The 288,358-nt window shown below is 42.2% G+C and overlaps 2 protein-coding genes across 4 annotated transcripts; one reads left to right on the forward strand and one right to left on the reverse strand.

The window, feature by feature from the left end:
• Positions 1-430: 430 nt before the first annotated feature.
• On the forward strand, positions 431-60,605 carry WASHC4 (WASH complex subunit 4). Of its 2 annotated transcripts, XM_074940981.1 has the most exons (33): positions 431-535; positions 6,713-6,852; positions 9,057-9,110; positions 9,285-9,350; positions 9,533-9,578; positions 12,618-12,685; positions 16,957-17,039; positions 18,850-18,892; positions 19,443-19,546; positions 22,808-22,928; positions 25,571-25,694; positions 25,808-25,935; positions 26,798-26,958; positions 28,188-28,314; positions 30,073-30,198; positions 30,726-30,833; positions 34,749-34,895; positions 35,070-35,149; positions 36,215-36,320; positions 36,904-37,020; positions 38,495-38,663; positions 39,169-39,323; positions 39,998-40,072; positions 40,167-40,271; positions 42,100-42,234; positions 43,080-43,188; positions 43,969-44,035; positions 45,365-45,451; positions 52,013-52,160; positions 53,821-53,917; positions 54,457-54,653; positions 55,500-55,599; positions 57,272-60,605. In XM_074940981.1, the coding sequence occupies exons 1-33, from the start codon at positions 475-477 to the stop codon at positions 57,337-57,339; spliced, it is 3,522 nt and encodes a 1,173-aa protein (XP_074797082.1). In that variant the 5' UTR covers positions 431-474; the 3' UTR covers positions 57,340-60,605. The 2 variants fall into 2 exon arrangements, with proteins under 2 accessions (XP_074797082.1, XP_074797090.1); XM_074940989.1 differs by lacking the exons at positions 52,013-52,160; positions 53,821-53,917; positions 54,457-54,653; positions 55,500-55,599; positions 57,272-60,605 and adding an exon at positions 45,753-46,023.
• Positions 60,606-61,575: 970 nt separating this feature from the next.
• APPL2 (adaptor protein, phosphotyrosine interacting with PH domain and leucine zipper 2) lies at positions 61,576-116,511 on the reverse strand. 2 transcript variants are annotated; one of them, XM_074941011.1, is made up of 21 exons: positions 116,211-116,511; positions 108,007-108,105; positions 95,288-95,347; positions 94,832-94,903; positions 89,305-89,392; positions 86,343-86,381; positions 86,175-86,233; positions 84,588-84,734; positions 81,818-81,900; positions 74,637-74,795; positions 72,826-73,014; positions 71,720-71,762; positions 71,582-71,638; positions 71,412-71,500; positions 69,300-69,458; positions 69,093-69,142; positions 67,453-67,627; positions 66,323-66,359; positions 66,038-66,178; positions 63,646-63,693; positions 61,576-62,651 (listed from the first exon to the last, which is right to left on the reverse strand). In XM_074941011.1, the coding sequence occupies exons 1-21, from the start codon at positions 116,262-116,264 to the stop codon at positions 62,520-62,522; spliced, it is 1,980 nt and encodes a 659-aa protein (XP_074797112.1). In that variant the 5' UTR covers positions 116,265-116,511; the 3' UTR covers positions 61,576-62,519. The 2 variants fall into 2 exon arrangements, with proteins under 2 accessions (XP_074797112.1, XP_074797102.1); XM_074941001.1 differs by having other exon boundaries at positions 61,579-62,651; positions 86,343-86,384.
• Positions 116,512-288,358: the final 171,847 nt, after the last annotated feature.

Consider the following 288,358-nt stretch of genomic DNA (forward strand, 5'->3'; position numbering starts at 1 on the left):
TGCTTCCTAGAGGCCGTAGTCGGGGCCCCAGTGTATATTGTACAAACGCAGCACAAACTCCCTGCGCTTGAAGAACTTACAATGTAAGTCGACAAGAGCGACACCGGGTGGGGAAACTGAGGCACGGGGGACGACGGTCACGTGCCCGCGGTCACTCAGGAGCGCAGTGTCAGAGCCGGGACTAGCATCCAGGGCTCCTGAGCCCCAAGCTAGCGCCAGGCGTAGCGGCCCCTGCTGCCCATATGGCGCGGCACCTGGCGAGGCTCTTGCGGGACCTGCCCTGGCACCTGCTGCAGTTCCCGCGGCAGCCCCAGGAGGGGGCGCTGCCGCGTCGGCCGATCCGGGCCGGGCCCGGGCTCCTCGGGCGGCTCCATCCCCGCCGCCGCCCCGCCGCACTCCGTTTCCCAGCGTGCAGCGCGCCCGCGCGCGCTGCCGGAAGTCCCGTGTCGGAGGCCGGGCGCCGCTGCCGCTGCCATGGCGCTGGAGACCCTCTCCCCGGACTGGGACTTCGACCGCTTCGACGACGGCTCCCAGAGTAAGCGCGGGGGCGAGAGTCGAGCCCCGGGCCCCTCCCGTCAGCAGCGGGGCGTGGGCAGGAGCCGAAGGGCCGGGAACGGGGACGGTCGCACCCGGTCCTCCAGCGGCTCCACCCCGGCACGCGCGCACCCCGCTCGGCCGGCGGGGCCGGGGAGCGAGCGAGCGAGCGAGCGGCTCCGCCCTGGGCCTCTCCCCTGGGGGTGGGGGGGCAGCGCGCCTTGCCCGGAGCCGGCCAGTGTCCCTGTCGCTGCTGTGTCTGGCTGCCTGGGCTGAGGGTGGGGTGGCGATCGTAGCAATGTCCGGCCTGGAGAGGTCCCCATCTCCAGCCCCCTGCGCTGCGGCAGGGCCAGGTAACCTGCCCTAGCCCATCCCTGGCGGGCGTCTGCCCCCCCGCCCTTGTTCTTACAGACCGCCAGTGATGGGGCTTCCACCGCCTCCCCGGGAAGCCTGTTCCAGAGCGTCACTGGCGGAAAGTTTTTCCTGGTATCTAACCTGGATCTCCCTTGCTGCAGCGTAAGGCGGTTTACTCCTTCTCCTGGCTTCAGTGGCTATGGAGAGCAATTGGTCAGCTTCCTCTGTACAACAGCCCTTAACATATTTTAAGATTATCATCAGGTCCCCCACTCAGTGGTCTTTTTTTCAAGACTAAACATGACCTTTCCTCATAGGTCAGGTTTTTTAAACCTTTCATCATTTTTGTTGCTCTGGCCTGGACTCTCCAGTTTGTCTACGTCTTTCCGAAACTGTGGCACCCAGAGTTAGACACAGTCCTCCAGCTGAGGCCTCACCAGTCCTGAGTAAAGCAAAACAAGTAGCTCCTTTGTGTTACATACAACACTCCTGATAATATCCCCTCAGAATATTAGCCTTTTTCGCAATTGCATGGCATTGTTGACTCATTCAATTTGTGGTTCAGAGGTTCATCTTCCTTTTGTTTCTCCTCCCTCCACATCCTCTAGATCTATTTGAGAGGCTTTAGCAAATGTCCCAAACACTGAGGTGGGAATCAAACATGGGGAGACACTGATTTTCGTCTGGTGTATTTGCATGAATTGTGGATGTTTCCTGCAGAAACAGTGAAGTCTCTTTCGTTGCAGTTTGCTGTCTTGATTAGCCGGATAAGTCATGCTGGAATAAATTAGTTCCGTGATGTGTTTTTGCTGTGGCTGGAAGGGAACTAGGGCATTTGCTTGCAATTTCACTTCAGCTTTTTTTAAAATGATGCTTAACTCTTTGTTAGCCTGCTTGTGTGCCTGTCAAAAATCCATTTTTTCTCTGTCCTTGTAGACAACTTACTTTCTAAACAGACAGTGCATGTGTTGTAAAATGAACGGTCACGCTGCATTAATTACAACAGTTATTACTGAGCAAATATGTCTGTCATGAGCAGATGTTTCACATATACAGTATAAGTTTCCCAAGTGGTTGTCTGTTCATGCTGTACTTATGTTATTTACTTTCAATGAAAACTGACTTGAGGTTTTATTTATAATTTCTGACAATTGTATGCACCGAAAAAGGAAAGGTTAAAGTACAGCTTTTCATAGAACGGTGCCTAATCATTGTTTCCCAGACATTAGCAGGTGTGTGGAGCTGAGAACCTCTGATATGAGGTATTTCTTTCACACCAGCTTGATAGGAGACAAGCAGCTTACTTGTCAATGAGCAAAGTGATAGGAAAACAAAATGGGTATGCCTGTTTTTAAAAGGAAGTCTCTTGTATTCCAAGCAAATTAGATAAAAATCCACGATATGAAAGATTTTTTTTTTAAACTTAGTCTCATTTAACTTGAAAACTAAATCTTATAACTTACTATTAAGTATTATAATCCCTTTAACAGAGGAAAGGGGGGAATCAAATCAGTCTGGTGTAGAATCATAGACTCATAGAAGTGTAGGACTGGAAGGGACCTCGAGAGGTCTTCTAGTCCAGTCCTCTGCACTCAAGGCAGGACTAAATATTATCTAGACCAGGGGTGGGCAAACTATGGCCCACAGGCCGGATCCAGCCCGTCAGGGCTTTGGATCTGGCCCACGGGATTGCCACCCCCGTCGTGCCACGGGCCCTGCACCGCTCCAGGAAGTGGCTGGCACCATGTCCCTGCGGCCCCTGGGGGAGGAGGGGCAGAGGGCTCTGTGCGCTGCCCTTGCCTCCAGACACTGCCCCCCGCAGCTCCCATTGGCCAGGAACGGGGAACTATGGCCAATGGGAGCTTCGGGGGAGGTACCTGCAGGGGAGGGCAGCGTGTGGAGCCCTCTGCCCCCGGCTGCAGGGACGTGGTGCTGGCCGCTTCCCGGAGTGGTGTGGTGCCAGGGTAGGCAGGCAGCCTGCCTGAGCCCCGCTGCGCGCCACTGCCACCTCGGAGCCACTCCAGATAAGCGGTGCTGGGCTGGAGCCCGCAGCCCACACTGCAACCGCCTGCTCTGAGACCCCTCCTGCACCCTAACGCCCTGCCCTGAGCCCCTTCCTGCACACCGCACCCCCTCCCACACCCCGCACTCCCTCCTGCCCCCCAACTCCCTGCCCCAGTCTTACATTCATGGCCCTGCATGCAATTTCCCCACCCAGATATGGCCCTCAGGCCAAAAAATTTACCCACTCCTGATCTAGACCATCGCTGACAGGTGCTTGTCTAACCTGCTCTTAATGTTGCATTAATGTCACGTATATAACTGGGCTTGGCAGAATCCAGCTTTTCTTTTCTTTTGACAGATAATATTGATGTTTATTTTTAAGCACGTTTTCTGTTTTTATATGTCTAAATTTTCACTGTTGCAGGAAATTGTGGGAGGGTTAGAGAATAATTGTAGTAGTAGATGTTGAGATTCAAAAGGTTAAGGCTGGATAACCATTAAAACAGAAATTGTCAACATCACATGTCAAAATAAACAAAGTAAATATCCTTATCTCAAATGCTAAGAAGTTCTCAAGAAGCATTCTTTTTACTTGGCCTATCTGTGAATTTTGATTATCGATGGAAATATTTTTTGTTGGTTTGTGTGTGTACGGTGAAATTCATGTTTACCAACAAAAATCTAATCTTTCCACGCCTATATATAACAATGCAGTTCTCATTCATGAATCCTCATGGGATGATGTATACCCAGTATAGAACTACTGCCTGTTTTATTAATGAATATAAATACAATTAGAGAAATTTTATAATCTTCACTATTGAGTAAGGTTTTGCATTCTCCAAATCTTAGTGGTTTCGTTTTTAATGGCTGACAGGAAACTGAATCAATCAAATCTGAGTACAGTTTATAAAGTATTGTCTCTGCACTGATTTCCTATCCTTCTGTATACTATCTGTATCTTCTGAAGTAGGATTTTTATTCATTGCATGGAAATGACAAAATAAGATTTACTGCGTTCTCTGCTGTCCTTCCAATTAGTTTCTCAAATGAGTGAACTTGTCCAAGTGAAGAAAATATTATCTTTGCACCTACATGAGAAGCTACAAACAAAAGCTGCCTTATTATTCAAACTCTTTCTATAACTGCCTGGCAAACAGCTTCTACCAGTTCAGTGGTTGAACATTTCTCTAAATTTGGCAGCTGACGACAGGTACTTCTAAATTGTTCTAGCCTGGATGTTGGCGTGATTGAGAGATGATTAGTAGATGCCATTGTAACAGATCAGCTGCTTCGGGGGGTAAGCATCTAGCCTGGCATTTGTAACTTTTGCCCTTTGGGTGGTTACCTTCACAATCATAAGAGCTAGAAATGTTTATATTCAGTTAAAGCTTAATCCTATAGAAACCAATGGGTATCTGTCCCACTTCTAGGAAGTGGCAAGCTTTCTACTTGCCTCTTGTGAATGTACTTTTTCAAATACTGAGGTAGCCACCGAATTCCTTCAGTATCCAATTGAACCTACTCTGGTCCTGATTCTGAAAATATCTATGTATGTGGTTAATTTTATTCTCATGAGTAGCCCAACTGAAATCAATGGGACTACTTATATGCTTAATGTTTTTGTGTGTATGTTTGCGGCATCAAAGCTTATATTTTGCCCACTTAATTGTTTTTTATGGGGACAAGATAGAACAGCTGTTTTTCTATTCTACAGGATGCTGCACATCAGTGGTGGAATAGTGTGATTCTTGTTAATATCGTTTATAAAGTATTTTCTCTGCACTGGCTCCCAGGGAAAAAAAACTTATTGCACGCATTTTACCCACAGCAATGAATATATAGCAAAACTATTTCCTTCAGATGTATCAGGTCCTCATATGGCACTGTGCATTTGACTCTAGATGGCACTATGTATTTTGATGGATTTCTGTTAAGCTTGCATAGCATTATACAAAGTTGTTGCCACCTCTACATTAATCCATTTGCTGTGATGCGGTGTGCACATTTAATTGTAAGCATCGACCACAATCGCAGTTTTGCTTTTGCTCTTATTACAGTGGATCACTGGTTCTGTTTGAATCGATGCCTTACTGTTTTTAATAGTGAGAGTTGCATGTTGATTTTTTTTATTGGTATATATATTTGTGTGCAAGGAGTCAGGGGGCGTAAACTATTACAGACACAAAAAAGATGGGTACAGTCAAATAAGTTTGAAAACCACTGATCTAGGCTGTAAAGTCTTTGGGGCAAGTATTCCATTTCTTCGGGGCATTTTAACTACAGTAGAACCTTAGAGTTATGAACTGACCAGTCAACCATGCATTTTATTTGGAGCCAGAAGTACGCAATCAGGCAGCAGCAGAGACCAAAAAAAAAAAAAAAAAAGAGAGAGAGAGCAAATACAGTACAGTACTGGGTTAAATGTAACCTACTAAAAAAGTAGTGTTTTTCTTCTGCATAGTAAATTTTCAAAGATGTATTAAGTCAATGTTCAGTTGTAAATTGTTGAAAGAACAACCATAATGTTTTGTTCAGAGTTATGAACATTTCAGAGTTATGAACAACCTCCATTCCCGAGGTGTTCGTAACTCTGAGGTTCTACTGTATCGCAAAGTGCCTTGAGCTCATATAACACTAAATAAAAATTAAAGAACCCTTCAGCTTAGTGGGTATTGTGTTAATGTAAAGTTTTATTGCTTGATTTGCCCAGTTTGACTTTGTATAACTGTCATTTTTAGGTAGCTTTATTTTCAACAAACTCTAAAATATTCTAAAGTGGTGGTATAATTGCTGTTGCTTTATTCTACCATTGGGGAGGATACAGTAGTCTTAACACACAGGGGAGGCTGAATCCTTGCTTTATATGCAATACTCAACTCAGTCTTAACTATGGAGCAGTAATCTGTGACACTATAGTAACAAGTATACCTTTTTGTATATTTTGATGAATCCAGGTAAATCGGAAATATGGCATTCATTCAGATTTTTGATTTTTAAATACTGTATCATGGTGAAAATAAGTGGAATTTATAAAGATAAGTGACCTGCATACTTAATTTACCAACTTACACAAATATTCTTTATATTTGTGCAGTGGAATGTTGCTCGCATATATCACCACTTTTGGCAGTGAGTGGGCTGCCACACTTCATATGGCCATCTAATTTCTGAGTGGTGGTAGAACAGAATACTCTGACAGAGGGAGAGTTAGCTTGAAGGTTAGAATTCTGGGTGGTGACTTAAGACAACATAATCCTGCAATCAAAGTAGGAGGTAGTGGTGGAAACAGCTATTTTTAATGCAGTTACCAGTGAGTTCTAAGAAGTGATGAGACGCTCATTGCCTCAAGGGTATAATATTACCATAGATGTTTGGCTAGAGGGATCTCTCTTTCAATTAATGTGCAATATTAAGTGACAGATGTCATAATTTATGTTGTCCATATATGCTGTCTCCTTAGTATCTTCATGTTGTACAGTTGATATCCCTGGTAATTTAGCTTGTTTAAGGTCAGTCTTGAAAGTGTCATTTTTTTAGTTTATGCGTAACGGTTTTGCTGCTCCTGGCAAATAACATAGCTTCCCTTTAAATTGATACATTTGAGTTTAAAATCTCATTATAAGCAAGGGAAAAACTTGCATCTTCTTGGTGTCAACCTTGTTAACTGAAAGTGATTTAAGGAGACAATGTTATAAACTAAATAACAGATTAAACTAGATCTTACTTTAAATAATCTGTAGGATATTCCAGTTCAGTGAGTATCCTGTAGAATACTTTAACTTTATGATACTACATAAATATTACTATTTACTCTTAGAAATTCATGCTGAAGTACAGTTGAAGAATTATGGGAAATTTCTTGAGGAGTATACTTCTCAGCTGAGGAGAATAGAAGATGCATTGGATGACTCAGTTGGAGATGTTTGGGACTTCAAACTTGATCCTATAGCATTAAAGGTCTGTATATATTTAATGCATATTGGAATTATCTGTCTTCTACAAATTAAAATAATGCATTTCGGAGGCATTCAGTTGTGATTTCACTAATGATTCTCTGGAATGATCAGATTTATTGGGCAAACATTTTCGTATTCAATCAATACAAAACTGTCAACTTAAATGGAGAAATTTGATTGTCCAGTAGCTTATAGTTCTGTTACCAAGCATCTATGAAAAGCCTTCAGAGATGGAGCCCTCATTTCAGAATGCAATACTTATTCTCTCCTGGGCTGCATGAGAATCATAAGGCTGAAGCTGTTGGTGTCATGGTGTGCCAATCTGGAAGCCAAAAAAAATCTCTTGCTTGCAAATGAGTTATATAGTTGGAAGAGAGTTTGAAGGTATTGCAAGGTCTCTGCCGTTGAACTCTACTAGTCAGATTTCTGAGCTGCATTTATGAGAGAGTAGAATCATCCTGAGGGTATGGTCTTGGCCTAATGGCCTCTTTATCTCCCTATCTGATCAGTGGAATGCCGTTGTCAGCCAAGTTTTGCCTGCATATTTCAGGCTTTAGAGTTTTCTTCCCCAAATGACCTAGGGCAGGTTGTTCTCTGATCGTGTTAGGATGCTGGGATGCTAAATGAGTCCTGTCCCTCCATCATTGATAATTAGGATCTTTGGAGCCTAGATAGTGATTGTGTTGGTCAGACACAAACTCTCTGGAAAAGGATGCTTGCAGGGTGTCTAATTTGGCAATCTACAGCTGCTGGAAAAGGTGTACACCATCTCTTTCTTGTATCCTGTTCAAACCTTTTAGAAGTGTTAGTAACCACTGGCTGTAGAGTCTAGGATGTTCATGGCACTTCTATGGGCCAGTAGCCATTGTGCCTTTTGTCTGGAGTGGACCTGAAGCCTTTTTTAGTTGTGATTTATTTAAAGTGATGCTTCTGTTGGTAGAACTAAATAGAACTATAAACTTTTTTGAATCTTACAAGTTACAGAGAACTGTTTCAAATATCTTTCTAGTAAAGTTACCTTCAGGTAAAATATTTAAAAGTATATTAGTATTAAGATATTTTTAAAAAGCTAAAACAAAAATATTTTTGAGGCTAAGGTTGCACTGTAATCAGTCACTTATATATATTTTCCCTTTACCCTGGAAAGGAAAAGGTCCATGCAATTGTGCCCTTATATTTGTTCAGTTTTTTAATTGTGCCCCAAAATTTTCCCCAACCCATTTTAACCATAAAATAGCAAATTATTGATGGTTGTAGGAGAACATAATTTCACATTATTTTTTTTCTCTGTCCTTTGGAGCTTAGTGAAACTTAAAAGAATCCTACATTCTGAGCAGTTCAAGGAACCAAATTCTTGCATACAATTCTTGTTCTGTACAGAAGAACAGACTATATGAGCACAGTGGTGTAAACTGAGCCATGCATAGATATACTTGCAACTAAAATACAAGTTAGGTTACATTTTGTCTCAATAGCCTCAATGACTGCATTTTAAAGGAGGGCAACACCCCCCCCCCCCCCCACACACAATAGTATCCTCCCTTAAAAGCCAGTTATTTCCCTGGTCTCAAACTTCCTGTCCTTCATGAAGTACAAGATATTAGTTCTTTTTTTATGTTGAATTTACAGGCATTATTTAAAAACAGAATTTAACTTTTATCCCGTTCTGGAACATGCCTGCTTAGAGGGCTAAACTTTGAACTTGTGCATCCAGTCTCAGTGTTAGTGTGCACAAATGGGGTGGAAAAGCTCTTGGCTGACTCTCAAATCCAAAATAGGTGTTTATATATGCAAATACATGTCCTGCCTGCACAAATAAGTATGCACACATTTTTGTGATTGCAAGATTAGAAGCCATTTAAACATTGGGCCCAGTAGATTTGTCTTATAGCAGTCAGGACTTTTTGCTTTAATATTTCTATAATTGTTATAAATTTCACATAGTTCATTTGTCTTTTACCCTTACATACCTTCACGAAACAGGACTTGATGAGTCTATGTAATATGAGAACTGGATATTTCCTCCATGGTAGTGTGCCAGTAGCATACACTTAGTGTCTTTTTGGTACTGAGTGCGTTTGGAACTAGGTTGAAAAAATTAAGTTGCTTAACATAATCACATAAATGGTGATTCCTTTTAGTAATTAAACATATGCTTTTTTAAAGAAAGTCTTCTAATATTTCTATTTTTTAATTAATGTTTAGCTTTTGCCCTATGAACAGTCTTCCCTGCTGGAGCTCATAAATACAGAAAACAAGGTAAAATGCTTTAAACTTAGAATTTTTTAATTATAAGAACTCTGTAGTAAAATCTGTAAATGTTTTTTTCTGTAGAGCGCTTTGAGCATGAAAAGTGCTACAAGTGTCAGATGTGTGTTTATTACACTTTTATACTACCCGTGTAATTCTGTGTTTTTTCCTTGATGAGTCTAGGTTCTGAACAAAGTAATAACTGTGTATGCTGCCCTTTGCTGTGAAATCAAGAAGTTAAAATATGAGGTAATTCCTACAGCCTGTCTTTATTACTGTTAAAAAATGTTTGCAGTTTGGCAAACTGAAATGTAGATTTTGCATCTTGGCTTTTTTTAGCTTCTAATCCTGCAAACATAAGCCATGTATTTTTGTAAATTGAGTATTTATATCTTTTTAATTTGGAAAAAAATCTCTCCTTTTGTTGCTAGGCGGAAACTAAATTTTATAATGGCCTCTTGTTTTATGGAGAAGGAGGTAAGTAGTTCCCTTTATAATGACAGTTAGTGTTATGCTGTTGCTTCTTCTTATATTAAAATAATTGCAGTCTTATGTTCTAGACACTAGAAATTTACTTTTACTACATTTTGGCTATTGATAAAAACCTGAAACTCCTGGTCTCTGTTACAAGACATGACCTGCATATCAGTGTCTTGTAACTACACTGAATTAACATCAAACATCATTAAGATTTTAGTTAGAAAGAGCTATTATCTGCAGTTAAGCACTGGTGTAGTAGTGGGAACTTCCTTGATATTTTGTCTCTGCTTTACGTATGTGTGGACGGCTTATGTGAGAGGCAGGAAGTGGGGACTGATGACAAGAGAGTGTCTGAACACTTTTGGCTTTTAAGGAAGGATTTGGAGAGAGGGCAGGGCACTGGTCGTACAAAGACAGGGAGACCGTTTCTTTCAGAAAGTGCAGCATGAGGCTTTTTTTTTAAAAAAAAGATTTCATCTTCCCTTTTAACACTGAAACCTTTAATGTAGGTTCACACTGCCTTGTATTTTAAAAAAGTACTTTGTGAGCACACATACTATTGCAGTTATTTTTCAAGGTTTCTATATTGAATATAAGTCCTAAAACTCGTATCCAACTCCTCCTCCCTAGTGCATAGATTTTTGCAAGGTGTCTTCGGACAACATGTGGCAACATATATCATGAATTAAATCCTGCTTGTCTTACTCATGAAGAGCCATAATGGCTTCAGTACTTCATGAGTACAGTGAGCAGGGTTTGACACCGCTTGTGCCGTCAAAACATAGGCATATTAGTGCTGGTTAATCACTTGAGTCATTACATTGGCATGAAAGCCACTGGTGGCAATGGATTTAAGGCTGTGATAATACTGAAGGATGGAGGCCACACTTCATTCTGAATTTCTGTAGTTTAAGATCGTGTAAGCCAAATTGTAATACTTTAACATCGACACTTGTTTTTAGAGTCCTGAGGGGTGGGTTACAGTGTCCCATGCCAGTGTGTGTGTGTGTATATGTATGTATATATATACGTATATATATATTTTGACATAACACAGGACTCTGCTTATATAAACGTGGTCATAGGCTTTTTTCCAGTTGGTAGATCGTAAGATCTCACTCTGGGTGAAAGTTACTTTTTTTTTTTTTTACAGCGTAAAACTGACAGGAGATCTGAATTCTCCTCCAAACTGTGCTATTGACCTCCTGTGTGACCTCAGGGCTAGTCACTAAACTTCTGTTTTTCCCATCAGAAAGATAGAGAAGATAATGCCTCTTTTACAGTAGCCTCGTGAAGCTCAGTTCATTAGAGTTTTGTAAAGCCTTTTGAAATCCTTGGATAGACGGTGCTATAGAAGAGTGTAAACTCTTTCAGGTAGAGACTGTGACTAGCACATTCTAGGTGCTATGTAAAATATGACTGTCTTGGTTCTTTTGATGAATCATTTCTCTAACTGCAGATAACTTTTTAAAGCAGACTTCTATCAGACAGGTGTTTAAAGCCTTTTGAATCATAGTGACATACTGCCAAACTGGAACAAAGGTCTCCCTCAAAAATGTTCTGCCTTATTGGCAAGGAGAAAAGAGGGCTGCAGTAGCTATAAGCTTCTTATTCTGTGACAGCAGTTTGGTCCTGCTGTTTCTCCTCTTCCTCCTGGAGAAGCCAGCAACAGGGAGTGGGTGGGAATGCAGTCCTCCAGCCAACAACACCTCTAGATGCACGAGATCCAGCTGTTCCTCTTGTAGCAGCTGCCATAGCAATTGTAGGCTTACCTGGGTGAGCAGAAGCTAGCTAGGTCCCCTTCTTGGAGGGGTCTGAAAACATGAGGCGGAGCATTTTTGAGTTGGCCTCTGGGGGGGAAAAAATATCCGTCCTCCCCACCCCTCCTCTCCCAATGTGACACATTCCTGTCCTCCACCATCACATCACTATGCACAGGGCTGGCCTAGGGGTGGTGTCCGCAAGATGTTTATTTGGGGTACACATCAAATTTAACAGAGTGATTTGTATATAAAAAAGTGTGTGTTGGGGAAAGATACAGTCTTTAGGAATCTCAGAGCCTCCTACTGCAGAAGAGTAGAGCCTAGCTGCTTGTGCCTTTCATCCCCTTTGATTGGTTTATATTGACATACATTTTCAAGGCTATCTTCTTAAAACAAAGTGGGTAGAAACTTTAAAAGGCTGAGATTTTCTTTCACTGGACCTGAAGTCAGCTCTTTTAACAAAGTCTTGCACAAGCCCCCTCCAGACTGCCATTAGAAAAGCAATTATTGTGCATACTATAGTAAGGTTTCAAATTAAATCCACAATACCACAGGTGCTTAATCCCTATTGTGGATTAACTTCTTACCCAATTTAATTTTTAAAATTAAAGCTATTGTTATTCGTTGTGGTGTTGTATAAAAGTTTTAACGCATTAAGTTTTTAATAAAAAGAAAAGGAGGACTTGTGGCACCTTAGAGACTAACAAATTTATTTGAGCATAAGTTTTTGAGAGCTACAGCTCAATAAATTGGTTAGTCTCTAAGGTGCCACAGGTACTCCTTTTCTTTTTGTGAATACAGACTAACATGGCTGCTACTCTGAAACCTGTCATTAAGTTTTTAACAACTCCCAGGTGGATGCATTTTAAAACCCTGTATGCCAGATTTTGTCAGATGAGATTTTATGGCCAATTATAATCACCAGAATAATGTGTTTACAAACATAAATGCTGACACGATGTTAAATTGGTACTCCAGGAAACTTGGTGCTTTGTAACATCCTATTATTTATGTTGAGGGTAGTGCTCTGAAGCCCTAGTTATGGACCAGGACCCCATGGTACTAGGTCCTGTAGAAATACAGAACAAGAAGATGTTCTCTGTTTAGCAAAGCACAGTCAAGTCTTTGTTAAGGATTCATTGGAAATACATTGCCTTATAGCAGTGTGCATTAATTAAAGGTCAAACAAAATTGGTTTGTCATCCAGACTTGAGTGTAATGAATAGGTTTGTCTGATATTCCTAGTCAGTGAAGCTTTTGTTTATCTTTCAAGCCACAGATTCCAGCATGGTGGAAGGTGATTCCCAAATACAGATGGGAAGATTTATTTCATTTTTACAGGTAAAGAGTGCATCTTGGCTTTGGAGCAGTTGTACTCTGTTTTTTTCTACTTCTCAAATGGATTCATCAGTTACAGTATCCTATTTACATCCCATTCAAAGGTATTGGGAATCGCTTTTGTGTGCAGCTTACAATTTCTTGCCTGCACAGCTGTCTCAACCAACCTCCTTCACTCATCCTTTCAAATAGAGAGCTGTTAGGTGCAGTTTGTTCACTATTGTGTTTCTGCACTTAAAGCTGTTTCAAGCACTGTAAGCCCAGTGTGAGAAGGTTAAAAGATTTTCAGATTCGGTTCCCAAATAAACTAGTTTATCTAAACAGACTTCAACAGGAAAAAATGTAGTGAGACTCTGCCACTTTCTGTTAAAGGTCTAGCATTCTGATGCATGTTTCTGATGGTAAATTTTAGTTTCCCACTGAATAAAAAGTGGTAGTGCTGGCATGGATTAAACCATTTGTTTGTTCATCTTCCTTTAGCTCATAGGAAGAGGTAAGATTAAAACAAGCAATTTAAAAAAAAATTGTTGATGCCGCACAAAAAAAATTCTGGGGAATAACATGCCTTTTAGAAACAATTGTGCTTATTACCAAGGACACTTGAATGAAAACAGGATATGTGTTTCCAAGGATTTCCTTTGTTCTTGATGTTCATGCTACACTAGAAGTTATCATTTTTCTGGCATGATTTCCATAGCAAGTGATTGTCCAATCACAAACAGGATCCTGTTGTCATGAAAAATTTACTTGTAGTAAAAAATGAAAAATATATACTGCTTAAGCAAAACTGTGTCTAGAAAATGTAACTTCAGTCTTCATTAAACAGGACTTTATTTACTGTCTTGTAAATATCATGTATCAGAGTTCTTAGTGGTCCCCTTTGGTAGACCAAATATCAGAGGAAAATACTTGCTAAGCTCTCCTGCATGCAGTTACTAATATCTCTGCCTTTTCTTGTGCACTTTCTGTCTCCTGATCTTTGTTCTTTCCCGCTTAGCCATCAACTTTCTTTTTCACTTTTTACCTCCCAATTTCTTCTACTCATCTGTTCAGGGGAGAAGATTTGTTGATGGCTCTGTGGGCCCATGCTACATGTGCTCCTGTGGCTCAGCTGAGAGTTCTGGGAGCTAGGAGGAGAGAGTGGCTGAGTGGGTGTTTGCTTACACTCCTGTATGTAAGATATTACCCCAGGACCATAGAGGAAAGGTTGGGGAGCTTTCAAATAGCTGTATTCGATTCCTGCTTTATAAGAATCTGTAGGAAGAATCTCTCCTTACTGAGTCTGTCCTGTTCCCATTGCTGTGCTCCACTTTCTAGTCCCCAGTAGGAATAGGCTGGTGGCAGTGTCTACCATCTGGGAAACACTAATATGGTAGTGATGTGCAGAGCTGGCAGAGGGATCAGAATATGCTGTTTTCGTATAGCTGCTACATAAACATATTGGCTATTTGTTATGGATTTGACAGTTCTTGGTATCCAGAGATTGTTCTCAGTAGATGTAACAGCTAAATATTTACTGAGGTGATATTAAAGAGACAAACTATCATACTAATTTAGGAATACCTGGCAATGTTTCACTACCGTCTGCAGGATTAAACCACGTAATGTTTAATATACTTAGAAGATTTTCAAAATCTGTCAGTTGTTTGCAGCATAGTCTGTTGCTGACAGTTGGATATGTGCCATGAAATTGGACTTTCTGCCTTAAGGGTTTAAAGAGGCAATGTTAACTGGTTCTAGGCCTGAAATTTAGGTTCTGTTTTTAGAAACCTCAAAGCCAAATACAGAAAGAATGTTTAAATGAAAATGAAGTTAAAACCCAAACAACATTTTTAAGCAAGTGAAAAGCAAAAAGTGAAACTGACCAAGCTGTTCTCATGTCCAAGACGAGTGAAATGTAAACCAACTGCATATATGATAAAAAGCCAATTTAGAATTTTTCAAACTCTTCCGTTTGATATAGTTTAAAGCCAGAAAGTACCAATAGGTCATCTAGTTTGACCTGAATACCTCAGGCCATTACGTTTCACCCAGTTATCCATGTGTTGAGCCCAGTAACTTTTCTGTTTTAGCCAAACACATCTTCCAAAATGGCATCTAGTCTTGAGTTGAAAACTATCCACCACTTCCCTTGGTAATTTGTTATAATTGTTAAGTACTTGCATTTTGAATTTTTTTGGCGTAATTTCTAACTTGAATTTGTCTGGCTTCAGCTTCCATCCATTGGTTCTTGTTATACCTGTCTCCACTAAATTAAAGAGCCCTTTAGTACCTGGTATTTTCTCCACGTGAAGGTACTTATGCACTGTAATCAGGTCACCTCTCAATCTTTTTTTGATAAGCAAAACGGATTGAGCTGTTTAAGTCTCACTGTAAAGCATTTTCTCCAGCCTTAGAGCCACTTTTGTGGCTCTTTTCTGCCCCCTCTTCAGTTTTTCAACATCTTTTTTAAAATGTGGATATTTGAACTGGACACAGTATTCCAATATCGGTCTCACCCATGCTGTATTAAAAAGGTAACAATCACCTCCTACTCCCCCTGTTTATGCATCCAAGGTTCACATTAGCCCTTTTTGCCACAGTATGACACTGTTTATTTGCTTGTCCACTATGACCCCGGATCCTTTTCAAAGTCACTGTTTTCCAGGATACAGTCCCCATTTTATAGGTATGGCCTGTATTCCTGGTACCTAGATATATTTACTTTTGGCTGTATTGAAATGAATTCTGTTTGGATGGGGCCAGCTTACCAAGTGATCCAGATCGCTCTGTATGACTGCCCTGTCCTCGTTATTTACCACTCCACCATTGATTTCAGTGTGTATCATCACTAGTGGAGATTTGCCAGATGACTTCATAATCCTATCCAGTTTACGGCTGCATTTCAAATTTTCACTCCTGTTCTTGTGTTCCTTGCTGAATTCTCTGTCCTCTCCACTTTCAGTTTTAAATCCAGCATGTCAGTAACTCATGAAAATAATCTTTTTTTCTGTCTGTAAGTGTAGCTATTTATCTGTAATCTGTCTGATTTGTGGCTTTAGCTTGGCATGGCTTCAAAGAGAACAATGGTTGTTTAGGGCTAGAGCAGACTTTTTAAACTTTTTAGGCTATGTACCCCTTTCCAAATAATGTAGTCTACCATGTATCCCCATCTGAGATAGACAGAGGTGACACATGGAGGGACACGCAGAGTCACGTGCCCCGCAGATTTCTGCTTTCCATTTAGCAACAGCTTCTAGAGATTTTCAAATTGTGGGTGCGCCTCCCTAGGTGGGTGTGGAGGAATGTTCGGGGGGAGAGGGGGGGAATGGCGATGCTAGGTGGCTCGGGCCGACCCCGCATAGCGGGACTCGTGGAGGGAGCACCACCTCCACCCTCTCACTCACCTCAGTGGGCCACCCAGCCTGTTATAGTCAAAAATTGTAACTCAAAGGGCTGCCTCAGAGTTGAGTTACAATTTTTGCTCTCCCCCCCACCCCCCCTGTCTCCCCCCTAAATCCAGACAGGCTGGGTTGCCCTGCTGACCTGAGGTGAGTCAGGGGATGGAGGTGGCACTCCCTCCCCGAGCCCTGCCCAACGTCACCGGCCCAAGGGCCCCGGGGGGTGGGGTGCACCTCTGTACTAAATAAAATGTATTGTCCACCATTATAGGATTTTTCTCGCATACTCCTTGACAAGAGCTCACATACTTTCAGGGATACATGTAACCCAGTTTGAAAACCACTGGGCTAGAGCATGCTTTTGTTATGGAGTTCATAGAAAGCAGTGGTGCTTACACACACTGCTTGAGGGAGAGTTGTAGGAGGCCTTGTGCCTCAGAAGCATAATGTCTTCTAGGGCTCTTTGTTTGGGGTGGGGTGTAACTTATTACATCTATTTTAAAGGTGTACTATACTCCCCCAAGCAAGCACCAGCTCTTGTCCATTGCATGGGTGAAGTGGGGCAAAGCCTTGCCCACTGTCTACACATTTATCCTGGGAGGAAGCATCTGAGTGAAGCTCCCCTGAGCATCAGGACTGTGGTTCTAGCTAGCCCTATTGATGGCGACTCAATAAGGAAAAGGATCCTTACTCCCTCTTCTGCCTCTGTGTAGCTTCATTAGCCCTAAATCCTAAAGAAACATGCTTCAGGAAATGAGTCTGACTTCCTGTCCAGGCTGCAGTTGTGAGAAGCCTCAGACTGGAATTAGGGAGTTGAACTTGGGGTTCTGGTTGCATGATTGTTGTTCACTGTCTTGGAAATAATACCAATGTATGCAAAATTTGTCATTTCAGGAGCTGTCTTGTTTTGTTACACGGTGCTACGAAGTGGTGATGAATGTAATTCATCAGCTGGCTGTTCTCTATACCAGCAACAAGTAATTATTGGCAGAAATGCTATGTCCCCTTTTTATTATTAAACAAAGTGCAAGATGTTATGATCTCCCTAAAGCATGGTAAACATTATAATACTCTGGTCAGAAAATATGGAGAGTGGTTTTTAATGCAGCCTTATGTGCCCACATAAGCTACTTCTAAAAGGATTTTATTTATTAAAAGAATCATAATCAGCTTTCAGTGTTTTTTTGTGATGAGATGCAAGAATGTCTTTTAAACTAAAAGGCATATTTCAGGAGAGCTGTCTCTTTTCAGAAGGAACAAATCTTGATGCTAATGTGGCTGACCTTTATATCCTTATGCCTCTAATTATTGGATTTAGTCCCTGTCCTACTGGCAGGAGGAATGGATGCCTTATGTTAGCTGAGAGATGCTGTGGAGATGCCAGTCTAACATTTTGAAGAAATGGTAAAATCAAATTGTTTCAGAAGCTTAAAAAAATTAGGTCAACTTATTTAATTTTAATATTATAAATGTGTGATCATAATATCTATTTGAGCAAACCTGATCAGTTTTTTATTTAAACATTAGTATCATAGATATTGTCTTGAGTATGGCTTTATGTCTTCATATGCCAATTTGACAGTAATGATGTCTTGGTATATGGGAGACAGTGTCTTACATCAGAGGGTCTTGGGCATTTACTTACTTTGTCTTTGGTTTCATCTGTAGGATTTAGAGCGTGTGTGTTCAGGTGGAGATGCTATGATTGCTAATTAGTCTTAGTTAATCATTTTTGTATTGTGAATTTTAGTGTATATCACTTGCAGAGACTAAGGGCATGATTTTCAGACATGAAACTCCAGTTGAAGTGAGTGGGAGCTGTGGATGCTTGACACCTCTGAAACTCAAGCCAATTTGTATATCTGGTCTCAATGTACTAGCAACACTCCTTGGCTAAAGTCACATGGGAAGCATATTTAGATTGAATGTTTGCAGTTTATAAAATTTAAAAAAATCATGCAGTTTATAAAATGGCTGAAAAAAGTATGTATACAACACCTGCTATTGAAGGGGATATGCACCCTCCATGATATGTGCATAACTTCTATTGTATTCCCATAAATGAGTCAGTACTAAATCAGTGCAATGTTACTGTTGTAGGGGCCACTGTACTACTGGAGCTGTTATCTGACAAATCGGATGTAAAATAAAAGAATGGGACCACTTATGGTTGCTGAAAGATCTCATGATGTCTTAGAGTTAGGGATGTGAATGCTAGAGCTTTGGCCGTATTCTAAATAGGTTAATTCTTTCTGCCTAAGTTTCCTCTGCTGTTTTAACCAGTTATGGTATTCTTCTGCCCAAGGCTGCTATTTAACAGTACTTTGCATCTCTACACAGATGCACTGTTTCAGTGGTGAATGAAGTGAAGCTGGGTGTCTAGCTTGCGTATCAGTTGGTTAAGTTTGTAAAGTGTTTTGGGACCTTTGGGATGAAAGACACTATAAAAATGCTAATTATTAACATCACTGGGACTTGTTAATATGCGCAACAGCCTAGACCTACAATTTAGCAAACCAATGGTTCATTATGATTTGGAAAATGTTATCAACCTGATATTGCTAAATTGGTTGTCAAAACCAATTTTTAATATGCATTTTTATTATGTGTTGGAATATATTTTTCATTACTGATAATAATTACCACAATGACTTTCTTGAAGTATAATATACAAGAAAAACCTTTAAGAGACTGATACTTCTAACAACAGTTAAAATGTGCAAAATAAATAAGTGCTAGCTAATAATGGAAAAATAAGATATTGTTTTGTTTGCTTATCTGTTGCAGGAATGCACCTAAAATTATAGTGACATCAGGAGTTCATTTTCAGGTGAGATGATTTAAAGCAATGTTTCTCAACCTTTTTGATGCCAGGGACAGGTTTCCTGCCTTCCTAACTGTGTTAGGGAGATCTCAGGGACTGGCTCTGGTCCATGGACCAGTTGTTGAGAAACGGTTTAGAGGATTTTAATTTTTTTTAGTTTTATAAACAAACCTGAAAATCATTTCCAAGTTTTCTTGTGAGAGAGAGGAGAAAAATGAATTAAAGCATAATTTTCAATGTGTGTTGGAATCCTGCTCTCAGGACAGAGTTGTCCAATCACTGTTTCTGATTATTATATGGAAATGGTCATTACATCCAGATATGGCAAATGCTAACTTTTTTAGATTAAAAGTGGATGGGACTTGTGCTTCTGTGTCACAAACACTGTTTGAGAATCCTACCTTCATTGTCAAGACAGGTCAGCTAGCTTATGAGTGGCACCTCCATGCTAACTGTAACAGTCCTTCTCTGTAGTGAAAGAACACTAAAATGGGGTAAAAAAATCTTTGTTTACATGGCATGAAACCATTGGTAACTACTGGAACTTCTTTAACAGACTATGTATGAGCATCTAGGGGAGCTGCTGACAGTCTTACTCACGCTAGATGAAATAGTTGACAATCATGCCACTCTGAAAGACCACTGGACCATGTACAAAAGGTATGCAGTTGGAGCCTTAGACATATTCCCAGTGTAAATATTAAAAACAGGTGGGTAAATTTTGGTCTAAAGAAAATGAGTTGAAAGCCCTGGTATTTGCTAAACTTCTAGGGCTTAAGCCTGTGTCAATGAGAGTTGCCACTGACTTCAGTGGGAGCAGAGTTGGCTCTTCATTGTGTCATCTTACTGGTGCAAGTAAAAACTTACAGTGCCAGATCAAAACCCCTACAAACTTAGCCTGTTACTTGGGCTGCTGATACAACCTTGAGTAGAAGGGTAATGGCTGCTGATGTTTGAGAGAGAATGTATTTGTTAAGAAATCTTATCTTAAAGGGAAGTGTGAACTGTGGCTAAAACTGTACAGTATCCTGTCAGCCCTACTTGAGTCGCCCTATGGACTTGAATAGAAATTTTTGCTTGAGCAGGATCAAGTTCTGTGCAAAATTACTGTAGTGCAAAATCAGTTGAGATTTCATAGAAATCTTCCAATAGGGGTGGATTGTTCTTCTGCAATTTGCCTATGCTGACACAGTGACCTTTAAATTTATTACCTTGTGAAGGGCAGAGACAAATTCTGTTCGGGATGTGTTTAGTGCTGGGGGCCTACATGACCCTGTTTTGAGACTTATCATTTCCTATGACTCCAGACAGCAGCAAGGCAACATAGTGACCAAGGAATCCAAGGAATTTAGACATTAAATATGTTTTCTAATGCTCTCTGCTAGATAACACTGTGTGACATAGCAGGCATTAAGGCCTTTCTTCATTCTTTACCAAAACACTGGTGAAGCCATAATCAAAGAAAGCCTCATTATATGTGCAAGCAAGTTTCTCAGACTCTTGTTTTCCATTCATAACTGCATTACTAGACTCGCTGCTGGAGGCTGTAGCAGATACTCTGTGTAAAAATGAGTTCGCTGTGACTCTGATCACAAATCAGAAAGAGGAATTCACTGTTAAGCAAATGAGGCCACGACTTAGGAAGGCCCTGTGTGCTGATACTAGGGCAGCACAGAGACAGTGACTTACTATGATTCTTTATCCTTGAGTGCCAACAGGGTACTCAGGGTGGCATAAAAGAAGATATGGGCCCTGCCTTAAGGAGCTTACAAGCCACTGCAGATTCACATCTCAGAAAAGGCTAGCAGCAGCTCCTATCAGCTCGAGCAGAGAGGATGCTCTGTTGGCGAGGCTGTTGATAAGGATCTTCTGCATTCAAGTCCCTCAGCTGGGTGCTTACACAGCCGGATGGTGCAAATGGCCAAATTGGCATCTGCACAGCCACTTCCACTCGGCCAACGTGTCCGGATCTGCTCCACAAATGCTGCACCAGGAGGCAGCTGTTTTGATCTACGGAATGGCACCCTCTGTACATGCTGTACATGTGAGGTCACCAGTGTACACACTGCACCCTCTGCACACACTGTACACCCTCTGCACTGCTGTACCCGCTCCACCCTTTGCACACGCTGTACATGTGAGATCACCAAAGGCTCTTATGCAAAGTAAGCTGCCACGGGATAAGAGGGAAGGTGCTCTCATGGATTGGTAACTGGTTAAAAGATAGGAAACAAAGGGTAGATATAAATGGTCAGTTTTCAGAATGGAGAGAGGTAAATATTGATGTCCCCCAGGGGTCTGTTCTGGTACGAGTCCTATTCAACATATTCATAAATGATCTGGAAAAAGGGGTAAACAGTGAGGTGGCAAAATTTGCAGATGATACAAAATTACTAAAGATAGTTAAGACCCAGGCAGACTGCAAAGAGCTACAAAAGGATCTCTCAAAACTGGGTGACTGGGCAACAAAATGGCAGATGAAATTTAATGTTGATAAATGCAAAGTAATGCACATTGGAAAGCATAACCCCAACTATATATGTAAAATGATGGGGTCTAAATTAGGTGTTACCACTCAAGAAAGAGATCTTGGAGTCATTGTGGATAGTTCTCTGGAAACATCCACTCAATGTGCAGTGGCAGTCAAAAAAGAGAACAGAATGCTGGGAATAATTAAGAAAGGGATAGATAATAGGACAGAAAATATCATGTTGCCTCTATAAAAATCCATGGTATGGCAACATCTTGAATACTGTGTGCAGATGTGATTGCCCCATCTCAAAGAAGATATACACCTCTACCCCGATATAACATGAATTCAGATATAACACGGTAAAGCAGCGCTCCGGGGGATCAAAGCAAGTTCGATATAACGCGGTTTCACCTATAATGCAGTAAATTTTTTTGGGTCCCTAGGACAGTGTTATATCTAGGTAGAGGTGTATTGGAATTGGAAAACGTTCAGAAAAGGGCAACAAAAATGATTAGGGGTATGGAATGGCTTCTGTATGAGGAGAGATTAATAAGACTGGGACTTCTCTGCTTGGAAAAGAGACGGCCAAGACCATAACAGGGTTCAAAAAAGGACTAGATATATTCATGGAGGATAGGTCCATCAATGGCTATTAGCCAGGATGGGCAGGAATGGTGTCCCTAGCTTCTGTTTGCCAGAAACTGGGAATGGGTGATGGGATGGATCACTTGATGATTACCTGTTCTGTTCATTCCCTCTGGGGCATCTGGCACTGGCCACTGTCGGAAGACAGGATACTGGGCTAGATGGACCTTTGGTCTGACCCAGTAGGGCCGTTCTTATGTGCAGACAGTGCCATTTTGTAGATCATAAGAATGGCCACACAAAAGGGCAGCTTCCTGGTGCAGCATTTGTGGAGCCGGTCTGGACACGTTTAGGGGTAGACAGCATCGTCTCGCAGGCTGAATCTGGCCTGTTGGACCCAGAACCCCATCTGCTGATGGCACGACCCCATTTGGGGTCACAGCCCACAGTTTGCAACTTATGTGCTAGTGACTCTAGACTCTTAGGGTACAACGACACTGCAGCTGGATTTGTGCTTCCCAATGCGGGTAGGCAGACATGCTAGCTTTAATGGAGCTAACAATAGCAGTGCAGCCAGGGGTAGCATGGGTGGCAGCCTGGGCTAGTTGCCCAAGTATATACTCAGGGAGTTCAGGCAGGTTCAAACTCAGGTGGCTAGCCCAAGCTACCTTGGGCTACACTGCAATTTGTAGCACACTAGCTTGAGAAGAGCTAGCTCATGTCTGTCTACCTATGCTGGGAAGCACTCTCCCAGCTGCAGTGTAGACATACCCTTAGAATGGAGGACTCCTTGAAACAAATATAAGATGCGATACAAACTGTGTTATTTTATTTTAATTGGATTATGTATGTTCTTTCTCAAGGCTACTAAAATCTGTCCATCATAACCCTTCAAAGTTTGGGATTCAGGAAGATAAACTGAAGCCATTTGAGAAGTTGTTGTTAAAACTGGAAGGCCAGTTACTCGATGGAATGATATTCCAGGTAAATAAATTTAGATCATCTAACACACATTCCATTGTACTGTGGGAAGCTGTATCCTAGGGACTTAATTTCTAAAATGTTGTATGATAGGATATTGATCTTCTGTAAGTGCTTTGATTTTCTTTGGATATGATTTAATTTTAGATATTTTCCTTCCAGCTACAATATTTCTGATTTTGAAAGTATTTGCTAAAACCTGAATTTTAACTGCAGCTTCTCATCATACCCCTTAATCATCATCATGCTTGTGCATATGACAAAATAACTTGTGGCTAAAAGGTAATTGTACCTTTCTTGTTCAGCCCAGAAATGTGCAAGTTCATAGCTAGTATTTCTTGCCAGGGAAAAAAAAACCTGAAACATGTTTGAAAATACAGTTTAAATGCATATTGTTTATAAGCCTGCTGGTAGCAGTCTTGTTGAAAAGTGACTGCATTTGTGATACTGACGTTTTAGGCAGATTATGGTATTGACAGAGCCTAGGGAAAATTGTGTGTTGATCAAGCTAATTGGTGCACTGAACAGTAAATTATAAAGTCACAAATCAATAATGAGCCCAGACCTGCACTTTTGTTGTAGTCACTGGGAGTTTTTTCTGAGTAAGAAATGCCGTACTGTAATCAGGTTTGTAACAAGAATTTCATTGATGTGGACACAGTGGAAAAATGAAAACAGACACAGGCATGGAATTAAATGGCAGGCCACAACTTTTATTAGGCTTTAACACAAGTGACGGGTGCTCCCTGCCCATCATCCACACTCTCCTATATGCATTTAATTGGTTCCAGTGCGGGGGTTACAGGGCTTCTTACCATATAACCCATAATGCTGGGTAGCACTCTTCAGTCTACCCCCCAGGATTCTGCTCTCTGAGTCCAACCCTCCCCCTTTCAGGTGCAGCAGGATGGGGACCATGAAGACCACAAGGTCTCCACTTATCACATGAGCATAAGGCCCATCACCAAAATCCCAGGTCTGTTACCTCTGGGAACCATTCATTGCATTCTCTCAACTGTCCTGGAAACCAGCTGCAAGTTTCAACAAGTAAACAGCACCACCCAGTACCTCAGTTAGGTACCCTGCATGTTCATACTTAACCCACTGTGGCTTGCAGGTGCTGTGAGCCAGGCACAAAACTCCCTGGTCCTCCACCAATTGGCCCATGGGAAAAAAGTTCCTTCCTTACCCCCTAAACAGGCAAATGGCTAGATCTGAAGCATCTATCAGGCTGAGTTCCCGTTCCTCATATGGGTGGGTAGGGTGGGCTGCTGGAATGGAGCTGAAACAGGTTCCATGTGGCCCCTACACTGGGCTAAATCCTGGGAGCTGGGGAATGCTGACCAATCAGAATACCTCTTGCCCAGCTGGTCAATGGGTGCCTGAGGCTACCAGGGGACGAGCTACCTATTGTCCCTTGGCGAGTGTCTCCTTTCCTTGCTGCTGGGACTGTCCCCACTGATGCAGGTGGATGGCATGTAGCGATGGCAAATTATGTAAGAAATAAATTGGATTCTACAGGCACGAACAGTCTTTCAAGCCAAAAATTCTGTGTTGTTCTTTTACAAACTTAACAGTCTTGGATATCTTGACCTAAAACTGTGTGGAGATCTTTGTTTTAAGTAAAATCTTTCTTAAACTTTAAATATGGAAATTAAAGGGGTTCAGATGGTGGGAATCAGTGTAGCTGCATTGTCTCAGTGGAACTATGCTGAAATACACCAGCTGAGGATCTGGCCCTTAATACTTAAATTTGAAATTGTAAACTTTTTTTTGATATGTTAAACAAGCATTAAAACAAGATAGACATTTCACGTTATGGTACACTTAGGTCTTTTCTAATTGTTATATCCTAATTAATGTCAGTCCCCTACTCCTACAAATAACCTCCTAAATGCCAATTGTAAGTACACTTTATTGTCAAACAGTTCAGTTTATTCAGCAAGAAATGCTTCTTACTTTATGGAATCGGATCGCCAGCTACATAAGAAGAATTTTCCATTTTAATTCTCTCCGATGTCACATTTATACAAAGACTTTATTGTATGTTTAATTTGGATGGTTCAATGGGAATTTGTCCAGTATGCAAGCAAGACAGTTTTTTTCCTCCTTGACCGGAACAAAGAACGTGAAGAAAATATTAAAACAAAATTATAAATTATTAAATATTTTCCAATATATCCACCAACATACTTTTCCTCTTTCCTTACTAAGGTTACCGTATCATGTGTGTCCTGTTGTTGAATATCTCAGCTTCATGATTCACATCCTAAAAACAAATGAGGCAATACCCTTGATCAGCCAAGAGCTTTTTAGTAATGTATTTTATTCTGGAAATGCATATAATCTCCCACAACTGAGTTGTCTGAGTGCCTTACATAAGCAAAACCAATCAATTACAAAACATAAAGCCCACATTCTTGCTTTAAAAAAAAAAAAAAACCTCTTCCCCCCCCATTACTAAAATTCATTCAGTGTAATAAACCAGACAAAACACATCTGAACATTGACTTCAGCTGTGTTTTAAATTGAAATTATGACTTTCCAGATTCATGCTATGAGACAACCTATTTGTAATAACAATATTCATTGAATGCCCAGACTTCATGGAACTAGCATTGTAAATGAGTCTTGTTTTCTTTCAGGCCTGTATAGAACAACAGTTTGACACTCTCAATGGAGGAGTGGCTGTCTCGAAGAATAGCACTTTTGCTGAAGAGTTTGCACATAGTATTCGCACAATTTTTGCAAATGTTGAAGCTAAACTTGGTAATTCAAGATGCGCTTTTTTTCATGCGGACTTCATTGTTTGTAAAAGTTTTTATATTGTTTGTCTAGAAACAGATTTCAAAAATATTTTCTTCTGTATGTATTTATACAAGGTGAACCCTCAGAAATTGACCAGAGAGATAAGTACGTAGGAATTTGTGGTCTCTTTGTACTGCATTTTCAGATTTTTCGGACAGTAGACAAGAAATTTTACAAATCGTTACTGGACATTGGCAAAAAGGTGAAGATTTTGCTGTTTCCTTTAATAATTTTAAAAATATATTAAAAGCAAAATGAAATTAATTATATTTTAGTTTTTATTAAAATGCAGTATGGTTAGGTTTTTCAAAAGTAAAATATAATTATTCTGAGTACAAAAGAAGGTTGTGTCTACCTCATCTCCATTTCTTTGCTATCAGTATTTGATGTGTCAGCTTTAATATTATTCTAACTTTTTAAAAGCTTATTTTTGGATAAGTTGACTTATTTACTCTCTTGATGGTTTTAGATTGGGTTACAAGCTTGGCTAAGTTACAGAAGTGAAATGTTTTGATTTTATTAAAGATAGTTAATGTTCTTGAGGAGAAAATTTTTTTTTTATTGTGGTTTCTATTTGTGTATTTTTTCTAGTATATTAGGGGATTGAGGAAAGACTTTGTACCTTAATGCTTTGGCCGTAAGATTTCCTGGCATTCGTGCAAAGTGGAAAATCTTGACTACAGTAGAATATATTGTAGCTCATTCAAAATACATGAACATATGAGCAGTGTGTGGCTTACCACACTAGAGAAACATTTACAATAATAATTCTGCATATTGATGTAAATATATGCTTTTCAGGGCAGGAACTTTTTTTTTTTAAATGCATAGCATTTGTGCTGCATACAAAGAATAGTTGATTAATACTGTTAAAGTTTTGCACTCTTTCTGACGTATAACATAGTTCAAGTAAAAAAGTTCTGAGCTTGTGAGGAGTGGTATAATGATTTCTTTTTGTTTTTTTAGATTTTTGTGACTGGAATTAATTACATGTCAATCCTAATTATTAGGAATTGCTACCCATTTGTTTGATTTTAATTTTTTCTCCTCTTTTGGTGCTCTAGGTGCCCGCCATCACATTAACTGCTAATATTATTTGGTTTGCTGATAACTTTCTGATCCAGAAAATGCCAGCTGCTGCCAAACTTCTGGATAGGAGAAGCCATCATGCGATTAAAACTCAAAGGGAGAGTTTTCTACAACAGAAGGCTCAGTTACTTACCAAGTAGGTTTTATAAAGGACTGCACCTTTTGAGATACTACTTATTATCATTAACAAACTTAGAAGAACAAGATGAACATGATATATTGGGGAAAAGTCAACATGGCTTTTGCAAAAGGAAATCATGCCTCAGTCTGTTAGAATTCTTTGAGGGTTTCAACTTTCAGAAAGCCTTTTACAAAGCCCCACACCAAACACTCTTAAGCAAAGTAAGCAGTCATGGGATAGATGGGAAGGTCCTCTCATGGATCCGTAACTGGTTAAAAGGTAGGAAACAAAGTATAGGAATAAACATCAATTTTCCCAATGGAGAGAGATGAAATAGCAGGGTCCCCCAAGGATCTGTACTGGGACCAATGCTATACAACAGAAAAGAGCTGGAAAAGGGGGTAAACAAAGGGGTGTCAAAGTTTTCAGACAATACAAAATGACTCGATAGTTAAGTCCAAAGCTGTCTGTGAAGAGATACAAAGGGATCTCACAAAACTGGGTGACTGGGCAACAAAATGGCAGATGAAATTCAGTGTTGATAAATGCAAAATGTAACGCACTTTGGAAAAATTAATCCCAACGATACATACAAAATGATGGGCTCCAAATTCGTTGTTACCTTGCAAGAAAGATCTTGGAGTCACTATGGATACTTCTCTGAAAATATCTGTTCAGTGGTAAGCACCAGTCAAAGAAAAGTTAACAGAATTTTAGGAACTATTAGGAAAGGAATTAGATAATAAGACAGAAAATATCATAATGCCACTGTATAAATCCATGGTACATTCACACCTTTAATACTGTGTGCAGTTCTGGTCACTCCATCTCAAAAAAGATATATTAATATTGGGAATGGTACAGAGAAAGGCAACAAAAATGATTAGGGCTGAAACAGCTTCCAGATGAGGAGGAGTGATTAAAAAGATTGGGACTGTTCAGTTTAGAAAAGAGATAATTAAATGGGAATATGATAGAGGTCTATAAAATTATGAATGGCATGGAGAAAGTGAATAGGGAAAGTAATATATATTTTTTTTTATTGGACCCACTGCTGTTGGTGAGAGAGTCAAGCTTTTGAGCTTACACAGAGCTCTTCATCAGGACTGGGAAACGTACTCAGAGTGTCCACTCAGTTGTGATCCACTGCGTACGTTTCCCAGACCTGAAGAAGAGCTCTGTCTAAGCTCAGAAGCTTGTCTCTCTCACTTACAGAAGTGAGTAACCTGTTTTTCTTTCTCCAGAGAGATGCAGTCATATTATGTCTTTGTGAGCTCATGGATGACAAAAATGGAATCTATCTTGTCTAAGGAACAGCGGATGGATAAGTTTGCTGAAGACCTTTCTAACAGATGTAATGTCTTTATACAGGTGGGTTATTTTTCACTGTGCTGCTAGTTGAATTATATGTAGTGTATTTGTGCTGCTTTTTGCATGAGGAACTGGGTGATTAGAAGGAAGCTAGTGAGTATTGAAAATGAATCATAGAAGTTATGTGGTCGTCTTAGCGTTCCCTTGCAAATGCAGGGTTTTTCCCTGCAATATGTTCTCAAATGTGTTGTCCAGTTTAGTTCTTAATAGAACTAGAATGGTATAGAATAGAATGATAGAAATGGGGCTTTCTGGGAAGTGAAAAAAGTAGTATGTCTGAGTGAATCTTCATGGGCTGAAGCTGGAATCTTTCCAATGAAGCTTCAGTGGTTTCCCAAGGTAGTTCCCATTTCCCATGTAGTCTTTCTCGAGTATACTGTCAATGCTGAGATGCTTACATTGGGGCAGGGATGAGGGTCAAATTTAGTTGTATTTATCATATTCTTATTTCTAGCAACAAGTTCCAGGCTATTGCCTAATTGTGTTGCACTCAACGACAGTGCTTTGGGATGCTCTCTTTAGCATCTGATGCAATTAATTTTCTTTTCTGGCAAGAGTGCATAGTTTTGCTGTATGTATACATGATTTCTGCATTTATTTCTTTCACATTTTGTATGCCGCTTCCTGACACAACATTGATCAAAAATAAATTCAAGTTTAATAGAGAATGTACAATAGACACAACACTCGTGTCTTCCCCATTAATTTGTCGCAGCTCTGTCCTCACTTCTGCCTTTGTTGATGGATACTGATAGTTCCAGGTTTCAGTATCAGTTTTTTCCTTCTGAGCTCACAGTATACATGAAAAGTTTTTTTTTTATACTTAAACTCTCCTTAAAATGAGAATAAATAAAGAATTAAGAATCTGAAGATATCCCAATGGGAGAATCTATTCTTCTCATTTGGAGTAGTTACTTTTAATATGCTGTGCTATTTCTCTCTATACGAAATTGAAAGTTTCACCTTTAACTTGCTATATTTCTCCAAGTTTTTGCTGTATTCTATTTGAAAGTTGTGTTTTGAATACTTGGATGCTCTTCTGGACTTTCTGGATGTAGCCTAAATTGATTGAAAGAGTTTGCACATTTTAACGCCTATGTTAGTGATATTCTTTGGGTTTTTTTCAGTTTTCCATTCCTTTGTTTTTTATTTTGAAATATGGATTTTTAAAGAATTTGTAGAGGTTTACAATGATTTCATATATCTTACTGATTTCACTTATCTCTTGGGGACTATGCAACTGTTTTTGCTCATCCTAGTCCAATTTCTCCACCTTGATGCCTCTCTTGGTTGGGTTTAGGGTTAGCAGATAGCAAGTGTGAAAAATTGGTACGCTTTTTTTTGGGGTGGGGGTGGCAGGGCGGTATAGTTGCATATATAAGACAAAGCCTCTAATATCGGGACATTTGGTGACCCTAGTTCGGTTACAGTGAACTCGAACTGTGATTAGTCTGTCTGAATGCTTGGTTCACTGGCTTGTGATTTAATTGTACTGATTGTTCCTAAAGCTATAGTTAGCTGACTTAATGACTTGCTGATTCCTTTGCAACTTCATAGTTGCAAATTAACTGACAGATCTTCACTTCCAGTTTCATGTGACTATACGAGCTTGGACTGTCCATAAGAGAGCTGCTTATGCTCTGGAGGGGCTAGTGAAAAGGCAGGAATTTATGTTCTGCATGGTAATAAAAAAATAGAGAATATTTACTTGTCTGACATTACTGTGGAGATTCTTTTTTTCCCCCAATTTGTTTCTAGGGTTTTCTTTATGCTTACAGCCTTAGCACCATCATTAAAACCACAATGAATCTCTACATGTCAATGCAAAAACCTATGACCAAAACCTCAGTGAAAGCATTATGCAGACTTGTGGAACTTCTCAAGGTAGGTTATAGGATTGCATTATGATTTCATCTAAGCATTATCATAGAGCTGCTGTGAGACACCATATGCAAAGAACTGAGTGACAGAATACTTCAGAGTGACTTCTACTTAAAGGTTGGATGGGATGGGGGAGAGAAAGGGAAAATATATTTATGTAATTTCTAAACACCTTCCACAATTTGCTTTTTATCTCAATCCTATTTTTTTGCAGGGAAAGATATTCACTGTTTTGAAGAGTATCTTTCTGAAGTTGAGCTGAAATAGAGAAAACACATAGGGCTAAGATTTTAAAAGAGAAATGGTTACCTCAAGTTAGGGTCTGAAAACCATATATGGATGTCTTAATAAGTGGCCTGATTTTTTGCAAAAGTGTTGGGTGTTCGTCATCTCCAGTTAATCTAAAATACAGGGGTGGTGAAGGGAAATCCTCTATTGCCAGGCGGACAGTGTGGTTAGCATAGAAAGGAATTCCTTAAATTGCCACTTGATGATTAATATGAACCCCTGTGTTTTGGAACTGACTGCAGGCAATAGAACATACATTTTATAGAAGAAGTACGGTTGTGGCAGATTCTGTGACACACATAACTCAGCATCTCCAGCATCAGGCTCTTAACTCTATTTCTATAGCTAAGGTATGTAATCCACGTTTCAATAGTTTCATTTAACCTCTCATTCAAAATCAAAATTTTTTGTCTGATTTTGAAACTGTCTGTGGTCTGGCTCCACCCTGTCCCTTACAATTTCTATTGCTGCTGTTTTTATTACAGCACTTAAGAACCCTAACCAAGAATCAGGGCCCCATTGTTCTAGTCACTGTACTGACATGCAACAAAGATGATATTCCTGTTATGTCGCTCCTCTGTCTTCCCCCAGTGGCACACACTCTCGCTCCATTCTTGTATCCACTTGCTCCTCGTGTCTTGGCCTTGTTCTGATCTTTTCCTGTGACTAGGGCTGTCAAGCAATTAAAAAAATTAAATGCGATTAAGCGCACAATAAAGTGCACTGTTAAACAATAATAGAATACCATTTATTTAAAGATTTTTGGATGTTTTTGACGTTTTCAAATATATTGATTTCAATTACAACACACAATACAAAGTGTACAGTGCTCACTTTTTTTATTTATTTTTGATTACAAGTATTTGCACTGTAAAAAAACCCCCAAAAGAAATAGTACTTTTCAGTTCACCTAATACAAGTACTGTAGTGCAATCTCTTTATCATGAAAGTTGAACTTACAAATGTAGAATTATGTACAAAAAACGGCATTCAAAAACAAAACAATGTAAAATTTTAGAGCCTGCAAGTCCATTCAGTCCTACTTTTTGTTCTGCCAATCAAGTTTGTTTACATTTGCAGGAGGTAATGCTGCCCGCTCCTTGTTTATAATGTCACCTGAAAGTGAGAACAGGTATTCTCATGGCACTGTTCTAGCTGGCGTTGCAAGATATTCACGTGCCTGATGCGCTAAAGATTCATATGTCCCTTCATGCTTCAACCACCATTCCATGGGACATGCTTCCATACTGATGACGGATTCTGCTCGATAACAATCCAAAGTTGTGCGGACCGACTCATGTTCATTTTCATTATCTGAGTCAGATGCCGCCACTAGTAGAAGGTTGATTTTCTTTTTTGGTGGTTCAGGTTCTGTAGTTTCCACTTTGGAGTGTTGCTCTTTTAAGATTTCTGAAAGCATGCTCCATACCTCGTCCCTCTCAGATTTTGGAAGGCACTTCAGATTCTTAAACCTTGGGTCCAGTGCTGTAGCTATTTTTAAAAATCTCACATTGGTATCTTCTTTGTGTTTTGTCAAATCTGCAGTGAAAGTGTTCTTAAAATGAACAGCATGTGCTGGGTAATTATCCGAGACTGCTATAACATGAAATATGTGGCAGAATGTGGGTAAAACAGAGCAGGAGAGATACAATTCTCCCCCCCAAAGAATTCAGTCACAAATTTAATTAACTCATTATTTTTTTAATGAGCGTCATCAGCATGGAAGCATGTTGTCTGGAATGGTGGCTAAAGCATGAAGGAATATACAAATGTTTAGCATATCTGGCACATAAATACCTTGCAATACCAGCTGCATAAGTGCCATGCAAATAGCTATTCTCGCTTTCTGGTGATATTGTAAATAAGAAGAGAGCAGCATTATCTCCTATAAATGTAAACAAACTTGTTTGTCTTAGCGATTGGCTGAACAAGAAGTAGGACTGAGTGGACTTGTAGGCTCTGAAGCTTTACATTGTTTTGTTTTTGAGTGCAGTTATGTAACAAAAAAAAATCTACATTTGTAAGTTGCACTTGCATGACAAAGAGATTGTACTGCACAACTGGTATGAGGTGAATTGAAAAATACTATTTCTTTTGTTTGCCGTTTGTATAGTGCAAATATTTGTAATAAAATAATGTACACTTTGATTTCAGTTATAACACAGAATACAGTATATATGAAAATGTAGAAAAACATCCAAAATATTTAATACATTTCAATTGGTACAGTATTCTATTGTTTAACAGTATGATTAAAACTGATTAATCGCAATTAATTTTTTTAATCGTGATTAATTTTTTTGAGTTAATCGCATGAGTTAACTGCAATTAATCGACAGCCCTACCTGTGACTCCACAGATGGGTGCTGTTCTTTCATTTAGCCTGCCTGTTCTTTGTTACTTTATTACTTTACTGTTATTTTATTAAAGTGATTTGCGATGGTGTGTATAAGCATGCAGGCTGTTACAGTTTTAGGGCCTCACATATACAGTACTTTCAATGATTACTATATAATGTTAAAATTATTTAAAAGGAAAGGGTAGGGTAAATTTAATGCTTATGGAAGTGCCAGTTGTCTGATATAAAATGTACACAGGTGGTATGCAAGCTTCTCCAGAAGTGGGACCAATGCACCTCACTTGGAACACTTGCTGTCCTTGGATTTCTGAAATACGTTATGTGGGCAAAGGGGAAAATGGAGTTTCAGCTTAGCTCTCCTGATGTGAAATGCTAGTATATATGTTCTCTTGCAGCTGAACTCCAAAGGAAGATACATGCATGATGAAAATGGTGCTATTGGATTTTCCATTTCTTCCATTTCTCTTGTGCGCATAATTCTGCTCAGTGTTTAATACATTACATATTTAAACAGTAGATATGCATATTTTTCAGATTCTTACTTAATATATGTAACATAAATTTAGCTATAATCTAGCACATCTCCTCCATCACATTTTTAGTATAAACAAAATGTTTGTTGTAGTTTAATAGACAGATCTAACACATTTCAAGGGTATCACTGTTGAACAGAGAACCAGGAAACCTGTCTGAAACAATAAAGCTGCTATGAAAACTACACGGGCTTTAAAAAATGGGCAATACCCAAATGGTTCAGATAATTGTTCTATAGTTTTTTTACAGCTTTAAATAAATTCCAAGCTTAAAAAATAGCAATATGATCCAAGCGCACTAAAAGATTTGTATGTCAATCGGATACCAGGAATAAGAGATTTACACCCCCCAACCCATTGTATGAATAGACTGATGTTTGTTTAATCCCCTTCTTAAAAAGTAAACAAAAGGCTAATATCAGTAAACAACAGCATAAAGTCACTTACTGGAGGCCCTCTGTGGTACCTGCTAATCTGTTCATGTGTTTTTCCAAATTAATGCAGCATTAGGGTGTACATAGTGTATTCTGCAGCACAGCAGTTGTTTTGCTGCATGTACCTGGAACATGTGACAGCACTGAAGGGGAAGAGTTTCAAGCTGAGCGTATATTCTTATAATCAGAGAAGGAATTCTCTCCTATTGCACCAAATCTTGCAGAGAGTCATACCTCTTTTGAATCAAGTCCATACTCCTAAATAGGAGTCTAGCCAGTCACTGATCACATTCCCACTGAAGTCCGTTGCAAAAAATTCCACATGCTGCAGTGGGAGAAGAATTGGGAGCTCACTTTGGCAGTTGGTCCTTGCTATGTTTTTCCGCTTGCACAATGTGATAGACAAGTGCTGGTTGTCTTGGGGACCTTCTTCATATGTGCACTTATAGATTTGTGGTTATTCAGCCCATAAAGTTGGACACTGCTGGATTTCTTCCTGCTGAAAGAAAGCACTCCTACAGGAACAGTAGAGATGGTGTATACAACAGAAGTGATGTGTACATGCAAAGCTATGTGCATGCTTCCACAATGCCTGTTTACTGTGTACCTGTCTTATGCCAGTGCTGAGTTATGTATCTTTACCAGCATTTACTATAGAGAATCCAATTAAATTTGGTAGGCGAAGTATTCTGGATTCACTTAGCTTGGCGAAGTATTCTGGATTCACTTAATTGGATAGAGAATCCAATTAAATTTGGTAGGCGAAGTATTCTGGATTCACTTAGCTTGGTTCAAAAGGCCTAATTTATAGAATATTACTGGAAATGGTGTGACAAGTGCCCAAATTTTCAAATAAAAGAATAGGCTGCTGCTTTTGGTCTCTGATAACTTTTCCATGAATATAAAATTTGAGCTGCTATTTTTGTTTCTCCCATCAAGAAAAGAGTAATTTCTGACAAAAAATACAGTGAGCAGCGCCTGGATGTGCTCTCTGCTCTGGTATTGGCTGAGAATACCCTCAACGGGCCAAGTACAAAACAGAGGCGCCTTATTGTTTCCCTTGCACTTAGTGTGGGCACACAGCTGGTAAGTGCAACTATTACTCAAACCCCCACTACTGTGTGTTGCCTTGTTAGCTGTAATGAACAGCTTTATCACTCAACTGTTGTGATGACTTTTAAAGTACAGTAATTGCTATTTTCCAGTTAAGTAATAAATGACTCTACCCATTTTCCTCTGCTGTTTTTTTTTTCTTAACAGAAAACATTTAAAGATGAAGAGCTGCTTCCCCTCCAAGTAGTTATGAAGAAACTGGACTTAATCAGTGAACTTAAGGAGCGGTAATCAGCACAAAAGGATGGGATGGGGGGAGGGGAGAAAGCAGTGTCAGCTCGTGTGTTGAGATTTCATGATGCAGTTTATGAAATCTTGCAGGATGTTCTGTGTTCTATACTTAGCTACATGTAGTTGACTGTTTTCATGTACATTGAAGACTAGGATTGGCCAGAATGTGGGCCACAGAATTCTATAATGAAGTCTGTGGCTTCCCTAATCTTTAATAAGGAGGAGTAGCTTGCAGAAATGCAGGTCTTGTTGAGTGGTGCACCATGCTTTTTGTTTGATTTGACATGGACCATCACTTTTGGGGCCTATAGCCTCCTTGGTTTTTATACGTCCATATTAAAGATTAGGCTTCCTGCAGTATGTTGCATTTTACATAAAAACCTCCCTCCTAAGCTGGTGTAAATTGTAACTGGCTGTGAAATGTTTAGTAATGATTTTGTGCAAACACTATTATACACACATTTTATTCCTAGAACCTTGATGGTCTGTGGACCTACACGTATGCTTTGGGCATGTCATGTAAACTCTAGTAACGTAAATGAATTTGTACCATGACAGCGTACCTTCTTAATGCTTTATAAACTGTCAACATTTTCAAGTTCAGTATCTACTGCTAGCATCAGTGAGGAAGAGTCTGCATGTGGCTCAGTATTTTGTCACTGGTGTACAAAATACTGAGCCAGAGACCAGAATAATTCCTTTTCTATAACGTTGCTGTAGGAAGCATAAAGATATCATTACAGAGGTTAGGTATGGTATACCTTGAAAACAGCATTTCAGTAGCTTGATATGGTGCTTACAGATATGATAAGTGAAAATGGGTATCCATTTATCAAAGAGCTTACGTTTTCTTTTGAAGGCCAGTGGAAAAATAATAAATACCATGTACAGGTGTATCTTGAGCATTAGTGCTGTGAAATAACCTGTGGCATAGATGATTGTAAAAAACAAAGGGGGCAGTGCTGCAAAAATATGGTCTTGCTGACATGCAGTTCACTGTCCTTTACATGTTCTTTTGCGCTGCTTCGGGTTTTGTTTAATAACTAAATCTTGCATTTTAGAGTCCGAACACAGTGTGATTGTTGCTTCTTGTATTGGCATCGAGCAGTCTTCCCAATTTATTTAGATGATGTGTATGACAATGCAGTTGATGCATCTAGATTGCAGGTAAATACAAAACCACTGGTCCAGGATGTTAAACTTGATGAATCACTTGTCTGATCCACTGTGACAAATTTATGTTTAATCACTGTTTTAAGAAATGGGCTTGCAAAAGGCTAGAACTGAATACTTGTTAGTTAATCTAATGGGGGGGGGGCACGCAGGGACAGTAGCAACAGATAGCCAATTCAAATGGGCTTACTTAACATTCTTTCCTTCATTGTTTTAGGATAAATGAAACCAAAATGGAATATCAGTCTTCCAATCGCATAGATGATTTTTAAAAAGTTTAAAGCTACAGTATATTAGGTTTTACAAAAACAGTGAGGAGTCCAGTGGCACCTTAAAGACTGGACTCCTCGTTGTTTTTGTGGATACAGACTGACACGGCTACCCCTCTGATACTTAGGTTTTACAATATTGTAGTGACTGTTCATATGAAATAAAATCAACTAGAAAGTGATCCTTGTTCTTTGGATTTGAGATTTTAAATTGTGCGAATTTTAGCCTTTACATGTTAAATATTTTGAGATGTTTGTTGACATATCTGTCTTATGGTTTGCATATTAGTTTCTTTCTGGTTTTTTAGTACATGTTTAGTGCATTACGGGACTGTGTACCTGCTATGATGCATTCAAGACACTTGGAGTCCTATGAGATACTTCTGGAGTGCTATGACAAAGAAATCATGGAAGTTTTAAATGAGGTAATTGTACAAGTTCGGGGTTTACTGTGAGTGGGTCTAATGGTGACAGTTTATTTGAATTGTGTATTAAAGTCAGCTTTTATTGATTGAAATTTAGGATTTTATATAAAACCTATCTAGAAGTCTTTGAGACTGCTGTGAAGTATGGTGATAAGAGTAAAAAATGAACATTTTCTCAATCTCATTTTCTTACCTGGCCTTGTTACCATAGTATCTGAGTACGTTACCATCTTTAATCCTTAGATATCCCTGTGAGTTAGAAAAGGGCTGTTACCCCCATTTTACAGATGCTGACACACAGAGACTAGGTAACATGCTCAAGGTCACACAGGTAGAGCAGGGAATTGAACCCAGATCTCCCAAGTCGTTAGTTAGTGATTTAACCAGTGGACCGTTCTTCCTCTCTCTCCAGTCCCACAACAAATGTAATCTATTCTGGGATTCTAGAGAAAATCTCAGACAAAATAATATATTGAAGGTTTTGCTAAACTGTACAAAGTCTTACTGGAAATGAACCACACCTTTCATAGTAAATCACATCTGTTGTAGACTCATTATACAAACCAGGGGTGCTCAACCTAGGATTGCTCAAACAGGCATTGGAGCTTGCCACCGCCCTGTCCATCCCATATTGTTGGTCCCATCTGAGCTGTTGTAACAAACATGGTTTGAATTTGGTTGACACCAAATGGGTTTTTAAATTAGTTTGAATGGTTGCAGTAATGAGTGTATGTATTTGCAGGGAATGGATGGGCCTCTGCTTAAATCTAGGTAGGAACCACACGGTGCAAAAAATTGTGGAAGCCTCACTTTCTAAATACTTCTGATTAGTCAATGTAAGTGGGTGTCCTAGAACTGATACTATTCATTTATTATCTCATCTCATATTATCCCTAATAACAAGTAGTTATCCATGTAGTTTCTGAATTAGGCCACATCTACACTATCTGCAGGATCGGCGGGTAGTGATTGATCTATCGGGAATCGATTTATCACGTCTAGTGTAGACGCGATAAATTGATCCCCGATCGCTCTGCCGTCGACTCCGGAACTCCTCCACGGCGAGAGGCGGAAGCGGAGTTGACGGGGGAGCGGCGGCCATTGATCCCGCGCCGTGAGGACGCGCAGTAAGTGATTCTAAGTCGATCTAAGATACGTCGACTTCAGCTATGCTATTCTCGTAGCTGAAGTTGCGTATCTTAGATCGATTCCCCCCCCCCAGTGTAGACCAGGCCTTAGTCCTCAGTTTGGCTACAAGGGCATCAACATGGCTTCTTTTGCTAGTGCTAGTTCCAGTCCCTGGTACTCTCTGAAATTTTCAAACAAGGCTTTCTGCTGCAGGTTCACCTATTTCTAAGGTATAGTCACAGTCACGAGGGTCATCAGCCTTCTTGCTCTGTAGGCAAATTTCTTCTCTATTAAAATAGGATTTTGAATGGACTCTTAGCATCATTTTTGTCACTCCCTTGAATAGCACTTGCTGGACAAATTGTGTAAAGAAATAGAAAAGGATCTACGCCTTTCTGTGCACACACACTTAAAGCTCGATGACAGAAATCCTTACAGAGTTGGGATGAAGGATCTGGCCCACTTTTTCTCTCTGAATCCAATTCGATTTTTCAATCGGTTCATTGATATCAAAGGTAGGTTGCATTTAATATACTTTTTTTTTTCTCAGCACTTCTCCACATCTCTATAGTTTCTCTGATAATCCTTCTGGTATTCCTTTATTTTCTTTTTTGCTTAACTATTTCCTTTACGGATTTCTGTGATTGCAGTTGCACCCTAATAATAGCTTGGATACACAAAAGTGGCATTGCAAGCATAATCCATAGTTACTCTTTACCCACCTCTAGTGGCTAGCTTACTTATAGAGGTTTAGGAGTTTGTTGCTTCTGAGCTAGTAGGCTTGGTCCTTCAGCTGAAGTAGTAGAGGCTCATGGCTTTTAGATCCAGAGGTTCTGGGTTCAGTCCCCACAGATGACCCTACTAAGGCTATTGTTACACTGTCTTTTCTTCGAGAGAGCCCAGTTTTAAGTGCCAGTGCAAGAATTTATAGATTTTCCTTTTTTGTTCCTTTGCTATTCCCCAGTAAATTAAGAGCTGCAGTTAATAGTTTAGTGCATACTTTATTATTCTTTTTTCCAGTTTATGTAACACACTACCTAGACAAGACCTTCTACAACCTAACAACTGTAGCTCTTCATGACTGGGCCACATACAGTGAAATGAGGAATTTAGCAACCCAGCGCTATGGCTTAATTATGACAGAAGCACATCTTCCCAGTCAGACTTTAGAACAGGTAAGGAATATGTGTGAGTATGTGCCACTTTATTCTGGAAGTCCTAGATAATTATTCAAGGCTTTAACAAGGTACAGAAACTGAGGAACCCAAAATTAGAGGCCATTTTCTAAAATTTTGGCCGACACGATTTACCCAAGACTAACAAGTCTGTGGCATAACCAAGGTAAAACTCCTGATTCCCAGACCCATACTTCTTCATTTTGAGCAGTGAAATGGTGTAATTAACAGTAAATGATTTTTTTTAAAGTAGCTATTAATTTGTGAACCTTGAATATGGAGGCTTTTACATTTTTATTTGGAAGCTGAGAAAATGGTCCAATTTTTCCGTTTTTGCTTTGCACTTATTAGATATGACTAAAGAACATTGACATTCAAAAATGTTAGAAGATACAAGCAAAAAACCTGAATTTTAATGTGACACTGACTATAAAACTTAAAACAAAACAAACCATAAAATAAATCTAGATCCTGAAGTAGCCCAGAACAAATTGAAAAGATATTTTCACAAAATTGAAAAGTGGTGATTTTCATACATAACTAATTACTTTAATTTGCTTCCAAAAAGACTTTCAGGTTATTAATTTGCACAATTAGCAGTTACTTTGAATACATTTGAATGACTCCCAAGAGGCTGTTGTAATCCATTTAGGATTTTTGCCATATTGTTTCAGGGTCTGGATGTTTTGGAAATCATGAGAAATATTCATGTTTTTGTATCTCGCTACCTCTACAATCTCAATAATCAGGTGAGGTGTATTCTGTCCTCCTACGGGTAGTTTATATCTGATTTTTGTAAGCTTTGGTTTTGGTATGGGGTAAATGATGACCTTTTCTTTGCAGATCTTCATTGAGAGAACTAGCAATAATAAGCATTTGAACACTATCAATATCCGGCACATTGCTAATTCAATTCGAACTCATGGCACAGGAATCATGAACACAACAGTAAGTATCTTCTGGACTGTTTCTTTTTAATCTGTACAGAACAGCATTGGAACTCCAGCATTTCCTGTCCCTTGAGTTTTTAACTGTGCAGTTTTTAATATTGCATGAACATAGCTTTTTAAATTAAATATAACAAAGTAGTCCTCAAACACCAAGCAGTCAACATAAAAAGTCTCTTATGAGTTAAATTACTGGTAGTTACTGTATAAAGTCAGATCTTTGCACAAAGGCCACAGAAATGTCCTGGAAGACCTCTGAATTTCCCTAAAGATGAAAATAAATGTTATCAAATAGAGGTACTATGTTTACAACACTTTAATTTCTAAATAATGGCCCTTATAATTAGAGTGCCATATATCACTACATGTTAAAGTTTGGTAGGATGTTTTTTTTATAACATTTCATTTAAGCAGATCAGGAGAAATGTGATGCTGATGTCTACTAAGTCAACTTAGACTGCCATTTTAGAATTTAGGAAATGCAAGGTCATTTTTTAAGTGGCTTTCTGTGATGTATATATTTCACTTTACTTTGGCTAAAATTTGTCATTGACTTTTACTACTTCCTTCTTTTTTTAAATCTAGATGCTGCTCTATGGTATGGGTTATTAGATAGCTTAGGATTTCTAAATAGAATGAATGTAATGATCTTTGGCAGAAGGACGGCAGTCTGTCTGGTAAAGATGAACACAATCTATAAACTGTAAATAACAGTACTGTTTGTTGAGTCTAGTAAAGCTTTGCAGATGTTTGTTACAACTGAAATTTAATCTGTTTGCATGTTGCATATTTGTAGTAATTGAAGTAATTAAAAAACCTGGTGTGGTGCCAAAGCTTGACTGGAAAATTCAACTGACCCAAAAATGATCAAATTTTGGACTGCCGCTCAATCTCTCACTCTCTCTTTACCCCTCTCTGTCTTTCTGTCCCATTCTTTCTACCAAGCCAGCACAACATCAGAACTTGATGAGCACTATGCACTGAAGGACAAGCACTTTCTCTAAAGCACCATGTACAAAATGAAAATGTTTAGAAATGAGGGTTCTTACTCTTTTTGTGGCAATGCAGGAAAGTGCTTTCTTTTACAAGCATGATGCTAATAATATGTTTTTCTTGTATTGGAGTTGCTTGTCTCAGCGATATCAGGGGCTGAAAGAGTTGTCTTGCAAGTCACAGTGCTTCCTGGTCAGGTGGACGCCTCCTGCCTTATTCACTTTTGACTGCGGTCTAGATTGTCCATGCAGACCAGGGAATGGACTGTGACTTGGGGGGGGGGGGGGGGAGGTGGGGGGCTGTTAATTCCAAGGGACAGTATTTTAGAAAATGTTGAGAAAGTGAAAAGAAGGTGGGAAGGTTATAATGAAACTTTGCATGTAATCTTAGCTATAGAATTTACTACAATGAAAGCAGACATTCAATGAGCTTCACTGTTGTCCTGCTGTGATGAATCCTGGTCACAAGCCACCTGAGGCATGTTGCCCATATGCTAAGAAGGACAAAAACTGGATACTCCAGAACTAGTTCCTATACTAGTCGTGGACTTTAAAAGATCAGCCTATATTCCAGGTTCCCTTTGCCCCCTTACCAGCCTTTCTAAAGGAAATTAAACCTTCCAACAAAAGATTTACCTTCTTTTAGGAGGAAAGTTGCTCAGGTTGAGTCTCTTTGAGATCCACAAAATGGAGCAGGCTGTGTTGAACTTTCCACTTACAAAAAATATGTCATAATATGGAATAAAAGCTTCAAGAAGCTACTGAATGATAGTCACCAGAGAAGCATGTTAATTTGAAAGGGGTTTTTCTAATACTGAATTTTTAATTTTACTCCAGGTTAATTTCACTTACCAGTTTCTGAGGAAAAAGTTCTATATCTTCAGCCAGTTCATGTATGATGAACATATCAAATCCCGATTGATCAAAGATATCCGATTCTTCAGGGAAGTCAAGGATCAAAATGATCATAAGGTACACTACGTCTGGAGTTCTTGGATAAACAATAACTTGATTAAACCCTGTGCTGCCTTTGCCTTGAAAAGCTGATATGCACTGAACTACAAATGTCACTTTTTAAATAAAAGGAAAATTATATGTTTATAGACAAGTGGCACCTTCTGGTCTACCAAAATACAGTGTTGCAGTGTATACAGATTCCTGCATTGAGACTGGCTTATCTCATTCTAATTGCTTACTGAACACTAGATGGTACTCATCAGCAGACACAACATGGCGCTCCTTTGTATTATAGGGTGGGGGTACGTTTATTCTCTTGTTAACCTGATAATGATGCTTGGTGCAGATGTAGTATAGTGTTGTCCTAAACCTTCAGTCCAAATCAAGTTTACCACAGTTACAATAAATATTTGTCTATTTTGTAATAGAGGTCACCGTTGACATGAATGCTGAAATATGGTGGTATGAGTACCGTAGCTATCCCTCTCTCAAAGCCTTGTGCCTAATTCTCATCTCCCACCATTGCATGTCTAATTCTGAAAAATTTGAGGCTTAATGTTTGGAATAAAAATGTACTGGAATGTTCTTTGTATGTAGTTTGCTATTATAAGAAGAGTGCTGTCTTGTTTATATATAGCAGTAACAGATCTCATCTTCGCAATTTGCACACCTGACCTGGTCAAATAACACTTTCACAAACTACTATACATAGACAGGGTTACACTTTCAAAGACGGAACAAAGAATGTGTGTGAATATTCGTGGGGTGGTGGTGGAAGGTAAAATGGTGTTTGACTTGAAAGGTCAAGTAGATTCTTCAAAGATCAATATTCTTACAAATTGCAAAAATTGTTTCTCTAGTATCCCTTTGAGAGAGCAGAGAAGTTCAACCGGGGCATCAGAAAGCTTGGAATAACGCCTGATGGACAAAGTTACCTTGACCAATTCAGGCAGCTCATAAGTCAGATAGGTATGCATCACTGTATCTAAAAATATGGTACAAACATTTTAATGACAGAGATCTTTGTAATCCTGTAACTACACTGCTTGTTTTACTTATATTTTCAGGTTGAGGCCCAAATTCAAGCCTGATATAAGCAGGTGCACTTCCATTGAAGTAATTGGAGTTTTTCCTAATTACACAAAAATGGGTTCTGAATGTTTTAATATAAGACGTATCTAGAGCTTGTATGAATGGTTTTTTATTTGCTTTGGGTTCAATTTTTATTTGTTTGACTGGGGCAACATTCATCCAGGTGGAGTATCTTTCCCACTAAGTACAGTTCTGTTAGACTCGGATACTTCAAAAGGTGTTTTGAATCAAATACAAATGTATGCATATATTATAATAGTTAAATTTGATTTACTAGTTGTAGTAATACTTTTGGCGCACTGATGCCACGAGTAGTGTGGGCATCTAGAACCTGTTCTTACAAACATTTCCTACCAACTGTATCTTACTGCAGCATTTGGACCTTAGTTAAGGAGTTTAAAAATGTAGTACGTGTGAGCACAATCTCCTTAGATGAAGCCAGTCATGGCTCATGTTTTGTTCCTCTAGTTGGACTTTGTGCCATTAAACTCTAAAGCATCTGCATTTTTCTCCATGTAATTAGCTTCAGAATATTTCTCTTGTAAAATCATTCTGGCTACCCCAAGGCACCAGGATTTCAGAGTTAATAGAGATTTTGAAATGTGTACATGTAAATATCTAACTTAGGTATGTTCCTGTTTTTCTTATTTTTTAAAGGCAATGCAATGGGCTATGTGCGAATGATAAGATCTGGTGGACTTCACTGCTGTAGTAGTGCAATTAGGTACCTACATGAATATATTTCATGCTGCTACTAATATTTTATATCCCTGTGCTACCCAGTCATACTGATATTGTCTTAGGAAGGTCTAGTTTTTTTTACATATGCAGCATTTGACTCAGAAGTGCAAAGAGTATTATGAATAAGTATGGCATTTTCCAGGATACCAACTCTGTATTTTATATAAATCTTCTTAGGAAAAGTCCAGCTAGCACATTATTTAGCACTGAACTTGCAAAGCACTAAGTGCCTTTGGGTCCCATTCATGTCAATAGGAGCTAAGGAGCCCAGCACCAAGAAGCATTGTGCACTTAATAAAATAGTTCAAGCAATATTCTCGGCACTGTACAAATGAGACAGTTGCTGCCCCTAACAGCAAAAGACACACCCACAGGACTTGAAGGAGAGCCAAGAGAAGGGAGCTAACTTAGTTTATAAATTCTGACTCCTATGTATTGAACACTTTTGAGCCTCCATAAGAGTGTTGTACATTCTAAGGACACAAGTAAAGACATTCTCCTTGCCCTTCAGAGTTTACAAACACAGTTAACCCATTCCTTTCTATTCAGATAACAATCGAGTTTTGAAAAGTCTGATATCATGTGTTAAGGACACTGTATAAGGATACAAAGGAATTGTATCTCTTGTCCTGCAAACTAGTTCAGAATCCCTTACATTGCAAAATTGACTAATTGGAGTTCCTTTAACTACAAAACCATAACCATTTGTATAGTATAGCACATTACATAGATGAGCTCTTAAAGACCAAGGTGATTATTTATCATTGCATATAGTGCCATAGTGTACATAACATTTTACAGAGAGAACAGGACACAGTTTGTACCCTGTAAAGTTTACAACTAGGTTGTTATACCATATGGTATGTGGCACAAAAAGAGATTGTGTCAGGTGAGGGGAATGGGTGGTTTATGTGCAGTGTTATGAGGCTGGATGTTTTCTCAAGGTGTTCATCATGTTTCCTCTTGTTTGTTAGCTATGATTTTATTTGGATGGTGTGGAAATATGGGTCATGGTTGAAAGATGCTTTTGGAGGAGTGGGAGCTTGGGATTGGGGAGGACACTGCAGAGATAGCAGGGCAGCATGGGGGAGAGCGCAGAGATTCTTGTGGAAGAAAGATAGGAAGGGAACACGGCTGGTAGTGGAATTAACAGACCCTGGGTGAGAAAGAGATGGAAGATGTAAGCAGAGCAGTGTCAGAGCCTTGAAGGCAAGGGTGGTTCATTGTGTAATTTATTTATAATTTAACTTAATTGATGCATCAGTGAGTAAACCACAGTTAAATGTAAACCTAACACACTATAATTGTGTAGGTTTGTTCCTGACCTTGAAGATATTGTTAATTTTGAGGAACTAGTGAAAGAAGAAGGACTTTCAGAAGAAACGCAAAAAGCAGCCAGGTAACTCGACATTGTGTTTTGATTTGTGGGGAGGCAAGCGTCTTTGTTTTTAAACTTGTGTTTTGTGCCTTTCTTATAAAAAATTAAAATGCTTTACAAAAGATAAAATGAAGTTAAAATGTCTTTGTTTAATCAGAGACAATAGAAACTATTGCTTTTAAAGATGCTAAACCGAAAATGACATTTGTACCAATCAGATCCATTTGGGGAACTCAGCTGCTCTGTAAAATTGTCATTTGGTGAGGAAAGTTCTTTAGCCTGTAAATCTCTCAAGTTTTAGAAATCTCCTTTCTGGTTACAGAGAGACTTTAAAAACAAATCTGCTTCACTAATCCTATTCCAAGGCCTGTTCAGATATCGAGGACTCTGGGGAAAGCACCACAGGGCCACCTTGGCTTGTGCAGTGGAAGGAATGGAGGAAAATGAGCACTTCCCATTTGGAACACACTGGTGAAATGTGTAGGAGGAAACCATTGTTTTCAACTGTATTGAGCTCGTCTCAAAAGCATTCTCTCATACAGAGAATAGCAATCGCTGGTGGTGGCCTATCTGAACCACACTTGCTAAAATGTGTTCTGAACACTGACGTCTTTTAAGTGATTCAAGCTTAGATTTCTGTTGGTTTTCTTTCCTTGTTTAGAGGCATCAGAGTGTGACCAGCAGTGGTTACAGGGAATATCTCAATTGGCAAAACTTTCTGATAGTCATCTTTCAAAGCCTGTCTTAAAACTGAATCTTAAATTGCCCTTTTGGGGCTATGGATGGGAAACAGGCAAATCTTCTGCTTTATAGCCTGTACTCTTTACCTGCTGCTAAAATAAGCCCCTTCTTGTGCTAAGTCTATGGATATAACTGTATTCTGCTCACCTATTAGCTGGCTATAGATCCAGTTAACAAAACATGAGCTTTCTTTATCATTTCTGCTGTGAGCAAATACTAGATTTGTTGTCACTTCATGCAGGTGGAAATTCTGAGTTAAACAGAGCGGTGTTTTGAGGCGGTTGAGGGAAGTTTTACTACGTTGCCAGAGTTCCACAACCTTTAGTGCAGTCACACTTGCTATACAGGTCTGGCTTAATTCCTTGCTATATGCTATCTGATTGAGATGTAAACTAATAAAACTTTGCACTCACTTTCACACTACGTTTTTGTCATTGAAAGGAGCTGTCCTGGCTTGGAGTGAATCTCCAGAAAATGTATTCCCATAATTCTGAACTTTTTAAGAGTGTATATGTATAATTTTCTGTTGCACAGCTTCTTTCTGTGTTCACCAGTAATGGTTAATACCCCACACTTGTGGAATTTGGAGGCAGTCCAGTGTTGCTGCTGGAGGCTCCAGGACAAAGCCTAGCCCTTCAGCTCAGGCCTCTAGATTTTCTGTCTCCAGCAATGGAACAAGTTGGTGGTTCGGTTTCCCCTTACCGTCTTTTTCTTCATGCAGCAGCAATTTATCTTCCTTCTCTTCCTCTTCTTCCCCTGGATTGACTATTTGACAGTGAGATGGTTTCAACCACCAAGCTCCACCACTGAAGCACCCTCCTCTCCAGGACACCTCTGCCCCCATTCAGGCATGGCAGAGCTCTCCTGAAAACAGTGGACTAAATCTAAGCAGTGTTTTCCATGTGAGGCACCATTTACAGGCTCTTCAGAGGGCAAATTATGCCCTGCCTGTTCTCTGTCGGGGCACAGGGCTCAGACCGGACTGGCATGTCAGGTCCCCCATCCCAAGAGCTGCAATTCTAATGCAGAGTCTAAGGATGAGGAGGATGCTATCCAGCCAGCTTGGGGTAAGTCCTCCAACAGGACACCCCCTCTCCCCCCCCAAAAAAGATCCCAAAGTCCCTATCATCCAGATACTGAAGTGGGTCCTCTGCTCCCTGGGGAAAGAAGTGGGGCTCCTATACCATTCCCCTTCCTTCCACTAGGACTTGGGGCATTCTCCTGATACTCAGGGGTAGGTCTAGCAAACCTTGAGATTCTGGAATCCCAAAAATCAAAAGTTAGCATCACCTTTTTCAAGGTAGCAATTAGTATTACTAATGAGCAAGTGGGGTGAAAATGCAGGGTCAAACCCCCTCTCCTTTGACTTTACCACCCTGTTCCCTCTAGGGAGTGTGTGCTGGTGCTTTTCTTCTACACAGATTCTCTGAGTTCTGTATCAAGCTCACTGCCCCCTCCCACCTGACAGCATGTCTGGCCCTGCAGAGAAGCCTGTCATTTCCAGGAAGCCCTCCGTCAGATTGCTGCATAGAGGAAATTTCAGTCCAAGGACCCTCACTCACAGCCAGGGAAAGGGGTGCAGGTTTCAGGCAGCAGCAGAATGGGAATTGTGCTTGCTTATCATAGTAATAAAACCTTGCTCTGCCAGGGAAAGGGGTTTTCTCTCTCCTGCTCCCTGTCCCCCTCCACTGGCTGGCTGCTCATTAAAGTGTAAGGAGTACTTCAGGCAGCCTGTGACCAGAACAGAGGCTTCTGAGGATTCTGCTCCCAATGAAGTTGCACCATCATGGGGTTACTGAGGGTTAAGTGAGAAATGCCTTCCCATGTTCAAAATGATCCTGTGACTGAGTAAAGCCCTGAGTGGTATGGGGTTGCTCCTATAGTACTTACTTTGTAGCTAGCCAGCCTTTAGGGAACAGGCAGGCAACCTTTCATGCGGACATCTAAAAAGTGACTTCTACAGTCGAGGTATTTGTACTAGCACCCCTCATTGGTTGAGTGGTCCTCAGACCAGGATAAATAGCATGCTATCTTTCACCTGTAAACTGCCAGGGGAAGTACCACACACACACTACCAAAAAACAAAACCAAAATTAAAAAAAAACCAACCTGCAGGACTTTTCCAGGCCAGGATGCCAGTGGCTTGCAAGGTACTCTAAAATATCTTCCCTTTCAAGCATTATTAAATAGATGTTTTTCTCTAGATGTCTCCTTTGAGGCCATCGTAAGATCCAAATGAGGACAGACTACTGATTTAAAACCAAATGTTAAGCTAAAATATTATGAAATTTTTTTGTTTTGGGACCCTAAGGCTGGTGTAGCAGTAGCTCCACATTTCAGAAGAGGACTTCCTTCCAAAGACTCATAGTACAGCAATTTCAAAGCCTCTGCTACAGCAATTGAGACCAGGTTTCATGTTCTCTGTGTATATAAATCTCCCCACTGTATTTTCCACTGAATGCATCCGATGAAGTGAGCTGTAGCTCACGAAAGCTGATGCTCAAATAAATGTGTTCGTCTCTAAGGTGCCACAAGTCCTCCTTTTCTTTTTGCGAATACAGACTAACACGGCTGCTACTCGGAAACCAGTTGAGACCAGCGGTTTTTCAGATACTCGGTAAGGAAAGCGTACTTGGTGGCAAGTAGCTCATTGTCTGCAGCTATGATCCTGCTTGGAGTGAAACATCACTGGTTCTGACCTAATCAAACCTTTTGTGGTAGTTGTGATAAAATTAGTGACTTACTTCTAACTCGGTGACTACATGGAAGTCCTATTAAACCCATAAATAACAATCAGTCATCTTGAATATTTATATTGTGCCTCCCAATTTACAGGTGAGGAGCTTTTGGGGAAACATCAAAGAAATTAGTAGCTGAGATAGCGGAAAAGCCTTCACCCTCACCTATCAAAGCAAGCATAGCAATCCATTGGTTACTTCAGCACCAAGGGTTTCTGAGAGAACTATTACCTTGGCAGAGGGAAAAATCTGGAGAAATTTCCAAGGAAAGTTAGATAAATTTCCTGCAAACCAACAAAATCCTCAGCATGACAAAGACAAAAAGAGCATTTGTGTATGAGAGCTCACAATTCCCATACAAGACATTTCCTTTGGATTCACAGTCTGCACCAGTAGTCTTATTTGGGCTGGCAGTAGTCTGAGCAAGGCATAGGTTAAAAATTATGCATGCTAATTAGACAGTTGCTGGAAAGGATTCAGACTCGCCAGTTGTTCAAAATCAAGAAGAGCGTTGAATCTGATGCAGAGAATTGTTCTCCCCTGTGTCAAAACAAGCCTGGAATTGGCCATAATTATACAATTATAGTAAATATTTACAAACATCCAAAACTTGTCATTTCCTGGCTATGGTCATCTGTAGCCAATTCTTTCCAGTGGCTAGAATTGCTGGTGTCACACATCTGCTTCATCCCCTGAGCGGGTTTCTCAAAATATGCCTGCAGAAATTCCTTCTGAGGACATGGCACCTGATACAATGCAAAATTAGGCGTCCTTCTCAGATTGCATCCAAATGCCCCTTTGTGGGCAAGTGAGCACAAACAACATGCTGAAAGCCAATCCAATTTTCACTTTCGCTCCTTGTATACTCGCTATGGAAGGAAGCCCTTTGAAAGATAAATTTCCAGAATCTCAGAGCACACATCCTTTTAGTTCACTTTGATGGTTATATTAGTGGTGTGTCTGAACCAAAAAACCTCAATCTCTGCTTCCCACCAAAATAAACATGGCAATATGGTATTGGACCAGTGGTCCATCAAGTCCAGTATCCTGCCTATGACGGTGGCTAGGTACCAGCTCCTTCAGTAGAAAGTGCAAGAAACCACGTACCAGGCAATTATGTGCTCACAGGGGAAGTCTCCTACCTCTTGTAAGAGTTAGAGGTTGGCTTATGATTGAGGCATGAGTGTTTATATCCCTTCCAAATCCAGGGAGAAACCAGAGATCATAGCTTCTCCATGGCAATGGAAATAATGTCTTGGGCAGAGAAAAATCTGCTGCCTTTCAAGACAACTCACATGTAAGATATAGAAGACAGAAAAAAGGGAGAGTTGAAGTTCTCCACTGTCCCAGAAGACACTTCGGATTTGCTAGTTAGTCAAGGAACCCACATAGAACCTGAAGACCAGTCCTCTTGAAGGAGAGCCTTTTTCATCCACAACCATTAACAACGTACAGTTGTTACTGGAAGAGACGTATAGTTCAGCATGGATTCTCCATTAGCTTTGGATGTATTTTGATATCCAGGCAGAACTCAACCAGGTAATTTCATTCATTGATTTAGTCAAATTTGCATTTATGATGTGAAGGGAAACCGAAAGCTCTTTGGAGCAGGGCCTGCCTCTGAGTACTGTGGCTGACACCATGGGGACCTGACCTCTAGGTGCTACCTAGATACAAATATTATAATAAAAAGTTCTGGTGATCTCAGCTACATTAGTTTCTCCAGAATGGTTGGTTTGACTCCTACAGCCAAGCACCAGAGTGTGCAATAGAATGAGAAACATGGGAACCAGCACTAGTGTGGTGTTCCTTATGCAGGCACATCAGAGTCTCCATTTGAGTATCATCAAATGCCCAGATTAATCAATGACAGATTACGCAATCATGTGGCTGGCTTTTCTTGTCGTCATTACCTTCAAAGGGCAGGTTTTGGAATTAGCTCTCCCACCATTTTGTTCTGTTAGCCATCCCTTTGGAAGTTTGTGGCATACATGGGCATTCCTAGTACTCTAAAGATATATCTCAAGCATATGGAGTACAAAAGCCAAGTGTACCCTGTTCCGCTCACTCTATCCAAAATGCCAAGGCTCTAGGACCCCAAAGTTGCTGCAGGCAAGATGTTAGAATCCTACACCAGTTGGCCTGCTAGGAATCTGGGAAACTATTCACAGAAGTCTCTTGAAGCATTGGGGAAAATGTGTATGAGCCTCATCCGAAGAGTTGCAAAGTAAGGGTATGTCTACACTACCCGCCAGATTGGCGGGTAGTGATCGATCTTTCGGGGATCGATTTATTGCGTCTAGTGTAGACGTGATAAGTCGATTGCTCTGCCATCAACTCCTGTACTCCACTGCAGCGAGAGGCGGGAGCGGCGGCAGTCGACCCCGCGCTGTGAGGATGCAAGGTAAGTCAACCTTGTGCTGTGCTGTTCTCGTAGCTGAAGTTGTGTATCTTAGGTTGATTCCCCCCCCCCGCCCCCCCAGTGTAGACCAGGCCTAAGTTTCCATTCGTCTGCAGAAGAAAGCCTTTGGTAGGTGGGTGCTTCTAGGTTGGTTTCTACCTAATTCCTTGCCTTACATGGAGGTAAACCTTTCCCTTCCTGCCTTTTATTCTAATGTAATAATAAACTCTGCATATTCTTTCCCCCCCCCACTTCTAGGATTCACCGCTGGCTACTTCTCGTTAGTGATGAATTAGGAGAGAAGTTGTGCAACAAAATGAGAAATTCCTTACCTAATAATTTTCTTTCTGTTAGCAGTTTCTCTCCTCATTCAGCCACCCTGACAATCTGATAAATTACCAAAATACAAAATGGAATTTTTCTCTAAAGGGAGATTCAGACATATAATTGTTTTAGGTTATTTAATACATTATACCCAGTTGTCTTAATACTAATAATTAGTTGCTGAAGTGTTTCTACAACTGTAGAACAGCTCTTCTGGTGGCCTGGACTGAAGGGCTGGGTTTACTCCTGGAGCCTCTAGCAACAAACATTGGACTGCCTCCAAATCCCATAGGTGGGGTACTAACTATTAGTGATGAATGATGAGAAGAGCTGTCCAACAGAAAATGATCTGATACGAAATTTTCTCATTCTTTGCAGGCAGTTGGATTCTGTCCTCACTGATCTCACACGTAATTCCGCAGAAGGCACAGAGTACTTCAAAATGCTTGTCGACGTGTTTGCTCCTGAATTCCGCAGTCCAAAGAATATGCACTTGCGCAACTTTTACATTATTGTTCCCCCACTGGTTAGTATTTTTGCCACTTAAATTGATGTGATTTTTTTTTTTTGATGTGTGGTTTAATGTTATGCATCATAAGTACATGTGTAGTAAGCTATTCAAGCCGACTTGAGCACCAACTCCCAACAGTGCACAGATGGGACCTCTTTACTGGAAGAGTAACTTTAAAAATCCTTCCATCCATTAAATTAAATCAGTGGAGGAATCTTAATGGCGGAGAGAGAAAAGAGACATCTGGGATAGTATGTGATGAAAAAAGACAGGAATGAAAGGGGAAAAAGCAATGATATTAAATTGCCTCTTCCCCAAAAGTGTCCTTTCAGCAGCAGCTTGGGGACCTCCAACCACTTTTAACTCCAGGTTCTAGTGTATAAACTCTAAGGCCCTCATCCTGCAGTTGGATCTGGTCTGGAAGATCCTTGCCTTCCATGCAGAGCCCCACTGACTTCAGCAGGGTTCTGCCCACTTGGATCTGATGGCATGATCAAGGCCAACATTGGGAACTGTTCACTATTCCAAAACTAGCTTTTGTAATAGAAAATTAGCTGAAAGTGGCTGAACCTCCAGCTGCGATTGTGAAAGATGAGGTGGGATCATGGGCGATATAAATGAGGAAAATAGGGCCACATAATCCAAGGAAAGGCTAGAAAACTAATGAATGAATATATTCAAACAAGAAGGGGGAAAGTTTCTCTCCTTTTCCCTACATCTTTCAGCTGTTTTTCAGAGATGGCTGCATTTCGGAAAGCTTCATTAAATATCTTTTTGAACATTTATACTGAGCTACGCTCTGATGAATGCACCACTCTGGTGTGCGTATTAATAAACTACTGGTTTGCTCACTGCATGAATTGAAGAGAATTGGCATTTCGCCTAAAACACATCCATTGTGTGCTAGTGCTACAATTATATGAAAGAGTAGCTCCATCTAACAGAGTAATAAAACTGCATGAGACTCTCCTGTGTGACTTTCTAAACAAAATTAATTCAATACTAATTTAAAACACTGTCTTTAGTGAGCTTTCGAAAAACATCTTCGATCTTTGGGTTAGGTTTAAGAAAAGGTATTTATTTTGGTTATATTTAGCTGTATTAAAACCTCCATTGGACACCTGCTCCATGCTCCTATTCTATGTCCCTTATATTAAACAATGATATAAAGCACTCGACATCACCAGCAAATATAATGAAAATTATACCGTATATTATTAATTATATTGTACAAACTCAGAACCCTCCAATCCTCAGCTGACCGTCTCCCCAAAAGCCTAGGAAACAGATGGGCTGTCCATCCAAAACCCTTATAAATCAGGGACTCGGAATGTAGCTCGGGTTTTTGGATGTAATTATATTTTACAACTGACAACATTGCAAATGACCACCTTTTATTTTACCAAATCTTACTCTTGGGTTATGTCTACACTATGGATCTGGAGCTGCGCTGCGCTGCCGTAAGGTCTCCCTGTAGCCATTCTATGCCGGCGGGAGAGAGCTCTCTTGTCGACTTACCGCTGTCCACACTGGAGCTTTTGTCGGTGAAACTTATGTTGGCAAGGGGTGTGTGTTTTCACACCCCTGACCGACAAGCGTTTTGCCAACAAAAGTGCTAGTGTAAACAAAGTCTGAAATGACATTCTTTGGGACAACTGCCTTTCCTTCATTTCAGACTCTCAACTTTGTAGAACATTCAATTAGCTGTAAAGAGAAGCTGAATAAAAAGAACAAAGGTGGAGCAGCTTTCACTGATGATGGTTTTGCCATGGGTAAGTTTGACCATACTGTCTTGTCTTCCAGTCAGTTGGCATGATTCAGAGTTTACAAAATAATAATTTGCCACAACTTTTATGTTTAGCATTGCCCACTATTTATGATTTTAAAATTTGAGTTGTCCTTACTTCAGCATGACTGACTTGTGTAGATTATTGCTTTCCAGTTTCAATGGTGTACTTAGTTCCCTTACTTCTCTATGCGAACTACTAGGATAGACAACACTTCACCACAGGAAAATGGAATTTTACACAAGTCTGTTTCATCATTCGTTGGGTGTGTTAGTGATTTTATTTATTTTCAAGATTTTTATTTTCAGGGGCATAAAAGCACATCTAGCTGTGATGTTTTACAAAGTAAAACTTGCTCTTTATTATAGCTTCACAGTTAAGACTTAATTGTAACGTAGCATGTAAAGTGAATAGTCCCAATACTGATATTAGAGGATATTCAAGGGTGTATATATAGAATATGTGCCTTCACTTGTTCAATTTGTTCAATTTGACTTTGGTAAATGGTTTGTTAATGACTGCAGGTGTGGCTTACATTCTAAAGCTTTTGAATCAGTACCAGGAGTTTGATTCACTTCACTGGTTCCAGTCAGTCAGGGAGAAGTATGTGAAGGAGATAAGAGCAGTAGCTAAGCAACAGAACGTGCAATCAACTAGTCAAGATGAAAAGCTACTACAGACTATGAACCTTACCCACAAGCGACTGGAAGTTTGTTTACAGGTACATTATGGTTCCAGTTATATGCCTTGTATTGAACTCCACATTTGCTTGTCTTGGTTCAGTTGGTTATTAGTGCTATAGAAAGCACCATCAAGAATTTGTAGAGACCATTAAACTATTTACTGCTGCCTAGCACAAAAAAATGCCCCTCTCTAAAGAAGGGATGAGCTGGGAGGTATTAATTATATATTTAATGCTGAAAGTGTGCTTGGTGCTTTAAGATGTGTTAGATGAGAAATACCTTGCTCCTAAGAGCTTGAAATCTACAATAGATGGCTAACTTGAGAGAGAATGACTGACGATGGAATTAGGAGGTAGGTAGCAATAAACAATATGATGATGTATATGTTTGTGTATAGAGAGTCAAAGGAGCTTGGTTCATAGCATTGGCTATTATGACTTCTGTGAATTGTGAAGATGAGTAATGTCCCAGCTATCAAACCAAGGAAAGGCAAGCCTTATTCAGTATCTTTTGAAATATAGTAGTTTTAACTTCTAGGCATAAAAATTACAATTCTTTCTGCCTTATGTAGGTAATACCACCTCTTATAGCTGTAAGGTAACATGGAAAATCAGTAATTCAAATGTATAGAAGTAACACCCGTGACACAAGACTTAATCTATTTAATGCACTAATATAAAGTTCTTTTGGCCAGTTTAAGTGCTTTGTAAAATGCATGTGAACAAGGTATAAAGTGGGATTTCCAAAAGCACCTAAGTGACTTAGAAGTATTGACTTTCACTTAGGTGCTTCTGCAGATCCCATTCACATATGCTGTAGATAATAATTCTGTGTATACTACCGCTTACTGAAAGTCTCTTTCTTGTCTCAATATTTTTCATTAGGAGTTTGAACTGCTTTATTTCTCGCTAAGCAGTGCAAGAATATTTTTTAGAGCAGACAAAACTGCAGCAGAAGAAAACCAGGAAAAGAAAGAGAGAGAAGGTTAGTGAATGTTATAGAACTTTTTCAGATCTTGACATTCTTGTGTCTTCAGAGATACCCTGATTAGGATTTTGTGGTTTCCTGTGTAATATGGCTCAGACTTCAACATGGGGCGCTATCTCCTTGTCCTGTGTAACTACATTCTTCTTACTGTCAGTTGATTCAGCAGAACTCCTACACACTCCAGATATTGTTGTCAGAGCCTAATGGTGATTCAGGACTCAAGGACAGCTGATTGTGGTGGTATCTGGAGTGGAGTGAATTTTAAATTGGATTATTGAGCCCAAAAGCCACTGATGGGGGAGGAAGGCAGATAACAGTAATATCACTTAATGGGCTAAATGCATTATCATTCTCACCATCACCAGTTTGGTAATGGTAGACTCCTCCCCTCCACTGTCTTTATGATAAACTCTTTGAAGGAATTCCATTTGAATTATTCATCATTGCTACTAGGTACAGTTCAGTGGCAGTGATTAGGGCTCCATGTCTGTCACTGAGGTCGTGGAAGTCAGAGTCTCTCTGTGACTTCTGCAGCAGCCGTTGTGGCTGACCCCAAGGCCACCCAAGCAGCTGGCCCTGGGGAGAACTACCTTGGCCGCTGCAGGAGCAGCTCCGCAGCCAGCCGCTCGGGTGGCCCCACAGTCAGCCACACAGCTAAGATTTAGTCATGGGTATTTATAGTACAATCAGGGACAGGTCACAGGCCATGAAATTTTGTTTGTTGCCCATTACCTGTCCATGACTTAAACTAAAAATACCCACGACTAAATTGTAGCCTTAGCTGTGATTAAGGAACTATTTTTAACTCTCATACAAAGATCATTGGCAACATGTAGGGAGATAAAGGTTTGAACATACTATACTTCTAACATGCAGATGCTCACAATGTATTTTGTCTTGGCTAATGAACTGCTAATATAGCATTTAGGAAGTATATTGTTGATTCATGGTTTAGGTGACGCGCCCAATTGACATTAGTAGGCGTTATATATATTCAGTGTCAGGAGAATAATCCTACCACACAAATTTCTATAGTCTCTCTTTGGCAGGGAGAGTTAGCATGTGTGGTTGAAAGCCTATCTCTTTAAAAAAATGGAAAGTGCTCACAAGGATTGTGAGGTAGATATATGGTTGTCCCAAGGAATTTAGGAAAATTGCTGTAGTTAATCCCACACAGGTGAATGTAGTGAAGTTGAAAACAGAATTAGTAGCATTTGGCCAGCAATGCCTTTTTAAAGGTAGTACAACCTAAACTTCCTGTCTGTAGTTCTGGTAGGTTCCTACCACAGACGTTATGAGTTTTCGGCTAAAAACACACACAATTTTTCATTTAAAAGAAGTAAATAAAATGTAAGTGTGCCAGAAACATAAAGGAAGTAAACAGAACAAGGGGACCGTCCTGAAAGGATCCATTATTTTTTCTACCAAGGGAAGCTGGCTAGTTCACTAAGGAAACTTTTTTTAGGATGAAATAGCATTAGTTTGCAGGGTCAGGGCCTTATTGCTACACAGTCAGTTAGGATATCTCAGCCCAGAGAATAGAACTGGAACGTTCATGGCATACAGCAAGCTTACTTTTCACAATGTCTGGTTAAAACAAATTATTGCTTTAAATATAACATATCTATTAGTTTCAACTTCTCTTTTTAATTCTTTTTTTCTTCTGTAGAAGAATCTGTTAAAACAAGCAATGGAGACCTCTCCACTGCTGCACCTGCAGATCCTGTTGTGAAATGACATTGCTGGTATGCGTTATTTGTATGAGCTATCAGAATTATTCATTATCCTGTTCTTGCCAATAACTTTTTGTAGGGATAAAATCTCTAGATTTGATTTACCTGTTGTGTTAAAATCAATAGAAAATGGTACAATAGTGTAGCAGTACCCACTGGGCTGCTATAGCTGTGTGTGTGTCCGTATTTCCTTTGGAAAACCCTATTTTTCAGGAGTTTATTACATTATTTACAGAATTTTGCTCTGAGCTGAAACGCAGCATGTAAAACCTTGACTTAGGAACAATTGTTTTCTTAAGTTACAGAAGTGCAGATCAAAATTATTAGTTTACTAATTTCAGATGTTTTCTTGCATCCCTAACTTTAAAACATCACTTAAAAAATCTTGTAGGCCTTTGTTCCATGGTTAGCACAAGGGCATTTTGATCTTTTCAACCAGGAAAAACACTTAAAGACAGACATAATTTGCATTTCTAGTATCTATTGTCTGAAAAATAATTTGGGTGCTGGGAATGCATCATATCCAGAGCATATGTGGCACCTAATACCATAGTCACATACCACACTGTAATGATGCTCTGCATATCTTGTGAATGTAAATTGAGACTGATACACAGTTCAGGAACCCTTATTAATGTTAGCATATCTCAAAGCCTGTATTCTTCATTGATATTGATCCACTGGCATATCATCTGACCTAAAGGGATTAGGGCCCCTTCAGTAGCTCACTTTCCCTGCCTTTTCTTCTTTCATACCAAAGAAGGGGAGACAAAGGAAAACTAAGCTAATGAAACTGCTCTAGGTTTACACTGAAGGTCTGCCTTTCATCTACAAAAGTAAGGAAATTCAGAGAAGAGAAAACCAGAGTTAGCGCTTCCTCTTATGACCAGGCACTGTATGAACGGGTGTCTGTGAATATTTAAGTGATCTTACATTTCATGAATGCTGTAGTACCTAAGCACAAGTTTCAGCCTCAAGTCTGTATCTCCTTACCTTTTTAGGTCTGTTATACCCTTTGTGTTGTCCAAACATAGTCTTACATGCTTTATAATCAACAATAATTGCACTGCAGGCTGTAAAAGCTGCTGTACACTGTGAGAATTCTGTATAACTTAAACATGTGCTTACTACAGTTTTGTAGATTGTGCAAGAGTTAGACAATAGTTATCCAGATTCCTGACTCAAGCAAATGGCTAGACTTATCTTAACATTAAGTGCCAGTTACCACTAACTATGAAAAGGTACTGTTATGTTTTAATCACCCAGAATATAAAACAATGCCTTGCTAGCTAAATAACACGTCAGTTAGTTTAACTGTGACTTGCAGTTTTTTGGCACATCTGGTATGTTTTATTGGACCATAGTTGCCAGTCTCATCTCCTAATTACAGTGCAAGATGCTGTTTTATAAATGTTTCATAATTACTCCAAAGCTGGTCATTGATTATGTATATATGACGAATGTGTGACACACCTGCCCCCCAATTATTTGCCCCCCAATCAGTCACTGATTCATGTAGAAATCTAGGACAAATGATGTTTCGTTGAAACTGAAGGGACCAGATTGGCGCAGAATTTTTTTCCCTAATGCTAAAACCATGATGCAGAAGCATCACAAACCGTTTACTTGGCTGCACTCATTAAATCCTTTATTTGCAATTTGTCATAATTGCTGAGATGGCCCTAAAGAGTGCTGCATACCCTAATTTGTATTTGTTTGAAGTGCTGTTTTATTTCGATGAGACTTTCATACTTAATTTGTAATTATTTGTGTCTAGTTTGACCTCTTTGGGCCAATAGCAAACATTTTCAGCAGTGCTCCTGTATGTGCGTATACATATGTCGCTGTTCCAGACCAGGCTTCAGTCGTATAGTTCATAGGTTCTTGGGGGGTCTGAAGAATCTATGGCTAGAGTCTCTCACTTCTCCTGTAGATTGACTCTGTGTAAACATGTACATTCATGGCACACCTATGCTGTAATAAAGTCTGCACTTTTCCCTTTTGCCCTGTAATTTGGAAGAATGCTTTTACAAACCCTTAATACTTTGCAGTTAATCTTGGGTAGTGTATATGCCTGATCTGTACAGTGACCGAAATTCCACAGAAAGGACTAAAGGCTATTTTTAGTACCCTGTTTAGAGGTAGCATATGTGGATGTGTAATGTATGTGTGAATATATACATATGTACAATGATATAACTTCTTGCTAATATAGGATTGTAGTTAATATATTTGGAACATCTCACTATGCAGTAGAATCTCACTAATGGGGGGAACCATTGTACGGATTCATTCAGTTTCAAGCTGGAGTACTGGGGCACGCTCCCACGTGTGCCAGTGCGGGAGAGCTCCCCATTAAACCCATCCATCTCACTAGGAATTACAACGGCCTGCGGTGCTACTACAGTGAGAACCTGGCCCTGCAGCTCTTGCACGATTGTGGAAGCGAGGCTCTGGGCTGCTGGTCTGCAGAAGGCAGAATCTTGGAAAGCTGCTGTTGCCACTTCACTCCAAAAAGCCCTGGCTAGTGAGGGAACAAGGATGGCCACAGCTGGCTTCATTTTGCTGAGGACTGATAGACCAGCTCCTTAGCTCCTCTTTTCCTTTCAGTCAGTAATGGGGGGGGGGGGACATTGCTGAAAGCTGCTTGTCTTGCCAAGAAAGCAGCAGCAATTGCCCTCTTTCACTTATTCCTGTAGCTGGGCTGAGTGTCACAGGAAGCAGAAGTGTAGCAACAGCCCTTTTAAAAGCCCATGCCCCTCTCCTGACTGAAGAATATGGCAGCCAATCAAGCAGCACCAAAGCCCAGCCTTACAAATCCCTCTGCCGCCCCCCCCTTATTTTCCTTCCCCCCCAACAGCAGTACTGGGGGAGGAGTCTGAGTCTAGTATGTGCTCTAGTCTGATTTCAGGGTCTTACTGAATGCAAGGACTACTCTCATGTGCCCTTTCCATTGGCCCAGTTTGGGGTGGGGGAAGAGATTCCACTGTGATGGCTCCACTAACAGCTGACCTGTCTACACTTCAGTGAGCAGCTAATATGCTTCCAGTGTATATCTGTAGGCTGGTGACTTGCTGAAGTGCAGATTCCTGAGATCCTACTGCATTCTGCAAGTTAGACGGAAATTTGAACTTTACATTGGATGGCCATTGATGACAACCATTTTCAATTTCTCAGGTATGAAGGACCAAATGTAACATGTACTATCTAACTCATTTTACAAAAAGGGTATTTTGTTACCTCTGTCTTTTTTTGGTTCTGAGTAGAGTACACTATGTACAGAAAGTCAATAAATGTAATTTTGAGAACATCATTCTATAATTTTTTGTCTTCAGTAACAAGTGTCCTCTGAACTATAAGCAGGTTTCAGTTCTCCTTTCATAAAAATAGGTAATAGTGTGGCTGTCCTTACAAAGCAGTGCTTGTGTGGCAGGAGTAAAGTGAACAAATCCATACACAGAGGGTTGGAGAAGTAATATTTTGCTCTAATTATAATTATCTTTGCATGGTGCTCACATTCAAACATTCAGTGATAAATCTGATAGGTGTCTGGCCTTCTGTCATACTGATTCCATGCAAAATGGGCATCTGCAAAGATATTTTAGAAGATCCTCCTCTTGTTCTAGTTAACCTTAAGCTCTCTAGTTTCAGAGGGCGGGAGGGATAACTCAGTGGTTTGAGCATTGGCCTGCCAAACCCAGGGTTGTGAGTTGAATCCTTGAGGGGGCCATTTAGGGATCTGGGGCAAAAAATGGGGATTGGTCCTGCTTTGAGCAGGGGGTTGGACTAGATGACCTCCTGAGGTCCCTTCCTACCCTGATATTCTATGAACAGAAAGCTAATTTCTTAGTAAGTGCCCAAAAAGAAATTTAGATTTAATCCAACTGGTTCTAAGCAATCAGCTGTTTTAGCGAAGTTTTTTTTTAAATGAAACTAGATATAGAGAACAGCATGAACCAATGCTGTATGGGTTTTCCTCACTCAGACAGTTTTAGAAGGTTTTCCTGTGGTGTCTGTCTCTAAAGTATTTGCCACTGCATACAGTCTTCAGTGATCCGACAGACCAGCTGCTTCTTGACTATGCAACACAAAATCGCCAAACCTCCATAAGCAAATCCTGTATAACTTATTGCAAATGAAACTGGAGAAAACTCCCTAGACAGTGCACAAAGTGCCTCATTTCAGGCAAGCTCTGTGAAAACACCAGTCACTAACCACAGATTCATAATCTAGCATTTTATTGGTAAACTTTTTTTTATTGAAGACTGTTGCAGACCATCAAACTTTATATTTCACCATAAAATTAATGTTAAACTTACAACCATACTTAATGCTATAGACATACTGACTTATGACCGTTATCCCTGGCTGCTGCTTTCAAGAACCTTAACCATATAAAAATTCCTTGACTATTTGTGGATTCTGTTTGCATTTAGTTGTATTTAAAACTAACAAATCCAGGAGTTGTTTTATATCCAGGATTTATACATTCTGTAATTGAGTAAGTGTGGTCCCCATGAAAATGAATAGGCACTTAAATTTATTTTGTAAGCTTATTCTAGAAGCAATACAAAAATAGATTATTAATAGGAAAAAATTAGTGTTTATCAAATAGTTTTGTAAATAGACTAGCACAAAAGATGAACTCTTGTTACACTTAAAGTATACTAGAAACTAGAAAACTTCATTTGACAATAAAGTAAATAGTGCATTTTTCTTAACCTTCATTCAGATACACTATATCATGCAAACTATGGAAATTACTGATGACTATGGGTACGGAATTTCTACAGTGGCCTAATTTTCAGGGAGGCTGAGCATCCACAACTCCAACTCAAATCAATGAGGTGATCAGTACCTCCAAACTAACCGAAAGCGTATAAATCTGAAGAATGAGATATTAACTCTTTGCTTCGAACAGTCAGCATTTTTCAGCTGACTGCCAGCATCAAGGGGCTAACATTGAAACATTCCACAAAAGATTGTCAGCTATTCCAAACCCAGAAGGCAAAATTCTTCTCTCACTCCATTGTAAATCAAGAGAAACTACACTCAGTTACTCCTTAGTGTAAGAGAGAAGAGAATCTGGCCTAGGGTGTGCACAAACGTATGAAAACCAGAGATCTTTGCAAAAAAGACTCCCTGCTTTCCCCCTTCCCAAACAACATAGGAGAAATGAAAAGTTTATGCTTCTGACTCCTCCCCCCTTTCTTCAGGTATGGCTCCATCCTCTTCTGATTGGTCATTCAATAATTTGAATTTTCCATCATTTGTTAGTGGCATGGACGACATTAACTGAGCTAGTGCTTCTGGATCCTGAAATGAAGATGTTAATGAACACTAAGTTCAACAAGCAGTGGTGTCTTTTTTTTTTTTTTTTTTTTTAGCATATAGAGCTTCTGTTCAAGGTTGTGTTCTCTGCATGACACACATTTTAAAATATAGCACTATATGTAAATGAGATTTTGGCCCCAATCCTGGAAACACGAACAAATAATCCCTTGCAATTCAGTGGGACTACTTGTGCATAAAATTAGACACATGCATGACTGTTTTCAGGATTAGAGCTTTTATTTGCTGCTCTTGCCTAGAATTACTACTCCAGCCCTTGAAAAAATTGGTGAAAGTGGTGGGTAACTTGTCAGCTATTGAAGAAATAATGAGTTTACCCAGTTTTCTAGGAGAAGGGTACTTTTGCTTATTGTGTAAACTATTTTTTCCAGAGAAAACTGTTGATACATCTAACTTGCTTTGGAACTTGTGACACCAGAAATGTGTAGGAAAATTTTGGAAAATCATGAGATTTTGATATGAATCTTCACAACTGTAACTTTCATTTCTTTTGGGTGGAAAAACCACATCCTAACTTTTCAGCCCAGAGGAGAGAAGAATTGGGGATAGTTACAGTGAAGGATGAATGCGGGAAGCTCAATTTTAGGTGCCTTTTTCATTAACTCAGAGCGCATATTTTTAAACTTGACAAGGATTTCCCTGCAGTGGACAACTGCATATATATATATATATATATATATATATATATATATATATATATATATATATATATATATATATATTTAAATTCGATTTAGGTTGGTACAGAATCAGATTAAATGTAAACTTGTGCTGTTTAGCTGACTGAGTTAAATGCATGTCTGTGTTCACTGTGCAGTAGTCTTCAGATCTCGCACTGGACTGTGTTTTATAGACGCTGTAAGATAGCCAAACAGTGCAGTCAAATTTACAGGACATAAATGAGCATTACCGTGAGAGATTAGTGTGGGGAAATCAAAATAGAACACGTATACTTCACCTTTTGAGCCTCAATAATTTCCTTTCCCAAGCTTATTGCATAACAAATCTGCAAAAAAAAAAAATGTAAGTGGACTTTAAAAATCTATGCTAAGTTTTACTAAAAACTAACTTGTATGAAGCATCATCAATGAAAATTCATCATCTCTGAGATCGTTCATATAGCAAGAGCATCTCCCTTTTTAAAAAAAATCCTGTTTCCATAGAAATGGATATCTAAATATGTCTGGTTTCAGAGTAGCAGCCGTGTTAGTCTGTATCTGCAAAAAGAACAGGAGGACTTGTGGCACCTTAGAGACTAACAAATTTATTTGAGCATAAGCTTTCGTGGGCTACACTCACGTCTGTTTTACAAAACTAGGGTCTGCTCCAATGCTTACTGAAGTCAATGGAAAGAATAGTGGCTTCAATGGACCCTTAGTGACCCAAAGCATTATGACACTCAGCTTTTAGATGCTTGGGAAATCACAGAAACAACACTAAGCTCCACAAAGCCTGAGTCAGGCACCTAGACTCCCTGTACAAAGAATGGGGAGAGACCGGTGTCTAAGAATGTGATCCACAAAAAGCCAGCATGCTAGGCAGGGAGCCACCTAAGAGGGGTGCATCCTAAGAACTACTCTCTCATGAAGCTAGACACCTAATTCCGGGCTGCAGGGAGGTGCCTCGCTCCGCTTGCGGTTCACAAGCAGGAACCTGCTGCCTGGAATCAGGCACTTAACTTGCTTCCTGGGAGAAGGAATTACGCACCGCCTCACTCTGCACAAAACAGCTGGAGGATGTGGTGGTGGTGATATACACCTCACAACTTCTAGCCCAATGGTTAGAGCACTCACATAGGATGAGGGAGACCCAAGTTCAATCGGCCGTGCCCCCCTGCCCCAAGGCAGATGGGGAGAGAATTTGATTGAAGAGGATCTCTCACCAGAGCTCTAACTACTGAGCTGTGGGCTATTCTGAGGTGGGCTCCCTCAATTTCTCCTGTCGAAGCTGTTCCATTTTGGATAAATATTTAGTCACTGGGCAAGAGAGAATGATGCTGTAGTTCAGTGGTTAGGATACCTACCTGGGAGGTGGGAGACTAAGCTCCAGTCTCTCTGCTTCCGTGACTCTAATTATTCATACACAGTTGAACAACTTCAACAGGAGAGTGAGAGAAACACCCACATCAGCATGAAATCGGGAGGCAGGTGCCTAACTTAGGTGGATCAGGGCCTTAGTTACTAATGAAAAAGCTCTTCCACATCAGTAGTGGTCTTAAAAATGCAGAACAAAATGGTGGGCTTGTCCCTCCCATCTTTATCTACTTGTTTTTGCACAGCCTTCTGTTATCTCATGTGCAGCTGTATCCATTAGTATCAAACCAGAGACGTATTCTGCATTGTCTTCTCTAAGTTGTTGTAAAGTCTGGGAAATTAGGAAATGTGTTAACACGCTCACTATCCCACAATTCATCTTTCCTTAAAGGTAGTTAGAGAGAAAATATGGGTGAGGTAAGATCTTCTATTGGACCAGTGCCGGTTCATGAGAGAGACAAACTTTTGAGCCACACAGTGCTCTTCACGTCTTGATTGGTCCCTTAGAATGTGTGTTAATTACTTATGCTAAACAATCTGTTCCACCTTGCATTTAGCTGTCACACTGGGAGTACCTTTCCCAGACCTGAAGAAGAGTTCTGTGTAGCTTGAAAGCTTGTCTCTCTCACCAATACATACTGATCCAATAAAAGAGATTACCTCATGCAACTTCTCTCTCCAATAGCCTGGAACTGACACAGCTCCAACTATACTGCATACAACAACTTATATGTAGCGATCACAACACAGGTGACAACCTTGCTTTTGCCAGCATTGGTGCTGGACACTGACTCCTAAGGCCCTAGATCGGGTGGGCAAACTTTTTGGCCCAAGGGCCACATTGGGGTTGCAAAACTGCACAGAGGGCCGGGTAGGGAAGGCTGTGCCTCCCCAAACAGCCTGGCCCCTGTCCCCTGACTACCCCACCCCCTATCCAACTGCGCCCCGCCCCCTTACCATGCCACTCAGAGCAGCAGAGGGCCAGAGTGTGGGTGGCGCAGCGAGCTGAGGCTGCGAGGGAGGGGCAAGCCTCCCCAGCTGGGAGCTCAAGGGCCAGGCAGGACAGGCCCGCAGGCCATAGTTTGCCCACCTCTGCCCCAGATAGTAGCATCAGCATTCACACAAGTTCCTTTCTTTTTATGGGCCTGGACTTACGCTATCACATTTCCCTCAATCATTAGATTAAGAATAAAGGAATCCAGCTGACTCTGTTTCTGTAACATTCCCCCTATAGGAGGCTCCTTAAAGGCAGACAAACACTAGGATTAATTTTTTTAAAAAACTGTATAAAAATACAATATAAAACAATCACAAGACCTTTTCGCCTTCTGTGTTGCTCTCAAAAATATTCGCGCTCATGGATTCTTCCCCCAGAGACTCAGTGACACGGACCACAAAACCAATCAGTCTCTTGTTATCCTGATGGGCAGCAAACTGCGTCACACTGGCAAGTTCAAACTGGAAAAGCATATTAGAAAACTTTAAGGTCAACTAGGTTGGCAGACTGATCCTCTCTGGGATTAAGTGTTATCAGTGCAGAGGGAAACAATCAAAGATGTTGCAGTTATTTAAACTTTACTATCAACACGAAGAATTACTTACAGTTGTTCGTGTAACTTGTGTTTGAGGATCTATTAACCTGCAATTATAAGAAGTTTTAAGTAAGAATACTGAGCAGTTCTGTAATGACTTCGGCCACATAGCTTAAACTTTTTACAAAAGAAAGAGGATCATTATACCTATTTAACATGGGGAAACTGAGGCACGCACTTGAATTGATTTGCCTAAAGTCTTGCAGTAGGTCAGTGTCAAAGCCAGGAATGGAATTCAGCTCCCCTGACTCCCAACCCAGTGCCCTTTGTCCTGGACCATGCTGCCTTTCTGATGGCATAGGAAACTTGGACAGCCTATGTACCATGAACTAGTACTAGACAGGTTTGTACTTGTACATTATCAGATTAATAAAAACATCCAAAATAAAGGTTTTTTTCTCCGAGAGAGAGAGAAAGAGAGAGACAGACCTGACTTGTGCACTGCCTCTCCTAGCTGAAAGTTTTGATGGGGAGGCAGCTTTGACACTTATTTTAAAGCAACAGAAACCGGACAAGTGATCTATTTTGCAGTATTATGTTTCAAATTCAAAGTGAAATAGGAGTGTCTGCACAGAGGCGATCTTTCTAGACCTCTCTGATACTGTTCTTGAAGTAACATGCAGCCTTGCTGCATCCTGAAAGCTTGGATGGGATGATTTCTAACTTGTGAGAGACAAGAAAGGACCCACTTTAATGTGAGTTGGAGTCCTCCACAAAAGCAAGTCTCCGGAGCTGGGGCCCACTGAGGTAAGGAAAAAACCCCAATTTCAAACTTTTAGATAATACTGGAGCAATTTTTGGATTTGTTTATTGCTAGAACTTACACTCTCGCTGTAAAGAGATCTGAGTGGTGGGCCCAGTCATTGGTCCGTTACAAAAGGCAATGGTTACAGTGTGGATGCTATAACCCCCTCCACTGTAGTGACACAATTAGCTTTATCATTAAAAAATTATGCCTGTAAGAGTGGGGCTTTTCCCTGTTCAAACTTTTGCTGTTCTGTCGGTAGAGATCCATATGTGCAAATCTCCTACGCTTTGGGGAAACAGAGGTGGTGTATTTAGAAACAGCTGTCGCTTGTAGATACCTCAAATGGAAAACAGAACAGTAGGGCTAAGAGTGTGTTAAGAATTTTACTCTACCTGAGACTCTTGGTGGTGACCATTAGATGGGATTCAGTTGTACGGAAGATGTTATGGATGGCACGAGCAGCCAACACTTGCCTCATAGCTTCATAAATCACCTCATTTGTATCATCTGATTGAACAGCCATAGATCCTAAAAACCGAACTACAAACATCTGCTGCAAGAGTGAATCTGGAAAACAAAGGAATGTTCTCCTGTTCTACATTGATTCATGCCTGTGTTCAGAGTTATCTAATATTTAATTTTACTATCAGACCTGTTCTGAAAAACTATGGTCAATTACCAGGTCCTAACTTGGGATAACTGTGCCTTTCACATCATTTCCTCTTCAATCATATTCCCTGTTAGCCAGGTTTTAGTCTGACCCAGCTTTACCAAATGCTTGGATTGTGTACAAGTGTAACAAATAAGAATTGCAGCAAATATATATTGAAAATTTTGTAACCGATTAATTTTTCATTAAAGTTTTTTCTTTTTGACTTGCCCTAATAATACACTTGGTCTTTCTCTCACTGCTGCTCTAACTCTGGGATGGTTGATTATTATTAGGTAGTTGGACTGACTGTACAATTTTTTAAAAAATGATAAGTGAAGAATAATTTTGCATAAAGCCTCATCTTAAATCAAGCTAATCCCTGGGTCTAATCCTCATGTGATAACATTTCTGTTTTCGAATTTGTTCTATTCTTGATGGTTTGTTCTGTGGGGTGGCAGGAAAGACAGCATGGTGATTTCTCCTTTCTCTGTGGTCCTCAGACTTTAATGGCTGCTTTCCTGTTCTAATGAGGCCCTAGTAAGCCTTCCTTGATTACTGCATACTAAGCTAAGTGCCCATCTCCAGAACAAGCGCTTATTTACTATTTGTATTATACAGCAGCACCCAGAACTGTAGGGCCCTACCAAATGCATGGTCCATTTTGGTCAGTTGCACAGTCGTAGGATTTTAAAATTACTCAATTTCATGGTTTCAGATGTTTACACCTGAAATGTCACGGTGTTGTAACTGTGAGGGTCCTGACCCAAAAGGGGGGTCATTGGGAGGGGTCGCAAAGCTGTTGTAAGGGCATTACGGGATTGCTACCCTTGCTTCTGCGCTTCCTTCAGACTTGGGCTCTGAAGGCAGCAGCCATGGAGCTTGCTGCAGGCAGCGGAGGTACCTGGAGGTCTGACACCCCCCACCCCCAAACAGTGGCTGTACAGGAGAAGAGGAAGCTCTGTCTCTCCCCACCCCTGCTGGGACTAGCAGCTGAAGTCTGGTGCATGATAGGAGCCCCCAGCTGGGGTATCCCCAGCCCTACCACTTTTCCCCCCTCCAACAGCTAGATTTCACAGAGGAGATCTGATTTCACGGTCCTTGATGTGTTTTTCATGGCCATGATTTGGGTAGAGCCCTACCCATAAGCCTCAGTCGGGATCAGGGCCCCCTTATATTAGGTCAGCATTTCTCAAACTGGGGGTGCCAACCCAAAAGGGGGTCACAAGACTATTGTGGGGGGAGGGGGGGGGAGTTGTGAGAACAGCGACGGCTGGTCGGGCGCCCAGCACTGGTCTGAAAAACCAGCTGTAAAACCGTTAATACCACTAGACATATGCTTGTGACTACTGCCCCACTATAATGAGCCAAAAAAGTGTTTACCTTCCTCATCATTCTTGTTGTCTTCAGACTCTCCAAATGGGTTTGTGCGCCTGAAAAATATTTTTAAGAAAATCTAATCACACACATGTGCTCAGAGCAGCAGATCAGCCGTATTGGTTTGAATGACCATACACAAATGTTGTAAAGGGAATAGCCCTTTCCTCGCAAACCGTTTGGTCAAATATGTCGAACGTTAGCTGGCTGTACCTGCCACCTCTGTTTTGATCCAGGAATTCAGTTGCAGGAAGTACCATGTCAAACTGAATCGGTGTTCCAGGGGCAATTAACTCTGTGCAGTTGGGTTTGGTGGACAGTTCTTTGGGGATGATCTTGTCACTCTCCATCTCCATATTCTTCACATTCTGGCTACAATGAAAATGGAGAAAGGTTTTTGAATGAAAATGTCATGTCAATGTTGGAAGGAAGGCAGGTTTACACCAAATCTCAGTGTTCATTGCCCCACAATAAGCAAACTGCAATATTAAAACGTCACTGAGGCTACGAACTGAATTTCTCTTCCTCTTCATAAATAAAATCACTTACTAATGAGAAGAAATATAGCTACATCCGAAAGGAAGGGCAACAAATTCCAAATGAGCTGCAGTGCCTGCTCTTGGTTACACATTACCACAGTGAATGATGTGCGCACCACTGCCCTCTACTGGTTATAATCAGCACTGTGCAAGTGTATCAGCTCAAATAGTAGAGACCTGTGTTTATTGAGCAGAGGATCTGAGCTGCCTATCTGTGAAGTCCTGAATGGCAAGGGAATGGACATAACGACAACCACCAAAGTTCCTAGATGGTCACAGGTTTGGTACAATACTCAGGAGCAAACTGTGTTTTACGTAACATTCGTCCCTGTTCTTCCTCCCAAAGTTCCTCAGAGTGTGAAACTGCTTTTGAATTTCCTGCAACTGTAGAAATCTCCTACCAATATTTCTGCCTATTTATTTGGATAGCAGAATCTTGATTAGTTTCAATCCTGCAAGATTTTCTGTTTGTACACAATAACGCAGAGCTGACTCTCTGCAACCCAACTAATATTTTTCCTCCATGTAACAATATTCAGTGTAGGTATTTTCCCTGGTTATTCATTATTAAATCATCCAGGGTATCATAAAACCCTGACCAAAGTAAAATTCCCACCTCCTGAGTGAAATGGGAAAGCAAGCACGCAGTGTAGTTGTAGCCGTGTCGGTCCCAGGATATGAGAGAGACAAGGTGGGTGAGGTAATAGCTTTTATTGGACCAACTTCTGTTAGTGAGAGACAAGCTTTCGAGCCACAGATATTCTTTACCCACCTTCTCTTTCTCATTTGACTGGCACGCCCTATGGCTTGTGGGAGCCTATGAGGTCCCTAAGGAATCACAGTAAAATGGGAAGGACTAGTTTTTAGCTGGAGGTCAGTATAGAGTGAGAAAAGATGAAACCTTTGAAGGGTTAGAGATTAGATATGCACAAGCCAGTAAGAAATACATATGCTGTAAAAAAAAATCCTGGCAGGACTGTCTACAAAACTCATACAGAAGTTTTTACCTGCTAAAGTTTGGTAGAGACACTCTACTCTAATTTGCTCTACTTTATTTAGTGCTCTGCTTTTAGGGTCATGCATTCAGAGCATGAATATAGTCAGTCTCTGGAGCTGGCTTTGGACCCCAGTCACAGAGACTGAGGAGTTCCTGCTGGTCAGGCTGGATTTCTCAAGAAAAGAGGGGAGAAAAGTTAAATGGAAAACATTTGTTTTTTAAATCCAGGAGCACACAGCTTCATTATTAACCTCTATTTGGGGATAGAGGGTTTAACAACTGACTTGAATGAGTCCAGGAGATCAGACCCAGCGAAGACTGCTCCTTGTGCTAGTTTCAGAGTACAGACAGGAATAGGGCAAGGCAGTCTACATCAAAAAACTTATTTTTAATTTGCATGGTGACCGCACTCGGGGCCCCCAATTAGCAATCAGGACCCCATTGTGCTGGGCACTATACAAGCCTATAACAAAATGGTCCCAGGCCTGAAGAGTTTACAATCTAAGTACTGTGTGTGCTTCATAAAAAATGAATAGGAGAAACCCCCCCTGTATGTGAAAACTGGAAGTGGCTGGGGCCTTGATCCTGCAAGCTGGACTGCATGCAGCAGAGCCCTGAACTCAGATGGGATCCCATTGCCTTCACTGGGATTCCACACAGGCACAGGGGTCTGCTGGGATGGACAGAGTTGCAGGGTCAGGGCTTCCCACATCTCTCTTGCCCTGTAAGCAGAGTCTGACTGACCGCACAACAGCGAAAATCACTCCTACAGAAAAGCGAAAGCATTACCTGGGACGCAAACTTTCATGTTTTTTTCCGAAGCTTGTGATGGGGGTCACTGCCTGAAGCGCCGTTTGATTTAACTTGATTGCAACAGCCTACAAAACAAAAAGACATTTCACCCTTCCAGAAATGCTATGGGTCCTGGAAAGAACAGATGAAAACAAACAAGCTCTCACCTCTGGATTGTCGGTGAGATAGATCTGCCTAGAGATGTTGTTGATTGCACATATCCACTGTAAGGAGAAAAGAAACTGAACACTCTAAACTGTTTAGTGGATAAGAAAGTAAAAACGTTAACCAGGGAAATATTTTACCTCCTCATATTCTTTTTTACTTTCTGCTTGAAGGGTTATCCCCCTAAAACACAAATACATTAGATTCATGTTTTTCTTGGTATCATTGTTATATTACATGCACTCACTCTCCCTGCACACAGAGACAGTTTCAAGGGGGGGAAGACTCAATAATCTCATAAGTTCATCTTTAACTACTGTGATTCCCTATACTAGATAAGGCTGTAAGAAAATCACAAGCCTTGATTTCGCTGGGGAAACCGCAACTTTTAAACACACGCAACTTTCTATAGCTGCCGTGAATCTGAGTGGGGTTGCGACCCCTAGTGCCAGGCTGCAATACCACTCACTCAGCTTTGCGAGCTGCTGCACAGGGTGGCAATGCCACTCAAACCTGGCCCAGCTGCACTTCCGTCATGCTGGCTTTGAGAGCAAGGCGGGACACATGGTGTCCCTTCTGTGCTGCTGCCCTGTTCGAGAAGGCAGGCCGCATAGCTTGGCAGAAGGTGCTGCAGCTTATATGGGGGTAATTTGTTTTGTAGTACTTGAACTGATCGCACTGAAACCACAGCTCTAACAAGCCACGACTGCAGCTTTCGCACCAAAAAAATCATGACTCTGTTACAGCCTTAATCACAGGGTTGTACTGGACTCCCGGCTCTGCACTCGTGATAATGATACTCACAAGTACTCCAGCTAATGAAGCCTTAACAGCCCTCTGAGATAGGTAAGTCGGTATTATTCACCTTTTGCACATAGAGAACTAAGCTATCATAAATCTACAGAGGCAGCCAGTGTCAGAGCTGGCGTTATTCTGGAATACCTGACTCCACAGTCCTACACTCAGGCTACTAAATTGTGCCTCTGAGTGTGCAGCCAGCAACCCCAGTTGTGTGAATACCCTATTCCTAAATGACACAACATTCATCCTTTATGCAACGTGGGCACTTGATTTTAAATGTGCAAAAATACTCTTTCCTGTAGGTCAGCGTTATGACGGCAATCCAGCTCAGTTAAAATGGCTGTCACTAGGGAACTGTTAACACAATGATTAGGCATTCTGAAACCCCATCTGGTACACCAGACATAAATCGGTTGTTCTCTAACAGAAAACTTGTGACCCATACGATTTTCCTGTAGGTGTGGTGATCTGAAAGCAATATCGTCGGTCTTCACAGTCCACTGCCATTACAGAGCAGTTATCCAGGTCCTGAATCAGTCCTCCAGCTACTGCTCCCCTAGGCTGGCACATCAGGTTTCCACCTTGAGTGAAGAAATAGAGTCTGTCCCAGGTTGTAGTCACCAGGCCTGTTTTACTATAGGGAACACACAGTATTAAGACCAGTTAGCACAGTATTTCTAATTAGAAATAACGCCCAATTCAGTTCCTGGATCAGAAGCCCTCCCTCTGCCCAAACTCTGAGCAAGCCCTGCTGCAGATGCAGGGCTGATCCTTATTTTCAAACGAGGATCTTTGTAACTTGTAAACTAAATTTCAACAAACGTGTCAAAGACACCCATCCACAATGGAGAGACATCCCCAGGGCAAGCTGAAGGTTTAAGGAGCAGTTGGTTTTGAGTGATCCAAGTTTAAAATGAACAATCATGTGCAATACTTCCTGCTGCGAACAGCAGAAGGTTTAGGGAGAACAACTGAGATGAGGCTGCATGGAATTTTATTGTACTCTATAAAAAAAAAAGATACAGTAGAACCTCAGAGTTATGAATACTTTGGGAATGGAGGTTGTTCATAACTCTGAACAAAATGTTATGGTGGTTCTTTCAAAAGTTGACAACTGAATATTGACTTAATAGCTTTGAAACTTTACTCTGCAGAAGTAAAATGCTGCTTTTAACCATCTTAATTTAAATGAAACAAGCACAAAAACATTTTCCTTACCGTGTCAATTTTTTTTTTTTTTCCACTTAACACAGTATTGTATTTGCCCGGGTTTTTGTTTTTTAGTGTCTGCTGCTGCCTGATTGCAAACGTCCAGTTCCAAATGAGGTGTGTGGTTGACCAGTCAGTTCATAACTCTGGTTTTCATAACGCTGAGGTTCTACTGTACTTTTGAGTGATCAGGAGCAGCAGAAATTTCAGCACACATGGCTATATATTTTGAAAAGTTACACTTCTACTAGTAGAATCTTATATTGAAAGTACATCCTTCTATGGAGCCATTTACACAATGCTGTAATCCATCTCTTACACTGCTGTTAAACTGGAACATTTGTAAACCAGTTAACTATCAAAAACTGTTCAAATTAAATGCAAACTGACATTTAAGTTATTTCAAAGACACAATAATCAGGCCCCATCCACCTCTGCTGCTCTTCTATATACATAACTCCTGCTGAAGTCAATGGGAGGTTTAGTAAAAGGAACTCTCCAGGATTGAGCTCTAGTATGGTATATGCTCAACGCTATGGACCTGGTTTCTCTGTACAACTCCTGTCGGTGTAAAGGGAAATTTGTGGAAATACAAAATCTAGCTCCTCCTTGTAAGCAGTATTGCATTTTCATTAGCCCATAAAAGAGGGAACATCCTGATCCCAGTCTCAGAGACTCCAATGAGCTGCAGAGCTCAAACCAACATGACGTTTTATTTTTAGACACTCAAATGCATGAATTCAGGCCTTGTAGGTGAATTCAGCTAGAGGGAAAACCAATTAGTCACAAAAGGGAAGACTTTCACAAGCCCCTAAAATGTCTTAGGCTCCTAAATCCCATTTTCTAAGGTGATTTAGGAACTGAAAGGTAACATTTTCAAAAGTGCCTAAATGATGTAGGAGTCTTAATTCCACTGACTTTCAATGAGACTTCGCCCTGAAATCACTTAGGCGCTTCTGAAAATTTTACTCAAAGAATCTTCATGGTAGAGATAATGCAGAAATCAGTCGCCAGTCACAGACAAACAAGGTGGACTATCCTTCTTACTTTCTAAGATTAAGGTAGCCAGCCTTCTGAATAAGGTTTCTGTTGATTGCTGGTGAGGTGACATCAGAATCTGGGGTGTAAACAGACTCATTAACTGAAAGCAAGTCCTGCTGGGATACTCTCATGGCGTCAGCTTCAGCATCCAACTCTCCCTGTATGCTGGAAAAAATCAAAGCCGTTTTACTGTCAGTCAGTTAACCCAGGGACACATCCAACATGTATCTAATCCTGCAAGAACAAAAATATTTATGTTAAATACATTGTATACTACTGTGGCACAGCTGGATTAAATGCACAAAAGGTGTTTACATGCTGTTCGCTGCTGGTTTGGAGTAGTGGAAAGAGAAAGTGGATTTTTACATGGATTTAATAGGAAAAATAGTTATAAGAATACACATGAAAGGATCTCTATGAGCACTTGGTCAATGAATACAGAAAGGAAGGAAGGAATGGAGAGAGTAATGGCGATTAAGGAATTGCTCCAGTAAATTAATCTGGGATTACAGAAACAAGATCCACCTGCTAGGGACACACTGATCGCTTGTGTAACACTTGTGTATCTGAAGAAGTGGTGTTTTACCCACAAAAGCTTATGCCCTAATAAATCTGATGCAGTCTTTAAGGTGCCACCAGACTCCTTGTTGTTTTGGTACAGGTAAGGCTGTGTTTTTAATTTGGTAGCGACAGTATCGCCAAGTTCTTCACTTGGTGTTTGTCCTGAAATTCTGGTGTCTAAGGACAAGTGTGCTTGGCAGCTAGTTTACTGTAGGCATGCTGTACAAACACATTTACTGTATTTCTACAAAAACAGCATTTACTGTGAATGTATTTCAAACAGTACTACGTTTTTTCTTGGAATGACTACTGTTTGCACCAAGGATGGCTGTTTTCTTCCCCGAACGTTATAAAGGAGAGTGACATGGAGAGAGGAGATATGAAACTGACCAAAAAGCATGAAACGATGGCAGATTATTTTTTGTTTGTCACAGCGGTGCCAAAGGAACAGCCAAAAAAGGGGCCCCATTGTGGTAGGCACTGCACAAACACAGCATAGGACATGTCTCCCCCAACTGGTTACAATCTAGACATGACAGGCACAGGGGGGTGGCGAAGGGGGTGGAATACACAAGCAGAGTGAGCAATGTGATAGCGGGAAACAGCATGTCAGTCCCATTATTTTGGGGGCAGGGGGTGAGTGAGCCGTTTAGTTAGAAGGGGATAAACTACGTGGACAAAAAGGGAAGGGGCTGAGGGGGACAAAGCAGGACTGTGGAGTGAAGCCGAAGTGAAGAAACTGTGAGGGATGTGAAATGCCAACCATTAACAGTGAAAATCAGGCTAGGTTGGTTTGTTTGCTTGTTTGAGACACAAACAAAGCTTCAAGCAGCCAAACAGCGCTTTGTACACATCGTTCTGATTGAAGCTGAGCAAACGGATGCAGTCATTAATACTAAATCGGTATGTTCCTCATAATGTTCCTGCTGGGCTTTATAATAATGTGTCTTGGCTTTCGCGGAACTGGTTTGTTTTTTTCTGAGAACTGCGTGATTAACTGGAGTTCCTATCACTGAACCACTGATTAGTTGATCAGAGCCTTTCGACAGCATGCCACCCACTTTCAGAAATGTTCTGGTGGCAGCTGTAAGGATACAGAAAAGCAGCAGAGTCCTCCATCAGTCACATAGGCCTGGACTCAGTGGGCCAGATTTTTCACAAGGACCACTACTGAGTTGACTTACATGGAATAGCACTCAGGTGCGTAAATCATGGGAGTATGGTTTGCAGAATCTAACCCAATCGGAAGTTGCCACAACTGTCTTATTTACAGAGGTCTTAGAAGAGCAATGCAAGGAATTGTTACTTAAGGAAACACAAGTGATTTGGGGCTAAAACTTAGGTTCTCTTTTTTAGCAGGGGCTCACAAAACCTCTTGTGAGTAGACTTTTTTTAAAATCACTGTAAACAGGAGGGGCAGAATGGGTTCAAACATTCCCCTGCTTACCGGAAACCCTAATCCCGCCGTACTAGTTAGTGCAAGAAAACCAGAAAGTGACACAGACTAAACAGAAGTCTGATCATTCTAGATTCATATTAAAGAAATGGAAAAAGGGAATTTAGCAGCATAAATCTTGAGAAGTATATCAGATTTTAAAAATTCTTTCCATTGCAACACTATTATTGGAAACGTGAATAAGATTTTTTTTTTTAATTTCTATTTTCCTCTTGACAGTGTCCCTTCCAGTGCAGTGAAATCAAGTCTTCTGTAACAAGTTTAAAATAATAAAATCTTCCACATCGATATGATTTAGAAAGCAGACATGGTTAGAATTAAACAAGCAGAACCCAAATCCATCTTCATGTCCCTGTGTAACTCCCATTGTGGTGAATGGTAACTGCAAAAGGATCTCAAAGTACAGAATTCAACCTGGAGAAATAAAAATACACGGATGCAACAACAGACACACTTACAGTGCTGAACAAACATGGATCCACAGTCTCACTATTATGCATTTTCAGCTTTGGAGTAAATTCACATTAACTGATGCTGCCTGTACTAATGTGAAAAGAGAGCTAAGAGGTCTGTGTCAATAAATGCTAGTAGACTACCTCTATACCTTCTTTTTAGTCCTAATGCTTGAGCCAATCAGAAGGCAACATTTTGACGGGTTTCCATGACCTGAGGTACCAATCAGACGTGCTATTAGACTAAAAGTCCTGCCTCTGCAATGCCTCCATTAGAAGCTCATATTTGGCCAGACATCCCTCCTGCCCAAAGAGCCATTCTGGGCTCAGTCAGGAAGTGATTGTGGGTCTGCATGCCCTTGTGTGGTGCTGGCTATTTTAAAAAAGCCTTAGACTGACAGAGTAAGTTTGATGATATGCTTCCCCGGTTATACAAATGGTGGTTAGCTAAAAGTGAGACACCATGGGCTCGATCCCCAGGTGAACTTCAACAGCATTCGGCTCACCTGGGGAGAAGGGGAACAAGGTGACTTTACACCACCTTCCTGCACCCTCTGGTTCCTGATCCTGCAGTCTGCCAGCCCTATTCCACTGAGAATTCTCCTAGTACAGGCTATTCCTCAGAGGCAGCAGCTGGGGCTGACGTTCTAACCACAGTGTCGTTCTAAAATAATGGACAAGGAAGCTCACTGTTTTTAGAATAGGAAAGAAGGAAGCAGTTTGTATTAAGAAAAAGGTATATTATGGAGCACTATTAATAACATTCAGGGCCAAAACGGTCCCTATTTAAGCCAGTCTTCTATGAAAAATGAAAGAAGGGGATCCATTATAATAGGGTTGGTTGCTAAAATGGGACTTTCAATCCTTTGTGGCCTTCTGATGTTTTGGTAGCTGTTGCTGGGAAAGTGGGAATCTGTAAACACCCAGTGGCCTTCTGATCTGCTGAGGCCCTCAAATGGAAAAAGGAGGTATAGCTATACCTGACCTATGCCGTTGTTACTCTGATTGTCCTAACAAGAAAAGAGGTGAGAGCAGCTTCTACAGCTAATAGAATTATGAACCCGGGATTACAGAGCAGTGTCCCAATACTTGTGTCATTTCACTCTCCCAAGAGCGAGACTCCGGCTAGATGGAATGAAGGAAAAGTTCTTCCCTTTTTCAGCTACGGAAAACGGTTTTCAAAACATAGGCTGAAGATATTAGACCGGATAGTCAGCCTTCTGGATCTGGGTAGGTGCCTTGCAAGGACAATATGCTAGAAGACATTCCCCTCCTTTCAGAAAATCTATAACAGCACGAAACATCAGATTTTTCCTACTCACTTTTCCAAGCCCTCCAGGAGTCACTGACTGCACCCAACAGATGGCAAGGAGAGGCAAGAGAAGGAGGTATCGAATAGTTCTGTCACTTAGCTTACAAAAAGAAAATCATCTGGACCTGCACATATAATTTATGCTTATTGGAATGTTTGGACTTCTGCTGGCTGGGATTCCCCTCACAGCTTGCGTGTGAAACTCTGAATGTGTCAGGCAGCAGCAGCTCCTTTAATGCTTCAAAGGCATAACAAATACTCAAAGTAACCCTACAGCGCACATGAAATATGGCACCCATAGAGCTGGCGACTGCCTACCTGAGCCAGACAGCAAGCTGCTTCAACTGCAATTGGGGCCAGTTCTTCCATTACTGAGACCACAACCCTACAGACTTGATCTGCTGCTTGGGAGACTAAACTTTATAGCTCCTGTAGTTGTTGCTGTTCTTTTGGGGTCATAGCAGTGATAGAAACCTGGATGGAGAACATTGCATTTTAGTCCAGGTTAGGCAGGATCTGAGTGACTAAAGGCATATTCATTCTTACGTAGTGTTATAGCTCTGCTTTGCAATGGCTCATTTCCAGGACTTCCCAACTTTGAAAAGCCGTGCCGCCTCAACCCCCAGAAAAATAAAACCAGCTGTGTTCCCTTCAGTCCTACAATGTGAGGTTAAAGGCTGAGTGATAGATTTGAATTTTAATTAAGTTAGATTGTATTTTAAAATGTGTCAGCTTTTTAGTGTAAGGAACGACAGTCAATATTGGATACAAGATGCTTGAAAACGTTATTTAAATTACATTTAAACAGGAAACAGAACATTACTTTCTATGTTTAGAACAGTGTTGCTTAGTGATTTTTTTTTAACAGTAGTGATTGAGGCAACATTGATATTTTTCTTCTAACAAAACATCTCTCCTATATGGAGTTTCTGTGGGTCCTCAGGCTGAGCTTCCTTTCAGTGGGGCTCCTGGGGCTTGTCTCCGCCCTACCTGCAGGGTGGGTTGGGAGAGAAAGGCTGGCATCTCCTCAGTCCACCCACTTGTGGCATCAAAAATATGGATCACTCAGAGGATGCAGGATGATTCCTTCCTTTTTTTTTTTTTAATAGGCTTTGATCACTCAAATAGTTAACAGTGTTGCTATTTAAAAGTATCACCGTTTGCATCTTGGCAACACATTGAGATGAACAGTGCCATTCATGCCTCTTCAAGGTATTGTTTCATACTCTCTGCACACTCAGGCAGACACCACTGCACTGGTTACACTTGGGTCATGTTCTCAAGCTTCTATTCACAATCACACCCAGCTAGAGCCTTTTTTTTTTTTTTTTTTTAAATGAAAGCTGAGACTCTGGAGCACAAGTGAGAGTCCCATCTGCCTATCTGCTTCCAGCTAGTCCTTTGTGCTTTCTCACTGGAGTGTCCACTGGCCTTTGGGAAACCCGGGCCTACTCTGTAACATGTTTCTATGGTCTTAACTAGAGTGTGAAAAGTGCCCTGAATAAACAAATCTACTGTATATAGACAAAACATTCTGGCATCTCATAAACAGAAGGCACATGCTATTGCTGGGGAGCTTAAAAAATGAACTTTAGTCTATGAACGATTTGAAGCATATGGGGGGCATCTTTGTAAGGACTGTTTAATGTGGAAAGGATAAAAGTAAGTCAAAGTAGGAAAAAGGTATATAAAATAAGGAACAGTTTAGTGAAAGCCAGTCATGTGCTTTTATATGCCTTTCGAACAGTCCAGAAACAAGAAGGGTGCTCACTGGAAGTTAGAAGGCAGAAAAATTGAAGCTGAAAAAGAAAATACTTTTGTGCAAACTGTAAAGAGAACTCACTGTTGCAGGATTTTATTCAAGAGAATGGCCTAGTGAAACTGAAAAATAATTAGACACTTCTATGAACAAGAATGGCAGCTGCAGTTGCACGACTGTGGATAAAACTATGACTATCAACTTATGCCCTGAAGCATGAGGATTGATTGCCAGCTGGGATCAGGAACAAATTTTCCAATCTTGGGATAGTATAAAACAGTTGGGCAAGTGCATTGTAGGGGGTTTATTCCTTCCTCTGAACCAGCTGGCATTAGACATTATCACATTCAAGATACCAGAGTACATGAAACATTGGTCAATTCTGGTACGGTAACTCCTTTCTAGTACATATTCCAGGTTATTTATGACCTTTGCTCTCACATGAATTTATATTTAGAAGGCCACCACGCCCAGAAGAGGCAGGGATTTGGATATGCTTTTGTTAAAAAAAAAATGGACCCGTTATTTGCTCTTTACAATCTAATGTCCCACCTAACAGCCTGTTTAGTGCTTTCTCTAATCTGTCCCAGTTAGATTGTAAGCTTTAAAATGTTTTCAGGACTGTCTGTAAGTTTGGATTTCATTGTCAACTTCTGGTCTCATGAGCATTAATTATAAGGAAACCAATTCCATCTCCATTAGAAATGCAAGGAAAAACAAATGTTTGCCAAAGGACAAAATTGGGAAAATATTCAGTAAGGGCCTGATCCAAAGCACACTGAACTCAATAGAAAGACACCCACCAATTTCAATGTAGACTCTAAGATAGCTAGGGCAAGGATTGTCTTTCTTCTATGGTTGTTCAGTACCCAGCATAATGGAGCCCCGATCCTGAGTTTGGGCACTATCATAATATTAATATTCATTAATACTAAATGGGCTTTACATTAGGTCCTAAACTATTAGAAAACAGAAATCAAACAATACAGATTATATAAAACAATGCTATTAAAATGGTTTGGGTTTTTTTTGGCTTAGACTACACTTTTCCCCATTTAAAAGTTTTTCAGTGACATCACATACAGGACACCCTTTTCAAACACAGGTGCTCAACTCCCGAATTTCTGTGCTCATGAAGGTAATTAGGTGTTTATTTACCCTCTTTATGCTCCTAAATGCTGATCTGTGCGTCCAAAGATGGGGTTCTGGATGTCCTTATTAAAGGTACCCAGATTTAAAAAATTGGGCTTACGATCTTATTTAATGTACAGCACAGTATTTGGGCTTTATTCCGAAGATCCTCAATTGCCATTGAAAAAAAATCTCTGGCTCTGCTATGCACGTATTCCCTGCAATGCACAGATAGTATATTCCTTTTATACACACACACACACCCCCCTCCCTACCCATCTGTTCTTTCACACAGTGAAGTGCAAATGAAATTAAAAAAAAAAACCCAATAAACTCTGTTAGTCTGAGCCCAACCCTGCAGCCGTCTGGTGGAACTCCTCTCCTGAGTAAGGACTGCAAGACTGGGCCCTGTGTGGGGCAAGCCCCCAGCCAGGCACGGCAGGACGTTAGTAATCTTGCTTGAATTTAACACAAATAAATACAGAAAACCAAACTGAAACCTAGGTGTTGTGTTACCTTTGAACCATGTTTGAAACTGGTGATAAAAAGCTGTCCATTCTTTTGGAAAACATCTCTGCTCCCTTCTTAAAAAAGTTAATCTGAAAAATATAATAAGGGTATTCTGGAAATTATCTAAGAAAGGTTTGTCAATCAAATAATGGATGGTGGAGCAGATGCCTAACATGATCCTGTGGTGACTGATGTCACAGACTGCCATTCAAATCTAAGGCATTATTGAAACACCAACCTCTCCCTTCCTACCTCTTCCCCCCCAAACATGAAGGTTAGTGGCCACTGACAGTCAACTTACTAATATTAACGCTATTAACTGGCCTAAAGAACCATGTCGCCCCTCTTCCATCCACCAGATTTGTCAGCATTGTGAAGAACCTAATTATGTGCCAGTCAGGGATGCAAAGATGCGTGATCCATGACCAACATAGCTGTGGCGGCAAATGCCCCCTACTGTACATGCAGTTATACCAATAAACCTGTGCTTTTACTGGTACAGCCTGTTTCACTTGGGGGGTAGGGGGGGGCTGGAACAAGCTCTATCAGTAAAAGCGCAGTTTTGCTAGTATAAGCTGTGTCCATACTCGGAGTGCTTTGCTGGTACAGGATACCCATATAGCAAGACCCCCGAAGTACTCCTAGTGTTGACCTGGCCTGAGATGATCCTCCCTAGCAGCTGTGCTCTTAATCAGCGTAACCAGACGAATGCTATGGAAGAAATGGATGGGGCAAGGAAAACAAACCCTACCCATTCTGACCGACTACCCTTCCCAAGAAGAGTTCAGTGAGGTTATTTTAGTTAGTGGCTCTTGAGTTAGATGGAAACCTATAAAACACCATTCATGCATTAACTATTGGTTCATATTAGATCCCGTATCTTATCTTACTCCCACCTCCATGCATAGGAAGAAACAGCTATTGCATATCGTCACTAACAGTTGCTCCTCCCACCAAATTATTTCCAATATGCTAAGCCTCATCCTCACCTTCTCTTTGGAAACATGAAACACAAGGCACACACATTTTAGCAGATTGATTAATATAGACATCTTTCAGTACAAAGACTGATAGGCACTTTACAGCTTCTTATGTATGTATATGAGTTGGCTTCGGGCTGGCCTGGCACTTTGCATTCCCACAGTAACAAGGCATTACCATGTAGGGCATCCAAAGTCCAGGATTCCAGCTTGGCACTTTGTTTCCATACAAGCAGATAAGTGGGAATGCCTTATGTTACTCTGCAGAGATGCCCCAGTGGTTAAAGTAGATTGAAAAAGAAAGGGAAGCACTTGCTGCACCAGCCTGGGAGGGGGAACTGTGAGAAAACACTACTCTCTCTAGACAGGAAGAGGGAGCATCATTTGATTTTAGCTGGTGAAAATCAGTGCAGTCTTCTCCTGCTGTGATTGACACCTGTCCCAAGAGGGAGTAAACTCCCTCTACTGGTGTAAGTGGACAGAGAATTCTTATGTTACATCCCTTTTGCACAGGTGGAGATGATTATGCAAAGAACAGGAGAGTGAAGAAACAGACCCACTCGATTTTTGTCCCAAGTGGAAGTATGAAGCATCAGAAATATCATGCAAAGACCTGTTCTCATGAGATTTCCAGCAGTTTTGCAGACTAAAGCAGTGTGGATAAATTGCAGAGAAGGCCCTGAACTACTTGACTTTTATTTGTGTTTTTTGTGGTTTCCCCCTCACTAGATAATACTGCATAGACCCCAAACTTTTTACCTCGCAACCCCCCACTTACCTCCAGAGCTGGGGCTGGCAGCAGGGCTGCGGCTCTGGGAGGGATGCGGACATGGGTAAGAGGGGCAAGGCCCCAGGCGCGGGGATGGAGGCCGGGGCAGGAGCGGAGCTGGGTGGCACTTCCTGCCCTCCCCGCCACAACGTTCCTCCATGCCTCCCTAGGGGGGCATACCCCACAGTTTGGGAACCTCTGGCATACACTTATTATTTACACTCAGTAGTTTCAAGTCCTGGTTCTCATTTACATTAAGGACCCTTTACATCATTCTGGAAGTGTAAACGGACCTTAACATAGAGCCCTCAAAGTGCTGTACAAATATTAATCAATTAATCCTCCCAACACTCCTGGGCAGTAGGTTTTTAGTAGTACTGCCACATTTTATGGACTTGGAGACTGAGACAGAGACTTGGCCAAAGCCACACAGCAAATGTGGCTGAGCAAGGAATAGTGTATAGGATTTCCTAGCCTTGTGCTCCACCCACTTGACTACACTCACTCTGCTACTGTCCAACACATGCTCCAGTTCCTGTTCACACGAGACTCCTCATCAGCATGCTGAATATCTCATGCTGGGAAGTAAACTGTCACACAGGTGAGCTCATAAAAGTACAAAGTGAACAATGACATGGGAGTAAATTTTGTTGTGATGACAGTTTAGTGTCCATACCATTCAGCCTAGAAAGTGCTGATTTTGCTTTTGTCTGTGTGTGTGTTTTAAAGTAGTAAATTTATGAGTAGCTAAATGTCCAACTATTTTACCATAAATAAAGTACAACTTTGCCTTGCAAAATTTGACTCAATATGCACGTCGTTTGAATACAGAGAGGAAAGCTACAGGTTCACACAGAAAGAATAAAAATGGCAGCACAACATTTTAACAGGAGACTTTCTGAATAAGGTTTTCCCTATTTTCATATGTCAGCTGCCACAACTCCTTCTATGCCAAAATGTCTTGCATATCCCAGAGACATGTTCCTTTAAGTGACATTTTCCACTATCCTGGCTTTACTGTACATACCTGTCCTTGTGTATATCCTAGCATAGGTTCCATCATTGCAATTCTCTTCCTGTACTGCAGAGCATTCAGGGCACAGTAATACTGTAATGATGAAAGATGCTGCTTCCTCCTTGCATTTGCCACCTCCTTTACTACTTCTGTCTTTAGCTGAATAAAAATGTGTGCAGAACTTTAAAACTGGCAGTCATGCAATGCAGAATCATGTTATGGATATATCCAGATCATTTACTGATTAATTTAATGTCATCATTAAATACTTATTTTTTATTATGGAAAACAATATCTCCATGACAAGATAAAAACAAGCATTAGAAGTAAAACAATTAATTAAATCATTTAATATAGGCTCTTCCTGGCAACATATTTAACTGCCTCTCTAACTTTAATTGATGTATGCAGGGTAGTTATTGCTGTGTCGGTCCCAGGGTATTAAGGAGACAAGGGGGTTGTGGTAATATATTTTATTGGACTGACTTCTGTTGGTCAGAGACAGAAACTTTCGAGGACCTGAAGAAGAGCTCTGTGTGGCTCGAAAGCTTGTCTCTCTCACCAAAAGAAGTTTCACCTTGTCTCTCTTCAAGCATATAAGCAGCTCTCTGAGCTATAAATAGTACAACTACTACATATTTTAAATTGTAAGCATCAGGTTATGACTTCAGTTACATCAGCGTAAGTCTGGAGTAATTTCATTGTAGCCGAGATCAGAACCTGGTCCTATGTGTGTGTAATTCATAGAACTAATAATTCTGGGCACAACTCACAGTCTGCTGTATGTCCAAGCACATACATCCGATACAGGAGCTAAACATTGCATTCTGATCTATGATGCAGATCCCTTAAATGATCTTCTGATCTCTCTAAAAGTGTCAAGTCCCCTATTGGTGCAATCTTACATTCTTTGCACACTTTGTACTGAGTGGGAGGCTTGGGTGTGCAAAGAATGCAGGATCGGTCCCATTGATATCACTTCCATGTGCTGGAGGTCGAATGAGAATCAATATCCAAAGACCTGGCAGGCACACTGAAGAGGAGAATGTAGTCCTTTAAGCACAGCAGATATATGGCATTATTACATCACTTCAGGTACAAACACACTGCATCAATAATCCTCTAGTACAGCATCCTCCCCATAGAAGATTGGTAGACACATGGGTTTTACAGCAGGAGGCCTATAAAAATCTTTGTGGTCATTTTGGATTTCTTCTGTCGTGAAAAAGTCATCCTTACAGTTCCCCTTGCTGCTTTATGGCCTCAAATTCAACAAAACGCTTAAGCACACGTGTGACACAGAGGCTGACTCACAGCCCTAGGTGCCCCAAGAAGCAGCACAACGTGACTTACTTGAAACATGTAAATAGTTCCTTCAAGTTAGGCACATGCTTCAGTACCTTTCTCAACTGAGGCCTAAAAGCTTCGTTGCTGACTCAAAAGTCAATCACTGGGAGTCTTGAGCTACTGTGGATTCGATCCACAAAACCCAGAAGTTTGTACATTTGCTAACGCTGTAGTTAAAAATGAATATGTAGGCAGAGCCGCTGATTAAAAACTTTCCGTACATTAAAAACCAAACTATAAGACTTTTTTTACCTTTTCATTTTCTCTTCTTTTCGGTAATCGGCTATACTTTGCCATGGAGAGATCATGTTCTGGAAACAAGAAACATTTTCAGCATCATGGCATGGGTATACAGACAACATGTCTCCGGTGACATAATTAGTGCATGCCATTAGAAACAAACAAAAATATGAAACATACCATTGCTAGCAAGGCCAAAAAGATCCTTTAAAGTGCTTACTTCTGAAATAAAAAAAGTCAACACTTCAGAATGAAGAGAGCGCTATATACATTGCTTATTCAAACAGAATCACAACAAAACTAACTCTCTTTATAGGTACTTGAAGGTCAGTTGCCTCCGTCATTTTATTCCTACAAACAGAAATGTGTAATTTATGTTCGTGTCTTGAAAATAATAAACGAAGAGCAGCACTTACAAAATATTTGCAATGAGCCTCTGGCATCACCCATGCCCCATTTGTTTCATCCATTTGGGTCTTGTCTTAAATTAAATTATACACACCTCAAGGCAAGCACAAATGAGTTCCCAATCCTAACTGGGCCTTTGGGGGGGGTCAACTGCAATATAAGTAATTTCCACCCTCTCTGGGCTCTGCTGTGCTTTACATTACTATTCACTTTATTGATCCACTTCCCTCCTTACTGCAAGGACTACTTCTCTTCCTCCGACGTACCACTTGGTCACATGATGCTCCTCCACTGCTGGTCCCTTGCTGGGACCTCAGGAAAGGAAGCATGGAAGGAAGCACCTGTACATTCAAGTAGGTATGATTTAGATAAACTTCCTTTACTGTACAAGCTCTGAATATGGAAAAAGATCCCGTATGTACAGGTGTAATTTATACAAGGAACCTGCAGGCCACTTTGTCCATTACCAAAGAGGAGCTGTACTTTGCCTAAAAAAGTCTGCTGTTTGAACAACATATTGCCAGTGCTTAAATGACACACACAAAGCTGTGTACCCACCAGTGACTGCCACAGCATATGAACTAGGGCCCTGATCCTGTAACTGGATCAGACCTAATCAGGCAGACCTTTGTGCCTTTGCAGAGCCACAGTGACATCAATGTAGATGCGATTGCTGGGTTGGGGCCAATATTAAAGATACTGGGCAAAATGTTCTGATTGGGGCGAGGAAAGTAAATAAGCTGATTTTCAAAGGTGCTGCTCTCACTGCCCCCTCCCTGGGCACCGTAACTTGCATTAATCTCTTCAGTAAGAATACCCAGTAGGAAACTGTGAAAAGCTTAGAGAGAAATTGCAGGATTTGTGTTCATCACCAAGGTACCATGTGCTCTTGGATGAGCTAGACCAAAACTGTGCTGTAGCTCAAGGCCTCCCCCAGTGTCTGCATCCCTCTAGTGTAAGAGAGTGGAAATTCTGACGCAGCGTCAAATAAACTAGTACATGGAGGTTTTTATTGCATCAAATATGAAAAATAAGGCTGTAAGTAGAGAATTGCTTGTATTATTATTATTATTAGTTAATTTTATCCTACACCAAATTTTCAGTGGGCCACAGATTTCTGTACTGAAAATGCACAGCTGCTCTTGGGAAGCTCTTGGTGGGGAAGCAAGAGATTTTGGCAGCTGGACAGGTGATAGATGGGACTTTGGCATCCACAGAATTGGGAGAGAGTTTGGGTTCTTGACACCTCTGGGGCTTTAGATAGTGGGGATGAGAGATATCTCCTGGCCCTCTCCCCGCCTATGAACAAGGGCAGAGGTGATTTGAAATTTTGGGTGCAAATTACACACACACGGCCAGCGGTATGAAGAGAGACAGGAGCTTTCTGAGGGGCTGGCCCAAGACTATGGAATGAACTCCTCCAGGAACTAAAGACCATCACAAACCTCACCATCTTCTGCTCCAAGTGCAAGGTGCCTTTTCTTTTACCTTCCCTTCTCTGACACAAATATATAGCATTGTGTGTGAATGTGTTAATTAAAAACAAGACACTCTGCTGTGCATACACGCTTCTCCCCCTGGGAAAAGGATGAGAACAAACATGTGACAGATATTAGTCATGTTGCCTAATGCACTACTGAAAGGCACTCAGATACTATGATGAACACATATAAGAGTAGAATAGAAAAATGTAACCCCTTAGGCTCCAGCCCTGCAAACACTTACATGCGTGTTTAACTGTAAGCATGTGAACAGTCTCACTGAAATCAAGTGAGCAAGTTAAGCAGATATGAAAGCATTTGCAGGACAAAGATCTTGGTATTTGGACATTATGTGCCTCTTGTCTGGACACTTACCACAGGCCCATTCATGTCATCATAGTCTTAACCGCTCTATAGTGATGTATGGAAATGAAACGAGCTGAAAATCATCATTTCTCCAAAGCATGTTTTCTTTCACAATTATACTGCAGTTGTTTTCTCTTCCAGTAAAACCAGTTCAAACAAATGTAGGCCCCTAAATGCCTTCTGAGGGGAGCTGAGCCTGGGAACTATTTATTATTATTATTATTATTATTATTGAAAGTTGAGATAGAGTCAATAAAATCTTATGCTTCTCTTGCATGTGCTGATTAGACTCTCTCTGAACTTGCACAGCCCCTTGCTTTCAAAATTATTCCAAATATTTGCACTGTTATTTTGCTTTGTGAGCAAGGAATTTCCAATTTTGTGCCATCCTGCCATCTGGATATTTCCATGGGTGGCACAGAGTTAAAAGGGTTGAGTTGCCTAAACAGGAGGAAAACAGGTATGCTTTGTAGTCAGAAAAATCCTGCCCCTGTTTTTCAAACCCAGTTTTCTCACAGTAGGGTTAATACTACTTCTCCTTTCAGATGTTCACAAGCCTAGTGCACCACTGCACTCCGCCAGCTTTATGCAAGTATGACACCGCTGAATTCAATTAAGTCACATTAGTATAAAAATAGACTACACGGTGGAGAATGTGGCCTTATATTTTAAAATAGGTAGCATGTGTGCTGGACTTCTACAAATTTATGTCTGATCAAAAATGCTCAGTCTAGCAGCAAGTAAGAAAATATCAGATTTTTCTGGCAATTAATACAAAAACAAGTTTCTTAATGACAAATTGATAAATAGTCAACAGCTCACAACGAAATATGTCAGGCATCAAAAGTTATGAGTTGATAGCAATTTGGAATCTAACCAAAACTTACCCGTAAGGTCTTTTTCTCGAAATTGTATGATTGGGAGAACCATTGTGTCCGCAAGCTGTTTTGCCAGCTCAGAATGGAGAATGTTAAGCTGAAAGGGAGAGAAATGATCTAAAATACTGCATTGTGCACAGAGTACTACAGAGGCAAAAGTACTAGAGAGTTATCAGCCCGTGAGCCATATATGCCTGTCTGCAGTGTACTTGTAGCTGTGTCAGCCCAAGGATCTGAGAGAGACAAGCTGGGTAAACAATATTTATTTAAAACATTTAAAAACAATTTACTTAAATATTTAAAACAATATTTATTATTGTTATTACAACTACATTGCATACAATGGAAGATATTGAATTTAGCCATCTGAAATGGAAACTCCATAACATGAAGAAAAAGCATCCCCAGAGGTCTCACCTTCTATAACCGTGTGACCACTACACACAACTACAGATATGCGGAACAGCTCTGTAAACAGACTTCAGAGAAACTGAGGAACCATTTACTGTACTTCACATGCCCCAGAAGGGACCACCTCAAATGAGAAATCATCACAGGCTCCCACACACTGGAGTTTAAAAAAACCAGTAAAGTTACTTGGAAATCATGCAAGAAATCCAAAACAACTATAAAAAAAACACAACAACTGATGACAGCCACCCACAGAACAACAAAAAATGGAACCAACTACAACTACTCCACAACAACAGAACACACCACTGGGAGAAACCAGGGCACCAGTACCCACCACTTGGACACTACACGACACCCAAACATTAACCATTTATCAAGACTAACCCACACTGGAGCTGCATTATCTGTGCTCTAAGGGACTGAACTTCTGCCCTACCTCAGAACCTGACACCATACTAACAACTGGAGAAGTAGAAGAATTCTTTCACCAGAATGACGACACCACTCACAACTACCATGTCTCCACAACAGAAGTTGGTCCAATAAAAGGTATTACCTCATCCATCTTGTCTCTCCAGGTGTATTTAAAAGATTTGTGTTTACATTTCTCTTGGGATTTAAAAATCTCTCAGGGAACTAGTTATTTGGCCAAATAATGCCAGGCGTGGTGGTCGTATGATATTTCTGATCCCAGATGGAGGGAATACCTCAGAAAGACTAGGTGTCATTAATTAATAAATAATAATAATAATAAAATAATAATAATTTTGGCTAGAAACCTGGTTACCTGGGGTATTAAAAACCCATCAAAAACAAACAAATAAGTACTGAGCTAATTTGGGTTGACTCAAATACTGTTTGGTTTTAAGCATTTTTCTCTGGAAACTGAAGGCATAGCACTACTGAATATAATGCAAAATCAGTTGCCACTGAAGTCAGTGGAAAGTCTGCCACTGACTGTGCTAGGAACTGGATCAGATCTGTAGTCATCAACAGTTTTAACAGCTTCAACAAAAACTGACAGTGGTAAATCTCCAACAGTTCCCCAGGACCGCACAAATTAGTCCTGCTCAAGGAGAGGCTTTGAAGCAAAAAGTTTACTACCATGCTATTTACTGGGTAAATGCTGGTTTCTCACTTGGGCTGCACCTGGCACAGTATGCCCACCTTGCACAAACAAAAAGAAAAACCTCCTTGAACATTAACTCAGTTCATTTAGTCTCAGTTTTCAAATTATAAAAAAAAAGTGTTGTTCTTTATACTTTTAAAATTCACATTTTATCAATATTTCCTTATTTATTTGGATTGATTTTTCCCCCTTTTTGGGGCAGGGGAGGGAAATGGATTAAGGCCAATATTTAAAAAAAAAAAAAAAAAAAAAAAAAAAAAAAAGAGCAGCAGCGAGTTAGACTTCTAAAAGCCACATTTAGGCACCTCCTGATTTTAATAAGTGCTGAGCTCCTATTGGGGTCAATGGATTCTACACTCTTGATTTATGCAGCCCTCTCTATTGAAGGCAATGGGAGTTTTGCCTGAATACGGACTGCAAGATCAGGCAGAGAGTGATTTAATCACTGATAAAATGAATACTGATTCTATAAAATATGTCTTTCCCCCACTGTCATTTGGAGTGAAGGGGGAAGGGAAACTGACTCCCAATGAAACTCAACAATGGTTGGGCAGCAGGTGTGCAACAACCACCCTTGGTCATATGGTTCATAATCATACTCTGATCATACCTTGTGTTTCCCGTCAGTCTGTTGTACTTACCTGTTGTCTCCATCTTATTCTTAAGGGCTTGTCTACACGGCAAGATTTTTCAGTTTAACTTTAGTTTTCTCGGCACAAACTGCTTTGCACCCACACACAAAATTTCTTTTTTTGATTCACTCAGTAGCTGTCTATGTTTAACCCTTATTGTAAAAACTTTCCCATGTAGACAAACTCTTAGACTATCAGCTCTTAGAGGCAGGGACTGTCTTTTTGTTCTGTGTTTGTACAATGCCTAGCACAGTGGGGCTATGATGTGTGACAAACCGCTAGGCTGCTACTACAATAAAAATTAAAAACTCATAGTCATCTTCTTTAATGCATGGAACGGGGTGTAGGGATGGTCTATGGAGGAGATACGTAGAACTATTCAATAATCAGTGCAAGTCCCGGAGCAGTGATCTAGGGAAAAGCCACATAGGTAGGAAGGAGTGTCACAGTGTGTTACAGCTGCTACCACAGCCCACACACCATAGCAGTGGCCACGGCTTCTGCACCTGAGTTCAGTGGGTTGGGTGAGAGGGTACTATGCTCTCCAATCCCCAAAGCTTGTTTACTCAAGATGTGCATGGTTAATAAGGATGTCAGCCTAAATGCTTAATTTAATCCTTGCCTGATCCTTTTAAAGGATTCAAAGAGCACCTCAGTTCCTTCACACTAGAGCCTTTGATTAGATTTCGTTAGTAATTAGCCTCTATTAACCACATTCTTTGTTAATGCTCCACACAACAGAGTCAGGACCATTTCCCACTGCTAGAGCTTCTCTTTCCTTTCATTTGTGAATACATTTCAATTTACACAATAGGAACCATTACAAATAAAGGACCCTATTCATAAATGTTTTACTCTCATGGCAAGTCTCTCTTCCCTCTCTGTCCCTCCCTCCCCCCAGCATTTCTGTAGGTGTCTCTTTAAAATCCAGGCCAGAATGTAATCCAGCACATAAAGACAAGTTTTGTGGCATGTTGTTATATATGGATGGGGAGGTCCCTTTTTCCATGTCAATAGCAGCAGGGAGAGAGCATCAGACTGGGCTCAGCTAGGATGCCCATAATCATGCTGGGGCTTGGCAAAAGGTTCCATAGATGAGACCAAAGATGTGATGTTCTATATACTGTCAGGGAGCACTGAGACCCAGGACGTTACTTGTCTGGATCCCTGGCATGGTTGCCAGGTAAGGCCAAATTCTTCAAACCTGTTCTTCCTGTCAAGTCTGCAGAGGCAGAGAACCAGACTGGAGGGGTTAAGTAGCTGTAGAGCTGCCATAACTGGGATTCAGTAAACTCCAGGGGCACAGCTGACATGCCTAGCAGGAGGCTGAGGAAAGGAAGGAGTGGGCAACTTAAAAGGAAAAGCCTTGATTCAACAAAATGGATTCCGTACTCACAGCCAGCAAAGTGGAGGGCTTTGTACCTTGGAAGGGAGAAAACACTGATTTTTGACCTGTTTATACTCCAGTAAGAGGGAACAATGCTTTGAGTGTGTTCTGAGACAGCCTGTTGTGTGACATTAACCATCAATTTAACCATCAATTAACCATCAATTTTTTAAAGATCACCAGAAAGAAATGGCATGGCAGGAAGCAAGTAAGGGCTAAATTAATCTTTAGGGTAACTTTGATTAAGTCAATGGAGTTACCCCAAGCTAATATTTTAGCTTATTTAATCAAGTTTTGTTATTCTGTCTAAATTAGGCCCCAATACAACCCTTTGCTTTTTTACTTTAATGGCAAGCAGAAGTTAAAAGTAAACAAACAGGTACCAGTGTATTTCTGATTACACAAGCAGAGACCCCGTGGAACCTAGAAGGGATGAGATAAGACCAAACAAACCACTCCGACAGTAATGTCATACAAGTACCTAGATACTCAGACCACCCGGGAAACACTATTTCATGCCCAGTGAGGCCATATTTAGAAAAACTCCCATTCCTTAGCAGTGACATGTACTGCCTGGAGAGAATAAAAGCACTGTGTATTCAACTCTGTAGCCTGATTTGAACCAACCCTCTTGCCATCAACCTCCTGCTGAATCCTACAGCATAAACGTCTATGTCATCTTCTGGTGACTATTTGAAACTTCATTAACTATTGCTTGTGCTGCTCCTTTCCCTGGAACATCTGGGCACCGATTGCAGAGTTTAATGCCTAATAGTGTAAAGGCCTTTTTTATCAGAAGGAGACTATAAACTAGCCCAATCCGGTTGATACTTGACCCATTTCAGAATCTCCCGTAATTCCCCTGCCTATTTGGCATAGCCTTGCATTGAGGATGATGCATGAGGGGAGGGGGGAGCCTCAAAGAGATTGAATGGCCCAGATTCACAAAGACCAGGACTTTCAATGGAAGTTATGAGTCTAAATATCTTTGTGGATCTGAGCCAATATTCCCAGCACTCCCCTAGCAATACAAATTGGCACACCTTTAAGAGATGCAATCTACTCGCCCTCACACATATGGGAGTGGGGTTTTGAGCTGTGGCATTGTTCTCCCACTTGGAGCGTTATGCTTCCACTTGGGAGCATCCCAGTAGCAGCCCTACACTCACTCCCCTGAGCAGTGGGGTTGCAACTCTGCCCAACCCTTACCTGGTGTAGGATAAGTATCAAATTAAAGAAGGAAAGTTAGCTTATTGGTTAAGGAAATCTATAGGTGTTGTAAAAATGGACCTCAATAGCATGTAGAAGGAAGGCCTTAAAAATAATGGGTTATAAGGCCAAATGGAATGAAGTAGGCAGGATGTCTGGTTCAAAGAATAACTAATGAAATAAGGGGAAGTTTCTAAAAGGAAGGCCTCTGACTGATAGGGGTGACTACAGGCAATAAGAGGAAAAGGATTTCTCTTAAAAGGAGCCAACATGGACCTTCCCACCCACAAACACCACTTGTTTGTTAAAGGGTATAAAAAGTGAACTCTTCATTGCTAACTCCTGACCATGTTGGAGCCAACCAATATGGGGCCGAGCACCGCTGGGATTAGCCTGTTTGTAAGTATCTTGACCAAATGCTTATAAATGTTTTGTTACTGTTTGGCTGAAGTAAATTGCTTATTATTTAGGCTTTTAAGGCATGGTTAGAGCAATTGTATCGGTACCTTTAGGCCTTTGGATTTAATAAAGGAATTTATGGTTAAATAAGTGTGTTTGGTGGTTTCCCTTATTAATATTTTCAAATATTAATAATAATTCCAACACAAGGCTTATATAAAGTGAATGGGATTTATTACTCCTTCCCCTCCATTACCTGGTTGCACAAAGGCCAGGCAGAATTTAGCCTTTTGTAGTAGTCAGAGGCAAACGGATAAAGAGACAGACAGAGAACATGATGATATTGCTATAGACCATTTAAATTACCTCATCCACTACTTTTGAAAAGTAATGAAGGGTGGATATCACTTCTTCATCTCCTTTACCCAAGGCAAAATTCTGAAAATAAAAATATATATTGATACTGTAAGTCAACAACGTCAGTATACAGACAATATGTCGTACTACATATATGTACAAATAATATACTATTTTTATACATGCACTTTATATTTTAATTTCCTTGTCTAAAGGAATAACGTTTATCTAATTTACTTAAAAGGATTGGTCATACCAAGAATAGGCTGCTTTGCATCTTCATTAATTTACTAACGTAAACATTTTGGACGTCAACAGGCAATTTTCCCCAACGGCTTCAATGGGACCTGAGTCAGGCCAACAATGAGCTGTTTTGAAAATCCTACCCTTTGAACAGACTTTTCATATGCACCATCTAATCAGCTGAATGTTGAGACTCGCAAACATAGAATTTTCAAAACGTACCTGCTTTTCATATGCAAGAAGCTGCTTGGAAAGCTGTTGTGTGGCTAGACACATTTCATTCTACAAAACAAAAAGGAGAGTTTAGTAGAGGTAACCAAAGATATTTAGGATTACTGTGGTTACTACTTTATTATTTGGACAGTGGTTGTGCTTATAGGCCACAAAGAGGACTAGGACCCTGGGGGATATACACACACTGCAAGTGACCTTCCCTGCCTCAAAGATCTCACAGTCGACACTGCGTTAAAAAACCCACGGCACCAAGTCTTAGAGCCCAGGTCAGCTGTCTCAGGCCCGCGGGCCTGGGACTGTGGGGCTACAAATAGCAGCGTAGATGTCTGGGCTCGGGTGAAGCCCGGGCTCTGAGATCTTATCACCTGTGGTGTCTCAGAGCCCAGGCTCCAGCCTGAGTCCAAACTACACTGCAATTTTATAACCCTGCAGCCTGAGCCCCGCAAGCCCAAATCAGCTGACCTGGGCCAGCCATTGCCATGCTGTGGGTCTTTTATTGCAGGGTAGATGTGCCGTATGGCTCTGATTCTGCAATTACTCAAGCACATGCTTAACTCTGTGTACATGAGAAGTCCCAAAGCACTACACCAACTCATATAACCCATGGCCAGTCGGTGTGAATGAGGCTCGGTCTACATTCAATTTTAGTATCTTACTGAAATAATTACATTGGTACAACCTCTAGCATGGATGCAGTTATACCAGGTTAAAGGTGCTTTATACTAGTATAGCTTATTTGCCTAAATTCACCGGAATAACTTGTGCCAATATACAGGTTATACCAGTTATACAGGTATCACTGCATCCACACTAGGGGGTTGTACTGGTATAACTATACAGGTTTCAAACTGTGGTAGCCGTACAAACCTGTGTGTAGAGGAATGCTTAGAGCAATCCCAAACGGGCCAGTGGAACTATTAACATGCATCAATTTAAATACACGCAAAAGGATGGGTTGCAGGACTGAGCCAAATTCAAGAATAAAAAGAATAGGTTGTTTGCGGACACATGGCTAGTCTGGGAGTAACTTTGCGACCATGTACATTGAAAAGGACACAAACTACATCTGATGCCCCCCTTCCCACAGAATGCATTAAACAGCAGCTTCTAAAAAAGTCACAAGTTACACCTTCCCACTCAAAATCTGCAATCCAGAGAAGGAGCCAACTAGTGAAAAGAACTGAGGAGGAATAATGAAAAGGGGTGGGAAAGTAGCCCTGCAACAGGTGAAATCAATCAATCTAAGCCAAAGAGGGGAACTGGTTCGGCCACCGAACCCTAAGGCCAATTTAAAACACCACCATTATTTTGGCGCTACTCGCAATTTCTGGTCTGCAGTGCTCATGTTGCAGAATGAAGCCAGGCACTTAAACTGCACCACAGTCTCAAGGATTTCTCTCCATTACTCCTTCTCGCTCACAGAGATTTCGTATGTCTTTAGGTGCAGGCCTGCCAATGGGGGGAGGGGGGGCGCAAAGGGGGCAATTCCCAGGGGCCCGGATGATTTAAAAGGGCCCGGGCGCCCCTGGCCACAGCACAGCAGGGCTAAGACAGGCATCCTGACCGCCCTCACTCCACGCCACTCCCGGAAGCAGCTGGCATGTCCCTGGGGAGGGGGTCTCCCATTGGCTGGGAACTGCGGCCAATGGGAGCTGTGGGGGCAGTGCCTGCGGACAGCGGCACACAGAGACCCCCTGGGTCCCCCGCCTAGGAGTCGCTGCCAGAGGGGTGGGTCGCTTGCTTTCGGGAGCCGCCCAAGGTAAGTGCTGACCCTCTGACCCCCTCCTGCAGCCCGACCCCCTGCCCCAGCCTAGAGCCCGCACCCCACACCCAAACTCCCTCCCAGAGCCCGCACCCCAACCCCCTGCCCCAGTCCTGAGCCCCTCTGCACCCAAACTCCCTCCCAGAGCCTGCAGCCCAAACTCCCTCCTGCACCCCAGTCCCCTGCCCCCTGCCCCAGCCCTGAGCCTCCTCCCGCACCCAAACTCCCTCCCAGAGCCTGCACCCCCTCCCGCACCCCAATCCTGCCGCAGCCCAGTGAAAGTGAGTGAGGGTGGGGGAGAGCAAGTGACAGAGAGAGGGGGAATGGAGTGAGCAGGGGTGGGGCCTCAGAGAAAGGACGGGACAGCGGTGTGGCAACAAAGGGGCAGGGTGGGGCAAGGGTCTTTGGGTTTGCGCGATTAGACAGTTGGCAACCCTACCGGGCGGGCATATAGAAGCCCTTGCCATGCTGGAAGAGCGCGCCCAGCGGCGCAGCTGGCAGCTCGCTGGGCACCAGCCAGCACAGATGCAGCACCACCCAAATGTCAGGCAGACTGTTCGCACGAGCACGGCTTGTGCATGCATGGGGGGGCCTATTGACTGTTCTGCCCTGGGGCCGGGAATTGCTATCAGCAGGCCGGTTAGGTTGCAAACCCTGTCTCTCATGTGTTTGTTCAGCAGAGAACAATCACAGAGAAGATTTCAACAACAAATAGTATTTAAATAGTACTGAGAAAACAATGTAAAGCTCCCGCAAATCCCATGTTGCTATTAGTTGGTGCTGTCACAATACAGGTGAATGTGAAGATGCTGGGCTTGAAACACCCTCACACCTCTGCTATTTGCCCTCAGGGTCTTCCTTTGGATATCAGAAACCTAGCAAGTGGGGGAAGGCAGGAGTAGGAAAGGAAGCAAGTTCTCTCAGCTAAAGCAGTAGAGTTAACCTACATTTATATCCGTGTAAATGAGAGCAGACTTTGGCTTGGGATATGTAAGAGGGAGACTAAAGATTCCAACAGCATAAGCTTTATCACTAGCCATATAGGTCTGGTTTGTTTCACTGCCATAAAACTGGTGTAACAAACTGGGGAATCAGGTCCTATATATTTGCCCTGGCTAGGTCCCTCCTTTCTCCAGTTATTAGTCCTCTGAATTATTTCTCTTTTAGAGTTCAGATTTTTTTTTTTAAATGAAACACAAACAAGTCAGAGCAGCTCCTAAGCTGCTCTTATTTACACCAATGAGCCAGAGCTAGAGCAGACGCACCATTAGAATCAGGGAGGCAGAACCTGCTCCCTGATGGCTTCCTCTGCCCTTCTGTGCAAGCACATCTTGGTATAGGACAGAATTTGAGTGAAAGACTCTAGAAACAGTCTTTGCATGGGCCTCTACAGCGTCTTAACACCCTGATATACATCTTATCTCCGCTGCAGCGTCACGGTTTTCGGGGGAGGAAGAGTGGTAAAGTCATGTTCAGCCATGAAAAAACAAAGGCCAAATTCTGTCTGGCAGGGTATCTACATGAATGGCTGCAATGCAAGCATAAGGCAAAAGTTGGCTCTCCTAGTTCTGGCCCCCTTAGAACATCATGAAGATGGTTTTTCACAGGCTCTAAGTGATTGGAACGGTGAGTGCAGAGAGCTGTTCTAGGGCATAATCAAGGGCTCAGGGCCTGGTACATGTGTTAAACGGTGTCTATTACATGACCAGGCAATGGCTGCCATATACAGACCCCATAGAGAGTATTCATACTCTCGGCAGGAATAGAGAGAACAGGTGGAGAGGGCTGAAATTTAACCTGGCAGACAGCAAGCACAAGGCCTCCATACACTGAAATAGCACTGAAGCCAACAGACGGTGCTTTCAGTGCTGCACAGGCTGACTATGTGCACTGAGGTGAGTGAGTGTCATTCTGTCAGAATACAGTGAACAGTACTACTGCTTTTGCACCCGTACATGTGAATTCATTTGGGGTTGCTAATGCTTAGTTTCACACACACACACCCACCCACCTGCCAGATTGTGACCCTATTCTAGGTATAAAAATTTTATTAAGTCATTTCCAAACAAACAGAAAACACCAGCATACAAATCAAGTTAATCAGACAGGTGTAAATAGTGCCATATTACCAAGGGACAAGACACAGACAGGACGCTCTGCTCAGCCTGTGGTAACATTGCTTCCTTAAAAACACTTTATTTGGGCAACTCCAGCTTAACCCTCCTCCAATTTGTTCTCAGTCAGGCTTCTTTCTGGCATTGTCTTGGGACCCCTTCCTCTCTCACCACAATCAATCAGCTGAAGGGTTTAAAACTTGTTGTTTGCATTGCCTGTATTTACAGATCCATGAAGCCCTTGGAATCCATTCTAGCAGTTATTAATTCAATTCCACATATTTTCCCCTGGAATAGAGCAAGATACTACTATCCTGAACTGGCTGAAAATAATGTGTTGATCAAGTTGAAGAACAAACATTATTTGTATGTAAATGTACTTTTACCATTAAATAATTAAACACAACATTAGAAAAATCTCTTGGAAAACAGCAGAGCAAAGCAAAATAAAGACTATTATAAAAATTTTTCCAACTGTTCAAATTAATCTCTGCCACAATACTCCACAGCTCCTTCTGAAATTTCAGAGTTAATCAAACGCTTTTGTAGTGTGAAAGACAGTAAGGACAGATTACCAACTAGGAAACATATTGAAAGCCTGAGCAGCCTGATAAATCTAAGTGAGGGCAAAATTCATTTTCTTTAGTGCTATACACACAAAACACATGCATTTTCATTAGCTGATTTTATAGAGGGGGAAAAAATCCCCAGGGAAATCACGTACAAATGTTTATTGGGAGGAAGAGAGGACTGGACAGAAATCAGTTCTAATTAAGCAGTGACGACTCTGGATGAATTATTTCATTTAGTTTTGAGCTTAGCTACCAAGTGCTCAGAGCTGTAACAAACCTTTACAACCTTTTCCAAGATCTACCAGCATCAGAGTACATGCTTGTGATAAAGACGACAATGCAATTCATCTAAATCCTTTCTATACCATACAAAAAGGGGCTGTACTTGAAATGCACTGTTTCAACACTTTAGTCAACTCTGGGCCTGATCCTGCTTTCATTCAAGTCAATGGCAAAACTCCCATTTATTAATTTTTGGATCTGAACTTCCCCAAAGTGTCAGTGTTCATATCTGGTCTTCTGGTGTGAATCTACCTTTTATTATAATCTGTCATGCATACAGCTAGTTACCTGATGCAAGAATAGGTTCTTCCTCCCTCCAGTTCATAATGAAAACTCAACTGCACTTATATACAATTTATTTGTGAGACAGTCCATCATTTCTCAACACCTTTTCTTTCCAAATAAGTTCTGTGGTTAAAAACATCAGTCAGATTTAATTAAAATGGGAATTAACCCTAATTATTCAATAGTGGATAGTTACATATAATTGTCTACAAGATTCCAAATAAGAATACCTGTAAAAGGATTCAACTGAGCTATACAATTAGCTTTAAAGGCATTGAGCCATCTCATCATGTCCAACCCCAGAATGATGAATCTTTCTGCAAAGCTACTTTTCTGTGCTAAGGACAGCATTTTCAAAACTTTGCATGTAAACGAGCATGTAAATGATACAAAACTACTTTGCATATCAATGGCAGATAAGGGGGAAAAATATATATACACAATGGTGTGCAATAAAGTTTTAATTGGTATGCTTTGGGGATACCTAATTGCTCACAGATAGGAAGAGGAGGATGTCCACAAGGGATTTATGGATTTTCTTTCTTCTGCGATCATGGAAAGTATCCAACCTTAAACCCAGTCTCAGTTCAAATGGATCTGAGGCTTGAGATGAATGTTTTGCCCAACTCTGTCTAGATGCACATATCTCCTCCTTCTGAAGCACTCAGCTGTCTGGCAATCAGGAAAATGCTACCATTGTAATGATTTAACTTTGCAGAGAGAATGCTTTAGAAATTAAGATCCAAATGCTGGGAGATGCTGAGATCCCCTAGTGTTGAGAGTGATCAGTAGCTCACAGGATCAGGCTATTTTATAGCTTTCCCTGTTTAAGCTGATTCACAATGGCATGTTCAGTCCTCACAAGTAATGAATGGCTTGATGAAGGATTATCTAATAGGAAGAGAAAAGATACAAGTCAAGGCTCTGCTGTAAAACAGTGCCAGCAGCTACAGCAGGATTCTAGTTCTGGAGAGAAAGAATCTTTATAGTTTCCCTGCAAACCAGCTATAATCAGCAGAGCTGTTTATGATGTGTTCTCCTCTCGGTAGCACTTAGATCTCCAAATTCTGCTCTGCAGACCATGGGCATAAACTTGCTTCTAGGCCTGGTGACAATTCCAAAGCTGACCAGCAACACTGAAATGGAGTTCCACGGCATTGTAAATACAATATTCATCATCCACTTAAATCCTGTTTACCTTTAACTGTCTTCTCATTTACATGTGGAGAATATGTCACAGGAAGTGCCCCTCATATAAATAATGCACACTTGTGATCAATATTGCATCATAAATGTACACGGTCCTTTACAAAATCAGTGTTGCCAACTCCACTGATTTTATTGCAAGTCTCGTGTTATATGATATCTGATTTAAAGCCACACGTGGTTATGTGAGAATCTCAACTTTCACTGAAAAAAAAAAAAAAAAGTAAGTTTCTAGCCCTTATGGTTGTAGAGGAAAGCTTGAAAAGAGGACGAGAGTGCACCCACAAAGCTTAAAAACCAGAAGGCAACTAAAAGAAACATTTACAATTATAATATTATTATTAATAATAAATACCCATGATTTTAAACTATTCTCATGATTTTGTAGAGCCTGACTCACGATATTTGGATGTTTCAGACTGCAATACTGCAAAAGAACAAACAACAAAGTCTATGTTCCCAAAGAGCAGGAAACTCATTCATGGATCCAAAACCTTATGAAGTCAATGAAAAGACTCCCATGGACTCCAAAGGGCTTTAAATCAGGCTTTCTGAGCCCCAGGAGTGGTCTTAGATCCAAAAAGAGGCATCACTGAGAGAGTGCAAAAATAAGGATTCATGAATTAAATATGGGGGGGTGGGATGAAACTAGTTTGAAGAACAAACTAAAATAACCTAGGCAGCTCCAAATGACAGCACTGAGCACCAGTTATGTAACTTTGCTTGGTAGCACCTACCTAATCCTCAGGACATTTTCTCCAATGTCTCTTTGCATAAAAATATTTTCTTTCTGCACTGCTAAAGGCAGCATTAGTTTGCTTCTAGTTCTCTCCCCCTTGCTCCCCAGCAGCTACAAACACTGTTAGTATACAAATATATTTATTGGGACTGCTGAAGAAAATGCCATAACACAGACAATGTTCAGCACCTTATTGCACTGTAACTTGTTTCCAGGATTCCCCTTCAGGTGCCTGGTAGATACACTTTAGTCTACAGTGGAATGAAATGGAATTATCTATTTTAAAAAAATATGTTTATTTTGTGGTGCCTTCTTTTCTTTATTCTTGGCATACGAAGGTCCCCATTGGGCCATTACTGTAGCATGATGAGTGGAATTGGAGAATGATGTTCAGATTTCAGGAGGGACTTAATTCAGTGTGGCATGGCACCTGGTGATTGGAAATGCAAGCTGGGGCACAGGCTGCTTGGTTTTAACTCTACAGCCTTATCATGTAAACACTAGCTTCACTTAAGAAAGATCTCTTTCCTACAATTCAGCCTGTCTGACACATCACTATTCTGAATGGCACAGGCACTTCTGGGAGTTCAACCCATCAATAGAAATGAAGCAGCAGTGTTGCCAACTCTCATGATTTTGTCATGAGTCTCATGATAAATATGGTTTTCTTTAAAACCCCAGCTCCTGGAGTCCAGTGGATATGTGATGATTTCAGCCTTCATTCTTCAAGAAAAGGTATGTTTGCAGCCCTCAGGGCTATGGAGAAAGCTTCAAAACGTGACCGCAGTGCACCCTATAGGCTCAAAAAGCAGAAGGCAAATAAAAAGAACCTCAAATCTATTAATTTTACATAATCTCATGATTTTAAAGCCAATCTCATGATTTTTGGTGAGCCTGACTCACGATTTTTGAACATCTGGCAATATTGGCAACCCTTAAATGGGCAGCTGGGATAGACTCTATTGGGAAGCTTTCTTCCATCAGAACATCACAAAGCTAAATTGCTTCTGGCTACAATGCACAGGCAGGAGCATAAAATAAAGCAGGAAGTATAATCTGAACTCATAGAGATGTGATTTATTTATCTTATCTGACCAAAATCAGGTGTTTCTCTGTATTTGGATCCATGTGCTAGTGCATGTTTACTGAACACCTAACCAGATATTAGAACAGTTTCTAGTGCTTGCAATTACAAATGGCATTAACATATATAATTAAGTTGGTGGATACAAGAGGCACCAAAAATACACATGTACAATTCAAATAATTAGACCCCACTACCACCTAATAGGATCCTGTAGCATAAAAAAACAAAAACAAAAAAAAACAAATTGTACTCCCTTCTAGTTATTATAAAACGGTTACCTACAAATAAATAAATAAATAAATAAATAAGCCATCCATACTGGGGAAATACTTCCAGTTTCTCCTTACATGACTTTCAAGCGATCTGATAAATCTTTAAATAAAACCGTGGATGGCAGTTTATAAGCTGGCAGCCAATTAAGTGGATGTTTTGCACACACTGCAGTGTTTCTGGATGGATAACAGCTTGCATTTAGTGCTGATTGCTACCCATAGGAAGCAATACAGTACAGGTGGAGTGAGATCAACACCCCAACACGGTCAGCGTTGGCTGGCTTCACCAAAGAACTGGGTTTTAAGTATGACAAGTGGAGAGCGGACAGGAGCATGGATACAGGAAAACTGAGAGGCCGTCCCAAACAGAGGAGGTAGCACAAGAGGGGTGACTCAGAGGACACAAAGGAGCAGTAAGGAGTAAGATGGTTTCGAGGCAGCAGTGTGGGCCTATGTAAACTCAAGCTCTCAGGCCTCCTACCACTTCCTGGTGCCTCAGTTGGCTTTTCTAGAGACAATGATTCTTGCTTGTGGCCAGGGCGGCTTTAGCAGAGATTTATGGGCTCAGTTGCACACACAGAAACCCCACAGTGGTGGCTTTTGTCCTCTGGGGCTAGGCCTGGCTCTGCGCTCTAGGCACTGTGGCTTGGGGTTACTGACCACCTGCAGCAGCATCCTCTGCCCCCACACCTCTTCTCAGGGAGCCAGGTCCAGCCCCCCAGGGCAGGAGCCGTTGCTGTGGCATGGGTTTGCTCTCTAGGCACCCGCCCCTTCCCAAGCCCCCGCTCCACACCGGGGCAGGATTACAGTTGCAGTACCGGGATACTCCATGTGGTTGATGTCCCTTTGGTTGGGTGAGGAGGCAGCAACGGCTGAGTACACCCATTGAATTGGGAGGCTCCATCCATCACTGACTGACTCATGAAACTCGTCTTTTCTTTTCCTTCTGTTTTCCGTCTTCTCTATTTCTTGCTTCCCCATAACCTTTCCTCTTCTCACTGTCCCACCACACTTTCCCATGCTTTGCTATATTACTGAGTCTCCTACTCCTTGCCAGACCTATTTCCCCCTTCCTCCTTGGCCACTCTTCTCCCAAGCACTGCTTGCATTATCTGTTTTGGGCTCTAAATTTTTGCCAGTGACTACTGATTTTGAGTGCCTGACTTGAGAAATCTCATTTTCAGGGGGCAGGTGCTTAATTTAACCCTTTTTGAAAATCAGGCTCCCTTATGGCAGTGGTTCTCTACCTTTCCAGACTACTGTACCCCTTTCAGGAGTCAGATTTGTCTTGCGTACCCCCAAGTTTCACCTCATTTAAAAACTACTTGCTTACAAAATCAGACATAAAAATACAAAAAAGTGTCACAGCCACTATTACTGAAAAATTGCTCACTTTCTCATTTTGTCTGTATGAAATTTTAGTTTGTACTGACTTCGCTGGGGCTTTTTATGTAGCCTGTTGTAAAACTAGGCAAATATCTAGGTGAGTTGATGTACCCAGTGGAAGACCTCTCTGTACCCCCAGGGCTACACATACCCCTGCTTGAGAACCACTGCTTTAAGTCATCCGAAGTTGGAAACCCAAAGTCAGTCGCTTGTGAAAAGTCAGGCCCTAGTGGCTAATGTTGGATGCATTATCAATGATAATGTCTTACTGCTAGCTGCTTTTAGGATTGCTTCTCGCATCTAACATAAGCCGCATTGCTAATGATCCCTTAGTGGACAGTGTGCTGTCCTGGGGAATAAACATCCTACGACATCAGATTGGGTTTGAGTGCCCAGGGTCCAGAAATGCAGTTTGAAATGAACCTTGGATCAGTAGCAAGAAAATACTAATGTTCAGAGTATCATATTGTCTGTGTGACAGACAATCCCAATAAAATAGTTTGTTTTGCACAGCTTTGCTGTAAATCTTTATACTAAGGTCCTTATATTCTTTGCATGTAATCGTAAAGAATATGTGATGGTTTTTTAGAGCCCGATTCTTTTTTTTTTTTTTAATGAAAGGTAATGGGACCATGGCTGGGAATTTCAGAGGTGCACAGAACGTTTGGAAGCCAGTTCGGATTCATTGTCATGGCAACTGAGCATTGAAAATATCATACTAGACTTTTAAGGCAGCTCTTTTGAGCCACACACCTCTTGTTGCAAAATGAATGATTTTGCTTGCCTCGATGGGGAAGGGGAATAGTGACTGGTTAGACAATTTATTCTGGTTCCAAAGAGAATGTCCTGAAAATAATCTCTGTGTGGATTGCTAATAAGTAGTGGACTCTGCAAGTGATATCTGTTGTATGTTCATGTTTTATTATGAATTCCTCAATTGTGAATAATCTAAATAATCAGGGTCATAATATTAATCGCTAATTGCTATCTGTGTATGGGGCCAAACACACTTTAGCAGTTGTTTCATTAGAATACATCATGGCTTGGCCTCACTGATAGCCCACCAGGAAGTGCTAGCAGTCCTGTTCCTTTTTAAGAGGGAATATGATATAGAAGAATAAGCACAAAAGTAGGGAGCCTTGAGTTCTGAACCTGGCTTTTCTACTCACTCACCTTAGGCAAGTCAATGCCCCTTTGCTTTAGTTTTCTTATTTGTAAAATAAGGGTTATACTTATCTGCTTCCCAAGAATATTGTAAATCAATGTTTACACAGCCATTAAGGTCCCTTAACTCTGAGCTGTGGCAGTCAAAGACAACATCACTGGGTTTTGCCAACCACAACTATTGAAAAATCAGGGGTTAGGCCCACCAAAAATCACAAGACTGGCTTTAAAAATCACTAGTTTCTTTAAAAAAATAAGATCTCTTGTTTTCTTTGGCCCCAATCCATAAAGGTATTTTGGCTTCTAATTTCTATTGAAATCAATGGAACTTAAGAGCCTGAATATCTTTGTGGATCTGGGCATTTTATTTGCATTGTGGGATTTGAGCTTTCAAGGTGCACTTGGGTCACATTTTGTGTCTTTTCTCCACAACTATGAGGGCTAGACATTTACTTTTTAATGAAACCTGAGATTTTCTTGTTGTCACTTGTCTGTTGGAGCTGGGGCTTTAAGTAAAACATCAAATATGACTTGCAATCTAATTGGGACAGTTGGCAACACTGGACCTCCCCCCCACCCCCTTTTTTCCCCCCTCTCTCCTATAAAGATTCAGAGCATTCATTTGAATACAAAGTCACTGAGGTTTAAGGAAAAAATACAGTAAGATGTCCGATTCTGCAAACCGTTACTCATTCAAGCACACCTTACTCACCTGCATAGTCCCACTATGGTCAAAGGGACCTCTTGTGAGAGTGGAGTGGTGCAGGTTTGGGCCCCAAGATGTGGATTCTGTTTCCTGTTCAGAACATTGGGGCAGGGATTTTTAAATTTGATTGCTTAAAATTAGGCATCTAAATCTATATTTAGGCCCCTAATAAAGGTACCTAAATAAGGATCAAGGGGGTAAATTTTGAGATGTCTAAGTGATTTGAGAGTTCAGGTGTCATTTTCAAAAGGAACTTGTGGCCATCTTTTCAAAGGTATTTAGGTGCCTCAAGATGTGGAAAGATGCGTAGTGGGATTTTCAAAAACATCTAAATTAGTTAGGCACCTAGGCACTTTTGAAAATCCCACTAAGTGTTTATCTGCACCTTTTGGTGCCTAAATACTTTTAAAAATATGTCCACTAGGCACTTGGGAGCCTAAAGGCTTGTCTGCACACAAAAATTAATCTGGAATAAGGTAGGATATTAATTTAAATTAGATTAATGATTCCTGATTAATTCCATGTGTGGACACTCCTATTCTGGAATAAGAGTGCCTTATTCCAAATTAGTTTATTTCAGTGGATCAAACTAATCCAAGGAATCCAGTGGAATTAGCTAATTCAAAACAAAACATTCTTATACTGGATTAAGACTGTCCACACGTTGAGTTAATCAGGAACAGACATTCCAGAATAGCTCCCCGTGTAGACAAGCCTTAAACTTCACTACAAATCAGTGGGATTTAGGGTAAATTTTTAAAAAAATCATATGAATGATGTACATACCTAAACCCAATGTTCAAAGGGGATATAGGCATCTAATTGAAAATTTAACCCTAACTTTAGGCAGGCAAGTTTGAAAATGTTGACCTTGCAGTAAACACAAGAGTAAGTGTATGCCATGATTCTTATTTCATTTTTCTGAATAAGCGGATGAACACCAAGACAGAAAGGAGTGACAATATCATAGAGACTAATTTTCAAAAGAGCAGAGCAACCACACAACTTCTGCACAAATCAAAGGGAACTGCAGATGTTCTGCATCTTTGCAAATCAGTGTATCTGTTAGGAGCAGAATAATAAGGTTGCCTCTACTGCTTGGCAAACAAAGTCAACACAAATGAAAGATTACCTGAGCCCCATAGACCCGCTGCATTGCTTGAAGCAACTGGTTTGTATACTCTGTAAGGGTTCCTGCATCTTCTTCAAATACACTAAGCAAGGAGCGAGTCTTTAATAAAAGAAAAAAGCAAAAGGTTTTACTCCCAAATGGAAATATTTAAAAAAAAGAAAAGAAACTATAGCAAAACAAATCAGTCAGCGTAATAAGACTTTGAATATACAGTGTACAGCTTCTTTATATTATCCAACAATATAAAAAAACATAACAATTGATCACTATAATGAGACGGGTAAATTGATGCACAAATAAGTGACGTGATTGGAAGTTTACACTGCAAAGCAATGGCAGAGTCCTCCTGACTAACACCTTCTTGCTCTAATTAGTAGATACTCCTTTCAGCATAGTCAGGAATGTTACAAATCCTGAAATTCCTTTTGCTGATTACAGTAATCAAAGCAATGCCAAGGACTTGTGGTCAAAATACCATCGCTAATTTTATTTCTCTACTGTTAGAATGAATTAAAAGCTCCCCTTGTAATAAAACAAATTATCTTCCATTATGACATCTCAAGAGGCTTCTGAGTTGAACAACTTTTAAAAGAACACTGCCAGAACTGGTAGACTTAAAATTAGATCCAACAGCAGTATGTTGGTTTGTGACAATAGTCATACATATACACTTAGTGCTGCGCATCTGTAAGCATGGTTTCTTCACTCTGCCATTCTGTTTTGTTCTTGTGAGCGGAGGAGCAGCAGAGAGGAAAACATAACTTGTGTTATCTTGGAGAAATGCATCCACTTGGCTTGTTTCAGTGGAATTGCCAAGGACAGCAAATTACATTGTTGCAGTGCTATGTGCCAAGGAGGAAACCAAGGCCAGGGATTAGTGCTGGGCAAGCAAAGGGTAGGTAAAAAGTTGGGATGGCAGTGTAACTTTGACAGTGTCTCTTTAAGAAAGTCATTCTGCACCTTGGTAATTCAAAGTGTCCTAGGAGAGTGGGGTGGGGGGAGAGAAAACCTTTTGTAGTGGTAAACACCCATTTTTTCATGGTTTGTGTGTATAAAAAGATCTTCTGTACTTTCCACAGTATGCATCCGATGAAGTGAGCTGTAGCTCACGAAAGCTTATGCTCAAATAAATTGGTTAGTCTCTAAGGTGCCACAAGTACTCCTTTTCTTTTTGCTAACTGCAGTAGGATCTTGAAAAATGTGTGTAGCAATGCACTGACTAGTCATGTGTATTCGTTCGTATTACATTAATTTTTGTGCTTCCACCATTGGAGAAAGAAAAAGCTAGTGTCCTAACTGGTCAATCCAATCTGTTTGATACTAAATGAAAAGGTCTTCCCTAAATTACTTTGCATTAGTTCCATCTGTCTACCATAAACTCTAGAACTTTAATAATCATATTAGACCTGACACCTCGTCAGTGTTTCATCCTATCTTAGGCATTTCTAATGTGCCCGAAGTATCTAGGTGCTAATCATGGGAATTTATTTTACAGTCTTAGGAAAGCTGTAAGAAGCATCAGTATTTGGGAGGATATACCCTTTGCTTCTCTAAGACATTTACTTTTCTTTACAAATCTCCTTGCAGAGATTTTACATTGCTTCTGAGAGATTCAAACCACTTCTGCTGAGATTTTTGGACTAAGACAATGTCTGATTTCATCTGTCCTGAGCAGTACCAGATTTACCATGGCGCCAATGGCTCCATAGTGCCTAGCCCAAGCTCAGAAGGGGCCCATAACACTCACTTACTCCCGTCTCACAGCGCTACAGAAGTGGAGGCTCTGAGAGCAAGCCTTGGAGCAGCAGGGATCCAGCATGGAAGCTGAGAAACCACGGGGCCCTGAGAACTGTAGTTCCTTGGCAGCTCCCTGCCTATAGAGCCAGCCCTGGAGCAGGGAAAGAACTACATTTCCCAGCATTCCCTTGGAAGCTATCAAGATGAAAGGAAGTGGGGGGAGTGGAGAAGCTGAAACCCCATGCACTGCAGCTTGCTGTGAATGGAGAGCTGGCTGCTAGATGGGAATGGCACTGTGAATGGGAAACAAGTATGCCCAAGGAGTAGAAGGCTTTGGCCCAGATATCACCCTCAGAAGACTTTCCCAGAGTCTTAGGGATTGCTGGTGTGATTAGGGATGCTGGTGTGACCTCGCCTGGCAGCCCCCAAAGAAGGAATTGGGTGGACTAAATGGACAGTGCACCTCTCTATCTGAAGCCTAGCAAGGGACGTATGTGGATCCCACCAGAAGTTAAAATGATAAGTAAGGGAGGGAAGGCTCTACTAGAGGACCTGAGCAGCTTTAGATACAGTAAAGGAGCATTTCCACTTCTGAGCCATGGAAGCAGAAATTGGCTTTTCCTTTCCAGATTTATCCAATATTCAGAAAGGGAATCTAGCACCTGCCTTCCAGATTTGAACACCCTCAAAATTCAGGAGTGCTCAAGCTCAATTTAGGCTGCTGTTACTTCATTTCTTCCAAATCAAATATACTGATCCACTGTAATTTGCTGTAGAAAAAGTAGGATAAAATTGAGCAACAAATGCTGGCATCTTCCCAGGGTTAACTAGGGTTGGAATCGGTATTTTCAACAGCCATTACCATTTTTTAAAATTTTGTTTGTTTAAAAAGAAGACTACATTGGCAAATTTCCCACACAAATGAAGAGTGGAACAAAAGAACAACAAAGACACCTCAACTTTTCCTCATTTCTATAGGACAGTCTTATAATATGGATCCAGATATCCTCCAATCACACAAGCTGAAAATTGTTCCACTTTACTGCAGTTTTGTAACCATGCGGGAACCAGTCCTGTCTGTGTTCTGTGCACATCCAAAATTCCTACTGAATTCAGAAATGCCTTGCTTTTGTGATCATACTACCTGATATTTTCAGCCCTTGTAAGAGAAGCAGGTTTACATTTATTAATTGGGTGGGAAGCCTCTCAGAAAAAATTAGGTGCTATAGATGTTGCTTATTCACTCGGTAATGTGAGACCTTCCTGTCACAATAGTAACCCAGTGCAGCATAGAATGCATTTTGCTCCTAGAGTCTAGAATGGGGTCCTTTGCTTCTATACACAGCCCAATAAAGACAATAAAAAGACTCCCACTCACTTCAACAGGCTTTGGACAGAACTGATTATACATGGGGTAACTCCACTGTCTTCACAGGGTCCTGGTCCCACAGTGGAGGGGGGCCATGTGAGCTTGTGCAGAGCAGCTGCTCAGGGATGGGAACCCCCTGGAACTCTAGCCTCCAAAATCATTCAGGCTGCACTTTCTGCTCGACTATGTGCTAACTGAGGGGTGTGAGAGAATTGGTGGCCTCTGCTGAAGGTGATGTCCATCTCAGGTACTTAAAGCCATGGCCTAGAGGAGGGAAGTGCCTAACTACAGAGTCTGCAGCTGCCTAGGGCCAGCGCTGAGGATTTAGAGTCCATAGTGCCGCCGTTGCAAGGTTCAAGCATGCTCAGCCTTGGAATTGCCACCCCTCCTTAGATTAGTAGCTACAGCTATCTAAGGCTGGTCTCTGGCAATTGGCCCCATGGCTGTAGCCAGAGAAGCTACAGGTGGCTCTGTGACTACTGGGGGCCAATAAGCTAGGAGCAGATAAAGAAACTGGAGTTAACCTAAGGAACAGAGGTCACCCATAGGAAAGGAATGTCAAGGGAAGCTGGGAAAGAGGAAGCAGGTCAGGCTTGCAGGGGAGAATAGCGTCCAAGATAGAAGGGAAACAGCCATGCGGAGTGGTGGTGGTGATCAGGTACTAGACTAGCATGTAGATGGGAGCAGAGGGAGAAAGGCTGGTGACTTCAGGTTCCCAGGGGCTAAGTCCTCACTTTGGGGAAAATGGTGTTTGCAAGTGGCTTGCTCAAATGGCAGGATGGGAGCTGAGGGAGGCATTTGTCAGAACTGATCAGGTATCTACTGGCTGTGGAATTTTATTGGGCTCAGACCACATACAGTGACTGGTGACATAGGGTGGTACTGGAGACATGGTTACAGAAGGTCTGAATGAGGAAGGAGATAAATCTGCGGGGAGTTTCCCCTGATCGCTATGAAAGTTCTGCTCACTGTGGACACTGGTAAACCCACATGGGTGTACAGCTCAATGAGAAAAACTGGGGGCTGAGGAAACTGTGTATGGCAATATATATAGTCATGCAGAGGTGTGATATCAACATGAAAAATGTCTCTGAGATTCAATACTGGGCATACTATGGCACCGCCACACCAGGCCCATACTCGGAGCCCACAATGACTACATGAGGGCCCACAAATATGTTTGGCACCTGGGCCCATAAAAGGTTAATCCGGCCCTGGTGCTGGGAAGTGTCTATTTACAGTGTAAAGTCGTGTTGTCTAGTAATTAAAGCAGGTGACTGGAAGTCCTATTTTAGACTCTGCATGGCTGTACTGGCTTACCCTGGGTAAATCACTTAATCTCACAAAACCTAAGTTTACTAATGTTAAATGGGTATATTACTACCTGTCTTAGAAACATTGTGGGGGATAATTGATGCTTGGAAAGAATTTTAAGATGGTAGGATAAAAAGGAGCATTAGAAGCGCAAAATACTGTTTTCATTAAAACAGCAGCACATACAAATCAAAGACGGAAAGAATTCAAAATACACCAACAGAAAGCTACGTAGGGCCAGATCCTGCAAGCCCTTGGCATGCAGAACTTCCTTCCAAAAGGAAGGGGGCTCCGATTCCTCCCAGCACTGATTTCCTTCCTCCTTTCAATGGAAACCCCATGTTCTGAGAGTTTCCAGGACAGAGCCTCAGTCTGGATTTTAATAATTGAAACACATACTAATTTGCAAAAAATACCTGGATTTGAGTTGTTGCAATCACTGACTACAGTTTTGCTAATTTAAAACTTCTGTTCTCTGTAACCCCATCTTTTCTTTTACCTAACATTGAACATCGTTATACTGTGCTGTGACAAAAGACTGATTCACCAGACACAATAAACAAAGGATCATGGTTACAGGATAAAGCAACAGAATTATGGGAATGTTAAGCAAGAAAATTCTCAGGCCAAGATTTTCAAAAAATAGATGCCTAAAGTTAGCCTCCTAAGTATATATTTACATAATATGGAGCACAGATGGCCCTTAGATGCCTATATCCTATTGAAATTAGCATAGGCTCCTTAAAGCTGGGATTTTTCACTTATTCAGATGCCTAAATATGGAGTCAGCTACTTAATTTTAGGCACCCATTTATTTATTCATTAAATCTTGGCCTCAGTTATTAGCACTTTTGTTCAAAAATAATAAACTCTATAAATGATTCAAATAGTTTGGACATTAAGGTTCAAAATCTTTATGATGTTTCTTTTTAAAATCACTATTTTAAACCAGTGCAACTAACAAACAGATGTATAGTTTCCTTTTTGCTGTTTTGTCAAATTCTTACGTATTAGATAAAGCTACACCAGTGAACCATGGTAATCCAAACATAACCTTTTAACATTTCTGTGGAGGCTTCATTAATCATGCCACCACTCTTGCTGCTGGAAACATGGGGCCAAATCTGGTCTTCACATGAGTGAGTGTTGAATTCAGGATGGCTACTTGGGCGAGTCTGTCTCCTAATCTGCAGTCAAACGCTTTAAATGGAATACATTCATTAGGTGGGGACTTTTTTGTATAATGCTTGGGGACAATGAAGATATAATTACACTACTCTTGGAGAGAAAGTGAGCTTTGCAAACCTTATTAATAAATAACTTATGCCTAATTCTCCACTGCCTGGCACCTTGTCCGAAAGGAATGGTTTTATATCCGTTTTGTTCTGAAAATGACTATAGAAAGTACAGACCAAAAGAGGATCAGGCCCACTTTGTACAAGAATAAATTACTACAGAGGTGCTAGACAGTAAGCTCTTTGGGGGCAGAGGCAGTCTTTTTTGTTCTGTGTTTGTACAGCAACTAGCAAAATGGGGTCCTGGTCCATGACAGACTCCTAGGTGTTACCACAACACAAACGAATAATAGACAGTGGAGAATCAGGCCTCTTTCATGCAAAAAGTTACTATATTGAAAATGTAATTAATTTTGTGAATTAAAAATTTATATAAATGAAATTAATGTATTATTACAAAAATAAGGACCATGTGGCAATTATGGAAAAGTGAAATTATTTTTCCAGAAACCTAGATAAAACAACAAATGATGAAGGAATCAAGCGAGAAATATCCTGCAAAGGTTTAGGTTTATATAGTCTTTACTCTTCCAGTATTTCTACCGATTGCAAAGGAAGGGTTAAACTCCTTTGTTTCAGGCCATTAAAGACTGGGGAGACTTTCAAACCTTAGTCCGTGCTTTCTTTGGTTGCTTTCAGTTTTTGTTAAATTTTTAATCATGTGAGATGGTGTTGATGGAACAGGAAAATGAGTTTACTTAGTGGCTGTATAAAGTTATTCAGAATTAATACTTGCATTGAGCCTTGGAGATGTAAACACCATAACTATCAAGTAATATTAATAATAAATCTACTCTAGTTCACTAAATTGTGGGGTGCCCCCTGTATCAAAAGGAAGGGGGCTCTGATTCCTCCCAGCACTGATTTCCTTCCTCCTGCTGGTCTAGGACCAGCCAATTTGGGGTGGATAGTATAATGGGGTCACAGAGCCTCAGTAGGTCCATCCTGGTGAGACTACTGCTCCTCCTTGCCATGGACCTAGGACTTTACTTCTCTCCTAATTACCAGTCACACCTGTCCTCCTTTCTTTCCTCCCCATATGGCCACTTCCTTTTGTTTCTTTCTTCATCATGCCTTACACACACACCTTCCTACATGTGTCCCTCTTCCCAGCCCTTGGTGAAGTCCCCTCTCTTCCCCATCCATAAACTCCTCCCGCTGACTTCTGTTTCCCTGTGCCCCCATAGTATCTCCCTACCTTCCCCAATTTTCCCCTCCCCACCCTTTTCACCCCCCAATTCTCAGCGTTCCTCCTTCTCACCCATCTCTCCCTCTCACCATCAATACAGGGCACCTGCTAGCCTCTCCTCTGTGTGGAGCATTCCCCAAGTCCATGGTTCGCTTTTCCAATAGGGATGCAGCATTGGCTGCAGCTAGCCTAGCCTGGAGATCACTGTGGTGTCTAGAGCATGCTAGACAGAAGGGAAGAGATCTAGTCTAATACAAGGAAATTCTTCTCCAGCCCCTGAAGGGTGGGTGGAAATGGAAAGGGCAGTAAGAGTGTGGATTTAGTGCTATGAATCCACACAGCGACTGTGTCCCTAAAACCCAGGAACATCCCTGTTTTCAGTGACTGCCCTGGTGTCTCTCTCAGTTTTATAACAAATAATATTGTGTCCCAGTTTTATAAGCCCTGCAGTCTCTCACCACTCTGGTCAGAGGAGCTAGGGAAACCAACAGCAGGCTGGCTAAGTACACATGCACCTCAAGCACCACTGCCTAGGACATGTCGCAGGCTGACACCTTGCCCTCCCCCCATGGGTCCCTCCTCTGGGAAAGCCTTGGAGCCAGCACAGTCACATCCAACTAGTGAGAGGGAGGGGGTAGTTTGACAGAGAAGAGAGGGCAGGGCACCCTTTTCTCATCCCAGGTGCCAACCCCTCCCAGACGGTCTATGAAACCCTCCCCCGCAGTCCTGCCCCCTGTGACAGGTGACCTAATTTCCTCCACTTTGAATCGCCTCAGCCTACTCCTGGGTGGCTACTTCCCTGCCCCCACAGCAAAAAGACGCTGTTCACCTAGGCCGCTGTAAACCCCCTAACCCCTGCCGTGCCTCAGTTTCCCAATCTGTAAAATGGTGGCATGCGCCCCCCCCACCTTTCTTCACGCACACTGGGAGCCGCAGACGCGCAAGGCGGTCTGACCCTAACTCCTGTTATTACCATTTGTTGTTCTTGCTCAGCGTCTCACCCCGGCCCCAAACCCCCAGCCTGGATTGTGGGGCCCCCCTTTGCTCGGGCCTGCTGAATCCCGTGTGGCCTTCACGCCGCTGTCACTGCAGGTGCGTCACGGGCCTCTGCGCTGCACGGCGCCGAGTAGGGCTAGCCCCAGAGCAGCCCCATGGCGCGGCGGGATTCGTGAAAACAACCCTCCTCCCTGTACCGGCCTGCGAACCGCCGCGGCGCCCAGGCGCCTCCCGCCAGCCCGAGACTGGCTCCGGGGGTGCTCCCCGGAGGGAAAGGGCAAGAGCAGCGATTAGACGGGGGTACCTGCGGGCTGTCCTGCAAAGCCTCTTCCAGGAGGAGCTTGTCCACGGCGGGCATGCTGGCTCTCCGAGGAGCGTGAGGAACTGAGCCGGATTCACCCCGCTGCTGCAGGGCGTCCCAGCCCTGACACGTCTTGCTTGGCTGCAGCGCAGAGCGAGACTCCCAACCTGGGCTTCTGGCCCCGCCCCGGCGGGAAGGGAGGCTGCTTTCTGCAGGAGCCAGGTAAACACAGCCGGGCGCGCTCCTGCTCCTGCTCCTCCTCCTGCTCCCAACGCCTCCTTGCAAAAGGCAGCGAGTCACGAGGAAGAGTGACAGCTGGGGAGATCCCCGCGCAGGAAGTGTGGCTGCCGAGCGCTTCCTGCCGCGGTTAACTCTTTGCAAAGCCGCGGGCACGAAACTCTCGCCCAGGCCCAGCGGGGCGGGTGGGTGACTCGGTGCGGCACCAAGAGCCAAAATGAGGGAGGCGGGGAAATTATTCACGCACCGGACACTTACCATGCGGGGGGGGGGGGGGGGAGGGAGGAAGATGGATTTCCAATACTTTCACTTTCGTGTGCCCCTGTGTCCGGTGGGAAGCCCAGGAAAAGTGCGGGGATGCTAAATTTGAGTGGAACTTGGGGACTGAACTGAGGGATGTGCCTGGAGATGAGGGATGGTTGCTAGATATGCGCTGACGCTTTGGGTTGCTGGCCTAACTTCCCAACTGAATTAACTGCCACAGTAAAATTAGTTTAACAGCAAATCCAGTGTTCAGCCTTTAGCGCAGTGGTTCCCAAACCACGAGCTGCATTTTGTCATGGTGGAGAGGTGGTCAGGAGTGGGTTACAATGCCCCGAGCGCAAAGCCCCCAGCCCCAAGCCTCCCTCCAGGATAGGAGCTGCCTCTGTGGGATGAGTGCAGGGGGGTTGCTCTGCAACACTCCCACCTCCCCCTGCAGCAGGCCAGTGACCTGTCTACAACTTTCCCATGGTACCCTGCGTCAGGGGATTTATTAGAACTTATATCCCGACAAAAAGAAAAGGAGGACTTGTGGCACCTGAGAGACTAACAAATTTATTTGAGCATAAGCTTTCGTGAGCTACAGCTCACTTCATCGGATGCATTCAGTGGAAACTGATGAAGTGAGCTGTAGCTCACGAAAGCTTATGGTCAAATAAATTTGTTAGTCTCTAAGGTGCCACTAGTACTCCTTTTCTTTTTGCGAATACAGACTAACACGGCTGCTACTCTATATCCCGACAGTCACTCTCCCGAGGTCTGAGTGATCTGTTCTCCCCACTCTCGCATCTGCAGCCCTGTCCACTGGCACAAGCAGTAAAGGGTATGAGGAGACATGTTTCCTTTCCCCCTCCAACTTTTTATTCTCCTAGAATTGCCCCCCTGGGTGGTGATGTGGATCTCATACATCCTGTCTGTCCCTACATACTTTGTGTTTAAACGTATTGTTGTCTGTCTTGTGTGGGCCAGATTCTGTGCTCTGCTTTTCAAGAAGTGCAGCACAGAAGTCACAGCCCAAAAGTGGAAGTAAAGGGGGCTCCCAGATTCTGGGCTACTCTGTAGGCCCAGTGCAGTCCCTGGTGTAAATTAGAGCAGACTTACTCGTCTGTCTGCTTGGCAGCCCAAAATTACAGGAGCAAAGTGCTCCTGGCTTGTTCCTACACTAAGAGGGAATGTGCTGAGTGCTTCATCCCCTACTAACGAGGGCAAATTTTTAACCTGGGGTATCTTAATTGTGTGAGGTGTCTAAATTCAACATTTGGACATGCCAAAAAGCATTTGGTGACCAAGGCTAATGACTTTTCTGATTTTTCAAAGGTGCTGAAGAGCTGTATCTTTCATTGGTCCAAGGTGTCTGAAGACCAGTAACTGAGGCAACCAAAACCAGCAGCCCCTTTAAAAAGAATGACCTTAAGAGTCCACAGGAACTACACATTGATCAAACAGGAAACATTAAGGGAGGTAAAATGTTGGGTCTAAAATGATCTGACACTGGCCCCACGGAGAAGTTTCCACTCTCTTCATATAGTTATGATGTTGCTCTCACCTTTTTCTTTCTTTCTTTTTTTTTTTAAGTACATACAGGGTGGAATTTCAAAACTGCTCAGCATTGGCCTAACTCTGCTAACATTAATCTCAGTGCCCATCTGTTGCATCTAAATCCCTGTTAATTTTTCTGCTTTTGTGTTTCTTAAAACATTATAAACACCTTAAAATGTAAACAAGGTGACTGCTAAAATAGACTGTCCTGATTGCAGAAAGCACAAAAGAAGTGGGGCATAAAGAAAATTTTGCAAATCAACTGCAAGACGGTTAACGTTAATTAAGTTTGACAAAGAGTCATCAGGCACTGTACTTCTGGCTAAGTTATATTGTTTCGGAATTTATGTTGGTCTGATGTTGAATGGTATTCCTTCTGATATGACCCTTTAACCCAATGTGCCAAGTCTGCCTTGGCATGGCTTTGCTCTGCTGGCACTGAAGTTGGACTCTCTGTTCCAGTCCCTTAATTAAAATCAGCAAACTGGATTGTCACGTTGACTTCACTTTGCCTGCCTCAGGAAAGTGACCGCATAGCAACAAAGATAATCAGCTAGTATTTCACACATATCAAGTATAAGACGCGTAGTCAATACATTCATGTCTGGAGAAAACAGAAATAACAAAGTTTTAAATATTAATTGTGTTACAGAGGTCTTTCAGATGGTGTGGTAACCTCTGAAGAAAACTTCTTTACAGAAGACACTTTTGAACCTGTCATGGTAGCACGTGATAGTGTCTGTCTCCATTTGTCTTGGAGTCCTGGCTTTTTTTGTTTTTCTTAAAAACTTTTTAAAAGCCCATTTGAGGCTCAGACTCCATGCTATGACCAGAGGATCCATGCCTCTTAAATTAGCTTCAGGACACTTGTGGATGATTTCTTAACTGTGTCTAGCATGCCACTTCCTTCCTTCAGTAACTGTCCACTTCTTTTTCCTAATGGTTTTGCATACAGGGGAGTAGTTCAACAACAAAGTACTCTGAAATACTTCCCAAACCAAGGTAACACCTGTGGCTTTGCTTCATATCTTCGACACACTCGAGAGCACAACCTTTGAGTGCTCACCTGTTTTTCTTGGTGGCTTTGTTTAGTTAATGATTCAAGTTTGGAAGCCTATAATTATCTTTCCAGCACTGTACCATACTTATTTGGTGTGACTGGTTCTGCTAGTTCTATGCAAACAGGACTCAATGGTATTTAGTGTGCGCATGATCACTGGAGAGACAATTAATTTTTTCATAATTGTGTGTAACAGGGATTATTCAGCTTCATGAATGGAGTAACTTCGCCTTCAGTTCTAGTGAAGGGTAGTGTAACTATTTTAATGTAAAAAATAAAAACTGCAAAATCATAGAGAAAGTAGAGCCTTTTTGTCAGAAAGACCTAAATTGTCATAAGTGACTAGCGATTTTTGGTGTCTTAATTTTTGGGTGCCTAACTTGAGTCACTTTAAATGCTCCAGTCTCTCTGAGGATGCTCAGCACTTCTGAAAATCAGGCCCCTCTATTTTATTTAGATTTTAAAACTCAATATTTAAGCTCCAGAGCTCTGAGCATGCTTGACATAAACTTAAAAGCACAATAAAGAAAAGTTACACAATCAGTCAAAGCAGCAGTACCAGTGGGCAGACTTGCTATAAATTACATTTAAGGTGTCTCAAGTTGAACCCCCCGTCCCCAAACTGATGCATCCAAATTCACCAGTCTCTTTTGAAATTGGTAGCCAAAACCCTTTTAAAAATAGGGGCATAGGAATTGTTACTTTGTATTATCGAACCACATAGGAGCCCCAGTCATGGGCCAGGACCCCATTGTGCTAGTCATTATACAAATACAGAACAAAAAAACAGACTCTGCCCCAAAGAGCTTAAGTTGCCCTATTGGATCATACCAATGGTTCATCTGGTCCGGTATCCTGTCTCTGACAGAGGCTATTACCATTTGTAGGAAGGTGTAAGAATCTAAATAATGGCTAGTTATGGAATAGTGTATCCATAGGAGAAGTAAGACAGTTAGCAGTTCGCTTGGTCCCTAAGGCATGAGAGTTTGTACCTCTTAATATTCTCTTTTATCATAAACAGGTGGAGTTTATTTTATCCATATAAATGTCTAATCCTTTTTTGAATCCTGCTAAACTCTGGCAGTCAATGGCATACAGTTTCAATGAGTTCCATAGCTTAACAATATGTTGTATAAAAATGGAATTCCTTGTATTATTTTTATTTTGCTACCTTTCAATTTAATTGAAAGTTCCCTTGTGCCTACTTACCTTCTCGTTGTTTTGTGTACTTCTGTCATGGGACTTCTTACTTGTCTCCTCTCTGAATATAACAGCCCTTGGGTAAATTTTTCAAAAGCATCTAAGTGACATAGGTGCCTAAGTCCCATTTTAAAAAATGACTTGGGCACTTAGGGACAGATTTTCAAAAGTATTTAGGTGCCTAAAGATAGACAACTACTGGGATTTTCAAAATCACCTAAGTAGATTAGATGCCTAACATCCATTGAAATCAATGAGATTTTGAATATCTGGCCCATAGAAATGCAAGTCTCACTGTGTCAATAAGAGTTAGGCTCCCAAGTTCCTAAATCACTTTTGAAAATGGGAATTATCTTTCTAAGTGTCACAGGCCTTTTTCAAAAGTTTACCCTTAACTTTTCACTCTCCTCAGATCGAATTTTTCCATGCCTCTCTGTACATTTCATTGGACATCTCTAGACCCCTTCCATTTTTGCTGTGTCTTTTTTTGAGATAGCTTGACCAGAACTGAACATTTCATTCAATAAGTGAGTGAACGATTGACTTATATAAGGGCATTGTAACATTTTCTATCGCATTCTTTATATATCTTAATATTTTTGATTGCCCTTTGCACATTGATCAGAGATTTTCATTGAACTGCCGACAATGATGTCAGGGTCCTTTTCCTGAATGGTTATAATTTAGAAATGAGCAATGCATAATAGTAGCCTAAATTGCTTCTTCCACAATGTTTGTTCCCTTGCATTTATGAACACTTCCACTTACCTAGTTTTCTTAGATCCCCCAGGAGTCCTCTCTTGTCCTGAGTTTTCTAAATTGTTTTATTATATGCAAAGTCTAATCATTATAATTAGCTATAATGATACTGAACACTGCAATATTTATTTTTAAAGTACCATAGCTATTTATGGAAAGCTTGTATTAGCATTTTGTGAAATATTTATTCTGGATGTGTTAGTAAGTAGCATTATGGTCTTCATTACATATATGCCGTGCTCTTTGTATGAAACAGGTTTTTCAGTAATTTTGCAAATCTGATGATTTTTTCCAGCTACACTAGTTATAGAGGAACGCATATCACTGTGTTTTCTCCTTCACATATCCCATTATAACTTTAAAGAGCAGATGGCATCATACTTCCTTTTCGGCTGCATATCTTATACTTAGCACTATGAGAAATGGCTGAGTAGTAATATACAGATCACGTGTGCTAAGTTAGCTGAGTCTATTTCTGTATTTAAACATAGAGTGCCTCATATTCTTAAGCTTGGTGCTTAATAACAAGGAGATTCGTAGATTCCAAGGCCAGAAGGGACCAATATGATCATCTAGGCTGACCTCCTGTATACCCAGTCCATAGAACTTCCCCAAAAAACAATGGGACACTGTGAGATCTTTGGACTAGGGGTGGGCTTTTTGTGTAATAATCTCTCCTAAACACTGTACCTATCCTAAATAAATAAAAAGGTTAAACAACTTAATATTACAGCTTTGATGTTTTTAGTCAACAGGATTGCTGCAAAATGGTGGGTTTGAAAAATGACAACCTGATGCCAAATGATGACAATAATATGTATTTTAAAATCTGGAGCAATCCAAAGCAATAGTCAATAGCACATGTATGATGGTATAGCTTAATGACGAAGCATGCACTGTGCAGGGAATTTTAGCTGTTGAGAGAAAGGAATAATATCTTGTGATTTTTAGTTATGAATCACAAAACAGTACCAAGACAAAATAAATACCACTGAGACTTTTGATTTTCATGTAAACAAGGTCATATTTTCATTTTAATGTAAAACACATGGCTTTATTTATTTCCATTAAACCTGTTAGTAATCTCCTAAAATGGATGTTTACAGATGCACTTGATTTCAGTAAACATCTTTATCCTGTATATGATTTGCATTGATTGTGCAGATAAGGTGCATTTTGCAAAGTATATGACTTCAACAGTGCTTGTAAGCATCTATCTCTTTTACTTCCCTCCCCCGCAGAATACCTCCGTCAAGGGAAGGCTAACCTCCATATATAGACTCCTAAGAGGAAGCCTCATTTTTTTGTGATTTATTTTAAGTTAAAAAAAAATCTTAGAATAATTTAAAAAATGAATTGGCTTATCTGCCATCTTGAGTGAGGGAAAGGAATGTGGCTCTTCTAGTGAAGCTAGATAGATAATGCCACCAAAATATATGTGTGTGAGCATGCACTGGCATGCTAATAGAGCCACATTTCTAGCTGCCTGGGTGTTTGAGCCTCACTAGTGAAGAACATTGGGGTTAGTTACATGGTCCTTCTTGCATTTGACTGCGAGCACTGCACACTGAATTCCGCAGAAACCTTCCCCTGCCTGAGGAGCTGCTCAGTCCTGTTCTCCTGATTGGTGATGTAGGTGAGTGTTTTCTTCCCTGCAGTATATTGGAATTATACTGGGGTAACACTTTACATTAAATGCATGTTTAGAAATTTACCAGATTCTTAAGGGCATTTGGGCACCTAACTCATTTATTTCAATGGGAGTGAGGTGCCTAAATAGTGACTTTAAAAATCTGACCTGTAGACCCCGATTCCACAAATACTTACACATGTACTTAACTCTACTCCTGTGTGTAGGTCCATGGAGTACATGGGGATTAGTCACGTATATGACGTTGTTTATGTGCTGTGACAGGGTCTGGTCAGATGGCTACGGGAGAGTGATCGAAGGGAGAGATATTAGCCCCAGGTTAAGCAGGTCCCTTTTCCCTGGGTAAGGTAACAGGGGCAGTTCCAGAACAATCAGAAACTTGCTGGAACCAATTAAGGCAGGCCGGCTAATTAGGACACCTGGAGCCAACTAAGAAGCTTCTAAACTCAATTAAGACAGGCAGGCTAATCAGGGCACCTGGTTTAAAAAGGACCTCATTTCAGTCAGTGAAGGGTGCGCAAGGAGCTGAGAGGGTGTGGGCGTGCTGCTGGAGGACGGAAGAGTACCAATGCTATCTGGCATCAGGAGGAAGGTCCTGTGGTGAGGATACAGAAGGTGTTGGGAGGAGGCCATGGGGAAGTAGCCCAGGGAGTTGTAGCTATCACACGGGTGCTACACGAAACACTGTATACATCTGTGATCCACAGGGCCCTGGACTGGAACCCGGAGTAGAGGGTGGGCCCAGGTTCCCTCCATCCCCCCAACTCCCTATTGGATACAGGAGGAGTTGACCTGGACTGTGGGTCCCACCAGAGGGGAAGGTCCCTGGTCTGTCCCCCGACCCACTAGGTGAAGCAGCAGAGACTGTGGGGATTGTTCTCCTTCCTTTTCCCCATGCTGGCCAGTGATGAGGTTAGCTGAGTGAATGGCAGGTTTGAGCCACTAGCAAAAGTGGCCAAACTAAGGGCTGATGTGAATCTCTGAGGTGAGCAAATCTGCCAATAAGCACAGGACTCACCAAGGCAGAGGAGGAACTTTGTCACAGTGCATAAGTGTCTGCAGGGTCAGTAAGGGTATGTCTACACTGTATTGTAAACCCAAGCCTGTGGGACCTGGGCTTGGGGACTTGGTGTTTCCAAGCCAGCATTTGAGCGCCTGCCATCACCACTGCATTGTAAATCTGGGTTTACAGATGCTGGACCCAGGTTTTACAGCCATGCTAACATGTCCACACTGCACTATGGAGACTTTCTGACTTGGGTCTGTGGCTTGACCTGCATCCACAGTGCAAAATGACAGGGCTTGAACCTGAGTCTAACCCACCCCACTAACAGGGTCCTACGAACTGGGTCCTGAGTGCTTACTGATCCAAATCGGACTGATTTGTGTGTGGACAGAAAGGGGGGCTTGGGCAACACAGATATATCCTATTCCAGTTCAAATCCTAGCGAGTGTTATTTATGACAAAATAGTGCTTGCCTTTGTTTTGCTTTCACTTAAAAGGAAAAAAAGACAATTAAATTTTTAAAAACAAAGTATTCAGTTACAAGGCTACATGGAATCATTATTCAAGCACCCTCCACAGATAGGAGCATAGCCAAGACACCAGTTCAGGAAAGCACCTTAACTTGGGAAAGACCTGAAGCACATACTTTACTTTAATTCCAGTTTAAATCAATTGGATTTAAGGAGATGCTTAGACTAAGCATCTGCTTAAGTGGTTCCGTATTGGGGCCCCAGTTTCTAACTAGCCCCTAAACTCTCCCAAACAAAAACCATACTGAAGAGCAATAAACACCAAGAAAAACAGAAAGACAAAAACAAAAATGCATGTCTTTAAGGTAGAATAAGAATAAATAAATTAATATGATACACTCTTGAGTATTTAAATAATGTTTATTCGCTTTTAAATAAGAATATGAATTTAAAAAGTTTTAGAAATCCTGCAGCCATTACCTGGAAGGAGCTGCAAATACATCTGGGATATCAGAAAAAGTCATGCTCTGTTTGATTTACACTGCACCATAGTATGAGAACATTGCCAAGGCTAATAATTTTCAATTCTTGGAAAAATAAATCAAGAAATATTGGATTAGTTTCTAAGAAGCTACCTGGGATCAGATTCTCCTCTCAGTTACACTGTACAGTGTTGGAGTCTCTTGGAGTTTTATTGTGAGTCTCATGATATTTGCATTAAGCCCCAGCTCCTGGAGTCATGTGATTATGTGAGAATTTCAGTTTTAATTTTTTTAAAGTAAATTTTTAGCCCTTTTGTGATTGCAGAAAAAAGCTGGAAAATTTGACCCAAATATAATCTAAAAGCTCAAAAACCAGAAGCAAAGACATCCTCTCCCTATCCCTTCCACCAAATTTATTATTTTCTAAGTTTCTTTCATGATTTTTTGAGGTCTCAAGTCATGATTTTTGAAAACATGGGGTTGCCAATACTGGGAGTAACTCCACATAAGTTTTGAAGGAAGCAGGGAGTATCAGGTTTCAGTAAATTGCTTCTATTATTACATCAAGAACATAATGGATGCAAGTGAATTTAGTTTTTCCACACAGAGTCACAAAACTCAGTCTGTCTCCATGCCTCTCTCTAGCCTACTTCCTTGTGCTTTTACATTTCCTATTACCTGCATGTGGAGTCCACCAGATGTCATTGTGTCACAAAAATTAATCATTCCAATCTGTCCCTATATATAGTAGTTTAGAAGATGACATATCTATTTTGAGAACAACATGCATACACAGTGTAGTTTCACTGTACATTTATACCCTTGCTGGTATAATAAATAGTTGATGTTTGATAAATAAATATCTTCTTCAAGTGCTTTTCCTCAAAATCTACTACTATATAACAATCGATTAAAAACCTGCATTCTGCTTAAAATACAGTGTTAAAATGCACTTTTCCTTTTGTCAGTCAACCATCTTGTGTAGAGGGAGAAGACCTCATGAGAAGAAGACCTCTAACTGAACGGTTGGGGTTACACTCCGACGCTGTCCAAAGCATCTTCCTCTGAGGAGTATGTCTTTTTAAATGTACTTCTCCCAGCAGGAAGAGATTTTTCCTGCAGCGATCTGGATAAAGTAAACTTATAATATGCTATTACTAACATAAGCCCCAAACCATCAAAAGATTTAAAAGTTCTTAAGTCCAAGCCAATGGGACTTAAGACTGTGCTTAAATTTAAGCACATGCTCAAGTGTTTTGTTCAATAGGGATTTGAATTGAGGCCATAGTGATGTGCCAACCCAGTGATTCTTTCTGTAATATATGTCTAGGTGTGTATGCGATTATCTTTTTATTTTATGATTCTCTTTGTCAGTAACAGCTGATTTTGTTGCAGCTGAACTTATTGGGGGCGGTTGCTGGGTTTGACTAAACTCTTGAGGGAGGCAGAGGAAAGTGACGGTTGCTCTGCTTGCATATTAGGTTAAAGGCACAGGGGAAGCTGCGATCTTCCTCCAGAGCAGTGCCATAGAAGGACTGTTGATTACCAGTGTAGGCACTAGGAAGGCTGCATGACCTACAGGGTAGAAGGCCCCTTGGAAATATCTTATATTTGTATACTACCATTCATCCCAAGGGATCCCTACATGCCATAGAAACAAAACTTTTGGGTGCAGAAAGAATTCAGGAGTGTTCCCTGTATGTACAGTGTAAGAATTTCTTCACCCATCATTGAAAGGCACCTGCCTCAGAGATGGGACATGGTAGCCATATATACCAACACTACACAAACCTTTGGGACAAGAGGAACAAGAAACTGTATCCAATTAAAGTTGCAAGCGGAATTTAAAGATTTATTACTCAAGTTGGAATTTGGTCCAGACACACTTACTCTTCCTCAAAGCAGTATGGGATCCACCCATAAGTGATCAGAACATGGATCCTTGTAAAGATGTCCAAAGAGGTTGTCTGAAGGGACAATTGGATCCTTCTTCCTCCCCTCCCCACCCTTTCCCTGGAAGAAGTCTGCCAGCCCAAATGTAACCATATTTGAGAGCTGATAACAGCACTCACTCTCTTAAGCCTGAATGTGCTGTAAATACCAGAAATGTGTTTCATTATCATCCATATTTGTAGAATGGTTCAGGGAATAGTAGGCTAATAAAATGCAGCTCTGAAGTCTGCTGGGGGCTTGATACCGACCAAAGCCCTTGCTCAGGCAAAACTCCCATAAATTCAGTGAGAGCTGGATGATTGGGCTCCAAACTGAATATTTGTTAAGGTTTTAAAATAAAATTAATGGAGCTCCTTAGCTCCCGGCAAATTCCTTGCCAGCTCATTTTCTGCTCTACATGCTAAATCTTAGAAATGTCAACAGATGATGGGCCAGTCAATTACTAAGAAGACACTGATCTGTGAATAATAGTGTTGGATTTGTTTTCCTCTCCCAAGAGAACAATCTGTCTTGTGTCTTGAACATGCTTGTTACCTTTGTAAAACAGCTAAGTATCAGATACTGTGAGTGTTAGCTTTTAAAAACAAAGAGGATTCTGACAATTAAATACAACAATCAAGTTCTGACAGATTGTCAATTTCTTTACTCTTCATTTTGTGTGTGTTTTTTAAAGCAGTTACTTTAGCTAACAAGAGATTTAAATTGCTAATTTCCTTAGGCAATCAGTAAACTCTTCACTCAGTAGTTCCAGACCCCTCTGTGACAGGTTGGATCACAGAAACCCCCTTGGGGCCGCCACCTGATGTGCCAAGACTACTTCTGTCCCTGCTTTTCCTGCCCACACTGCCTGGGACTTCAGTGTCCTGCCTGGTTTGAGCCAGACCCACTAGCCTGCTGCAAACCCAGACCCAGGTCTAAACCACGTCCCCTAACAGCTGTAGGCTTAAACTGAAAGCAGCTTAAGAAGTGTTCCTGTCTTTAACACTCAGATGCTCAACTCCCAATGGGGTCCAAACCCCAAATAAATCCATTTTACCCTATGTAAAGCTAAAACAGGGTAAACTCATAAATTGTTCACCCTCTATAACACTGATAGAGAGATATGCACAGCTGTTTGCCCCTCCAGGTATTAATACATACTCTGGGTTAATTAATAAGTAAAAAGTGATTTTATTAAATACAGAAAGTAGGATTTAAGTGGTTCCAAGTAGTAACAGACAGAACAAAGTGAATTACCAAGCAAAATAAAATAGAACACGCAAGTCTATGTCTAAGACAGTAAGAAAACGGAATGCAGATAAAAATCTCACCCTCAGAGGAATTCCAATAAGCTTCCTTTTACAGACTAGTCTCCTTCTAGTCTGGGTCCAGCAATCACTCACACCCCCTGTAGTTACTGTCCTTTGTTCCAGTTTCTTTCAGGTATCCTTGGGGGTGGACAGGCTATCTCGTTAGCCAGCTGAAGACAAAATGGAGGGGTCTCCCACGGGCTTAAATAGACTTTCTCTTGTGGGTGGAGACCCCCTCCTCTCTCCTAAGCAAATTCCAGCTCCAAGATGAAGTTTTGGAGTCACATGGGCAAGTCACATGTCCATGCATGACTCAGTTTTTATAGGCAGCGGCCATTGCTTACATGCTACCTTGAACATCCTCAGGTAGACTTCTTATGTGGATTGGAGCCTTCCAAGATCCATTGTGCGTTAAGTGCTTCTTGATTGGGCACTTAACTTGCAAATTCCTTTCTAAAGAAGCTGACCAAATGCCTTAGTAAGGTTATTTAAAATCAAACAAGTATACAGCCAATATTCATAACTTCGAATGTGATAATGACACATACATACAAATAGGATGAATAGATTCAGTAGATCATAACCTTTACAGATGTGCCAAATGTAGCATAAAACCTTTACAGATGTGCCATATGTAGCATAAAACATATTCCACTTATGTCATATATACATTTGTAAACATATTTCCATAAAGCCTTATGGGGGGCACCGTCACACCCTCCAATCAGTACTGTAAATGGCACATTACTTGTTCATTGCTGATCACAGGATTGCTTGGTAACTTCTGCCTGGTAATTTAGGAATTGCTCCTGTCTGGGACAGATCCTCAGCCTATGTAAATCCATGTTCTATTTATAGCTCCTGAAAATTTGACCCAAGGATAGGAATTTTATCTCTGACTCTAGTGGCAGCAGGAATAAGCCCTTCAAAAAGAATAGGCCTTTAAAAAGAGAATTCTTACTGGCTTCTTGGCACATCTGTTTTTTTTTTTTAAAGAGAGGTTTAAAAAGATGTGATTTTTTAAAAAATGGTGTTAATGGATAATTTTGGGGCAAATCAGGTAATCATAGAGTCATAGAATTGTAGAACTGGAAAGGACTAGTCCAGTCCCCTGCATGTTTGTGAGGTTTTTTTTAAATAAAAGATCAGATGTCCCCTTTTTTGGGGGTGGTGAGTAAAATATGAACATATAATTTACATTACTTTGCAGGAGGGGAAACCTGATCCTTTTTTCTCCTGTGTACTGTTCTTGCAGTTTGGTGCTGTTTTTGTTATGTCACCATTTGAAATAATGTTGCGTAAATCATTTAAGGCTAGGTTGTGGTTAGCCCTTGTGTGGCTGAGCACTGGAGTGGGGAAAGCAAGGGTTGGCCAGAATGGCAGCCCCGGAACTCAGTGGAATGTGTGGCATCCCAAGGGGAAAGAAAGGGGTAGGGAGGTGAATATGGGCAGCTATGCGTCCACCGTTACCTTGTTGCCAGCAACAAATGCATGCTGGGCATACAGAGAAGGGAGCATCCTACACCCCTCAGAAAGGTGGAGCAGTTTGTGAGCTGCCCTGTACTCCAAGCTGCAATGCTCTCCCTGAGACAGGGGAGCTCTGCATTGCCCCCTTACTGTAAGCTAAGTACTATTAGCATGATCCAGTGCTTAAAATGTATTTTTAACAATCTTTTAGCAGTTAAAATACTTTAGAAGGGATTAACTACACCTGATAGCAGCTAGGCAGGTGGCAAGTTGTGATCCCTGCTACAGACTGACTGAGAATTGACCACATCCATTACATTTATTCCCCTGTCCCACTGCCTCCTTTCCCCTCCCCAGGGTCACCTTTTTTATCTCCTCCACTTGCTATGTCTTGTCTTTTAGACTGCAAGCTCTTTGGGACAGGGATTATCATTTATTTTGTGTTTATACAGCAGGCAGTATGGGGTCCCACCTGGTGTGGCCTTGAAGCACTAGTGCAATATAAATGTTAATAATAATAATAATTATTAACAACTTGGGGTTCTTTTTCAGACTTACTTTTTATTAACTTGTTTTTGTTGTGATGGTTCTTTGGATACTGTTTGTGCTATCTGTTTCCATTTTTAATTGTTTTTTGTTTCCATTAAAAATGAAAGGTATCTTTAGCAATGAAGTGGGGTTCTGAAAAGTGTAATGTCAAGTTCTTTTCATCCCTAGATCTCAAAGCACTTTACAAAAGAGATCAGTATAATTTTCCCCATTTTACAGATGGGGAAAATTAGGTACAGAGTGGGAAGTGACTTGCCCAAAGTCACCCAGCAATATAAAGCCACAACAAGGAATAAAACCCTGGTTTCCTGAGCCCTAGTCTAGTGCCCTGCCCCTAGTCCACACTCTGTCATAGCAAACTACAGATGTTTGTTGTATGAAACTCAGAGTCAAGGCCCATCACCAAGTGATTGGTACACCAAATGCCCTCCAGCTGACCCTACACTCAGTGCCTTTGTGCCTACTTGACTTGGACTAGGGACTTTCATTAGTGATCCTGCCCTAAAAGAACCATCCCCCCTTTTAGATTTATTTGGAATGCCTTGCTAAGCTCCCCATAGCCACATAACCACCAGATGTTTTGTAGCATCATACCCATATCATCAGATGCTCACAATGATGCAATTCATTTTTTAAAACCCCCCCAAAAATGTTAACATAACAGCAGTGGCTAGCTTCCCAAGCTATAGTAATTTTGGTCTGGTAGCCATATTGCTAGGATGCCATAGCAGGTATTTAAGAGTATCCAGGAGAAATCTGGATGATTGGTAATCTAGTAGCTGAACTATGGACATGCTAGAATTGAGAATCCAACATGCTAAAACTGTTACCTTTTGGCTGAACGTATTTGTAAAGCAATGATCAGAGCAGAAAAGTTTTTTGTTTAAATTGAATTGCATTTGTAAGCTTCATTTGGAGAAGATTAATCCAAGAATATTAACTACTGATGAAGGAACAAGATTTTTCAGGGAGATTTTTATTTGAGAACATCTGTGTCTGTTCTGCAACTGCCAACAGCCTTTAAGTGGGGGGAAATGTAGATTGTAAATTAACATTTTTGTATACTTGCGTAAATTGAGGCACAAACCATTAGAAGCATTGTGTTTTAGTATTATGTCATCGGATGGTGCAAAAGATTCTTTATGTAGATAGCTTATAATATGAGAGAAATCAAGAAAATATATTTTTAACATTTCAGTGCTATTAGGGGGCATTTCTTAATACACACAAATTACTTTTTGAGCTCATATGACCTCCTCCTTTCCTAAGCCTGCTGCCCAGCACAAATAATAGCAGTAGATTGTTTGGATTTCCTACCAAACTAGTGGAAAGGGTCAAAAAGGCAAAAAAGCAGGACTCTCTATCACTACTACTCCTCTTTTTTACTCTCATGTATTTGAGATCTACCGCTTGGCTGTCAATCTAACTTGGTCAATTTCCATTTTGGTTTAGAGAAGACCTCTATGAAAGTTCTCTCACCTTTCCTAAGCCAAAAGGTGGGACACAGTGTGCAACAAAGCCTCAACATGATGGGAGATCCCCCACACCCCCCAAAAAAGCTCATATAGGAAATTTACAATTCGGAAGGATTTGTTCCTTTCTCATAAACAACTCTTTTTATAATCGCTGTTTCATGTTATTTTATCTTTGTTGTAAATAATTTTTAATAATAAAAGTAAGAGGCCATCCCATTTGTATGAAACATAGATAACTTAGGAACAAAAATGAGTCATGTCCCTTAAAATGAGAGACATTTGAGAGGTATGCCCAGACATTCTTTAGTTTATTTTCAAAGTTCCTGACTAAAGTAAATGCACCACCAAAACAGCACCACACCAATTCTGTGGTTTGATCTTTATAACATCCCTGTTAGTGTGGAACTACTGAGCCATCCTTCCAGATGATCAACCAGGGACCAGAGCCAGTACTGAGTCGCAGAGCCTTCCCATGCATGCCCCGGCAGTCCCCAAGAATCTTCCAGATTTGTAGGTGGGTCTAATGCAGTCGTCCATGTGAGGAATGGCAGTGACATGGAGTGAGGGAATCTGCATGAGATTTTCACCCCAAAAGCCCCCTCCCACAGGTTTTAATTTGGAACAAGATGATCCAGCCCTCTGTGATTAGCAGTTAAGCTTCACACCTTATATACTGTATATTAAAACCATATTCAGCTTTATTCCAAAAAATGGCAAATTTGTGATCTGGTATCATTTTGTATCGGGGAACCACTCCTGGGTAGTACTTACTTGCACATTCATTAAGATTTCATAATGGTGCCCATTAGATATTAAGTAACACGCCTTTCAGCCTGGCCTTCATAATACCTCTTTTTTTCCTAGGGACTTATAACTCTGCCATAAAAGTTCACTTTGGACTGAAGCTTGGTATACGGAGTCTCAGCCTAGCAATTCATTTTTCTTTTATACATTTTCAAAACGTCTAGCCATCTCAGATATCTAAAGACCATTTAAGGAATATAAGGACCATCCCAAACCTTACCACCTTTCACTCCAAGTACAAAACCCATTTCTTCTTGCCTTCTCTAACATAAATGTGCGTGCGTGCATGGCATGCTTGCTGATGTGCAGCTGGACTCCAAGATACTGCATTGACAGGAATCATTGTGAATGACACAAATAACCATGCCTTCCCCCCAGCCCACCCCACCCCATTGTTCTAGGCAAGAATCTGCTCCGGCACTGCTATGACAAACTGCTAGAAGCACTGTGAGCTCATGAGCCCCAGCTACCACCGCGGGGGAAAAGCGGGTGTCAGAACACCACAGAACAAATGCAGAACTACCATCACTTAGCCAACACAAACACAAACCAAATGAACCAAAACTCCTTGCAACAACCCACTCCCCCCAAAACAAACAAAAAATCCAACCAGCCCCCCAAAAACACCTACCAAAACAAGACAGTGCACTGCACACACTTCTCCCACTGGGTAGAGGATGAGGGAACAAACAATATATGGATGATGTTAGCCACATTGCTCAATGCCCTACTGGAAGCTGCCCAGATACTACAGTGGTGAGCACAGTCTAAGAAACCATATAGAATAGATGGATGAAATAATTGTTTGGGTATTTTTTTTGTGTTGCTCCTAAAAAAGTGATGTCTTGCCTTGCGTTAGTAAGAGGTGTTGAGAAACCTGGCAACAGCTACTTGTTCTCTTGTCCTTCTGTAGAAAACGCTGATGTAAAAGGTATGCATGTCCAGTGGACACCTGAGTGTTCACATAACAGTCTTCCATGGGTGTTTGAATGATGGCTCTGAAGCCTGCTTACCTTAGACCATAGTCCATCCTGTGCTTTGCTGCACATTTGCCATCTTTGCCTGTCAACTGCCCTTCTCTCCAAATCTTCCCATTTCATGTTGAGGTTCCTGATGTCGTTCAGAACTGTTCATTTCCATGTTATTTGTGGTCTTCCTCTCTTTCTTCTTGCATTTTCTGGCTTCCATTCAAGGGCAGTATTTGGTAAGCGTTCTTTTTCCATTCTCAGCACATATCTCAGCCACTGATGTCTTCTTTTGTAGATTATTTGTGAGAGGGTGCCTTGTCCAGTAACTTTTCTGACTTCTTCATTCATCTTCCTATCTCTATATGTTATTCCCAACATTCTTCTCAAACATTTGTGATTAAATGCATCCAGCTTTTGCGTATCTTTCTTGGTAATTTGCCATGTCTCACTGCTATATGTTGTGATGGTGATAACAATTGCTTTGTACACGTTCAGTTTTGTCTTGAGGGAGATGTTTTTCAGTTGCCTGATGTTTTTGAGTCTTCCAAATGCAGTGTTTGCCTTCCCGATTCTTCTTCATATTTCCTCGGAACTAGTACCATCTTGGCTGATGGTACTTCCAAGATATGTAAGATTGTCCACCTTCTCCAGTTTCTCTTCTTCAGTTTTGCTTTCTGTCCCAATAGTCCCCGTTAACATGACTTTACATTTCTTTGCATTGTATCTCAAACCTATCTTCTCCATTACTTCTTTTACTTGGTTTGTGCATTTTTGTAGTCTGCTGGCATCTTCACTGATAAGAGTGATGTCATCAGCAAAGTCTAGATCAAATAGCCTGGAATTGTTCCATTTTAGGACATATGTATTTAATCCATAGTCGATGACTAGGATAAACAAAAAAAGGAGACAGGACGCTCTCCTGCCTTACACCTGTTTTGATGCTGAATGGCTTACTCAATCCATTTTCCATTTTAATGCAGCATTTTGAGTTGGCATAGAATGCCTTCATAGTGTTAATTAATTTTGTTGGAATTCCATATGGTTCCACAATTTTCCACATTGTTTCTCTGTTTACACTATCGAATGCCTTTTGAAAGTCCACAACATTGATGGCAAGACTGCCTTGGAATTCAATTGTGTTCTCAATAATCTGTCTCAGGGTGAAAATAGCTATCTACCTTGTCTAAATCCAGATTGTTGTTCACGTAGGATGGTATTCATCTTTCTTTTCATTCTGTTCAGGAGGACTGCTGCTAATACTTTTCCTGTGACAGATAAAAATGTTACTCCCCTCCAATTTGAACAATTGTTCAAAATGTAACTTGATTTTTTTGGTAACTTGATTATGATACCAAGGGTGTATTCTTCCAGCACTTTCTCCTCTGTCCATATTTTGTTGCACAGTGAACAGATGACTGATTTCACATCTTCACCTCCATATTTAAGTATCTCAGGATGAATGTCGTCCAAACCAGATGCCTTGTTGTTTTTTCAGCTTCTGCAATGCTTTTTTTACTTCTTCGATTTTTACCTCAGATGCATCTATATCTAGGTCTAATGGTTTATCATTAGTAATATAAGGGCCCTACCATCAATCAAACCTGAACCCCGCGCCTTGACCCCTTAAACCCTGCCCACCTGTCACCAGAAGTCCCGCCCCATGGGGGTATTACTTCCGGGGTCAGGGTGGCCAAATAACCTCTATCGTGCATCAGCTGTCTTTGCTCATGTTTGAGACACAGATCTCAAGAGGAAAATCCAAAAAAGGACACCTTGTCCGCTGGTGACTCCCCCAAGCCATGATTGCCTTCCTCCTTGAGAGGGGTGGACAACAAGAGGCCATCATGCTCATCAGGGTGCCTCATGAGGGTTTGGATTTCGGGATCGGTTTCCAATGTATCCATCAACGGTTGAGTCAAAGGGTCCTCCTCAGAACTGTCGCTGATGTAGTGCTTTCTCCACACAAGTCCAAGGGTGCTCAGGGCTAAAACAAAGTCTGAAGTTCTCACAGGGGTGGTGAAGGAGTCCATGTTTCCTCAATTTCTAAAACACGCGTTCTTGGTAAAAGATGGTCTCTTCTGCCCAGCGCTGCGACTTATGGGGTGATGGTGCTATGCTCTGATTGGGAGAGGGGTCACACGACCCTCTTCTGGGCGGTTCACCCTGTCCCAGAACCTGCCCTATTTTGGTCAAATCTGCTCTCAGGGAGTCCTATGCGGCCAAAACCCCTCCTGATTGGTAGAGGGATGTGGAAGGAGTTCTTAGAGGGGTCACCCGAATCACTTCTGGATGGGTCACCCTGCCCCAGAACTCCCCCCAATTGGTCAAATCGCCTCTCAGGGCGGTCCTACGGGGGCGAAACGCCTCCTGATTGGTAGAGGGCAGTGGGAGGAGTTGTTAGAGGGGTCACATGACACACCTTGCTTCCCATCATGTGGCCGCCTTGACCCCGGACGTAATACCATGGGGCGGGACTTCTGGTGACAGGCGGGCAGGGCTTAAGGGGTCAAGGGGTGGGGGTTAAGGGGTCAAGGGGCGGGGTTAGGGTTTGATTGACAGTAGGTCCCTTATACTTCTATCATTGTTAAATTCCAGTCTTGTAATTGGTTCTGATGGGTTTAGCACTTCTTTGAAGTGTTCCACCCATCTATTTTCTTGTTCCTTCTGTGTTTTCAAAATTTCTCTTTGTTTCCCTTTCACTGGGACACTTCTGAATGTTGATCCATATCCTTTGATCCATTTCAGGATCGTGTACAATGTTCTTGTCTCGTTTCTTTCCCCTGCTTCTTCAGCTTCACTAGACTTTCTATCCAATTTCGCTTATCTTTTTGACATTGTTTCTTTACTGCTTTGTCAAGGTTCCTGTAGGTTTGTTTTGTTTCTTCAGATGAATGTTGTAGTACTAGAGCAGGGGTGGGCAAACTATGGCCCGCGGGCCGCATCCGGCCTGTCAGACCTTATAATCCGGCCCTTGAGCTCCCGCTGTGGAGCAGGTTTGGGAGCTTTCCCCACTCAGGTGTTCCAGCCGGGGAGCGGGGTAGGGGCTTGCCTTGCTCCACTCCACGTGTGCAGCAGCTCCGTGCGGCTCCTGGAAGCAGGGGCAGCCTCAAACGCCCCAAACGCCGGCTCTGCAGCTCCCATTGGCCGGGAACTGCAGCCAGTGGGAGCTTCAGGGATGGTGCCTGCGGATAGGGCAGCGCACAGAGTGGTGTGGCCCTGCCTCTGCATGGGAGCTGGAGGGGGGACGGGCTGCTGTTTCCAGGAGCCACTTCAGGTAAGGGCTGCCTGGATCCTGCACCCCTTAACCTCCTCCCCCGGCACCCCAACTGCCTACCCCAGTCCTGATCACCCACCAAACCTTTTGATCCCAGCCCGGAGCACCCTCCTGCACCCCAAACTCCTCATCCCCAGCCCCACCCCAGAGTGCACCCCCAGCCGGAGCCCTCATCCTCCCCGTGTGCCCCAATCTGCTGCCCCAGCCGGCCTTCCATACAATTTCCATACTGAGATGTGGCCCTCAGGCCAAAAAGTTTGCCCACCCCTGTACTGGAGCCTTTTGTTTTCTTTTGCCTATAATTTTCCATGTTTCTTCTGAGATCCACTGTTCTTTATTGCTTACTCTCTTCCTATCCATTATCTTTCCAGCTGCTTCTAGCATAGCTGTTTTGAAAAGATCCCAGTATTTTTCCCCTTCGTTTTCTTCAAGGTCTTTAAAGGCCTCAAACCTGTTCTTGGCCTCTATCTGGTACTCTTTACGTATCCTGCAATCTTGTAGTTCCTGTGTATTGAATAATCTGAGTCTGTGTTCTTTCTTTTTAAACGCTTTAAACTTCAATTTGATGTTTGCTTTCAGCAAATAGTGATCACCCCCTATATCTGCTCCTCTGAATACTCTTGTGTCTAACACTGATGTTTCCACCTCTGACTAACACAGATATCGTCAATCTCATTTTGTGTATGGCCATTTGGTGAAATCCATGTCTTTTTGTGTATGTTTTTATGTTGGAAGAAAGAACTGCAGATGCTAAGATTGTTTTCGGCACAAAATTCAAGAAGTCTTGTGCCATTGTCTATCGTTGTTCCAGTTGTATATGGGCTGATAACTGTTTTCCTACCTCTTCTTTCATTTCCGATCTGGGCGTTAAAATCTCCCATAACCAGGACAAGATCGTGGTTTGGTATTTCTTTCATTACATCATTCAATTCTGCATAGAATCTCTTTATCCTCTTCATCCGCGTTGTTTATTGGAGCGTATGCCTGGACTATAGTGCACTTAATGTGCCAAGAGTGTAGGGTGACCAGATGTCCCGATTTTGTAGGGACAGTCCCGATTTTTGGGCCTTTTTCTTATATTGGCTCCTATTACCCTCCACCCACTGTCCCGATTTTTCTCATTTGCTGTCTGGTCACCCTACAAGAGTGGAATCTAGCTGCCAGTAGCTTATCTGATATTGGCTGCCAATTCATAAGTGATTTCTTTGCTGCGCTATTCATGGTGATTCCTACACCTCTCTCATGTTTGGTTCCATCTGAATATAACATTGTTTTTTCGCCACATGTTATCATACCTTGATCTTTCCATCTAAATTCACAAAGTCCTAGGATGTCAATTTTATATCTGTCCATTTTTTTGATTACCTGTGCTAATTTTCCTGCGCTTTTTAGAGTTTGTACATTCCAGGTAGCTATGGATGTACTCTTTTTGGTCGTCAGAATTTGGACCATCGAGGGGGTAACTTCCCGATGGATTTGATCATGCACTGTCATATGCGCATCTGAACGCTTTCCATCCTCCTCAGGCCATGATTTTTGGTTTATGTGGTTGATGTGGGTAGTTTCTGTATCTAGAACTTTTTTTTTTACGGTGACGGGAAGCCGTCCCATCAACCAGCCCTCCTCCTTTTTGATCTGGGCTTGGGACTGGCACTGGTGGAGTTGAAGCCTGCTTATGAGCACTTAAATGGCAGCATTGTCAACTCTTTCAGTGCTGATTTGTTGTAGCAGGAACATTCAGCTAGTGTGTTACACCCAGCTGCACTGGAGGATCTCTCACATTCTCACTTTCCTTTCATTTGAAAGGATTATACAGGAATAAGGCTGTAAATTCTGGAAATGCTCAACTGCTCTGTATGGAATTAGGTTCAAGTTGCAAAGAAAATAAAAATAAAACTCCCTGAGGGAACAATGCAAATTTTGGGATAAAAAAAAATCACTTGCAGACTTTGCAAAAATCATCTTGCAGCTTTCTATTGTCTTGGCTAGCAGGATTGGTTAGGGAAAGTAAATCTGTCCTTTTAATCAACTCAAGAGGACTTTAAGTTGTGTATAAACTGCTATAAAACCGGAAGTGATGTCAGAAGAAAGCTTGTAAAGTTAAGCTGGATTTTGTGTTTTATTATGGTTACAAGTGTCCACTTGCACTGAATGGAGGATGGACTGAGGCATACCATGGAATTGCATGAGGCACACTACCTATTTGTAGAATATGTGAAGCTACATTGTTTTCTGCATCTGGTTGGGGGTCAGACTGAACAGGATTTATGTACACCTATGCATTTATTTAATCGTATCTCAAAGTTAAAAGCTCTCAATGCGTACATTAGAAAAATGGGGAAAGTGTTCAGAGGTGTGAGGACACATCATCCTATCTGAAGATATCTCTCAGATGAGGAGACAAGCTCATTATTACTCAGATACTATAGCAATGGCCATAGAATAAATGTCTAAATAGAACATTGCACACAGATATATTACCTTGAGGATAGCTGATTGGCAGGCATATATCACCTATGCTACAGTGGACACATTTTAATTGGAAAGGGATCAGGATTTCTCATGGTACCCAAGAAATCTGTGGTTTTGTTTCTCCATAAGGCCTTTATTAGCAGATGGCTAGATCTCCCTCTCTGATCTTCGAATAGTGGCTTAATGGTCAAAGGGTGCATGATGGCAGGTCTGCCCTGGGAGACTGCGAAGTGTGAGCAATCTGCAGGGTTTCAAGGCAACACATCTGTCAGATTTGCACAAACTCTGAACAAACTTCAGCCTTCTGCCAGGTGGGCTCACCTCATCCCGTCACGCCAGGTGGAAGAGCAGGGCTGTCACCCAGCACCTTCCCTGCCCGTAAAGTCTGTAGTCTCCTGGAGGTGGGCACGGCGGAGGGCAGCAGTGAGGATGAGAGTGGAGGGGACTGGATCCCAGCTGGATCATGCACTGTTGTGTGGTCCAGCCAGGGCGGAGGACTAAGACTCCCGCTGCTGAACAGCAGACCATTAAACACCCCGCCCCCTGCAGCTGGGAGCAGGGCACAGTGCCCCGCGGGGGGCGGTGGTGGCTGGGCTGCGGGGCAGAGGGAGCAGCAGAGAGCCAGGGCGAGCTGGGGCTGCCAGGGAGGAGACAACTGGGCCGGCCGGGGGCTGGGTGCATCGCCCGCTGCCTCTAGCCCCCTGCGGGGTCCGGCTCCGCTCCGGGCCAGCCGAGCTGCCGGCAGCGCTGATTGGTCTCCGCCGTTACCCAGGCGATGGGCAGGGAGGTGAGTCCTCGTGTCCCCCCCCCCCCACCTCCCCCGCATCCTCCTTCCCGAGCCCGCCGCAGCGCGAGCCCTGGGCAGCCTGCTGCTGCCGCCCCGCTGGCTCCATCCCCCGGCCGGGCTCCCGCCGCCTGCCCCGGCCCCGCGTGGCGCCCGCCGGGCCATGGGCTGCGGGAACTCCACGGCCAGCGGCGCGGGCAGCCGAGGTGAGAGGGGCGCGGGGGCAAGGGCAGGGGGAGCGGGAGGGAACTCGCGGGACAGGGGAGTGGGTAGGAGATGGGGCTGGTGGGGGGTGGGAGGAGTGGGGGGGGGGGACGGGGCGGGGGGCAGCAGGTAGGGTTCGAGGACGGCGGGGTTGGGTCTGGAAGGGGCAGGAGGGAGGAGGGGAGGCAGGACCCAGAAGCTGTTCCGAGGTTCAGACTCAAGGAGAAGAGGCTTTTCTTTCCTTAAAGAAGAAGCGACAGGGCGTTTCTAGAACTGGAAACTACATTTCACTTCGCCGGGGCTGCTCTCACGCTGAACAAGAGACTCTCCCCCGCTGCTTCAGGATGCAGCGCGCAGGCTTCATCTTTTTGGAGGGGAAAATATATATATTTTTAATCACTGCGTTTTAAAGGCTCCCCAAATCCATTCCAGATAGCTGTTAAAATGCTGAAGCTAGAGAAGGCACATGTTAGCAATTTAGAACATACTGTGCAAAATATGCTGTGTAAACATCCCATCAAAAGGATCCAGCTTACTGGGAAATGATTCTTCTAGGCTAATAAATAATACCCTACTTGAGCCAGTTTTGATCAAGTAGTAAGATATTAAAGAATAATAAAAATACAAGGAGACTAATAGTAAATGTTTGTTAGGAGCAGTGTTTGCATCTGCCCTTTAACTATGATTTGTGTATTTTTGGTAATAAATGCTTTCTGTGTTTGGTGGCTGGAACGTCAAGCATTTCTTGTCCAACCTATAAGACAACAGAGCTTTTGTTTTTGGATCTGTGAATGTGGATTGGTCAGGCTGGGGATCTTTGACTTTACGTTCTTCTCATTCTGAATGGCATCTTTATCCCTAACAATGTTCCAGTTTCCTTTCATAAAGGACCTGATCCAAAAAGCCCATTGAAGTCACTGACAGTCTTTCCATTGGCATAAGCGAGCTTTAGATCAGCCCCATAAAGCATTAGAGAGACAAGGTGGGTGAGGTAATATCTTTTATTGGAACAACTTCTGTTGGTGAGAAACAAGCTTTCAATCTTACACAGAGCGCTTCTTCAGGTCTCAAAAGCATTTACATCCTGCAGCCATAGGCAGCAGGAGTCAAAAGCTACATGTGGACATGCAACTAGGGATGTAACTTGTATCCTCTTCACTTCCCTGGACCTTCAAGGACTAAGAAACCACTTCTGTAATCAATTCATGCACCTTCCTGTACATTCTGCTTGTCTGAGAAGTTGTTCCTTCATGGAGGTTGTCCTCATGTTAATGTGTGTTACTAACTGATCCATCCAGCTGGCTCCAAACCTTGTTGTGTTATTTTGAAAATAGATTTGATATTTGTCAGTGCTGCTGGAGTGAAAAAAAGGGCTATGATAACTTAAAAATGGTAGTAATAGTGAGCATTTATATAACACTTTTCATCTTCAAATCATTTGGTAAACATTAAGCAATATATTTAAGTGCTTTCCCCCTCTTATTTATTTGTTTGTTTATTTCTTAGTAGGATATTCACAATCATTTGAAACTACCCAGTAAAGTAGAGGTAGATTCTGTTAGAAATGTGGGGCCTGATTCTCTTGTCATTTACACCAGTTTTATATTGATCTAACTTCATTGACTTTAATGGAGTTTCTCCTGAATTGCAGAGGTATTTGAGGATTTATCTACACTAGGCTGCAGTGCAGACTACAGGAGCGTGAATTGCAGAGCACACCAAAGTGTGGCAATCTAGCTGCCCCATGTGGATGCTGATAGTGAAAACTGAAAGGTATCTAGTTTGGTTAACATAGTTTTGTTTGCAAGAGGACTACATTAACGTGAACTAGGTACCTGTTAGTTACCTCCAGCAGCATCCACATGGGGCAGCTAGATTGCTACACTTTGGTGTGCTCTGCAGTTCACACCCCTGTAGTCCACACTACAGTATAGATGTAGTTTGTGAGGGTAAATTATGTTGGTCATATGCTCTCCAACTGTATGCAATTAAACTTGTGTGCTGTAGTTGCTGGTCTTCTCACTAAACCCTGGACTATATGTTAATTGTTTAGAACTTTTTTATCCCATTAATGCTTGTGTGACTCCTGTTTATATTAATGAGTATAATGAATGTGAATACATCAGAGGCCTTAATTATACTCAAAAATTGCACCAGTATCGTTTTACATCTATTAGTGGGAGCTGCCATGCCTCCTTCACACTTTCTCTCCCATCACTGGTTCTCTAGGCTGCAGTTGCTAGAAATCACTGCAATTTACAACCGACACAACTTCACTGATGTGAGTTAAATCAGGCTAGTGGCAGCATGGACACATCCCACTTCTGATTTAACTAGATGCAAACACTGGTGCAAGTGTAACAGAGGGTTTGTCTAGTATAGAATTTTTTTAATTTAAGTAAATTGTTTGCCAGTTAACTTAAATTATATAATCTGTTTGTAAATGCTAGCTTGGACACACCACAAACTTTTGTTTCAGGATACAAACAGGTAAACCACAAACAGACTAGCATTTACAAACATGTTAGCTAGCTCATGTTAAGTGGCAATCAAGTAATGGGTTAAAAACTCCATTCTGGATGGACCCAGATTGATCACGAGAGTTTAGATACATTGGTTTACAGACATAAATGTAACATATACTAGTGGAACTTGTGTGTATAGACAAGCCTAAAAGAAAAGCAGATCTAGGCCTGATTCTCCTCTCACTGACACCAATGTACATATGGAATAACTCCAGTGAAGTCAATGAAGTTGCATTAGTGTAAACATGGCATAAGTGATAAGAGAATCAGAATCCTAGTATTTAATTTTCTCCATAAAATCATATAAAAAGAGTACAAGTCCTGAAAGGCAAACATACTTTTAAAAGTAGATATAATTAAAATAAAATGTTGTTTTATTTGAGGAATGGACAGAGATATAGCTTTCTATCATCATGCTGGAGTTATAAAGAAAAAATAATTCCCATCACATTACTAATAAAAATATTACACTGTATTTACAAAGAAATTAGTTTTGTGCTTTGTACAGTACCCTGCATCTTTGAAGACTAAAGTTATGGCTGTGCTGCAATCAGGAACAGCAAAGCTAGCATTGCATGACATATAATTAACCTGAAACATGCTCTGTCATACTCTGTTACAGAAGCTAATATTTTAGTAAATTTCACAAAAAGGCTTAGGCATGTATGGGCCCGATACCCCTTTCCTTCTTTAGGTAAAATAGCCATTGATGACAATGTGAGTTTTGTCTGAGTAAGGCATATATGTAATTATACCATCTACCCAATGCATAGAATAATAGCACCTTCAGTTATGCTAGCTATTATAGCACTAGAAGAGCTATCAATCCTCATGAGTCAGGAGGATGTAAATGAATAGATAGGTGGGATTAAGAACAAAATTACCTCCCAAGATATGCATGCGATGAAGTGAGCTGTAGCTCACGAAAGCTTATGCTCAAATAAATTTGTTAGTATCGAAGGTGCCACAAGTACCCCTTTTCTTTTCACCCAAGGTATAGTATTTCACAATAAAATATATTATGGGGTGTTCAAATCTTCTTCCAAGCATTGGAGGCAGGATTCAAGACTAAATGGATTATTGGTCTGTTGCAACTTGGCAATTTCTGTGATCCAAGTAAACTGAAGTATACACCCTCTTTTTTTATAGCCCTGCAGTTTTAAATCTTAGGGTATGGTACACTAGAAAGTATACACTCTGTGTAGCCGCTCTAAGCCGACGGGAGAGAGCTCTCCTGTCGATTTAATTAATCCACTGCCAACAAGCGGTGGCAGCTATGTCAGTGGGAGAAGCTCTCTCAGAGACATAGCACTGTGCACACTAGTGCTTATGTCGGTATAAGTTGTCACCCAGGGGGCTGGCTAATTCACAGCCCTGAGCGACATAACTTATATCGATTTAAGCTGTAGTGTAGCCATACTCTTAGTTATAGAGAATGTTTATTTTTAAACTTTCCTATTATCCATAGAGAGTTTTTACTAACAAATCTCTATTTTCCTTTTTATTATATGATGGATTTTAGAAGCTCCAACTTGGCTTTTCTTTTTTGCCTATAAGAAATGTGTCCTTAAACATTACTTTGTTAAGTTTGTCCCATGTTAGGGAATGTCCCACCATTCCAGCATTGTCTGTGCCAGCAATTTTCTTAAAATGTCCCATCTTTGCACTGCCACTGTTGGGAGTAATGGTGGGAGCAATGGCAGCCTTAAATGTGGGTGCTCAATGGCTGCTGGAGACCTAAGCTTTCATTTAAAAAAAAAAAAGAGAGAGAGAGAAACTGCTAGCCCACATAATTTTCATTTTTTGATTTTGAGTTTTTGTTAAAATCCCAAAAAATATTGTAAGAAATTTCTCTAAGAACATTTTTATGTAAAATTTTTCATGGGAAAAATTATTTCCTGACCAACTCTAATAGCCAGATATCTATAGAGATAGCAGAGTCTCTTTTTCTATATTAATGTATTTATTCCATTAAGTCAGTGTTTGGTCATCTCTTATCCTTCTTAATATTTTTCCCCTGAAGCCATGCTCCCTTTTATATGCAGTCACTCATAATGCATTTCTTCAGCTCAGAAAATATGCATGTAAAATTCTTTCAACAGTCTTCTACATTCAGAGTACATTTACTAACATTCTGTGGTGATGCTCAGTACCAAGCATCTGTTGTTTTAAAACTGCAGTAACCGTCTTGATCAATGAAAGATGCCCCCATTTTTGTCCTTCACATGCAACTGTTTAAATGATATGTACCTGGGGGGTTTGCAGCTACAGTGTCCTGAATGTTATTCTTTAATAATAACTTGCATTCAATGTACAGAACATCTGAATGTGCCTCATTTATTCCTAAAGGTGAAATCCTGCTCCCCCTCCTCCTTCTGCAGCCACAGAAGGGGTAAAATGCAGCTGTGGTCCTACTGTGTATGGGTGGAGGCAGGAAGCACAGAGGTCATGCAGGGGAATTTTATACTTCCTGCTCTCGTGGAGTTAAAGTATGTGGCTGGCCCCAATCCATAAGTGCATGTGAAGAGGTTTTGGGAGAGACTGGAGGAGTAACATGAACATGGTCAGGGGGTCCAAACTGTATGACTTCACTAGCCACAGAGTTGTTCGGTAGTGAAGTGTAGTGCTTGTAATAGTGGCTTCATAGTGATGCCCCAGGTGTCCTGCACCCTGTCTTTAGGTGAAGGGGAGCCAGTTTGTGGTTTGGATGCAAAACCAGATGACACTTGACAATTTTTTCAGTTTTCCCTTGAGCTTCATGTTTTGTTTGATCCCCAAAAGTAGGTAATGTGAACCTAAATGAAACGATACTGTAGGATAACTCTGTACTGCAAGAGCTGCCAAGTTCCAGACAGACAGAGACTGCATGATGCTGGAGGGTGATCATACAGGACTGGAAGGAGAAATGGATGTATCTTACCCCTGGGGAGTAGTCACTAAAGAGGTGCTTTCCCTAGGTATAGCCACATAGATATGTGTGACTCGGAGGACTCTTAGCAACTGATGCTCTGTTCTTTGCAAACAATTCTTGTCTCAGACCTAACAAACTCACTACACCAAACACATGTCTGGCAGGGTATTTATCAATAAGAGATCACATGTAAGGTACCTACAGAAAGCTCATAACTTACCAAGACTCATAATCATTGTGAGATGTACCTACAGGTAATATTTAAATAATAATGTAACTATAGTGAAAGTATGCTTTATGGACTTGGCGTAAAAGTTAGTCACCAGAGGATAATATGGCTTGGTGATGAATGGTGAATGGGTGGTGGCCCATTCAAGCAGCTGGGAGCTGTCACCATCCCTGGTTAGTTGTTGATGTAATGCAAGGCTCAGTTTTCTAGCCTTGCTCCATCCCAAGACTCTCAATGGAAAACCATCAGAGACAACTGCAAAGAATCCAAAACCACTTGGAGGTAAAAACGGAACATTACAACAGGCGGGATATTATAGAATAGAATAGTCTATAAATGGACACAAAAGACTGTTGCAGTATAACACAGTGGGGCAAGGCACTCTGTATCCATTCACAGTGGAAAGATCTTGAGGAGCAGAGGTGTTTTCATGAAAGTTTGGATCCTTGTTCCTGTAAAGCCAGCGAGCTCTGCAACCGACTGAACTTTGGGGGGGAAACCTACTGTATTAGATAGGAAAGGTAACTATTAATAAGTGTAGATCCTAGTGCTCATTTTATTATTTTGTTTTGTATTGTAACCATTTGTTTTCATCACTCTCTCTCTTCTTTTGTTTCATTATAAGTGCTCACAAGTGTTGTGTGTTATACAGAAGTGGTAGTTTAAGGTAAAACTAGTAAACTGGGGTACACACACTTTCCATCTAAAAAAAGATATATTGGAAAAGGTACAGAGAAGGGCAACAAAATTATTAGGGGCATGTGACGTCTTCCATATAAGGAGATATTAAGAAGACTGGGACTTAGAAAAAAACACAACTAAAGGTCGGGGGATAGATAGATGATAGTGGTCTGTAAAATCATGAATGGTGTGGAGAAAGTAAATAGGTGTTATTTAAACCTTCGCATAACACAAGAACCAGGGTCACCTGATGAAATTAACAGGCAGCAGGTTTAAAACCAATATAAGGAAGAATTTCTTCACATAACACACAGTCAACCTGTGGAACTTATTGCCAGGGTATATAGTAAATGCCAAAAGAATAACTGGCTTCAGAAAAGAATTAGATAAATTCATAGAGGATGAAGCTGGCTATTAGCCAAGATGGTCAGGGATGAAATCTATGCTCTCGGTGTCCCTAAACTTCCAACTGCAAGAAGGTGGGTCTGGATAATAAGGGATGAAGCACTTGAAATTGTCCTGTTCTGTTCATTCCCTCTGAAACATGTGGCACTGGATACTGTCAGAAGACAGGATACTGGGCTAGATGGACCATTGGTCTGACCCAGTATGGCCGTTCTTATGTTCTTATTTCTGTCAGTAACCAGTGTCAGGGGCTGGATATTGCAGGGGAATGCTTCAAAGGGACTCAGGGACTGTGGTATTGTTAAGCTGCAAGATGAAACTAGGGCTGGCATAGCCCAGAGGAGAGTGCTGGAGTGGCTGAAAGGCTGGTGGTGTTAGGGAGCTAACACCCAGCCACAGTTCTGCGAGACTTCCTCTTGCTGGAGGCAGGGGATAACAAGGTGACTCACAATCCTGAGTACCCCGAGAACTGTCACAGCGGGCTTTTCAAACATGATGGTTATTTGTGAGTCATCGCCAGCGTATAGAGCTGGGAACCCTCTGAACACTAACGGTTTAAATGAAGTTTTAAAATGAAGACCTCATCCAGATCCCAAGTGAGGAGTTCCCTAAAACCTTACCAAGGGTTTTCTCCAGTGATGTGTTACAGTTGGGCCTTTTGTACAGTGAGGAGACCCAAAGGGATCTTGGAAACAATATAATATAAAGGACGTTTGTTCTGCAAGCACTGTAATTTAAATCTTTGTTGGTGATGGTATCAGTGTGAGGGATTGCTAAGCAATAGACAGTGGAACCAAATTAACATAGAATCATAGAATATCAGGGTTGGAAGGGACCTCAGGAGGTCATCTAGTTCAACCTCCTGCTCAAAGCAGGACCAATCCCCAACTAAATCATCCCTGCCAGGGCTTTGTCAAGCCTGACCTTAAAAACCTCAAAGGAAGGAGATTCCACCACCTCCCTAGGTAACGCATTCCAGTGCTTCACCACCCTCCTAGTGAAAAAGTTTTTCCTAATATCCAAAAGTACAGGACTTAGTTGGAGAAAGAGAATTTCCTTACATGTATAATATTCATGTGTTCATACAGGAGCCTGGTTCTGGGAAGCCTCAGAATGCTGCCTGCTCAATTGTAGTTTTAAAGCAAGGGCAGAAACTACACATTCTTCCATACAGTTCATAGGTCACAGATTCCAAGGCCAGAAGGGACCATTGGGATCACCTAGTCTGACCTCCTGTATAGCACAGGCCATAGAACTTCCGCAAAATAATTCCTAGAGCATAACTTTTAGAAAAATATCTAATCTTGTATTTAAAATGGTCAGTTACGGAGAATCCACCACAACCCTTGGTAAATTCTTTCAATGGTTTATTACTATCATTGTTAACAATTTGTGCCTTATTTCTGGTCTGAATTTGTCTAGCTTCAACTTCCATCCACAATAATGAGGGAAGAGCTGTATTGGTTTTTGCAGCAATTTCACACCAGAAAAAAAATGTTTTCTAAGCAACAAAGAGCATTAGGGGGAAAATGCTGCAAAACCTTTCAGGCTGCGACTAAACCTGTAGCTTCTTCAGACTGAGCTCCCTTGAGTTTCTCCTGAGAGGAGATGGAGGAGTGAAAGGGGTTTCTAATGCCTTTGTTGGTGCTTGTAGTTCATGGAAGGGATGTTTTACTGACTGTGCAACTGAATGACATACCTGCAACAACAACACAGTTTTTAGTACCTTGGGAGGACCAAGAAGTATGTCATCCTTAAGTGATTCCCGCTCTCCCAGCATGTGGTGGTGGAGTCATGAAAATTCAACTCTTAGAACCATAGAGCAAGGTTGTAATTTTTGTCCCTTGCCCCCCTTATTTTTTAAATTACAAGCTGAATTAGGAAGAACCTGATTTTATAGATATCTGGGGGTTTTTGGGTGGATTGTATCCCAATGCTAAAGTTATTTCAGTCTAGTTGTTTTATAAAATTTTGTTTATTTTATGGCACAGTATTTTACACGCAGTGCCAAGTCTGTAACAGAATCAAATAGCATGTTCACAAAATAAATAGACATTTAAGGACAATTGCTTAGTTAGTTGTGGCAACTTACAACTGGAAAAGCGCCAAAATGAAGAACATTGCAATTTAGCTTATGCAGAAAGTAAAAAAAAAAAAAAAATACAGATATCCTTCTCAGCTGGTGTAAATGGACACAGCTCCACTGGAACTTTGCATGTAGTTTGACCCATTTACATCCGCTGAGGATCATGGATTTGATCCATTTACATCCACTGAGGATCTGGCCCGGAAAGAGAGGTATAAGTGTGACAGAGTTAAAGGAGAAAGTAGCTAATCATGATAACAACAAGTTTCCTTTACTGTGTCCATCCACTTTTGGGGTTTGTGTGTGAGAGGATTGTTTGTGGGAGCAAGAGGGGAGAAGGGTAGAGAGATTTTTAGGGTCATTTTGGTTAGCTTGAGCATGATCACACCATCAGACAGTAAAACACATTTTCTTTTTCATTCTAGGTACTGCAGGGACAGCTAAAGATGTGTAAGTACGTACAATGGTGTGTACACCTTCAGCACCATAACTCGAGGGTTATTTATAAGCACTTTAGCACAATAGTTCATTTTGTTATACGTGGTTCAGTTGCTACCCAATATGTTAGACCCACCATACCCTGATCTAGATGTCATCTATTGATAGCCTGCTTCCATCACCCAAATAGAGACAGCAGAATCAGAGTGAAGGGACTGCTGGTGGCTCACTTACCCCTGTAGAGACAATTCCCCTTTATACTTATATAACAAAAACTCTCCCTTTCTTTCTGACTTGTGAGACATCTGTCTCCCATGCACGCCCATGCCCCTTGTGTTTACTCATCCCTACCATGTACTGGTACACCCCAAAGCATGTTTCTCCCTTTGTGAGAAATACAGTACCCATATACATCTCTCCCACTCCATGTAAGACATTTAGGGAACAACTCCTATACTTCACTTTCTTTGAGAGACACTTGGCTGGCATCTCATACAGACTGCCCTGCAAAAACATCCAGCATCCCCATTCTCAGCTCTAGATGAGGTCTCCTCTGCCGCTGAGGGAAAAAAAAGGGATTGCTTTTCATGGCTTAATTCCTCTCCACATTGAAGATCGCAATTGACAGCTTCTCTCTTCTCCATCAATCTCGGTGATAAGCATTGAGGACATTCTCACCCAGTACTGCTTTTTTTTTTTTCACATTCCCAGTGAAGTGGAGAAGGCCTGAACCTCCTTTGCTCTCACTCCTGCCTCAGTGAAAAAGGAAAGCAGGAGGTAGCCTCTCACAGCCAAGTATTCACCCATTCAAGCAAAAATTTGCAGGAGTGGCCTCCCTCAACCATGTCTCCTTCAATGGGAGAAGATATAAAAAAAGGCCTCCCAAACTCTAGCTCTTGCTTCCCTCTGGTGCAGGGGACAAACCTTTTATTACTAGAGTTTGAGCTTTGCCGTGAGTCCAAGTAACCTGAACAAAAATTGATGTTATGAAGTAAAAAAAATTCTTGAATTTAATTCAGTTTTTTTTTTAGACAAACTACTTTGAGTAGGTAGAAGAATCCCAGTATAGACATGAGTGCTGCCATCACATCTAAATAACAGTAGATAAATGCATAACAATAGCTCTGTGTCTGCTGCCACAGTTCAGAGCCAAGAACCAAAGATGGACAATATAACAGATGAATACTGATGTCATAGGTAATTTCAAGATCTACTTGAACATGTAACTTATTTTCTAAATTTTCATTGTCACTGATTGGAAAATGAATGGACTACTTAGGGCAAGTTTATGGGGGAATATCCTCTTGACATAGCCTACTGGACCCATGCCTTTAATAATTTTATATATATAAAGATACTAGTCTTTATTTACACTAAGGCCTCTTTACACAACTTTGGCAGTATAAAGGTGCCTGAAAGCGTGCATACATTAAATTTGCACCCATTTGAAGGCTGTTTTTACACTGCCAAAGCAGTATAAAGGTCCTAAGTGTAAATGAGAACCAGGCCTAAAAATCACTTTCCATAAATGGCAGAATATTTTTTGTTAAGTAATAAGTCTCTTTACAAATCAGAAATGGTGTATTATATAACATTTACCACTTAGCCCTTTTAATGTATTTTAAAGCATTGTACAAACATTAATTAAGCCAGTTAATTAAATTTGGATATATTCTGATTTGGATTTGATAAGAACCTATGAGTTTTTTTCATTCAAGAGTTTGTCCATTTGAGTTTGTCTGTTTTTTGAGAAATAAATTGTTGGCCTCGCTCTTCCTTTAGTTTTGGACCCCAGAAATGCAAACACTATGAAAATGAGTTCAGTGGGACTACTCAAGTGCATAAAGATACCTGTGCATGTGACAGGTTTCAGAGTTGCAGCCGTGTTAGTCTGTATGCGCAAAAAGAAAAGGAGGACTAGTGGCACCTTAGAGATTAACCAATTTATTTGAGCATAAGCTTTCGTGAGCTACAGCTCACTTCATCGGATGCATTGAGCTGTAGCTCACGAAAGCTTATGCTCAAATAAATTGGTTAGTCTCTAAGGTGCCACTAGTCCTCCTTTTCTTTTTGTGCATGTGAATGTGTTTGCAGTTCAGGTGCCTTATGACTTATATGAGGAAAATGCTATTCATTTGTATATATCATCTGTCACTTTTAAAAAAATAACTTGGATTAATGCTACTTACAGTCTGTCTTGTCAATGATTAAAGTTATTGTTAATGGCTTTAAGTTGTATAAAGAAACAATTCTGGATGTTGACAAATAACCCACGTGGAAAGGAGTTTTAGAATTTTCTTAAAGGAAGAACCAGGTGTTATTAAAATATCAGATGAGCAGAGAAAGTCTAAATACTGAAGCAAACTGTGGGCCATTCTTGCAACCATTATTTATTCAGATAGTCATAGTGAAGCCAATGGAACTACTTGGATGGGTAATATTTGCTGGATTGAGCCTTCTAGCCAGACAATAGAAACAAATCCACAGTAATGGGCTATCGTAATGGCAATCAGAAAAGTCCTACATCAGTCATTCTAATATTTCCTTTAACAGCAAATTTTCAAAAGGGGACTAAGACACTAGAAAAAAAAATTTGTTTTGTGAAAATGAGCAAAGTGGATAAATATAACTAAAATCATGGATTTAAAAAAACCCTTAATCTTTGACACCTTCTCACTTTCATTAGCTAAGAATTTATAAAAGTTTTTAAAATTTATTGGCACAAGAATAGTTATTTTGATCATATTGGTCTTGATCCAGCAAAGCACTCAAGCACATTCTTAACTTTAAGCTCGAGTAGTCTTATTGAATTCAAATGGGACTGATTTGTTGAATTCAATGGCACTACTCACATGCTAAACTTAAGCAAATGCTTAAGTACTTTGCTAGATCAGGGTCATAAGATACTCTGAAGCAGTGTATTCTAGCAGGTGTGGCACTGGAGTGGGACTTAGGAGACATGGGTTCTGTGCCCAACTTTGCTATTATTTTAGTGGGTGACCTTGGGAAAGTCACATCCCTCCCTGTTCCTCAGTTTCCCTATATGTAAAATGGGGATAATGATACTAACCTCCTTTGTAAAGCACTATGAGATCTGTTGGTGAAAAGCACTATATAAGAGCTAGGTATTAATATCTGTCATTTTAAAATTGTGTTTTGAAACTTTTCATTTTTATCTCTTAAAGTAATTTTAGATGCTCATTTGCGAGCTGATCCAGCATCCTTGAAAACAATGGGATATTTATTATTGACTTCAAAGGGAGCATGATCTAGCCCTTAAACTGGAAATGGCCTAAGTTATAAAAGAAGAAGTCAGTTATTTTGAAGTCAGTTGAAAATGGGAAGTTTAAACATACACCACCACTGCGAAGCAGCCACCTCTGGATTAGAGAGTAGCAAATAACTAATGCATAGGTCATTGCACAATAGAGAAGGAAAATTTTTGGCCCAGAACACAGAGGCAAACACCTTCTCCTGTGAAAAATGCCATGGGATCTTTATTTCCCATAACAAAAACAAAAAAAACCCACCAAAGCCCCAGACCCAGGTTATAATGAGAGAAATTGTGGCTAGAAGTTTGGGAGATATAACACAAAACAAACTAAAAGATTGGTGTGGAAAAACTAAAAATGTGGAGAGTAATTAAATGCTAAATGAGTTTAAATGAAGGAGTGATAGTGGAAAATTATGTACTGGAAAATAAAGTGATGACAGTTATGCACAGAAATGTGGATTAATTCAGATGAAGATAAGCAGTAGTAACAATTCAGGACACAGCATTTTGGAGCCCATGGTAGCAAACCTCCCAGCCTAGGTCAACAGACGCGAGTTAGCAAGGTTCACACCAGTGCTCTGAATATAGCTGTGTGTAGACGGCACTTAAAAGTTGCGGCTCAACTTTGAGCCACAATTTCAAAGTGCCGTCTATGCAACTATTTTTGCAGTGCTGGCCCGAGCCCTGTGGGCCCAAGTCTGTCAACCTGGGCTGAGAGACTCGCTGTCTCGGGCTCGGAAATGCTGTGTAGACATACCCAAGGTCTAAAAGCTGTTTCAAAATGTAGGACAAAAATACAAAGGTTGCAAAAGAGTAGTCTCATCCTCCCAAGAAACATTTAGAAATTAAAGAGCTGAAACTGTCAGCTTGAGTGCCGTGCAATGAACTGTCTCGGTTGAGCAGGAGGAGGACTGAATGAAAGGAACGTTAATAGAGAATGTTAGAGAGTCTGACGACTGGATACAAATGAATAAAATCAGAAATGTTAAGAAAAGGAAAAAATGGATGGACAGCAGTATTGCGAATCCAAGAAATTTTAAACTCAAATATTATTTGAAAACTGGCAGCTTGTGTGTGTCAGAAAATGGACATGGAATATGGAAAATGATGACTAAAGAACCAATATCAGGGGTCTTAACTGTACTTTCCAAACATAACAATATGACAAGAGTCTTTCCAGGAAAGAAGAGTTTCACTGGAAGAGGAATTTCTTCTAGCTGAAAGGAGAATGCTGTTACATGGCATTGATGTTAAATCCCTCTAACAGCTATGGAACGCCTCTCCATCTAAGATACCAATTTGAAAATATAATCCTATTTTCCTTGCTGTAGATGCTAGTTTCTGAGGAAAGATGTAGTGGCACAAAAGCAGACCAGCACTGAACACTAGGGCTGGATGCGGTCTACTAGGTTCCTCTTTTGCTACTTACATGGCACGAAATGAACTTAAACCAGCTCGAGATTTCCCTTAGGAAATTCCCCCTGTTTAGGTGGAAATCTCTCCTTGTGTAAAACTGGTAGAGGCATCCTACCTGCTTTTTACACCAGCTGCCCACCTCATCGCCAGTGTAAGCAGGAGGTGGGGGCACATCTGGCGTGGACTGTGGGGCAGGACAGGAAGAGATGCAGTAGAGCCAAGTTCTATTATGTCTGATCCCTTTCTGGTGTAAGATCTGGCAATTATGCCAATGGCAGAAGTCAGAGGAGGCAGCTTTCTGCTATAACTTCCACTGAGGCCAAGCGATTGAGGATCAGAGAGCTGTAACCAGCTCCCAGCAGCCCCTACTGTCCATTATATCTGAGCACAGAATGAGAATCAGGCCTTGTGTGTCTCATATTTGCACCCACAAATTTCGGCATGCAAAATTATGTTGGTCTTTAAACTGTAAAGGCAAGAAGTGTATAACTATATGTAGTGCAATAAATTGGAGCCGTATTAAGTCCCACAGTGCTAACAAAAGGGACCCCGGAGGAGAATGCAACAGTGAGTGGCTGCTTCCCCCTCTATCATCTCCCACCACTTGTTTTTCATTTTGTGGATTTGCCTTGGAACCTCAGCTTTGAGTTGATGGTGGATGTATTACTTCTGCTTGGAATTGATGTTATTCTGCCAAGCACAGAAGGTCTTGGCTTATGGTCCATCAAGTCTTGGATTTCCTGATCATTCTCGTCAAAGCAGTCTTGGTGCTTCCTGGTTGAGAAGCCCAGTGTTCCCTCAAATGCAGCATAAACAGCCGATTTGAGCATTTTCCAGTGATCTTCAAAGCTGTCCATCTCAGTTTTGATATTCATCAGTTTCTCGGTGAGGCACTGCTGAGAAAGGTCACGTTTAGTTGGGTCCTTAAGACTCTCAACTTTGATCTTCCCTCTGGCTGATTTCTTTTGCATGCACAAATTATTACCAAACCTCCAATGTTAAAAAGATCCATATATCTCTATGTTGGAGACCCCAGGGTATGGCCACTAGTTAAGTTGAGGGGATGGAAGGCCATAAGGGTCGAGGAAGTCTCCCTGCTGAAGGCCTAAGGGCTTCTTCTCAACCCCCCCTTAAAAGAATTCAGGCCTGGCTGGTTTGAGTAAGCTCTTTTGGTCTTAAAACAATGTTGCAGCCGCAGATAATGCCTTATAGTGTAAGGTTTGCTGACGCCAAGCTAAAAATAATAGAAGAGACAGTTACAAGGCCAGACAGAATGTGCTGGTTGTTTAAGTTGCTAGGAATGCTTATTAGAGGTTGCAGGAAATTAACATTGTTGTAACCCATATAAGGAAGGCAGAGTATTTGTGTAAAGTTTTAATTGGCTAATGTGTAGTGCAGTAGCATTAAGGAATATAAAAGTGTGTGTAATGACCTGCTCTGGTGTGCAGGATTTGAGATTCTATTCTCCCTGTACCTTGTTTGCAGCTGCAAATAAACTTTTCTGTTTCTCCACCCCGTTGTGATTATTGAGTGAAGCACTCCAGGTAACGAACCCCCCTTGCTGTTGTTTTGCCTCTCGGCACTGGGTGCCGGCAACAGCTTTTGGCGTCCCAACGTGGGGCGACGAGGCTGCAATTTTGCCTTGCCCGGATTCCTTCCGGAGGTCGAGGATTGCAGCAACAACCGACGCCCAGTGCGCACTGGTGAGTTCATCGGGGGCCTCGGAGGAGACGCAGTTTGATCGACCCCGGAGGGCACGACGGTGCAACGCACTCATATAGTGGAGAAGCAGCTGTGGGCGACGGTGAGGAACCGGTCCCTTGTCTGCACGGTGGCAAAGGCCATTAACTTAATCTCAACCGTCCTGGCCCAACTCTCACTTGAGTTAGGGGAAGTACGTCAGGGTATGCTACAGAACAGGCTGGCTGTGAACTATTTGCTTCTACGCCATGGTCACCTATGCCAGAAGTTTGCAGGCATGTGTTGCTTTAATATAACAGATGCAGGGCCATCAGTAAAAGCTAATTTACAACGCCTAAAGCAGCTGGCAAAGGGCATTCATCAGCAAACTGGGGAGGATTGGCTAGGCTCTCTATTTTCTGGTTGGGGCCTGTGGCTAAGTGGCTAAGTGGCAGGGGAAAAGCAAAGTGTAAAGTCTTTCTAAGGGCAAGAAAAGCTATCAGGCAAGTTAATAGCTGTTGGGCCACAAAACTGCCAGTGTCCCCTTTTAGAATGATTCTGGAGTCTTGTCTCTTTCACTTCAGCCAGCTGACTATCAGAAAAAGATACAAATTGATATCTAGCAGACATATGGGCAAAGGATCCCTACCTGCGCACATCTCCTCCTTTTGTGCTGACTTGTGGGGGGTACCTTAGTCATCTCCGTGGCACTGTCTCCTATCCTCCAGACCTTGTAGAGTCCCTTCTGAACAGTCTGGGGTTTGTCTGAGGGAGGTAGGGGAGATTTGGTGGGCTGGGAGAGGAATAGGCAGGCTGAGGCAGGGTTGTAAGGAGGTACACAGTTCCCACCACCTTTGGAAGATAACTAGAAAAGATGATACATTCCCAGGAACCCACTAGACAAGTCTCCTGGGGGCAGCCATGGCTGGGGGTAATTTTTGGTTGTGCGGTTCCATTTGACTGCAGTTTTAGTTTGCCAAGGTGTTGGGGACCATAGCTGGTATAGAGGCACTGGTTCTTCATGCAGACAGCCCTGGCTATCCAGGTCAAGGTATCCCATGACTTATTCTGTGGGGGGCGGTCCCTCTTTCCCCCCCCCCCCATAGGACAGTGTGAAAAGACAGAAAATCCTTGTGAGAGAATTCTCCCAGAGGCTGCCTCCCCTTCGGCCTCTCCTGCTGGATTTTCTGTGGGAGGGGATGAACTGGGCCAGAGTAATATCAGAGATTCCATAATGCCATGCTAATTACATGCTAAGTTGATTGAAGTTCTGAATTTTGCTGCCTTCTTTGCTGGTGCTCCGTTGGTGGAGAAGAAGAGAGCTTATCTTCTTATTATACAGTATATCTTCAAGGCAATAGATAGCTGAGTGGAAAGAAGATTGAAATGGTAGGAAATTATTGCTATCCAAACATTTTTACTATCCAAACAAATTTTGTCTGTATTTAAGGCCATATCCCGCTTCCTGCCATCTATGAAACTCCCATGGGCTTAATGCAACAATTGCAGGATAGTGCTTTGCCGACTGAACAGACAACACATTTTTAAATAAGTGATTAGTAATGATAAATGTTTTAAGCCACTTTTTAATACTATAGTTCAGAAATGCCTTCTAAGGGCTAGATTGTGGATTTATCACTGGGGCTGAGTAAAGGGGCAACACACAGGTCTATTGCTCTAGCAGCAGACCAGAGTCTAAATGGTAACTCCGAGAGTAACAATTTAGTCTGTTTTCCACACTGGTTGAAGGGTGAAGTAATCTGTGCCAACCCTATACCTGATACTGATTACTCTGCCCTCCACATCAGACCAGCTGTGCTAGCTAGCACACTGATGAGCAGAGTCAAAAATCCACCCACTCCCTATGGATGCATAAGACAAGCCATAATCTTGCCCTAAGTGTCTAATAAAAGTCATAGTCTATTTATAAAGGTTTAAATAACTGAGTCCAAATCAGATTATTCAGCTTTTCTTTTGCATCAAAGAACTTTAACATTTGTTTTACAAAAAGGTTCTATAAGATCTTCTGACTGGACATTTATGAAAGACTAGTTCACTCTGTTGTCTAGTCTTGTTCTCTTATACACATTATACGTTGTTAAGTAATAAATGTTTCTTTCTCTTATATAGGTAGGTGAGGTAGGCACCAAATACTGAACAGTAACTCTAGATTACACTCTGATTGATCATTCTCTTCCTCTGCCTCCCACTGAAACTAAACAGTAGATGAATGGAGCAATTGTAATAAACTGATTGCTAATGAGTTTTATATGTTTTTGTAAATTATAGAACAGAAGAACCGGTGTCAGAAGATGACAAAAGGAGGTAGGATTTGTACTGGGAATGGCTTTAATTCGAATAGCTCAGACAGAATTCTGCCATCAAATGAGGATCACCAGTTGTCACGGAGTGTGGGGGAGTCAGGGCCCTGCACCCCCCACTTCCTGTGATTCACCATGACTCTCAGCCAGCCAGTAAAACAGAAGGGTTATTAGACAACAGGAACACAGTCCAAAACTGAGCTTGTAGGTACAGAAAACAGGACCCCTCAGTCAGGTCCATCTTAGGGGTTAGGGAGCCCAGACCCTGGTGCTGGGCCTCCCTCCGTTTCCCCAGCCAGCTCCAAACTGAAACTCCCTCCAGCCCCTCCTCTGGCCTTCGTCTCTTTCCCGGGCAAGGAGGCCACCTGATCTCTTTGTTCTCCAGCACAGCAGGTGAGGGGCTCAGGCCATCAGTTGCCAGGAGACAGGGTGTCGGCCATTCTCTATGCAAACAGCATCACACTGGCCCTCCAGGGCTCTGCAACAATCACACACCCTTATCCCACCACCTAGATACTTAAGAAACGCATAGGGGAAACTGAGGCACCCACACAGTATTCAGAGAAAACATTAAGAACAGTCCCACTTAATCACACCTAGAAAAAAACAAAGGGAGGGGATATGGGGGAAGAAATCTCCATGAGGATCCCTCTGTAGAGTTCCTCCCTTGCATTTTGTTGTGGATGGGGTTTTGCCTACTCACGAAATAGGCCACTGAGCCCAGCCCCCAAACCTTGCAGATCTCAGGGGATCTGCCTTCACACCAACTCTGGCTCCTGGCTTTATTAGAGTCAGGTCCCTAGGGACTCTGGGCTTGGGTGTGGGTGCTCTGCAGAAAGATAATACATAACATAATAATTATAGGCTGTATTATAATTTCTGAGGAATCTCTCCTGGGCTGGAAGGGAGAAGAAAGATATATGTTCCACCTCACCCATTCCTCCCCTTGCCCACCTCATGTTTTCCCCATCCTCCCAGTCAGATCTCAGACCCCTGAAACACCCTCCATTGGGCTCACAGGAGGAGGGGGATGGACTGTGGAGGCATTTGGCACCCATAAGCCTTCTGCATGTAGACAGGCCTCCCCATGCATGGCTGTGTGGAGGGGGATCCAAGCCCTTTTTACTAAAGGGGGGTACATGGGGGGGGCACATGGCCCCCTTTTTTGTGTGCATTATGCAAGTGAGTTGCGTAAATTGTCTCCATAGCATACATTACTAGCAGATTAAATCTCCTATCAGGCAAACACTGGCTAACTTTGGGGGTAAGAAAGAAGAGTCTGTCAGAGGGTATTTGTTGCCATGAAAAGGTTGGGTTTTGATGGAAAATATGATGAACTTGGTTGAGGACCCATTAGCTCTGTGCTCCCTTCCTAGCATAGGTTCCTTTTTAAAATCAATGGCCAGCCTAAATTTATTTTTGTCAAACAAGGGCTTAGTTTTAATAAAAACATTACATTTAAAATTGCAGCCTTCTTAATATACATTGGAAACAAGGGATTCTTTTATAAAAGTAGTTACAAAGCATCCTCTGTTTGTCCATCTATGGCCTTTCTAATGCGGCTGTTTTATGTAGACAGTCTATGGGAAAGCATTAACACTAAGCCATGATTTCTCTTCAAATAAGGAACTATGGTGGTGTATACGTTGGTCTGCCATCAGAGGCTGCTACCATGGCTCCCAGTCAGAAAAAGACTGAACCTAAAGGTACTTGTAGATTGCTTTCTCCATTCATTTTAATCTTTTAAAATATATATATTATTTCAGTAAGACTGACCAGCATAGGGAGCAATTTAATTGCATTTACAGGAATTATTTACAGTAGCTATGGTCATTGTTCCTATTTGTTTAAATTTCCATCCACCTACTGTAGTAATCATAAAGCAACAATCTGCTTCTGACCATGATATGCAGTATTTTGTCTCTCATGAGTAACTTTAATATAATTTTTCAGTGTTTTTAGTGGTATTCAGTGTAAACACCTCACAGGATTAAGAGGCTGTGATATATATTTATAGAGTTTTAGTGCTCTTTATAGTTCTGAATGTATTTACTTAAATTGTGCTTTATTCCAACAATAGCAAGACAGTGAATGCTTGATTTCAGATTTAGTTGTGTTCTGTCTATCTTATGCTGAACCCATCACAATTTTATACTTTTTCTTGAGGCAGGGAGAACATGTATTAGCTTTAAAGATTCTTGCTTGATAACAAGAGAATGATATGACATATATATATATATATACGTATATATATATATATACACACACATACACACACACACACACTGTTTTATTAAGTATAAAAATATAAGATAGATACTTATATAAAGTATCTTATATTTGTATACTTAATAAAACAGTGTCTGTGTTGTGACACATGGGGCTCTGATCCCTGATTGGGGAGGTCTAGATGCGACCACTATACAAGCAGATAATAATAAATTCAGTTGATATAGAAAATGAATAACCTGTTGCATTGTATTACATTCCATGGTGTTTAAAATTAATAATATACTATATTTTAACTATATGCCTTTTCTTTTAAGATTAGAGGAAAATAATACACCAAGATTCAATCATCAGCAGGTACAGTATGATTTAACAAATTTTATATGTGTAGAATTTATTACTATAAAGAAAAGAATTCAAATAACCACATTTCTTATGTTGCTATCATGTGTTTTTGGACTTACTTTACAGTACTGACAACCCCATTATAAATGTATTGGCTGAAATAAGGTCTGATCTTGTAGTGTTACTGAGAGCCTCTGGTGAGAAACTGTGTGCCCTCAGTTCCCATTTACTTTAATGAGAGTAAAGGTGCTCAGCACTTGGTAGACTCAGGCCAGTAGACTTGAAGAAGGTTTTAATGGAAGCAGGTCATTTGCGATTACAGTACTTATTTTCAGATTTAGCACAAATGCAAGGGCCAGGGCATGGTTTGGCACCAAATATAGAAAACAGGTGAGGTATTAGACTATTTCCATGGAGCTGTCTTAATAATATATAAGATATCTATGGCTTGATCCTCCAAGATACTGAATAGAGATGGTAAAAAAAAAAAAAAAAAAAGGGGGTGGGGGTGGGGGTTCCCACAGAAAATTTCGGTGAAAAGGGAAAAAAAATTTCATTTAAATTTTCCATGGGAAATTTAGATGTTTCAGTGGGAATTCAAAGTTTCAAACGTTTAATTTGAAAAAAAAAAAACCAGAATATTTTAGTTTAGTGATGGGTTTCTCAAAATAATAATAAAATTTCCATAGAAATTTCCATAGAAAGCAGACACTTTAGTTTAATCAAAAACCCAATTTTTCCACCAAAAAAACAGTTCAAATGGAAAAATTTTGAGCAGTGTTAAGCATTTTGGCTGCAATCCAGTAAAGCACTTAAGCACATGGTTAGTTAAAGCATGTGCATGGTCCCTTTGGCTTCATTGGGACTACTCATATACTTAAAAGTATATTTCTTGGAGTTGGATCCTTTTCCCATTCAACCCAATGGAAGAACTGCCATTGACTTGAATGGTGCAGGATCAAGCCCTTGCTTGCTGAATCAGTGCCTCATGTTGGGAAGACTTACACATGTGCAACTTTACACATGTGAAGCGGTCCATTGAACTCTACAGGACTGCTCACATACACTTAGGTTTGCAGTATCTGGGCGCTGAAGCCCCTACTGCATTTCTAACAAAGACATAGTTAATGTTTAACAGATTCTGTTTAAAAAGTGCTAATGTCTCATACTATCATTATATCAGTCCATCTAAAACTATTTTTTTCTTTGAATCAGTCCTTTGCATAGATCACTCATCTAAACTTAAGGGACAGCTGACTTTCTGATGAAGATTTTTATATGTCCAGCCAGCAAGAAAGTTCAAAGCACCAAAAATCTTAATTGTTGCAAGGTACAACTACGGGTAAAGTTTAATGGTACAGTATGGAATCAATTGGATTGTGATGGTTGCATTATGGAACCTTCTGCTGTCCTCCAGTGAAAAATGAATTAATGAACTTATGGTGGATATTTCTGCACAAGAGCTAATTTGACAATCTGCAGCATATTTTCTCCAACAATTTTTGATAGTTTTTATATAAGAAAATCATTACTACTTGTTCACTTAATAGTTCCTATGGTAAGTTACTGAAAAATAATTATTAATTTACTTCAGAGTAATATATTTGGCATTTGCATCTTTTAGTACAGCTGCAGATTTTAAGGATATTTTTGCTGTGAGTAGGATAGCTGGGCATAAGGTCAACAGATTCTTATAGATGTCACTTTTATACAGTGAACCAACTATTGACATTTAATTTTCACCTTTTAAAAATATATTATTGTTCAATGAAATTTATTTACATAGGAATAATGTACTTCATTGCAATATTTTTCAATGGAATGCTAATTTTTGCCTGTCATTATTTCTTTCAGATTTATTCCTTCACAAAGCATTAAAGGAAAAATATAACTACTGCCTAACCACATTATTGTGTTATGTCTTCCATTTTATGTAATATCATAATGATATTTTCTCATACAAAGATGATAGTGATGATGTTGCCAGATGATGTTGTTAGCTGGACTAAACCTCAAATCTGCACATTCCTAAACTCTAGAGAGGAGTTTTGATTAGTCTTCAAGTTTTGTACCTCAAGTTTGTCTCTGAGCATTTCAGTATGTATGGTAAATTGCAATAGGGTAAATGTTCTGTTACTTCTGTATACTGTAGGGTTTAATGATGGATGGGTCATTAAAAACCCATTAACTTCATAACTACTGAAAGTTTCCCACAAAACACCAAACTAATTGTACATTTCCACATGGCTGAAAGTGATTTTAAATGATTAAAGCATTTTGCATAATTCTTTAGTCAAGTTCTTTTTCTAACAGGACATAATATGGCATACATCCAAAAAGCCAACCCTTTAATATGTTTCAATAAAGTAAAGACTGCTTTTAAAAACGAAAAACAAACCAGGAACATTTGGACATCCAGAAGTAAGCTATTAAGAGCTATACCATATACTCAGTCATCATGTGCAAATTCCCACTGATTTAACCAAAACGTATGAAGGTCAGTATATGACAATGCTTTTTGAATCACAACAATTTACAGCACTTAGCTGTAAAGTACACAGTAATTTGTTGGGAGACAGGCCTGCAAAAAAAGGAATCTTTGAAAGGATTCCATGCTTCCACCCACACCCTCCCACCCCAGAACAGCTAAATGTTATTTGTATTTACTACCTTCCTCTTATGTATCAACATTTTTTCCATCCTCCCAAAGGCAAAAAAAGTCACTCATTTGAGCTCTTTGCTCTATAGTAAACAGTCAGTAGGTTTTGGAGGGTTAAAAATAGAATTGTAATAATAAATGTCTGGAAAAGTAAATTACATCTGCTTACTTACAAGCTGAAGAAAGTTTCCTGCTGAGAACTCTAACAACACTTGATAAAAGAAAAGAAAAGGAGTACTTGTGGCACTTTAGATGCATCCGATGAAGTGAGCTGTAGTTCACGAAAGCTTATGCTCAAATAAATTTGTTAGTCTCTAAGGTGCCACAAGTCCTCCTTTTCTTTTTGCAAATACAGACTATCACGGCTGCTACTCTGTAACACTTGATAAGAAACTTTCTTATCTTCTCATTACTTGTTTAATATATGGATATAGCTATTACATCACCTGTTACATAAGGATTCCTATTATTTAAGCAGCTTGGGCAACACCAGATTTGTTCAGATGGCCGAGAACAATTAGGCCCATTTCTGACCTTGATCATGAATGCCTTTCCTGACGGAGGAAATCTGCCTGAAGCACACAATAGTTCAGCCAGTGCTCAAGAAGCCATCACTGGATGCCAGTAACTTCATTAACTACTAGCCCATCTCCAACCTGTTTCTGGGAAGAATCTTCAAGAGAATGGAGGCAACTAAATTCCATCAGCACTTGTCTTATACCAGCATCCTAGACCACACACGTGGCTCAGAAAACGAGACAGGGATAAACTCCTCTTGGGAGAGTCAAGTATCAGAGGGGTAGCCGTGTTAGTCTGGACCTGTGAAAGCGGCAAAGAGTCCTGTGGCACCTTATAGATGAACAGATGTATTGGAGCATGCATCTACATGCATCCAACGAAGTGGGTATTCACCCACGAAAGCTTATGCTCCAATATGTCTGTCAGTCTAGAAGGTGCCACAGGACTCTTTGTTGTTTCTTGGGAGAGTGATATTTACAAAGAATTCATATTGTTCATATGTGTTTCTGTTGCTATATGTTACCATTTCCTGTTTTCATATGTTGTTTAATTTGGGGTTTTTTCAGATCCTCTCAGGAGGCATTCAGTTCAGCTCCTCACAGGATCAGCCCCTTGGGGATCCGGCCTCTGAATATTGAGGAGTTTTCTTTGTTTCTTATTGTTTTTGTTCCTCTCCATATTTTTTTCTTCACAGCTTATTGACCAACTGCCAAATGCTTCAGTATGGTTGCACAGAACTTCAGCTGGAGTAATTCAAAGGAGCTACACCAGTTTACACCAGCTGAGGATCTGGGTGTATGTCCTTTAATTTGAATTGCAAGTTTCTTCTTTCACTTTTCCAAAGACCTGTACATCTAGGAACTGTGCTATTATAGAATGTTCCTTTTGAAAGAGACATAAAACTGAGGTTCTTAATGTTTGTAACAGTGATTTAAAGATCTAATGGTGCCTTTTGCAAGAACAGATGTGTTAACCAATTCTCCTGGCTAAATCCCAATTTAGGGAAGTGCATTCTGCCCCATCAACATTCCTCCTGCAGTTTCAGTTGAATAAAATATTTCACTTTGCTTTCTCTCTTAAACTGTTGTATATGTTGCTGTATGCAGTTAAAGAGCTGCTGTTTTTTTAAAAAAATAATTACTTCTTTTATTAACAATATCTTAGAGCAGTGGTTCTCAAAGCCGCCGCTTGTTCAGGGAAAGCCCCTGGCGGGCCAGACCGGTTTGTTTACCTGCCGTGCCTGCAGGTTCGGCCGATCGCAGCTTCCACTCACCACGGTTCGCCGCTCCAGGCCAATGGGGGCTGCGGGAAGCGGCGCGGGCCAAGGGACATGATGGCTGCCCTTCCCGCAGCCCCCATTGGCCTGGAGCGGCAAACTGCAGCCAGTGGGAGCCGCAGTCGGCCGAACCTGCAGGCGCATCGGGTAAACAAACCGGTCCGGCCCGCCAGGGGCTTTCCATGAACAAGCGGCGGACCGGCTTTGAGAACCACTGTCTTAGATCACTGTAAAATTTACATGGCACTTTATATTCATATAGGAGACATATTCCCAGCGCTGAAGTTTTCCATCTCAGGGTGATTTAAAGAAAAAAACGTTAGAAGTTAAGTTTAGAAGAACAAAATGTAAAGAGACTGGTCATGCTCATTTGCAGAGAAAAACACTCTGAACAATTTGTAGCTACAGTGCAACGTTCTCTGGTCAAAAACATACACCCATAATTAGTCCAGTCAGTCCACAGTTCAGGAGTTCTCCCAGATTCCTTGCTAACACAGAGGGTATGTTTATACTGCAGCTAGAGGTGTAATTCCCAGTTTGGGTAAATGTACACGCACTAGCTTTGATGGAGCTAGCATACTAAAAATAGCGATTCAGGTGGCAGGTTGGGGAAATACAATCCCAGCCGAGACTCTAGGTAAGTACTTGGGTGGCTAGTCCACGCCGCTGTCCACAATGCCACAGCTATGCTGCTATTTTTAGCACGCTAGCTTGATGAAAGCGAGTGCATGTACATTTACCAAAACTGGAAATTACATCTCCAGCATTAGTGTGGACATACTCTCCAATCTCAGGTCCCTGAGTAATGCATCCTACTATCTCCAGCTGCCTAGGACACTACATCCCATCCCTGTGGACAATGTCCTGGGCAGCTGGAGATGGTAGGACACATTACTCGTGGGCACTGCTATATGAGCAGCAGCCATTCATCAGCACAGGGGTCACCATGAGCACATCAACCCCATTTTTCTGATCACTATATAGGCTTATGTTAGGATGAATAAGAATGATATGGAGGATAACACAGAATATTAATGATATAGCCTCATCTGGAACACTACTGCACTGCTGAACTCCCTGTCTAAAAAGGATAATGCAAAATTAGAGGGGGCTTGGAAAAGGGTAACAAGAATGATTAAGGGCCTGGAAAAAAACTCTTTAAAAAGAGAGATCAAAGAGATTGGGATTGTTTAATTTAGAAAGGAGCAGGGTGGATTTGATTTAAATCAAACTGATTTAAATCATGATTTAAATCACTACTCAGGAAGACTCAATTTAATCATTGATTTCTACATAAAAGTGCATTCTTGTTGGTTGTTATAACCTCAATACATATTCTTCACAACTCAGAGATAGATGTAGATTTCATTTTTAGAAGGTACACACTATACGTTTTAAAAGTGATTTATTTTGAAAACTTTTCAGATTAGTTTTACAGCTATATCAGAAAATGAATGATTGTTTGGTTATTTAATTTACCAAAGGTAATTGAAGCAGATATTTATGAAGTCATTGGGAGGTGAACTATCTCCAATTCAACAGGTTAATCATTAATATTTGGAGGATTTTCTTGCCATGCTGTATTAGGAAGAGAACATCACCAGACAGACATTTAAATTGTTTTATTTAACTATTTCTCACCTTTATATATTTATTTATTTTAAAACATTTTTGCTGTTAACAAGCATGTTATCTCCAGAGACACAAATCCACAGTTTGAGAACTGCAAAACTAAGCATCTCTGATGGTATCTTCTAGACCGGGGTGGGCAAACTCTGGCCCAGGGGCCGCATCCGGCCCTCCAGACGTTTTAATCCGGCCCTTGAGCTCCTGCCAGGGAGTGGGGTCCGGGGCTTGTCCCGCTCCGCGCAGCTCCTGGAAGCAGCGGCATGTCCCCTCTCTGGCTCCTATGCATAGGAGCAGCTTGGGGGCTCTGCACGCTGCCCCCACTCCAGACGCTGTCCCCGCAGCTCCTGTTGGCCAAGAACCATGGCCAATGGGAGCTACAGGCTTGGTGCCCGTGGATGGGGCAGTGCGCAGAGCTGCCTGGCCGCGCTGCTGCATAGGAGATGGAGAGGGGACATGCTGCTGTTTCTGGGAGCTGGTTGAGGTAAGTGCCACCTGGAGCCTGCACCCCTGACCACTTCCCATGCCCCAACCCCCTGCCCCAGCCCTGATCCCCCTCCCGCCCTCCGAACCCCTCCGTCCCAGCCCAGAGCACCCTCCTGCACCCCCAACCCCTCATCCCCAGAGCCTACACCCCCAGCCAGAGCTCTCACCCCCTCCCATACCCCAACCCCCAATTTCATGAGCATTCATGGCCCGCCACACAATTTCCATACCCAGCTGTGGCCTTCGGGCCAAAAAGTTTGCCCACCCCTGTTCTAGACTGAGCACTGAGTCCCACTGGGTAGATAGAAAGTTTAATTTAAATAATCTATACAGAAGCCCCTGGAACCCCATAAGATTGGGTCCCCAATCCATAAACTATTGGAACTCATTTACAAAATTTTTCTTAAACATTACATGAATACATAATATATATACCATAGAATTAGAATTTATAATCCCTATTCCATGATGAGATATCTTTGAGCTATAACGTATCTTAATTAAAACTATCTTTAGATAGGTTTTTTTCCTCAAAAAGCATTTTACCAAAAAAATCCAATTTAAATAAAAAAAAATCAGTTTTTTTTAATTTTTATTTTTTAAATCCTTGATTTTTATCCACCCTGGAAAGGAGAAGAAAAAGAGGGGAGTTTTGAGAGAGCCCAAAAACCTTACACCTGAACTCATTTGTGTCAGTTCATGGAAAGTTTCCCAAAAGGGGGTAGGAGAAAAATCCCATTATAGTGAGTTTAGTCTAAATGGTTTGGTGCAGTTTGGCTTGTTTTTTGTTAATTGACACCAAACAATATCTTCTTTCTTTCAGTTAAAAAAAATCAGACTTTCTGCTTCAAACAGATTATGACTTTAGGTCCAATCTTGAGCAAGAGATGATATGTCAGGTGCACCTCCCCAGGAATAGCACCAGGAAGATGGTGCCTCAAACGTACACCTCTAAGTCACAAATCCTACTCTGCTTTCTCTTTGCTACAGGAGTGGAGGTAATAATTGCTTCTGGCCTATTATACCAGAAAAAAATTAGGTTGTTGCATACTTACAGCTGTCAAGGGTGATTCCCCACTCTGGCACTTCAAGTGCAGAAGGTAGGGGCCTGCAAGGATTCTAAAAATTAATACTGGCCACTCCACGCTTGTATTAAACTCCCAAGGTTACAGCTTTTCTCTGACCTTGGATTGGTAGATGCTGCCACCACCCAAGTGCAAAACCCCTTTGAGAACCCAGGAAGGCGCACTTGGGAATTCCTTCCTGTGGGGTACCCCCAAGGCCCCCGCCAGGGAAGAGCTGAGGAAGAAAAACAACGGAAATCAGCTGTTGCCACCAGCTAATTAAACAATGTGCACAAATCTCTTAGGACACAAAAATCCAATCCTGTTTTTAAAGAAGGTAAATTGTATTAAAAACAAAAAGAAAGAAAATACATCTGGAAACTCAGGCTATTGCTAGATTTAAAAAAAACCCAAAACCACTACTTACAAGGATTAAGCATCAAGAATAACTTTCTTGAGGGCCAGCTTCAAGGTTACAAGCAAAACAAAAGCATTTGGGGTTAGCACAGAGGAGTCCACAAGCCATAAAGAAAAGAAAAAAAAGATAAACCTAATAGTGTCTTCCTAGACATTTCCTGATCTACTTACATATCTGGGGTTTCAAATGAGTAGTTTCTAGGTATGATCAGATGATTTTTCATACCTGTCCTGAAGCTTCTTACAGCATCGCTGCTCTGTTCCCTCTCTCCAGAGAACAACAGAAGACAGACAAAGAGGATGTTTTTCTCAATTTTAAAAAGTTCTAGCCTTCCCATTTGCTCTTTTGGTCAGGTGCCCACTCACTTCCTTTTACCTATGCATAGCAGTGATACTTTTTAACCCTTTACAGGTAAAGCGGGTAGAAAACAGCTACTAAGAGAGATTTTATAGCTAACTGGCTGGGCTGGTTGGGCTTCCATAACAGGGAGCTACCCCCCGCCCTTCATTTATCACAACAGCTATACACCCAGATCAAATATGTGGGGAGTCCATGCGGGGGTGTACTCCCTACCTTGTGTGGTCTGTTATCTGAGTCACAATCTAGCCCATAATGTCTATTATTTAAACACCATGTGCCCATCCAGTCCAACAGGGTTCTCAGTGAATTATATTATATGATTATATGCATTCGGTTTGGTTTATACTGGACTGATGATGTCCTCTTTGGTGTTTTCACTTTCAGCTCGGAGAAAACAGATTGCATATTGGAAAATCCTGGATGATGTAAAAAACATATTGCCTAGTAATGATGTTCTCCTTATTAAGCAGGCTGGACTGCATTTCCATCAGGCATGATTTTTCCATTGTCATGCATCTGTGTGATCATTTACACTTTTGTAAGGTTAGTGCAGAGTGGATGTAAAATGCTACCATTCAGATTTTTTAAGCAGCTTTTCACAGGTGTAAATAAGTGACCAATCTATACAAGACAGTGGAGAATCAGGCCTGTTATTTGTAACAGTCAGCTTTGACTGGGCAGCTGAATCCACTTCCACTGTAGTAAAAATACAGTAGCACATACCTATGTATACTGAATTTTTTATTAATATTTTATTTTTGTGGTGACAGATGTTACCACCAATTAACTATTGTAAGATAAGTAGTGTCTTGAAAGATCATACAGTTTTGTAGCATCCTGCTGAATTCTTCTAAGCTTAGATCTAAATTTCTGCAGTCAAATAGGTGAAAGTCACCCTTCTGGAGCTGGGTAGCGTGAGGTGTATACTCCAGTTAAGCCCCACTTAGATAGTAAGCTCTTTGGGGCAGGGACCTTCTTTTTGTTCTGTGTCTGTAGTGCACTTAGCACAGTAGGGTCCTAGTACATGACTGGGGCTCCTGGGTGCTGCGGTAATACAAACAATAAATAATAACTTACAGCCTTAAAATAGATGTCAAATGGGACTTTCTTGGGGCAAAGGCCTTGTGTGGGACTCTACCTAGAGGTGAATTTCACCCCTAATGAGGAAAATGTGTGGGTAAAATCATGGCTTCATTGAAATCAATAGTAAAACTCCCATTGGCTTGATTTCACCTTGTGTCTCTAATGAAAGAGACTTTGAAGTATCAAGCATGGTTGAAATGGCATACATTATTTTAGTAAATTGCCAAAGTGTCATTCTCTTTCACCCACATAAGCCTTCAGTGTCTCAATCATGCTTCCTAAGCAGTAGGTGAGTCACAACCAGTCTGTCTTTTGAAACAGTTAGACTTCTGTCTAGTTCCCATGGTAATCAGAAGCAACAATTATTTCAGATTGCTACTCCAGTTCCTTTAAAGTGTAAGCTCAATAAAGAAGCTCTCAGATGGCTACAGTTCCACAGAGGTTTGCAGTACTTAATCATCACTTCCTATTGTCAAACGGTTTGAGTACTTCAAAAGAATTGGTCCTGGATGCATGGAGGACTGGCTCTAGTGTATATTTTCAGACTGCAGTGCATTTAAAATAAAAAATGTAGTCTTGTTGTATTTTCAGCTCCACAAAGCAGTTCTATGGCACTATTTCAGCAAAAATTTCTAGAATGAAACAAATGGCCTGAGAGACTTTAACTATTGTCTAGTAGATAACTCTGCATGTGACTCAGAAGATGCATAACAAAGAATAATTTCACCCTGCCTGATCATATAACTTGTACTGAGACCCCAATTTTCAAACAGGGGGGCCTTAACAGAACAGCCAAATCCTGCTTCTAGATGCTTATTTTGGCTTGTAATCATATTAATTGAACGTTTATACACCTAACTGCCTATTTCACTATTATAAAGGTAGTGATATTTGAAAAGTGGATCCTGATTGTGAAAAGGATTGTTCTCCTTCGAGTGCTTGCTCATGTCAATTCCATTCAAGGTGTGCATGCACCCACATGCGCAGTCGTCGGAGATTTTTGCCTTAGCATTGTCCTTGTGGCATCCTCTGGAGTGCTACTGCGCTCGTGTGGTGGTATATCAGGTGCCGCCCAGCCCTATGCCCTCTCAGTCCCTGCTAGCTGCCCGTGGTGATTCGTCGGAGCACCTTCTTTGCTTAACAACAGCTAGCGTTTTTTTCTCCTAATGAACTTCGTGCCTTCGAGCCTTTTGTAAATAGTTTGTGTAATGTATTAGTTAAGTAGTGAAATGTAGCTGTTAGTCAGTGTCCCGGTGGGGACTTCGCCCCAGACGGAGCATGCCCAGGTCTCCCGGGTTTAAGCCCTGCTTGGGGCTCTCCTGATGGAGTCCGCCCTTCGCCCGGCTTCCGAGACATCCAGACAGGTCACACCGAGCACCTCGGCCTCCATCGGCAGTGTGCTGCCGGCACCTGGCTCCTCCCGGCATCCGTCGCCATCGCCCGTGCCGAAAAAGAAAATGAAAAAGCACAGCTCCCCGGCACCAAGCAAAAAGGTCCAAGGGTCATCAGCCAAGGGACCTGGGCCTGGCCACCAGGCTACTCCGGAGCCGCGTGCTCATGCCTCCCTGGTTGGGGCCCCCAGCTCCCTCGAAGGTCTGCTACTGACTCCTGGGAGCAGTATGGGACCCACATCCCTGCCGGCACTGTCGTCCTCCCAGGCTCCCCAGGCGCAGAGAGAGCACAGGTCTCCACCTGCTCCAGTGATGAGTCTGGTGCTGCAGGATTTGGCTAAGGCTCCCCAAGAGGGCAAGCCAGCTTCTAAGACCCCTCAAGGGGCAGGGGAACACTGCCGGTCACCAGAGAAGAGGCGAGAATCCTCTCCACCGCGCCGAGGATCTGGGGACAGATCCGAGACTCTTCATCGGTCGCCCAGACTAGTGTCGAGATCCCCTCGGTGTTAGTCATTTGTACGGGGTCGACATTTCCCATACTATTCCCAGCACTGGTCATCCTCCTGTCGGTCATCCTCTTGACGTCAGTCCTGATTGCCGGCACAGTGGGAGCGTTCCCCATCTCGGCACCGGTCTCCCTGGCACTGGTACCCATCTCCCCGTCTTCATGCATCTACCCGTGCATGAAGGGGTTCTTACGATCGCCAAGGCCCTATGGCAAACCTCCTCTTCCATTCCTCCCATCTCCAAAAGGGCTGAAAAGAAGTACTTTGTTCCAGCCAAAGGGTTTGACTACCTTTATACCCACCCACCCCCTGGCTTGGTGGGTGTGTCTGCGGCCAATGATAAGGACAAACAGGGTCAAACCATCTCGACTCCCAAGAACAAAGAGGCCAAAAAGCTCAATCTCTTCGGGAGAAAAAATTATTCAACCACCAGCTTACAATTTCGGGTGGCGAATCATCAGGCTCTGTTCGGCAGATATAACTTTAATCTCTGGGATGGTCTCTCCCGCAGGGTCTGGCCCAGGAGTTCGGCGCCCTGGTGGAGGAGGGCACCGCGGCGGCCAGGTGCTCCCTGCAAATGGCATGGGTTGCGGTGGACTTGGTGGCTCCAGTGGTTGCGTCAGTGCTGGTTATGCAGCACAGCTCTTGGCTCCAAAAAGTGGGCATCTCCCAGGAGATGCAGACCTCGATTCAAGACCTTCCTTTCAACGTGGTTGGTTTCTTCTCTGAGCAGATGGATGCCAGGCTGCATGGGTTGAAGGACACTAGAACCACCCTTCGCTTGTTGGGAATGCACACACCAGTCTCCTCGTAAGCCCTTCTGGCCGCCCCCACTGCCAAGGCCCTGGCAGCCCCGTCAGGGCTCTGCGAGAAGAAGGGACACTACTTTTAGCCATCAACACCCTTCTTCCTCATGCTCACCTGTGCAACCTGGGCCTGCCAAACACGTAGGGGGCCAAAAACACTAATTTTGAAGGTGTGCTCAAGAGCGACGCCCCAGTCAGCTACCCGGCTCCTCCCCATCTTTTCCTCGACTGTCTCCACCCCTACCAGATTGCCAGTGGCGGCTTACCTGAGATGTCAAGGGGTCCAGATTTTCCCGTATCGCAACAACTGGCTCCTCAAGGGCAGGTCTCCAGGGCAGGTGCAAGGGAGCCTCGATCTGGTGCATTCCACCTGCAGCAACCTGGGCCTGCTGATAAGAACAGAAAAGTCCATGTTAACACCAGTTCAATGCATAGAGTTTATTGGAGTGGTTCTCAACTCCACGTGGGCCAGGGCCTTCCTTCCGGAAGTGAATTTTCACGCCATGTCAGACCTGATCTCCCAGGTAAGCAGCCACCACTCACCACGGCCCACACCTGCCTGTGACTGATGGGCCACATAGCCATGTGCATGTACGTGGTCAGCCATGCTTGACTTCATCTACAGCCTCTGCAAGCGTGGTTAGCCTCAGTCTATATGCCCAGCAGGTCACAGTGCCGAACCACGTCCTTCCATCCCTGGACCAGTGGCTGGATCCCAAGTCGGTGCTGCAAGGAGTTCCCTTCACGACCCCATCCCTGTCGCTCACCCTGGTCTCAGATGTGTTGGATCTGGGCTGGGGAGCCCACCTGGGCAAGCTCAGCACGCAGGGCCCGTTGGTTTCAACACGACCTAGCCCTTCATATCAACGTCAGGGAGCTCAGAGCAGTTCGCCTGGCCTGACAGGCTTTCTTGCCCCACCTGAAAGGCAAGGTGGACAATACCAACAGAATGTATTACATCAACAGGCAGGGCAGTACCAGGTCTTCGGCCCTTTGTTGGGAAGCACTCAGCCTCTGGGACTTTTGTGTGCCGCATGCCATTCATCTGGTAGCCCCCCACCTGCCCGGAACCAAAAACGTCTTGGCAGATCATCTCATCAGGACCTCGTCTCGCCACAAATGGACATTCCATCTGGAGGTGGTCAGCCTAATCTCCCACAGATGGGGGAATCCCTGGGTGGACCTGTTTGCATCCAGGCAGAACAGAAAGTGCCACGTATTCTGTCCTCTGCAGGGGAGGGACAAGGGCTCCCTGTCAGATGCCTTCTTGATTCTGTGGTCGGGACCGCTGATGTACACCTTCCCGCTGCTACAGCTGATCCACAAGGTCCTGCTAGAGGTAAAGCAAGACAAAGCGAATGTCATCCTCATAGTCCCAGTGTGGCCTCGCCAACACTGGTTTGGCATGCTGCTGAGTCTTTCGGCAGCCGCCCCGCTGCAGCTGCCTCTTCGGCTGGATCTGCTGTCCCAAGACCACAGCAATCTGTGGCATCCAAACCTGGTGATGCTGCACTTGACAGCTTGGCTACTGCGTGGCGAAGTCTGGACAAATGGGTGTACTCCGCTGGTGTCCAACAGGTCCTGCTGGGCAGCAGAAAACCTTCCACCAGGGCTACCTATTTGGCAAAGTGGAAGTGGTTCATGTGTTGGGCCTCAGATCGTCACATTCGGGCTGAAGAGGCCCCGCTGCAGGACATCCTAGACAATTTGCTGAACCTTCAGCTCCAGGGCCTGTTGCTCTCTTCAGTAAAGGTCCACCTGGTGGCCATTTTGGCATTCCACCCTCTGTTTCAAGGCAGGATGGTCTTCATCCATCCTATGATGGTGTGATTCTTGAAAGGTGTGGACTGCCTCTATCCACATGTCTGGGACCCAGCTCCCACTTTGGACCTGAACCTTGTGCTGTCAAGGCTCATGGGTCCTCCCTTCGAACCCTTGGCTTCCTGCTCCCTTCTGCTTCTCTCATGGAAGGTTTCTTTTTTGGTCGCGATAACTTCGGCCTGCAGGGTATCCGAGATCAGGGCACTCCCTCAGAGCCACGTTATACGGTTTTCTACAAGGATGCGGTCCAGTTGCGCCCGCACCTGGCTTTCCTGCCCAAGATTTCCCAGTGTCATACTGGTCAAAACATATACTTACCCATCATCTGTCCTATGCCTCATGCGACGGATGACAAACGCAGGCTGCATACCCTAGACGTCAGACGGGGCCTGGCCTTCTACATAGATAGAACGATGTTGTTCTGTAAGTCAGCGCAGTTGTTGTTGCTGTCACAGACAGGATGAAGGGTTGCCCAGTGTCTGCCCAGAGAATATTGTTGTGGATCGTGGCCTGCATCCGCTACTGTTATGAGTTGGCGAAGCTGCCCCCCCCGGCGATGGTGATGGCTCACTCGACTAGGGCACAGATCTCATCGGCAGTCTTCCTGGCTTAGGTGCCGATCCAAGAAATCCGTTGGGCTGCTACCTGGTTGTCTGTCCACACATTCGCATCTCATTATGCGTTTACCCAGCAAGCTTGAGATGACGCTGCCTTTGGCAGAGCAGTACTGCAAGCTGCCATACTGTGAACTCTGAGCCCGCCTCCAAGAATACTGCTTGAGAGTCACCTACAATGGAATCGGCATGAGCAAGCACTCAAAGAAGAAAAAACAGTTACCTACCTTTCGTGATTGTTGTTCTTCAGGATGTGTTGCTCATGTCCATTCCATTACCTGCCCTCCTGCCCCTCTGTCGGGGTTGTCAGCAAGAAGGAACTGAGAGGGTGTAGAGCTGGCAGTGCCTGATATACTGCCGCATGATCATGTCGCTCCAGAAGTCACCACAGTTGATGCTACGGATACTGCTGAAGCAAAAATATCCGACGAGTGCGCACATGGGATGGAATGGACATGAGCAACACATCTCGAAGAACAACAGTTATGAAAGGTAGGTAACCATTTTTTTCATGCATTATAGGGGAAGTTATTGCATAAGACTAAATCTTGATAGTTTGTGTTTATTGAAAATAAAATAATAAAACGAGGTAGACAAGTTCTAGATGGATGGAGACATGCAATATTACACCAAAAAGAGCAAATATATAGGAAAAAGGTGGTAGTATTATGTAGTATACATAGAGATGCCAGAGTGAGTTGGGAAAGGTAGAATGATATAAACAAAGAAATAGGGATTACATTGATATGAATATCATCTATTCTATTCTATTCTATTTTCCTGATGATCTCAACCCTTGAAAATAGTGGGAGAGCCTTAAAATGGACTCGGCAGGTGAGAAAATGAGCTTAGCTGATTGGTTTGAACTAACTCTCAGTTTTTTCAGATTGTAAACCCTCTGGAGCAGGGATTGTTGATTTTCTGTTTGCATAGTGCCCTGCACAATGAACCCTAGTCAGAATTGTGGCTTTTGGGTGCTCCGTGTCATAAACAGTTACTACTTCTATCCACTGTGTTAATTGTGCTGGCAGCACTCTGCTCACATATGAGTGTGTTATTTACTTGGGAAAATTAACTCACTTTTGAAACTCAATTTGATAGATGGAGGCCATTTGTGAGACATAAAAATCATTCACTTTTGGAGGCACAAGAGACAAAGTAGAGGGCAAAACAGGGAAAAGGGAATGAAGGGCTATATCTGAACAATAAAAAGGCTGGTCGTGAAAACTATTTATGCCAAGAGAATCATAATTAAAATACTCGTTAAAGAAGTGTTAAAAGGCATTTGAATAGCTGAAGAGAACATACAAGATCTATAGCACTCGTTATGTGGCCTGTAATGCATCTGTAAGTTATTTGGGCATTATTACAATTCCTTTAGTTTATAGTTATGCCATCTGTGTCAGTGAGGCAGAAAACTCGGAATTTGATCCACTCCTTTTGATGTCTGGATTTTATGATGGCCAAAGACTTAGTGAACTTCTTGGAGTTTGCAGGAAAGCATCACAAGAGTGGAGTTCATGGGAATCTAGACATGAGGCTGAGATTCAGAGGGAGATATGACTTTCAGGCAGCTCACTTTCAATAATAGCCTTGAATACAAGAAGGAGAGAAGTGTAGCAAAGGAAAATGTAAAACTGTTTCTTGCAGTTCAAGAGGAACTCAAACTTAGGAGAAAGTCTACCTCTTAGACTGGTTTAAACACACTACCAGAATTCACTTGACAGAATTTACCAGAACACCAAGTTTATAAATAAAAAAAGGGAGCAAGCCTAAACAGGTTTAAATCTAGCCCAACATATGTGTCTAGATATTAATTAAGTACTGACCAGGTCTTTGAGAAGTGTGGATCTGGGAACCTCTCCCATAGTAAGGTTTGCACACACAAGATCAGCATTGTTGTAAGGAAAGAAGAACGTGGATTGATTTCCACTGTCTTTCCTGTCCATTGACAATTTGTGCACTGTTGGGAAATCAACCCACAGTCTTTCCTGAGGAAAGATTTACTTAGATCTTAATGTATATAAACAGTATCACAGATATAGCAAGCTCCAGATACCTGGTTTTAATAATAAAGTCTTTTTATCTTGGAAAACACACAAAAAATAGACCCCTGCAATGTTTTCAAATTGCAAAAAAAAGTCATAAACAATGGTTAAATACTTTCCCTGCTTTATTGAGGAAACTGCAGTGGATCATCAGATAAAAGTAAACTAATTTTGGCAGGGAATTTGTTTTTAATGAGGAGACTATGCTAGTCAAGGGGATGGAGCCGCTATAAATTCCATATCCTGATTAATGGAATGAATAAATTTTGGAGAATTTAACCAGTTAGAGAAGCCTTACTCAATACATTATTGTTAGCATAATAATTACTTCTTGAGAAGCCTGAGAATTCCAGTGAAAAGACCCTAAAAGTTTGTAATGCAGAAAGAATCTCTGATTTATGGTAATAATGTGCCAAGGGTAGTACCATATTTTAGGCTTAAATCCCTCAGATTTTGACAAGGAAACGAATTTCTCTTATGAACTAGTAAAGTAGAAGGCACATTCAGCTTCAGACATGGGAACACTCCCAATTATAATTCCAGAGATATTGTGGTAAAGTTCAATGCTAATTACTAGTTGTGTAACAAGGGCATGTAAAATATGCATGCATCACATTTAAAAACTCTCACTCTTTAATGAACTATAACAGGTCTCATGCTCAACTAAAGCTGTGTGTGATTAACTGATTTGACAGTTTACTGGCAATTCTAGGGGGGGAAATTGTTTCGGGTCACCCACGACCAAATTTTTGGGAAATCAAAAAGTCAAAACCAATTTTTCAAGTTTGAGCATTTTAAAACTTATTTAATTTTTTAAAATAAAATTGAAGGAAATATCCAAACAAAATTTTAAAAATCAAAATGTTCCATTGTGAAAATGTCAAAGCAAAATGTTTTGATTTTTTTGGATTTTTCTTTTTCTTTTCCCCCCAAGATGAACAATTTGGCAAAACTGACGTGTTTGGTGTTGCCAAATCTGCATTTTTCAAGCCCTCCCCCCCCAAAAAAAATAAGCTGAAAAATTTCTTCCAGCTCTAGTCTAACCTGCTCCTGCTTTCAGGGATAACCTTGATTTTGTAACAAAACTTATCCTTATTCCTCCTTTGCCTGCCATTCCCTCCTATTAAAAGTTGCGTGAAAAAATTCCTGGTCAAAATATCAGTTGTACATGGTTTAGAGTGTTGTTTTTCAAAGCTACTTGCATTATTTTTTTCTTTAATAATCTCTCTACCTTGGCTCTTTCTAAGATTCATCCTTGAGGCCTGATTTCTTTTCTAACGTTATAAGGTACAAAATAATGGGCCTGATTCTCTACTGCTTTCCCCTTGTATAGTGATGTGCAAAGGGAGTATAAAGCACTATTGCTGGTATAGAGCATTGTACATTCACTTTGCCCAGGGGGAAATTGTGACAAAAGATGCAAAGTGAGGGGAGTCAGACCTGTGATTTGGTATCATAAATACACACCTTAGCCTTCATAACACATCGCCAAGACTTTTGTTCTGCCAATGCAGTTAAAAAGGAAGTAATTGCAACCTTGTAGTAATTTCAAACAACCACATCTTCCAACTCCACAATGGAGTTATGCTAATTTTACACCAGCTGAGGACCTGGCCCATGGATTCTGTGGACCAGATCCTGAGGTGTGGCTGATCTGGTCAAAGTAGGGTACAGTTCCCTACACACAGTGGTAGGGAACAGCTCAGTGCTGTGTTTGAAGGGATGAGTGTATTTATCCAGTTAGGTTAATAAGCTGTAATGTGCTTTTGTCTCTTTAAAGGGGAAAATTAACCTTATTATTTCTGAGTGTTCCAGGACTGGGCTGGACATCTTGAAACTCATATGTTTGGGGAAATTTGGGGCTGCAAGTGTGGGGTTCCCCTGCAAGTCGTAACCAAGGCTGGTGGAAGCCAGGGTGGGGCTGTTGTGCTGTAGGCAGGATGTCGGGAGTCAGAGTTGTTGATCCAAGGATGTGCAGCACACAGACACTCAAGATGTGACCTGCATGCTTGTCTGCTGGGTGCTGGTGTCCAGGCTGTGAGCCACAGCAGCTGAGCATTTGAGACATCCAGGGTTATAGGGTAGGTTGTGACACAACTCCTCACTGGTCTGGATTGCCAACAGGACAATGGTCTATAGGGCTTTTCCTTAAAGGTTATACAAACAAGTTCTAGAAAGTGTTTAAAAAACAAACAAACCCCCCCCCCATTTTATCCTGAAAAATAATTCCCAAAATTCTCTCTGCCTTTTATGTTGCTGAAATGTTAGACATCCTGAACCCCTTACAAATATGCTGGCAAAAATGTTAGATACAAATCTATCCCTCTGTATATATATCTATATAATATCTCTTTCAAATTTTGAAAAATAAATGGTAACTGTGAACATAAGATCTCATTTTTCCAGAAGAACTGGTCTGACTAAAATAATTGACTTCTGGGCACCTAGTTAGTTATTTTAGTCTTTAGAATTCTTTAGGTTATTAAAAATAATACATGGACCTGAATATGGATATTTGATAAGCCAACTGGGAATAGCCAAATGAGAAATTATTTCATTTTACAAAACTTTTAGCAACTGAGCAGTATAAGTAATATCACTTAAATATGACAACATTATATTGTGGGCTATAGTTATAACAAAATCAAATTATATTATAGAACATTGCTGCTCCTTTCAAATTAAATATGAAATCTGCAGTGTAAGTGTTACTGGCCTATAAATATGCCATTATAGTTGGACTACATTTATATGCTTTGGATTGTTGTACAAGCCAAGAAAATGTCTGTAAATGTTGACTTTTTATTGAAACCCTTTCTGCTGTATAGCTTAAAGGTGATCTCTTATAACTCTATTCTGGACTCCACTGTTAATACAGCCACCCCTTTCTGGGGTGCTCTTGAGAGCTTGGTAAGAGCAAGGTGACTCTTTGGATAAGAACCTCCTGTTACATGTTTGTGCAGCAGCTAGCATAGTTTGGGCACTATAAATAACTCCATTACAAACTCTCTCCTCTGTTAAAATAAAGGGAAAGCTGCAAAGTCAAGCGTTCAAAAGTTAGGGAATGCCAGAATTAACGTTGCCCATTCAACTTTATTAAGCCCCCTTGTGCATATGCATTATGATACTGTTATGAGCTGGGTTAAACCTTGCCATCCTTCATTAATACTGTAGTAAGGGTGTGATGCTGTCTAAAGGGGAAGGTGACCATCTACACTAATATGGTCACCAGTGTTACAAAATTGTGATAAATCTTGACCAAAGTATTCGAATGATACCTTTCAAGGCAAAGTTTATAACCCGCTGAGTATTATTATCTTGTTATAATGTGTATCAACATTGTGTTTGGAGTTATGAAATTTTGCTATATGTTTGTAACTCAAAGGTGTTGTGAGTCTGAGAGGAGAGCCAAGCAGCAGCCCATAAGCACGATGTGTTCCTTGAAGCTAGAAGGGAGAGTTTTTGGGTCTGGCACTGGCTAAGCAAAGAAGCTATCACCTGTTTCTGGTTCCTCCTGTGTTCACAGAAGCAGGACTTTGTACATTCCTTGTAAATAAACAAGGGGCCACAATATAATCTCTAATTACATGATCACAAACTGCCTTGTTCTACAGGACTCTTGCTAATTAATACTTGCAAGTATTTTAAAACAGCCTGTAGGAATTTAGGTATGAAAACAAATGCATTTTTTCTCTTTGCAATTTGCTCTCTGCTACTTCAGTACCTAGACATTTGCTTTTTGAGACATAATCACAAATTAGATAGCAAAAGATAAAAATTCAACTGTTTGCTTATTTTGAGGCAACAATTATCTTTGTCTGAACACTCAAAGTGAGCTTCTTTTTCACTCAAAATAATCCTATTTATTGAGTGCAAAATTAGAAAGGAACAACTGGGCTGCTCTCTCAAATCCCAAATGAAAATGCAAAAACCTCCAATTTGAAGGCTCTCAGTTATTTTGCAGATATTTTGTGTAGCCCTGATCGTAATTTCCTGGGAATTGAAAGTTCTCAATCATACTGTTAAATGGATTAACATAGCCTTAAAAAAGAAGAGCTAAGCTAGCATTTGCTTTGCTCTGCAGAAAACTATTATGGCTAAGGTGCATCATGGGATCAGACAGGTCTGGAGAAAGCCATGTAAAACACCCTCGATTGGAAGAAAGTCACCCTTTTGTAAGAGGCGTATTAAAAAGGTACCCCTGCTGTCAGAAGACCTGAGAGGAGCCCTCTAAAAATGAGCAATCACTTAGACTGTTACTGTCTGGCACTTGTACTTTTAAAACCTTTTTTGTTTAAAGTTATTTGCACATGGGAGTGGGAAGAGTGGGAGCTAAAAAGGCACAACGTCTATTTTTCATAGGGGTGTTGTTACATCAATGCCAAACCGGGTCATATGGGACTGGTAATTAGGAACTCCATTCTTTGTTGTGACACCGACATATTAGCCTTGGCTAAATCACTCTGGCCACTATTATTTCACTATTTCAAAAAAAAAATAGCTTCCAATTTTGAATGCCCAGCTTTAGACACCTAGGAGTCTTTTAAAGAAATAGCTGGTGAGTACTTCTTCTCTAATTCAAGTCAATGGGATTTGGGGTGGTCGGCACATCTGAAAAATCCAACCTTTACATGGCTAAAGTCAACTAGAGAGTATGCATTTAGAATCTTAATGAATGACCTAGTGGAAAAGGAGAGTCTCACTTGATGGTAAACGGGTTGCTTTTAAGGTCACGTCATGATGGCTGACTGATTAATTGCCACTTCATAGTGAGGCACTGCTCACTGCACTTTTTGTCAGAAATGACTCTTTTCTTGCTTGGACAAACAAAAGCGGTAGCTCAACTTAACTTTTCACCATGAGCTGTGATCAGAGCCCAAAAGCGCACGGGTGTGCGTGTGTGTGTGTGTGTGTGTGTTTTAAAACCTTGGGGGTGGGAGGGCTGTCACATGATTTTTAGAAATAAGCTGGAAATTAGATTTAGGAAACACTGAGCACTGATTATTTCCCCATTTGACTATATTCACTTGTTTGTAAATGTTGGTAAAATATACCCAGCTCAGACTTGGCTTAAGGAGTATACTGTAAACAGGCCTAGTGCAAACTCACAAACAGCTCCATATGTACACATCAGTGCTGTTATACACCATGGCCCAGACACTCCAATCAATGGGAGTTAGGTGCCTAAATAACTTTGAGGATCTGGGCCCATGTTGCTGCTGTTAGAGCCTCCTTTCTTTCAGTCAGTAGAAAGAAGGCCAGCTGCGCCCAGAGTTCTCGGTTGAGTAACCTCAAGTCTGTAAGTACCTGGGTATAGAAAATGCCTACAAAGATTAACCTGCATTTTTCTGTGACTTTTAATGCAAGTGAAGACACTTTGAAGACCAACATGAATTCCCATTTCTGCTCTCATGCGGTCTGGTGCTCAGTTTGTGCCAGGGCTGAGCCCTGGCAGCTCTCGGTTTGCTGCATCAGTTATGAAACTAAATAAATTGCTTGAGACCCAGCACCTAATTGCTTGAGCTCCAGCACCTCTCTCATTACAAATTAAGCACTGCTGCAGTCAATGGGCTTTGACTGGCTAGGACTCACTGAGAGTGGAATTAATCCATAATAGGTATGGGTGTGCTGCATCAGACAGGCCCCATGCTGGCTAGGAAAGGGTTAAATCTCCCTCCTCCTCACCACACCCATGCAACAAGCATGGGGAGGGGACTTTAAAGGAAGAGACCTCGCCCAGGTCTCCTGATGTGAGCGATACCTGCCTGCACCCAAATGACTCTGATAGCTTGCTGGCTGCATTAGCCTCTAGGTGGAAGGAATGACCAGACCCTGGGAACCTGACCAAAGCACTGCTTGTTTGAAGACAGGCCCTGAATAGAAGGCCGGAGTTTTATTGAAGGGTTGTTGGACAATCCTGTCTTGAATTGTGATGTGGGTTTTTTTCTAATTGTGGTGTGTGGGGATTTTAGCATCATGGAAGGGGAGAGAGACTGACCTGAGCCATGACCAGAGGGCTAAAGCACTGCTGTATGGGACCAGAGAGAGACAGTGGCCAATGAGTAGAACCTTTGTCATTGGGAGAGTTGTACCTTGGCAGGCCATGAAGAGGGGCTGCAGAGGCAAACCTGGTCAGTCTGATTCCCTGCAACACTTAAGGACTTGTGCTCAGCTCAAGTTGGAACCTTTATAGAAATGGGGGGGGCACTAGCGTTGGAACTGGGGGGCCCAAAGGGCCATGCCCCCCACTCTGTAACATGGCTGTAGTTTGGGGGGCGGGGGCTGGGTATTGCCCCACCAAACTGCAAGCTTTGGGCAGGCGCAGCGTGGCACTGGTAGGGGCTGTGCTTTGCAGTTGGGGAGCTGATAACGGTGATTAGCTCCCACGCCATGAGGTAGCCCCTGCTGGCACCACTCCACACCTGCCCAAGGCTTGCAGTTTGGGGAGGGGTGCAATACTGTCCCCAAACTCCATCCATGTTAAAGAGTGGGGGGCCATGGCCCTCTGGCTCCCTCGGTTCCAGGGCCATTGGCTCAGCTTGAAGTTCCTCCTCCTAGGCAAATAGAGCTGAGTCCCTGTCTGACAGAGAATTCCAGTCTCCTAAATACAGAGAAGTTTCAGAGGAGCAGCCGTGTTAGTCTGTATTCGCAAAAAGAAAAGGAGGACTTGTGGCACCTTAGAGACTAACAAATTTATTTGAGCATGAGCTTTCGTGAGCTACAGCTCACTTAGCTTATGCTCAAATAAATTGGTTAGTCTCTAAGGTGCCACAAGTCCTCCTTTTCTTTTTGTAAATACAGAGAAGGCAACCTCAAATCAACCTTGTTTTGGCTAAACCAAATTTGCCAACTTTGTGCCCAGGTTTTTGCCTATGGCAAGAACTATGGTTGTCAGGGCTCACTTCTTCTCTACCATGATAAAGGCAAGAAAAAAAAACCCCTTAGTACCTACTTTGTGTTCAGCCTTGGAACTGGCTAGTATTGGTATTAGACATTAGGAATTTTTTCTCCTTGCTGTTCTTCATCCACTGTGTGATCCTTCCACTCGCATCCTCACACAGTTAAGCTATCACAAATTACTACTGCATCAGGCTTGCTCCAGCCTGCCTCTGCCTCCTTCACCTAAGGCATGGAGTGAGGGGGCCTGGCCTCTCTGGTGAGTGGCCTGCATTTATACTGCTGGTCCTGCAGCTCTATCATCATCCTCAACTGCTGCCACAGACATGAGAAACCATCTCACAAAGTGCCCCAGATGGGAGAAATCTCTGGTGGCTCCATGCAGCAGCAGCAAGAGTCATTATCAGAGCCAGCATCCTTTCAGGAGGGAGTCCAACCCAGAATGGCAGAATGTGGAAGCTACAAAAAGGGGAGAGCATTTGTACTTAGTAGAGGACTATTTTTACTGACCCATTTCTACTGAGCATAAAGTTCTTTGGAAGGAGATTCCTCTAGAGCAGTGGTTTTCAACCTTTTCTCATTTGTGGACTCCCAAAAATTTCAAATGGACGTGTGCACCCCTTTGGAAATCTTAGACATAGTCTATGGACCCCCATGGTTGAAAACCACTGCTCTAGTATATTCACAGACATCTGTGGAAACCACCTACTGTATAAATACCCTCTGTTAAGTTGCTGTTAGTCACCAAACATTACTCTCTTATACCCTAAGATGTAAAGGAAGGATTACTCCAGTTGTGGAAGACCACTGTAGTCACAGAAGTAAAATTCCTAAAGGAGTATGATGCTTCAGAGGCTTTAGAATGCACATTCTTTGCAACCCACCAGAGGGTAGCATTGCTTCAGCAGCTTTTCATTTTTATGCATTGATGCAATTCTGCATTCCAGCTCTGGACAAAAAGAAATACGCTTTTGGAAGTAAAGAAAAACCATCCTATGTAGCATATGAGACTTAACACCATTTAAAAATCAGAAATAGTGTGGTATGGAAAAAACATAGATGCTGTATTCACAGGTATATTATATTTGCCTTCTCTCGCTAACAATAAAAAGCTATGCCTCTTATTTTAAATTTACTTAATTTTTGCTTTTTAAAAACTTCCATATGGAGAGGAAAATATGGACCCACTTGTCACTTAGCACTGAACCTGATTTGTTTGAAACACTGTCCTCAGAAGTGTGGTGGTGAGTAGACTGAGAGGAAATTACTGCTACCACTACATCATCAGTAGTGGTATACGGTGAATGGTATTTACCTATCGTGGCTACCAACAACAAGGTCAGTATCCATCTGCAGCTACCACATCATGCTGTCTGAGACCTTTATTCCTGTTGTAAGTTTGGGGAACTTGTTCTTAAAGTGCCATTGTAAAGTGACAGTTGGCAAATGCTGATTTTCAGTGGTGACCACTGCACTAAATGTAACCATTTTAAAAAGACCTATGAGAATTATATGTATCCTCAGCGTTTTGTTGTTGTGGTTTCTCTACTGACTTGTCTGATAGCTTGCTCTTTTGCTTTCAATAACAGTGCCAGTTGTACCTGCTGAAATGTGAATCTTGTCAACAGATAGGGAGTAAATTTGAAAGACTTCTGGTGATTTACCTGTATCAGCCCATATTTTTAGGTTTGGCTGCTCGGTGCCCTTAAGAAAGGGGGCAGATGGCTTTCCACCCTCTCCCCACCTCACCCCCAAGCCTAAATGCAGTCTGGGGTTGGTTCACCCACTGGCATATATTGGCAACTATAACTCACATTGGCAGATGTCAGAGATGCTGCCAGCACAGGATCACGAATCAAGTCTAACCCAGTCAGTCTGTGAATGGGATGCTTCCATTGAAAACCAAGGGGCTAGAAGAAATGTTGTTCTGGTGAGGATCCCATAGTGAAAATAGACCCATTTTTGCCTGATACACAAAGTCAAGTTTACAAACTGGGGTCAGTTGTGTTGGTGGCGCTTGTGAGATAGACCACAGAGCTAACCAGTTCATTTCACATAGACCGCTATTACTGTACACTTTCAATTTGGGCTGGATTTGACTGGCCTCCTAGAATGAAACTCCAGTATATCCTCACCAATGCTCTGAGCCATCCAGTCCCCTTGGGAGCATAAGAAATATTATTGTCTGACATTTCCCATCGCTTCAGTTGTCTAATCTATTAAATGAGCTGGGTTGTTTCAGTCAGCTTTCAGCTTATAAATAAAACTCATCCAGGGAGTTCCTCACTGTGGCATTTAATGATATTGGGAGAAATAACTCTAGTAGGAGAATTCTGCCCTTTTAACTGGGAAATGAATGAACATACATATTTGGGGGTTTTCATTTGATGTTAATAGGAAAAGAATTATTTATATGGAGGTTTTTTTTTATCTTAGCATAGACTAAGTACACTGTATATCAGCTGTCTTGTTGTACTGAATGTTATCAAGGGCAACTGGTGTCCAGACATAGAGAACTTTAATACAAGGTTTTTTTTTATTGCAAGAAGAGCAATGTCTTTAGAAATCTGTGCAAAATCTTCCCACTTACTCTAGCTAAATTTCAGAATCCTGAAGAAGAGTTCTGTGTATGCTCGGAGGCTTGTCTCTCTCATCAACACTGGAAGTTGGTCCAGTAAAAGATGTTACCTCACCCACCTGCTCTTGCTAGAATCCTGCACGATCACTTAGCAAGCCCTTCTTTTTGTGTTTCATTTCCCTCACCAGTTGCTGTCATTTAGTTATGTATGCACGTATAGTGCTGCTGAACATCCCCCCCAAACTTACTACAACAAAACACTACGCTGCACACACGATTCTCCACCCTGTAGAGAGACTGAGAGAACAAACTTCATGTAATATACATTAGTCATATCTCAATGCAGTACAGTAAGGTGTACATACTATGAAGATAAGAATGGTATAAAAACCTATATAAAATATTATAGATTTTGCAACAGTACCTGCACCATTACCCAACAGATTAGGTTAGGAAGTGAACATAAAGTGCCTTAACCAAAGCAGGAGTAGACAAATATCATAACCCATATTAATATTTAAGCAGGATAATTAAATTAATTGGGGTTAATTTAATATCCAAAGTCTTTTGAAAATTGCAGGGATTCTGATTCTTGTCTTACACTGTTCTCACACAGATATAACTCCATTTACTTCATTGTGATTGCTCCTGTTTTATAGCGGCGTAAGTGAGAGGAGAACCAGGCCAAGTGCCTGGGGTTCTCCAGAGATTTAATAACACAAAGAAAAACATCTTCTCTCTCAAGGAGGAGGATTACAAGTGAAATTGTATGAGTCCTACAGCACTGCATAGAGCAGCACTGAAAGAATCCTCACCCAATGATCAAACCTCTGAAGTTCTCCTTATGCTTACATCTCATCTTAAAGTTAATATTTCTGTCATCGCCATGCCATCAAGCATTAGGCTGGGACAATGGCTTAACTCTCACTCAGGTGATGGGGCAGGAGGAAGAGAACTAACTTAATTATCAATACCTCTTCCCTTACTGTCCTTGGTTTTCTGTCGAGGTCTACCAGCCATACAGCAGGGTAAACCCTGATTAGTTTCTGAGTTCTGATAGAAATCACCACGTGAGGTGGTTGCTTTCAGACCGCAAGAAAGTGTCACTTTAACAGACAAAAGATTTGGGGCCTGATCCAAAATTCTTTGAAATCAATGTGTGTGTGTTCCACCCCAGACCATCCCCCAGTAATGTCAATAGGCTTTGGATCAGGCCCTAGGCAACAAGACCTCTTAAATTGAAGCTTGGAAGCAACCTTAGATTATTTACCTGGGTTTCTTACAAATCAATGAATTCCAATAACTGGTCTCAGTAGAGCAGTATAAGGTGTGAGTGAAAATGAAAAAAATATTTTTAAAAAGTTAGCTCAATTTTGTTCAAAGCACCTTAAACTTTGTTTGTTTGACTTCTGGGGGAGGGAGAATCTGCAGCTCTTAATTATATTCTAGCTGAGGGGTGTATGCCAGGATTCAACTCAGAAAAAGGTGGGTTTTATCACTAACTTGCAAACACTCGAAAGTATAGGCCCCTGCTCCGTGGATGTTGTGGGGCTGAAACACCCATGGGAAAAAAAATAGTGGGTGCTCAGCACCCACTGGCAGCCCTACAGATCAGCTCCTCCCCCTGCCCCACAGCACCTCCCGTTCACTGTGATCAGCTGTTCAGCAGCATGCAGGAGGCACTGGCAGGGAGGTGAAGGAGCAGGGGCAGGAAGACACGGGGAGGGGGCAGAACAGGTCACGAAGGGATGGGATGCGGGTGGCGGTTTGGGGGAAGGGGTGGAGTGGGGATGGCCTGGGGCGGGGGTCGAGCATCCCTTGGGAACTCGGTGCCTCTGCTTGAAGGTATTAGTGTTTCTGCAATAAACTATCTCAAGCTTCACTACAATGGTTCTAGTAGAGGCTGCCATGATATGTTCTAACTAACGTTTGGCAAGCACTTATAAATATGCAAGTAAATTACTTTGAGACCAGGCTCATAGATTATATAAGGCCAGAAGGGACTTCTATGATCACGTAGTCTGGTCTTCTGTATAACGCAGGCCATATGATAGGCGATCCTTAAATTAAAGAATGACCAAGTAAAAGAGAAGTAATTAAGCAAGATATCCGATTCCTTTGAAGCAGCAGGGGCTGGCTGCTGTCAGAGACAGGATCCTGGACCAGATAGACTAGTCTGAGTCAGTATGGCAATTCCTTTGCTTTCTGTTGATCTTCAAAATACCTTGAGGAAAAATGGAATCTGGAACTAAAAAGCCAGAAATTTGGTAGGGAAGAGAGACCACCCTGAATTTCAATAACTCCTAATAAAATCTTGGCTTTTTAAAAAATCCTTGGCTGCTGTCTTGGTTTATGCTAGTTTTTCAGTAGAGAAAGCACTTCCACTGTCTTTAAATCATAAAGTGCACATTGTATTTTTATGAAGGGGTCTGTAAAAGTCTGCAATGTGCCAAATGGGAGAGACCCAGGGTCATGAAAGAGCACTCAATGAAACCTTGGGGAATTAGTTAATTAGAGTGCCAGTCAGTGACGTAAGGCTTGTGATATTAAATTAATGGTTGGATTAGTCTGCTCAGCCTATTCTATATCAATATGCTCCCAAGTGCTATTTTTTAAAATAATTATCCTGTCTATGCAAATGCACAAGTGCTTTTATTGCACTCCCCACACATTGTCCAAGTTGGACTGACCTTCACAGCCACTTCTGTAAATTAAACTACTGCAGCAGTTTGCAATTTGTAGGCCAAGTTCAGCTCTGGTACTGGGAACTGCTTCACTGAAGGCAGTGGAGTTAGAGAAGGCCTGAGTTGGGTTTTGCATCTGTAGGGCCAGATTGTAATTTGCCTTTGTGCCAGAGACGCATACAAGAAGCTTCCCCTTCCTCACAATCTCGGGCAGCCTGTGCAAGATTTGCACATCACAATGCAATTTCTATGGGCAGAGAAGGGTCAGTCCTTGGTCCCTCCAGGGTAGGGTTACCATACATCCATATTTTCCTGGACATGTCCAGCTTTTTGGTTCTTAAATTGCCACCTGGGAGGAATTTTTAAATATCTAAAAACGTCTGGGATTTTGCCATTATTATTTTTCCCCAAAGAAGAGTTGATCATTCAAGAAAAAGAGTGAATGTTGATCACTCAAGAGAGTGCTTGCTTTTTCCCCCTAGCTCCCAGCACTTGTGCCGTGAAACAGCTGTTTAACACGGCTGGGAGGGAGGGGGAGGAGGGAGAATGTGGCCCGCTCAGGGGAGGAGGCAGGGCCAGGGCGGGGATTTGGGGAAGGGCTCCAATGGGGCAGGGACTTTGGGGAAGGGGTTGGGATGGGGTGGGGAAGGCATGGAGTTGGGGCGGGGCCAGGGGTGGGGGGGCACGAGCAAATACCCCCCTCCAGTGCAGTGTCCTCTTTTTTGAATGTTCAAATATGGTAACTCTACTCCAGGGAGTAAATCACTCAGAAAGGAGTGAGGAAGATGCAGGGCCATGTCCTACACTTCACCCGTGCACCAGTCTGCAGAGTAAGGTTGGCACACCAGGGGTGCAGTCTGCACCATCCTAATGAGAGATGCAGAGGGCAAATGCCATGTGCAAGAATAAGCCACAGGAGACCTTGTGCCTCCTAAGCCCTGGGCAAATGGAACAATCTAACCCATAGCAGTTAAAGCTTGGGTGGGTGCATAGAGGGTGGGAGAGACAGAGCTCCATTTGCCTGGAAAATGCTGAGAGTTAACTAGTAGGGATGGATAAACTGGGAGAGAGTATCTTGTGGTTACATCACAGATCTGAGCAGTTAGCCTGAAAAAGAGTCAGAGAGTGGGCAAAGTGAACAGCTAATACAGAGAGGATGTGAAAAAGAAGCAGGAAGAGACAGATTCAGATAAAAATGCTATACCATATCTAGGGCACCAATTTGGCCCAACAGTTCCATTGGAACATCAGTGGGAGCAAGACTGCGGGGGCTGAACTCACCTCTGTTCTTAATAGAAAAGGCTAAAGGCTTCCTTTTATACAGAGAAAAACACTTGGAGGATGAAATATTACCTACTGTGACAAAGTTCCTCCTCTACCTTGGTGGGTCTTGCGCTTATTGGCGGATTTGCTTGCCTTGGAGCTTCACGGCAGCCCTCAGTTTGGCTGTTTTCGTGAACCCACAGTCCAGGTCAACTCCTCCTGTGTCTGACCAGGAGTTGGGAGGTTTGGGGGGAACCCGGGCCCACGCTCTACTCCGGGTTCCAGCCCAGGGCCCTGTGGAATGCAGCTGTCTAGAGTGCCTCCTGGAACAGCTGTGTGATAGCTACAACTCCCTGGGCTACTTCCCCATGGCTTCCTCCCAACACCTTCTTTATCCTCACCATAGGATCTTCCTCCTGGTGTCTGATAATGCTTGTACTCCTCAGTGCTCCAACAGTATGCGTTCTCACTCTCAGCTCCTAGTGCCTCTTGCTCCCAGCTGCTTACACACGCACCACAAACTGAAGTGAGCTCCTTTTTAAACCCAGGTGCCCTGATTAGCCTGCCTTAATTGATTCTAACAGCTTCTTGATTGGCTGCAGGTGTTCTAATCAGCCTGTCTGTCTTAATTGTCTCCAGAAGGTTCCTGATTGTTCTGGAACCGTCCCTGTTACCTTACCCAGGGAAAAGGGACCTACTTAACCTGGGGCTAATATATCTGCCTTCAATTACTCTCCTGTAGCCATCTGGCCCGACCTTGTCAAACTATAAACTATTGGCTAGGCTTTACAACCCTTGCTGGTGTTGGGACCCTCTTACTCATGCAAGCGGTTCCATTGACTTATATGAGTAGTCGCATTAAAGATAGTGCTTCCCAATGTGAACGAGTTGCGAAATCTCTCCATATCACAGAAATATAGGGCTGGAAGGGACCTCAAGGAGTCACCAAGTCCAGCCCCTGGTGCTGAGACAGGACCAAATAAACCTAGACCATGCTTGACAGGTGTTTGTCTAACCTGTTCTTAAAAACCTCCGTAGATGGGGATTCTAGAGCTAAACTACCTTTATAGTTAGAAAAGTTTTCCTAAAATCTATCCTAAATCTCCCTTGCTGCAGATTAAGCCCATTACTTCTTGTTCTACCTTCAGTGGACATGGCGACCAATTGATCACCATCCTCTATGTAACAGCCCTTAACATATTTGAAGATTATCAGTTCCCCATCAGTCTTCTTTTCTCAAGACTAAACATGCCCTGTTTTTTTAACCTTTCCTCATAGGTCAGGTTGTTCTAAACCTTTTATCATTTAAGTGTCAATTAGAATGAACATGGCATAGTTTTGTGAACACACCTCCTACAAAAAAAAAGTTGAAAGTCTTGCAAAAATCCTGTCTGAAAGGGCCTAATCCAAAGACCATTGATGTCAGTGGAAATCTTTCTCTTGACTTCAGTGACTGATGAATCAGACCCCAAGTTCTGTGCTGATAGTGTGTGGCTTTTGGGGATTTTTGTTGTTGTTGCAGTCTAATTTCCATCCAACAGCACCTGGTAGATATTTTAAAAACAGCGAGGGCAATTAGAACTAGTGAATGTCTCTGTGAATAAACTGCCAACAGAAATGTGCTAGTGGCACCAAGAGATTGTGTATTAATAGGGACCAATTAATGGGCCTAATTTGATGCTCTAGTGGAAACAACAGCTATTTCTGCTCTGACTTATGTTAAATGTGAATTAGTCGCCAAAGGTTTTTTGAAATTTAGCTCCAATTAACATAACCACTTGAATGCCTTGGACATAGGCAGATAGCCAAGTAATACTCCAGTTAGTGTGAACTGCCATTCTACTGAAAATAACAGCCTGATCTAACCTCTTAAAGTTACAACATATTGGTTAATTAGAATTTCACTATATTGGTGTGTCTGGACTCCTGTATATATTTCGAACAGCAGAGTGCATTAGGGAAAACTTCCTGAATGTTTCAGGAAGAAATAAAACAAATGTTGATTATTTGTATTGCAGTAGTGTCTAACAGTCCTAGTCATGGCTCAGGACCCCATTGTGCTAAGAGCTGAACAAATAGATGGTACTTTCCCCACAGAGCGTAAAATCTAATATTGCCACTGGTTTGCATCTAGAAGTGACTGAATGTATCTATAGCGCTAGTCCAGTATAGACTAGGGATTTTTTTCAAAACACCATTTCAGCTCCAGTGAAGTTGGGAATCTCAGTGCAGATAGGCTGTTTATTGCTATTAGCCTTTTAAGCACTATATCAACTAGACTTGACCTGAGCAGCATTCGATGACCGCAGTTAAAATGCTGTTTTTACTTCTTCATTCCCAATACCAATATGGAACATTGACAGGTTTTCCCCAATACCTACAAATCTTTCTTCTGAGAAATATTCTTCAACAGTTATATGCTGTTTGAGTGAGCTGGAAAACGATACCCCTTTTTATTTTAAGAAATCACCTTAGTTATCTACACATCTCCATGAACTCGGTCCATGAATTTTTTCTGCTTGTGTGTTCATTGTTTCCCTGGTCTTTTTGTACTCTGGGCTGTTCTAGAAGGGTTGTGTACCTTTACTCACACTTTGTGACTGTTAAGAAGAATTAAAAAAGTGGACAATGACACAGCCTTTAGCAGTTGCTTGTAAGACTGTTCTTTCAGAGTCTACGTGTGGTCCCAATTCTGCATAGTATTTAAGCTTGCGCTTAAATGGCCAGCCCTATTCAGCAAAGCCCTTAAGCACGTGCCTAAAGTTAAGTATGTACTTAAGTGCTTTTGTCAAAGGGAAGACTGGAGCCCCAATGTTATAAGCCATCCCCATGTGTTTAGATGTATGATGCTGACAGTGCGATCAATGTGTGTCTATATCTAACTGGATCTAGAGTAATCAGCTGATATTCTGGGCAGAAATCACATCCTGTGTCCCCATTGCGAACATAAGAACATAAGAATGGCCATACTGGGTCAGACCAAAGGTCCATCTAGCCCAGTATCCTGTCTACCGACAGTGGCCAATGCCAGGTGCCCCAGAGGGAGTGAACCTAAGAGGTAATGATCAAGTGATCTCTCCTGCCATCCATCTCCACCCTCTGACAAACAGAGGCTGGGGACACCATTCCTTACCCATCCTGGCTAATAGCCATTAATGGACTTAACCTCCATTAATTTATCCAGTTCTCTTTTAAACCCTGTTATAGTCCTAGCCTTCACAATCTCCTCAGGCAAGGAGTTCCACAGGTTGACTGTGCGCTGAGTGAAGAAGAACTTGCTTTTATTTGTTTTAAACCTGCTACCCATTAATTTCATTTGGTGGCCCCTAATTCTTATATTATGGGAACAAGTAAATAACTTTTCCTTATTCACTTTCTCCACACCACTCATGATTTTATATACCTCTATCATATCTCCCTTTAGTCTCCTCTTTTCCAAGCTGAAAAGTCCTGGCCTCTTTAATCTCTCCTCATATTGTGGAGATGGGATAGGGCAGCACCTGGCTGCCAGTGTGGAACTGGTGCAGACCTGGAATCCAACTGTTTTAATTAAAGTGTCACAAAGTCCTGGGGCAGGTGTTGATGTGATGCAAGTTCTGCCCAGTAGGGTTGGCTGGAAACAAAGAACTATTTTGTAAAAAAAATTCTGAGGTTTTGGAGTTTAGTTTTGTTTTGCATGGAGAGGGAAAAAAAATTGAGACCTTTGGAAAGGTTTTATGGAGAGAGACCCACCCCAGAATAGCCAGTGGGTCAGGCACATTACCTGGGATGTATTGTAAATTCTACCCTATTCAAATTATGACCTGATACTCGGTGATGGTGTTTAGATGGTTTTGTTTATTGTTCGCCATTTTGGCTTGTAAAGAACAAGTAGGCCGCCATGTTGGACAGCCTTCTTGTTCCCGTCAGGAAAGAAAGGCGGGAAATCTATTGGCTTGCTGCTAGGCAACGGGAGGGGAAAAGATTCCCTCTGAATGGGAAAAGATATAGTTTATTGTTGGGGTTTATTATTTTAAGGGAAGCATCCATCCATCCACGGGGTTTTACCTCAAGTGGTTAGGGCTTTTACCCGCAGACAAGACGTCCAAAGGGGTTAGGGTGGGAAGTGAGTGAGGCCTCTCACCTGAATCATCGTTGTTCATCGCCATTCTCCGCTGCGGTAGCTGTTGCAGCGGTGATCGTGGTCCAGTGAGTCGTTGTCATCTATCAGGTCCTGGTCTCAGCAGCAGCGTCTGGACAGGGTATAGAGAGCAGTTGTCTCTTACCCCCTTTTGTAATTCCTGTGTGAAAGAGTGCATGGTTATAAATCTGGTCAGTATTATTAATCCCCTCTGCCATTCCTTTTGTTTATCCTATTCCTAATTCCCTAGTTAATAAAATCAGTTGTTTCAAATGGGTCTCTGTAATTATTTTAGATAAGCTCTGATAGATGGGCCATACTGAGGGAATCTTGGGAGACTTCTGTTGGCTCCCCACAGTCTTCTGGAAGTAGGGTTCTAAAATAACAATACAAACTAACAGTATGGCTATTCAGGAGTTGGCCTTGCTCAGTCTCTCCTGGTGGAGCTGGGTCTCCCAGGTTCAAGACTCTGTTCTGCTTGATTTAGAGCAAGGACTTGAACCTGGGTTTCCCACATCCCAGAGGAATGCCCTAGCGGCTAGGTTATGGGCTATTCAGGGGCAGGCCTCTCTCACTCTCTCCTAGTCGGAGTTGCTCCCTTGTGTATAAATAGTAACTGGGCTAGAACAAGAGACTGATTCTATAGCGTGGCCCCTGGGGCACTCAGCTGGCATGTGGCAGAGCTTGGTTCACGTCCTTCTGTGCCTGATTGAGGGCCCTGACCTCTGGGTATGGAGTCAGCCTTGCTTTCTCTGGCCCAGCGGCTATATACAAAGTGGAAGAGCTCCAGCAGGAGTGACCCAGCATATCCAATGACTTTTCAGCTAGGGCACTCCCTTGGACTGTAGGAAACTCAGGTTCAAGTCCCTATTCTAAGTCAGGCAGAGCAAGGACTTAAACCTGGGTCTTGCAGCTGACTGCCCTAACCACTGGGCTATTCCAGAGACTCCGACATACCCCTCCTGTAAAGTTTATTGTCAAAACTGGTAAGTTTCTGCAAAGTTTTTAGTTTTGATAAATCAGCGTTTTCTGAAATCCCCCTCCCCTCACACACCAAGTTCCCTAACTGCTCTGTTGCCCAGTGTCAACTAGTTGCTCCAGAGCCCATGCAAAATAGACACAAGATACTCTGACAGCCTGGCAAAGGGCCTGAACAAGTAGATTGGGTATAACCCTGGTGTGCTAATCAGTCAGATAAAGACTGGTTTCTTTACTGATTCTGCTGTCCCCAACTTGGGTGGGGGAGAAGGTCAGAAAAACACTGAGTAACACCCTCCCCCACAACTCGGGGGGTGTCACCATTCAGACTTTGACCTACTCAGTAATTGTAACCCCCTCATCCTCCTTACTGGCTTGCTGGTCTCTCTACCCCTTTATACGTTTCCTGTAGCTTCAATGTGGTAACCTGCTGCAGTTGTTAGTGGCCCTTGCTAACCCTACTACTGATTCCCAAGTGTGTGTGTTTGGGCTATAACCACCCAAAACTATAAGATAAACTGTGTGGGAGAGGGAGAAGAAAGTGAAAGCAATCCTGCAAAACTCCAGTCATCAGCTTACGGTTCTCAGTCACACTGTCACAACTCCATTGAATAGGGATAGACTACTAGAATATGGGCCTATCTAAGGCAGACTTACATGATTTCATTTCCATCCTTGATGTGGCCTAGCCAGTGTTGACAATGCACATCCTGCCCTTTCAAATAGTTCACTGATTCAGAAATTTATAAACAGCTTAGTCATTTTTGTTTTCTTCTAGTGTTCCTACAGCACTGACACTTTAGCTGTCAAATTCAGTCACATTTTTTGAGCAAGAAAACAAGAGCCTAAGCATTAGCCTCTCATGCATACTGAGACTACTAAATGAGACTATTTCACATGAACTGAATTATTCTTTCAGTATCTGTTGTGTTTTTCTTCGTTGACAAGTATCTTCACGCTCTTGATACCCAGGTTATCTTTACTGCATACATGGAGGACAACAATTTGAGACAATTCAGAGGAGAGCAACAAAAATAACAAAAGCTTTTGACATTAAGATCAATGAATTCAGGTAAAGAGAGCTGGCCATGTTCATTCTAGGGAAAAGAAGCCTGAGGCAAAAGAGAAATGTCTACAGATATGTGAAAAAGGGTGTTGGGGACAAGGTTCAGTTAAGTATAAGCCTGATTTAACACAATAGCCCAGTTAACCATGTACTCTTAGCACTGATGGTACATTGTATGGTAGTGTACTCTTCACTGCATGAGCCTGGAGGTTCCTCAGTTTTGAAGCAAATCAGGATTGGAATGGGTTGGCTGGCCAGCATCAAAGTTTACACTCTGGATTTACCAACCCCAGAGCACAGTGGAGAGAATGGCAAACAACTTGGAAGACTAACTTAATTTATGGGTGGGTAGGGAGGCAGAGTAAGCTGACATTCTTCTCACTGTGATCCAGGGTTTGAGGACCTGGTGAATAGGATTTCAAGTTGGCTGCTTGTGGGGAGCTAGTTCCAACCCAGCTGGTGCTGTCTCCATTGGGTTCAATTTCTGGGCCCTGAATCCCCAAATTCCTAACCAACCTGTTTTTCTAAAAGAATTGTTCTGGAGGTGCCTATTTATTGGTTATAGCATTTTAAAAACATAATATCCCTCATAGTAATTATGAATTTAAAAATATTTCAATATATTTGTGGCCTGATCCAAAGCCATTGAAGTAAATGGAGGTCTTTCTCTTGACTTCAGTGGTCTTGGGCTTGCCTCTGATTGTTTTCTTCACCCACTCTCACTGGTGTGTCAGTGTCTATAAAACATAGAGGCAAGGGAAAATGGCAGTTGTGAGGGCATAAGGAAATCAAGCTCATGGAGCAAGATGCTTCTTCAGACAAATCTTTCAAGGCTAGACCCATCAGTATTATGGACTGATAGATCCATCAGCAGTATGAGGACAGGAAAGTACTCAATATACTCACCAGCTGTTGAGCACTTGAACTGGTATAGGCCCATCTTAATGCAATTGGTTATGACATTTGAATGGCAATCAGAACACAGAAATCTGGCAATGTAATATTCAGGAAGCAATGGAGAATTTCAACAATGGGATCTTTTGTCAATTACTGTTGGGAAATATTTAGAAACCTATGGTGAGAGATGGTGTTTTTGGCTTTGGTCTCAAAGACCGATTAGTATATTTGGAAAAAGTTGCTTTAAAAAAAAAAGCAGATTCCAACAAATATTGAAATGGGCCAGTTAATTTGTGAAGTCCCCATTGTGTCAAGCTAGAAGATTCAGTGGAATACTCTTCTGTTATGGTGTATTGAGGCAGACAGAAAGCTACTGATACTTCCCTTAGCCTGGAGGGGACATGAACCTGAGTTGTGTCTCATTAGATCATACCGAACATCCTCAGGGGTAAATTGGAAATGTAGTGTCTAGAAAAATATAAGGTGGTGTTTTGCACTGTGTACATAATCACAGGTTTATACATACAGTAAGAGTTTGGGCTGTATGAAAGGTTATATTGTAGTGGCACACTTGATAGACTCATGTTGATGGCATGTTTATCTTTAATGAGTTCTAATGGTTTGTAATTTTAGTACTAATAGACCATTCCTGTGGCTTTCTTTATAATATGCAACCTGAACGGTGTTTTGTAAGTATTTTGGCATCTGTTCCAGTTGGATGAGAGGATCGATTGAGGGGTGAAACCAAAGCATATCAGAGAATATGCCAGCAAGAGCACACCATGTGGATAATGTTAAAGCCAATATACTATAGCCACAGGGTTAATGCTATTACTGGGGTTAATGAATTCAGAATGTTGCTCATTTTTAATCCCTGTCTTGTGTGCAACAGTGTGCTTGCATTAGTTATAGTGAGCAGACATATAACAGAAGGGGCTTGAAACAGACCATCCTGAACTGAACCATAATATATAGATGATGGAGACTTGTCTGAAGATCATACTAGAAGAAATTTGTTTGGTCCTGACCTTATCAGCCTGCAGAGCATTCTGGTTCCAGTTCAGCAAAGCACTCAAGTACATGCATAACTTTAAGCACACATAGGGGACTTAATTGTATCCTTAGAGATAGGCATGTGCTTCAATGCTTTGCTGGACTGGGGCCCAATTGCACAACCAAGCAAATGTTAGACTAGTGTGACAGGGTCAGGCCAGATGGCTACAGGAGAGTAATAGAAGGCAGATATATTAGCCCCAGGTTAAGTAGGTCCCTTTTCGAGGGGTAAGGTAACAGGGACGGTTCCAGAACAATCAGGAACCTTCTGGAGACAATTAAGACAGGCTGATTAGAACACCTGCAGCCAATCAAGAAGCTGCTAGAATCAATTAAGGCAGGCTAATCAGGGCACCTGGGTTTTAAAAAAGAGCTCACTTCAGTTTGTGGTGTGCGTGTGAGGAGCTGGGAGCAAGAGGCACTAGGAGCTGAGAGTGAGAACGCGGACTGTTGGAGGACTGTAGTGTACAAGCATTATCAGACACCAGGAGGAAGGTCCTATGGTGAGGATAAAGAAGGTGTTGGGAGGAGGCCATGGGGAAGTAGCCCAGGGAGTTGTAGCTCTCGCACAGCTGTTCCAGGAGGCACTCTAGACAGCTGCTTTCCACAGGGCCCTGGGCTGGAACCCAGAGTAGAGGGCAGGCCCGGGTTTCCACCAAACCTCCCAACTTCTGGTCAGAAACAGGAGGAGTTGACCTGGACTGTGAATTCAGAAAAACGGTCAACCTGAGGGCTGCTGTGAAGCTCCAAGGCGAGCAAATCCGCCAATAAGCGCAAGACCCACCAAGGTAGAGCAGGAACTTTGTCACACTAGGTAGAAATATATTACCTAATATTCACATCCAGCTCAATATGGAATCAACTGCTGTGCGCCTGCTTCAGAAAGGAAACTGTGCTCTTATAATATAATGCAGGAGCCTTTTCCAGCTTAAGTCTAAAATATGCTCCTAGGGTTCGATCCTGTGCCCATTGAAATCCCTGGCAAAGCTCCCATTGACTTCAGTGGAGCAGGATCAGCCATGTTTTTCTCTCCAATACAGTCACAAAGAGTAGGATTATTTAGGGGCAAATGATGTTCCCAGCACTCAGTCTGAGTAAATGGGCTGAGGTCTCTGCAGTGGCACAACACGGGATTCCTGCTGCTGGCTGTCAGAGCAGTAGAGGAACCACACTATGGCCTCAGTGCTGGTGTCGCTTCCATAATCTTTGTGAACCCATCTCACACAGCTGGCAATTAACGGCTGATGGATCCATGTGTCTCTACTGCCCACCCACCAAAGAGCCACTGCATATAGCTGCATGTGCTTCTGAAGCAGCGCTCAATAGTGAGCAGCTTAGGACATGCACCGTCTACATGGCCTCTGCCTTCCTGGGCAGTGGAACTGCATTGCTGGAAGGAGGAGGCTTTGAGGTTGATTCATCCGAAGCAGATCTTCCTGTTCGTAAATAACCGTGCACACTAAAAATTTGAGCAGTAATAGCTTCATGATCCACATTGTACCAAATAAGGTTTTATGAATCTGAGGCTAATCTTAAGTTTTTCTTTTCTCTCGATGACGAGAGCTACTTCTGACAGTGAACTCATCAGTTCTGTCATGGCCATACAACAATGAGCTGAAATGCCAATTAAAAAAAATTAGCTGCATTTTGCTTTCTTTGGTATTGAATGCTTGTTATGCTCTCTTCGATATGTTGTTCCTGGCAAGCAAAGAGTGTGATAAAAATGTAGTCTGGAGATGGGAAAGCTGAGCTACAAGACTTAAAAAAAAAAGAAGTCTTTATTCATTTCTTAATTTTTTTGTCTTCCATAGTCATCAACAACTTGTTTCTTAGATGAGTTCATGGGGAAATATTCTGTGTTTTAAACTTATTTCAAAGTGCATGGGCATATAACATTACTCAAGTGCTAATAGTCAAACATAGGAACGAGCCACTTGCAAACATTCTAGTTTGGAGACCATTTGTTGGCTTACTTTTTAGGGTTTGTCTGCACATGACGACAGTAAATCTAGAATAAGGTAGGGTGTGAATTTAAGGAGGATTAACTATTCCTGATTAACCCCATGTGTGGATGCTCTTATTCCAGAATAAGAAAGCCTTATTCTAAATTAGCTTAATCTGCTTCTAAAGTGGACCCACTTAATACAAAATGGATTAAGTTAATTCAGAATAAGGCACTCCACTTTTATTCTGGAATAACAGCATCCACATGGAGCTAATTGGGAATAGCTATTTAAGAATAACTCCCTGTGTAGTCAAGCTCTTAGTATACTGTTTCCATATGCCAAGGATGTCAAATGGAAAGCCAATAAATTATACCTATTGTAAAACCCTAGTTCTAATTTAGTACTCCATTGGACTAGGATACTGATCTGGAGTCAGTAAATGTGGATTCTAGTCTAGGCTCTGCCAATGGCCTGCTGTTTCACTTTAGACAAGTCACTTAACTTCTCTATGCCTCAGTTTCTTCATCTGTAAAATGGGGGGAAATTACACTATCTTCAATAAAGTGCTTTGGAATCTATAATTCCAAAGTGCTATATAAGAGTTAAGTATTATTAATTTATAGTTCATCTGTTAAGAAAATAGATCACAAGGAAGCCTTTTGGGGCCAATTTTCTTAATTCATTATATAATTTTCATGGTGGATTAACAAGTCCAATAATACAGATGGTAGTACCAGTACTGTTTTAATGTAGCTCAAGGGTGGTCAAAACTATTGGAAATGTGAGCTGTATAATGATTACAGATGGAGACTCTCTGGCTTCAAATATCTGAGGATAGTGGTTCCTTCCCTTGAGTCAATACATTGCATTATCTCAGACTACTGCCTCTTTTCTTGCCACCTGTTTAATGCAGCCCTAGAGGAATTACTCCTCGGGATTCATTTGAAAGTCTGTTTGATGCTACATATTTTAATTCATTTTACAAGGAATTGTGTATTTTTTAACTTTTATGTTCTTTTGTTTATCCCATATTTGGGGAGAAATGAACTGTTAAGAAAATATACTACATCTGCAGGGGAAAGCTATTATGAACTGAATTTGGACTTACACATATTAGTACAGTTGTAAATTAAGAGCATGTTCTAGTGATCTTGGTTCAGGACTGGGAGCCAGGAACTCTAATCTTGGCTCTAACACTGATTCTCTCTGTGACCTTGGGTGAGTTATTTAACATCTTCACAAGACTGGCTTCAGATTCTTTGAGGAGGTCCTCTGTGAAATGTCAAGTGCAAGACCCCATCCAGCTGCATTGCTGGTATCCCTGCTTTTGCATATCCTCATACATGTGTCTGACTTGTCTTCAGCCTACCTGTAACCCACCTGCAGCTGTGGTGACTTCTTTCCTCACTTGTCTGTCAGGCTCCATGGCCTCTGGTGACCTTCCATGCCCTCATGAACTGGGAGAGCCAAAAGGTAGAGCTATACGTACTAACCTGTTGTGGACGTGTGTAAGTGCTTGAGACTAAGTAAGTTTAGCTTTAACTTAAAGCACTTTTGTGTTGTCCTGTTTGTGCCAGCCATCTATCGGTCAGACGGCCGTGTCTCCCCTGATTTATTTCCTGACACCACCTCACACAAAGTAAAAGTTACCAAGAGCTTTGGCTTGAAAGAACCCTGGGTAACAGAGCCAGAGAACCATTTCCTATTTCAGGAGTGGGGGAGGGCAGTAGGGGAATCCAGTCTCCACTGTGGTCTACTGACCAGAGTCAAACAGGACCAGAGATGTGGAATTGGGAGTGGTGCTGTCACTGGCAGGGTGGATGTATGCATGTGGCCAGCGGCCCTCAGAATGGGGTCCTATTCAGTCACATAAGTTGTGTAGGCCTAAGATACCCAATACATCTCTGCCTCATTCCCCTTTCTGCAAAATGGAGATGATGCTTTCCTACCTACTTCAGAGTGGTGTTACAAGGTTTAATTACTTAATGGTGTTACAGGGCTTGGTCCAACTCTCACTCAAGTCAATGGGATATGGGTTATGTCCTTAAAGATGGACATGTACAGTATGTTTTCAATGATTCTTTCATGCAGGGGAAAGTCTGCAGATTACAGTGCTCTTCCCTTTATTGCCGTTTAATGGAGGCAGAAACGAGACCTGTCAATTAAGGCACACTGTAGCCATACCCTGGAACTCCTTGCCAGTTCATTCTGCTTCCTGTAGTAGCAGGCACTGACCTGATGAACCCTTTCGACCCCCTGCACAGAGTAACTTAAAAAAATGGACTTAGAACAAATAAACTGCAATGTGGCTGCTGGCAGAGTTGTTCCTGTCAGTGCAAGAGCCACAGAAGGCGTTTGTGAACTTTGTCCCTGCGTCTTTGTTTTCTGTTTGTGGGCTCTGGCTGCGGCATCCCCCTCAGCTGTGTGGTAAACTCTAATATCAGGAAAGAGCAGGTGTGCTCCACTTCCTTAGTGGGGTGTGTGGTCAGAGAACTACATCCCTTCTACGGGGATCAAATTGCCACTCCTAGAACCCACTGCAGGTCTGACCCAGGAGGGGCTCCAGGATGATGCAGGAATCAGCAAGGGAGCAGGCAGGAGTCAGTGGATCAGGCATCTCCCTGCCCCGCAGCATGGTTGATGCCTTCTCCCACCACCACTGTGGGCCAGGCTGGATGGGAGGGGATTGAAGCAAGGAGCAGAGCCCAGATGGCAAGAAGCCTGCTGTCAAAACCCCCTGGAAAAGACACCAAGATGCCTGGGCATTCAGCTGCAGCTGAGGCTGCTTGAAGCCCTGTCCCTCAAACCTCAGCAATCAGGCTCGTCCACTCGGAGGGCAGAGTGCCAGGATGGCCCAAATTTCATGAGCTGGGTAGTCAGTAAGAGGCAAAAAGGCCCACAGTTTCCATTCCTTCCCTCATCCTTCAACAAGCATGTTGACCAGCAGATGTACATCCTAACTCCCCAGTGCCAACCCTCACTGACTGGGTTACCCAGTCTCAGTTGACACTCTGAGGCCCCCTATATCCCACTGACTGGACTCTCTGGGCCCCATGCTCAGTCCATGGGCTCCCGCTTCTTCCCTCTTTCCTCCAAGCAACTGGCCATGGAAAGACAAGAGAGAGCGCAGCCAATGAATTTTAGAAACAGAGAAAGAAAGGAAGAGGGGTAGTAAAGGGGTTGGATATTTTTCTGGATGAGGTGCCAGAAGAAGTAGAAAAGACAGGTAGTGAGACTACTTGCTAGTATTTTCCACCAGGTTTGGAATCAGAAGCATACATCCCTCTCCATGCACCTCTGAAGGAGATGATTAAGGCTGACTGGGAGAATCCAGCTAAAGCAGAGCATTTGGAAAGGCTAGCTAAAAAACACTGGAATGCGTGCTGATCTAAAGCTGACCCACTCACACTCCCAAAAGGACACGAGACACTCCTTTGATTAGTTAAGGTTACAAGCATGTCAGTAGATGATGACTTCCTGCCTAAGGACTTGGCAGACAGGAAAATTGAATCCTACTTAAGGAGGAATTTTGAGGTCACTTTGTCCATTATACATGCTTCAGTTGCATCCATTTCCTTTGCTGGAGTTCTTCTGGCCTGGATGCATGCTCTTCCTCTTGGTGTTCCACTAAAGACCAGAAAATCCTTTGGCCTGGGAGCCACGATAAGGAAAAATCATTGGCAGCAATTTTCATGGTGGACATGTCTATGGATGGTCTCTAATGTGAGCGCCATAGGGTGTAACTCTTTGATGTGATATCAGTTGTGGCTGAAATCATGAAAAGTGAACCTTCAAGTCAACAGTGGCTGGTCATGGTAAAGTATACAGGAGGTAGGCTTTCCCAGGACCCTACAGATCAAGTAGCTGCAGAGTCATCTGAGAAATCAAATACTTTATTGGCTACAAAGAGTTACAGGAGGAATTCCAGATCATTCTACATGCCCCAGCACTCCCTTCACCCCTATTCAGTGAGGAATTATGGGAGTCAACCAAGAGTGAATGTCCGAGCAGATTGGCTGAGCAGACAAAGGGCAGATCCAGGAATCTGCATCCCAAGGTATTCAAACAGATGGTCAGTAGATCAAAAATTCTGACAAAGGGGATTCAAAATTTGATGGCTTGCCACTAGCTGAAGCCAAAATTAAAGTTTCTGTGCACTTGCAAGTGTTTATGTACATATTATCTGTTTTTCCTGTTATTTTGTGAGTAGACATAACTCTGGTGAAGGTGCTTTGGAAGTCTCTCAAACTGACAGGGGCCTTCCAGGGTACATCCACACCCAACCTACCTTGATTGACTGCTCTGGCTTCTGCCTTCAGTAAGTGTGAAACATGAAAAATGTAGATCTGATAAAATGGCTTGAAATCATTATAGAGCAAGTGCACCGTTTTTACCCACATGCAGAAGTGCTCTCCCCAGCATCCCACACGAGAAATTTGGCTGTTTTATGTATGTCTTTTTAGTATGTACTATAGATATGTGAGACAACTTCCAAGCCATGATGGTCAAGGTTTTTAACATTAAATTCAAGTTGGTGTGCTGAGGGACTCACAGAACTCAGTTACACATGTTGCAATGGGTCAGACCCCTAGCGGATGCATATCAGCATAGCTCCATTGACTGGGAATCTGGCCTATGATGTGTATCACATAGACCAATGCATGAGATGTATTTCTCAGAAGGACTTGTGGGGGAAGAGAATTTAGGTCAGAGGTCATAAAAATAAACTCCAAGGATGCTGAATGAGAAAAGAACAGCATATTAGAAAGCAATTTCATAGGCAATCTTATGTATGGTGCAGAATTAAGCTGTAACAGGAATGCTTCTGGAGCTAGGTGTGGTCTTCAAGGTACAAATAGCTGTTTCTTATAACTTACAAAATACATTTGGAGAAACCATCTGCAAGCAGTTAGGGCAGGTAAAACAATGTGAGGAAATATGTCCAGAATGTTATCTTTTATGCTGCCAATTCTGTCTTCCAGACAAATGGCAAATGTGTGTTCCATGCTGAAGCGAGAAGCCAAGAGAGAAAGCGGTGGGTGTCTTTATGTCTTTATTTTGCCTTTGGGAGTGAGATTTAAATTCAAACACATTATGATGGCTGCTTCACTTGCCAGCATGGAGGATATAAGGAAAACAAAGGCAGTCAGTCACAGTATCAGTCAAAAAAATAAATAAAAATGGCTTACTAGTGGTATTATTGTATTTATAGGGCCAGATCATCAACTAGTCTGTGTCAGCATAGCAGCTCTATTGGTTTCAATGGAGCTACACTGATTTACACCGGCTGAGGATTGGGACCATTATGTTCTGTGGCAGTGCCTGAAGAGCCTGTTGAGGATTCAGAGCCCCACTGTAGGAGGTACTGAACAAATGAGACAGTGCCTGCCCCAGAAAGCTCAGCAGCTAGGATTTTGACAGTAGGCCGTGGGTGAAGAAGCAGACAAAAAGGGCTGGGATGTTGGGAAGACAAGATGTTTGTTCACTAAGAATTACTTAAAATTAGTAAATCTTAACCACACAACAAAGGTAGTAAAATATTTCTAAGAGAGGTGAATACTCTGAAGACCATACATGATATAAATGCAGACAGAGAAAGAGATGGTGATCTGGAGGCCTGATTCAACTGCCACTTAATGAAAAGACTCTCTCTCATTGACTTCTGTGGAAGATGGATTGAGCCCAAAGTGTTTAAGCATAGACTCTAGAATAATAATCCTGGCTCTGAGCCCTGAATCCTATGGCAAATCACTAACCTCTCTCCCTCAAGTTCTCCAGATTATGGCAGACACCTCTTCTGCTGCAGGAAGTGTGTGTTTAACCATGCACCCCTCCCTCCATAGGTGTCTTAAAGAACCATGAAGGCATAAACACCAGAGACCAAACTGATCCCTGTTATATTTCCACTGAAGCTGATGGAATTTTACCAGGGATATTTTTCCCCCTGAGCAACTGCAGATGGGGATCTCGCTGGTTTGCCCACCCATCAGCAGTTTGTACAGTAGAATAACCCTGATCTCAAAAATGCTTTAGCGGTTACTGATTTGTGAGGGGACATTCACAGCCTGTCTGCAAAAAGCTTTTACTGCAGTTAGTTTTTTTTAATCTAACCCCTACATCTCTACTTTCTGCTTTCCCCATTGACTAATTAAGAGATTTGAGCTTTCCCTTTGCCTGTATGGCAGCTCAGCCAAGAAGACTTGAATGTTTCCCTAGATCAGTGGAAAACTACCATTTTAGAAAAAGGTTAATAAAATCCCAACCAAAGAGCCCACCAGAATTCTTAGAAAACTTGCCAGATCTCTGCAGGATGGGCTGAAACACTAGCTGTCCCAGGGCAGCATTTTTTACTGGGTCTCTTCACATCAAATAAAACACACCTCTGGGCAAGCTTGTGTTTCAGTATTTTTAATAAGAGATGCTATTGCACCGCTGCTGAAGAAACAAGGATTTAACATCTTATAACAGGTTGCCAAAAAAAGAAGAAAAAGGTATTAATAGAATTCTCTTCAGAACAAAAATGGAAAAATTAATCAGCAAGGGAATCTGGGCAAATCTACCTCAAGTTAATATGGTAACTAATAATTGATGTTGAAGTGGCAATTTTATCCCAAGAATTTCCCACAAGATTTTATTTCAGTCACAAATTAAGCAAATGTACTTTATTTGTGGGGGTGGGAAATAGAACATGGTCAGCTTCTTCTTTTTTTGTGTGACACAAGACAGAGAAGCAGAGTTAGAACAGGTTTCAGAGTAGCAGCCGTGTTAGTCTGTATCCACAAAAAGAATCGGAGTACTAGTGGCACCTTAGAGACTAACAAATTTATTTGAGCATAAGCTTTCGTGAGCTACAGCTCACTTCATCGGATGCATTCAGTGGAAAATACAGTGGGGAGATTTATATACACAGAGAACATGAAACAATGGGTGTTACCATACACATTGTAATGAGAGTGATCAGGTAAGGTGAGCTATTTCCAGCAGGACAGCGGGGGCGGGGGAGGACCTTTTGTAGTCATAATCAAGGTGGGCCATTTCCAGCAGTTGACAAGAATGTCTGAGGAACGGGGGCGGGGGGGAATAAACATGGGGAAATAGTTTTACTTTGTGTAATGACCCGTCCACTCCCAGTCTTTATTCAAGCCTAAGTTAATTGTATCCAGTTTGCAAACTAATTCCAATTCAGCAGTCTCTCATTGGAGTCTGTTTTTGAAGTTTTTTTGTTGAAGAATTGCCACTTTTAGGTCTGTAATCGAGTGACCAAAGAGATTGAAGTCTTCTCCAACTGGTTTTTGAATGTTATAATTCTTGACCTCTGATTTGTGTCCATTTATTCTTTTACGTAGAGACTGTCCAGTTTGACCAAAGTACATGGCAGAGGGGCATTGCTGGCACACATCACATTGGTAGATGTGCAGGTGAATGAGCCTCTGATAGTGTGGCTGATGTGATTAGGCCCTATGATGGTGTCCCCTGAATAGATATGTGGACACAGTTGGCAACGGGCTTTGTTGCAAGGTTTGGTTCCTGGGTTAGTGGTTCTGTTGTGTGGTGTGTGGTTGCTGGTGAGTATTTGCTTCAGGTTGGGGGGCTGTCTGTAAGCAAGGACTGGCCTGTCTCCCAAGATCTGTGAGAGTGATGGGTCCTCTTTCAGGATAGGTTGTAGATCCTTGATGATGCGCTGGAGAGGTTTTAGTTGGGGGCTGAAGGTGATGGCTAGTAGCGTTCTGTTATTTTCTTTGTTGGGCCTGTCCTGTAGTAGGTGACTTCTGGGTACTCTTCTGGCTCTGTCAATCTGTTTCTTCACTTCAGCAGGTGGGTACTGTAGTTGTAAGAACGCTTGATAGAGATCTTGTAGGTGTTTATCTCTGTCTGAGGGGATGGAGTTAGAACAGTTTTACCTTAGTCTCTCTCTCTCTCTCTCTTTAAACTTTAGCTCAAACACACTTTATCTGATCTCTCTGAAACATTATGGGGGATATAAAGTAGGATGCACGAAATAGTCTTATTCCCAAAGTAACCCAGAACCTCTGAAAATATTTTGAATCCATTCAGCTGAATGAATCTTCTTTAGCCATGTTGCCTTTACCTGTAATGAAGTCGCAGCAGATCTATACTTTCTCTGCTGGACCCAGACTAATTTCTTCTTTCATTCCAGTGGGATGTGAGAAAAGAAGAAACCATCTGGATCCAGCAGAGGATACTAGATATATGCTAGGTCCTTAGGCTTTTCATTAAAGGGGTTATGTCTGCCTGGGATTAGATATGGAGACATGTATGGAAGAAGATAGGGAAAGGGGAGCTCTCCTGGCCCAAATCAGTGTGTTTAAGTACTTTGCTGAACTAAAGGCTAGATGAAAAAAGGGGGGGTACGAGGCTATGTGACTGGGCTGGAAGTACATAAGAGCTGCCGTACTGATTCAGAGCAATGGTCCATGTAGCCCAGTGGCCAGTAACTGAGCTTCATGGACAGTGTAAAGAACAAGGCAATTCTGAAGTGATACACCCATCTTCCACTCCTAGCTTCTGGTCATCAGAGGTTTAGGGATGATCTGAGCACGGGGTTGCATCCCTGACCATTTTGACTAATAGCCATTAATGGATCTATCCTCCATGAATGTATCTAGTTCTTTTTTGAGTCCAGTTATTCTTTTGGCCATCACAATGTCCCGTGGCAATGAGTCCACAGGCTGACTGTGTGTTGGGTGGAAAAAGTACTTCCTCTTATCTGCATTAAACCTCCTGCATATTAACTTCACTAGGTGATCCCTGGTTTTTGTATTGTGGGAAAGGGTAAATAACACTTCTCAATCCACATTTTCCACAGCATTCCTGATTTTATAGACCTCTATCATGTCTCCCCTTAGTTTCTTTTCTAAGCTGAACAGCCCTAAACTGTTTAGTCTTGCTTCCTGTGGAAGCTGTTCCAAACCCTTGATCATCTTTGTTGCCCTTGAGGCCATAGGCAGCCAGGCAAAACCTAAAGCAGTACTGAGGCTGTTTCTAGGTGCGCTGGAAGCCAGGCTGGCCCCTGGCAGGCTCAGCTGAGGCACCATAATAAGTAAATTATAGGGTATTGTATATGTTTGACAGTTCACTTTTGGGTGTGAACTTAAATTGTCTTCTGAGGTTCACTTATCCAGTTCGGGGAGAGCCTCATAAATTGCCCATAGTGCTTAAAATCACCACTGATGTTTGTTTTCTACTTTAGCTGCAGATTTGTTAGATTCAATCTGCAATTGAACATCAACTCTTGAAACTAGAATGACGGTACCTGTTGAGTGCGCACACTTTACATGTGCTCTGGGCCACTTGCCAACCTGAAAAGGCAGCGAGTAGATCATCTCATCACTGAGAGTGGAGGGGTGAGTGGAGGCAGTACCTCAATATTATGGTGCCTCAGAGCTGAGCCAGCCAGGGAACAGCCTCAGTAGTGCTTGAGGTTGTGCCTGGCCGCCTATGGCCTCAAGAAGCCATTCCAGCAGCTAGGGAACACCAAGGCACAGAATAGTCCTGGCCTTGCCCCCTTTCTTACAAGAATGCCCTCTGTACCCACCACTCCAGAATTCCTCTTGGGTAGGGGGAATGTTCCAGAAGCTGGTTAAGACAGCTTTGCTGTGCAAAGGGGCTGTAGTGGGACTGAGGATCTGGCCCCATACATAATAATCTTCTTAGTAGACATATTTTAACAGACTATTTTCAAGTTTTTACTTCAGCATCGATCATGGAACCATAAACATTAACAATCTCCCTCTCAAATGAATTTCAGTGTACAATATATATGTAACTGTGGTTTTAGATATTTTATAGCACTGAGCATAATATTAAAATATGCATGTCACAAAACAGCATAATGGTCATCAGTTTTAATCAGTCAACAATACCATATTAATGAGGCTTACGTGTCTGTCCAATGAATCTGTAGTCTAGTTCAGAAAACAAAGGCAGGATTTAATTTTTCGAACAGTGATGATTTCCTGTCAAATTGTAAGTAGCTGTGGGTTGCTGAAAAGTGTTTGTTTGTTTGTTTGTTTATTCAGTCATCATAATGAGAAACCTTAAACAGTAAATGTAGTAGCAATCATGGAGGTCACTATTAGAAACACACCCTGATCCTGTCATGTGAGCATTACAGATCTGAAACATTCCAGTGAAAAAGCACGGGGTTAGAGTAAGAATGGGGGAGTGATTCCCAGAAGGATGGATTTAAGGCTCAGGGAAGCCCAAACTCCCCCAAATCCAATCAGCATTTTCCTTCTACCAGATGAAATCTAATCCGCACTCCTGTTCCTGTTATTTTATTAGTTGTCCCCCAAAATCACTTGGCTTCCAGGCCCTGTGGATCCCCCACTTAGGCTGCAGGGGGGATCCTTTAGCAGTGGGCGGGCTCTGCTCCCTCACTTCCTGGATCCCAATAGGATCACTCTCCTGCTGCCCTCTGGCCATGCTGTATCACAATATATAGTCTGATTTTGCAAACTGAATTTTTCTGAAAATTAAACCCCATGTTTACTTTTAAGGGTGATTCAATTAACATTTCCCTCTCAACAAGAGAAATTCTCTATTCATTGTTTAGGGCTGTCAGTTTGTCACCTCTTCACCAGCCTAAACTGTATGTGGGGAAGAGAAGAGAGTGTTTTTTTGTTTTAAGCAGAATCCACACAATAATACTGTTGTATGTGTAATTATTACTGAGAATTGACCATAAAAAGAGAAAAGTGGATGTTCTTCTGAGGAAGTGTCTTCACAGCACAGCAAGGAAGTGAGCTGTTGCTCACGAAAGCTTATGCTCAAATAAATTGGTTAGTCTCTAAGGTGCCACAAGTACTCCTTTTCTTTTTGCGAATACAGACTAACACGGCTGCTACTCTGAAACCTGTTTTTTTTTCTGTGACTGGTCTTCATCAATGTTATGCAAGTCCATATCCAGTGTATAACAGAGTAAAACCAATATGACCGTAGTGAGGGTTTAGGTATAGCTTGGATTGCTGCAGTTAAAGAAATTACTCTCTCTAGTCTCGTGCAGCAGAGGCTTCTGTAATGTAAGGCAGAACTGTCAAGAGTGAAGATGAGAAAGCTGGAGCCATGGAGGATGACTGTTCTTCAGTCAGCATGGTGTTGTCACTATGTTTCAGTGACTATATTACTGCAGATGGCAAATGTACACCTGTGTACTTGGCACTGTGACTTTAGAACATAATTACGAATATGTTCTGCGCACTATGCCTTCAGATTATCTCCGGCCCAGTCCAGGAGGCCTAGCATTGTTACCCTAGAACAGAACCAAAGGTATTCTATAAAGGAAAAAAAAAGAGATGGTTATAGGCCTCCTTTTGTAATGACCAAAAGATAACAGTAGATGATGGGCAGTGTGCCAACTTAAAAACAATTCTGTTTCACCAGCAAACATCACCATAAAACTACGTGAGCTGAGCTCTTTCCAGTTTGAAAAGCTGTACCCTTTTGCTGTAAAAATAACTATCTGACCTCTTCCAGACAGAACAAGAATGGGTGCCCAGATCTTGATGTTTTCAAAAAGCTAGTATCACAGACAGGGCAGTAGGAAGTACCTTGCATGCAAGATAAGAATGGTATGGCTAGATTTTCTTCCTACCAAAAAAATGCCCCCCTTTGTAACCATTTGTCCTATTGAACTCTGCATAACTGACATAGCAGAGCATATTAAATTAATGATCCATTGCTGGCTCTTACCCTCCTGTTAATATATGGGCTCTGAGGAAAAAGGTTTATATGGGAATATCATGAATACAAGGTGAAAGTTAACTGCAGCGTCACTTCACTTCTTATGTCCTTTCACTATAATATCGAGGTTCAATATGCCATGTTGTCTCCTCTATTCAATACTTTTCTTCTTTTGGGTGAATTAGTTCGCTGCCTTAGTTTATTTTAGGGCTGGCCAATTCAAACTGTAATGCTGACATACCCCGGTCGTCATTGAACCTGGGGCCTCTGGAACTTAGTGCATGAGCCTCTACTGCATGAGCTAAAAGCCATATGGCTAAAGCTGTAGAGCAAACTCATTAATCTCTCTCTAAGTAGTCTCGGTGCCACTAGATGGGACAGAACACCACACCCAGGAGGAGTGTGGGTTACATACTTCCCCTACCTGAGGAAGCACATCCCAAGCTTTAGAGACTTTCCAGTTGAAATCCCGGACAAGCCCCAACTTTTAACACCCGAGCCCCCACTTGTAACACTGTCAGACCCCGGTCGTCGGTGGGCAGGATTGAATCTGGGACCTCTTAGTGCATGAGCTTAGAGTTGGGTCTAAGTGAATCAAGTGCCTGCTTCCGTGCTGAAACCCCGTCCTCAAGATGTGTAGCCAGCCTGAGTCTTTCCTCTCGCCTCTCATCATGCCTCTCCCCCAGGGGTGAAAGTAACATTCCACACTTACTGTGGGGGCCGGCTCCAGTACGGGGGCCGGCTCCAGCCCCCAGAAGGGATGGGGCCTTGGGCAGAAGGGGCGGGGCTGTCGGGGGTCAGCGTCCCCGAGCCAGCCCATCTGCGCTGCCTGGCCCGCGCCGCCCGGGGCTCCAGCTGGGATTTAAAGGCCCCGGGGCTCTGGCCGCTGCTGCGGCTGCACTTTAACGTCAGCTGAGTATGGGCTGGTATTGGTGGCCACTTCTTACGGAACGCCGTACTGGCCCGTACTGGCTTACTTTCACCCCTGCTCTCCTCTAGCTGCAAGTCCCTCTCTCTTGGTACTGGACTAGCTTGTGGGCCCTGTCCAGAACTTCAACCATAAGTTCATCATGGAAACGCTTCCTCTTGGAACGGTCCATGAAGGTAAGTTGGGCCAGGCTTCCGCTGCAGTGTGGGCGAGCTGGGGAAGTACTGCAGCCAGTAGAGGTCGAGGGGCCTGGAAGAGGACAAGACACAGAGGGCTATTATCTCAACTAGCTCAGTGGAGGAGCACAGAAAAAATCTGTGAATCTGTGTAGAATGTCAAGGACAAAATGTTACTTTTCCAAACTGAACTTCAGTATATTGTGAGAGGGATGCTTCAGACCACAGAAGTTACAGCCTTGTTAATCACAGTGAAAGAAGAGCAGAGATCAGGGTAAGTGGGTTTTTTTCTAACAATTGCAGAACTACTTTGGTTTGGGTGGGGCTGCCATCCATGGCTGTGCTACAGAAGCTATTTCAGGCTATTTCAACATTTTGGAGGACATAATGGTTCTGTGGTGCCCGATTGGCAAAGGGAGATGTTACTCCAAGTTGCTGGTGGGAAACCTGCAGCATATGCAACCAAAGTAGTCTAATGTATAGTGACTAAACAGCACATTTGTTTGTGGAGTGGGCTGGTCAGCTACCAAAGTGCCACTGGGAAATACGCCCTTCCCTGCAGTGTGACTACCTGTCTGGGGTTTGCAGCTAGTGGCACCAAGGATTAGGTCAGAATTCATGAGGGAATCAACAGGATTCTCTGTTAGCTTCCACATGGCTTAGCCTATTATGGCTGCGTGCAAACACAGAGTTCCACAGCCATCCTCCTTAACCACATTTTGCACCTTTCTGCACAAAATTTCAAACCCCAGTCATATTTGGGACAAATGATTTTTGTCACCTATGTACTGAAATGGACTAGATTTGTAAATGGAACACATTTCCACCTCCCATCTGCCCCTAGGGTGACCAGATGTCCCAATTTTGTAGGGACAGTCTTGATATTCAGGACTTTGTCTTATACAGGCACTTATTAGCCCCCCAACCCTGTCCCCATTTTTCACACTTGCTGTCTGCCCCCCACAGTTCACTGTTTTCAGGTGGGTTGACAGAGCTTTGAGTGGTTACAGAGTGGCATACTGACAGTCATGGCAATGTAATGTTGTTATTTTTAAGAAACAGGAATGGCCCAAGCAAAAATCTGCACCTTTCCAGTAAAAATTCACTTGCAAGGCGTTTTTACTGTTTGCATTTCCTGGTTGCTGTTTTGAACACCACATGATGGGGGCGGGGAGGTTGCCAAGGCACTGGCATGCAATCCGCCATTAGCAGATATACGCTGCTAGCCAGGGCTTCTGATAACATTTGCATTGGTTCATAGAACAGAAATCCCTTCCATTACTGTATTCATATTCATTAAAATGAATCCAGAAACTTACCAGGCTCGTGGCTGGCTTCTGTCCCTTCCGTGACTGCTACACGCTCCACAGTGGATAATTCCTCATGGTGAGCATCAAACAGCTCCTCTAAGTATGGCCCCAGGATGCGCTGCTGCTGCTTCTGCTCCAAAGCCTCTTTTAGGACCAATTTCAGCAACAGCATCACTTCACTGTCCTCACTCGGCGCCTGCTGCTGGGTCCCATCAGTTTCCATTCTAGATTCTGGGGCCAGCAGGTCGCCATCCCAGCTGACCAGGTCGTCATCCACCACGGTTGGCTCTGTGCTCAGTGCACTGCCCAGCACCCAGTCAAACTCCCTATAAAATGGGCATGACGTCGGAGAGCTGCCCGAGGTGCTGTTCTGGTTCTTGGCTTTCCCGTACTCAGTCTTGAGCCATTTAGTCCACTCCCAGCACTGGTCACAGTCTAATAAATTTGCAGTACTGCCAGCTTCTTTGCTATTTGCGGTTATGCATAGTCACTCCTGGTACTCTTACTGAAGTCTACCGTTTGCTGGCCTTGCACCAGAGATTTACCAAAATCGGGCTGTGCTCCCATGACCATGAAGCAGGGCACTTTGCAAACAGCTGCTTTTGTTCAGTCTCTGTTTCAACCACAGAAGGCTCTTGGTGTGTTTGCAGCTTGGCGGTCAGAAAACAGTGGTAAGGTTAATGCTGACTCACTGAGCTGCTGCAGTACAGGGGGCGGGAGAGTTGCTTCTGTTTTCACTGGAATCGATTGGAGATAGACAAAGGAAGTTGGCCCATGGGATTGTGGGACACTTTTGGCTGACTACCAGGACTAGAGTTGTGGGGAGGGCATCTACACTGCAAAGCAAGAGGGCTCAAGCCCTGGGTCCCAGCTTGACTAGCGCTTGGACTCTGCATCCCCACAGAGTCCTAGGACCCTAGGTCCGAGACAGAGACTGAGAGATTTGTGTGTTGATGGAAGTGGGGTTTGGGGTCAAGCCAGAGTCTGACCCTGGGCTTACATTGCAGCGTAAATATAATTGTAGTGGAATATTTCTCTTCATTATTATCTCCCTTCTCTTATTTCTAAATGCAATTTATCCTCCTGTTGGTCATTTTGGTTACTACTTACAAGTTCACATGTGCAGTTCTGCAAACCGTTATTCACATGAATAGTTTTTACTAATGGGAGTGATCCCATTGAACTCAGTGAAATTTCACACGAGTAAGAATCATGCGTAAGGGTTTCCAGGATGTTGCCCAAGTTAGGTTCATGGACATTGACACTTCCCCTGTGAGGAGTTCTGTGTGATCCTCAAGCCATCTTTGATTTCAACAGTGATGGTATCCCCATTCTTCTCTACCACTCATTTGTTTGAATAAGCTAATAGTTCATTTGTCAGTTCTGATGCACGATTATTTTATTATCCAGTTCCAAGATCTTCCCTTCTTTTACATGTTGTTGCTTGTCAGAATACAGCTTGCCTTTCATTTCATCCTTGTTGTCATTTTAAATCTTAAAATAATCGGATACTTGTGGTAGTTTTGTCCTTTTTCTTCCAGACTGTCGCTCCAATGGGATTACTCAAGCAGACATGGGAAGTGTTGCTCAATAGGTCCTATGGAACCTAAATGATTCTTAGGCCTAATTCTGATCTCAGTTCTGGAATAAATTTGGAGTAACTTGGAGTTAGACCAACATAAATCCTGTGAGAAATCAGAATCAGGGCCCTGGTTTTCAGTCTTAATGCTCCATTTTTGCAATTCCGATTGTTTTAAGTAATGTCTAATTTTGTCCTGGTACTTCTCTTAACATAGAAAAACCTCGATCAGGAAATTTGGGCATAAACTACTAGTTCAGTCTCTGTGCTTTGAGCTTTCTGTTAAGACTGCCAGCGAGGGTGTTCTCTTTTGCGAAGTAAATTTGAAGTGCTCTGAGATCACCTACTCATTTCACATTGATCGTCGATGCAAATAGCTTTCAGAAAGAGATGCCTTCTAGCTACTGAGGTCAGATTTAAACTAATCATCTAGACGTGAAACACCCTGTCTTCCATTTTTCATTTCCTGAATTATCTAGTCCCTTGTTTTTTTGGTTTTTTTGTGGTGCTAAATATATAAATAAAGGGTGGTGATATCTAAAGATTTCAACACAGGACTCAGGAGCCAGGCACTTGGGAGCTACCACTGACACTGACTTTCTGGAAGCTAAGCAAGTCATTTAATCTTGCTCAATACAGTTTCCCCCTTGGCAAAATTGGGAATGCCACTAACTGATAGATACTGACCTCACAGGGGTGTTGGAGGATTGGATTCATTAGTTAAGTAGTATATGAAGATGAAAAGTGCTTTGTAAGTGCTAAGGTTTCTTAAATCTTTAAAAATTATTGTACTGCTTTTATACAGCTGGAACACAAGCACGTTTGAAAAAGGAATTCATTCCTCTTACTCCCATATTTATACCCTTAATATGGAAGAGTCCAATAGTAGCCACTTCCATTGCTTAGCTAGTCTAGCAAACTGGTTGTGTGAACATTCCTAAGCATTTTTTAATATACTCTCTAATGCTTATCTTTGTCTGTCCTGGGAGCATAATGGAAAAGACCTAAATCCCTGTTTATAACTGCAGTATCAAAAAAATGGTGTTAATTATAAGCTCTAAATTTCTCGGCACTTAAGAAAATAAATACTTATAATGACCTAGTAATATGGGAAGGGAATGACAAACCACAAGAGATTACTTTGATTGGGTGGTGCATGAACACAACAAGAGTTATTAAAATGTGGGAAACGTTGTGAATGGATTAATATGTCATTGTTAATGGCTAGGAGAAGAGAGTTTGCAGCACCATAAAAGGCCGTTGGGACTCTGGAGTACTGGTGTGTCATAACTTGCAGAACCCAGTTAACTTTTTTCATTGCTTTTCAAAAACAGCCCATGATTTGCAGAGACAACCCTGTAAGAAAACAATTTTAGCTATAAACTCAATGCACCACAACTAGAGAAAATAGCCACCTTCTGAATGGCTGTGCACTTTAATATATATAAATGTGATGTTTTTATTACTTTGAGACAGATTTTCAAAGGTATTGAATGGTAGCTTCAATGGCAGGTAGGTGCCTAATCTGCATACATGATTCTGAAAATACCACAATGTTCCTATCTGCATCTTCTAGTGCCTAAATACCTTTGAAAATCAGACCCTTAGTTCTCTGAGTGAAATTCACCCACGGGCAGAGGGCGAGCACAAGGATTCTATGCCACTTCAGTCCCACTTAAACCCATGATGATCTGCCTGGGGGTGGATTATCTAATGCAATTAAGGAATAGCTCTCCCTGTGGTGGATGGATTTGTATGAGCACTGTAATATGAATAAAAAGAAAAAAGAAAAGGAGTACTTGTGGCACCTTAGAGACTAACCAGTTTATTTGAGCATGAGCTTTCGTGAGCTACAGCTCACTTCATCGGATGCATAGCATATTGTGGAAACTGCAGAAGACATTATATACACACAGAGACCATGAAACAAAACTTCCTCCCACCCCACTGTCCTGCTCGTAACAGCTTATCTAAATTGATCATCAAGGAGGGCCATTTCCAGCACAAATCCAGGTTTTCTCACCCTTCCCCCCCCCCCCACAGACACACATACAAACTCACTCTCCTGCTGGTAATAGCCCATCCCTCTTTGAAACCTCTCTTTATAATGCGCATGATAATCAAGGTGGGTCATTTCCAGCACTAATCCAGGTTTTCTCACCACCACCCCCCCCCCACACACACACCCCCCTCCAAAAACCCCACACACAAACTCACTCTCCTGCTGGCAAGAGCTCATCTTACAATGTGCACAGCAATAATCCAAGTTTAACCAGAACGTCTTGGGGGGGGGTTTGTAGGAAAAAAACAAGGGGAGATAGGCTACCTTGCATAATGACTTAGCCACTCCCAGTCTCTATTCAAGCCCAAATTAATAGTATCCAATTTGCAAATGAATTCCAATTCAGCAGTTTCTCGCTGGAGTCTGGATTTGAAGTTTTTTTGCTTTAAGATAGCGACCCTCATGTCTGTGATTGCGTGACCAGAGAGATTGAAGTGTTCTCCGACTGGTTTATGAATGTTATAATTCTTAACATCTGATTTGTGTCCATTTATTCTTTTACGTAGAGACTGTCCAGTTTGACCAATGTACATGGCAGAGGGGCATTGCTGGCACATGATGGCATATATCACATTCAAATCCAGACTCCGGCGAGAAACTGCTGAATTGGAATTCATTTGCAAATTGGATACTATTAATTTGGGCTTGAATAGAGACTGGGAGTGGCTAAGTCATTATGCAAGGTAGCCTATCTCCCCTTGTTTTTTTCCTACAAACCCCCCCCCCCCCAAGACGTTCTGGTTAAACTTGGATTATTGCTGTGCACATTGTAAGATGAGCTATTGCCAGCAGGAGAGTGAGTTTGTGTGTGGGGTTTTTGGAGGGGGGGGTGTGTGTGGGGGGGGTGGTGGTGGTGAGAAAACCTGGATTAGTGCTGGAAATGACCCACCTTGATTATCATGCGCATTATAAAGAGAGGTTTCAAAGAGGGATGGGCTATTACCAGCAGGAGAGTGAGTTTGTATGTGTGTCTGTGGGGGGGGGGGGGAAGGGTGAGAAAACCTGGATTTGTGCTGGAAATGGCCCTCCTTGATGATCAATTTAGATAAGCTGTTACGAGCAGGACAGTGGGGCGGGAGGAAGTTTTGTTTCATGGTCTCTGTGTGTATATAATGTCTTCTGCAGTTTCCACAATATGCTATGCATCCGATGAAGTGAGCTGTAGCTCACGAAAGCTCATGCTCAAATAAACTGGTTAGTCTCTAAGGTGCCACAAGTACTCCTTTTCTTTTTTCTTTTTACGAATACAGACTAACACGGCTGTTACTCTGAAACCTGTAATATGAATGACACTATGGGATCGCACAAATGCACACTTATTTTGAGTGCATGTCTGACAAGAGAATTGCATTTAAATAGGTGCATGTGTAATGGGTTATATCCAGGTATGCACATACAAAGCAGGCATGTCTTGGCACACAGACAAATGGGGCTCACCTGGAGACTGAAAAGCAGGCCCTTTATATTCACCTGTGTGAGTCCTGCATAATTCTCTGGAAGTCAATGGAATTACAGTCGTGTAAAACCCGTTGAAGTGAGATCAGAATTAGGCCTATAGCTGTACCAGAAGATGGAACTCTTCTGTCATATCCACAGATAGGAGCTGGGGCTAGTGCCCACACAGGACTTGCACCAGGTTAACTCAAATCAGTTTTGAAAGGAATTTAATTAAAGCCATGCAAATTTTATATGCAAAGTAAGCTTGAGGGCCAGATCTTCAGCTGCCTCTTGGAGCTGCTCTAAACTGCACCCAACTGCAATGACCCTAAATGGATAGCTGCCCTTCCTCCTCAGGGCTCAACTGTCACTTTACTGCCCCAGGAGTGCTGTTGTGTCCTGCTTTGTATCACAACTTTAGAGAGCCACATCCCTGGCTGTGCCTCAGGACTGTTCTAAACTACACCCAGCTGCAGGGATCCTCCGGAGGATCCCTTCCCTAGCCATACCCCTGAGATGCCTCCTGTGCTAAGGTCAAGAGGATGAGGGGGTGGCTGATTTACCCTATACCTGGGAAATGCCATGGAGTTGTCAAACTGACTTTAAGGCTGCTTTGCAAAGCAGTATAAAGCAACCTTAATGGGGTTCAGAATGTGGGCAGTAATTTCACATAGGAAGACCCAGTCAAGTTTGTAACTTTACTCAATAGAGAATGTAGTCTCATGAATTAAAAAAACCAAACAGTTCTCGTGCTTATTTCTTTGACATGGTTCTGCACTGAGATGATCTGTCAGATCTCGTTATGGTTTACTCAAGAAAGATGTTTCCTGTTTATCTCTGCCCACCACTGAAACCGTCACAAACTTAATCTTTCTCCAGAGACCAAAAGAGTTGAAGAAAAATTCTAGTCAGTTGAGTTGTTGCTTGAAAGATTTATAAGCGTGTTCGCTTGGCTTGATGGTCAGCACTGGTTTCACGCTCCCTTTGATTTCATAGCTTCCTAGCTTCCAGCTTCACAGGGAAACACTCCTGAGTGACATGAGAGGTCTGCACATTTTTCTCTATTTCTCCCACGGTTTCTTTTTAAAAATCGGCTTCCTGGGGGCTCCACTAGCTAGTCTGACAGATTCTGTATCTCACGCTGTGATTCAACCAAAGAACAAGTGAAAAATGAAGATTTAATAAGTCAGCAAAGTTGCATTATTGTCTAGTGCAACATTTTCAAAAGCACCCAAGTGATTTAGACTCTTACATCTAAAGTGTTTGTTTTTGAAAATTTCACCCAAGTTTAAGGATTTGGGGTACAATGACAACCAGTTTAAAGTAACTTCCCCCCACTGTTATAGTGTATATATATTTTTAAAAGGATCCGATGTAGCTAATTACCAGTGGAGTAATTTTCACGGCAACTTAAAGCAAGACAGTGGCACTTCTTGCTGGGTGAGGCATTTCTGGCTGAGATGTTCAGAAATGTCAAAATAATGTGTTTCCCAGAACAGCCATTGCAGACCTGAAGGTTATTGTGGTTGGCATATTCAAAGACTTTATTTTTAAAACAGTGCCACAAGTTATTACATACTGTCCTAGGGCTGTGAACTAGAGTATGCTTAAAAAAAGACTAATTTTAATGATAAAATACTTACTGCATGAGCACGTCAGTAGCTTAACTTTGCTACTGCAAAGGCATTCTTTTTGTACACTTGTTAAAGCAAGCTGTGATTTTATATTTCTTCCCTAAACTATACTTTATGTATTAGTTTGGGAAAAAAATAAATACCCTCCCTTCCTTTTATGGAATTGGAATTCTCAATAGCTTTTCACCCAGTGAGGTTTGGGAGGATGTCTTTGATTTCAGTAGCAAAGTAGAAATAGGAAAGCTCTTCAGAACAATTCTGACACAAAATTAACAATGTCCTAAGAGAACTGTGAGCGCTATAAGAATTACTTCATATGAGAATTTTGCACAGCTTCTGACTCAATCATGGGAAGTTTCCATTTGACTTATAGGACAGATTTGACCCTATTGAGCTCTCTTCGTTTGAGTTCTGTCAGCAGTGGCAGTTGTAAATATATGGCCTGCTCCTCCTCACCTGTAATAAGCATCTGATGCACAGGAGTGCTGGAAAGAACCAAGACTCTATTTCCAGGCCCAGTCACATGATCTAGGTCAAGTTAAGGGTCAGTACTCTGTCACAGGACTGGCTTCAGTGGTTACCATTATACTTACTCACATATCAGTGCCACAGCTGTGTAAAAAACACTGAATCTAGTCAGCAGAGTTGATTCACTGAGGGGAAAATTAAAACCATAGTGAATCCAACTTCAAGATGGGAGAGTCTGCTAACTGATTAAGTCCATCCTTTGGCAGGCAAAAACGTCCACTAGAAATACCTTCCCTCTTAAGACAAATGGGAGGCAGTTTGAGAGAACAACTGTTGTTTGTTCAGTTCCTCACTTGATGCCAACCAGAAGTCCTACTGTAAGGAGTAGGAAGAAGCAACTAAGTAGTGGCAGTTTTCAAAGTACTGATAATTCTGACAAGGATCAGCCGTGGTAGTTTCAGGAGATGGTGGGTTGAGACTAGGGCATGGAGCATAGAGAAAAAAATTATTATAATACTTAGCCTTTATATGTGGCTTTGCAAATACGGTTGTCACTCTCCCCCTTTTACTGAGAAACTAGCCCAACGAGAGGTCAAGTGACTCACCTAAGGATGCACAGTGCATCAGTTTGAGAAGTGAGTGGTAAATGGGCTTCCCCAGAATCCTTTGTGTTGGTTTCCATGGTAAGCACTACAGAAACTGATATAATGATTTATAGAGTGCTTCTGTGATCTGAGGAGGACCAATTACAAGTAAAATCTGCTTCAGTGGGAGATCAGAGACAGAGAAAGGAAGCAGGTTTAGGACTCTCTGCCAATGAGCTGTGACCTACATGTAAAGAACTGCTCATTTCAAATTTCACTGGAATGTACAAGGCCTTAATAAACATGTTAAGAGACAGAAGATAGTAACATAATTGTAATAAAAAAGCAAACATTATCTTACTTCAGAAAACACATTGAAAAGAGACAATCTAAGAATATTGCATGTAGCTCCTTTGGTAAGAGCCTGACCCAAAGCCCGTTGAAGTCAGTGGAAAGACTTCTGTTGACTCCAGCAGAATTTGGATAAGGTTCCTAGAAAGACGACACAAAATTCCAACACTCCAGGGGAAAGAGAAAAGAATGTCAATATTGTTTCCAAGTCTTTAGAAATTTAAATGGTGAAAGCATATAAAGATGGTGAAAATAATATTGAGCGTAATTTGACAAACTAGAGGTGAACCTTACCCGAAACCTGAATAACTCCTGATTTGTAAACTTTTTCCTGAGCTTTGGAAGAGTTTGGAGCTAGCTTCAAACTGTGCACATCAGGGCTAGCTCTGTGTCTAATATAGGGACACATAGTAGCCCTAGTTAACACAAAGGCACTTAATATAGATAGCATCTTGCTTCTACCTAAAAGTGAAGAATAGGGTATATCTTAATTATAGTTAGATTGATAGTGGAGGATTGGAATCAAAATACGGTCCCTACATGTGATAAATCTAAACTCTAAATATACAACTTACACTCCTGTCAAGGTTCCTTCCCCACTCTGAACTCTAGGGTACAGATGTGGGGACCTGCATGCAAGATCCCCTAAGCTTATTTTTACCAGCTTAGGTTAAAACTTTCCCAAGGTACAAACTTTGCCTTGTCCTTGAACCCTATGCTGCCACCACCAAGCGTGTTAAACAAAGAACAGGGAAAGAGCCCACTTGGAGACATCTTCCTCCCAAAATATCCCCCCAAACCCTACATCCCCTTTCCTGGGGAAGACTTGATAAGAATCCTCACCAATTTGTACAGGTGAACACGGACCCAAACCCTTGGATCTTAAGAACAATGAAAAAACAATCAGGTTCTTAAAAGAAGAATTTTAATGAAAGAAAAGGTAAAAGAATCACCTCTGTAAAATTCGGATGGTAAATACCTTACAGGGTAATCAGATTCAAAACATCAAGAATCCCTCTAGGCAAAACCTTAAGCAGAGGTGAAAGTAAGCCAGTATGCCCCGGTACGGCGTACCTGTAAGAGCCGGTGCGCCGTACCAGGAGCGGCTTTCCAAGAGGGCAATTTAAAGCCCTGGGGTAGCGGCGGCAGGGCTGTGGCGGGGATTTAAAGGGCCCTGGAGTTCCAGCTGCTGCTACCCTCCTGCCCAGGGCCCTTTAAATCCCTTCCTGAGCCCTGCTGCCTGAGCCCCGGTTTTGTGGATTTACCATGTTTCACGGCCTGCCAGCTCTAGCGGCCGCTACTGCTCTGGGGCCCTTTAAATCCCCGCCAGAGCCCCGCCACCGCTACCCTGGGGCTCAGGCAGCAGGGCTCAGGCCAGGATTTAAAGGGCCCAGGGGGGGTAGTAGCGGCTGGAGCTCCGGGGCCCTTTAAATCCCCGCCAGAGCCCCACCACCGCTACCGCAGGGCTCGGGCAGCAGGGCTCAGGCCGGGATTCAAATCCAGCCACCGCTACTGCCCCGGGGCCCTTTAAATACCCGCCTGAGCCCTGCTTCTGAAGCCCTGGGGTAGCAGCGGCGGGGCTCTGGAGGGGATTTAAAGGGCCTGGGTGGTAGCGGCGGCTGGAGCCCCAAGCCCTTTAAATCCCCACCTGAGCCCTGCTGCCCGAGCCCTGGGGTAGGGGTGGGGGGGGGGCTCTGCTGGGGATTTAAAGAGCCCCGGAGCTCCAGCGACTGCTACTGCCCAGGCCCTTTAAAAACCCACCGGAGCCCTGCTGCCAAAGCCCTGGGGTAGTGGCGGTGGGGCTCCGGCGGGCATTTAAAGGGCCGGGGTGGTAGCGGCGGCTTGAGCCCCGGGGCCCTTTAAATCCCCAGGGCTCCATCGGGGCAGCAGGGTTCAGGCGGGGATTTAAAGGGCTTTGGGCCCCTGCAGCTGCTACCACAGAGGAGCCCCAGGCCCTTTAAAGCTCTGCCAGAGCCCAGAGCCCGGGGGTAGCAGTGGCAGCTGGGAGCCCCCAGGGCTCCTCAGTGATTTAAAGGGCCCAGGGTTCTGCTGTGGTAGCGGCAGCTGGAGTCCTGGGCCCTTTAAATCACCCCTGAGCTCCCAGCCCCCTCTGCAGCTGGTAGCTCGGAGGTGATTTAAAGGGCCCCGGGCTCCCAGCCGCCACTACCGCAGCTGGAGCCCTGGCCCTTTAAATCAAGAAGCCAGGTGCAATTTAATGTAGCTTTTGGTTGCTCTAGGTTGTATCAGAGAGCCAGACTAGCCCTTAGCCAGTCCTAAAATCAGGTTTCAGAGTAGCAGCCGTGTTAGTCTGTATTCGCAAAAAGAAAAGGAGTACGAGTCTCTAAGGTGCCACTAGTACTCCTTTTCTTTTTCCTAAAACCAGGGGGCCAAACAGGTAGTGTAAAGCTAGCTGTGCCCCTGCAGCTGTGCCAGTTGCAGCATTGACACAACTGATGATCTGACCCTTCCCCCCACCCCCACCCCCCAGGATCCTACCCTTTTGATACCAAAATGTTGTAAGTAATCTTGGAATTTGGTAAAGATAACACAGTATAACACCAACCTGAATTCCTATCCCTATCTAAATTCTGCTTAGCTACATTTATTTCAAGTACAGCAGTCTGTTTGGGTTGGGTTGAACAAATATATAATATTGTCCCCTTTTAGCTCAAGCAGTTGCCAATATTTAGGGCCTTGCTGGGTTGTTTTCTTTGGGAGGAGAAATTGATTTTATGAGTAGAGCTGACTGGAGGATGATAATTCTCTTTCATGATAACTTCTGAGGTTTCAACATTTGTTTTCATGCTACATTGGAGGGAAACAAAACCCTCCAACCATTTGCACAGGACTGGCATTGTATAAGCATTCTACAGCCTGGTGGTTAGGCTGCTGCTCTGTGATAAGGGGAGGCCCAGGTTCAAGTGTCTGATTCAGCACTGAGATTTTTATTCCTCCTCACTCAAAATCAGGCAGAGGAGGGACTTAAACCTGGGTTTTCCATACACCAGGGCAGTACCCTAACCTCCAGCACACACTCGCTCCCTAAAAAGAGAGACTCTTCCCTTCCTTCCCCTAGACCCCAAAACCTGCCTGCTGATATGTGTCTGTGAAACAGCATATTTCACCAAAGTGAATTTTGGGCAAAAAATGTTCCAACCAACTCCACTGGGAGTCCGATATTTCTTTAGTGCAATCCTGTTTGTTTACAAAGCCGGTACACAAAGTCCTGTTTCCCTGAACACAGTAGGAATAAATGGGGCGGTTTTCTTGCTCACAATTCTTACCTTACCTTTCCAGCTAACACTCTACCCAATAGGAGTTCTCTCACTGGACTTCCTCCTAGGGCCATACTACCAGGGCTTCTCTGGGTTTCTCCTGGCTTTACTGGCTGCTTTCTACTTCTCACTCACAGCTGCAATCTAATCAGTGCCCCAGCCCCTGAATGTGCAATAATTTCCCAGGGTAACTTCCTCACCTAGGAGTCCCAGTCTTTGACCAGGAACCCACTGTGCAAGGCGTGTTACAAAAACAGAACCAAGAGGCAGTACCCTGATGATGCCTATTGGGGAAAAAAAACAACTTTATCAATATCAAAGAAAAATGTCAGCCTATTTGTTACAAAATAACCGACCCTACATTAAAATAAGCAAAGAAATGTAACAAAAGAGAATGGAACTGCCAGATTTTAAACTGGTATCTAATAATTTTTGGTATGACGGAGATGAATTCTTTAAAATTACAAGATGGAACATTAATTCCCAGGGGAAATATAGAACAATTTATTACTAATACCAGACACACCTGAGAGTATTTCTTTAAATTATGTAAAGATTTACACTCCACTAATATCATAATTCATACTTTGAAAACCAGAATTGTATCTTAGAAAATACTTAGGGGGAATGTATATGGGTACATTTCTTAATAAAGATAAATGGGTTATGAGAATCTTGGGAAAACTGGGTCCTGAATGGTGTTAGAGAGATGTCAGACCAACTTGACCGGGAAGGTTGGACCAGATCTTCAGCTGGCGTAAATCAAGTCAGCACAACAGTGCAGACTTACACTAGCTGAGAATCTAGCCCAATGATTGTTTTTTTACTGCCACAAATGAATATACAGCTATGTCAGGATGACTTTTGAGCTGTTTTTAGTACGGCTGGTTGAAAATTGTCCATTGAAATGATTTTTGACGGAAAATGGGGGTTTTCACTTTTTTTTTTGTTCAAAACTATCCCTGCTTTCTGCAGAAAAACTCATTTTTTTCCCATCAAGACTTTGACCAAAAACCAGAAGTGCATCACTCTCCCCCTGGTTGGTCAGGGGCAATTATGCAACATGGATAATGCTGTGGTGTATTATGCCAGACATAGTCCAGATGAGGATCCCAGCCCAGAGAGCAGAATGGCCTAACAGGTCTACATCAGTGAAAACTAGGTGCCTTTTAGTTGGCACGATCTACATGTGGTCTACATGGGTCAGTTAGAGCAATCTGCAATTTAACCCCCCCCCATAGAGCTGTTACCCACACACTCGAGGGCATCCCACCTTTTCCCTTCTGTAGGCTCAAGGCATAACCCAGTTAATTTAGGCACCCCACTCTTTCCCAGTTCCTAGGGCTCCAGGCAAAAGGCACTTAACTATACCCAATTCCTAGGCCTCAAGGCCACCCATACCCAGTTCCTAGGGCTCAGGGCATAATCTTATGTAGGTGTGGGGGGCCTTTTACCAGTAAAAGAGCCTTTCACAGTAATATCCTTAACCTCTATTTATTAACAGTTATCAAAACAGAATACACTTGCTAAGCATAAAATGTTCACTTCTCCCAATAAGGCAGACAAGATTAGATTGGCTGGGGACTCCAGTTTCTGCACAGGATGATTGGCAGGGTGTTGAGGTCTGGCATTTTGGATCTTGGGCTGCGTCCTAGAGTTAGGTTCCAAAAATCTTTCTTTTGGACCCAGTTTATATAGTTAAACTTGAGTCCTGCTTAGTGGTACCTTAACCAGTCATTTTAAACCAAAGTGCTACAAAACAGTATTTTCCCCCATTATGAAACAATTATTTAACCAATCATACTCCACCATCTTAGCTGATTTAAATCTTGCAAAGTTAGTTATGCAACCAACAAAAACAATTAAAGAATTGTACAGAGACTGTACAGATGAACAATAGAGAAGTAGGGACCACAAGTCAAAACAATAGAATAGGTTTCACAATCACAACTGTTGGTAAGTGGTTCCTTGCCAGGCAGAATGTTATCAGACAAAGTTTTCTTTAGACATCTTAAGATCTGTTTCTTTATCTGGTGATGGTGGAGCACAGGAGCGCCTTCTTACCAGCCCGATATTACATTGCTCTGATGCAATTTAGATGGAACGTGCGGATGTGTCGCTCTGTTTCTTAGTTCATGGCTGCTGCTGCTTACTGCAGGAAAAGGCCTCAGACCTTACAGGCCAGTCTCCAGCACCATGTAGACACGTTGTAAATTAGACATAGGCACTGACTCTGTGGGTGCTCCAGGGCCGGAGCAAGATGAGCTTCTCCCCCTCCTTCCCAGAGCCTCCTTCCCGCCGCTGATCAGCTGTTCAGTGGTGGGTAGGAGGCGCTGGGGGGGAGAGGGAGGAGCAAGGACAGTAAGAGGTGGAGTGAGGGTGGGGCACACTCAGGGGAGGGGCGGAACTGAGCGGGAACAGGCGGGGTGGGGCAGGGGCAGAGCGAGGGCAGAAAGGGGCAGGCGTTGGGCCTGGAGGAAAGGGGTGGAGTGCGGGTGGGGCCTAGGGCGGAGCGGAGGTTAAGCGCCCCTGGGGAAATGAGAAACTCGGTGCCTGTGAAATTAGATCAAGAGAAAAGGCCAAACAACAACATAAAATATTAGCCCACCAAATATTTGAGGTAGATGCATACAGATCATCCCATTACAAAACATAATCAATAGGTTCATTACCTTTGTTCTCTTCCCCCTGTATTATTTATATTATGGTGGCCCCTCTTAGGGCTAATTGTACTAGGCACTGTAATAAAAACAGTCTCTACCCTAAAGAGGACACAATCTAAATTAATCATCTGATGTAACAAGTGGATGAAAGAAGCAAACAGCTGGAAGTGAGGGAAGAGGACAAAGTAACAGTAATACAAATACACTTTCATGTAGACTAGCTGTATGCACAATACAGTAGGACACCTGCCTACCATTTATCTCATCTGACAGTGTTCTTCAGGCAACATGGCAGAAGTGAGTCAAGATAAACAGAAAACAAATTGTGTTACATTATGTTTGTTAAAAATGCCAATAAATAGTTTTAAAGAAGAAAATATGCAGTTTGGCAGGATAGTCATTGGGTCAATGAAACTGGCCTCCATACTGTTGGCTTGTGGATTTACTCTATATTTATCAAGAATGTGTATTTTTGAATACGGAGAGATGTTTGCTCTTATGGGTCAAACTACTACTGAGGGCCTGATCTTGTAGCCATGTTGTGTGTGGCGCCTATATGTACTGTCATAGGGGTTCTCTGTGTGAAGTGGCTTCAGGATTGACCCCTAATTTGCAACTCTTTAGAGTCAAGTTATCAAATGAGGACTTTGGGGCTCAGTTGAATAGCTAAGAAGATCTTTTTGTGTTCAGATGACTTTCATCTTCAGTAACATTACTTTTCTTTAGAAATGTATAGCTTTATCAAATTATCAGTCTAGAAATTGTGCTGAGTCAATAAGTAATAGACTGTTGAAGCTGGAAAAACTTATTACACTAAGCCTAGTTCTAAAGTATTAGAAAATATACCTTATAGCGATAGACTCAAGAAGCTCATTTTGCTTATCTTAACAAAAAGACGGTTTAGGGGTGACTTGATTACAGTCCATAACTACCTACATGGGGAAGAAATATTTAATAATAGGCTCCTCAGTCTAGCAGAGGGAGGTATAATACAACCCCATGGCTGGAAGTTGAAGCTAGATAAAATCAAACTGGAAATGAGGCATTATTTTTTGACATTGAGAGAATTTAACCATTGAAACAATTTGTTAAAGGTTGTGGTAGATTCTACATCACTGAAAATTTTTAAAACAAGGATGGATGTTTTCCTAAAAGAGGAGTTCTAGGAATTCTGGGGAAGTTCCATGGCTTGTGTTGTACAGGAGATCAGACTAGACGATCACAATGGTCCCTTCTGGCCTTGGAATCTATGAGTCGAGTACATTTGTAACAGGAAATTGTGCTTACCTAAAGCAAAATATAGCTGAGAGAAACCCTGAGTATCTCAAAGGGATCAACCTAGAAATTACACATGTTTTGTGGTCAAAAGAAATTGACAGCTTCTGTGTGTGTGTGTGTGTGTGTGTGTGTGTGGTTTGAATGGGCTTGTAAGATAATGATTTTTCTAACAGGTTTCAGAGTAGCAGCCCTGTTAGTCTGTATTCGCAAAAAGAAAAGGAGTACTTGTGGCACCTTAGCGACTAACCAATTTATTTGAGCATAAGCTTTCGTGAACTTTCATCTGATGAAGTGAGTTGTAGCTCACGAAAGCTTATGCTCAAATAAGTTGTTTAGTCTCTAAGATTTTTCTAACGTTTCAGTTGGTGGTTAAAGTGGCATAAGCATCTACAGTACTGGTGACATTCCAGAGAAATTACAATAGTTGAAAAAATTATCTGCATATTTGGGGTTTAATGTGTGATAATTTTGTGTTTGTATGAAGGGAAAAGCTTGGCTATTGAATACCACTTGGGAAAGTAATATTGAATTCATATTCATAGTAATTAAGTTATTTGTCTAAAAGTTCTAAGTTTTAACTTTTCAAGTAGTTTGAACTATCAAAGGCAGCCACATAATTGCATTGGCATATATATTTAATTGGAAATTGATGAGGATCTGTATTTCAGGCTCTAGAGTTTCGTATTCTTTTAATTATTTAAATTCTATTTTGGCTAATAAAACTTACAATTTTACAATAGCTCTCTAGTTTCTACCTTAGCTAAAGACCACTCTAAAGAGTGGTGACAAATGTAATGGATTAATTAAAATTGCTTAATCAACATGTGTTTTATAATGTATCTTTCTTACATTGCATAATGAGGACTTTTCTGACAATGGATTTTGAGGTTTCTATATTATTCATTGTAAATAATTTTCCAGTCTCCTATAAACTTCATGAAAATCAAAATTTTGGAGTGTATGAAATAATGAGAAATAAATTAATATTAAGTTTTGTGAAAATTTTCTCAAAAATGTTGTACCTAGCCATGAATTACAGATCTGAATATGTTCTGTTATTCATATGTGTCCCAGAGCTATTGTTATTTGAAAAAGTTAATCTGAATTTAGGCTGGGGGTCTAGGTCTTGATCTAAAGCCCATTGAAGTCAGTGGACAGATTTCCATTGATTTTAATGGCTATCAGATCAGGCTGCTCCAGCCCACCATGCTCAGTATGGTATGTGGTGGATTTTCCATCTCCTTAATGTCTTCAAACCAATATTGGTTGCCTTTCTGCAAGACATACTTTAGTCAAAGTTAGTGGGCTCAGTACAAGAGGAACTGGGTGAAATTCTACTGGCTTTGTTATGCAGGAGATCATATTAGATTATCTAATGGTCCCTTGTTGCCTTAAAATCAACAAATAAGTTTTCACAGAAGATACTGAACTTAATTTCTGAGATTTTTCTGATGCTGTGCCTTCAAAATGTTACCTTCTCCAAAACTGTAAAACTGTGGTATCAGTGATTAAATCATAGAGAAATACAGTTCTGATTTTTATTTCTGGACCTGGAACTAATTCAAGTTGCATTTTATTACAACTGGCATCACTTATAACCACAGAAAAAATATCCATGATGATCTGTTTGGTACCGATGATGACTGAAGGAAATTTATATTGTGACCTGTGCATTTTTGGGAGAAGACTGTTTTAGATCACAGTGATGTGCAATTGGGCAAACTAATGGTGTCTTCAACATAGACACAGTGTAAAAAAATAAAAACTACGTTGCATTTTGCAATAAGAAGACATCAAGGAATGCCTTCAAAGATCCATTCCTGGAGTTTCTGGTTTTATCAGGGAATTTGGTCTCTCTGGTTCAGTGCCTAGTAAAAATAGTTCAGCTTTAATAAAGCACAGATGTTGACATATTCACTCACCTTCATCATTGCATGGATGCATTTCATACTGAATTTCACCTAAGGAATTTTAGACTTTAAAGATAATAATCAAAAACACCTCTGGCTTCCCATTGGGATTATTGCTGTTTTTTCAGATCAAAGATGCCACATCAACATAATGACTTAAGAAGGAAAGTTATGATTTTTTTTTACCTACTAATGAAAAGATTAATGTGGCTTAACTATAGTAATTTTAGCACCTCTTTTCCTTACCCTTGTTTAGCATTTGTGCCATTAGAACATACTTTTGTAATTCTTTCCTAAAGTCCTTCTTTGTCTCATGCTATCAGCAAGAGTAGTCATCTATAACAAAGTTAGGATTCTGTTTCAGTATAATTAAATATATTTCCTTGCTGAATACATTCCAAGCATTCCTTGAAATTGCTTCCTTTTTTTTTTTTTTTGGTATGGAAAGCCAGATATGTTTAAATTTCAAACAGTGACATTAATGCATAGTCCACTACATTATTTCCAATGATGCATCAGATTTGGAAATTTCCTCAGCTGGCTCAAAGGGCTAAGGGGCAAGTTTTCAAAATAATGTGCAGGAGGTATACCCACAAAATCTGTATAATGGCTAACAGATTTTGAACTTCACTTTGAAGATTTACCCCCCTTTTTTACTGAGCATGCGCCATAGACCATAATAGATTAACACTGATTAAAAATAAACCCCTTTAGGAAGCCTGTTGCTCTGAGAAGGGAGAATGATTCAGTATGGTTACTGTAATGGACAAGTCAGTGTGAGATGGTTGAAAAGATGAAGGGGTTTATTATTCACCTCTTGAATCATGGGGGATTTAGGTACTTAACTCTCTTTACTATTAATCCTTTGCAATCCCCACACACTGAGTTAGAGGGAATCCCCATAAGGCTGTGGAATAATAGAATAAATACAATGTTAATTACTGTGTGTGTGTGGCCAGAGAAGTCAGGCTAAAGTGGTAAATTAGACATTGTTAGAAGAAAAAAAGTGGGGGTGGGGGTGGGGAGAAAGGTCATGCAAAGTATGTGCTGCTGTTGTTATCTCTGGACAACAGAAATTGGGTGAAACTTGGGGAAACTTTTTTGGACACGACATATCAAATATGTCTCACAAATTTACAGTCTTCTCTCTCTACTGGATATTTATATAAGGCCATTCCTGGATAGAGCTAAAATGTCTGATGCCACTAGTAGTACCTAATATGGAGTTTGAGGTGGCAAGCTAGCTGTTATTTTTCTGTTCCTTCCTGGAGTTTGATTAGCATCACTAAGACTGTGTATAACTTTTGATAAGATCATCACCCTGGTCTCTGAGCACCCTGCCTCTGTTGCTGGGTTTTTTTGGTCAATATTAGGGGATTCCACTGATTGTTATTTGGCCCTTTAAAGATGTTTGATGCAGAATTGGGTTTTGAGACCTATGAAATCCAGAGTCCCTGAGGCCCCCTTGTTTATGAGACAGTCTCCAAGTTGTGGGATCTCTTGCTGTCTGACTATGTTGATCGGGGAGGGTGAGGAGAGGATCCACTGAGAAGCTCTGTGAGAGAAGAGATGAGGATGGGCCTCTCTCCAAGAATAGGCTTGCTGGGGGCCTCCAACATTTTAAAGTCAACCATGTTTTTTTGCCGTTGCTATTGCTTGGAGCTAAACATCTGTAAGCCCGTGGTCAGCAGCTGGAGAGAGGGCTGAAGTTGGCTACCCTCTCAAAGTATAATTGAAAAGACACTCTGTGACTGGAGCCATGGAGAGGCTTTAATGGGTATAGTGTCATTGCCAGATGGGAAGCAATGGTTTGCATGTTTGTGTATATGATTCCTGACCTGGCTGGTAGTAGCCTCCACAAATAGCCCATCATAGAAGATTCCTATTCTGATTAGGAATAGATTGCACAAGGTGGCTCTATGTGGACTCAGCCAAAATGAGTGCACATTAATCCTGCTGCTAAAAATATGCATGTGCCTATTTGAGTCAGTTATGCCAGAATTTGGTCTCTATATTCTCTGACACAAACTACATTAATATGGAGTTATGGTTGACAGCACATATCAGTAATTTAGGGTAAAATACATTACAGGAATGTTGTAATTATCCCAAAGCAGAGCATTATAGACCAAGGAAATTCAGAATTAAAGTTAAACTTGAAAGAAATCCAAACAAGTTAAAATATGTAAATGCACAGTTAAGGGTACTGACTGGAGTGATGCCATCAGTAACCATATGATAGTGATTAGTCCTCAAGTCCCAGATTAGATTAAATTGATTTTTATAAACACATCAGATTCTTCCCTCCCTTCCCACTATATCATTGGATTTCTTCCAAGAACAATGGGAAAGAGATGGTCTTTTCAAAATGGCCACCACCTGGAGACTACGGTGGCTTCAGTCCCATTAACAACAATGAAAGATGGCAGCCACGTATAAAGAAGACAATTTTTCATGGAGTTAATGGTGGTAGAACACTATTTGTCAGCAGGTGCTGAAGTAGAAACTTTCGGTTCTGAAGAATAAGGTGCGGGGGGAGAAGGAGAAAAGGCATGGATCCTAAATACATTATTGAAATGTAGCCCCTGCCCAGGATTCCAGTGAATTGTAACTCTATGAGATGTTTGAAGGGTCTCTTTTGTTTCCCTGTTAACATTCGGGACAAAAATGGTCTGGTAGAGGGTGCTAAATTTCTTAAAGGACCCATTTTTACTTATTTTTAACTCAAACTGATTAACAGATTTACTTGTATATTTTCAGAAAATTCATTCTGTTTTCCATAAGTGCTTATAATTTTGGGGAGGATATGCTGAATTCTTCATATATAACAAAGTGGCTAAATTACTGCTTTAAATGCAAACTCAACGTTCTTAACCTTAACTATGGCATCATGAAAAGCACTTTCATAATATTGTACTCATAGATAAAGAAGGTATAAGTCCTCATTCTTCTGGTCAATCAGTATATTGACTCCCTTCTTGCATTTTTGCTAACACTTTTATTGTAGACTTCATGAAAAAATTAAAATGAAATACAGAAGTTGGGTCCTGATACTGCTTCTATTGGAATCAACAGAAAAATTCTCTGTTGGTTTTGATGTTGCAAGATCAGACTCTTGGTGCAGTATTTTGCTTATTTTATTTTGTTCCAATTGTTTTCTTTACACCAGTAAAACTCTACCAAGTTTCAGCGGTATTGCAGCTGTCAGAGAATGTACCCCCATGTCCACACCCTACACACTATTGTAATAATCTCTGTACAACTTATGCCTTGTTAGGTATTGTCCTGATAAAATGTGAAACAACATTTTATGTATATGTGACGTTATAAGTTTCCACTGTATGGTGCTATTAACACACGTTCCAAACTAAGGCTGGCAAACAGGTCTGTCTCTCCTTCATTTGCATTTAAGCAGTAAACAGAAGGGAAACAAAGAATGCTCACAAAAGTGAGGGAAAAGCAGCAGGGAACATCCTTCCATATAGATTTTTTGTCTCCTGAATCCCAGCTGGATATGTTTTTCAAGAGGGGAACTGACACTATAAAAAGGAGGAATAAACACTCCAAGCTCTCTCCCTCACCCACCCATCCCATTCACAGCACCAGAAGTGACAAAGGAAACATTTGTCAAACTCTGGGAGAAGGGGTCCTGACCTTCAGAGCTTGGTCAGTACGACTGCTGAAAGCATGTGGAGAGAAGCTTTGCTTGAATTGGATGTAATTTGTTAACTTAGGCACCAACAGCATTTTAACTTTATTTTCTTGTAACCATTTCTGATGTTCATGCCTCACGTAAAATCTATCTCTTTGTAGTTAACAAACTTGTTTTATTGTTTTATCTAACCATGTGTTTGGGAAATGCTGTTTAAGGTGGCAAGTTGTGTGCATATTATTTCTATTGAAAAAACAAAAGACTACATATAAACTTGTATTTTCCAGAGAGAGTTGGGCATACAGGACATACATTTCTTGGGAAAAATCGAAGGCTGGGAGTGTGTAGGGGTCACCCTGCAATATAACCCAGGCTGGTAAGAGCCAAGGTGTGGTGGGCAGGCTGCAGCACACACACAGACGTAGGTGGGAGTGGCTTACATGCTGGAGCCTGTTTGTGAGCAATCCAGGCTAGAGGCTACAACAGCAAAGCATTGTGAAGGGCATGATAGGTTATAGGCAGGGGTGACACAGCTACTCATTAATGTGAATTGTACCCTGGTATGTCATGGCATCTGAGTCTCCTCAGGATGGGATACAGAGATAAAATGTTGTGAGTCCAAAAGTATAACTGGGTTAAAAAAAGAATTAGATAAGCTCATGGAGGACAGGATACAGAGATAAAGTTTCTTGACACCATTAATGACTTCTTTTTGGAGAAGCTAGTCCTAGAAAACACAAGGGAAGAGGCAATCATTTATTTATTCATAAGTGGCACACAGGATCCGGTCCAAGGAGTGAATATAGCTGAACTGCTCAGTTATAGCAACCATAATGTAATTAAATTTAACATCCTTGTAGGGGGAAAAAACAAAGAAACCCACCACAGTAGCATTTAACTTCAAAAAGGGGAACTACACAAGAATGAGCAAGCTAGTTAAATGGAAAATAAAAGGAACAGTCACAAGAGTGAAATGCCTGCAAACTGCATGGAGACTTTTTTCAAACACCATAACAGAGGCTCAGATTATGTGCATACCCCAAATTAAAAACCCCAAGAGGACCAAAAAATGCCACCATGGCTAAACAACAGGGTAAGACAGGCAGTTAGACAAAAAGCCATCTCATAAAAATTTCAAGTAAAATCCTTCTGAGGAAAATAGAAAAGAGCATAAACTCTGGCAGATCAAGTGTAAAAGTATAATTAGGCTGGCCAACAAAGAATCTGAAGAGCAACTAGCAAAAAGACACAAACTAAACAGCAATTTTTTTAAAGTACATCAGAAGCAGGAAGCCTGCCAAACAAGCAATGGGGCCACTGGTCAATCAGATTGCTAAAGGAGCACTCAAGGAAGACAAGGCCATTGCAGAGAAGCTAAATGAATTCTTTGCATCAGTCTTCGCTGCAGAGAATGTGAGAGAGAGTCCCTCCCTGAGCCATTCTTTTTAGGTGACAAAACTGAGGAACTGTCCCAGATTAAGATGTAAATAGAGGAGGTTTTGGAACAAATTGATAAATTAAACAGTAATAAATCACCAGGACCACTTATCCCATGACTGGCAATTACAGGCTGGTAAACCTAACTTCAGTACCAGGCAAATTGGTTGAAACTATAGTAAAGAACAGAATTATCAGACACATAGATGAACATAATATATTGGGGAAGAGTCAACATGGCTTTTGTAAAGGGAAATCATGGCTCACCAATCTATTAGAATTCTTTTTTTTTTGCGGGGGGGGGTCAATAAATATGTGGATCAGGGTAATCCAGTGGCTATAGTGAACTTGAACTTTCAGAAAGCCTTTGACAAGGCCCTTCACCAAAGGCCCTTAAACAAAGTAAGCAGCCATGGGATAAACGGGAAGGTCCTCTCATAGCTCAGTAACTGGTTAGAAGATAGGAAACAAAGGGTAGGAAGAAATTGTCAGTTTTCCGAATGGAGAGAGGTAAATAGTGCTAACTCCCAGGGGTCTGTATGGGGACCAGTGCTGTTCAACATATTCATAAATGATCTGGAAAAAGGGATAAACAGTGAGGTAAATTTGAAGTTGATACAAAATTATTCAAGATAGTAAAGTCCAAAGCAGACTGTGAAGAGTTACAAAGGGATCTTACAAAACTGGGTGACTGGACAACAAAATGGCAGATGAAATTCAATGTCAATATATGCCAAGTAAAACACATTATAAAACAGAATCCCAACTATACATACAAAATGGTGGGGTCTATATTAGCTGTTACCACTCAAGAAAGAGATTTTGGGAGTCATTGTGGATAGTGTTCTGAAAACGTCTGCTCAATGTGCAGCAGCAGTCAAAAAAGCGAACAGAATTTTAGGAACCACTAGGAAAAGGACAGATAAAAAGACAGAAAATATCATAAAGCCACTATATAAAGCCATGATACACCCACACCTTGAATACTGTGTGCAGTTCTGGTCACACCATTTAAAAAAAGATATATTAGAATTGGAAAAGGTACATAGAAGGGCAACAAAAATGGTTAGGGGTATGGAACAGCTTCCATACAAGGAGCGATTAAAAAGACTGGGGCTGTTCAGCTTACAAAGGAGATGACTGAGGGGGGATATGGTAGAGGTCTATAAAATCATGACTAGTATGGAGAGAGTGAACAGGGAAGTGTTATTTACCCCTTAGTGTAACACAAGAACCAAGGGTCTCCCAATGAATCATAGAATCATAGAATATCAGGGTTGGAAGGGACCTCAAGAGGTCATGTAGTCCAACCCCCTGCTCAAAGCAGGACCAAGACCCAACTAAATCATCCCAGCCAGGGCTTTGTCAAGCCTGACCTTAAAAACTTCAAAGGAAGGAGATTCCACCACCTCCCTAGGTAACGCATTCCAGTGTTTCACCACCCTCCTAGCGAAAACGTTTTTCCTAATATCCAACCTAAACCTCCCCCACTGCAACTTGAGACCATTACTCCTTGTTCTGTCATCCGCTACCACTGAGAACAGTCTAGATCCATCCTCTTTGGAACTCCCTTTCAGGTAGTTGAAAGCAGCTATAAAATCCCCCCTCATTCTTCTCTTCCGCAGACTAAACAATCCCAGTTCCCTCAGCCTCTCCTCATAAGTCATGTGTTCCAGTCCCCTAATCATTTTTGTTGCCCTCCGCTGGACTCTTTCCAATTTTTCCACATCCTTCTTGTAGTGTGGGGCCCAAAACTGGACACAGTACTCCAGATGAGGCCTCATTAATAGGCAGCAGGTTTAAAACAAACATAAGGAAGTATTTCACACAACACACAGTCAGCCCGTGGAACTAGTTGCCAGGGGTGTTGTGAGGCCAAGAGTATAACTGGGTTCAAAAAAGAATTAGATAAGTTCAAGGAGGACAGGTCCATCAGTGGCTATTATCCAAGATGGTCAAAGACACAACCCCATGCTGTGGGTGTTCCTAAATGTCTGACTGCCAGAAGTTGGGACTGGATGATAGGTGATGGATCACTCAATAAATTGCCCTGTTCTGTTCATTCCCTATGAAGCATATGGCACTGGCCATTGCTGGAAGACAGAATACTGTGTTAGATGGTCCTTTGGTCTGCCCCAGTATGAAAGAGGAGAACTTGGTCTATTTTCTTTAAATTGCATACAACTTTATTACAATTTTACTGACTCCAGTTATGGAGGCTGGATGAAAATTAGCCAATCTAAAATTCAAGCACGCTAGCAGGATATTAAGAAGCCTAAAAATGGATTAGATTCTGTGTTTTAATTTTTAATTGAGTTCTCGTTGACTTACTTCTTTCATCAATATTTTGACAAATGAGCAATAAAACCACATGCAATTGTCCTTTTCCATAAAGAAATAGGAAATTTCTAATGAACTGCCAAAAGCTCACTCAAAATTCTAAGAGGCAAACTCTGATCCTGATGAAGTCATTGGAAGTTTTGCGATGTACTTCAATGGGCTCAGGATACAGTAAATGAGTTTTGATGGTGTCTATAAACTACTTGCTGTACACAACAGTTAGAGATTCACGACTGATGCATTGTGAAATTCCCCAGGACTCAAAGAGAAACCAAAGCAGGATATGATCAAGCTTGTAAAGCACAGAATGAAATGTCTTTCTTCTATGAAAAATTAGAATAGATCTGTCTAAGAGTCCGTCTTTTCTGCTGTGCAACAAAAATCTCTAGCCTTGAATCTATAGGCTGTCCTTTACAAAGAAGCTTAACTGTATAGTCCTTTACTTTGATTATGTTCCAGGTGTACAGACGATCCAACCAATCTGTCACTTGTGACTAAAACCTTGAGTGTTAAATAAATGCCACGCAACTGCTGGCCGAATGGCAAATCTGAACATTAAGACGATTAAGAGAGAGCAGAGTGTCAGTCCAACTACAATAAAGCTAATATCATTCAGTCTACTGTAATTTAAAACAGCTGTAGGCTGGCCCTGGCCTGTAATATAACAGGCCAAATTCTTGGACACTGAGTTATTCTTAGAAGTATGCATGAAGGCATTGGCAAGCCCTGTTGCAAGTTGCCTGCTGCCAGCACCCTGTCAGTAGCATGTGCCAACAGATCTAAGAGCTATTGTTCTAGCTTATGAAAAATAACTTCAAGTTTTTAATTTCAAATTACCCAAAGGCCGGCAGGATATTGGAGCCCCGATATGCTTTAATCCCAGGCTTACCTTAGTGAATACTAATTTTAACAATATTACTCAACGAAGACAAAAGTTGACACCCTGCTCATTCATCACAATGTATATGGTGCAATTTAACATGGCCACATCAAATCGCAGGTGGCAAGAAAAGGGGGAGGAAAGAACAGCACATCAAAAAGAGTGATAATGATGAAAAGGCAATATAGACAAGTATGCTACCTTTTTACTGGCTTGACATAAAAGCTAGAATACACATTTTTAAAATGTTGGTCCAGTAAAATATAGCCTCTCACCTATTTTATCCATCTACTCTTTCAAAGACTAGTACAGCTACTGACATTTCCTGTGCAATATCAGTTGGGAAAGTGAAAACATAAGTGGAATTTTCAATAAAAATGTTGTTTGATAGGAAGCTGAGCCATTTCAGCATTGACCGTGCTTTTGACTTCAAAAAGCTGCACCATTGCCCAAGTGGGTTTCTATATTAGTAGATGGAATGTATTGAATCTACTTTCTTTCTCTTTGCTTGTGGAAATATGTGCTTCAGAGCTTTGTCTTTTCTCTCTTTTCAGAGACATAACTTGATGCCCCTACTTCTAGAGATACTTGCTAGCTCCTACCCTATGCAAGGGAGGGCAGATATAGCTCTGTGAATAATGCCGTAATTAATTTGGGGGGGGGGGGGTAGAAGCAGGAGTATATTTCATTATAAAATGCAGACAGAACACGTTAGTGATCTATTGCTGTATTCATAAGCATTGCAATTATTGTTGCCCCTTTCGAAGTGAACAGCTAGTCAAAGTTTGGAGCCCCGAGGATGTTCCAGTTGGGAGTTGTGACAGTCTGTATCCTTATGTTCACCCTTTTTACAAACTATAATGGATTTTGTACAAAGTATGCCTTGTGAGGTATCATCTGAAAACTCATAATGTGCTGATCATTATTGTGCTGGTAAAATAGATGTGGCACCATTGTATGTAAAATGTATAAAATTTTACTGTGTGACGTTCCTGAAACATGCTCCAAGTTTAGAAAAGCAGGCACAAACCAGTTCCTCAGAGACAAAAGGCAAACTCATGCGTGAGCCAGGTAACAACAAAATCAAAGGGGCTATTACCTGGTTAAATGGCTGTTCTGTGGCAGGAAGAAGGGTGTGAGCGAGAAATTTACATCTTGGCAATGGAACAGCTGGAGGTACCTGTGCAAACAGACTTCTTGTTGCCAAAACCCCAGCTAGAGATGATTCTCAAAGAAAAAAATTACTGTAAGAAAGGGGAGCAAACTCCCCAGATTTTCTCTCTTCCCTTTTTCTCTGCCCAAAACATCCAGAATGCCTGAAGGACAAGGAAAGGAGCATTGGACTGGTGGAGGGGTCCTGGCTGAAAGGCATCTAGCCAGTAAGACTGCAAAATCATGTGGTCAGAGAGACATTTTACTATGAATTCGTTTAGCCTCTTAAGTTAGATATTAGTTGCGTTTTACCTTTTATTTTCTTGCAAGCAAATTCTGACTTTTATGCCTCATTACTAAGGCTACGATTGAGTCATGGGTATTTTTAGTAAAAGTCATGGGCAGGTCACAGGCAATACATAAAAATTCATGCACGTGACCTGTCCATGACTTTTATTATACACCCCTGACTAAATCTTAGTTGAGGGGGGGATGCTGCTCTGGTGGGCTGGGGGTCCGCTGCTCTGTGGGGGGGTGCTGCTCTTGGGGGAAGGCCAGGGGGCTGCTGTTTGGGGGGGTGCTCTGGGGCAGTAGCACCCGCTGCCAGGGGCCACCGAGAAGCGGCTGCTCTGGTTGCCCCCGGGGTCACCCACCTGCCACTGGTCCCGCTGCCTCCGGGACCACTGCTCATGCAGTCCCCAGGGCCAACTGCCTGGGGCCACTCAAGCAGCGGTTGGTGTGTCTGGCTCTGGGGCTACTCCGGCAGCGACGGTGCGGCTGGCCCTGGGGCTACCCCAGCAGCTGGCTGCGGAGCTGCTTCAGCAGCGGCCGGTGTGGCTGTCCCTGGGGCTGCCTGAGCAGCTGGCCCCTGGGCGACCCTGCTGCTTGGGGGACCCTGGGGTCAGCTGCCACACTGGCAGCTGCAGAAGTCTGTGACTTCTGCAACCTCTGTGACAGACACAGAGCCCTACTCATTACTTGTAATCCATTTAAAATATATCTTTCTTGTTTTATTGTTTTACCTAAATCAGTGTGTTTGGATAGAGGTGTTTGGGAACTTCAGTCTGAGATAACTTGTGCATTTCATTTTCTATTAATGAAATGATGGACTTTATATGAGCTTGTGTTGTCCAGGAGCGTGCAGGGCAGTACAAGACACATTTCTGGGGGGAAGTCTGGGGCTGGGAGTTTGCTAGTTTTGCCCTGCAGTGTAGTTCATGGGTGACTGGCTATAGCACTCATACAATATAGCTGGAAAGGCTGTGCGTGGGTAGATCAGGAGTGGCTGCTCTCATAGTGAAGCAGTGTAAAAAAGCACCCCAGGCTGGGGAATTGAGGGGACACAGCTATCCGTCAGCTATCCATCAGACTGTACGCTGGGGAATGTCACAGGAGTAAAAATTGGTGATAGGTAATTCTTTGATGCAGTTTTGTTTACAAAGAATGTACAAACTCAGGTGTCTCTGAACACAGAAGTAGTCAAATAGCAGGAAACATCTTCCTTTGCTCACAGCACAAACAGCACTCTTTTCAGCCTGCAGCCCTGACCCAAAACCCTCTCCCCACGTTTCTTCCAGGGTCAGCCACAGTGCTGTCAGCTGCTCCTTCATCCTGTCTCTCTCTCTCTCTGTCTTTCTTGTCTGTTCTCAGTTTCTTGTGTTGTGTCTTCCTCCCATAGGCACAAACCTACCCAAACAATGCACAGCAAAAGTTCCTGGGCAGGTTCACACACCTCTTTTGTTTTAGGTGGGGGCATATGCTTACAATTTTGTTAACTGAAGGGTGAGTTCGCACCTATCAACTCTATCTCATAACAAGGTTTCACCCAGCTCATAACATTATTATTAAAATTATTATTAATTTGAATTACCACAGAACGTAGAAGCCCTAGTCATGAACTAGGACCCCTTATTATTTATATTATGGTAGCATCTAGAGGCTTCAACTGAGATCAGGGCCCATTGTGCTAAATGCTATACAGACACATAGTGAGAGAGAGTCTCTGCCCCAAAGAGCTTACAAGTTAAGTGGACAAGACAGACAAAAGGTGGGAGAAAGGGATATTATTAACCTCCTTTTACAGATGGGGAACTGAGCCACAAAGAGATCAAGGCCAGATTCTTAAAGGTATTTAGGCCCAAGTGATTTGCTCACAGGGAATATGACAGAACTGGGAAGTGATCACAAAATGAGTCCCAGACTGGAGTTTTAACCACAAGTCTATCCTTCCTCATATTCTTCAATAATATCAAGGTATTAGACAGCTGAATCTGCTTTTTGTGCAACAGAAGGGATTTTAGGAAAGGTTATTCAGGTTAAATTTTAAAATGCTTTTGTATCTTATGCATTTGGTTGTACAGCTAAAATTTTCAAAAGCAGCTAAATCTCTTAGGAGCCTACGTTCCATTGACTTTTAATGAATTTGGGCTCCTAAGTGAATTAGGCACTTTTGAAAATTGTATGTCTGGGAGATTCTTTCAGATTGGCTTGAAATTAGCTAGTATTTTGGGAAACTTGGTTTCAGTTCACAGGGGTTCACACGGATATTGTGTTTTGTTGCAATCTGTGTTTTGAGCTGCATTTTACTGTGAGGGCTTGAGTTGCACAAGTCAAAATTCAGTTGAAACTGCTCAGTGGTGTCTGGTTTCATGTTTTGCTGCAAAGGTTTTACACAGCACTAGTTGTATAATAACCTGCAAAAGTTTCCAGAAAGCTTTCATAAAAAATGCTACCACCAGCTTTACAGATAGAGGTATTCCTAAGGGAACGAAGGAGTTGTGAATAAATCACTTGGGCTAGTATGCTGCTGGATAGTTGAGTTCTAGCAGAGCTGCTCAATTCCCTGCTAATTGTGTTAGGATATACCTGTAGCAAAACAAGACGTTTCTTTTAAGCTGCAAACAACTGTTACATGTACTAATCCAGATGTGTCTCATGATCGACGAGGCCTCTTTGGAGTTTCTTCTTGCAGATGAACAAGCTATAAGAATAACTGCTGCCCTCTCTGAGACAACTTGATCGCATCTTCTAAAGCTAAATTATTTCGAACATAAGAATAAATAACAATTTGCACTTACAGCACTAAGGCTCTCTAATGGCTTTACAAGCATGAATTAAGTCAAACAGCATGAGGTATGTTCGTAGTAGTATTCCTGTTTTACAGATGGGAAAACCAAGGCATAGAGAAGTTAAGTGGTCATATCGGAAGCCTGTGGCAGAGCCAAGAAAAGTTCATAGAGCCTGCTTCACACTCTGCACAATAGCTGCAAGATCAGTAATACCAAGCTCTTACATAGCACTTTTCATAGAGCTTCATGAAGGAGGTCAGAATCATTATCCCCATTTTACAGATGGGGAAACTGAGGCACAGAGAGAGGGGAAGTGATTCACTCTAGTGGCAGAACCAAGAACAGAAACCAGTATTCCTGAGTTCCAGTCTGGGGCTCAATCCACTAGACCACTTTTTATCCTGCCTTTTTCTTGCCTCCATTGTTTGTTGGTGAATCACAGCAGTGGTGGCTGACTCCAACTCACAGCACAGACTGTAAAATGTGAAACTTGTGAGATTTTGCAAGACTCACTGTCTAGTAATTGCTTAACCTTCCTTTACAATAAATAAATTCTTTCCTGGGATTTATTTTAAAAGACGTGAACTTTGTATATATCACCATGATTCTGAATGGCTAGTTTCACGTTCTCCTTACAGCACACTCACACCCTGATTAGCAGAAGAGTTTATAATGGGAACACAGAGCTGGAAGGGACCTCCTGAGTCATTAGTCTAGTCCCCCACTATCACAGAAAACCCTGTCTCATAATCCCATTCATAAATGTATCAAAACTCCATCTTAAAACTAGCTAGGTTATTTGCCTTCACTTCTGCTATTTGGAGGCTGTTCCAGAGTCTCGCTCCTCTGAGGGTTAGAAACCTTCTTCTAATTCCCAGCCTAAACTTACTCATGGCCAATTTATATCCATTTGTCTTGTGCCAACATTGTCCTTTATTTTAAGAAGCTCTTCCGCCTTCCTGTTGTTTGCTCCCTGGTTATAACGGGTTGTTTTTTAAAAAAAGAGATTCCTTTGCCCATCCTTCCCATTTTGAAAAAGCATTGCTTATTTAAGCTATCAACTTCCCCTTATGCTTTACCAAACTCACCACTGGTTCTTTAGGTCAACTTCATGTGACTGTGCCAGTGTGGCAGAGGTGAAAGTGGGCCGGTACGGATCGGTACGGCATACCAGTAAGAAGTGGCCACCAGTACTGGCCTGTACACAGCCGACATTAAAGCGCTTTAACGTTGCTGCTCCTTTTGCCCCCTTCCCTGGGCTGCCAACGTGGGGGGGGGCAAAGGGGGCAGCTGCCCTGGGGCCTGGCGATTTAAAAGGGCCCGGGGCTCCTGGCTGCTGCTTCCGCAGCAGCGGCCGGAGCTCTGGGCCCTTTAAATCGCCGCCAGAGCCCCGGGCAGCGTGGAAGGGCAGACTGGGGGAGGCTAACCCCCCTAGCCCTGCCTCTTCTGCCTGAGGCCCCACCTCTTCCTCCCAAGGCCGGGCCCCTGTACCGGTAAGTTTTTAATCTTACTTTCACCCCTGCATTGCGGGACCAGGCACATATGTACCTGATTGTAGCTAGAGCTATGATAGTGGTCTGATCCAAAGCCCATTGAAGCTGGTAGAAAGACTCCTATCGGCTTCAGAAGACTTTGGTTCAGGCCCTGTATTCAGATCTGAATATAGGACTACAGTACACCTCAAAATGGAGTCTCACCCCCAGCAATGTTGTAATACCATGATATCAGTGTTGACTCAGATTTGATTTCAAATATAAAACAGTGCTGGTTATGAAGCCAAATATGAATTGTCATGAACTCATACTGCTGATATTCCTAAGGGACTTTATAGTGTGAAAATGCCAGAGAGCATATGATGGTCAGGCTTATCCTACTGTGAATATGGAAATACTTCAAGGAAGCCTCCTGGCTTTCCTTGGTAAAAAAGGGTGTTACTGGCCTATTCTACAAAATCCCCCAAAGCAGCTGTATAGGCAGAAAACAAATGTATACACATAGAACACTTCTCAATACCTAATATTAATAGAATATTTTTTCAAGAAATGTGAAAACAGTGAGTATTCCCCAGAAGGGACTGCAACTCCACCACTGTTGCCCTGAGCTAGTGTATGAACAGTGTAATAAGCAGCATTAAAACAAAAGTTAGAAGATGTCATTACAAGTGGTTCTGCTCGTGCTGACAATATTAGCTAATTTGCTAGGAAACCGAGAAGCAAAATGAACAGTTCAGATTGTCTAGAAGACACTCAAGATAGCAAAGGAGGTTTTTCAGATCTTTACTTGGTTATAGTTCCATACAGAACTGCACCATGACATGCCAGTCTGGAATCAGCCATACAAGTTTAAACATGTAGATGTCTGGAAATAAGACTGGCAATTGCAAATAGTTCACTTAAATTATGTAACAGTAAGAAGAGGCTGAAATCTAGTAAAGGGATGCAGAAAAAACAAAACAAAATTAAAGGTACTGTCACTGGGCCAGATCACTCCCTGCTCAGGCAAACCCCTCAAGAGGGGGCCTATCAGGGAGACACTCTGTGAGAAGCCCTCTGGGGAAGGCAAAATGTGTAAGACTCCATTAAGAGGGAAAGGTCCAATTACTGAATGTGATGGGAGAGACAGAGTAAGTTGATTGCTGAGGGAATCCATAAAGAGGGTCCCCTTAGCTAAAGGTTTTATTGATTTCTGTAGCTGCATATTTCCAGCCTAATGTGATGAAATTGCGGTTTATCTGATGAAATGACTTGCAGTTTACTAATCTGTATTGCTGACCGGAAAATGGAATTTCTGTTCCTGTGGACATTTCAGGATGAAAACTGAAAAACCTCAAAATTTGTCATGGGACAGAAATGCAACAGAATTTTTCAGCTTGCTGGCTGCCAGGAAAGTTCTTAACAATAGCACCTTCTCCCTGCAGGCATAAAGTGAAATTCACAAGAGCCTCTGAGAGGGACAGCTGAAGTCTAAACACACCCCAGTAGCTGGACTCGGGGGGAGGTGGAGAGGTGCAAGGCCCTTGCCCTTTCTGCCTCCTCTCAGCCCAGTGGCTGCTGCCACTTGGAAGGCTCTTTTCAGTTACACTTTCTCCCTGCGGGAGCTTTCCAGGTGGGCAGCTTGGGTGCTGTCTTTTTGGTTTTCCTGACAGAAAATTGAAATTTTGCAAAAAGGGCATTTTCTGTTAGGAATTTTCCATTGGAATGGTTTTCCAACCAGTTCTACTTTTCAGCCTGTAGGTTTCTTTTATGTGTTCTAGAGAACACCTGGTAGGGTATATTCCTTGGTAAATGAAGGCGATAAAGCTGGAACTGACCTTGTGTGCAGGTCTGTCTGTTTGTTCATTTGTCTGTAATTGTTGCTGTTTTCTTTAATAATCGTTTATGTTTAAGATGTACTTTTTGATTCTAGCTATCATGACACACAGAATAGTGTTCAGAACCCAAATCTTTCTTCTCTGTGAGTCTTATTTTATTTGGAGATCTGGAGAGAGGTACAAGTAAGGTACGTGCTGATCAGTAACCCTGAAAACTTCAACAGCATTTACAACGCAAATGGTGACAAATAAAATTAATTTAAAAATGTTTGTTTTAATAAATTAAGGTGCTACTAGTAAAACATTTTAACCTCTCTCCCATGATTTTAACCTGCCAAAGCCTCTTTAACCAATTCGGATACGTAATCTGTTTAATTATAAAGAAATATTTCTGCAACATTTGCAGCATGTCATAAACTATTTTATGCAGAGAGAAAAATGGAACATCTGTGCCATTCATATTTATTTTCTCAACATAACTTAACAGAGAATAAGAGAAGACAGAGGGGATTAGTTTGTAATTTCTCTGCAGCTGTTTATGTAAATGTGCAGTATGCCAAAAAGGAAACTAAAAGAAACAATCAAACAGCTTCTAAGATTTAAACAAAATGGAGAAAAATAATATGGAAATGAGAAGCCAGCCTTTGTTTTCTGTTTTAAAACAATTTATTGTAGCGATATCACATCCCCATATAACAGACTGCCATACTTTCTGATGCAAAGCAGAGAGCAATTCAATGGAAGATCTCCAAAGAGTAGGTTTAGTGACCTCAGATAGGTGGATTTCTTTTTAATGTCTCCACATAAAAGGGTATTGTCAGCAAATCCCCCCCCCCACACACACACATGCACACCTGTGATAACTCTATTATGGGGTTGCAACTAGGCATTGGTCCCCTTGAAGACATCATCCTTTCTGATGTCCATTGAAAGGACTCACTAAATTGTTCAGCAATGAGATCATTAGGCCAGATCCCATGTTGAGCTACTTGGCAGTTAGCACTCCCTGTCCATGGGAAAATCCCACTTTTCTGCTTATAGACCTGTCCAATTCCCAATGAATCTCTCTCTCTCATCCTTCTCCATGTCGCCCTGCTAAATGCCCGGATTAACCAATGTAAGGGATTTATGAACCAGATTGACATTAAGCATGTGCTCAAGTCTTACTGAAGTCCATGGGGTTTAATCTTGGAGTTTCCATTGTACAGAACAGCAACAGTACTGTGAAGGACAGATATTTATGCCTCTCCTCTCAACAAACCTTAAGCAATCTGAGCAAAAGCTGCAATTATCTGTCAAACTAAAATACAGAATGTAGAGTATAACGGTGAACTGAGAATCAGATTATATTCCTGTAACATGTCCCAGCTTGATCTCTGAATGCGCCTGGTCCCAATAAAAGCTGTGTGCCTTTCTCAGATATAATAATGGCCTCTGCCTGCCAAGTTTGCTTGGTAATCAACATGACAGAGTGGAGGGCGAAACTAGTGCAAACCCACAGGAAAGCCACGCAGTATCCCATTTTCCCTGCCTTTCTGAGAGGTTAACTCCAGATTACTGAGAGCGGGCGACGCCCCTTGTCCTGACATGACTGGGCTCTTGGAATTCACGGACACAGTCTGCTGTTTAGCTTTGTTGAATACGGACAGTTAGGAGGAGCTCAGATTTAAACTGCGGTCACGCATGCAAACCAAAAGGCTGACTTTTGAGCGAGTCTGTCCTTAAAAGTGTCAAGCTCTGATCCAGTATATTGAAACTGTCAGCACTTTTTAAAAAAATGAACATTTAATAAGCATGCTGGTAAAACAGACTTGCTAAAACGGCTTATGAGGCCGTCCATTGGAGCTCTGAGGTGTATCAAGCTTTAATTACTGTCTGTCTCCTTGCTGCTTAAAGACTGGTTGCAAATAAGCCTTTTCGTTCATCATCATAATCATGTATGTTAAATGGACCAAAGATAAATGTCAACAATTCAGCCAGCTCCACTGAACAGAAGATACACTATTCATCAACTTGTCATTAGGAAATGCTGATGGTAAGTGTGCTGGCTGTTTCAGTGAATATACTTTCATTATACCCCATTAGGTGATTTTGTGTCTGGCTAGGCTTCACGCAAGTGCTGGATATTTGAACTCGTCTCAAAAGCTCTTAAATCAGCGAGTGCCGCATTGTACTTACACTGACAACTCCTAACAGGCTTCCCCAAGCCCTTCATTGTGCTCTTGAACAGACATGCTCCTTCGTCCAAGTCATGGACGGAGCCATTTGTTTAGCATGTCCTAACACTTCATCCTTTGGGTGAGTTTACATTGTAGAAAGCATGTTATTTCTGGGCCATCAAACAGTTGAATCAAGTGTTTGTCTGACTGCTGATATTTATTTATTTATTGCTGCCAGGCAAAGTGCTCAGAATCATCGGAATGCTAAATGAACAGCAGAGCCAGAACCCCTTTTGCATGAGCCTAAAAACAAAGTCAGATCCTCCAGTTCAGTCACTTGCACGGCATCACCCGCTGAAGCTCACTGTAAAGACACTTGAAGCAGCTTGTAGAAGGGTGTGTCACAGTGAATGGAAAGGGAAAGGATAGTCTTAAGGCAATGGAGAAGTCCTGCCACAGACTTCCTGTGAGACCTTGGGCAAGGCCATTCATCTCCATGCCTCAGTTCCCTACGTGTACAAACTGGGGATCATTGTAATCCCTTTCTCCCGCTCTTGGTCTGCATTGACTATTCAGCTTGTACGCTCTTCAGGCATGGGACTCTCTCCCCCTCTGTGTAGGTACAGTGCATGGCACATTAGGGTCCCTATATCGGTTGAGGCATTTTAGTACTATTGATATCTAAATAATAATTAGGCCACTGCCTTTCCCTGTTACTGCTGTAGCATGGAAAAGGGCTTATCGATGAAGACGAAAGGAATGTGGCCAGGGTGTCCCTGTGTCACAGTGTTTCTCAGGACCGTTTCCAGTCCCCACCCCCATTATTGTAGCAGCCCAGTATAAATTAGACCTTTGCATATGGAGCTCCCCCATCCAGAGTAGAAGAGGGACTCTGCTGCCTTTGCAAAATCATCTCCCCTTTCCTTGGAGCCGTTGACTGGGGATCTATGTATGGGGAAAGAAGAATGGCTTAGGGTGGGCTGGAGGAGAAGTCAGCTCAGTATGTGGGTTGGGAGAATCTCCTTCAGTACATCAGTTACTCGATGGAGGTCAAACTCTGCTCCACCTCACCTGCCTTTCTGCTGGTGCAATGATAGGGAATATCTGCAACAGGACTTCACAGAAATCCCATTCTTGTGAGCCCTTTCCCATGGGCTTTTCTGCAGAAAAGGGCAATCTATCCCAAGGAGATTTGAATTGGATCCTGCAGTAAATAAGAATCCAGTGAAGTTAGTTGAGAATGAAGGTGTGGGTAGGGATGATCTATACATGCCATCATCTAGTACTTGGGGAGACCGCTAATGGGTGAGCTGCAATAGTTAAGACAAGAGAAGATGGAAGCATAGCTATAGGTATAGAGATAGGTGGGACACTGATATACCTGAGCAATGCTTTGGAGGTGGTGACAGATTGCCAATAACTGAGCAAACAAAAGAGAGGTTGGAAATAAGGGGGAGTTCAGAGGAAAGAATGATGCCATAGCTGTGAAGAGGCCTGGCAAATGTAAGGTCTTAGTGAATAGAGTTTTAAGTAACTTCTCACTTTACTGGACTTATTTGCTGATTGGGAGCCAGAGACTGGAATGCAATAAAGGGGGCTGTGTGGTTTCTTTTTTTCAGCTTCTTGACAACCAGTGTGGGGGATCAGGAGCACAGCTTGTCAATGGTTGGTGAATCTATCTACAGTGTTAACCACCAGTCGTGGGAGAATCTGCTCTTCTTTTTGCAGCCTGCCCTGACCTTGGCATTTTCAGTGTGGGCTACCGTAGGAACCTTGGGTCATACCTCATTTTCCAATATTTCATTTAAATTTTTTGACAGCCCGGATATATGCAGTTGAAATTGCTCTGGGAAAAAAATACATAGTTATGTCATGAGACTTTGCAATCAGAAAATCCGAACACATTTAGACATCTCTAAAACTCATTGTCCCACATCATCAGCTGATGTAAATTGATGAATCCCTGTTGACTTCAATGGAGCTGTCCTAATTTATGTCAACTGAGGATCTGTCCCAATGGTTTCATAAATAACCTCTACAATGGGAGGTAGCTCATAGCTTTTCAGGACATTGTTTAAGTCCCCTGCTTGATGGATAGATCTTGGCTATGAGGTTAGGTGCGAGAGGTATAGTTTGGGATAGTTATGCCGTTCAGTTGCTCCAGCATGGAAAGACGAGAAGACAAATACGAACATGGCCCTTGTGAGACTATCCACTGGAAATCTATCATCTTAAAATAAGGTTGCAATCAGGAACTGGGTGTCACGTTGTCTGGAGTGGCTCACAACTATGAATTCCAACCTCAAGGCAGACTGTCACAAAGCAGGGCAGAAACCCCAAACTGGTTGTGTGTTCTATAATTAGGTTTCACCAACCCCAGTAAAAAATGTGAACTCCTAAAGCACTACAACAGTCTTACAATGGAGACACAAACAGTCCCCTCGAGCATTCCAGTCTGTCTTACCACCCAGGCAAGCTGGATATGTGACAGAAGGTCACTTTACACCAAAAATCACAACAATATTCAGGTTACTCCAAGTCCCAACAGACAAGTCATTTACCCCAGGTCAATTGTATTCAGACCTCAAAGACTATGCCTGTAGCCAATTCTGTAGTAAACTAACTAAAGGTTTATTAACTAAGAAAAGAAATGAGAATTATTTACAAGATTAAAGCAGGTAAGCATAGATACACAAATAAGGTAGAATCTTAAATTCAAAAGGTAATAGAAGCTTCTATAATAAGCAAGTTTTTATGTCCTTTGGGGCTAACCCAAGCCAAGCACCTTGGGGGTCTCTTGCTTATGTCTATGAATCTTTTCCCCTCAGAATTCAGACAGCATAAAAGATCCAGTGTCTCACTGACAGGGATTTTTATGCCCCCTTGCCCCAGACTCCAGGCTGATGGAACGAACGCTCGTGCATGTAACCTCTTCATGAGCGTGTGTGGGGAGCAATCGACAAAGTCTTTATTTCACAATGACCAATTTGTGGTCACTCAACAGTCCTTCCTAATGTGCAGGAGATACCACCTCCTGGGATACACTAATATTTCACATTTGGTAATGCTTCTCCCCAGATTGTACAACCTTATGAAACATTTTTATAGTTACAGAACAAACATTTAAACATTACCTTATAACAGTGGTTTTCAACCTTTTTTCATTTGAGGACCCCCTAAAAATTTCAAATGGAGGGTGCAGCGCCCTTTGGAAATCTTAAACATAGTCTGCGGACCCCCAGGAATCTGTGGACCACTGGTTGAAAACCACTGCCTTATAACATGGGATACAGATATTATAAGTAGGATTAATAGATGCAGCATCCTATAAACATTCCAGAAAGTCTAAATACTAAACACATTGTTATAACTCCAATATCTATTTTGATAATGCTAATACACAGATAAGCAAGACTGGTATCCAGCTAGGCATTTGTACGTGTTCAGTGAGACTTAGGTACGTTGACATAAGCTGGCACCTGGTCTGCCAGCATCACACTGGGGTAAAAAATGCACTTGGTATACCAGGAATGTTTCCCACTAACTTCTTGACATGTCCTTGTAAAGGGGGAAGATATCTTCCCAATTCATACTGTCCTGAAAAAAAACATCTTTGACAGTCTTCTGACCATTTCCAGATGGAAATGGTCAGAAGACTGTCAGAGATGTTTTTTCTTTAATGGAACAATGTACAAAGAATGGACAATTCTATAATGACCCTGCCATTGTACTGCAGGACTCTTTAAAAGAGAAGAGGACATGAGACTATTCACACCACCACCACATCTGAATTTCTGCCATACTCAGACAGGATTCTATGGTAGGGAAAAAGCTGCATCTTGTCTTTTTGGGGTGGCTATTTTCTGATCTCAGTTACATATGGTGGTATAAATGTGGAATAATTGCACAGTTCAGTTGATTTACTCCAGATTTGTCTCTTGGACAGTGATGAGTAGGATCCATTGTGTAAGGCCTACCTGCCAAGTTAATTTATAGGTGAACAAAACTAATGAATGCACTCTAGAATCCTTTTGTGCAAACTGATAGGAGGATAAAATGAAGTATTTGAAAAATGGCTGTGTCAGTCTCTTATTAGAAATTCTGGAATAAATTTAGCCCTTGTATCAGCAGGTGTGACTCCCACTGAAGTCAAGAAACTAAATGTAAGGCTGGCCTGGTGTTTTTGTGTTAGCCCTCCTCAGTGCTGTGCAAGATCTCAGGTTGTGTTCCTGGAGCTGGCCTTGCTCTGCTTGAGCCAGCAGTGACTGGGAACGCTGCAGTGAGCACCCAGAGTCACTGTGCAGTGATGTCTCTGGCAAAGAGCAGCAGTGATGGACTTTGAAGGGGGTTCCCTCCAGCCCTCCTAATCCAAGGAAGCTAGTTGTAATTTGGAGCTTTTAGGGAGGAGGGAAGGGGAAAGTCCACATTGAGAAATAAACAGGAAGAGAACAATCCTGTTAAATCCCCAAGGAAAACCAAAGGGCCAGTACATTGCAGATTAAAGTTGGCACTGTTAACACATCCTATTTAATCATAGCAGGAAATAGCACTAAAACCACTATCTTTAAGTATAAAAAATAGCTCAGTTATCTGTCATAAAGTTTTACAATCAACCTTGAGTTTGAACCAAGAAAGTCCCTTAATGTGTATCAGTTAGTCAGGGGAAACTGGGTGCATTTTAAAGATTCCATTGTCCTTTCATACCACAGTTTGTTTGTCTTCCTTTGCAGCACATTGAAATTGATGGATAGTTTGGATAGTTCTGAACTTTTAAGTTAACTTTTTGAGTTTTGTTTCATTTTGGAGGAAAAGTATATAAATGGGAGAAGGAAATATTTCAAAGATTTTGTGCCGCAAAGGATGGCAGCAAGCCATTAATTATGTGCAGAGGAAAAATAATACATAGGCTTTTTTTTTTTACAGGATGAACTATTTAAAATTGAATAGATGCTGTAGAAAAGGCACAACCCACATACCCACCTCTGCTTTTACAGCCTTTTTGCCAAGATATAAAAAATATTAAGACAGCTTTGATACAATGCATTTGTATGTTGGAATTATTGCACCCAAATTCAATAAACTCTGAATTGTCATTGTTACTTAGAGAACACATTAAGTGTACATTGCACTTCGTACAAGATGCAGTAGCCCTGACGAGCTTACAATCTAAAGTCTTGAAGTTAATGGGAGGCTTTTCACTGACTTCATAATAGAGCATTATGTGATATATAGGTCAACAGTTCAAGGACAAAAGTCCTGGAATAGAGGCAGTGTGGTGAGGAGATTAACATAGGCAGGATTTGCAAAAAAATTAAAGAAAGGCTGGTAGGAGGGGAGGAAGGGAGCTTGGTACGTGAGAAATTAGAGACTTTTCAAAAAATAATGGGTAGTATGAAAGCTTGTGTAACGCTGTCAGTGAGAGGAGATAAAGGTAGAGGTTAGGGGAGAGGAATGGAGCAAGCATATGGTGATACAGGAAGAAATTAAAGCAGGGATGCTGGGAAGTTCAGGGCTGTGTGGTTTTGAAGGAGAGGATAATTTGAGTGGCAAATCTCTCAGTGTTTACACCCGCCAATCGTAATATCTGGAGGAGATGAGTTCATGATGCATCTCCACATCATATAAGAACAAAGAATTCTTCTATTATTATCATCTATGGGTACCAGTATTGGGGGATGTGTCAAAGAGACCCACCCAGCCAACTTTATGATTTGGAGAATGGCTTCCAAAATTCTTTACTGTTAGAGAATTATCCTCCAGAAATGCTAGAAGAAAATGGGAAAAGAAAAGGAATCCTGGAGAGTTATTATTTTTTATATATTGGAAACAAGATGAACATGGCCAGTCACGTTCATCAGCCTCTGTGATAATCTGAATTCCAGTTTGATTTGCTTGAGCACTGGGGAAATAAATGATTAATCTCGACTGTCCCAGTCCTTCTTCCAGGGAAGTCAATGGAAAATCTCTTATTGACTTCCATGGGAGCTGGATTAGGCTTTACAGGAAGTTTGTTTTACTATTCCAAGTAATTTGTTAAGGCCAAATTCAGAGGTGACATCACGGAGTACTTGAGATGGAGTAGTCCCATTGAACACATTGGGACTATTCACTTAACTCAGTGTTCGCTAAGCAGAGCATGGGTCGCACAATCAGGCCCTAAGTGGGTCCAGAGGGAATCTAATATGATATAATATACACCTTCTTTTACCCCTATCCAGCTTTGATATGTAAGTTACATTAATTTAGATTTCCTCTAGACTCCCTTATAGTTACTTATTTAGATTCATGTCAACTTACTGGTGGTAAAACTCCCTTACAGGTCACCAGAACACTAGCTTTGCATGTATTTTATCTATCTTGGATGTTTTTGTTTATGTTTATTTGGAAAGTTCATGTGGTACTTTGTGTGGTTTTCTCTCAAAACAAATGTTTTAGGCCTTCATTCAGGACTCACTTATGTGTGTACTTAGCTTTAAGTACAGGAGTAATTCCTGAATTGGGGGTCTATATACTTTTAAAAAAATTAAAAAAATAAATGTCAGCAACCTAGCCACTCTTGAGGAACCATACCATAACACACCAATGAGCGTTCACAATGGAAAACATGAACATTTGATAAGGAAATAGATTCACTTTCTGGCTTCCAATGAGTTTTTATAAATATCAGTGAGGAAAAGTACAAGATTTGTGTAATTTGTTAAAACGTGTTGGCAGAGTCCTTTGCAGGACTGTAACATGGGGGCAGGATAACTTTTGACAGCAGACACACTGTGAATGGTTTATTTTCTGAAGAAAGCCAGGCGCTCTTTGGCAGGAAATCTGTCAGATGAAGGAAAGTCATAGTGGTGACTAGGTTGTGGTAAATAAGGAGCCAATTTCACTGTCACACTGCCCACTACAAACCTTTTGGCCCCTTGGCAGGACAACTGTTGTTCTGCTACTTTGTTCCACAGTGGCTGACAGGCAACAGCAGGCCCCTGTAAGTGAAGAGTGTTTCTTGTTTTTCAGTCACTGCTTGGCTAGTCCATTGCCACTGCGTGAGCGAGACCAGATGCCTCTGTGGTGTTTAGCGCTGAAAGGCGGGAACTTATTACTGGAGATTTATGCAAATGATTCTGGGCAGCTGATAAGGCAACAGATGCTGGTGGGAGGGGGGAAGGACCAGAACACTGTGTGTATAATGTATCTCCTGTAAAGTACAATTATTCTGTCTGACCCCGGAGCTGGTATGTGGAGAGCAGGCTGTATCAAAATAGGTGGCAAATCTCTGATGAATAATAACCCAGAGACCCAGGGCCAGACAACAGGAAATATAGTATTTCTCCTCTCTCTATATGGCCAGATTCTTAGCTGGTGTAGATCAGCATAGGTCCACTGAAGGAGCTCTGAGGATTTAGACCAACTGAAAATTGGCCCACAGATCTAAATGACCAATAAAACAATATAAAATGAAGTAGGTCTGTGGATAAACAAAATGCTAGCAGGAAAAAAATGGGTATTTAGAAGTTTGCATTGTTTATTCTTTATACAGCTTTATTCTCTTGGTTTTCCATAGCAGAATGTTATGGGCAGGCATACCCATTGGGGTAGTATGAGCCTCTGGAAAAACATTTTTGGGTTGGAAAATATCCACAATGCTAGTTTGAGTTAATGAACACATACATTAACTACAGAACGGTCAAACTCTAGTTATAATTTCAGATACATTTTTGCTTACCAGAAAAACCTCTACATTAATTACACTGCAGTTATAATGTGCACGAAAAACAGCTTCCCCTCTCCCTCCGGAGCAGTCCTTTTCACAGGCAGGATACCAGGGCTACCGCACATCTTCTCCCGCAGTGGACTCTTCAAAGCCCCATCACCATTCCCAATGCAAGAGGGAATGCACAGGCAGAATCTTTCTATACGGCTGTTCTACATAGGTTGATGAAGGTCATATAAGAACCAATCTGAGCACCTTCCAGTAGTACATTCAGTGACACGGCTAACATCTGTCATGTCCAGTTCATTCTCTTTCATCTTTTCCCCAAGGAGAGAATTGTATGTGCAGTGGAATGGGTGTGTAGGAATCAGAGGATTTAGAGGCTCAGAATCTCATTTACACTAGAGCCACTTTACATTCCTCTGGCAGTGTTAAAGGACCTTAAAGTGAGAGTACATTATAATTACATCCACCTTAAGGCTTGTTTACACTCTTAGAGAGTGGTGTAAAGTTGCCTTAATACAGATGAGAATCAGATCCTGTGACTTTCACGAACACTGTGAAGGACCTATGAGAAGAGGGGAAAATGTCCACTGTAAAAAAAACAACCAAACACCAAAAACCTAAAGAATTTCTCAGGCAAAATCTTCCAGACAGCTAAGAATGGACACTGTACTGCATGTCAAATAGCATTGCTCTTTGAATGTTACAGCTGAAAAGCAACTAAATGATAGGAACTTGGGAAAGTCACAATGGAGCTTCTTATGACAGCCCGAACGGTGCCCCTTTATACCTGCCTCCTTCCTGCATATAGCCTAAAGATGTGCCTTTACTCTGCCTACACTTTCCGATCTATATTTCCAGTATGGGACATAGACCAACACTTGACCCATCTCCTCATCCGCTCTCTACACCGACTACTGACCCACCACTTCATAGGGGACAAAGACTCACCCCTCCCCCCCCCACCCCACCCCACCCCACAACATGCACCCTCCCAGTATAAACCAGTTACATCTTACACTTCACCAGCAGCGCAAGTAGGCCGGTATGGTGCGCCGCACCAGCCAGAGATTTACAGCTGCTACGGTGTACTGGAAAGACACAGGGGGAGCAACGCTGGCCGCTCCTCCGGCGCAGCTGTCCCGCCCCCAGCCCTCCCACGCAGGGTCTCCTCCGTCTGCTCTGCAGCCCCGCCGGAGGCCGGGGCTGGGGGCGGGGCTGGGAGCGGTGCAGCCGCGGCGGGCTAGGGGCTGCCCGGTGGCCCCATGTTCTGCAGAACCCCCAGCCCCGCCCCCTGCCCGTCTAGGGAGCTGCGTCTCCTCCGGCTCCGTCTGTACAGCCGCAACCCCGCCAGAGGACGGGGCTGGGGGTGGCTCCGGCATGCTGCTCCTTTCCCCGCTGCAGCTCCCAGGAGAGCCCTGAGCCGCACAGCTCTCCCGGGAACCGCAGCTGGGAAGGGAGCAGGGCCGCCGGGCAGCCCCACGCCCGCAGCGCCTCCAGCGCGCCTGGACGGCCCCCAGCCCTGTCCCCCGGCGGGGCTGCTGCTGTGCAGACCGGAGGAGACCCTGCGTGGAAGAGCTGGGGCGGTACGGGCGCGCCGGAGGAGCCGCGGGCGTGGGGTGGGTCCCCCCAGCGGCCCCACGTTCTGCTCCTTTTGCCGCTGCCGTTCCGACGTCTCCGGCGCAGCGGGAGGAGGGTGGAGCCCCCGCCCCCCGTAAGACGGGTGGATCATGGGGAGGGGACGTGGGGAGTGTAGGGGTCCTGGGCTGGGAGGAGTCACGTGGAGGGTCACGGGAGGAGGTTATGTGCCCCCCCCCCATTAGTTGCTGGACCCACCCACCGTAAGAAATGGATTCCACTTGCGCCACTGTACTTCACTAATTGCCCAGAAACTACATGTTCCCTTCAGGGGTGGCAGGTTTGTAGAAATGTTGGTGGTGTCCAGAACCCGCCCCCCCCATCTCCGCCTACCCAAACTCCGCCCCCCCACCTGCCTAAGGCTCTGGGAGGGGGGAGGTCTGTGGCGCAGGCCCGGGGCAGGGGATTAGGGTGCAGGCTCTGGGCTGGGGCAAGGAGTGGGGGTGCAGGAGGGGGTGAGGGGTACAGGCTGGGGCAAGGGGGTGGGTATGCAGGAGAGGGTGAGGAGTGCAGCCTCTGGGATGGAGTTTGGGGGTTGGAGGAGGTGCAGAGGGAGGGGGTGCAGGCTCTGAGAGGGAGTTTGGGGGTGCGGAAGGAGGGGGGAGGGCTGTGGGGTGGGGATGAGGGCTGTGGGGTGTGGCTGGGGATGAGGGGTTGGGGTGTGGGGGTGTGGGGGGGGGCTCAGGACTAGGGCAGAGAGTTGGGGTGATGGCTGTGGGATTCATGATGTAGGAGGGGGCTCAGGGCTGGGGCAGAGGGTTAGGGTGCAGGGAGGATCAGGGCTCTGGCTGGGGCCAGGGATGAGGGGTTTGGGATGGGCTCAGGGCTAGGGCAGAAGGTACGGGTGCAGCGGGGTGAGGGCTCTGTCTGGGGCTGGGGATGAGGGGTTTAGGGTGTTGGAGAGGCTCAGGACTAGGGCAGAGGGTTGGGGTGCAGGGGGGTGAGGGCTCTGGCTGGGGGTGTGGGCTCTGGGGTGAGGCAGGGCTGGGGACAAGGAGTTTGGGATGCAGGCAGGCTGCCCTGGGTCTGGGACCAGAGAGGAGGACTCCCCCCCCAGCCCTCTCCCCACCAGCAGCACTTAGCTCTGGGGGAGGGGCCCCTCTTCCCCCCTCACCACACTCACCGCACACCACTGTCACTGCACATACTCCTAGGGCCCCTCTCAGGTCCAGGAAGCCCCCTCACCTCCCCTGTGTGTGTGGGGGGGCGAGCTGCCATCACATGTGCGCCTCCTCCCCTGCTGCTGCCCTTCACTGTAGCCTCACCGGGGGTGGGGAATGGGGCTGCCCCTTACCCAGTTTGGGGCAGGAGCAGTGACTTTGGGCGGAGGGGCTCTGTGCTGGTGGAGGGTCCTGCCAGAAAAGGGAAGGCTCTGAGGTGGAAGGGCAGGGTAAGGGCAGCCTGCCCTAGCACTAGTGAGTGCGGCACTAGGACCTTGTGGCGGCAGTTGATGCCGGAGCCCGCAGAGTGGAGTGGAGGCAGCCTGGAGCTGCAGGGGAGAGGCAGGGACGCTCGGGAACCCATGGAAGGTGCACGGGGCAGCAAGTGGGGTTCAGGGAACACTCGGGGGAGGCGTGTGGGGGTGGCAGGTGGGGCCCGGGGAGAGACCTGGCCCCAAACATTGGTGGAGCCGGGCCCCCAGGCCCTGAATATTGCTGGAGCCGGGGCACCACAGGCCCATAGAACTCCGCCACCCCGGTTCCCTTATCAACTACCATTCTGCTATGTTCCAGAAAGCTTGTGCTACCTCACTCACCTTCCATATATGGGCCTGTTCATCCTCTAAATAAGGATCAGAGAACCCACTCTCTAGAGATTCACCATCACCGCATCCTCTCTACACTTAATGGCCACAGACCTCAGCGTGCACCTCACACTTGAGTGAGGCTTTTACCTCTGTCCTGCACCTCATGGAGGAGAGAGAGGAGCTGGAATGCCTGGAGGCCCCACTTAGCAGCATCTTTGTGTTTCTCTCAAAAGATCCTGCTGGCCGCCTCCTTACATTCCCCCATGTCAGTTATTGAGTTAGATGATGTAACCTGAGGGGCTTAAAATTCTGCAGCTGGCTCAGTCTGGGGATGCACATTGCAATTAGCTCAGTGCCAGTGTGCATGGGCATCTCAGGAAGGAGGTCCAGATCCCAAGGATACAAAGATCTTCCCGGACAGCCTTCCAATTCGTGGACAGAGACCGACAAGGTGGGGCATGGGTTATCTCCTCATACAGCTAATGCCCGATGCTGGAATTAATATACTCCCGTAGGACAGATTTATCTTTAATGTGGCATCTGGTGCAAGTTTCCAACCAGCAAGTGGAGACTGGGTAGGGATCCAGGGTGGAAGGGAACTTGGTGACTGAAGAACACTTAGCTGCAAATTTCCTGAGTTCTTAAGATCTATGGGTTTTATTATTACAACAACATTCTGTTAATATTGCTTTAAAGGGAAACATTCTCAACCTTAGCTCTCTCTGGAGAATGCTTTTGTCAGAATCTATTTCAGTTTGCGGCCAAGGCAAACAGATACTCTGTAGGCTGTGTGAGAACAATACTTGGGGTTGCTTTGATGGGACTGCAGAAGGTGTTTACTATGACAGCCCATATTGCAGAAAAACCGGGACTGGTTACAAGTTCATATGTTGTTGAACATGTTAATATTTGATATGTGGCTCCTTGAATACTTTTCAGAGCTGGAACCTAAGATTAGCAGTTATATAACTTCAGTTGATGGCACATGAGCGGCTTCTTTAAATGGAATTCCTCCCCCCGCTTTAAAAACCACTACGCTATTTTATACAGTTTTCTCTGAATTTTACAAGTCATTTGATCGAAGGAAGGTGGTCCCTTAGATGATCTGGTGGTCCCTTCTGGCCTGAAACTCTATAAGAACATCACCCATGTCTGAGTATCAGCCTATTTGTCCATTCTCAGAGAGCACTTACATAACATAGTGGAGAATTCAATAACAACACTCAGTTGGAGTCTGATGTTATTTATGGAGGAAGAGGCCAGGGTTCCCTGCCTGAATCAGTCGAGGGTGGCAGCCGAATGTGGTAACGTTGGGCTGGATTGCTGCGCTGTTACCAGCTAGAGAAGCGTGCCTGGCAGCCCGCGCTGTTATTGTTGTCGTTATTGTAGTTCTGGTGTCATGTTCCTTATTTCAGGCTTGTTATTTATAACCTTTTCTAAATAAAGCTCTGCAGCCTTTTCCTTCTGATAAATGATGTGGAAACCAGCTAAAGTCAACATTAATGGGGGAGGAAGTGGGAGCATGTCACTGTTGATATTTACTAGTATCCAGTGCATCTTGTTATGCAAGAGAGAATCGGATTTTCTGAAAAGGGATCATTTTGAATCTCCAGTCATTCCTCCTTTCTTCCCTCCCTCCCTCCCCCCTCCGCTCCTGTATCTCATGCCAAGTTCTGTGTTCAGACATTCTGGAAGCGCCCTTATGGCTTAGGACTACAGCAAAACTCCAACATTGCTACACATGCCTCTTATGGTAGGCTGGGGAGCCATTCTACTCTCTTGATCCATCTCAGCTGTGTGCTTTGTGGCTCAGTGGTGCACAACAGTGGTTCTTCGCTTCCCCCTCCCTCTAATATTTTCTCATTTCTGGAAGTGTAACAAATACGTGATTCCATTTCCTTGTCATGGGCCTTGAAATTAAATGCCAGCCTTTTACTGGAAGTTACCACTGGAGCCCAGTTGATCTACCATGTGGAGAAAATAATCTTACAGAAATAAGCACATCTCTTTCCTTTTGATAAGTTATACAAAGATTGAATTTTGTAACTAAGGAAAGTAAAATCACACTGTATATTAACCATGGCCATGGGAAAATGTTTAGAGAGGAAACTGATAGTACAGCTTTTTGTTGAAAAGAACTGATGAAATATATACATTTCTAACAATGACTCACGTTGGGTATTGACCACTGTTAATTAGTATATTTCCTTTGGCAGTGTTGCTTACATTGGGACTGATCCTGCTCTCCCTACAGTCAATGAGAAGTATGCCATTGACTTTAAAGCACAGCTCTACTCTGAAAAGTGTCTTGTTAAAAATGGCAGGGTGGAGGTCCATGTTTATTGTGTCGTACTGATTCCAGATTAAATTTTCTAAATGGAGAAATGCAAGGATTTCCCCCCAATTGCTAGCCTTGCATGATCAATCAGAGACCTGAAAGTCATGCTGGTTGCTTTCCTGCTTGAGCCTCAGTACTGACAACAAGGATTCTGCTGCTCAAATTCTGCCTGGGTTACACTGTGCAACCACATTATCTTCAGATTCAGCCTTCAGTTATACCTAGGCAGTGCCATTAACACTAGCTGACCTTATCTATTGGAATTTAGTTATCAGTTCTACTGATACGTGAGATGGAATAACATCCAGTTTACTCTTAGGACTCTATTTGTTCTTCTGTGCTCACAGCAGTAAAAAGTAATAAACACTTATTTTTGTCACTGATGTAAGCATAATAAATGCTGAACACACCCAGGAAGCAGATCTTTTATACAGCCACTTTTCCAAGTAAAATTGTACTTTAAGGAGAGAGGGTTGGTCCCCTTAGTTATCATGAATGGGAATGAGAGGAGCCCATATTTGGTCTTCAGTTTTCTAGCTGTTTTGTGGGTGTGTGTGTGTGCGTGGTCTAGACTCCTGTGCAATTTAATCACAGTCTAACCCAGATTTTCCCATTGTTTTAAATTTAAATCATGCTGCATGGTGAATAATGCAGTAAGCTTTCCAGTCTCCTCTCCCTCCCTCTGGGATGTTTATAATTTACCAGCTGAAATGATAAAGGTTTTTAGAGCCAATTTTCAGTTTCCCCTCACTGTTTGGAGTCCTGATGGAACACATTCTTGCCACTACTTGCGAATCAACTTCTCAAGAGGAAAAAAGAATATGCAGATGATTATTCATAAAAACTTGAACTAATCATAACAGCTGGGAAGGCCAGTAAACTGTACTAGAAAGTTTTCCATAAGGGAAGTATTAAGAGGTTTGAGTTGTTTCTTTTTACACATCCTCTTCACCACAAACAGTCCATGGCACTCAGTGCTATATTACCTAATCAAGGTATCTATCAATGTAGCATAGTATGTAGGATGTATGTATGGTCGTGGATGGAAACTTGGTTGTTCGCCTACCCATGGTCCTTCTAGAATTTGGCAGAAGCCTGAAGTATATAAGATGCTCTTTTTCCCCTGGCTCTCTTGCCTCTGGGCTTTTTAAGGTACAATCATGTCACCCCATCCTGCTCAATATAGATGTGAGAACACTAGAGGGGAGGGTGCCGTGGTTGGCTGCGGTACCATCAGTGTTCTGAGGAAGCTTAACTGTACTGCTGCTTCTCATTGCCCCTGGATTCTCTAGTCTCCTTGATGTCCTAGTGCCTGAGTTAAGGACTGGATGAAAGCTAGCTGGATTAAGTTCAATCCAAACAAGATGGAGGTGATTTTGCTGGGTGAAAGAGAGCATCTTGAGCAGTTTATGGGATTTATGGCTGCTCCCTCTTAATAGAGTATGAACACTCGTTTCCTTAATAGTTCATGGTCTCAAGGTCTTATTGGACCCCTTGTTGTTTCTGGATTCCCAGGTAATAGCATTGGTCCTATTAGGTGGCAATTTGCAAGTCAACCATTCTTCTATGACAGCTTCATAGATTCCAAGGCCAGAAGGGACCATTGTGATCATCTAGTCTGTCCTCCCCTATAGCACAGGCTATAGAACTTCCCCAAAATAGTTCCTCAAGCAGATCTTTTAGAAAAACATCCAATCTTGATTTAAAAGTAGTCAGTGATGGAGAATCCACCATCACACTTAGTAAATGGTTCCAATGGTTAATTACTCTCACTGTCAAAAATGTCTTATTTCTAGTCTGACAATGTCTAGCTTCAACTTTAAGCCATTGGCTCCTTTTATAGCTTTTTCTGCTAGATTGAAGAGCCTGTTATTAAATATTTGTTCCCCATGTAGATACTTATTGACTGTAATCAACTCACCCCTTAACCTGCTCCTTGTTAATCTAAATAGACTGAGCTCTTTTTGTCCATTGCTATAAGGCATGTTTTCTAATCCTTTAATCATTCCAGTGGTTCTTCTCTGAACCCTCTGCAATTTAGCAACATCCTTCTTGAGTTGTGGGCACCAGAACTGGACACAGTATTCCAGCAGCAGTTGCACCAGTGCCAAATTCAGAGGTAAAACAAACCCTCTCTACTCCTATTTGAGATTTCATTGTTCATGCATCCAAGGATCGCATTAGATCTTTTGGCCACAGCATCGCATTGAAAGCTCATGTTCAGCTGATTATCCACCATGACCCCCAAATGTTTTTCAGAGTGTAGCGGGGTGGTCACCCGCTCTGGCCTTAAAGGGCTTAAAACAGCCCCGGAGAGGGCTGTGACTAGGAGCAAGCAGTTCCCAGGCTGACTGGGGGAAGCAGGCTCAGATGTGGCCATGCCCCAATCAGGCCTCAGCTGGCCCTTATAAGAGGGTAGTGGGCCAGGAGTAGACAGTCTCCTCTAGCTGTGGAGGGAGATGAGCCTGGCTGCTGGGGAGCTTGAGAAGGTACCTAAGGTGGAGCAGGGCTGGGGAGCGGCTAGAGGAGCTGGAGAGCTCTGGCCTGGAAACCCTGCAGGCCTAGTGGAAGTCCAAAAAGGGTACTGGGGTTGCAGGGGGCAGCCCATGGGTAGGCAGAGGCAGCAGCAGGTCCAACCCCCTCCTTGCCTGTGATGATTGGCTTATACACTGCAGTCTGCCCCAGTGTGCGGGGGCTCAGTGGTGACTGGCAGTAGCTAAAGACTGAGGTGAGGGGGGGATAGTGGGTGGGGGTTTCCTGGGGAGGGGAGACCCAGAGACTGTGGGGGTACTGCCAGGGAGCAGCACCCTGGGTAAAAGGGGTACTGGGGTCTGGGAGGGATGGGGCGGGGGCCAGCGGCAAGTGGGACATGGGCCTGCAGAGGGCGCTCGGGAGGCTGGAAGAGCTAATTCCCTGAGAGACCAGCAGGAGGCTCCACAGGGGTGAGTCTTGCCCTGTGACAGAGACATTGCTTCCCAGAATAGAGTCCCCCATCCTGTAAGTATGGCCTACATTCTTCGTACCTAGATGTATGCATTTACATTTAGCTGTATTAAAATGCTATACTGTTTGCTTGCACCCAGATTTCCAAGTGATCCAGATTGCTCTGAATCATGTGGTGTTCTCCACTCCCCCAATTTTTGTTTCATCTGCAAACTTTATCTGTGATTTTTTTTTCCAGATTTACTGATAAAAATGTTAAATAGCATGGAGCCAAGAACTGATACCTGTGAGACACTGAAAATACACTCTCTTGATGATATCCCTATTTACACTTACATTTTGAGAACTATCAATTAGCCAGTTTTAATCGATTTTTAATATGTGCCATGTTAATTTATATCATTCTAGCTTTTTTAAGCAAAATGTCATGCAGTACGAAGACAAGTGCCTCATATAAGTCTAACACTAATATTACATCAGCACTCTTACCTTTTATCAACCAAAGTTGTAAACTTATCAAAAAAAAAAGGTATCAAGTTAGTTTGATGGGATCTATTTTCCATATACCCATGTCAATTAGCATTGATTACATTGCCCTCCTTTAATTCTGTATTAATTGAGTCCCATATCAGCTACTGCATTATCTTTCTCAAGTCCTCCCCTGTCATTGTCATTGCCAGGCTGGACTAGTGTAAAGCACTCTATTTAGGGCTTGCTCTTGAAAACCTTTCAGAAACTTTAGTGTATGCAAAATGTGATGTCTTGCCCTTTTTAGTAGGGGTAGATTCATTTGAGCATGCAATATTTGTGCTTTGTGTTCGCCCCTCGCTCCCAGTCTGCTTCAGGTTGTGGTTGGAACTGTTGAACTTGGTTATCATTTATAAAGCTTTAAGTGGTTTATAAATGCCTTTCTGCCCTTTCATAGCTATCATAATTGGTTGGAATGCTGTCTGTCTCCAAGGTTAAACTTCAGAGAGCAGGTGGTAGGGTATTTTCATTGGAGGTTCCTGGCTCTGGAACATGTTTACTTTTGGGAGTCCATCAGAGCCCATGTCTGGCCATGTTTAGGGTGCAGTACAAGACATGTCCTTTCTGTTTGTCTTTTTCTTAATTTCAGAGTATTCAGGTGGGTGTACTGTCAGGGAGTGTGCATTTCAGAACAATACAGTTTAGAATCAGGTTATTACTAGTTTAGGGATAACTGTGTTTTTAATTTTGTAAAGGAGACTGGCCCCCATGGTGATGTGTACATAAGACATTTTTGTAATATAGAAAATAAATAGCCAAACTGCAAAATGAGGATGGTTTTGATGGCAATGCAGCATTGCAACCAGAGAGCAGGGAAGGAGTTCTAGATGGATAGGATCTGTTTCTGCCAGATTTTTAATCTACTACCTGAATCCCATGGGCCAGAGATTGGTCAAGGTTGGGAACTTGGGATCCCTCAGGTGTTACCGGCTCCTCTATATGCACAAAGGGCAGAACAAACTAGGTATGGAATCTGTCATGAGAATCTCAGGCCACCGCTATCACCTCCAGCATGGTTTGGTTCAATGCAAATCTACTTTTGCGCATCTACATTACAATCCTCCCTAAGCCAACGCTGGGCTGAGCAGAATCCATGGAGCTAGAGATGTGCACAAGAATGATTTTCCGTTATTCCAAATGTAGTCTCTTCCACATGTCCATGTAACAAAATGTCTGAAATTCTTTACATTCACAAGTCAGCCCTTTCTAAGACCCAGGCATTTATACTCTTGTCAGTATCTGAACAATGTTTTTCTTCCATCAACGGTATAGTGCTATCAGCCACAGATGCCGATGAGGAATACATTAATCTAAGGCTAAGGAAGTCACACCTGTCAGACTCACACTCTTTAGATCAATGCTTTTACTTTATAAAGTATAAACAGTAGGATATTTATTTTTTCCTCCCTGACATCCATGAGTTAGTTAAGCAACTAGAGTGTGTTCATGCACAGCTTTCATGAGCCAGCCTTAATTGCGTAGCAGTGTGCCATCAAAATAAAGATTAGACATTATTATCTAGGAACCAATTTTGCATTTTTCTCCTCTGACTGTAACTGTTTAAAATGTAGGGCACTATCTCATCCTGGCCATACATGCATTTCTCATTTGTCAAAATGCCCTTACTCGACTATCCAACTTTTCATGGTGGTTGAAAATCGTAGCATTTAATTGTGTCAACCAAGGCTAGAAATGTTATTAATTCATCACAGGGTTGCACTGCCCAGTTTTTTTAATCCTAACCAACTATACATTTGAAGAACTGATAGTTGTAAAAATATTTTACCTGTTAACCAACAAAGACAACGCAAGAGGGACCGGAAGAAAATATCCTCAAATGGCCAATTTTCTTTCAGCCACATTCTTTATCCTCTTTATTGGCTGCATTTAAATCTTCCAAACAGAATGCAGCATAATATTAAATTTGCCACAGAGCATAATGGGGATCTGATCCAAAGCCCATGATATTCAATCAGAGGCTTTCCATTGACTTCCATGAGTTTTGGATCAGGCTCTGGGATTGCAATTGTCTATCAGCCACCATTTCCACCCCTAAGCAGAACTAACAAACAAGAAAAAAATAAGAGACCAATATGAAATACAGAAATTGGCTGTTGAAGTTCTGCAAGTACATAACTCCACTAGCTTCAGTTGTCTTCCACCAAAGATGAAATCGGCCTGAGTGTTAGGTGGCATACACATTTTCTCATAATGTGATTGTGATCATTCTCCATGAAAAGGATGCCCCAACCACTAAATGTTAGCACCCCAATGGGTGGAGAGAGGCTTTCTCCCTTGGGCAGCAGTCTCGGCAAACTGAGTAAATGGCTATCAGCCCTGTGCTCCTGGGAATGAGCTCCCAGTATGTCTGAGAGATCGCTGGCATTTGACAGCCCTTCTGCAAGTAATATTTATAAGTGGAATAGCTGTGCCATTTGATTATAATGGGTGCTGTTATTATAGTAGAAGCTTTCAACTAGGGGTCTCCCAGGTTGAAAGCTCAGGATTTGGGCAAAAGAGGGGAACAAAGTGTTTTAAATCAGTTAGTGATCACAGGGGGGAAAGAGTGTTTCACAGAGTTTAAGGCCCAAAGGGACTACTAGATCGTCTAGTCTGACCTCCTGTATATCACTGGCCATAACGTTGCACTCAGTTACCTCTATATTGAGCTCAATAACTTGGGTTAGACTAAAGCATTTCAGTTTTCAGGAGACTGAACCGTTGTGTGCCACAGGCAGAGAACAGGAGAGACCCAGGGTGCCACCAATGCACGAGGCCCCTGCAATAGCAGGGAATTGATTAGGTGAGAGATGCGTAGCTGATTCCCAGCAGGTGACCCATGCTCCATGTAGCTGAGGAAAGTAACCTCCGCCCCACACCCAACATCCCAAAGGTGTTCCAAGATTGCGTGCTAAGAGGGACAGTGATAGGGGAGTTGTTTCTTGGCCTAGCAGCTGGGCGGTGGGGACTGATGTACCATTTCTGCAGAGGGGATTGCCTACGTTTAGTATGGAACAGGTCTGTTTCTTGGCCCAGCAGCTGGGCGGTGGGGACTGAGGTACCATTTCTGCAGAGGGGATTGCCTACGTTCAGTATGGAACAGGTCTGTTTAAGATCAATAGGACCATGTGCATAGTGTAAATAAATTTACATTAGAGAATGCCTGACTCCCTAGCAATAGAAACTGACTTGCTACAGAGCCGTGGCATCCCCTTCTGCTTGGCTGAGGAGCAGCAGTATCTATATAATAAGATCCCAGGATTGTCACTGTCACTGCTACTCTGAAGCCTAGAATGCTTGCACAGTCAGTGTGAAGTGATGGAAACAGCTTACAGGCATGGCTGAGAGCTCTCTGTTGAGAATATCGTGTTCGATTTTTAAGTGCTCGGTCATTTTGACTTTACAAATTACAGCTGTGCAACAGTAAAACATACGCCTATGCTGTGCCAAGAGTCCGAGAGAGACCATTATGATATTAGAGGTAATGCAGCCAATCACCATTTTTACTCTACCCCTAATCTGCATGCAATGATTTCAGTGGCTATATGAGAGAGACTGCACAGATGGTGGGTTACTTGGCCCAACTGCCACAATTCTTTAAAACCACCCACAAAACCAAGACATGTGACAGCATGGGCTTGCACTAGTAGCTGAATGTTATAAACACCTCACGTGAAATCCTGGCTTAATTGCTGTCAGTGGGAGTTTTGCCACAGACTACAATGGGGCTAGGATTTCATCCCTCTTGTTTTGGTAGGAGGTTTATTGGGCTCCAGTTTTATCCTGGAACCAGAAACCCTAGATAGAATTTAAAATTACCCTAAAAATGTGATTGACCATGTCCACTGACTAAGCTTTTATTCTCTCCTAACTCTGTAATGCATTCAGGACTAACATATGTATCCCATTTAGAATTGCCTTCAAGGCATGAAACAACTTAAACAATAGTCTATACTATGTTTCCACAGCAAGCAAGCTATTAGTATGGAGGTTTTCTTGGTAATATCCCCTCTGTTATCAGCCATTCCCTCTGTGTCCCAAGTACTTCTGGATCTACCGCCCACATTTTCATCAACATGCCTTTCCAGCAGCAACTACATGGGAGTAGTTAGAGATGAGGTGCTGCTAACTCCTGCTTCTGTTTGACTCTATCTACGATGCAGACCCTGGATTTGTTAGGGGATTTTTTTTTTTTTAAGTAGCCTGGGTTGCCAAGAACCCTTAAAAAAAGTCTTGAATTTTGGGACATTTGTGTGTGAAACAAAACTGGTGTTTGAGGGTTTCATTTGAGATCCAGGCTAGTGATATAGTGTAAGGCCATTTTAACGGCCAGAGATCCTAATCCTGCAAACAGATCTTCATGGACCAACCTTTATATCCACATGGAGTTCCAGTGATTGTAGTGTGGTTGCGTATGGGTGCCAGGGTTTGCCCTCTTGGATCAGATTCCAGGAACAGGGTTTTATTTCCTAGGTGATCTAGGCCTCACTTTTTCACTGGTTAAGTGTCTCTGATTTTAAAAAAAAAAGGCACTACAAGTTGTTCTTACTAATTTGTGTTATGGTACTTCCTAGAGATCACAACAGAGTTTGGGTCTCCATGTTGCTAGGCACTGGACAGATAACAGAGCAGTATTGCCAATTCTTGTGTGGTGTGTGTGTGTGTGTGTATGTTTGTGTTTTTTTTTTGTTTTTTTTTAAATTATGAGTCGTGTGATACTTGGTTCCTTCATAGAGACCCAGCTCCTGGAGTCCTGTGCTGATATAAGAATCTCAGCTTTCTTTGAAAAATAAGTTTCTAGCCCTCATGACTGGGGAGGAAAGCTGGAAAACGTAATCCAAGGGTACCCTAAAAGGTTCAAAAACCAGAAGGCAAATGAAAAGGACCCAACATTTATTAAATTTTTTAAAAATCGCATTATTTTAAAGTCTGTCTCATATGTTTTTTATGGCCTGACTCATGATTTTTGCAAACTTGAGATTGGCAATACTGATTAAGAGACAGTCCCTGCCCTAGAGAGTTTACAATCTAATTAGATCAGACAGACAAAGGTAAGGGACAGCATGTGAGAGGAGAAAGGAGATTGCACGCTATATCTTAGGTGTGTGTCTCCTAGCAGCAATACTAGTGCAAATCCCATAATTTCCTTTGTAAAAGAATTGCATTTTCCTAGCAGTTTCATTTGTAACTTCTTCTCTAGTTCCTGCCCTATGTTGACTATTGCTATTCTCTAGCCCAGCAGAATAGGAATCTTGCTTAGGGTGTTTCCTGTGAAAGTAAAAAACACTTCTACATTAGGTGTTATAACTGAGTCTGAGACTAACTAAGTATTCACTAATATCTAGCACTGAGCTGTTACATCTCTGGGTGCATTTAAAAAAAAAATTCTCTTTTGTCAGTCTCCTCTCCCTCTGCCCCCAGCATGTTATGAAACGAATAAAAATAGACTGTTCATTGACTGGGTGGAGAAATTACATTCAGCTTGCCTAATATGTGAGGCCTGGCAGTGAACCTACTCAGGTCTTTGCTAAATGGAGCAGAGTGCCTTCCACCCTAGCAGAGAATATCTTAGGAAAAAGGGTTGCATATTATTAAAGAAATGGGCTGGTATGATTTGCAGTCTACCAAAACCTTGTCCTTGTTGTGAATAACAGAGATGCTGGAAAGAAAAATCCCTGTGGTTGGAATAGCACTCACCAAAACTGGAGCTAGTACAAGTCTTTTATAATGTGATAAGTCTGTCTAGGCTAGAAGCTTTGCTGGGGTTGGTGACTGTCCATGTATTGCCCAGCTCCCTCCTCACACGGAGTCTAATCTATCTAATTGTAGATTGGCTCCCATCTCTTGACATGGTAAGCTTATAGGCTCCCAGATATACATCTTGCTCAGCCTGTGTGCCAGTGATAACCATATAGAATCTCCTAAAAAGACCTCAAGCTGTTTGACACATCTGGGGTCTCTGTCAGGGTGTCGCCCACAGCTTAGTCCGTTCAGTGCTGCTATAATTGACTGAGATGCTGCACGATGTGAACTGTATGTGCCATTTGTATTATGGTTCTTAATAAGCTTGAGTGTTATGTCTAAACAACTGCCTTGTTTTCTCAACTGCCAGATTATTCAGTTTCCCCTGGGCTGCTATCAGAGAACAGCAGTGCCTGTTTTCCTGTTTTTTTTATTTGCGTGTGTGGTGATCTTCTAAACACTGACAGTAATTTCCCTTTTTAAGTCTAAACACTGGCCAGTCACTATTTTTATAGCCTGAAACCAGACTCCTCTCATCAGGCCCCTTAATATTTCCCATAAAAGTGATACATCTTGTTGCTGCTGATATCAAAGCCCTGCTAAGGTCCCAACCTGTGTGTGATGGACAGTATGTGTGCTTGGGTGACCCTTAGAGGGTACCCTGCGGCTGGTATGCACCCTGCCATACTGTACCCCAGAGGGGGAGGCCCCACTGAGCTGGAGATGGGCATGTGCTCTGGGGAGGGGGAGAGGAAATCCCAGTATGGGTTTTCAGTGTCCCAGCTGGGAGAACTTCTCTGACTTGAGGTGAGCAGATGCAGTTGAGCCTAGTTAGCTTCCAAGCCTTAAATAGCAGTTGGGCTATGCTAGTGGTGGGAGGAGGGACAGGATAGGTTGCTGTAGAAAGGCCAGGACACAGAGCTGCTCTTCTGCCTCAAGAAGCCTCTATCTATACTGTTTGGTGTGAGTGGATGGTTTGTATTTGTAACACAAGGTGTGTGTAGCAGATGCAGAATCCTTTGTGCTTGTGTTGTCACTAAGAAGCTGAAACCCAAGACAGGGTTTTTCTCTGGTCACACTTGGACTCCTGTGAAGTACCTGCCTTGCTGCACCAGGCCTGCCCCTAGCACACCATGATTCTAGCATTACAGATGGCATGACAGGGTCCTGAAGGGGACTCTGTCATGGGGGTTTGGCATCTGAGCCCAGTAGTGTCATGCAATGGGGCTGGCAGTAGGAGAACTCAGGCCCTCCCTGCTCCACCAGGGTCCAACCCAGGGCCCTGTGTTTGGTAGGTCAGATGTACCGCCTGGGGCAGATGCACCTCAAGTCTGCTCTTTGGGTCACATTCTATCACTGCCTCTGCCCCTTAAAAGCCACAGCAAAGTCTGCTTATGGACTCAAGTGATCCAGAGGCTCTTCTCCATCAGTTGTGGCCCACCATTCCTCATCTCCATGGGGACCTTGGGCAGCTTGGCAGCGAGGTCTGGTCCAGTAAGTGCAGAGCTCCGATGGCTTCTCTGCACAAGGTAACAGCATAGGACTGCTCCCTCGCTTTGTTCACGCTGACTGACCTGTGCCACACCCTTTTGAGCCTTGCCTCCATTGTGAGCATGCCTTGCAGGTGTGCAGAGTTGCTCATTAACCCTTGGCTCTCAAGTGTGGAGCTTATACAATCCATCAAAAGCTCTGAGCACATCTCCCAGTTTTGCAGACTCAAGTGGTTGGGATGCTTTTGATAAGTATCCCAAATGTTGGTGGCCTGGCAGAAGCCAATTAAACTTGTCCACACGTTTTGAGATTTGTCCATCACTACTCTCAATAGTCACACTACCATTTTACTCAACAGGCTCATCTAATGGAAAGACATTCGGAAGAGTGAGGACTGCTCGGGGAAATGGTGGCTAAGAGGGTAAAATAGCTGGCAAGGATTGTTCAGCAGCAAATCAAGGACAAATTACTACTCAGTACAATACAAACTATTGTATGTGGATGAGATGGGAAGAGACTTGCAATGAGATCTTAAAGCTATAGCGCTAGTAACTCAAAATAAGTCTTTATTTGATAACATAGCAAGTATAGTATTTCAAGAGATGAAAGGAAAATTTCCAGGACTAGACATAGCCAATAATTTATGGAACACTTTAAGTGCTATTCTTTCAGCAAATCTGTGCCTATGTCCTCTAAAATAGGCTTAAAATACTCATGTCACTATGGCAGTGGCAGCTTGCATAGCTGATTAATACGGGCTATATGAATGCTCCTTGAACAGGATGTATTTTGCATCAAGAAGTACTTGAAGAGATAAGGAAAGCAATAAAGGTAAAGAATATAGTAGCTATTAACTTTGATTTATATGGAAGAAAATATAAAGTTGCTGCTAATAAAGTTTCCAGATGACGCAACAATCGGTGGGGTGGTAAATAAGAAGGAGAGGTCCCTGATAAGGAGTTATTTGGATTGATCAGTAAGCAGGGCACAGTCAAACAACATGTATCTTTATTCAGGCAAATGGAAGATCTTATAGCTAGGAATAAAGAACATAGGCCAAACGTAAAGGATGAAGGACAGCATTCTAGAGAACTGCAACTCTGAAAAGGATTTAGAGGTCATGGTAGATAACTAAAGGAACATGAGTTCCCAGCATGATACTGTGGCTAAAAGGGCCAACATAATCCTTGGATGTATAAATACTGAAATGTTGAGCAGCAGTGGAGAGGTGCTACTCTAACCAGTGATAACTGCTGGAATCCTGTGTCCAGTTCTGGTGTCCACCCTTCCCAAAGGATACTGAAAAACTGGATAGGCTTTGGAGAAGAGTTACGTGAGTGATTTTTTTTTTTTTTTTTTTTGGTCTGAAAAGCACACCTTACAAAGAGAGATGTAAGGAGCTTAGTCTATTTAGCTTATCAGCGAGAAGGTTGAGAGGCCACTTGTTCAGTTTAGAAATAAACACATGAGGTGAATCCACGTGGTACTAGAGGGGTTTTTAGTCTAGCAACCAAGGTGTAAGAAAATCCCAGAGCTGAAGTCAGAAAAAATCAAACTGGAAATCAGGCCTAAATTTTTACCTGTGAGGGTAATTAGCCATTGGAACAGATTACCAAGGATGTGGTAAATTTCCCATCACTTGGAGACGAAGTCAAGATGGGAAGTCTTTCTAAAAGAGATGCTATAGCTCAACCACCAGTTTTTTTGGGGTTGATGCAGTGGGTGAAATTCTGTGGCCTGTGTTGTACAGAAGGCCAGATTAGGTGATCAGAATGGTCTCTTCTGGCCTTAAAATATGAATCAACATTGTAGCAAGGATGCAGAAGAATTACCAGGAGTCCAGAAAAGGAATAATTCAATGACCACAATACTCCCGCAAAAACGTTTTCATCAAAGAATGCAATCCTTGTTAAGAAACAGTACAGATATGGAGGAAGAGGTTTGGGGTTTTTTCACTTGGAATCCTGCCCACTGGCTGACTTCAAGCCCAGAGATAAAGTTGATCTCTCAGCCATCTAGTATGAAGGCCATTCACAAACTACATTTACTGGCAAATTACTGGAGTTCCAAGGTGGGCTTATCCTAAAATGTTGTTGTTTTGCAAAATGCATTCATCAGCCTATACTGGCCTTTGTAGTGGTACAGGAAAGCATGGATTTATACAGAACATATTTAACCAAACTTTATGTATTAAAAATCGGGATCGTGTCCAAACAGATGTCACCATGACTGATTGTTTCAAAATAAACACAAATGTGAGATCAGAAATAGGTGGGTTCTTGCTCCTTCTTGTGGTTGCATACTCGGTGAATGACGGGAAATGACATCTTAAACATGAGCTAAGATGAGTCACGCACTGTCACAACTAGTAGAAGTTGAAATACAAAGGAGCAGAGCATCAGAATTTCAGAAGTCTCAGACCACCAGTAATATATAGACTACAGTTCTGATCTAGCAAACTTTTCTGGCGAGACAGACCCTCGCACCTGTGTGGAGTCCCATGAGTTTCAGTGAGTGGGAGTGTTGGGCTCTGCCCTCATTAAGCAGTTTGTAGGATTGGAGCATTGTAAAATAGAGCATCAGTAAAAATCTATAGGCACTGAAAAGCGAACGGGAATGATACTAGTATCATTTTCATTCTGCCATGTGGCTTGGAGGCCTGTTAGTCAATAAAATTAGAAGAGAAGCAACTGTTCTTTCATTAGATCCTGAATATTAATCAGTCTGGGAAAATCGGGAATGAAGACATTTTAAGGAGCATTGTGCGATAGCTGGAGTACTGCAATGCAAACATTGGTGCCTATTTAGATATTACCTGCACACAAAATGCTAGTATACATCCAAACAAAGTCCAACGTTAGACATAGTGGGACTGCATTAGGTATAAATCGGTGACATAGGGCCCTGAGTGTTGAAAATTGCCAATCCAGACCCATGTGTAAATAACTTTGACTTGTATGCGCATTGTAATGTGTAGGCATGGATATAAAAATATAAATGAGTAGGCATTTATTGGCACTTGATTTTGTGCAGTATATAATCATTTGCTCAGAATTGGTAGAAATGGCTGTATCTCCATTTTGCAAAGTACTTTATTGGGGGGAAAAAAATACATTTCAAGGTACTCAGTGATGACAAATGCCTAGGAAGGTAGGTCATGGGCATTTGAACACTTACACATGTGCTTGACTGTACTCGGGAGAGGAAAGTTAAGTATGTGGTAAAACTACAGAATATCCAGCAAAAATTAAGGTTGGATGGTGGCAAAAGAACATGGTAGGTTTGTGTGGCTTTAGATTCCTTTCCAGGCTAGTTGCCTAGTCCCATTCAGTATTGGTATGCTATGTAGGGGAGGTTCAGGGAAGGAACAGAGATTATTATACCATAAATAGTCCAGGAAACGTGATTTCTAGAATCTAAGAATAGAAAGATGTCTCAGGGAAAAATCCTGACCCTGCTAGTGGGAACTGCAGCAAGGAAGAGACTCGGAGCAGAATGACGCCAACCATGCTTTATTTCTGCATCATCCCACTGGTGCAAAGCAGAATAGCCACTTCTAGGTGAGTCGTCATCTCTGTCTTCTTTTCTTTACCTGTCAAATAGGAGGTCATAATACTTATCACACACAGACTTTTGGGAGGTTTAATCCCTTATGTTCTGTAGATGGCTTTTGTTTGGAAAGGACACCTATAAAACATTATTGCTGTACTAATGCGTCTGTTGCTAATCATGGGCAATGATGAAATGTGTGTTTGGCTGTTTGAAAGCCATCTAAACAGTGATTGCGCTGGGATAGCACAGGACTGGGAATCGGGAACCCAGGGAAGGAATTGTTCAGAGATACACCATTCCTTCTCTGCTCCCATCTTGCTCCCGTGCTACTAGCCCTGACCAGTAGCTGATCGCCACCCTGCACTGGGTCAGCTTTGCTGGCGGGTGCGCCATGAGGTGAAGCCAAAGGTTTCACCCAGCCCTACCCCCTCTCTGCCCAGTTCCACCCACCTGTGTTGCAGGGGATGTACCTTGAGTACAGTGTCCACTGCAGGCGCAGAGGGACAATATGAGGAAGCTCCTATGGGATGTAGGGGGTGTCTTTCTTCTCCTTATGGCTCTGCATAGGTGGTCCATGATCTCTGCCATTAATGCTTGCAAAGTGCTTTGAGATCCTTGGACAACAGGAGGGTTATATAAATGCAGGGTGTTAATATAACAATTGATTTGTATATGCTTACCTCCTGTTTCTTTATAGTTCCTCTAAAACTTTACTCATACATCCCTTTGGTACATCCAGGATATTACTAGGAAATAGTTCAATCTAATCTAATCTCTCTTGTAAGCACTACGTGATTCCACATGTTTACACTTCCTTTTAAAGTGTAGCTGTCAAAACATGACCACACGAGCATACCTTCCTGAGGGTGTTTTTTACAAGTTAGGGCTGATCAGTGTATTTATCAAGAATATGATGAGACCTGAGGGAGGGGGAGGAGAGTTTTGAGTGTGATTTACTTTTCGCATTTAAAAAAAAAAAGATGTCAGTCTGCTGTGGTATCAAATGGTATTTTTCTCTCCCCACTACATTGTACATTTGAAAAGGGGAAGAGGCTTTTTTCTTTTCTTTTCTTTTTTTTTTTTTTAAATATTTAAGTGATGGGCCAGATTCTGGCATAAATCAGGAGAGTGTCACTGAAATCAGTGGAGCTACACCCATTAACACCGGCTGAGAATCTGTCCTTCCATGTCCTCTTGTGAAAATGATGGCCTTTTATTTTAGTCTGGGCCTCAATAAAGCGAAAACGTTCTGGATGGCGTTTGTGCAGCAACATTTTGTTTTCTGCAGTTGCTCCAACACATCTTTTGTTGCATAAATGAGCTCAAAACGATACACAGCATTCAAGCAGGCTTCCCACCCTCACCACTTTCCAAGGTCAGATATCCTGCACCTGCTGAAAAAGGTTCAAACAAGCAGAAACTTCTGGACAGGAGAACCTTGTTTTGCACAGATCCTATTTATGGTATATGGGGAGTAGTTGGTTAGTAATTCAGCCTTGAAGTATTTCAGCATTTTGTGGGCTGTTATCTAAGAGGCGATAAGACTTCTAGTGAATAAGGAATTAAAAATGTAATGCCTCTTGAACAAATTTGTCATGAGTTTGCAACCAGCAGTGGTAATGGTTTTTGGTTAGAGGATGCCTTGATGTTTCTGTGATTGAAAGCCAATTTTCCTTTCAAAGCACTGTAACGTATTTAATCAAGCTAAATTATTTCCCTCTCTGCTAGTCCAGTTAGACCATGGTGCAAAATTAAACACAGCCTTTCATCCTACCTCCTCTTGCCTCTGTATTTGACCTAGAGTTTGGAGAGCCATTAATTTGTCTGAGATACTGGTTTAACATGGTAGAAAAATTAAAAAGGACAAAGAGAAGCCGGACTAATTGGCATTTCCAAGAGATTTTTGTAATCAGCCAATGGGGATTTTATAAGGTATGAAGTATTTGCTTTTACATACATTTCTCCTACATTCTCTCTCTCATGTTTGCTCAGCAAACCTGCTGGAATAAAGATCACATCTGCCTCTCTGCAAGCTCTGTACTTGGGAGGTAATTGAATTGGAGTTTTCGTATAAGAGCATGTTCGCATTTAATTGGACATATGCGTCTGAACACACTATCCCAGCTACTCCACTGAATTTGATTTGGGAATGAATCCCATGAAAGGCGTCTTCTAGCTTTCATGAAGAATGGGTCTTTTCCAAAGGGAAAAGTATTCAAGCACTAAATTTAATAAACTTTAGTTTGAAAGTTAATTCTTTGCAACAAAACTCTTTTGAAAACTACATAATTCTGAGAATAGTTCCCCCTCTCCTCCCAATGATTTAATAGCCAGTATCTTGTACAGGCATTGTGATTTGTAACTAATTAATCTTTATTTTGTAAACATAGAATAGTTACATGACAGTTTAATGGGGTTTTGGTAAAATAATTGCATTGTTGTAAAAGTTACTTGTGCTGTCATGTCCTGTCATGCAGAGCAATAATGGAGGATTTCAGGGAGATAAGTTCCCCACAGTGAGACGAAAATAAACACTGTGGTGATCTTTATTTCATTTCTGAGTTTAGGATGCCCACTGAAATACAGCAATGCAAGCACGTGGTCATCTCTCAATCTAATGCATTACTAGCTTGGAGAAAACAGCAAAAAGTCATTGAAGAGATGAAGTGGTGATCTGTCCATTGGGCTGAGATGACAAGAGCTAGTTTAGTTTATGAAGATGTTTATACTTAAAGTACGTTTGTAAGTGAATTTGATAGATATTTCATTTTTTGTTTTGTTTTTTAAATCATTTCCCATTAACTTGAACACTTATTTTATACCAAGTCTCAGTTAGTTATTATGGGGTGAAATCCTGATGTTTTTACTCAGCTTTTATTTAGTCTTTACTCAGGAAAAGCTGCTACAAACTGAGTTTTGCTTGAGTAAGGACATCAGGCTTTAGGCCACTGTTAATTATTTGAATTATGTACACTGTGAACCAAAAGAACAGATTACCAGTTTCCAACCTAGCATGACAAACCCCTCTGAGATAAGATGATTGAGGATACAGGAGCAGAAGGAATTGTTGTTTATTTGCCCAAATCTATTGGCATGGGCGGCACGTGAACTGCCAGCTGGGGGAGGCAAACCCACAGTGCCGCCCCTTCTGCCTCCTTCCGCCAGAGCTCAGAGTCCCCCTCCCCCCCATACAGAGCTGTGAGCCCCTGCCCCAAGCTTGTGCCTCAGAGTGCCAGGAGCACAGGTGGTGTGGCCCCAGCCCCTGAGCACTGAGAGGGTGGGCGCCGGGGCTGCCACACCAAGGAAGCTGCAGAGGGGGCCTGGTGGTGGAGCATGGGCAGGGCCACATCTGGCTGTTTGGGGAGGCTGAGCCTCCCCCAGCCTATGATACCCACTGCCCATGTCTGGTTGGCAGAAATGCCACATTTCAGATATACAGACACTAGTTTTAATAACATTTTAAAATCTGGGTATAGTGGTTAGATTATCCAAAAGTACAAAGGTTGGTTTAAACATCATAAAATACATATAGTACATAATCTGTAATAACTCAAATTTAGGTGACTAAATTTAACGATACAGTTTTAGATGATAGCATCCAAATATTTGGGTACATCACTCATGAAAAGTTACACAGTTGTTGAAAGCAAATATTGCAATGAGTGAAGATTAATCCCTCAAATACTGAGGGGCAGAGTAATTCGTCCCTTAGAAAATACAATCCATCAGGGAAGTATTTCAATTACTTTCCTGACTTTGCTTCTTATCAGCACTCTAGCTCATCTCTCCTGGTATTGCCAATGTCTGGTGATATGTTCTAGATGGATGTCCCTTGACCACCTGATGGCGTCCAACACCATGAGCTGCCAGATCAGCTGAGCATAGTGTTGACTGATTCCACATTGTCTCAACATTTGCTCGTTACTGGGGTCCCATGTGCCCAGGGCTTTGATGAGCAGCACATGAGTTTGAACCTCGTAGGTTCTAGCTCTCAAGGTGTCAGCCAGAGGGGCATATTTTTCCAGCTTTCGAGATTGGCACTCTCACCCCTCTGACCAAACAATATCATTTTGTGCTGAGTGATGCCTCGTCTAGATGCCAAGCAAGAAAGACCTCTTCCATCCAGCTAGTCTTTGCCCACTTTCTAGCTGCTAGATGTTGCATCTCCTCACTGCGTTCCTTCTCCTTTGGAGTTCAGGGTTGTTTGGATGTGGGATATTGGATCCATATCAATGGCTCCCCACTCCTGGTATATAGGGTGTTCATACTGAGGTTTTGTTTCTGCTCACTATGAGGTAGATTCAGGAACACTTGCTCATGTGGAATAACAGTTTCCTCTGAGAGTAGTCCCACTGAAATCAGTGAAACTACTTATGGAGTAAACTATTACTCAACAGGAGTAAAGTGACCAGAATCTGGCCTCATAAAGCAAAGATCCATTTACAAAATTCTGATCCAAATCTAGGTTTCAATTTCAAATGCCCTCTAAGTTCAGGGGTATTGAGACCCCAGATTCTCATTTGGGCTCTCACTGTTGAAAAGACTGCAGCATATTAAGTGAGCAAATAGTGACAGATTGGGCTCAACATATTCAGTGCTGTGACAAGCCTCTGGATCAGGGAGATTTTGTATTCCTAAGAGAAGCAAATTCCCACTTCTTCTTTTTTTCCAGGTCATCTAAATGACTCAGCACAAACACTGCCAGTTGGAATCTGTTGATCAACCAGCTGGCTTTTAATATTTTCAAGAGAAAATGAGAAGCATTTTCTCTTGCCATTTGCTGTAGGGAAAACAACATTTTAATTAGAGATGAGATGGGCGGGCTGAGGCTGAGCCAAAAGTTTCTCAAAGTTTGGGAGGGCTCAGATAAAGAGTTTTGGTTCAACACACTGCAGAGACAGGGAACAACTGCAAAGTTCAGAGTTAGATCTGGATCCAAATTTTTCCAGAGTTTTGATTTGGGCCTGGTTCTAAATTTATGGCCAGAGTGTGTCTGTGTCTGGTTCTTATGTGTGTATGAGAGGAAGCGATGATACAAGGAACTTTCCTTTCCCTTTGTGCCTCCTGTGGGGCACATCAAAACTTTCTTTTGAAACTTTTTTGACAGAAAATTAGGTTTTTGACAGTACTAAAATTCCCTTAGTGTCTGCTTTTCTCTAAAACTTGATTTTTTTTATCAGTAAACCAGATACCTGAATATTTGGCCAAAAATTTGACAGCATTTGGTTTTCAGATTTTTGATGAAAAATCTAAATTTTCTGCCTTAAATTTTGATGAAAGTACATTTTTTTTTTTTTTCATTTTCATTGACATTTTCTACAGGGGAAAATCCCACTGTTTCCAACCAGCTCTATCTCCCTGTGGCAGGATGTACCTGGAGTTTGTGGCTCCTTAAAGAAGGCCCTGGGCCTTGCTTCAGAAAAGAAGCCACGAAAGTAGGTCCTCCAGACCTGCCTAGAGAGGTCTTATGGAAGCTGCCAATCAAAACCAAGCAGGCTCAGATAAGTCGGCACAGGACATTAGCCGCTCACTTTCTGGCTGGGATCAGAGGAGCTAGGAAGGGTGCTCTGCTTTGGCCAAAGGTGCCTGAGGGATAATCGGAGTTTGTTTCTGGCTGCATTTGTTTAAGCTGGATTTGCAGGGAGAGATAGGATCTAAGACCTTTTTATCCCTGAAGTAGGGGTGTGGCTAAAAGAGGCCAGATAGGAAGAGGCCCAGGGAAGAAGCAGCAATGAACTTAATTTGGGCAGGATGTAGCTGCTGTTTATAGGGTCCCTAGGTTGAAACCTGGAGTAGTGGGTGGGCCTGGGTTTCCCTCCTGGCCACAGTGGCAAAAACCTCAAAGAGACCAGGCTTATTTGAGACCCTAAATAAAGGGCTGAATTAAAGGGCCCAGACTTGGGCTGAAGACCCTAGTGAGGGCAATGGGATTGTTCATTTATTAGACTATTTACTAACCCAGAAGGGGTTCATTTGGATTTTGCCAAAGGACCAAGTCACAGAAGACCCACCAAGGTCCACTGACAGCCTGCAGTGGGCTCCAGTGATGGGGGAAAATGACTGTAGTATCACACCCAGCTGCTTGGAGGTGCTCAAGAGGTGAGTGCCCCCTATTACACTCCCATACATGGGCCAGGAACAACTGCAGTCCCTGTACTAGGAGGTGTCAGATTGCTCCCTTCTAGCACCCTTAGAAACATAAACCACATTCATGGGAACAAAGAGGAAATGAGACCTAGGCCCTGGCTGGTCCTCCTAAGGTGTGTGCATGCAGCTTACTCAGGGCTGTGCCTAACAGCCCCAACAGAGTCCTTACTACTAATCTTGTACACTGAACACTTAGGAAGCAGCAGCTCTGCTCTTCCTGTCTGACTGTTAGAGAAACCCAATTACGGCTCTAAATTTAAATACTAATGGTAGCAGGCCAGTAGGTCTCTGCTCTTAATATTATTGCGTTAACATCAAAAGAATTTTGAATCTGGGTCAAATTCTCAACTGGAGTAAATTTGCATAGCACCACTGACTTCAGTGGCACCTCACTGATTTACATCAGTGGAGGATCTGGCTCACTGTCTGTGCTTCTTAAGACAACATGTAGGAAGTTAGGAATGGTTGGCAATTTGTTAATACAAAGTGTGACTTATGGTGTGGTTATCAGGAGATAAATGCTCACCTAGCAACTTACATGCTGTGAAGCACAGTCAGGTGCCTGTAACACCCCGGGAGCTGATTACCTCATGTAACTGCACCTCCTGGACTTGTGCAGTGTCATGGCAAAGGAATGCACTGAAGGAAGATGAAATCAGCCACTTGGGCAGTTGAACAGCAATTTCAGTGGTGCTGACTTGCCCAGAATGTTGTTGCATGCTGAGGGTTTGTACCACCTAAATAGGTGATTCCATAGAGCCATCGGCTTCCTTTTTTCATGTTATATGGGCTGTGTTTGTACATTAGGGGCCAGATCTTCAGCTGGCGTAACTCAGTATGACTCCATGGGATTCACGAGAATGATGCCAACTTATACCTGCTGAGGGACAGGCCCTAAAATTAGAGAACTTCCAGAATTAGAGACTTAAGTCTGTCGAGAGGTTGTTCTCTAGACATGCGGTTATCTATTTTTTTTTTCCCTCTCCTCTCCTGCAACATGCAACTTAATCATTCCTCACCCTTTTTCCATCCTAGTCAAAGTTGCAGAGAAGAAATAATAGCAGATATGTCAATCACAACCATTTTTTCCCCCTTTATGCTCACAGTGGGGTTATGATTTTTATGGCAGGATGAAGCAGAAGGCAATAGTAATAAGGGACGAAGAAAGATCTTTAACAAATAGAAGCTCATTTGATAATGAATGAAGAAAATACAAAAATATTGGCCAGGTAAACTTAGTTTTGCATGTTTTATTTTTCTAACTTGCTCTACCTTTTCTGTTCCGAACTCTCACATCCAAGGAGAACTCGTCTGTATTTCAAAGCTTCTGGCTAACACTCTCTGAGCTGGGATACATCTCTCAGGATGGTGGTATTGAATCCAGGCCTAAAGGCAGCATCCTTAGCTGCTGCACCATAACAGTGCACTGAACCTTTGCCCCAACTGACAGTCTTAGTGCTAAAGGTCTACAGACCTACAGCAACCACACTGCAGGCCCCTGATTGGATGGACAGGCAGCGCTCTCTTTGCATACAGGGACTATATATTAAAGGCCCCAACAGGAAGCTGTATGAGCTGTCAGTGCTTGCTGGTTGCTGCCTAGACCACCTTGCCTTGCTATCTTGCCTGACCCTGCCTTGCTGCCTCACTTGACCTTGCTTCCTAACCCACTGACCCAGCCTCTTGGACTGGACCTTTCAGCTACTAACCCTGCAAGAATTCCAACTATTGCCCTTGACTGCCTCTGAACCAGTTGACCTCCTGGCTACCAGGCCACCCATGCACACCTGATTACCTCTCAGGACTGCCTCCTATCCCACCTCGGCACCAGGCATTACAGTGTCACGCTATTATAAAGCATAAATTATAGTCATTTATCATTAAGAAAGTTTCCTTTTCCTTGCTTCTGAGCAGGGCAATCCTGCACCACTCAAGTCAATAATAGTTTTAGTAATCTCTCCGATCAGAGCAGAGTCCAGAAGAGATGTCACCAAACACCCCTATGTTGTTCTCATAATCCTCTCCTCAAGTGGATGTTACAGAGGTCCCTCTGTATATTTTGAGGCCACAGAGTAAAACTTTGACTACTTCTGTCCTCCAGGACTAACTACAATCAACTATTGTTACCTTGTGCTTCCCATGACTGTCTGGATCTACCTGTTGTTGCTCATATAAATAGAGTTGGGTGGAGAAAGGTAATTCTGTACTGCGGAGGATTTCAATATTTCAAAAATGTTTTAATTCCCATTCAGAATGAAGCCCCAAATATTGAAATTCTGAGGGAAAGGGAATGGAACCCTGGCTCCAGGGCTGTCTGCAAAGTGGGGCTGCAGCGGAGTAGCGGACCCTGGAAGCTCTGGGCTCCCCAACTCTGAGGCAGTTTGCCGGGTGGGTTGCCCTGGAGCCACAAACCCTCAAAGCCCAGATTCCCCATAGCCTCCTAGTGGGCTGTCAAGGAGCTGCAATGGTGAGCTGCTAGGACAGCAGTATTTCATCAGAAGTAATGGCAAGTAGGATTTCTGTTGGAGCTTAAGTGAAATAAAAAAAATCTGAACAAAATGTTTCAGTTTCAGAAAAATTCTGACCAAACATTTTTAGTTGGAATTGGGTGACCAGCTCTAATTGTAAACTCTTTGGAGCAGGGAAAGTCTTTTCACTTGGAATTCATATAGCACCTAGCACACTGGGACTGTTAGGCACTACTGCAATACACTAAATAAATAATTAACAGGCAATTCCAGATTTCTGAGTTTAACAGTGAGATCCTTGTCCTCCATGACCTAGTCATTACCATTTGTTTTGGATTGTGGTGCTTTCTAAATGCCGTGGAGCTTTGAATTATGTTGAGGGTCTGATTTCAGCCCCAGGTTCTATTTGTATTCCTACAAACTTACACGCACAAATACACATCTGGCATATGATACAAGTGCAAACATGAATAATTCCAATACACACAAGTGTTGAAATTTGGTTGTCAAAAATCCTATCCTAATAGGTTTTCAGGTGCAGATTCTAACACTTAGATGTGTGCAGTGTTAGACCTTTAAGTGTCCATGCAGACATTTGTACCTTCAAAGCATAGGTGTGTGTGTATATGCCCTTAATTTTGTACCCTGGAGCTGCAGCTAGCAAGAGATGTCAAGAGTAACAAGAAGGGTTTCTTCAGGTATGTTGGCAACAAGAAGAAAGCCAAGGAAAGTGTGGGCCCCTTACTGAATGAGGGAGGCAACCTAGTGACAGAGGATGTGGAAAAAGCTAATGTACTCAATGCTTTTTTTGCCTCTGTTTTCACTAACAAGGTCAGCTCCCAGACTGCTGCGCTGGGCATCACAAAATGGGGAAGAGATGGCCAGCCCTTTGTGGAGATAGAGGTGGTTAGGGACTATTTAGAAAAGCTGGACGTGCACAAGTCCATGGGGCCAGACGAGTTGCATCCGAGAGTGCTGAAGGAATTGGCGGCTGTGATTGCAGAGCCCTTGGCCATTATCTTTGAAAACTCGTGGCGAACGGGGGAAGTCCCGGATGACTGGAAAAAGGCTAATGTAGTGCCAATCTTTAAAAAAGGGAAGAAGGAGGATCCTGGGAACTACAGGCCAGTCAGCCTCACCTCAGTCTCTGGAAAAATCATGGAGCAGGTCCTCAAAGAATCAATCCTGAAGCACTTACATGAGAGGAAAGTGATCAGGAACAGTCAGCATGGATTCACCAAGGGAAGGTCATGCCTGACTAATCTAATCGCCTTTTATGATGAGATTACTGGTTCTGTGGATGAAGGGAAAGCAGTGGATGTATTGTTTCTTGACTTTAGCAAAGCTTTTGACACGGTCTCCCACAGTATTCTTGTCAGCAAGTTAAGGAAGTATGGGCTGGATGAATGCACTATAAGGTGGGTAGAAAGTTGGCTAGATTGTCGGGCTCAACGGGTAGTGATCAATGGCTCCATGTCTAGTTGGCAGCCGGTGTCAAGTGGAGTGCCCCAGGGGTCGGTCCTGGGGCCGGTTTTGTTCAATATCTTCATAAATGATCTGGAGGATGGTGTGGATTGCACTCTCAGCAAATTTGCGGATGATACTAAACTGGGAGGAGTGGTAGATACGCTGGAGGGCAGGGATAGGATACAGAAGGACCTAGACAAATTGGAGGATTGGGCCAAAAGAAAGGATAAGAAAGGATAAGAAAGGATAAGAAAGGATAAGTGCAGGGTCCTACACTTAGGATGGAAGAATCCAATGCACCGCTACAGACTAGGGACCGAATGGCTAGGCAGCAGTTCTGCGGAAAAGGACCTAGGGGTGACAGTGGACGAGAAGCTGGATATGAGTCAGCAGTGTGCCCTTGTTGCCAAGAAGGCCAATGGC

Source organism: Natator depressus, chromosome 1 (assembly GCF_965152275.1).
Source record: "Natator depressus isolate rNatDep1 chromosome 1, rNatDep2.hap1, whole genome shotgun sequence".
In the NCBI taxonomy this organism is placed as follows: Eukaryota; Metazoa; Chordata; order Testudines; family Cheloniidae; genus Natator; species Natator depressus.

Bases quoted from the DNA above. Each gene is read 5' to 3' on its own strand.
- WASHC4 (XM_074940981.1), top strand. From the start codon at position 475: ATGGCGCTGGAGACCCTCTCCCCGGACTGGGACTTCGACCGCTTCGAC. The intron at 38,664-39,168 runs GTAGGTTGCATT...TCTTTTTTCCAG, and splicing joins TCGGTTCATTGATATCAAAG to TTTATGTAACACACTACCTA. The intron at 55,600-57,271 runs GTTAGTGAATGT...TTTCTTCTGTAG, and splicing joins GGAAAAGAAAGAGAGAGAAG to AAGAATCTGTTAAAACAAGC.
- APPL2 (XM_074941001.1), bottom strand. From the start codon at position 116,264: ATGCCCGCCGTGGACAAGCTCCTCCTGGAAGAGGCTTTGCAGGACAGC. The intron at 108,106-116,210 runs GTACCCCCGTCT...CTTTTATTAAAG, and splicing joins CTTTGCAGGACAGCCCGCAG to ACTCGCTCCTTGCTTAGTGT. The intron at 69,459-71,411 runs GTAATGCTTTCG...TTTTCATTGTAG, and splicing joins CATGAAAGTTTGCGTCCCAG to CCAGAATGTGAAGAATATGG.